The following is a 288358-nucleotide window of genomic DNA, read 5'->3' as shown; positions in this document are numbered from 1 at the left end:
TGACTTCCCCAATGAAGACTTCACATTCTAGGAGTGCAGTGATTGTGGTCCTGACAAGTTCAAGAAAAGACATGGAAGGAAGATGAATTGTCCTAAGTTTATGCCGTAAAATTTCGAATGATAAATTTAACATATTCAGAAAACAAATTATTGGTCACATTTTCCTGCATACTCTGGATGAAGTTGCATATGCCATCATCAAGAAAGCAAAGTAAAAACTTTTGAGTGAGTCCCTGGAAGCTACTGTCCACAGGATAATGCAGCCTCATGAGTAATGACACAACTGGCATTAAGTACATGGCATCAGAGAACTGCAAAGGCAAGCTGATCGATACTGTGTCAATACAAACACATTCCCAGGAGCCCACAATGTGACTAATAACAGCCTTGCTACCTTTATCTCACAGTGGGAGATATGAAATTAGCTGGAAACAGCACACTTGAGAATAAAGAACACAAAAAGATGGTTCCTGGACCTCATCAGAAAGAGATGGGGTGTGGACACAGTGAAGAATCTTTACTTGCACTGATTGGACAATAAACAAATATGTAAATACCTCCTCTCAATCCATTATTTAATCTTCATTGATAAATCACTATATCTTGGATGAGTCCATGAATGTTGTAGTATATTTTTAACCAAATTGTTTGTTAGACAGGGGCCCCACAAAAATGTGTTTGCTTGCTCAGGATCCTGCACACCTTAGGCCCAGGCCTTAATTTGATTTTTTTTAGACCAAAAAATGAAGAGGGTCTCTACTTTCCCTTCACCTAACAAAGTATCATTGGTCCTCTACCTCCTTCCTAGGGTAGCAGCACCAGGGGTAGCACACCGAGAGAAAAGGAGAATGGAAAGATGAAGATAACACACCAGACTCATATATGCACTCCTATGCCCCTGGATCTGCAGATCTAACCTGAGGCAAAGTGACTGAAAAGTTACGGACTTCAACATGGATGGAGTTAAAGGAGATTGCTACCTTGAAGTAGAAAATGCGAGCAATTACTAGAAAACTAAATCATATAATTACACCTCTGTTCTAGCATCTACAACCTCAGTGGAGATTCCTTGAAATTGCAAATTCCTTTCTTTTTTTATTCCACAAACTAAGTACCTAATTATATGAATATCCAACATCAGTTTGGATGACTTATCCAAATTAAATATAGAGTTTGTTTTGGACCTCCAAAGATAATTTGCTTTTAGCTCCCACACACACAAAATGAAATAAACCAGATGTGTAGCTAGAGGGACCCATGAGAGCTAAACCTGTTGGACAGACTAAAACTCTAAAGAACAACTGAAATCTTAGGGCAGTTATGAAATACACAATTAATGTAATCCTTGCTATGATTTATCTTTGTGTTTCTCACTTACACTTGGCATAATTAAGGAAATGCTGAAGACTGTTGTACTTGATGGCTCATAAACATGAATATTTTAAAACATTTGATACCATTATTCCTCATAACTTATTACATCATTTTTTTAATGTGTAGAGTGCTGATGATTTAGAATAAAATGTCAATTACAATAGACCTAAGTATTTCAGGTCTACAAATATTTCTTCCATTCCATTGTGTCTACAAGTGGACTTATAAGAAATAATTCAGAAAAGCCACTAAAGTAAAAATTGTTTTCTTCTGTAGAAAAGTATCAAAATTTTGATTAACTGTGACATGTATACCACCGGACCTAAAATATGATGATTTTATTATTCAAGTCTAAGGTTGAGAAGAAGTAATTCTAACTAAAAGCAGACTATAAATGCTGAATACCTGTATCTATACCTGTCTGTCTTCAATCTCCATTAAATATTTAGCTTTTCTTATTTGTCATAATGTATTATATGCTCTCTACATCGTCTAAGAAATCTGTAAAATCTCTGATGCCTAACTCAGCTCCTCTTTCCTATCAATCAGTGTGTGCTAAGGAAATGAGCTAGTTAATCCCTTGTTTCATTAGACACAATTAACTTGAGCCAAGCCCTGTGCAGGTGTGGCGGATAAGACAGTATTACAGCACTTTCATCCTAAGAGAGAAACATATGACAAGCAAGTATTTATGAAAGGCCCTGTAAGCCTAGTGGCTAGAATACATACTCAGAAATCCCACTGCCAGACTCAAATCTCAGCACTCTACAAGCAACGAGCTTTGTAATAAAAATGCATGTAGGGGATTCCCTGGCAGTCCCATGGTTAGGACTCGACTCAGCTCTTTCACTGCCCAAGGCCCAGGTTCGATCCCTGGTCGGGGGGAAAAGAAACCATACGTGTAATAACAGAAGCTCCTAGAATTGTTGTAGGGATGAAGTGAACTATACTTACAAAAGTGCCTACTACACAGTAAGATTCAAAATATGTTGGCTGTTATTATGAACAAGCATGATACCCACCATGAGGGAAGAAATGCAGATGCAATATAATTCAAATACCAACCCACAGAAAGTATGAAAAAACAAATTCAACTTAAAAATAACATTCTATAGTCAAAATTGAATGTGTCTGCACTACTTTTCTTCATCTACACCACTGCTCATATTTCATTCATCCATTCATTCATTCAGTAAGTACTCACCGAGGCTCTGCCATGTGACCAGCCTATGCTAAACATGGAGTGCAGGGTGAGGACAGGTCCTGCATTCATGGAGCTTGTAGTCTATCTTGGGGAATAACCAGAGGTGACTCATTGCCCAACAGATTCAGCAGGCACTTGACTATAAGTGGTAAATCTGAGGAGAACTCAGAAACTTCATGAATAAATAAAATTATTTTTTTTTCAGGATGTGTGAGTCTCCCTAAATTCACATGTGACTTAGAACTGGTCAGATTGCTTACTTTGAAATTCAGTCTCTCATCTCACTTCTGCCACTCTCTTGACACTTAAGAGCTCAGTATTAAATTTTTATAAGATTTTAAATCTTGAAAGCTAGGTACCATAGAAGTACCATTAAAAATTCATAAACCTTGCAGAAAATGTGTCATAATTAGCTTACTTACCATCTTACAGAGCTAATGTCATTTTAGGGTGACCAAGTTCTGACTTCTTATTCAGTAAAGGATGTTAGTGTATGGAATAAAGACAGAGGCAACATAGTATAGTTGCAAGAGTCCTGTCATTGGATTTTTTAAATTAATTTATTTTTAAATTGATTTTTGGCTGTGTTGAGTCTTCATTGCTGCACGCAGGCTTTCTCTAGTTGTGGTGAGCAAGGCTACTCCTCGTTGCTGTGTGTGGGCTTCTCACTGCGGTGGCTTCTCTTGTTGTGGAGCACGGGCTCTAGGCACACAGGCTCAGTAGTTGTGGCATGCAGGCTCAGTAGTTGTGGCTCGTGGGCTCTAGAGAGCAGGCTCAGTAGTTGTGGCTCACTGGCTTAGTTACTCCACGGCATACGGGATCTTCCCGGACCAGGGATCGAACCTGTGTCTCCTGCATTGGCAGGCGGATTCTTAACCACTGTGCCACCAGGGAAGTTCCTGGTGTTGGATTTTGAAGGACGTGTTCTTCCACTCATTTAAGCAAATATTTTTATTAAATATTTATGTTATTTCAACCTTTTCTGTATCTTTTTGCCTTCCTGAGAACATCACCTTCATTCTCCTTTGGGAAGTGGAGATCAGCTGACTCCATCCCCAGCTACAGTGCGGCCATGAACTCAGGCCAGCCATATGAGCACATCCAACTGAACAACCAGTGATTGGTCCAGGGACACGATGCAAAACACTTCCATCAGACTTAGTGCTGGTGCTTTGGGAGAAGCTATTGGAAAGGAGGTGCTTTCTTTTCCCTTGAATTGCCAATAGGTTATAAGTATGCTTGAAGCTTCCAGCAACCATCGCCAACCCAGAGTGTGCCTGACTACAAAGCCAAGCAAGAGGAAAACAGGGACCAGAGGTAGAGCATAACTGGGAAGAAAAAGAAAGGGAGAAAGTCTAAATGCTGATGACTTCTCTATGAAGGGGTATACACTCAGAGGTACTCTACTTTCCATAGATAAATGCAGTTTCTATCTTAGTCTCTTATTTCACCTGATGGCAAAACAGTGAGTATGAGACAACTCAGTGTATCAGTCAACTCAGGGCCTGTCCTCTCCCCTTCCCTTGAGGTTGATTCAAAGGATGACAGCATCTGAGGGTCCATCAGCTGCTGAATCTCCCTATGGCTGGCAATTTCTAAGAAGTCCATGACTCTCTGTCTGCTCAGATCTCTCACTGTCTTCCTTGTCTCAACCATGTAGTCCCTCCAGATTGTCTAGCGCTCTCTTGACAATGCTGAAATCCTCCAGAAAATCTGTACATTTCTGACCTGACATGCCAAGCAACCTTTCTCACCCTATTATTTACACACCATAGTGTCACAAAGTGCCTCCTGGGGTTTAGATGGACATAATGTCACAGATATCCTTTCTTCTTCAGCCCCTATGCCCCCAAATGTGGAGTTTTCTAACATCTCCCCACCAGAAGACTCACCGAGGGTCAGGACACAGCCGCCATCCTTGGAATTTCATGTGTATGTATGCTTGCTTGTCCCCTGTCTACCTGCCTCTGTCTTCTAAAACCTGGGATAAGAAAATGGACTTTTACATTGTGATCTATTTTTCCAGATCTATTGTTTTACATAAGCTTTTTCTTTAAAAAGAAAAACAAAACCTTGTCTCTGGTGAGAGTTTCTAAAGCCTACTTTGATGTTTGAAAGCCAATACTCTGTCAGTCCCTGAATGCTCCATCTCCAGATGGGCTCCCTCCACTCAGGCCTGAAATCAGGGAAAAGAAAGACATTGCTGATAAAGGAAAACACAGTAGGTTGTCTGAGACTTGCTTTAAATTAATCCCAGCAAAGGGTACCGTCGGGTGGGGGGAGGGAAGGAGTCGGAAAGTACAAATGAAGCAAGATTAGCCACGAAGAACCTAGGGGCAAGACGGGAATAAAGATGCAGACCTACTAGAGAAGGACTTGAGGATACGGGGAGGGGGAAGGGGACGCTGGGACGAAGTGAGAGAGTGGCATGGACATATATACACTACCAAACGTAGAATAGGTAGCTAGTGGGAAGCAGCCGCATAGCACAGGGAGATCAGCTCGGTGCTTTGTGACCACCTAGAGGGGTGGGATAGGGAGGGTGGGAGGGAGGGAGACACAAGAGGGAGGAGATATGGAGATATATGTATATGTATAACTGATTCACTTTGTTATAAAGCAGAAACTAACACACCATTGTAAAGCAATTGTACTCCAATAAAGATGTTAAAAAAAAAAAAAGATTAACCATACGTTGATCATTGTTGAAGCTAAGTGATAGCCCATGAGGGTTCATCATACTATTCTTTCCACCATCTTACTACTATTTTCTCTATGTGTTGATCGTTGGAACACTTTTTGCAAATAGGGGAAAACTTTATTGCAAATTTTTTCTTAAAAGGAATAATTAGTTAATATCAAATACTCCTCCATTAATGCAATGATGTTCAGGGTTTAGGTAATAGAGAACTATTAAAGAAAATCAAACTGAAAGGTAACTTGATCATATTTGTAATTTTGAAAGGTTACTCTGGCTGTTATATTGTAGAGAGCTCCTCTAGTCATAAAAACTAGAGGGGACTCGTGCCTTGGTCTAGATAAATTGAGTCAAGAGGTGGTAGAGCTGGAGGGGAGGATTCAGAAAAATGGTGTGTCTTGCACAGGGAGGATAATGAGAAAGAGGCACCAGTGTTCCTGCCGGGTTTCTGCTTGAGCTGCGGGGAGAATGTCAGTGCCGTTTACCAGTATGGCAAGTTCAGAAGCAGAATCAGGATTGAAGAGTGAGATATTTGGCTCAAGCCTTGACTTTGCTGTGATAATTTTGAGGGATCTTGGGGGAGTCAGCTAATTCTGTGTTTCTTTTTTGTATATGTGAAATTGTGTGACTAATATAAAATAATTCAAAATGTTTTAAACTATAAAGCATTATTAGATATAATTATTGTTTTCCAAAAATTTATAATACATAATATGACCCCAGTAAATAAATAACCAATGATGAAAGGAAGAATGTTAAACAATTTTGGTCTCTAACCCCTGTTCTTGAAAATTCTTCAAGCCAGTTTAAAAGGACCAGTTTTTAGGAGACGAGCTAGTTCTCCTGTCCATCAACAAATTCAAGAGAAATAAGATATGTGCAGATGGTGATCACAGTAACAAACTGAGCATGAACATTTCGAGAGAAAACAATTCAAAATGCAATCAGAAGAAACTCTTTGACTTAGCTTATCACAGAAAGCATATGGATTTATTTTAGTAATGTGTCAAGTTCAAACAGCTAGGAAGAAACAAGATGAGTGGTGAAATTTGAATGAACACAAGGCTATTGATTTCAGTCTAATAAGATAGAAAATAAAAGGCCTTTGCTCAAGATATGCAGTATTTTTGCTGATACCAGCAAAGGAAACACTTACTCGCCCACCTCCTTGCAAAGGAAAAGGTGTAAACTAAGAAAATAATTCCAAGCCAGGAAGCATTTAATGCATAATACAGACAGCTAACTTTCACACCTGCATTTAAAAAAAAAAAATCTGTGCTTCACAGTTAGATCTTAAAACCGTTCCATTTCCTTCTGATAATCCTTTTAGGTATCGGTCCTCAAAGCTTTTCTTAAGATGAGAGTCCTGTGGCCCAAGATGCACAAGTTTTATTATAAGAACTCCTTTGTCTTCCCTTTAGGAAGGTCCTGTTTTTCATAAAGAAACATTGATAATTTATTCCTAGAATTACAAAGCATTTTCCAGCATGGCAATTAAGGGAGACTCATTTTGTTATACTCAGATGTCCTTACATTGATTTAAATTCCCAGCATTCTGTGTAAGTCTGGCCTTTGTCCGACATGGCCTTTATTTCTCTCATCTCAGGGGTTTTTACAGGGGTCTGGAATGCCACTACTGAGAGAGCGTGTCGGCAGCATTTCTTAACAAAACACTGCCAGAAATACAGAAAATAAACATCTTTGAAAGATAGCTGAGTTGAAGTGCTTCCAGATTCAACTCTGAATAGTTAAACTCCCTGAAAGCCTGTTAAATATTATAAAAATCAAGTCATTAACTGTAGTTCAGCTTTCAGACTGCAGCATGACTTAGAACCACTGAGACCTAAAAGGCAAGTTTTGTAGCAGTGTTATTGATCCTCACACAGGACAATCTCCTACCGACTTTGGAGATGGGAAGAGGGAAGAGGCTGAGAACTCAGTACTGAGGGACTCTCGGGGGGATAGAATGTCTAATTTAGGTTGCTGAGGATTGATGACGAGCTCAGCACCCAATTAAAGCTCCTTTGCAAATAGCTCCCAAAGCAGAATCAGCGTCTCTATTTGGAATCAGTGATCACTCTCTGGGGAGTCATCATAAGCCAAAAATGATAACTTGGCCCTTTGGAAAATCTTCACCCTAAATGATGGTAACCCAAAGAGTGATGAAAATCACAAGTTTTATATCAGAGTCCTAGAACAAGGTCATATTTGTCTTATCTGTACAAGCATATCTTGCTCAACTATCAGGCTAGGAATGAATAAAGCCTGGAAAATGCTCAGGCTCTAGGGAGAAAGTAATCAGCCTTTTGCACAGAGCATAAGAGCAGTTCATCCATGAAAACATGTGTCCTAAGCAATAACAGTGCTCCATCAATACAGGCCTCTTGGAAGGTGCTTCCAAGGCCCTCGGTGCCAACAGGGAGAACATTCTATGCCTCTCTACAGGCATGTGAGTGTATATATTTAACCACCACTTGGGAGTTAAGGGAAATCTCATTACTTTCCTACGTTTAAATCATCTTCAGACATCCAGCTCTAGGGTTCCATGCAGCCTAGAGGGAATTAATTCTCCATCTTTTGTTACTCTCTCATTAGTTTACCTGCCTCCAAGTGCTGCAAAAGTCCTCAGTTTCTTTTGCAGAGCAAAGAATCCAGAGAGGGTCACACTGGTTAGAACTGAGATGCCCGGTAGTATCCTGAAAGGCAGCTGATTCTGCTACTCTGGGGCTACCCTGGGCACATGACACTCTACAGACTCTTTGTAAGACCAGGGAACAAGCCTCCCGGGTAAACACAGAACACCTTCCCAGGTGTGCACACTCAGTTCTCTTACCTTTCCCTGCCTGGGGCTTCCCCTGCTCTCTGCTCCCCTCTCTCTTCAGGGATATTTAAAGTCAACTCTAGATAAGCTGAGAATTCCAGGAAATATTGAAAGAGAGATTATCTTCCAGAAGCTCCTGGTTTGGGTTCCTAAAGGATAGGAAATACAATGGCCCTTTTACCTTTCCCACAAAAAGGAAGGAGATCTCTCTTTGTCTCTCTCTCTCTCTCCCTCTCTCTCCCTCTCCCCTTCACATACTCACACATACTTCAGTTAAAAAAAGTTAACATTAGTGTTATTATTCCACTTAACAGATGAAGAAATTAAGTCTCAGACATGTTTACATGTTCATTCCCCTAAGTGACGATGGCATTTAGCTAGTGAAGGAGGTCTCTGGATCCAGGTCTATATGGATCCAAAGCCCATGCTTCTAAACCTTTTGTCAGAAGCAGAAAATAAGTTGGTATTTCAGAGGACGACTGGTAGGAAGGCCATCATTATTTAATAAAAAAAAGAGGGCTTCCCTGGTGGCACAGTGGTTGAGAGTCCGCCTGCCGATGCAGGAGACACGGGTTCGTGCCCCGGTCCAGGAAGATCCCACATGCCGCAGAGTGGCTAGGCCTATGAGCCATGGCCACTGAGCCTGCGGGTCCGGAGCCTGTGCTCCGCAACGGGAGAGGCCACAACAGTGAGAGGCCCGCGTACCGCAAAATAAATAAATAAATAAATAAATAAATAAATAAAAGAAATTAGGTGCTTAGGAAAATAACATTAACAGGCAGATGCTGCTGCCCATGGTACCGTAAACTGGCTATAGAGCTTTTGTTCTTTGTCATTTTTTTTCCCCCAAGTGTTTACCCATTTAATTTATTTGTTCTTCTAAACATTGTGAGGCAGGATGGGAACTTTCAAGATGGGGCACAGAGGACTTAGGCACAGACGGCACATCCCACAGTCATCCTGCTAGGATACTGTGAAGGAAGAGCTCTGGAATCACAGCCCCCGCTGCCCCGACGAACAATTTACAGGACAGGGTGTGTCAGGAGGAGAAACTCAAACAAGATACAGAGCAAGGTGTAAGCCAAAGGAGAAAGGAAGCGGTCAGAATCTAAGTTTATTGATGTGTTTTATTCATGATCTATTCCTGAGTAACAAATTACTCTAACATTTAGTGGCTTAAAACAGCAAACATTGAGGTTTCACAGGTTCCGTGGGTGGGGAATCTGGATGTGGTGGAGCTGGGTGCCTCTTTTTCTGTGTCTCCCATGAGGCGGCAGTCATCTCGAGTCTGAGGCTGAAGGGTTGGCTTCCTGGTTCCCTCACAGCCTCGTTGGCCAGATCCAGTTCCCCAAGGGTTGCTGGGCTGAGGGCCTCAGTTACTCGTCTTGCCTTGTAAGGCGCTCCACCGTGCAGCTCACAACCAGGCATCTGGCTTCTGCCAATTGAACAAGAGAATTAGAGAGAGAGAGAAAGAAAGAGAGAGAGAGAGCAGGTTAGATGCTGCGGTCTTATTGTAACCTGCCTTAATCCATTTGGCTGCTATGATGGAGCACCAGAGACTGAGCAGCTTATGAACAATTAATTTATGGCTCACAGTTCTGGAGGCGGAAGGTGAGATCAGGGTGCCAGCATAGTTGGGTGAGGGTCCTCTCTGGGTTGGAGATTTCTCACTATATCCTCACTTGGCAGAAGGTGCAAGGGTTCTCTCTGGAGCCTCTTTCAGGAAGCACCAGTCCGTCAAGGGGTCTCCACATTCATGACTTACACATATCCCAGAGGCCCCACCTACTCAGACCATCATCTCTGGGGGTTAGGATTGCAACATATGAATTGTTGGCGGGGGGTAGACACATTTAGACCATAGCCTAGCCTAATCTTGGAAATAACATCCCATTATTTTTGCTATATTCTATTCACTAGAAGGAATTCTCTAGACCCGGCCCACATGCAAAGGGGAGGGAATTACACTAAGGTGTGCATACAAGGAGGAGGGGATTATTGGGGGCATCTTAGAGGCTGCCTAACACACGTGTTGATATGATTCATTGCTGGGCTGAGCAGTCAGACTATTTGAATTCAAACCTTAGCCTTATTACTTGCTAGCTGTGTCATCTTCAGTAAGTTACTTAACTACTTTGATCCTCAGTTGCCTCATGTGTAAAATGGAACTGTGAATGGTACCTGCTGATCTTAAGGAGTCAACATGGATTCAATGAATAATACACAATCAAAAACTAGGGTAATACCTGGCATATGGGAGACATTCAGTGAATTTTAGCTAACATTATATTAAAAACTTTTTTGTACACCTGAAAATAACACAGTATTTTAAATCAACTATACTTCGGTAAAAATTATATCGGATATAATGTAGCTAATAATATATATTCAAAAGAGAAGGCTTTTATTTTTAACTCCTGAAAATAATGTAACATAAAGTGGTCACAAAGGAAGCCAAAACCATAACCATTCTTGAAAAAATTGAAAAACTTCACCTATGTTGACACTGAGCATTTTTCTCAATGTAGTAGAATTTCAAACAACCAAAACGTAATCTAAGAAAGTAGAATACTTTTATTGCTGGATCACTCTCATAGTCTACCTTTTATCCTGATTTCATAAATATATTACTACCCAAATGAGAATATTTACTCTCCTCTGGGGAGTGGAGTGGGTTTGTTTGGCTAATGTCACTCTGTCATTTGAATCTTAGATCTGAACCCTTCCTTACCCTTCCTTGCAGACCCCACTGGCTGTACACACAGACCCACTGACACACATACATACATTCAGATTCACACAGAGACATAGACTCAATTCTTGGATATAAATATTACTTACATTCAAAATGAACTGGAATTGCATAGACATGCTTACCAATAAATATGTTCAATTAATGAGATTTTACCTAAACTACTCCTGTATTCCCCAACTTGGTAAATGGCATCCATCATCTCCATCTACACAGACACTGGGACAAAAACTAGGGAGTGACCCTGGTTCTCTCTCTTTCTCACTCCCCCATCTGATCACTCACCCTTCTCTATCCAGCTCTCCTTGGTCACTTCTTTCTACCACAAATGTAGCTGCTTTAATGTAAGCCCTCATCAATGCCCAAAGTGAAGCTGGCTTCCTTTCAGAAATGAAGACTGTCTCTCACTCCAGCTCCTTTTCCCACCTTGCCATCTGGGCTCACCAACACTGTGGGTAAATATTTCTGTAACTGTAACTCACAGAGTTATTTATGAAAATTTCCCATAGCCTTCATCTTTTCTGGTTCAGATCTAGTCCCTAGAGCCAGGCTGAGCCAGGGACAATGCAGCCCTCACCATCTCTTTTTAATCTGTCCCCAACTCCTGAGACCAGCCCAAAACTTCCCTATCAAGGGGAGCTTTCTAATTGCTTTATACAAGGAAATTGCTGGTGGTACAGTGAGGGAAGGGTCAACCATTCACTTATTTACCATTTGCAACTCTGAATTCCAGCTTACATTCAACTGGAACACTTTCTGGCAAAGAAACATCTTACTATGCAAAGGTGCTACCCTGAGGAGGGTAAGATATCAAAATGCTATTGTCCATTTAACATGGGGAATACTGGTTGGAGCAAAGTCCTTACACACTGGGACTTGAGATAGGTTTTATAGGAGTAGGCGATCCATAAACCTAAGTCAGGTAGCCGTGTTCAAAGAAGGCATAGACAGATTGAGCCTAAGAGTGAGAGGTTCTGGGCTGCTGAGAAGAAGCATGAGGACTCAGGGTTCTTGATTCCAACTATTTCTGGAATTGTGAGCAAGATGACAATGTTTTCTCAGTAGCCCACACAGGGGGGTACCTCCAGAGCCAGGCTCTGCATCTGGGTCATGTCCCCCAACTCTTACCCATTCTGATCTCAGATCAGGTCCAGCTTTCCTCTTCCCTTCCCTAACATCTGTCCTGCATCTGCCATGAACAAATTATTTTGCCTTCATGTCAAGCCACCAGATGTGACAGGATCTTCCTGAGAGATGGACCAGAGTAGGTGAAGAAAAATGAATGGCTTTTGCTCTATTATAGAACACCGAGTCAGATGCATTCTTAGAAGTGAGGCAATCTGTTTTTTTTTTTCCAGTTATAAAAACCTTGAACATCATTTATAACAGGAATCTCATATTTTTGTCTTTTCAGCATCCCTTTCTTTTGTCTTCCGTTAGCTACTCCCTTATTTTATTTTGGGCAACCAGCCCTCCCACAATTTCGTTTTATGTAATTCTGGTGAGGCTGCTTCTACCTCTGCCTTCAGTGATAAGTGTGATTTATCACCAGTCCCAGAAGTAGCAACTGAAAGTATCACATCTCCATGGCTCAGGGGTTAGCTAAGGGTGGACATGTGGCCCAAGTCAAACCAAACATACTTAATCCTGGGACTATTGCTGGGGTTTTTAGGGAGTAGCAACTGTCTTTCTTGTAGGGTTGCTAATCAGGCAGGATATAATCCTGAAACTTCTGGAGGCTACCTTGCCTCCACTTAGAGGCAGCCTTAGGATGGGCAAAGACAGAGAGAAGCAGAGTTGTGGTTGGAACAAATATTGTCTCTATGGACGTTACTTAATTACACGGATTCAGCCACGCTGGAACTTTTCAGTTAAATAAACCAGGATATTCCCCTTTGGGCCTAAGGCAATTTATGATGAGTTTCTGTCTCATACAACCAAAGCAACCAAGTCACCTTCTACAACTTCACTGGCGGGAGGCTATTAGCCCTCATGTTAATCACTCCAGGTGGACAGTCTTCATTTAGGCTCTGATTCTCAGTTCTTCCTTGTATTGAGCAAAATCTGCTATCTTTATCCAAGTCCCACTACTAATGTTTCATGTATTTGTTCATTTAGTATCTTGTTCAGTTAGGGAACAGTAAGTATAAGAGTCCTGAGGTGGGTTTGGATTTTGTGTATTGAAGGAACAGCAAAACCCAACGTGTCTGGCCCCTAGTGAGTGAGCGGCATGGTGGTACCTATGATGTCAGATAGAGTGAAGGCTGTAAGAACAATGAGACCTTGGGAGTGATTTTAACACATGAGAATAATGTGATTTGAGTTACAATGTTTCAAAGATCCCAAATTCTATTCATGGAAGCACTAGAGGAAGCCAAATCTCTCTGCCAACTTCAGAAAGTTGAAGTCACAGGTGTTCCCATAATTTTCCTCTTTTCAAGCATTGATATCTCCAGCTTCTTCAGCCATGTTTCATGTAGCAGCGTTCCCAAATGCTACAACAACATGACATTGTCCTCATGACTCATTCTAGTTTATCAACGTGCCTCCTAAAAGACAACTCTCAGACTGACCACAGTAACTCAAGATATTGCCTAAACAGGGAATCACACTGTGAGATCATTATCTTCTCTATCCTATCCCTCTACTCCTACTGGTATAGTTTAAGCCTGCAGTCTACTACTAACTCTTTCATTTAATTTTAATTAATTAATCAATCATTTAACTTGATATATAACATTGTACTTGTTTAAGGCATACAGCATATTAATTTTATATATGTCTATATTGCAAACTATAAATAACTATAAGGTTATATATGTATATATTGTACAATAAGTTGACCATCACCTCACGTAGTTACAATTTTTGTGTGTGTGATGAGAACTTTAAAGATCTACTCTCAACAATTTTCAAATATACAATACAGTATCATTAACTATAGTCACCATGTTGTACATTGCATCCCCAGAACTTATTTATCTTATAACTTTTTTGACCACCCTCACCCAACTGCCCACCCCTGCCCCACCTCCTGCCTCTGGCAACCACCAATCTGGTCTCTTTTTCTATGAGTTCATTTTTTTCAGATATAAGTCAGATCACACATTATTTGTCTTTCTCTGTCTGACTTATCTCACTTAGCCTAATACCCTCAGGATCCATCCATGTTGTCACAAATGGCAGGATCTCCTTCATTTTTATGGCTGAATAATATTCCACACCATATTTTCTTTATCCAGTCACCCATCTATGGACACTTAGGTTGTTTCTATGTATCAGCTATTGTAAATAATGCTGCAATGAACACTGAGGTGCAGATATCTTTTTGAGATAGTGATTTCACTTCCTTTGGATATATACCCAGAAGTAGAATTACTGGATCGTATGGTAGTTCTATTTTTAATTTTGGGGGGAAATTTTATATTGTTTTCCACAGTGGCTGCACCAATTTATATTCCCACCAACCGTGCACAAGGGTTCACTTCTCTCCACATCCTCAAGAATGATTATCTCTTATCTTTTGGATAATAGCTGTTCTAACAGGTGTGAGCTGATATCTCATCCTGATTTTTTTTTTTTTTTTTTTTTGCGGTACGCGGGCCTCTCATTGTTGTGGCCTCTCCCGTTGTGGAGCAGAGGCTCTGGACGCGCAGGCTCGGCGGCCATGGCTCACGGGCCCAGCCGCTCCGCGGCATGTGGGATCTTCCCGGACCGGGGCACGAACCCCCCGTGTCCCCTGCATCAGCAGGCGGACTCTCAACCACTGCGCCACCAGGGAAGCTCCTCATTTGTGGTTTTGATTTGCATTTCCCTGATGATTAGTGATGTTGAGTACCTTTCATGCATCTGCTGGCCATTTGTATGTCTTCTTTGGAAAAATGTCTATTCAGTTCCCCTGCCCATTTTTTAATCAGATCACCCTATTAACTCTTAATTAATTGATCAAATCAATCAATACTAGTTGAGGATATATTATTTTTAATTAAGTCAACTTCTAGTTAAATTGTTATTTTGTGAGAGAAATAAACAGACATCTTTTTTTTTCTGAATGGATTAAAGACCCTGGAAGGTCTTTACAGGACAGGCAAAGAAGAACATAAAGTTTGATCTCATCCAACATTCGTATAAACAAAATAAGGTAAGGAAAACAGGGATTTAGCCTGAACAAATGACCAGATTTTATTTGGAATCATCAACCCAGTAGGGGATTAGTCAATATATGGCCTCCATGGATGAATGCCTTTAAGGAGTATATATCTAAAGACACAACCAGTTTTTTTTTTTTATTGGAGTATAGTTGCTTTACAATATTGTGTTAGTTTATACTATACAACAAAGTGAATCAGCTATATGTATACATATATCCCCTCTTTTTTGGATTTCCTTCTCATTTAACAAGATAAGCCCTAGGAAATATTTGATTTTTTAAAAATTCCTAATTAAAAAATATCAGAATGAGGGTTAAGTGGCATATTACTTATAGTTGGGCAGAAAAACATGGTTAATTTAAGCAGGTCAATAACAGTTAAAGATTTCTTTGGAAAGTTACCAAATTGTTCCTGGATGTTTGTTTCCAATAATAGTGAGATCACTAAAACTCTACTTCATTTATCAATGTTAGTGCTGAACTGTTTCTGTAAAGAGTGTGTTAGTATTTCTAGAATTATCAGCAAGCAGAAATGTGTGTTGATTTCTCTTGTGGGAAGCCTCGCTGCTCAGTGGACCAATATATCACACACAGCCCACCTGGCAGAAGGTGCCCTAAGACAAAGCTCCTTGTGAGAAGGTTTTGCATAAACAGCCTTGTAAACCCTACTTTCACAATGTAGTGTTAAATTCCACATCTGGTTGGTGAAAGTAAAAGGATGATTTTGTAGAAGCAGTACTTAGTTATTCTGACCAAATTTTCAGAATTTGGTCTTCACTTCAAGGGAAATTGTGCTGCCTATTCCAGCAGCTAGAGTCAGGGCTACTGCTAGCTCAAATGCAAGCTAGAAAAGAGACAGACACAAATCCACACTAGGCTTCCTGGCTTAACAAGAGGACCATGGGCTGGCCATCAGCCTCTTTCACCCTTAATTAGTTATCTATTGCCAGAATAGCTGTGTAACAAACCACTCCAAAACTTAGTGGATTAAAATAATAGCCATTTATTATTTCTCGTGAAACTATGAGTTCTCTGGCCAATTCTGCTGATATGGGCCAGTCTTGCCTTATCTCAGCTGGGTTTGCAATTCATCTGCAGTCAGTACTAGATCTGCTGAGGGTTGGCTGATCTACAATAATCTTGGCTGGGTCAGCTTATCTCTGCCCCCTATGGTCTCTCAACCCCCAGTACATCAACATCAACAAGGTTTGATCTCATGGCAGAGGCTGGTGTCCAATAGAGCAGAAGCTGCAAGACCTCTTGAGGTCTATGCTTGAACATGGCACACCATCATTTCTGTCACATTCTATCAGCTAAAGCAAGCTACAAAGCCAGCCTAGTCTCAGGGGAAGGAATAGATTCCAATCTTGATGGGAGAAGTTTCAAAATCACATTGCAAGGGATATGGATATGAGGTGAAGATTTAGGGCCACGCGTGCAATCAGTCTACCACATACTCCATCAATAAGGCTTAAGTACGTCTGGCTATAGTCCACAAAACTTGACTTTGCTAGACAATTGGATAGGTAAAATAATAGCCAAAGTTTTTTGCCTGATTGATTTCTTTTTTAAATTTTTAATTTTTCCAGTTTTATTGAGAAAAGATTAACATACATCACTGTATAAGTTTAAGGTATACAGCATGATGGTTTGATCTGCATATATTGTGAAGTGACTGCCACAATAGGTTTAGTTAACATCCATCACATCGTATAGATACAATAAAAAGCAAAGAAAAAATTCTCCTTGTGATGAGAACTCTTAGGATTTACTCTCTTAACAACTTTCCTGTATAACATACAGAAGTGTTAACTATAATCATCGTGTTGTACATGACACCCCTGGTACTTATTTATCTTACAACTGGAAATTTGTACCTTTTGACCTCCGTTCTCCAATTTCCCCTCCCCTCCTCCCCACCTCTGGTAATCCCATGTCTGATCTCTTTTACTAGGAGATTGGTGGGGATATTTTTTTCTGTTTTTAGGTTTGACATATAAGTGAGATCATATAGTATTTGTCTTCTCTTTCTGACCTATTTCACTTAGCATAATGCCTTCAAGGTCTATCTATGTTGTCACAAATGTCAAGATTTCATTCTCTGTTATGGCGGAATAATATATATATATATATATATACACACACACACACACACACACACACACACACATACATAACAACTTTTTTTTTAATTGAAGTACAGTTGATTTACAATGTTGTGTTAGTTTCTGCTGTATAGCAAAGTGATTCAGTTATATATATGTATACATTCTTTTTATATTCTTTTCCGTTATGGTTTATCACAGGATATTGAATATAGTTCCCTGTGCTATGCAGTAGGACCTCGTTGTTTATTGATTCTATATATAGTAGTTTGCATCTGCTAACCACAAACTCCCAACCCATCCTTCCCCCACCCCTCCTCCCCCTTGGCAACCACAAGTCTGTTCTCTAGGACTGTGAGTGTGTTTGTTTCATATGTAGGTTCATTTGTGTCATATTTTGGATTCCATATGTAAGTGATATCATATGGTATTTGTCTTTCTCTTTCTGACTTACTTCACTTAGTATGATAATCTCTAAGTCCATCTATGTTGCTGCACATGGCATATTTCATTCTTTTTCATGACTGCATATTCCATTGTATATATGTACATATGTACCACATCTTCATCCATTCATCTGTCAATAGACATTTAGGTTGTTTCCTTGTCTTGGCTACTGTGAACAGTGCTGCTACAAACATAAGGGTGCATGTATCTTTTGGAATTATAGTTTTGTCTTGATATATTCCCAGGAGTGGGATTGCTGAATCATATGGCAACACTATTTTTAGTTTTTGGAGGAACTTCCATACTATGGTCTATAGTGGCTGCATCAACTTATGTTCCCCCCAACAGAGGGTTCCCTTCTCTCCACACCCTCTCCAGAATTTGTTATTTGTAGACTTTTTAATGATGGCCATTCTGACTGGTGTGAAGTGTAACCTCATTGTAGTTTTGATTTGCATTTCTCTAATAATTAACAATGTTGAATATCTTTTCATGTGCCTTTTGGCCGTCTGTATGTCTTCTTTGGAGAAATGTCTGTTTAGGACTTCTGCCCATTTTTTGATTTTTTTTTTTTGATATTGAGCTGTATGTGCTGTTTGTATATTTTGGAAATTAAACACTTGTATGTTGCACCATTTGCAAATAGTTTCTTCCAGTATATAGGTTGTCTGTTCATTTTGTTTATGGTTTCCTTTGCTGTACAGGAGCTTGTGAGTTTGATTAGGTCCCCTTTGTTTATTTTTGTTTTTATTTCTATTGCCTTGGGAGACTGAACTAAGAAAACATTGGTATGATTTATGTCAGAGAATGCTTTGCCTATGTTCTATTCTAGGAGTTCTGTTCTGTCACGTGTTATATTTTAAGTCTTTAAGCCATTTTGAGTTTACTTTTGTGTATGGTGTGAGGGTGTGTTTTACTTCATTGATTTACATGCGACTGTCCAACTTTAACAGCACCACTTACTTAAGAGACTGTCTTTTTTTCCACTGTATATTCTTGCCTCCTTTGTCGAAGATAATTGACTGTAAGTGTGTGGGTTTATTTCTGGGCTCTCTATTCTCTTCCACTGATCCATAGGTCTGTTTTCACGCAGCTTCTTTATCCATTCATCCACTGATGGGTACAGGTTGTTGCCATGGCTACTGCAAATAGTACTGCTATGAGTGTGGAGGTACAGATAAAGCTAACACTTTATCCGCTTTAATTGACTCAACAAATATTTTTGGAACAGGTATTATGTGCTCTGGGATGACAATGCTGAGCAAAAATAGACAGGATCCCTGTTTTCACAGAACCTGCCTTCCCGTTCTCCCATTTCCATTTTGGTAGTGTACAAGCAAATATGGTATTTTCACTTCACATTTCAAAAGGTTATGTATAAAATCTGTTGACCTCTTTCAAAACTGTGAGTATAAGAATTGCCAGAAGGTTCATGACTAGAAAAGATCACTTATCAGTTCGAGGCTCTTCAAATTTGAGATAAGGTTGAGTCATGTTAAAAGTCAGTACTTGATACATGGTGAATTTCTTTCCCAGCATCAGGGATTGTGTCAATCTGAGTCCTTAAACCTTTTAAATCTGGCCACTGTTTTAAGTCTGCAGATTTCAAAAATCATGATATCTGACACATCTCTATTATTAAAATCAATTCTAAAGCATTATAAAAGGCATTTGCTCCAGAATTAGAAGCATCTTTAACAGCATCATTGAATTCTAAGGTTTGACGTATCCTTGGAAATCATCTGACCCAAGGTCTTTATTTTACAGATAAAGAAGCCAATATCCAGAGAGGCAGACAATACCCAAGCTCCCTTATCCAGGCAGTTATAGAGCCAGAACCAGAACTTAGATCTCTTCTTTTCCATCTCAGCACTCCACTCATCATAACATGTGCCTCCTTCCCTCAGCTTTGACCGTATGCTTGAATGTTTTCATTACCCAGAGGTCTGTCCTTCATCATGAATGAATCAGAGGAGAGCAAGAGTGGATGTGGGGAAAACAATGTTGCAGTGATTCAGGCAAGTCCAGTGTTCTGAAATGGTGATGTGGTAGAAGAGGTTGAGAAAGCTACATAGATTCCAAGTATGGTTGAAAGGACAGGATTCCTAGTATGGTTGAAAGGACAGGATTCTTAGAGTGAGGAAAAGAAAAGAAGCACGGGTGAAAATGGGGTTTCTGACCTGAACAATGAGGAGGTTAGCCTAGAACTAGGCTAACAGGTGTGGAAATCAAGAGGTTGGTTTGCCCACTGACTTTGTGCAGCCTTCAACATGTCCAGTGGGGCATCTCCTTGAGGCAGTTATGGATGCAGATCTGGGTTTCAGGATGGATAAATGCCATGAGTGCATTTGGCTCACTCTTTCAGCAAATGAGATGTGAACACCTATGGTGCATTGAGCATTGTACTGTGCCCAGAAAATGCAGTGAGAAGCAAGGCATGTTTGTATTTGCTGTCATGGAGCTTCCCCAGTCACAGGACAGTGTAAGCCTGTGAGCATCCTGGTTGCATCATTCCTCGTAGATGTCAAAGGTACAGCCACAGTGTACTGTAATTTGCCTCCAAAGGCCAAGCCATTTCCTGCAAATATCAAAAGAACAGACTTCACAGTGCTCAGTGATTTGCCCCACATCACATTGGCTGGGAAATGGTAGAATGAGAGCCCTAATCTGCCTTTCCGTGGCTCACTTGTTCTCAGACTCTGCTCCTCCCTTCTCATCTCCTGCACAGTCTGGAGAAGAGTTTCTTATTACAAACCAGGTGGCCTTTATTTTTTGTTAAGTTCCTGTTGCAGCTCAAACTTTCATGAGCACTGAAAATGCATTTCGAGGATGTGAACATGGATTCTCTCCCTTGCTCACGCATTAGACTGGCCACAGAGCATTCCCCTGGACACAGCCAGGGCCAGTGGTGCTGAATGAACGAGACCCATGACTTGGGGCTCCTCTTCTTTGACGCTCTTTCCTCTCTTGTTTGAAGTAAACATCTTTGACCATCACACACCAATCATTTCTCAGTCTACAGGATTGATAGTGGAGGCTGTACCAAAGAGGATCTCGTAGTTACAGGATAGTGAGCCAAGAATTTACATGATAAAAGATGATTTAGACAGAATTAGAAATTTATGGCAAACCATGAATTGTCTGACGGTCATTATCAGCTTTATCATCATCATACCTTCTATTTCTTTTTTTTTTTCTTTTTTTTTTGCGGTACGCGGGCCTCTCACTGCTGTGGCCTCTCCCATTGCGAGCACAGGCTCCGGACGCGCAGGCCCAGCGGCCATGGCTCATGGGCCTAGCTGCTCCGTGGCATGTGGGATCTTCCCGGACCGGGGCACGAACCCGTGTCCCCTGCATCGGCAGGCGGACCCTCAACCACTGCGCCACCAGGGAAGCCCCCATACCTTCTATTTCTTGAATGCTGACTATGGGCCAGACACTGTGCTAAGACTAAGGTTTATGTAAAATATTTTATTTAATCCTTACAATTTCCTTATTTGACAGAGGAACTGAAGCTTAAAGAGGTTAAGTAACTTAAACAAGGCACCACAGCTACTGAGTATTGGAATTGGAACACAAATGTGTCAATTCCCACCAAAGCACGCACTTAACCACTAAACTAAATTCCTGTGCATTCAACATTTTCTGCAAATGTGGTTTTGAAGGATGCTGTGCTCTTCTCGGAGCATCACATAAACTGGACACCACAAGGGCTTCCTCTTTTGTTTGTCTGACCATCCATTGGCACAAGCTGGATGGTGAATGCAGATAGCAGTTCACACATTCTCCGTGTTACAAACACTGCATTAAGCAGTGCTAAAGGAACTTGATGCTGGAGAGAACACAGAATTCAAGTTTCCAGAATATTTTATTTAAATTATAAGCTAATTTAATAATAATCAAAATCTTACCTGAGACAACAAGAAGCTGAACTGTAGATTGTTTTTAATAATGCAAAGAAGTCAAGTGATATCTCCTTCATGCACAAGGGACAGGAAGGGAAAAGAAATGCTGGACAAAGTCTGGGGAAAATAATCCACACCATTTGACATAATTAAATGAGAGTTAGATTGGTTTTAGCATACAATAATAAAATGAACCAACCAGAATGACTCAATTGGAGAAACCTATTGTATTTCAGTTTATATAAACTTTGAGTGGGAAAGAAATACCAAGAAAAATGATTTTTTAATGCTAAGAAAAATAGTGAGTGAAAATGTATTTATAATTTTGTTTTGATTTTACGTTCTCAAACTTTCTCTGCCTATTCATGACCTGAAATTTCAATCCCAAAGCATATGCACCATGTATTCTCTTTGGAGCAAGACAGCATGTAAAGAAAACAAATAGGATCTCCAACATTTTGCAAAGTTGAACGCCTCAGGTTTTCAACAAAACATACATAAATAATTTGGGTTTGAGTAGGTTTAGCCTCTTTATACCATGATCAGCCACTAGATGGCAAAACATGACATGAAATGGAGGCTGCTGACGAAGTTGAAAGTCTGACTTGGATTTGAGGTAGAGAAAGTTTGAGTTAGTGAAAACCTATAGTTGTATTATATTCATAAGGAGGTATAATATAGTCATTCTTAAGGTATGTACATTTCTTCTAATTAAAGACATTCACTGATTCATTCAAATTCTTGTCTAGAAGTCCTAAGGCTAAAACCCAGTTGACTGCAAGTATGGTTCTACTTCTTGTCCCTGCCAGTCTCCCTCCCAGGGACTAACTGCTTAACAATAAATATTTCTCAGTGCCAACCACCATTTTGCCTGGGTACTAATTATAATTATTTTCTGTCACAATCTCCATCATGTTGCTTAGCATCTCTTCAGCAGCCTTCACTGCTTCAGCCTTGCATATTTGCTTGGACTGAGCCCAGATACGGTCACTCTTTTTGACCTTTTTGACTCTTTTTACTCTTTGGGGAGCTAATGAACCCATTTCTCAGCAGTGTACCTAGTAGGATGCTCTATTTCCAGGTCCTAGACTGAACCAAAATGAGCCCTAAGATGTGAGAGGAATGTTATTTTTTTTTTTAAAAAAGGGAGGGGTGTCACCTAAATGTTACAGGAAGCCTGATGAAGAGGAAGAGATGAAACTCAGACCAGTTAAGCAGCTTATTCAAAACTTCTTATCAATTATTGCTAAAAATAGAACCAGATACTCCTGAAATTTGACTGGGCACTCCATTTGCTCAATAGGACCTTTCTTTGATTGTTAAATGAAAGAAAGGAGTGGCAATTTGGAGGAAAAAGTGGACTTAATAATCTTTTCCAAGTGCTATCAGTGAAACTAGAATAGAAAAAAGTTTTCTGTTGGCCTCTCAACTGTTTTGGACTTAATAATTTCCATAATATTTGACACTCTGAAATTGAATCATGTTACTAGAATCTCTTGTTGGAGATTGACAAAGTGAAAGTTAGACTGAAATTTCCCAAAGTAAGTGGTCTTTATGAGAAACCTCCTGTATAATCCATACTATGTGTCATTTTATACACAGATGTATTATAAAATAGCCAAGGAAATTTCTTCCTGAAATCATCCCTAACCAGGAAATGTACCTCACTTAAACCAAACACATCTCCTTTGTGCCTGGCATATAACAGATGCTCTATTTGCACAAGGAAGGAAGGGAACAAGGAAGTAAGAAATGGGGAAGAAGAAGGGAGATGAGAGAAAAAATATATTTATTAAAAAGATGTAAACAAATGCTTGTAAAATCATCAAGAAACATACTTTCTTTGTCCAGTCGAGATGAAGAAATGTCAGCTCTCTTAGTATAAAATAATGTTTTAGGCTTGGCCATCATAAAAATTATTCCCTAATCATCTCTTTTCTAGACTAGACAATTCCAGCTCCTAAAGCTTTCCCTCGGGACTTTCCTTGTTTTTGTGCTTATCCATATCAATTTTTGTATCTTTCTTAGAAGTCAAAGTTATTTGAGATTCTATTCCATTGCTCTTCATTATCCTTTTAAATGTTATCCTCTTTTGAGGAGATATTTATATAGTTAAATGAGAAACCAGATAAAATTTGTAAGTTTTTTAGGAGAAAGCATATTTTGAAGCCCATAGAAAAGTAGTTGTTACCTAAACAACTACTTTTTTACCTACAAATCAATTTTGTCAGAAATTTACTTTTTGTAAAGGATAAAATGGATTAATTATTGCATCTAGATTTCTCAGTCCCTCAACACAGCACACACACACACACACACACACACACACACAGTTCCTATGCTATGAAAAATTAGTCATACACAATAACATAATACTTACTTTTCCCATGATGATAATATTTAATGAGATAAACTATTAAAATATTTCTTACCCTGAGTTCATGAACTATACAAAGAATTTTTTAAAACATATACAAACTTAGAAAACTTGTTGGCAAATACTGTTGGGAATTTACAGATAAATTTTCCAGTTTAAGCAGTTTCCTATTTGTATATCAAATTGTTGTCTGTGAACCACCTTCATCAAAATCACATTGCAGAAAGGTTCAGCAGTACTTCTCAAAAATTCTGATTTCTGGCCTCCATTCCAGCCCTACAGACTTAGAAGCTGTAGAGGTGGGATCCAGAAAATTGCCATATTCCTCAGATAATTCTTATGAATGTTTCAGTTACAAGGGATACTTATACCAAGCTTTCATCTTTTCACTTGAAGCAGTCCTTTTTTTTTTTCCTTAGAATTATAAAGATTTTTTAAAGTTGGTATTTAAACAGTGATGGTAAAAATGTGAGTGGCTTGCTTTCTATCTATCAAACACCCTAGGTCTGGTTAGCAACCTGATTATTGTGAAGAGAGAATGTAATTGTGTTGCTAGGGATCTATAAGGTACTTTGATCTCTCAGAAGCTAGCTTTATTTTTGGATGTTGCTACGAGATTAATCCCACAGTCTCTTTTATAATTCATTTACTTGGCCAAGTTTGCACCTCACATTGCAGTGAGTTTGATTTCTTCCTTTCAGTAGCTCTAATGTAAGACACTGTCTTTTGAATAAGGAAATGAGAATATTTATTTTTGGTTGGCCACCATTGGCCAGGGAGCTGAAAAGAAGGGAAAATAATGCTGAGCTATAATTGCTAAGAGTCAGTGGTTTGAGTCTAGGAAAACCAAGATCTTGGGATCCCAAGAAGTGGGACTATAATATTCTTAGTCTTCCAGTTTCCACCATTTAGATCACCTCCAGTTTATTTGCTTTAAAGGGGGTCTACTGCAATTGTGATAGCTTAGAATTTGTCACCAGCAATCATGTGATAGTTTAGAATGTTGCCTATGTTTATACTATAATCTATCAATAAAGTTATTCTCTAAAATAAACTTCTTCACCACTTTTTAATATATTTTCTCATAAAATGAATATATTTTGAAAGTGCTGTGGCTGCGACTTACTAGATGTTTCTCTATGATAGTTTTCCTTTGATTTTTACTGACTTTCATTTTGTGTTCTGTAAAAGGTTATTGATATTTGGATTTTGTATAGGTATATACTTTATCAAAAACTTTCAGATCCATGTGATTCTCACAACCACTCAAAAGATGGCAGGGAATGTACTGTCTATATTTCAATTTAAATAAAATTTAATAAATGTTATAGCCATCACTATGAATTTTATCATTAGTAAAACATTAACAAGAATATTTTGGACGTTGACTTTGGTATAAAGTTAAATTAACATAGAAAATATGTTTTATCTTGTGTTAATGCAGGATGAGAGAGAAATTTATTAATGAAAAATCTCTCCAAATTGCATGAATCAAATTTCTTTTTATTCAGTGTGATATAAGGACAGAGCTTCAGGCTTCCCAGGCTTATCATACTGTCATTAACACAGAATGTTGGGCAAGCTTGATTATGAGTAGGGTATATCTCTCATTGTGCCCTACATTGCCCCATTTTACACCTGTAGCTCCAGCATTCCAAGAGTACTCATAAAGAACAATAGATTAGATGATCACTCATAAAAAATTATGAGTCCCTGGGCCACAATTTAATCAAATGTAACATGAGAGAATTTGACTACATGACTTAATGATAACTTCCAGCCCTATGACTCAATGGAAGAAATCTCTGTGTTAATGTCATCTTATTTAATAACTACACTGCTTGTCTCATAGGAGTATTATACTGTTGTTGAAGAAGATATAGGAAGTTAGGTCAAATAGATACAAGGGTCCCAATTCATTTGGTGGTAGAAATACCATCTGATTGAAGTTGATTGCTTGGAAACTGAAACATATTTTGCCCTATAAACATGTTACAAATTATTATTAAATTTCAAAGTTCATTCAAAACATCTTTAGGGGGACTACTCTGAAAAACATGAGAAGTGGATATAGTCAGCCAGCCTCCAAAGAAGGGCTGTGTAGTGATAGCTGTACATTCAGGCAACTGCAAGCCAATCACAGGTGCGGGTAACAAAGAATGGACAAAGGCAAATCACAGTCTCTGATGCAGGAAGAGGCCTTTGATTTCTTGACAGGATAATGACACAACATGGGTTAATTTCCCTTGGGAATGATAACCAGATGCGTTTCAGAGTGTTGGACCTAAACCCCTTGTGAGATATGATTGATAAGCTTTTTCCAGACACCAAAGAAGCTAATGAAATGGAGTAACTTCCAGTACTCCCCCAACAACACAACCCACATCCTCCTGATCTTACCCAGTCACACCGTCCTCATTTTGGACATCCCTATTTTTCCACCAGGAGATCTCAAAAAACAGAAGATAAAGAAACACCTTCAAAAGTGCTCCCTTCTAGGTTTGACAAAAATACACTACCATGTGTAAAATAGCTAGCTAGTGGGAACGTGCTGTATAGCACAGGGAGCTCACCTCAGTGCTCTGTGACAACCTAGATGGATGGGATGGAGGGTGGGGGTGGGAGGGAGGTCCAAGAGGGAGGAGATATAGTTATACATAGAGCCGATTCACTTCACTGTACAGCAGAAACTAACACAACATTGTAAAGCAATTTTACTCCAATTAAAAAAAAAAGTGGTCCCTTCTATCCAAGCTCTACAGCAGGAAAGGAACTTGATTTTTATCTGAATCTCTTCGTTTGGCCAACAGGACCTGGAAGGTTTGTTAGTGGTAGTGATCCCTGTTGCTTCTTCCAGTGAGTAGAGCTCTTCCCTTTCCTCCCCTCAAGGGTTTCCTCCAATCAGAATAAGGCGCAATGACCCAATGCAAGGTCCACCTTCCTAAGGAACCTCTCCCTTTATTTGTATATGAGGACTATTTATAAACCTGATGTTTTAAATCAAGGAATACTTGAATTATGCCAGTGCCAAAACATAGCAGGAGTATTATTCTTGTGATGGTAGTGGCCATATTGCTTTGCGTGTGTGTGTGTGTGTTTTTTCACTTGACAAATTTCTGCTGTGAATTTTTCTTGTGATTTACTCCACTTCTAGGGAAATTGATATTCAAATATAGAGATTCTGTTTGTGTGTTTTGGATTCCTAGACTGTTTTATTTAATCACACTTATAGCAAACCAATTAATCAAGGTCATAAATTGAGAGATGAGGTTCCAGAGATATCATTCATTATGCCACAGACTGACGTCACTTTTTTAAAAAAATATTTTTATTTACTTATTTATTTGGTTGCACTGGGTCTTAGTGGTGGCAGGCAGGCTCCTTAGTTGTGGCACATGAACTCTTAGTTGCGGCACGCATGTGGGATCTAGTTCCCTGACCAGGGAACAAACCTGGGCCCCCTGCATTGGGAGCGCAGGGTCTTATCCACTGCGCCACCAGGGAAGTCTCCTGATGTCACTTTTTCCTCTTCCCTGTCACTAACTAGCACTATCCTCACCCAGGAACACATTCCATGAATGTTGAATAGCCAGCCTGAAGGGAGCATGGAGCAGATCCAAAGCTTGTCCTTTTAAGCAATTTCAGTACCTAGAACAATCCTGGAAGAAGGAATAATTAACGAGCTTTTTTTCTCAATGAATTCTATGCATGTTTCTCTATAATGATTAAAACAATGCAAAGTGCCTGCTGTTCAAGCCTATAAGATGAATTTAATTAAAGCAAGGAAACAAACAAAAAATAAAATTCTCTTTAAGCTCCCAGGAGACAGAAAACCATGCCAGTTTGATTTGGGAATATTTAACACATTTGAGAATCTAAACACATCTATTATGATACCCCTATTTAAAATAACTGTTTTATTTGGAAACAAATTGCCCCTGGCTCTAATTTGAGTTAGGAATTAAAGTGAATTGATGTCACTGAACTAGGTTTATTAGGTAGGACACTGGCCTTTTATTAAAATGATTGTCTTTTCTAATGTTTCCACGTGAACATCTCACAGGCACCTCCAAATGGAATCTATTCCATTCTTCCTGTGCACTCCTGACACCTCAAAAACTGTTCCTTCCAATGTTCCTTATTTCAGTCATTGACACTGCTATCCTCCCAGGTGCTCAAGCAAGAAACTTTAGTGTCACCTTCAACCTCTCCATCTTAATTAGGAAAGCTTGGTGAGCAGAAGAGCCACGTTTCTTATTTACCACCACAAACAACAAGTCACTGTTGACTAAACGTCTAAGTGAATTTGCGGTTACCCATCTACTTACTCTTAGGCAAGACACAACCCTTCTAAACTCCAGTTTCTTCATCAATAAATTCATAGATGTGGACTATAGAAATAACTCTGAGATTCTCTAATACCGTGCTGCAACTGCATTCATACACGGCTTTCTCAGCAAAAAGTCGATAATCAGTTAGTTGCCAACACTTTTTACATGTAATTTTCCTGTAGGTTGGTTTCCTACTCCACATGCTTTCCAAAGTTTCCTGCATTGGATTCTATTATAGCATTTATCATTCTCAAGTACAACTTTCTGTTTATTATCTATCCTTCCAGTAAATGCTGAGATTCCTGAAAATTAAAATTCACACACAGATTATGGCCTTTATCACTTACCTCTCCTCCCTAGCATAGCACTTTTCACATATAATAGAAAACACAAAACAGATTTGAAAGCATTTGGAGCTCTCCAATCACACTGGCCACCCTAGTCTAAGCTGCCCTCATTCCTCCCCAGGATGACTGAAAAGCCTCTTTAGCTGTCTGCTATCAACACCCTTACCTCCTTGTATCCCAGAGAGCAGCCAGAGTGATCTGCCTAAAACCCTTCCTTAGCTTCCCATTGCATTTGTAAAAGGCTCTAAAGTCCTTCTCGTGGCTTTACAGTTGCCCACTGCCTACCTTTACGATCTCAGCTCCTGCCACTCTTGCCTTTGTTGATCTGCTGCAGACATGCCAACCTCTTTTCAGTTCCTCCTCCCTGCCTCAGGACCTTTGACCATGCTGTCCTATCTGCCTGGAATCCATGGGACTTAGCTCCCAGAAAAAGATACATGATATACCTTGAATATTATTGCAGGAAATTGTCTTCAGAAGTAGCACATTAACCCTTTCTTAAGCTCTTCTCCCCATAGTTCCTTTTCTAAAAAGGATAAGAAGTTAATAACGTATTGCACTTCTGGAGTATGTTTGTCCACAGTTAGCTAAATGGAACTTCAAAATTTTTTCAAGTCTACAGCGAAATTATCATCCACTTCTGATGAAATGCAACCACTTCTGGGGTAAAATATCATAGAGCTTGAACCTTTTATTATACTATACACTGGAATTAGAATTACCCATAAAGAATACCCAAAGGTTGTCACTTAAATAGCCTCTTTTTTTTTCTTTATTGGAGTATAATTGCTTTACAATGATGTGTTAGTTTCTGCTTTATAACAAAGTGAATCAGTTATACATATACATATGTTCCCATATCTCTTCCCTCTTGCGTCTCCCTCCCTCCCACCCTCCCTATCCCACCCTAAATAGCCTCTTCTTTATAGAAATCATAGAATATCCTTCTTGACTTTTATTCAGCTCATAAGATCCTATTATACTTCTATCACCAGACTAGAGAGCAACACACTGTCTCATTACTAAAAGGTAGAGAGTTTACACCTCATAAATCAGCATGACATTCATGGGGAAATTTCTCAGTGATGATTTCAAATATTTCCAAGAAGATAATGTCTTAAGGAGAAAAAGCAGTCGCTCTGACCTGGTGCTTTCTCGATTTGAAGATTTCAGGAACATGTAATCAGTCCTATAGCTTTGTAAGTGTTTTTCTGCTGCCAGTGAAATCACGTTTTGTTTTATTTTTCACTTGCTTAGGAAACCTAGAAATAGCATCTGCAATACTGTCAGTTGGTTTATACTTAAAATCAAGCCCCCTCTCATGAGACCAAGTGCTATCTTTTACCAAAGCAGTCTTGAATTTGAGGGAAGTTATATGGGTTAGAGGCTATTGGAAGCTTCTTTTCTGGTATTTGTCTCGCATGTTCTGTAAGTACTGATGCCAGAGGGAGGCTCTGCAATCACTAAATAACAGAGGCTCTTACGTGGGCATAAACGAAGGCCACGGCCCAAACACCAACTGTCAGAAGCTTCTGAACCTGATGTGAGTCGTTCTAAACTCACTATATAGAAACGGAAACAACAGAGACCTTGACCCTTGAAGTACCTGGGAAAGTGGCAGACTTCCTACTGGTCACTCTGGGCCTCTGTGTGCTCTGCCCTGCAGATGTGTTTATGAAAGGATTAGTTCTCCTGACAACTATCTGGGTTTTGATTTAGGAACTGAATAGGACTCTGCCACAAAGAGCCACTGGATCACAGACAGTGTGTTCTTTTAATTTACTTCCATAAACAGGCAAAAATTGAAGTCAGCTGTCAGCAAAGGCCAAATTAAAGAGCTGAGTGTCAGAGCCACAGTTAAATCAAGATCAGTTTTTGAGGTGGAGGTGGTGGGAGCTTGGATTTTTAAGCTTCCAAAGAAGATATGCTATTAGGTACCAAGCTAAGACTTTCACTCTGTGGTTTAGATGTCCTGTGCATTGTTTACTTTTCAAAAAATTAGATTTAGACTGAAACTAATATCATCCCTAAAAAACTTTCCTTACTTAAATGATGTAGAGGATCTCAAAGTATAATACAATAAATGTGCAAACCATAACCATCCCTAAGATAATTATGGCAAATGTAGCTCAGTCTTCTAGGCTTGTGGGCTGTGAATCTCCTTGATATGGCTCATCACAATCTTCTAATTCTTCCTTTAATGATTAATTATGTCCTGGTATTTTTTGCTGCTCTTGTTATCTCACAGTGACCCTGCTTTTGTGCCAGTATGCTGGGACAGGATATTGTCATTGTGACTGGAGGAGGAAAGTAAGCAAAATCTCAATCCTGGAGCTTTTGATAGTTCAGTAAATAGTACACACACTTATCATGTCTGTTAAGGTAAGTGCAGACATCTCTGGCTATGTGTGATGCCTTAAAATTTGGTTAACATCAGTAAATTGTAATTGGGGCAATATTGCATAGTGGTTAAAGTACATTGGCTGTGGAGTCAGATTTGGGTCTGATTGTCAACTTGGCCATTTAATAACAAACGCGTGCATTTCTTTGAATTTTACTTTTCTCATTCGTAAAATAGGGATAATAATATTTCATAAGATTATTTTGAAAATGAAATATGATAATGTATATCATGTGCCATAAAGCCAGGCATATGGAAGGCATTCAATAAAATAGTTATTCTCATTATTTTATTATTAGCTCAATTCAATAAATAGATTGTCAGGGCCTGCTAGGTGTCCAGCGCTGTGGGATACACAAAAGAAGTGTGAAATAGTGTTCCTGTCCTGAAGAAGTTTATAATCTAGTTGTTTGTTTTAATTATGGAGATAAGCTGTAGTGCCTGGAAAAAGCAATGTTACTTTTGAGGGAAGTGTTACATGAGTGGGAGGAAAAACAAGGGATCAGAGAAAGAAGAGGCCAGTGTGAACTGAGAGTGGAGAAACACTGCATGGAATATGTCAGAATAATGATGAATCTTGAGGAGTGGCCCTTCTACATGTGCAGAAATGACTCTTTGGGTATGCAGAGGGAAGTCCTGATTTGAATTTGGTGACATGGGTTGGAGAGGGTTGTATTGCTCTGCATTCAAAGATGCAAGGACTTTGGAGAAAGAAAGGTTGGGAGATTGCCTCCTGAGAATGAGGAGCTGGCGGGGGTGGGTGATGGACAAACAGCATATCAGGAAATGGATATCCAAAAGTTCCTTCCAAGTTGTTTGAATTAATGCAACATGTGAAATCCATCTCCCCTAAAAGTTGAGTAAAATCTGTGCTACACAAAGCCCATAGGCATCAGTTAACTTATGTATCAATCAGCTGCTGGGTCAGCTGGGGGCTGGCTGGTGTAGGATAGTTCGACTGGGACGGCTTACCTCTGCTGCATGTGGCCTCTCATTCTTCAGCGGATGAGACCAGATGGTTCATGAACATGGTATTGGCAGGGCCGAGAGAGAGAGAGAGGGAGAGACAGAGAGACAGGAGAGAGACAGAGACAGATAGAAATCAGAAGCACTCAATGTCTTTTGAAGCCCGATCTTGAACTGGCACTCTATCATTTTCCAGCTTTCTGTTGGCCAAAGCAAGTCACAAGTATAATGCAGAATCAAGGGGTAGGCAAATTGTCCCCAGTCTTGATGGGAGGAGTTGCAAAGTCACAGTGTTAAGGGGTGAAGATACAGGAAGAGGAATAATTGTGGCCATTATACAAACAAGTTACAGTGTCTTACTTGAGTAATTTTCTCATGGAAATGTAAAAGAACTTTGCTGAATGCTTTGTGGAATAAGAACAGCATGCTCGGAAAGCTGAACCAGCTCAGTAGAATAAGCACCGCTGAGCCAGTACTGACCATGAGAATGTAAGTCATTTGTGAAGTCACCAAAGATTTGGAGTGAGTATTACACTTTCTATGTCATGGAATGGGGCACTGAGCCAATCTTACCGTAGTTCTTAAGGGACACTGTGACAGCATTTCAGAGATAACTTAGAGATGCGTATTATGAATGTCCAAAAAGTTACTATAGGATATGGTGTGCTACTGTTTTATTTGACCATGACAAATTTCTTTCCCTCCCCTCCCCCTCCCTGCCCTTCTCCTCTCTACCCCGCTCCTGTCCACTCTTCCTCTTCTCTGCTCTCCTGTCTTCTCCTGTCTTCCCTTCCCATCTCTTACCCCACTCTTCTTCTCACAGGACTAAGAAATGGAAATAGTATGAGAAAGGGCTTAGAATATAAAAATGAAGCACTTGACCCAAGCTTGTAGGCAGTGGCCTGTCTTTGGAAGATTTGAGACACAAAGTTTATGATTGAATTTGGAAGGGTTCGTCTCCTGACAGCATTGTTTCATAGATCAGAAGGAAGCCCTGTTACTGAAAGTGGAAAGTAAGTTACCCTAATAGTTTCTAAAAGAATCCAGACAGACATGAAACAAAGCTGTACCTGTCTTCTGGTACCCAGGCACCAAGACATTCAACAAATATTTGTTGATCGACTGCTCAGGGGACACGCATGTGGACTTGGATGATTTTCAAAGGGATTCAACCAATAAGAGGCCCAAATCAGGCTTCATTTTGTAGGAAACGTTGCCCATATGTTTTTTACCCTCTGGTCATCAGAAGCATGGATTCAAATGTCAGTAGTGTCTACTTGATTCAGATATATATTTTTTAATGATAGATGAGAGGCTCTTTTAAGTCCAGACTTCATAAAGATAACAAAAGAAAGTAGGTAAGAATGCTTGAACCCTCCCTATGGAATGAACTAAACAGTTAAATGAATAGTTAACATAAACACACATACACACCCATCATACTAAGCAGTTGTAACTACTGTATAATTCCATTACAAATTCCAATCACCCTTTATTATGATATCAGTGGCTTTAAGAACCAGTCCTAGTCCTGTCCGTAGTAATTTATATGACTGCTTTATTTCTGCGTCCTTCATTTGTCCTGGTTGGCATCCATCTTTGTTAATTCTGTGTCTCATACTGGTCCATAAAAAAAGTTTCACTTTCTTATATTAGGATTGTACATAGGCAAGAATACATGAAGGAATCATAGTTGCTTTGTCCAACAAATAGAATCTATATCAACTATTTTTTTCAGCACTCGTTATTTCTGATCCTATATTGCTATTATACAGATATGCGCTAGAAACTCAAGCCCGATTCATTCTGCAGATTACACCTGTTGTGTCTGGCCAACTGCTCTGAATTGGTCTGCTGCAAGATGTCTTTACTCTAACAAGAGAGGGTTTATAGACATTTCTGAATTTAGACTACAGGGGCCCCAAAAAGAATTCTATTGTGGGTGCTGATTCAAAAGTTCCTCTCTCCTCGTTTTCCCCAATATAATATTTATAATTCAGTTTCTTCCTAGTGATTTCTGTTGTGGCACTCTAAAACTTACCCCTGACCTCTCCTCAAGCAGCCCTGGTTGTGGCTTAAAATGTGAATACTTTGTTAGATGACTGGTTTTTAACTATGTCATGTTCATTCTAGGAGGCAGACACACATTCATATACACCATCAATGAAGCAAATAATTAATAATGGCAAACATTTATTGAGAGTCTACTGTGTGCCAGGCACTGTGTTAAGAACTTTATGACACATTAACTAGTTTAATTTATACACCAAACCTAAAGTTTATCCTTTCACTCACTATCTAGAGTCTTTTTTTTTTTTTTTTTTTTTTTTTTGTGGTACGCGGGCCTCTCACTGTTGTGGCCTCTCCCGTTGCAGAGCACAGGCTCCGGACACACAGGCTCAGCGGCCATGGCTCATGGGCCCAGCTGCTCCACGGCATGTGGGATCTTCCCGGACTGGGGCACGAACCTGTGTCCCCTGCATCAGCAGGCAGACTCTCAACCACTGTGCCACCAGGGAAGCCCTTAGAGTCATCTTTTATAAGTGTAAATCTGACCAATCAACCTTCTTAAAGTACTTTTAGAGTAAAATCGTTATTATCATAGTCTACAAAGTCCCTCATCATTTCCCCTTTGCCCATCTCCCCAACTTTATTCTCTCCCTTGCTCACACTAGCTTTCTTTCCCTTCAACTGCCAACCTCATTCCTGACTCACTGCCTTTGCATCTGGATTTCCATCATCCTCTTCCCTAGACTTTCTCACAAGACTGCCTTGTTTGTATCATTTAGCTTTTTAGCTCAAGTGTCATTTCTCTGGAGACGTCATCTTGGACCATCCTAACTAAAGTATCATGCCATCTCCCTCTGTCACTCTTCCTCTATTCCATTGCTCTGTTTGATGTTCTTCATAGAACATGGCATTATCTGAATATATCTGCTGTATTCGTTTGTTTACATACTTCTGTCTGTCCATCCCTGCTCAAATGTTAGCCTCAGTGAATGCAATATTTTTATCTATCCTCTTTATAGCTCTGTCCTCTGTACCTAGAACAGAAAATGTTTTTGAGTAAATGAACATTTAATGATGGCAGTGGATTAGTTTTCTCCCAAATCATGGAGGCATGTTTGTGCTAAGTAATTTATCCACAGTTGCATAGATGATGAGTTTGATCTTGGACAAGTCACTTAGCCCTAATATGAACTCAGGGCTTCTCAAGTCCAAATCCCATGACTTTAACACCTAGGCTACCCTGTATGAAGTTATGTATAAAAACTGAACAGTTCTACCCCACTTTCAGTAATAATTGACTGGGTAAACTGATATGAAAGGAAGATACTTTATTTTCCTGCCTTATTCTGGCCTGAAAAGAAGCGGACCTAAATATTCTGGATTGTCAGAGAACTTGGCTTTTACTAAGGAGACCCTGCCAAGGAAGGCAGGGAGAAGAGGAAAGAAAGTAAACTAAGATATTTTTAGTCCCTGCCATTTGTGAGCCATGTTGTAAATGTTATGATGATTAACACCTACACTATGTGTGACAAACACCATTGTACAGATGAAGAATGGAGATTTGGAGAGTTAAAAAACACACAACTTGGTAATAGAGTATGAATCCCGTTCTATAAAACTCCAAAGTCCATGACTCTCCCATGATGCCACTGGCTTAATGAGTGGTAGCTGTGTAGTTAAGAGTAAAATGTGAAGATTTTTACTGTTAACACCACCTACATTTCTTCTTTGTCACTGACACTTGAATATTCCCAGGATATAATATATTTCTTTATCAAAAACCTGACTTCCCTCTTATTCAGTAATAATAAAAAGTTACGCCAAATTAAATAAAGCCACATTACTTAAATAGGCTCACCAGAAACAAGCCAAAAAGGCTGGACAGTGCTCAGCAGTGGATGCAATTTTGAATCTCCCAGGCAATTAAGGAATTTATTTTTCCCTGAGGTGATATAAAACATAAGCCAGGGCTTCCCTGGTGGCGCAGTGGTTGAGAGTCTGCCTGCCGATGCAGGGATCACGGGTTCGTGCCCCGGTCCGGGAAGATCCCACATGCTGCGGAGCGGCTGGGCCCGTGAGCCACGGCCGCTGAGCCTGCGCGTCCGGAGCCTGTGCTCCGCAACGGGAAAGGCCACAACAGTGAGAGGCCCGCGTACTGCAAATTAAAAAAAAACAAACCATAAGCCATCTTCTCTTTTATAAAATAAATCAAGCCAGATCTGTGCAGCAATCTTACCTAGATCTCAACAACTGGTCCCAAATCAGTCAAGTTCCTTTTTTAAAAATTATTTATTTATTTATTTATTTATTTGCGTTACGCGGGCCTCTCACTGTTGTGGCCTCTCCCACTGCGGAGCACAGGCTCCGGACGCGCAGGCTCAGCGGCCATGGCTCACGGGCCCAGCCGCTCCGCGGCATTTGGGATCCTCCCGGACCGGGGCACGAACCTGTGTCCCCCGCATCGGCGGGCGGACTCTCAACCACTGTGCCACCAGGGAAGCCCTCCTTTTTAAGTGAAGTCTAGGTTTGAAGCTCCTCCTATTTTCCTGGAATGTGAACCAAGGAACTACACACAGATGTCAGATGACCAGCTAGAACCATCAAAACTTGAAATTGACATGGGAAATTCTACTTGAGGAAATAATCCATTTTCCTGGTTTCTCGGGATCCTGAATGAGGGTTTTCCTGAATTTAGAGAACTGAGGGCAATTTGTCCCTAACAACGCTCGGGCTCCCCATGGAACCAGTGCTTTCAGACAGTGGCCAAGTGAAAGTTATTTCAGTGCCCTTCCTCAGAATTGTGATCATTAGAAACAAGACCGTATAAAAGACGCTTGCAGTTGACAGCATCTCTCCCTGTCAGCAACTTCTCATTTCCTGATGAAGCATCCAGTCTCCCATCCTTATGGCAGCAGAGCTCTTACTTCATCCACATTTATCTTTTGGCAAGCTGCTCACCCTGGACTTAAACTCTTTTGAAACTTTTTCACTTCTTCCTGAGATTTCCAAAGGAAAGTGCTTCCCTGCAAGTGCTCTCCTGGCAGTCTTGCTCTCTTACTTGAGAAGACACGTTGGGACACTCTTCCAGACAGCAGGTTGCCCATCACAATGATCAGCAAACAAAGCTCAGATTTGAAGGTGTGGAGAGTGACGAAACACCATGTTGTTGGCTGCGTCCCTGCCAGGACCAGCTGTACCCTCCACACAATCCACATCACAGTGATAGCCAACAGAGAGCTCTCCAGAGCATTCTGCCGAAAGCCAAGCTCCAGGGTCGTCTGGTGCCATGGAGCACCCACCACACTTCTATTAATGCAGGATTGCTGTAAAAGCATGAAGGTACCTTATGTTCTCTGCTCCTTTCAATACAGTACCCTTCTTTCTGAGGTTTCTCAACAAAAAAGGAAATGTTACAGCTAAGTTCTTAAAAGGTCTTGCCTAGTAGAAGAACTCAGAGTTTGGTGTCTGGAGAAGTGATACTGCTTTGCTGGTGCATCTATAAAATCTAGTCTTGATTTTTCTTATATAAAGTATGGCATCATTTTGATCATGACTCAAAAGAAAATCCCATGGTGCTTAACCCCTTCATTAGCATCTTTTTCTGGTATGAACTGAAAACTGTCCTCTGGGAGGCTGGTTCCTGACCTCCAAACCACCTGAAAAGAATCTGGATCCTTTCTTTATGAACAAACAACCCATGTGAATCTATCAACCCCTCCCTCTGGTCTTTCATTCAAATGAGCTCTCCTCTCCTGGGCTTTCTTAAAAGACATTGGGGCTTCCCTGGTGGCGCAGTGGTTGGGAGTCTGCCTGCCGATGCAGGGGACACGGGTTCGTGCCGCGGTCCGGGAAGATCCCACATGCCGCGGAGCGGCTGGGCCCGTGAGCCATGGCCACTGAGCCTGCGCGTCTGGAGCCTGTGCTCTGCAACGGGAGAGGCCACAACAGTGAGAGGCCCGCGTACCGCAAAAAAAAAAAAAAAAAAAAAAAAGACATTGGCCCTTTCTTGGCTCATTCTCTCAAACACTCGTTCTTCTCAGGGGCAAATTAAGACTGCAGGTTGACCCAGCCACTCTGGCCTTTGACACAGCTTGTCAACAGACAAATTATGCTTTCTGTTTTCTTCTGTAGTTTTCTGAATTTAGAATTTAAAGTATGTGGGTAAACTAGATATTCCAGATCCATATATTTGTAAAAAGAATGTCTTCGGTCAACAGTATGTGTGCTGATGTCAAAAGATGCTTGAGATATATTAAGTTAAAAAAATAAAAGGATGTTTCAGAAAAAGGAAGTGGCTTATATACATGTTTATCTAATTTGTGTTCAACATATACATTTTAATTATAAAAATAGTACACATTCATGGAAAAAATTCATAAAAGCACACTTCTTGGATGGCCATGGATAGTAAGGAAAATTTTACTCTTCACTTTACACAATTGTGGTTTCCTTGAATTTGTACCATTAGCAGGTATTTTCAAAAAAAGAATTAGCAGTAATAATCATAATAAACTGGTAGGAGACTTGTCGGATATCACAGTGAGGTTGGATATAGACTAAAGGAATTTTAGCTTTGTTTTCTCCTGGGTCGGTTGTTGTACTTACTCTCAAAGTAGCCACTTGTTGGTAAATGCCGTCTTATATGTCTCCTTGATCTACTGTGCATTTAGATTAACCACAAAATTTCTTCTCCCCTGCAAATTCCAAGGCACAGAATTCATTCTGCACTGAAGGTGCTGCCATACTACCTTTTCACTGACTGGTTTATGCAATGTTCCCTCCCTTTATGCCATAAAAGTGGACTTTGCAAGTCAGTCTGTATCAACACCCCACTATTGATCCATGAACACATTCGGGGCTGAGAAAACAAGGACCTTTTCTTCTTGCCTTTCCTAAAGCATCAGATCATTGAGGGCCTGATGAGACAGACCCTCTGGAGCAAAGGCACCGAAATCTCAGCCGTTAAAGAGAGGCTGCAGCTTGAAGACTGATCCCAGTAGAGTGAGTGCCGTGATGCTGATGGCAGAAAGCAAACGAGAAGGTTATCCAGAGGCTCTGGTGACAGCAGACAGTTTGGGTAGTGATTCAGAGAAGCAGGGTGAGTAATGCCAGGAGGTCAGGATCATGGAAGATTGGCAGAAGATGTTGTGCTGCAGCCATGAGGCAAAAAAATAGACCTCTGAGCCCAGAGGAGGTACCATGTTGGTTGATTATTAAGGAAAAAGATGGGGGTGAGAGATTAGTTATCCAAAGTGGGGAACAAGCTCAGAGGTGCACTAGCGATAGGGCTGACTCACGCTGACTGGCTTCATTGGCCAGACTTAGGCACCTTTTTATCCCTCTGACCGAGGAATGATGGGTCAGTCCACTGCCTGAAATGAGACAGAGTCTGCAGGGTCACGCGAGCCAAACTGTGGGAGAGCTGAAATTCGGAAGGCAGGTTAATCAATACATTTTATCGACCAGAGCGGTGGGGGATGAGGCCCAGCTCAGGGCCGTATAGCACAAGCCACAAGTCGGGCCAGTGTCAGCCTGCTGTTGGCATCAATCTAAAAGTTTAGAAAAAGATAAAAATCTACTAATTTTGCCTTTCTTCTGCACAGTTGGTGGATATTGGAAACTGGAATCCAATGCATGTCCTGAAAGTCTCAAGCTGTGAAGCAAAACAAACAAAAAAATACAACCAACCAAACAAATAAAAACACCAGGATGACATTCTGCACTCTTTGATGGGAAAAGTGATGACTTGTGTGGAGCCCACCATGAGGACCATCCACAGCATTTAACCCTGGTTGCAACTTTCTTTTTATGTCTAGATTAGAAGAACACACCCGTTTTCCTTAAGTCACATTTAATTTGTTTCTTGGAAGTTCTAACATGTTCCAAGAGAGCAACTTCCCCCCATTGCCAAAATCTCCTCTTGGCCTAATCTTTCTTGTCTCATGTTTTGAGGCATTGTCCATTTCACATCTCACAACATAACACACAACATTACTCACTTTGTCAGATGGCCTGGATAAGGTGCAATATTTTCCTATTCCAGGACTGAACTCTTATAGCAGGCTGATTTTTGGAAAGGGTGAAAGAGTGGGGTGTGGGCAGGAGGTAGTAGAACTATTACATTCTTTCCTTTAGCTGCCAATAAAAAGTGCTGAACTATAGACAGTCCAACAGGGCCCTGTTCTAACGCTCGGGGACCACACCAAATGGAGCTCATACTGTTGGTAATATTTATTTCAGGGATACAAATTGCAGGTGGAGAAACAGAAAGCAGCTTTGGGCAAATTTAGCAAGCCATTTCTTGAGGTTTTTGAAAACTGAACACACAGTGAATCAAAATGCCTCCAAATCTAGCCCATATTGGAATTTGAAATAAAACTACATTAATTTTGGGAGAGCACTTAGTACTGAAAGGCAGTCAGCATTCCTGTTCAAAATCTGGCTAAATGCATTTAGGGGTCTCATTCCTAAGGTGTGATTGGTCCAAATACTATCCTGACATTACCTCCCAGGACTTTCTCCTGGTATATTTCCAAAGCTATGAATCTTCAAGAAAAATTCCTGGGATTTTCCTCCCAATCCTATTCTCATGAGTTGTTACTCATGAGATAAACTCATGATGGATCCCTTTCCTACTTAATGAACTTCTTTTTTTTACTTCTATTTATGTATGTACTAATCCATTTTCTTCATTTATTTCAATATTCATGCCATATACATCTATTAACTGCTTTGCATGCATGTGCAATCTTGGTGCTTGGAGCAGTGAAGACCAAGATGAAAAAGGCAAGAGTATTTTGTACAAGATAATCACAATAAATATTTATTGAGTCAATAATTATAGGGAGATGAATGTAGTGATTTCACTAGTAGGGAAAAATGAGAATAATCAGCACTTTTTGAATAGGTAAAGGAATCTTTCAGAGAAAAGATGCTTGAAATTCTTGAAGGATATGTGTTTTGACAGACCTACTGGAAAAGTGTCATGAACTAAATATTTTCATTCTCCCAAAATTCTTATGTTGAAGCCCTAGCATCACCCCAATGTCATGGTATTTGGATGTGGGACATTTGGGAAGTAATTAGGTTTAAATGAGGTCATGAGAGTGGGGCTCCCATCAGGGGATTAGTGTCTTTGTAAGAAGAGGAAGAGAGACCAGAGCTCTCTCTCTTTCATTGCTATGTGAGGACACTGCAAGAAGGTGGCTGGCTGCAAGCCCGGAAGAAGGCTTTCAGCAGGAACTAAATCTGCTGGCGCCTTGATCCTGGACTTCCCAGCCTCCAGAATTGTGAAAAACAAGTTTCTGTTGTCTAAACCACCCCATCTGTGGTACTTTGTTATGGCAGCCCGAGCTGACTGAGACAAAAAGTAAAGGAAATGGCATTGCCAACACAGGGAAGAGTTTGTCATTCCAAGGCACAGTGCTTTGCATGGTGCAGGTGCACCATGCCGCTGAAGCTCTTTACGCTGCTGCAACACAGTGAGTGTGGGGAGGTCAAGGGGCACCCTGCCCCCCAAATTCAATGCACATCATCCCAGGGGGAGCACCACCTTCTGCCTCTCCCAAGCCATATTAATTATGGGTACTTATGGGAGTGTTGTTGTAGCCTTCAGGTATTTTAAGGTGATTAATAAAAAGATACTGCTTTACACCTTAAAAGCAGTTCCTACATATTAGCTTATTTAATTTGTCACTGCAACTCTGTGCGGTAAATGGAATTAGCCCCATTCTTACAAATGAGGAAACTGAAGAGTTAACTATCTTGTCCAAGTTGGCAGCAGAGTTAGTTACTTTCCCCTCCTTCCTCTCCACAGCCTTGGTGAGGAATTCTGCTACATGCTCTACATGGTGCTTTAGAATTCTTTCTTCATGAGGAAGAGTCTGCCTCATGTGAAGGTGAGAACAATTTCTTATGCCCCTTTTTATCACCAGGACCATATTCTCTAGTAGGCTCAGAAGAAGATGCTTAGTGAATAATTGAGAAGGGAAGACTAAGTCCTTTCATTCCAAATCCCGTGTTTTTTCGGCTGATTCCCTGCAGTGTCATCACACCCTAAGTCAAGGCCACTCACTTGACTGCCTCCTGTTCTGTGCACTTGCTCTTTCCTCTGCACCTCATCAAACCACTGTTTTCCATCACCAATTTCTATACTTCTTCATACACTGGCAAGTATTTAGTATAAAATTAAGTTTTCTTTTCATTATTTTAACCCAATGCTAAAACAGTTGCTTATGTAGACTTCAGGTGTGCTGAAGACACCACTAGGAGAGGGTCACTGGGACCCTAGATACCAAAACGAGGTGATTTTTCACAACTTGCTGTGTCCACACCTAGGAGAAATGTAGAGATCAGCTCTCCTGGTTCTGAAATTCCACACATATTCCATATTTCCATAATAGTACCCAAATGACACTTAACATTTTATCAGCTTTCCTCTTCCAATACTCTAGATCATCCCAATACATTTCACTCTACATAATAGGTACATTTCTGAAAATGTGGGTGTAAACCAGATCTCAACTATTTTATGCTCTTGGAGGGAACACTTGATTTTAAACATGATCCAACAGATACAAGATAAAAATTGCTGGTTTTAATTTTTCTTACTTATGAATTACCACTTATGATAATAAACATGTTATTTAAGTATTCAATATATTAAAATAAATATACTACATTAAATATATTAAAATATATTTTAAAAGAGGAAATTCAGTAATTTTTAATCTCACATCTTTTGTATAAAATTTAAAGTTCTGGAGAGGAAATAGGAAAATATTGTACAGTAAAACACCTGTTTTTCCTGGGGTGGGATTCTTAGTAATTTTTCCAAAAAGCTATTTCTTCCTACCCAGATTATAAAGAGAGGATAAAAAAGGCCTACATGTTTAGCAGGCTTAAAATTTAACATATAGATGACCAGAATATGCAGAAAAATAAATTCTTTATTTTCTTTAATTAATTTCATGTTGCCAATGGCAGAAAAGAACCTCAAACTTGCCACTGAAAGACCCGTCTCCCAGTTTAAAACAGTTTATTTTCATTGAACTCTGGTTTAGTTTTACAAATAGCCAGGCAATTTAAATTTCACACTCCTTATAGGAGCTTAACTAATGTTCACAAGGCTGGGGTCAGTTTTAATTATGCATAAAGGATAAAAACAATGCAGAGAATATTTCAGGTCCCACAGTGTGAAAGGGGCCCTTCCTGGCCCTGGGTCTCTCTCACATGCCCGCACTTCCCTCTCCTGAGTCAAATGAAGTCACATCTGTGACCTTCCACTCCCCTGGCTCTGGGCTCTGGATTCAGACTTCCAGAGTTCAGATCCTTCTGACTTAACAGATCTTACTAACAGGGCAACCTTAAGCAAATTATTTCAATCCTCAGCTTCCTCAGTTGTAAAACATTCAACTGCTTCATTGGAATTGGTGGTGAGGATTGAATTAACACCCATAAGGGGCTTTGATGCCACTGCCTCTCAAACCATGTGTGGTGAAGTTTTGGAAGATTTTAAAATTCCCAAACAGCTATGGAAGAGACTGTTTAAAAATGCAATAAAATGTGTCATTAGAAATCATACCCGTGCGCGTGCGCGCGCACACACACACACACACACACACATATATAAAGGCAATATATATATACACAACATTTTTCTCTTTTTTTCTTTATTTATATATAAATAAAGGCAAATAAATACACAATAGAAGCTCAAATTACTACAAAGTTTCTAGCCACTTTAATTTTTGTATGCATCTCATCATCACGAGTAATAGTTTGCGGGCTCTGGTCTGCGGGCCACAGTTTGAGAAACAATGCCTTACACAATGCTGAGCACAAACAAACAATAAATGTGATTTATGATTACATTTATTGAGTCCAGTAGAAATAGCAGCTAGAGCATCAAGTAGTGTCTACATTAACTCAAGCCCCGAGTCATCAGTTAATGAATAATAAACATTCATTAAAGATGTAGTAAACATGAAAACTTTCAAACCACGACCACACATAGAACCTCTACCCATTTATCTTAATTTTAAAAAATGCTTTAGGATTTCATCTTATAAAGGAGAGAACTGGTAAAGGTCTGACTACACATTAAAATCACCTGGGAGAACTTTTAAAAATTAATGCTGCCCAGGTACCTCTCCAAACAAGTTAAATCAGAGTCTCTGGTGCTGGGACATGGACATGGAGGTTTTTTTGTTTTTTTTTTTTTAAAAGCTCCCTGTATAATTCAAATGTGCAGGGCTGGGTTTCTGATAGAACGTATTACTGGACGAGGCAGGACTCTCGTGTCCCTACCTACTAGCCACACACTGTATCACAGTTACATTGAAGGCCTCACTGCAGGGGAACATTTCTTTTTGGACAATCCAGATGAATAAGTTTTGTTAAAATGAAATTTAAGGTAGAAGGGGGTCAATATTAAACTGCTGATTAATGAACCTAACTCATGACCCATACAAAGGCACCTAACTTGGTGTCTCTAAATGCCTACCTGGATGTTTTATGAATTCCCAGGAGGACACATAGATAAGCCCAGTTAGAAGGGTGATATGGTGTACTCTGCATAACCTTTTAGATTCAGCTGTAAATTCAAGGCACAATTTTTTCTTAAATGAAATACCTTATTTCATCCCTACTTCCAGAATTGTAATCAGAACTCTGGCTTTTATGATGTATTATTTTTCTCATTTGGTTTCCCTTGGAAGAGAATGGAAACTTTGAGTCTTGGCCACTCTTCCATCACATTCTGATTTCCCCATTTAGTGGGCTAGAGAGCTTCATGTACTTTCTTTAATATCAATGGAATTAAACTGCCTTCTGTGGAAAATGTACAATTGAGATTTATAAACTTCAAAGGCGTAATAAAAATTAAGCTAAATGTTGAAGTTTTCTTAAAAGTAGAGGTAGTACATTTGAAGTGCTTGCCGACATTGAGTTTTGGGAAAAAGCATTTAACATTCCAATGCTTCCTTTATTTTGTTTGTATTCAAAATATTGGTTCCTAGACCTCCCCTGTAGTATAGAACTCACTCTGAGCTGGTTGGACAGGTTTTAGGGGGATACAATAATGAGTGGGGTGGATTTGATCACATCACAAGCAAAGTTGTTTGCATAATCTACTGCTGCAGAAGATGGTAGCATGAGGGAGAATAAGCTCTCCAAGGAATTCTGCTGCCCATTTCTTGGTTTGCCTCCCTCAGATTTCTCATTCAGTCCTACCTGAAATCTCACTGTCTTTGAGAGTTCTTCAGTTATTTCCCAAATTAGTTTGAATCTCTGTTATGCTATGGGTTTTTTGAAGAAATGAATGGTACTTAGCACAACTGTGTTTGCTTAATGTATTCTCCCTGCTGGATTATAAACACCATGTTTACCTTGCTCTATATTTTGTTCTATCTTGTTCCCAGTTCCCAACACAGTGCCTGGCGTTGTACTGTTCAATAAATTTTGTTGAATGAATGAATATGCCTCATACTACCATCACTCCCCCCCCACCCCGCCACACACACACACACACACACACACACACACACACATATTGTTTTAGCGATTTTAAGTATTTGCCAAAAGAGTAGTGGAGAATATACTCATATTAAAACCTTTGTGATGTCTTTAAGTTCTGCTTTATAAACCCCACAGATTACACAAACTTTATGCCATTGTTACATAATCTGAAACCACTTTTGAAGACAGTTGGGCTGAAACCTTAAACTTGGAATCCGACTTGGGCTTAAATCTTGAGTCTTGCCACTTGCTAGCAATTTACCTAATTTCACAAAGCCTCAGTTTTCACATACATAAAATGGCAAGCAATGGTAAAAACAATAATGAATAGCATACCACAGACCGTGGTTGTAAGGATGGAATAAGATAATATATAATTTAAAAGCTAGCTGAATTTCTGGCGCAGGGTAGGTCCTCAGTTAATGCTTGTTGAATTTGAAAAAAAAAAAAAAAACAATGGCAATTTTCGATGGAACGTTTCCAGGTGGCACAGGCCGTTTGAACAGTGGGGAAGGCTCCGATAGTCTTTCGCCCTGACTGCTCCCTGGGGCTCCTGGGCCGTGGCTCCTGCAGCTCTATCTTTTATTTCACCTGTGGTTTCTGGAGTCACATCAGAGTTTGGGGTAACTTCAATTAATATTCCCTCTATAACAATATCAGGTAATCTGAAACTTCTGGGGTTTTTTTTGCTCTGGTTAGTTTTCTAAAATCAAACTCAAAATTATTCTAGAAAGTACAGCCAAAATAATATATTGGTATACTGACTATTTTTGAAATTAATCCTAAAAGTTTTACCTAATATTATACACAGGAACTCACAAGCTTTGTTTCACTTTGATCTCCTTGATTTATTTTGAAGAGGACTTTGTACCTACTTTTCTCTATGTAAGTCTTGCCATTTGCAAAATCAGTAACATTTTAATTTTTTTAAATCTGTGTATTTTATTTTATTTTTTAGATTTTTATTGGGGTATAGTTGTTTTACAATGTTGTGTTAGTTTCTACTGTACAGCGCCAAAGTCAATCAGCCATATGTATATATATATCCCCTCTTTTTTGGATTTCGTTCCCATTTAGGTCACCACAGAGCACTAAGTAGAGTTCCCTGTGCTATACAGCAGGTTCTCATTAGTTATGTATTTTATACATAGTAGTGCATTTTGAACTGTTAACAACTTTTGAAGTTTGTGACTTTAAGTAAATTACTTAACCTCTTTGTGCCAAATTTCCTTAATTGTTACATGGGAATAATAAGAGTACTTATCATTCAGTGTAGTTTTGAGCATTAAATATGTTCAGTCATGTGAAGCACATTGACAGTGTCTGGCACCTCATAAGAATTCAATAGATATTTGCTACTTTAATACGGCTGTATGGATGGGCTACACACACACACACACACACACACACACACGCACACACGACATCATCTAGGGACATAAACATTAATTACTATTATACTTAGGATGACTTTATCTGAAAATGTTACTGTATTAGTTCATTAAGTTCAGATTGCATATTAAACAGATATTTTCAAACTTCCATGTAGTTGAGGACCAGTGCTTACTGTCTTTAAAAATCTCATTACTGCACAGGAATATTTCACAGTACTTTATAGAATAGAGTTTCTCCAATTGTAGTGCACTAAACAACCACATCAAAATACCTCTGAGGCTTTTAAAGGCTTCCTGGACCCAGAGACCTTCAAGATGGCAGAGGAGTAACACGTGGAGATCACCTTCCTCCCCACAGATACATCAGAAATACATCTACATGTGGAACAGCTCCTACAGAACACCTACTGAACGCTGGCAGAAGACCTAAGACCTCCCAAAAGGTAAGAAACCCCCCATGTACCTGGGTAGGGCAAAAGGAAAAAGAAAAAACAGAGACAAAACAATAGGGACGGGACCTGCACCAGTGGGAGGGAGCCGTGAAGGAGGAAAGGTTTCCACACACTAAGAAGCCCCTTCGCGGGCGGAGACTGCGGGCGGCGGAGGAAGGGGGAGCTTCGGAGCCGCAGAGGAGAGCGCAGCAACAGGGGTGCGGAGGGCAAAGCGGAGAGATTCCCGCACAGAGGATCGGTGCTGACCAGCACTCAGCAGCCCAAGAGGCTTGTCTGCTCACCCGCCGGGATGGGCGGGGCTGGGAGCTGAGGCTCGGACTTCGGAGGTCAGATCCCAGGGAGAGGACGGGGGTTGGCGGCGTGAACACAGCCTGAAGGGGGCTAGTGCACCACAGCTAGCCGGGAGGGAGTCCGGGAAAAAGTCCGGAGCTGCCTAAGAGGAAAGAGACCATTGTTTCAGGGTGCTCGAGGAGAGGGGATTCAGAGCACCGCCTAAACAAACTAGAGGTAGGTGGGAACCACGGCTATCAGGGTGGACAACAGAGACGGGCATAAGACGCTAGGGCTGCTGCTGCCGCCGCCAAGAGGCCTGTGTACGAGCACAGGTCACTATCCACACCCCGCTTCCGGGAGCCTGTGCAGCCCACCACTGCCAGGGTCCCGTGATCCAGTGACAACTTCCCCGGGAGAGCGCACGGCGCCCTCAGGCTGGTGCAACGTCACGCTGGCCTCTGCCGCCGGAGGCTCGCCCCGCATCCGTACCCCTCCCTCCCCCCCGCCTAAGTGAGCCAGAGCTTCCGAATCAGCTGCTACTTTAACCCCGTCCTGTCTGGGCGAAGAACAGACGCCCTCCGGCGATCTACACGCAGAGGCGGGTCCAAATCCAAAGCTGAACCCCAGGAGCTCTGCGAACAAAGAAGAGAAAGGGAAATCTCTCCCAGCAGCCTCAGGAACAGAGGATTAAATCTCCACAATCAACTTGATGTACCTTGCATCTGTGGAATAACTGAATAGACAACGAATCATCCCAAAATTGAAGCAGTGGACTTTGGGAGCAACTGTAGACTTGGGGTTTGCTTTCTGCATCTAATTTTTTTCTGGTTTTATGTTTATCTTAGTTTAGTATTTAGAGTTTATTATCATTGGTAGATTTCTTTATTGATTTGGTTGCTCTCTCCCTTTTTTTATATATAGATGTATATATATATTTGTCCTTTTTCTCTTTTTGTGAGTGTGTATGTGTATGCTTCTTTGTGTAATTTTGTCTGTATAGGTTTGCTTTTACCACTTGTCCTAGGGTTCTGTCTGTCCATTATTTTTTTTTTACTTCTTAATTTTTAAAAATAATTTTTTATTTTAATAACTTTATTTTATTTTTTTCTTTCTTTCTTTCTTTTTTTCTCCCTTTTCTTCTGAGCCATGTGGCTGACAGGATCTTGGTGCTATGGCCAGGTGTCAGGCCTGTGCATCTGTGGTGGGAGAGCCGAGTTGAGGATATTGGTCCACCAGAGACCTGCCAGCTCCATGTAATATCAAATGGCGAAAGCTCTCTCAGAGATCTCCATCTCAGCGCTAAGACCCAGCTCCAATCAACCACCAGCAACCTACAGTGCTGGACAGTGCTGGACACCCTATGCCAAACAACTAGCAAGACACGAACACAAACCCACCCATTAGCAGAGAGGCTGCCTAAAATCAGAATAAGGTCGCAGACACCCCAAAACACACCACCAGACATGGTCCTGCCCACCATAAAGACAAGATCCTGCCTCATCCACCAGAACATAGGCACAAGTCCCCTCCACCAGGAAGCCTACACAACCCACTGAACCAACCCTAGCCACTGGGGGCAGACACCAAAAACAACAGGAACTACGAACCTGCAGCCTGTGAAAAGGAGACCCCAAACACGGTAAGATAAGCAAAATGAGAAGACAGAGAAACACACAACAGATGATGGAGCAAGGTAAAAACCCACCAGACCAAACAAGAGGAAATAGGCAGTCTACCAGAAAAAGAATTCAGAGTAATGATAGTAAAGATGATCCAAAATCTTGGAAATAGACTGGAAAAAATACAAGAAACGTTTAACAAGAACTAAAGAGCAAACAAACAATGATGGACAACACAATAAATGAAATTTAAAATTCTCTAGAAGGAATCAATAGCAGAATAACTGAGGCAGAAGAATGGATAAGTGACCTGGAAGATAAAATAGTGGAAATAACTACCACAGAGCAGAATAAAGAAAAAAGAATGAAAAGAATTGAGGACAGTCTCAGACACCTCTGGGACAACATTAAGTGCACCAACATTTGAAATATAGGGGTCCCAGAAGAAGAAGAGAAAAAGAAAGGGACTGAGAAAATATTTGAATAGATCACAGTTGAACTTCCCTAATATGGGAAAGGAAGTAGTCAATCAACTTTTGGAAGTGCAGAGAGTCCCATACAGTATAAATCCAAGGAGAAACATGCCAAGGCACATACTAATCAAACTATCAAAAATTAAATACAAAGAAAAAATATTAAAAGCAGCAAGGGAAAAGCAACAAATAACATACAAGGGAATCCCTATAAGGTTAACAGCTGATTTCTCAGCAGAAACTCTGCAAGCCAGAATGGTGTGGCAGTACATATTTAAAGTGATGAAAGGGAAAAACCTACAACCAAGATTACCCAGCAAGGATCTCATTCAGATTTGATGGAGAAATTAAAATCTTTACAGACAAGGAAAAGCTAAGAGAATACAGCACTACTAAACCAGCTTTACAACAAATGCTAAAGGAACTTCTCTAGGCAGGAAACACAAGACAAGGAAAAGATCTACAATAACAAACCCAAAACAATTAAGAAAATGGTAATAGGAACATACATATTGGCAATTACCTTATTCAACCTAGTTTTGGAAGTTTTAGCCACAGCAATCAGAGAAGAATAAGAAATAAAAGGAATCCAAGTCAGAAAAGAAGAAGTAAAACTGTCACTGTTTGCAGATGACATGATACTATACATAGAGAATCCTAAAGATGCTACCAGAAAACTACCAGAGCTAATCAATGAATTTGGTAAAGTAGCAGGATACAAAATTAATTCACAGATATCTCTTGCATTCCTATATACTAATGATGAAAAATCTGATAGAGAAATTAAGGAAACACTCCCATTTACCATTGCAACAAAAAGAATAAAATGCCTAGGAATAAACCTACCTAGGGAGACAAAAGACCTGTATGCAGAAAAGTATAAGACACTGATGAAAGAAATTAAAGATGATACAAACAGATGGAGAGATATACCATGTTCTTGGATTGGAAGAATCAATGTTGTGAAAATGACTATACTACCCAAAGCAATGTACAGATTCAGTGCAATCCCTATCAAACTACCAATGGCATTTTTCACAGAACTAGAACAAAAAATTTCACAGTTTGTATGGAAACACAAAAGACCCCGTATAGCCAGAGCAATCTTGAGAAAGAAAAACGGAGCTGGAAGAATCAGGCTCCCTGACTTCAGATTATACTACAAAACTACAGTAATCAAGACAGTATGGTACTGGCACAAAAACAGAAACATAGGTCAAAGGAACAGGATAGAAAGCCCAGAGGTAAACCCACACATATATGGTCACGTTATTTTTGATAAAGGAGGCGAGAATATACAATGGAGAAAAGACAGACTCTTCAATAAGTGTTGTTGGGAAAACTGGACAGCTCCATATAAAAGAATGAAATTAGAACCCTTCCTAGCACCATACACAAAAATAAACTCAAAATGGATTAAATACCTAAATGTAAGGCCAGACACTGAAGAACTCTTAGATGAAAACATAGGCAGATCACTCTATGACATAAATCATAGCAAGATCCTTTTTGACCCACCTCCTTGAGAAATGGAAATAAAAACAAAAATAGACAAATGGGACCTCATGAAACTTAAAAACTTTTGCACAGCGAAGGAAACCATAAGCAAGATGAAAAGACAACCCTCAGAATGGGAGAAAATATTTGCAAATGAAGCAACTGACAAAGGATTAATCTCCAAAATTTACATGCAGCTCAGTATCAAAAAAACAAACAACCCAATCGTCCCCAAAGAAGATATATAGATTGCCAATAAACTCATGAAAGGATTCTCAATATCACTAATCATTAGAGAAATGCAAGTCAAAACTACAATGAGGTATCACCTCACACCAGTCAGAATGGCCATCATCAAAAAATCTACAAACAATAAATGCTGGAGAGGGTGTGGAGAAAAGGGAACACTCTTGCACTGTTGGTGGGAATGTAAATTGATACAGCTACTATGGAGAAAGTATGGAGTTTCCTTAAAAAAATAAAAATAGAACTACCATACGACCCAGCAATCCCACTACTGGGCATATACCCTGAGAAAACCATAATTCAAAAAGAGTCATGTACCACAAAGTTCACTGCAGGTCTACTTACAATAGCTGGGACATGGAAGCAACCTAAGTGTCCAATGACAGATGAATGAATAAAGAAGATGTGGCACATATATACAATGGAATATTACTCAGCCATAAAAAGAAACGAAATTGAGTTATTTGTAGTGAGGTGGATGGACCTAGAGTCTGTCATGCAGAGTGAAGTAAGTCAGAAAGAGAAAAACAAATACTGTATGCTAACACATATATATGGAATCTAAAAATGAAAAAAAATAATCGTTCTGAAGAATCTAGTGACAGGACAGGAAGAAAGACACAGATGTAGAGAATGGAGCTGAGGACATGGGGAGAGGAAAGGGTAAGCTGAGACGAAGTGAGGGAGTGAAGAAGAGAATTCCTTCTTACACTAAAATGTATTATCTGAACTGACGGTGATTTGTTTAGATATTCAGAGGAACAGGAGGCAAGTGGATAAAAAACAAGGCACACATTGAGCTTTCTTCAACTCCTGAAATTTCTCTATATTTGAGTACAAAAAAATAATAGATGGCACATTTCATTTGCATTTTTCACCCCTAATTGAAGAACCAGTTTGTAATGGAAGAATGTGATGCTGAAAATGAGCCAGTGAAATAGCTGGGTTTCATCCGCTGTGGGACTGCTTTCTCAGTGCAAGTAGTATTTGTGGTTTCAAACACAGAGTCTCCGTGGCTGGGTTAAGTGAATAGCAACTCAAATCAAACTTCGTGTAGCTGTTCTGACAAGCAGGAACTGTGTCAACGTTTTCAAAACCACTGAAGGCTGTCAGGTAAGGGGAGGACCACCATGCTTCTCTTCTGCCACAGAGTGTCCCCCTCTTCATTCCGTGCTCACCTGGTGAGTTTCTTCAATTCAGAATGTAGGCATCTTTCATCCTAGGACCAACCTTAATTTGACATTGTATGCAAAATATAATAAGTCACACACACACACACAACTATTAAGCAGCCCCACCCCTTTTCTGAGGTATTGTTTTGAGCTCACTGAAAAGTCCTTTTTTTTTTAAGAAGTAAAACTTTATTCATAGATGACATGATTGCCAATTTAGAAAATCCTACAGAGTCAACAAAAATGTCACTAGAACTAAGTGAGTACAGTAGACCTGCAGATAGGATATCAATTATATTTCTAAATGCTAGTAACAAACGACTGCAATAATTTACATTTTTAAAAGATATCTCCCAAAGTGTTTTATGAAAAGCCCTTTTAAAAAAAGGAAGAAGAAAAAGGCAAAAGGAAGGAAGAGAGAGGAGAAAGAAGTAAGGAAGGAGGAAAGGAAGGAGGGAGGAAAAAAAGGAAAAAAGGGATCTTTAATGGGATGGTAAAGAGAAGTACTAGACTACCCCGTACAATACCTCTCAGTGCCTCTGGTATTAGAGGATATGCTGTTGGTAATAAAGGCAAACTAATTCAGTGACTGAGATAAAACTAAAGCTCAGATTTCCGAGTCTCAGCTCCAGGGCTCTTCTTGCTCCCAGCCATCTCCCACCAGCCATTTAGAAGAAGGAAAGTGTTTATTTATTGCTCTATTATGACCCAAACCAGCATTATTTGGCAGTTACTCTCCAAAAAGTTTAAAGTCAAAACTTCAATTTCATGAAACAACAGGTTTTGTTAAGGCCAAAATACTTTGAGAGTAACTTTTTCTTCACGTGGTATTTCCATGGAAGGTTCTAGCCCAAACCCAAACTACATACCCAGATGAAAATGAAAATAAATCAAAAAGAACCTCAGAAATGGTCTGAGCTTAGTGTGAAGAGTGACTGAATGATGACTTAGGTTAGCTCGTATTTTATCTGAACTAGATCCTTGATTTTTTAAAAACGGATTAGATCAGGGTTTCTTTTTATTTCTTGTTGGTTTAGATCCTTGATCTTTATATGAATAAAATTGTTATTGTACTCGTAAAATGAAATTTACCCTACTCCATTAAATGTTAGGAAAATTCCAGTGATTGATGACGTATTACAATTATCTTCTCAGTCATTCCTGGTCTAATTAGGAATTGAGCTTTCTTTATAATATATAATAAAAGGAAACCTTGAGTCTCTAACTCCTCAAATCACTCTTTCTTGGGGAAAATATGTTAGCACCTTTTGTGAGATATACCTTAATGTTAGAAGTAACTGAGTCAGAAATGCCCTGGGTTCTTACCATTTTATTTGTGTGTGGACTTGGTGGCCTTTTTTTTCTTTTCTAATATGGACAGGATGAAGCACATAAAAGCATTTATTAAAGGACATATTTTTGCCTGAAAACCAGCCCTGTTTCTGCCCCCACAGGATGTTGGTGCTCTCCACAGACCCCGTGTCGATTACCCTCTGTGGGAAGCAGCGGTCAACTCTAATTAACTAATTTACTTTCAACAAGTGTTTAATTAGGGCCTTGGCCCATATGTTGTGCTCTTTTGAAGATTCTGCACAATGTAGGAACTTTATTAAAATACAAAGAATTAATTTGGTTTTCTGATGTGAGAGGCCTTTGACCACATAGAAAATAATCTGAATCAGTTGACAAGTATTAAACTCAATAAATGTATATGGAACAACATAGAGCATTGAGCCAGCCACCATGGGGATAAAATACTGAGCCTTCAGAGACTGGACTGAAGATGAGTACACAGAAACCAAAGGGCTATCTTCAAAAGATGCAAAATGATAATCACTGCTGGTGGATTGAGAATAATAATGAATTTTTTTTGACTTGTCACTGTGTGTCAGATACTTTCTGCACTCTGTCTCGTTTCGTGCTCACAAGAATCCTACAGTCGAAATCATCCTAATTTTGCAGGTGAAGCAACTGAGGCAGATAGGTTAAATAGCTGGCCAAGGTTACAGTTGGCAGGTTGCAAACTTGGGGTTCCAACCAGAAGAGTCTTAGGGAATCACAGAGGTGATACTTTAAAGAAGTGCTTCCCAAACTTTGATGCCCATTAGGACTCCCCCGGGAATCTGGTTAAACTGCAGATTCTAATTCAGTGGGTCACCTGTGAGGTTTGAAATTCTGCGTTTCTAACAAGCTCCAGGTACTTCTCATGCTACTGACCCTTCAATTACACTTTCAATAGCAAGGACTTAAAGAGACAGTGAGGATTTCAACAAACTAAAATGTGATGGAGAACATGCCAGAGGCTCTTGAGAATCAGAGGGCATCAGCAAATTAATCAGTAACTTAGAGCTAATAAAATTGTGGAGGCAGTTAAGCTCAGGTCCCGGGCCAGGCATTGTGATTCAAAATCCTTTACTCTTTCTCCTTGAGCACTAAGACTACATGATTATATTCCACATGGAATAAATGATTGCAACTGGAATTTAACAATTAACTGCCTCTTCTTGGAGTCATGGTCGTATCACGGCTAAAACTGATTCCACACCAGTTGATCGCCATCCCTGAAGACTGAAGCATAGGAGGTAGAGTTTGACTTTAAACACTGCATTTCTAAAAACCATCATAATAGTGGGTGAGAATGGAAGCATCACTGAGATCAGCTGATGTGCTGATTCCTCAGAGGAATCAGATTATGCAGAAGTTAAGTGCCGAGTCAGGCTCTCTATGTTGAATCCCAGCATCACCCACTAGCTATTTGACCTAAGTTGAATTTCTTAACTTCCCTGTGCTTCTGTCTGTTTATCTGTAAAATGAGGATCATAAGAAGATTTTTCCAAGTATTAAATGCGATATTATTGAAAAGTGCTTGAAACAGTTCCTAAAATGAAATAAAGCCTATGTATTTCTATTGGTGAATCTAAATTTGATCTGATTTGCTGAACCTAGAATGAGCTCTGACACACCAGTGGAGAAGTAGCAATGGTAAAAATGAACCAAATTAAGGTAGAAAATAATTGTTAAAGCTTGGCTCTGCCACTACTTTGCTAACTGTGGACATTTCACTAGATTTCCCCAAGCCTTAGTTTTCCTCACCTGTAAAAGAAAGAATGTTGATAAAATGGATAATTTCAAACATTTCTCCCAGATGTAATAAAGTAAGAATCTATAATCCTATTATGAATGAAAAGGGAGGGGAGGGACATGGGGACAAGAATTATTTGCAGAGCTTTGAATAAGGTTCTTCAACCCCACTCCCCAGATTGCTAGCCACCCCCCACCCTGCCAATTTAATAATTTAAGAGACATAACTGACTGCATTTTAACAAGTACCTCATGTGATTCTCATATATGTGGTCCTTATTCTTTGAGAAACACTGTCCCAGCTAATAGAGAAAAAAAATCCAGGCTAGAGTTAGTTTTTGCAAATAATCCTTATATAGGTGATCCAGATGTGAATAAATGAAAGATAACATCCAAGGTAATGACAGCTCCTCTTTACTTAGTGCATACTCTATGCCACTGCAATAGATATTAGATATTTTTATGTATGTGTATAAAATATCTAGTTTTCACAAAATCCCTGTAGATTTTTTTGAGCTAGCCTATTAATTCCCTTTTCATTTAAGCCATGTTGAGTTGGGGTTTTGGTCCCTTGCAGTCAAAAATACCCTCAGTAATTCATATGTTTTATATCAGGCACTGTGGATTTAAAGTGAGTTTCCCCAAAAAGCTCAATGACTCATGGTAGGGGGAAAAGGTGTCAGACTAGCAAAGTTGTGATAAATTTCAAAACAGATTTCTTTAAGATGCTATGGTAACACTGGGGAGGAATAGAAATGTTTTAGGAGACGAGGGCCTGAACTAATTCCTGAAAAATGAGTAAACAAAATGGGTGAGAAGGACATTGCAGGCAGAGGGACTGGCTTGTGCAAAGGCAGAGATATAAGGGAGAACATGGAATATGGGGCTTGCAGGAGGCTGGTCTTATCTGCCAGGCTAAATAGGGTAGATTATCAGCAGGTCCATTTAGGCAACAAAGAATGATTTTGTCTCCTCTGGGCACCATGTGGAAGAAGTATCTGGGATGATATTATCTTGAATCTGACAGACGTGGGTTTAAATCTCAACTTTGCCCTTTATTAGCTGAGTGATCCTGAGCAAGTTACTTAACCTCTCCAAGCCTCCATTTCCTTGTCTGAAAAGTAAGGTTAATGATGTCTAATTTGCAAGTAAAATTAAAAGATAAGGCGTAAAAAGTGCTGTTTTTACTAATAGTTTAGTAAATAGTTTTGTTGTTACTTTGGTTATCATTACTATCTTTGTGCTAAGAATACAAAGAGAAAAAGACATTTCCCCTGCTCTTGAGATGCTTAACATTTTTTTTACATCTTTATTGGAGTATAATTGCTTTACAATGGTGTGTTAGTTTCTGCTTTATAACAAAGTGAATCAGTTATACATATGTTCCCATATCTCTTCTCTCTTGCATCTCCCTCCCTCCCACCCTCCCTATCCCACCCCTCTAGGTGGTCACAAAGCACTGAGCTGAGCTCCCTGTGCCACGCAGCTGCTTCCCACTAGAGATGCTTAACATTTAATTGACAAGAATAATATGCAAGCAAATAGTTCTCTGAGAATGGGAATGTACAGGATACTACGAGAAGCACATTTGATAATAAATTATTAATTGTTGGAAAATAATATAAACAGGTGATCAAGGTTTCATTTAAGATCATGGTTTCCATAGCTGTGTGGATAATTGATTGTAAGTAGAGGCAGCAGATTGGTTAAGAGACTTACAGTGGGAGGTGAGGCAAGAGGGTGAGCTAAGGCTTAGCAGCTGAATAAAGAAAACTAGATAGCTTTGTGAAACATTTAGTAGAATTGACTGGATTTGGATTTCATGCCCCAGCTACAAGTCTAGGACGATGCTCATGTTTCAGATTTAGGAATGTTTAATATTGATGTCATTTTCCAGAATCTGGAACGTAAGAGGTAGAACTAGAATCATCATCATTTTCCCATTCTCATTTTCCTCACCTGATTCACCTGACGCTTGGCCAACCATTAATTATTCCTCCCCCTGCAGTCTGTCAGGCAGATTTCAGCATGCTGCATTATATCCTGCCACTTTTGCCTAAACTTTTCTCTATTCAGGGGTTCTCAAAGTTCAGTCCTTAAACTAGCAACATCAGCATTATATGAGAACTTGTTGGAAATGCAAATCCTAGGGGCCCATTGCATACTGACTGAATCAGAAACTTTGAGACTGGGCCCAAGCGGGCTGTGATTGAACAGCCTACCAGGTGATTACAATGCATGCTAAATTTTGTGGAATCACGTGTCTACAGTAACCATCAGGGCACTCAGTGATTGGTAGCGTTCTGACTTGCGCAAGAGGAAACAACGCCAGCAACATTCTGCCAGTTCCCAGGGAGAAGCAGCATAAATTTCCGTGGACAGCAGTGGGGCCCCGAGGATGGAGCAACCCAACAGCCCTCAACACAAATGCAGGTAAGATCCAACTGGGAGAATTACAGTGAGTTGGGGCAGCTCTGTAACTGATTTGACCCAACCTGGGTTTTCTTCCCAAAGCAGATCGGAACTCTCAGAGCAGCCATGATACACACTACAAACTACCTTAAGATTAGCCCAGTATCAATACCCCCAACTCCACTAGGGGAAAAACTGGGGCCAAGTGGAATATGTAAGAGGTAGTCAAAAGGAAAAGTGTCCCTTAAACATGTCCCTCCTGCACACTGGGACATTCCACTATTTTTATAGACAAGAATACTCAAACTCCAAGAGACAAATATAATAGCCCATCATGCCAGGTCAGTGGGTAGAATTTCAAGGGTCAACAAGCCATGGTCTTAACGGCTCCAGTTACAACTAGGCCACCACACAGATGCTCAATTGTCTACTGGACTCTGTGGCACAGCTCCCTGCTTCTTGGGGAAAAGGAGCAGGAGCTGGGGGTTCCTTGACTTTCTCAGGGAAAAGGAGTTAATCCTATCATGACCTCTAGGTCTCAGCTCCCAACTGCCCTTTAACTCTCTAAGTGGCATCCCTGGGTAGGCTGCATGGTTTGAGAATTGCTATGAAATCCCTTCCTATCCATTTTCAGAATAAAGTCTTATGTACAGAGGTATTTCCTTTCTCATTAAATCATTCATTTCCTCATCCCGTGAGCTCTTTTGTTGAAATATTGTTGAAAATGCTTAAATTGTCCCATCCGTGTTAATACAAAAACTAGAGTTGTAAGAGCTCCTTTCTCTAATGACAAGAGGCTGTGTTGGACTCTCCAGCTAAATACGTGCAGCTGCCCACCATCCGGGCTGCTTAGTTTCTTACAGTTCATCTCCTCCCTGACCCTCTTAGCTAATTACACTCGCAGCCCTGCTCACAGTTAGACATCTATGGACAGGATCTAGACATGTAGGACTACCCAGAGGTCAAATGGGAGACTTTTCATCTGTTTGTTTTTCTCCAGTCTTAACAGGAATTGTTAAGTGCAAGTAGCCAGACAGCTAATTCTGACCCAGTCCTTTGGGACATCACATTTTCCTCTACTCCCCTGTCTTCCATTCAGTACTGTTGCAATCAAGACCTCTGGACTCTCAGAATATGATAAGCTCTAACTGAATGACCTTGGGCAACGGTTTATTTATGCAGTCTTCATTTCCTCATCTGTAAGATGGGGGGAGTTGTGAACATTAAATAAAAGAATGCACGCAAAGGTAGTGTTGAACCTAGTACGTGGTACCGAACAAACGTTAGCACTGAGATGATGATGTGGATAATTTTGGTGCTTCCCCCAGATACCCAATGACTGTTGGGTGTAAGAATATGAAAGTCCCAGGAGCCATTGGGACCACAAGGATGCTCTGGAACCAAAGAAACAGGTGTCACAAAAGTGAGGGAAAGGATCCTCCTCGCTTTTAAAAAAAAGGCTTTGGCGTAGTTTTATATGGATAATTCTTGACTTTGTGGTCATTGGCAGTGCCAGTACTCATACCAAAGGTGCCAATACCAGTGCAAGTGGCACCTTAACCTGATGGAGGAAGATGTAACTTCATGAGTAGGCCAGCGGTTTCAGGGGCGTAGTGGGGGCAACAGTAGGTAGGGGTAAATCACTGGCAGCCATGAGAAGTGTGGACGGTCGACAGAAGTTCAAAGGACTTTATTTGTGAACTCCGTAGGTTCTCTCAGAATAACTAGAGGATCTCTGAGGTGAGCTAAAAGTCCATTAATAGTAAATAAAAAATAGTACCAGAAAAATGTAACATACTGCTGAATCGGAGTGAGGTTTTGTTTTTGTTTTTTTTTTGTTTTTTGTTTTTTTTTTTTGCGGTACGCGGGCCTCTCACCGTTGTGGCCCCTCCCGTTGCGGAGCACAGGCTCCGGACGCACAGGCTCAGCGGCCATGGCTCACCGGCCCAGCCACTCCGCGGCATGTGGGATCTTCCCGGACCGGGACACGAACCTGCGTCCCTTGCACCGGCAGGCGGACTCTCAACCACTGCACCACCAGGGAAGCCCCCCAGGGTGAGTTTTATCCATGACTTTCAAGGTACAAGGATGGCAGCTATAGCGCTTCCTACCTCCCTCACCCAGTTGCACCACAGATGAGAAAGCAGGAGGAAGGACCAGGAGTTCTAGGTAGTCTGGCCAAAGGAGAACTACAGGATCCTAGCTCAGATCCTTCCTGTCCAAAGTGACGTAGCTCACTAAGAACTGGTCACCAACAGCCAAGGGTATGAAGTCTGCCCCTCAGCAGCCTGTCTTCACATCTGACTCTTTCATTTCTCTCCCTACCTCTTACCTCCCCACCTCCATTGCAGAATGCTCCTGTGTGAATTATCAAGCCTTCTAGTGTATGATATTAGAGTCTGCAGTACATTATTTATGTTGCTAATTTCTTAATTTTTCTAAATCAATTCAGTCTAGCTCAGCCCTGCACAACTCATGAGAAATCTAGTTGCACTCATTTTTTATGGGTCCCCTTCTCTTCCCATGGTTGTATAAGAGCCTTGGCACTTTCTGGTAAAGGAAGTCTCCAAGCTTATGGATTCTATTCTGCCATTTCTGATTGACCAGATTCGCTTGAAGCTTGTGGCTTGCTTAAAGGTGTTTTCCTATAGCAAACCTGGACCTTTGATCAGGCCCCCAAAGCCATGGTACTCATACCATAGTTCTTAATACCAGTCCCCCAATACTCACATGGTCACCTTATCTAAATTCCTATCACCTGCAGTGTCCTATGTGCTGCCTCTCTTTTCTCCAAGTGCCAGGTGATTTCACTCACCCCTCAAAGAACGGTTCCATTCTTCTGGTCAACACTCAAGAACACCTGATCTAGAAAAATTTAGCTCTAAGATTTTATAATAATAACATCAACAATAGCTGACATTTAGTGGACTCTTCTTATATTTCCAGAACTATGCTAAAAACTAGAATTATAACAGTGAATATGGCATTAAAGAACTTTTCTAATTAAAAGAACAGAGAAATATGTGAAGAACCATAGTACATGGTGCTAAGTTCTGACATGGTAAAATTCATATAGCAAAATAATAAGAGCATCCATTTACTTTTTTTTAACTTTTTATTTTATATTGGAGTATAGCCAATTAACAATGTGATAGTTTCAGGTGCACAGCAAAGGAACAGCAATATATATACATGTATCTATTCTTCCCCAAACTCCCCTCCCATCCAGACTGCCACATAACACTGAGCAGAGTTCCCTGAGAACATCCATTTATTGAGAATTTATCTCCCATGCATTGTGCCAAACATACACATTTACACAATATACACCCTCTTTCATTTATTCCTTATAATGAACTGTTTTAGGTACATTTTGAGGTATATGAGGGACAGAGGTTAAGTAACTTGTACAAAGTCCTTAGATAATAAATGACAGGGCTGAGATTTGAATCCAGATCTACTGACACAGACTGCTTCATCTTATCCTCCTTCCCACCCCATGGTGGGCACATAATGAGGGATGTTTTAGTCAGCCTTGGGGCCTAGGGAGGTCTTCCTAGTGGAAAGGATGGCAATTATACTTAAGAGGAGACCCAAAGAGTGTCTAAGAGTTGGGCAGGCAAAATGGCAAGCGTGGGTTTATGTATCTAATGTTGGCAGTGGAGAAAGGAGGTAAAAAGTTCCCAATAGAGAGACCAGCCAGTGCAAAAGCCCAGAAACAACAAAGTACATTGCTCATTACTAGTTCTGTCGGCTGGTACTCTGGAGATGTAAAAGATAAGGAAGTTAAAAAGTTAAGGAGTTTGAACATTGCCTTGAGGGTGATGGGAACCAGTGATAGATATTTAAGATGGGATTAACAAAATAAAATTTAGGAAGATTATGTTGTCTACATTATGTGATTGAGACTGTAACTGGGTACATCTGGAACTGGGGAGGTCTTTCTTAATGTTCCCCTCAAGCATGCATGTATCTTGTATTTTAGTGTATAACTATGGTAGTACACCATATATTTGTGTTCTATAGTTTTTACTGAATCAATTTATTCAACAAATATTTGCAGAGTGCTCTCAGGCAAGGACATTACAAGAAATGAGAACTATGGACCAATATCCATCATGAATATAGATGCAAAAATATTTAGCTATATATAAGCAAATCAAATTTAGCAATATGTAAAAGAGTAATACATCATGATCAAAAGAGTTTTATTTCAGGTACTTAAGGTTGGATTTGCATTAAAAATAAATAAATCAGGGCTTCCCTGGTGGCACAGTGGTTGAGAGTCCGCCTGCTGATGCAGGGGACACGGGTCTGTGCCCCGGTCCGGGAGGATCCTACATGCCGCGGAGCGGCTGGGCCCGTGAGCCATGGCCGCTGAGCCTGCGTGTCCGGAGCCTGTGCTCCGCAACGGGAGACGCCACAACAGTGAGAGGGCCACATACCGCAAAAATAAATAAATAAATAAATAAATAAATAAATAAATAAATAAGTGAGAGTGACGTCATCAAGATAGGTCATTCCTGACTTTGCTTCCCCTCAGGAGAAAAACGACTAACATTTATTCAAGAACAAGACACCACTGAGAGAATCCTGGAACACAGGGATGAAGCTGAAACAACCCCCTGCACCACAGAGACCAAGGGAGACTACGTTAGAAGGTAAGAGAAATGGCTTCATGTTGATTGCATTGCCCCTCCCCCAGGACAATGCAGCACCATGTGGGGAGGGTCTCTCCTGAGCCTCTGGCTCCCCCAGTGGGGAAAGAAACCAAGGAGGGGCAACCAGCCTCCCCCAGCTTTGTGGGTCTCTTTGTAGGAACTTCTACTTTGACTTCACACCATGGGGATTACAGGGAAATCCACAGGGCCCAGCCACTGGGAATCGACTGTGACAGAGAAAAGGGGAGAGATTTGCAACAACCAGCACATGGGTCTTGGCAAGTGCACAAGTAGTAATCCCAACCCAACAGATTTGTTCATCTGCAGAACTAAGTGAGGGGCACACTCTGAACAGAAAACTTGGTAGGCATACACATCTGCCTGATTAGGATCCTCAAATGAGGAGTTTTGCCGACCCTAGAGCCCAGTTTGCCCACACCCAGGTGAGGTGCTGAGTCATAGCCCCACCTACTGTGGAGAGTGCCTTCAAGCCTGATCTGACTGGAAGGGCTGGTGACAACTCCTGGAAGGTGTGTGGATGAGTTGCCTTCAAGTAGAGAGGTAGGTGGGCAAAGCATTTTGTCCTTGGAGCAAAGCTGGTACTGGGCATGAAGTCTTCTCATGCTAGGCACAGGCAGGGGATTAATTTATAGCCAAGGCTGAGGGTACCTCCTGGCCCCTCCCAACAAGAGAGCCTGTTTGGGAGATTGAGAATAGTTTCAGGGTAGTGGGGGAACAGATGAAATAGGTGAGGAGGATAAAGAGGTTAAAGCTTCCAGCTGTAAAATGAATATCATGGGGATATAATGTACATATAGGGAATATAGTCAATACTATTGTAACAACTTTGTATGTAACAAATGGTAACTGGTCTTATTGCAATGATTATTTCATATTGTAGTTATCATTTTATAATGTATAAAATACCAAATCACCATGTTGTCTACCTGAAACTAATATAACATTGTATGTTAATTATAATTCAATTTAAAAAAGAGAGTGAGCCAGTAGCCTAGAGTGACACCTCCTCCTCTCTCCGAGGAATAAATACTAAGATAGCTCCATCTGCTGTGGAGTCTTCCAGCCCCATCTGAACTGAAGGGTGGCAATTCCTAGGAGCTATACAACTCAGTGACACTCAAGCAGAGAGAAGGGCAGACAGAGCCAATAGTTTTCAGAGCAAATCCAGTGGCCCTATTCAGCCAAGGACCTTGGTGTGTGGGTCAGCTTGAGTTGAGGCAACAAACAAAGAGCTTTACTAGTTTTAGAGCTGCTTTTCTTACTGTGCCTGGACAGGGAGTTTAATCATAGCCCTGCTCATTACTGAATGTAGCCTTCAGCCTGTCTGATCAGAGAACCTAACCAGAGCACATGGGAAGCTGTATAGCCCAGTGACCAGCTCTTTGTACAGTGGCACTTGAACAGAGAGCATAGCCCAGGGCTTCTCGTTCTACAGAGCAAACCAGTGACCTCACCTGACCAGGTAATTCAATGCACACTCAGGCCTGATTTGGGCCCCCAAATAATAAGCTGTATAGGCTGTGGACCCTGGTGTGCTGGCCTGCCAGAGCAAGGGAGCTAATTCATAGCCCCATCTACTACCGAATATATTACCTAGTCCCAGCCATCTAATAAGCCTGACAAGAGAATTCAGGCAACTGTGGAGACCATCCTACAACCTTACTTGGGTAGGGAACCAACCTAGCAGTCCTATCCAGTTGTTCTCAGCCAGTGGCACACCCCCCAATCTCCATCCTCAGAGCTCAAGCAGTTGCCTTGCCCCAAAATAGACCATAATAACAGACCACACCTGCCCAAAGACATTATCAACAGACACAACCAGAAACTCAAACTGATCTGACTGATGAAGAACTGTATCTGTCAAAACAAACATGTAAATTCTGGAAGAGGAACCCCATTACTCAAATGGGTGGATACCAACATAAGGAATCAAGAATCATGAAAAATCAGGTAAATATGACACCACCAAAGGAAACTAATTAAGATCAAATAAGTGACCCTAAAGAAACAAAGATCTATGAGCTGTCAGACAACGAATTCAGAATAACCTGCTTAAGTAAGCTTAGTGAACTACAAGAAAACACAGACAACTAAATAAAATTAGTGAAACAATCCACGGACAAAATGAAAAGTTTGACAAGGAAATAGCAACCATCAAAACAAACAAACAGAAATCCTAGAGTTGAAAAATACAATAACTGAACTGAAGAATTTAATAGAGTTTCAAAAATAGACTCAGCCATGTAGAAGAAAGAATCAGTGACCTTGAGGATAGAATATTGGAAATTATCCAGTAAGAGGAGCAAAAGAAAAAAAGAAGGAGAAAAAAAAGAAAGCCTACAGGAATTATGGGACACAATGAAAAGAAACTATTTGCATTATGGCAATTCCAGAAGGAGAAGAGAAACACAAAGGGACAGAAAGTATATTTAAAGAAATAATAGCTGAAAACATACCAAACCTGGGGAGAGAAATGGACATTCAGATCCATGAGGCCCAAAGGACCCCAAATAGGTTGAATCTGAATATGGCTACACTGAGACACATAATTAAATTGTCAAAAGTCAAAGATAAAGAATTTTGAAAGCAGCAAGATAGAGAAGTTACATACAAGGGAACCCTCCTAAGACGTTCAGCAAATCTCTCAACAAAAACTTTTCAGGCCAGGAGAGAATAGAATGACATATTTAAAATATTGAAAGAAAATAACTGTTAACCAAGAATTCCATACCTGGTGAAGCTATTCTTCAGAAATGAAGGAGGGATAAAGATTTCCCAAACAAACAAAAGCTGAGGGAGTTCATTACCACTAGACCTCTCTAACAAGAAATGCTAAAGGGAGTTCTCTGAGTGGAAGTAAAAACGCTAGTTAACATGATACTCAGTGGTGAAAGGTTGAAAGCTTTTCCTTTAAGATCAGGAACAAGACAAGTGTACCCACTCTCACCACTCTCTCTCAACATAGTACTGGAAGTCCTAGCTAGAGCAATTAGGCAAGAAAAAGGTGTCTGAATTGGAAAGGAAGAAGTAAAGTTGTCTCTATTTGCAGATGACATTTTAGAAAATCCTAAAAACTCAACCAAAAAACTGTTAGATCTAATCAATGAATTCAGTAAAGCTGCAGGATATAAAATTAACACACAAAAATCAGTAGTGCTTTCATACACTAACAATAAAATTTCTGAAACAAATAAGTTGATCTCATTTATAATAGCATCAAAACAATAAAATAGTTAGGAATAAATTTGAGCAGGTAAAAGATATCTACTCTGAAAACTATAAGATATTGATAAAAGAAATCAAAGAAGACATAAACAAATGGAAAGGTCTCCTATGTTCATGGATTGGAAGAATTAATATTGTTAAAATGTGAATACTACCAAAAGCAACTACCACACTTAAATGTAAGACCTGAAACCATGAAACTTATAGAAGAAAACATAGTAACAAAACTCCTTGACATAGGTTTTGGGAATGATTTTTTGGATATGACACCTAAAGCACAAGCAACAAAATAAAAAATAAACAATTTGGGACTCCATTAAATTAAGAGCTTTTCCACAGCAAAAGAAACCATCAACAAAGTGAAAAAATGGAAAAAAATATTTGCAAACCATATATCTGGTAAGGGGTTACTATATAAAACATATAAAGAACTCATACAACTCAATAGCAAAAACCCCCCAAATAACCCAATTAAAAGATGGGCAAAAGACTTGAATAGACATCTCTAAGGAAGATATACAAAAGGCCAATGGGTACATGAAAAGATACTCAACATCTCTAGTCATTAGGGAAATGCAAATTAAAATCACAATGAGATATCATCTCATGCCTGTTAGAATGGCCATCATCAAAGAGATAAGAAGTAACAAATGCTGGCATGGATGTGGAGAAAAGAGAACTCTTGTGTACTGTTGGTGGAATCGTAAATTGGTACAGCCACTATGGAAAACAGTATGAAATACACTCAAAAAATTAAAGATAGGACTACCATATGATCTAACAATTCCACCTCTGGGAATATATCCAAAGGTAATGAAAACACTAACTTGAAAACATACCCATACCCCCATGTTCATAGCAACATTATTTATAGTAGCCAAGACTGGAAACAACCTAAGTATCCATTGATAGATGAATGAATAAAGAAATTGTGGTATATATACACAATGGAATATTATGAGGCCATAAAAAGATGAGGAAATCCTACCATTTGTGACAGCAAGAATGGACCCTGAAGGCATTATGCTAAGTGAAGTAAGTTAGACAAATACTGTAAGATCTCACTTATATGTGGGAACCCAAAATAAAACAAAACTGAGCTCATAGAAAAAAGAGATCTGACTTGTTACCAGAGGGGGGGGGGGAGGGGGAATTGGATGAAGGTGGTTAACAGGTACAAACTCCCAGTTATAAGATATTTAAATAAATACTAGGGATGTAATGTACAACATGATGACTATAGCTAACACTGCTGTATGGTATCTAGGAAAGTTGTTAAGAGAGTAGATCCTAAGACTCCTCATCACAAGGAGAACTTTTTCCTTCATTCTTTTTTTCTTTCTTTTCTTTTTATCTTATCTATACAAAAAGATGGATGTTAGCTGAACCTATTGTGGTAACCATTTCACAATACATGTAAACCAAACCATCATGCTGTATACCTTAAACTTATATACAGTGATGTATGGCCATTATTTGTCAACTGGAAAAAAACCAAAATACATGTATACAAATGAATGAACTATTAAAAAATCCCTTCAAAAATGAATGAAAGTAACTTACCACCTTTTCAGAAAAAAATGGAGGAAATCATATGATCATCTTAATAAATGCAGTAAAAGTATTTGACAGAATTTCATACCTAATCAGAAAAAATAAATTAGCAAACTTGAAATAAAAAGAAATTTCCTCAACCTTCTAAAGACATCTACAAAAATCCTATTGCTAGCTAATATTGTACTTAAAGGAAAATACTAAATGCTTTTTATGTAAGATTAGAAACAGGGCAATAATGTACACTCTCACCACTTACATTCAGCATTGTAGTGAACATCTTAGTTAGCCCAACAAGGGAAGAAAAAGAAACAGAAGGCATAAATATTAGCAATAAATACAGTTGACCCTTGAGCAAATCGGGGGTTACTTTGCATATAATTTATAAGTCAGCCCTTCGTATCCACGGTTTCTCTGCATCTGCGGATTCAGCCAACCACAGATCGTTTAGTACTGTAGTAATAACCTTTGAAGAACATCCCTGTATAAGTGGACCCATGCAGTTCAATGCACATTGTTTGAGGGTCAACAGTAACTAAAGTGTGCAAGGCCAATTGCAGCTGCTGATTCAAATGTTTCTGATGGCACAGAACACCAAGCTTTCTCTCTAGCTGGATGAATAGGAAATACCAAAAGCAGTTTCCTTTCACTCATCAGGGATAGCAGTAACCTTTTCTACTGTGCCTAGAATTAGGTCACCTCTACAATTCTCATCGATAATTGAGTCCTTCAGGATATCCCATTGATCCTCTACATTTATCACACTACTTTGATAGGATCTATAGAACAGGAAGTAGCAGATATTATCGATGTTTTTGTAGGACAAAAGGAAGGAAGTAAATCCCCCCCAAAATACAGGGATTTTCTACCTTGGTTAAGCTTCTGGGGATCCATGGTCTGGGGTCTGCATGGATTTTCTCTCCAAATTGAAATACAAGTTGCTATACCCAACATCCTATATGTTGAAAACTAGTGATATCATTTGTTAGATCTCTTTGGACTTTAAAGACAATACATGACAGGTTTTAGTTTAGTATTCTGACCAATATATTAAGTGACCCAAAAGGCTGCTATTTTGAGTACAGCCTGAAGCCAGAGCAGGCTCTCCAGCTTGTCCAGGTATAGACCTTGGATGAAACATAGGAAATGATATCCTCCTAATAGGCAGAATCTTACTAATATGTTTCTTTGTACAGTAGCTTAGGACTGTAAAAATGACCATGCAAGCTGTAACTTTGAAAAGCAATGTTAATAATCAATAGGAAAAAGTTCTGTGACCTAAAATTTTGGCCAAACATTAAAAACTCTTACTGTCAATTATAAATGCATGGGTAAATAAAAATAGTAACACTAATATTTATGTAATATACTGTAATTTAAAATATTAGAAACATTGAGAATTAAAGTGTCTTATTTTTTTGTTTAAAAAAAAGTTTATCAAGAGTAGTTTGGGGCTTCTCTGGTGGCGCAGTGGTTGAGAGTCCGCCTGCCAATGCAGGGGACACGGGTTCGTGCCCCGGTCCGGGAAGATCCCACATGCCACGGAGCGGCTGGGCCCGTGAGCCATGGCCGCTGAGCCTGCGCGTCCGGAGCCTGTGCTCCGCAAGGGGAGAGGCCACAGCAGTGAGAGGCCCGCGTACCGCAAAAAAAAAAAAAAAAGAGTAGTTTGAACAGTGATTGCTGCCTCCTTTTTGTATAACTTGTGATATGGAAAGAGCATGTTTCTACACCTTGGTGAATTTCCATACTCCTTTTTATCATTCTAACATTTGATTCTTTGCACTTACACTGTCATGAAATATCTCTGAGAGTTACCTCTGTGATGTGCTTTTTTTGTCAGCATCACTTCCTCTGAAATTATCTTTACCTCTTGTCATAACCACTTTCCTCACTTATGCCCATAAGTTTGCTTCCACTAAGTTCCTCTGTCTTCATATCTAGAGTCTCTCAAATGGCAAAAATGTCAACATTCCAAAGGTCAGTCATTTCTTCCATAACTCCATTTACATTTTACTTGAATTTCACTTCCAGAGTTATCAGTTTTTGTTTCTTTGCTGCACATCCATCTTTGTAGGCCAGTTTCCTTTTACAGTTATCCGTTTTTGTAAGTCACATGGGTTTATCACTGGGAGACAAGGAGGCAACAGATGACACACTTTGCTGTGTGTAAACAGAATAACAGATGAGCAATGACCACTGATAGACTTTGAAAGAAGTTACATGATTTGTTGCTTACAGAGTGATTTGTGGACTGAAGAGCTGGTAGTGAAGTTTGTACTTTATGCAGTCTCTCAGGGTCAGTGGACCATAGGAACTGAAATTTGAACTGTGCTGTTGGGGGATTGTTATTATTTAACTAAACCGAGATAACTGAAATTTGTGCATGTAAGTTATGATATGCATGGTTATATGCAAAGTGAGGACCCCTGATACTTTTGTTGCTTACTTTGCCTTGAAGGACACGTGGTCGAAGGTAGGAGTTTATACTGATCTTTAGGCATGGTTTGGCCATTTGATCAGAAGGAAGAATTTTTGCAGATTAGTGACAAGGAGGTTTGGGAAAGGATCACGTGGGTGGCTCTCTCAGAATGGGCACAGAATGTGAGAATAATTACATCATAAGTGAATGTTCACTAAACGTCCCCTTTGTGGAAGAGGCTTTCAATAATAATATGAACAAGATGATACACCCTGTGTTTATCAAGTCAACCCCATTCCCAGTCCCCCTAATGTTTGATTAGTGGATTCATGAATGTGCCATGATGGCAGGAATGTATTTCTGCCAAGATCAACAGTATAAGTTGCTCTCACCAAGCCAAGTCAGATTACCCCCACTTCTAGGTATGCCATATTCTAAAGACACCAAAATTGAGTCCTTGGAGAACCAGCCAGTTATTTGGTGAAATGCTATTGCAGCCCTGCCATCATTGTCTTAGACTGTTTGAGCTGCTCTAAAAACAATTACCACAGACTACGTAGCTTATAAACAACAGAAATTTATTTCTCGCAGTTCTAGAAGCTGCAGGTCTGAGATTAGGGTACTATCATGTTCAAGTGAGGGATCTCTTCCAGGTCACAGACGTCTTGCCGTGTCCTCACACGAATAGTGGAAGGGGTTAGGGAGCCCTGTGAGATCTCTTTTATAAGACACGTAACCACCTCCCCAAATCCCCACGTCCTGATACCATCACCTTGAGGATCAGGATTTCAACATATGAATTTTGAGGCAACACAACCATTAAGAACACAGCAATTGTGGAAGAGACAGTGATTTGTCTTTATGAAATAGATAGCTTTGAATTTAGATTTGCCTCCCCTACCCATCATGCTTAGGCTAAAAATACATCTAAAATTCTTCTCTATTAGAGTTTCCTACACAAATATCTTGACCAAGAAACTCATTTTTCAGCAAAAAAAAAAAAAAAAGAAAAGAAAAAGATGAGCCTGTGGGCTATCATCATGGAGCTCACTAGTCTTACCATGTACCTCATTACGCACATGAAATAAAAGCTATCAAATATTCAATTACAGCACCAGTTGGCAGTCAACACCTTGCAAGTTTGGGATGCGGCATATACTCTGAGCCAGTGACTGAGATGATGTGCTGTTTCCCCCAGAGTTAGAATACTTGGATCTGGAAACGAGTGAATGTAGGCATGACACCTCCCATTATTATACCTTACTACTCACTTAGAAAAAGTTTTCTCCCAGTCCCGCAAACTCTGCACTTTGCTGGTTGGAGAATTTAGCACCCAGGAGAGAAACACTTCCACAATGGGGCATAGCAACTGCTGCATTGAACTGGGAAATGTGACTGACCATTGCCATTTGGAGATTCTCATGCTGTTTGACGAACAGGAAGGAAAAGGCTACCCCTGTTCTGCCTGGGTAATTGATTCAGGTCCAGGGTCTGAAAACTTTTTCCATAAAGGGACAGATGATAACTTTTCTGGTTTTGTGGGTCATATGTTCTCTGTCACAATTACTCAACTCAGCTGTGTGTGAAAGCAGTCATAGTCAGTACTTAAATGAATGGCCATGGCCATTCCTTACCAAATAGGAACAAGACACAAAACCAAAAGATGAAAGGTTCCCTTTCTTCTCCTGAGTCATCCCCATTAGAAACACAGAAGTATAAGATCAGTTATCCTTTCAAATGCTCCAAGTTCCTGACTTGCCCAGTAAAATGAGAATTCCTACCCTCTGAGAAGTATTGGGAAGAAATGTTCTCCATTTCTTTATCTATCTTACATTCATATCTTTCTCAAGACTAAGGAATAACTGAGCACTGTACATGTATATTTCAGTCTCTTCTAGGCTTTGTCTCTTTGGGGAAGTTTTGTACCCATATATTTCTCCATGTATACTCTTTACTTCTCTGATCTCTCTATAGTGAGTTTAGTGGGGAGGTCAGACCTTGCAAGAGCAGATAGGTGTGAAGGATGGGGAAGTCTGCAGTTTTGCAGCTGCTTTCGCCTGCAGCTGGTGGGTAAACTTAGCTTCTTCCTTAATAACATCAGTCCTTGTGTAAGTCTCACTGTTTTGCTCACTGATTTCCCTCTCCTAAACCTCTGCTATGTTCCAGGATAACCAAGAACAAATTTAAGACTTTTTCTCAAGTGACAATTTTCTATAATACCTAAAGTCTTGCTATTCTGAATCATGAGTGTTTATACGAGTCCTAAATCTCAAGATCATGATCATCCCTTAGATTGAGAATGGGAGAATATAAATTCCCCATGTAATAAGAAGGTCAGGGATTCTAGAAGGCCAGGAAGCCAATAACAATTTTTTAAATTCTTCTAGCTACTGAGCTAGGTATTTTAGGTGTATTACTTCATTTAATCCTTTAACAACCATTTAAAACTTATAACAACCTGAATATTATACCCTCACTTTAGATGAAAAATGGGTAACAAGAGATGTTAATTAATTTAATATTACTTATACAAAATAGTAAGCAACAAAACCAGAATTTAAACATAGATTTCATTGATTCCCAGATTCGTGCTTTTAATCACTGTGCTATGTTAGTGATTAGTGGAGGGGGAACTAAAACAATTAGCTATGACTGTTTGTTGGCCACCTCTCCCAAGACAGGAGATAATTCTGAGTAGCAGAAACTACCCAAGGAAGACAGGTAGTTCATCTGTGGCCATTCTCAACTGAAGTGAGCATTCCATTAGTCAAACATCTTCCCATTTATAGAAATCTGAACTTGGGCATATCCTAATTCATGACTCCTCATTAGAATTACAGTTCCTGGCTTTTCCCAGTACAGTGATCCATACATGATGGACACAATGCATGGATGACTGACAGAATAAAAGAACAAGTAGGATTCTGATATGAAGAAATCCAATGAGGGAGAGCTTTAATGGTCCGACTTGTGAGTGTCAAATTTTATACTATCTCCATCTGCTTAACTAGGCAGTATTCTCAATGTCCCCCTTCTCTACAATTCCCATAATGATAGATTTTTTTTCTGGAAAAAATTATAGAACCATCGTGATTCACTGAAAGTCCACAGTATATACAACTCAGTTGATGTTCTACAATCTTTTTATACATATTTTACTGGCTCTTAAATATCCTTCTCCACAACCACTATACAAAACATCCAGTTTCTGCAAATATTTCCACTCAGAACAAGTAACTCCACCTACTTTTATTGAGAAGGAAGGCATATGACATATTTCCTCATTTATCTTCTCCAAAATATATGTCTCGATATCATGCCATCATAGTACTTTCTTTGTAAATACAGAATATTTACCTTAGAAAATAAAAACACAAGTAAGGAACGCAATAGACAATTACAGTGATTTAAACTGTTTTGTTTTATATAGCTAAAATTTCACATAACTGCTCAGCCATCTGGCTTACACATGGAAGAGAGTAGACTTACTGAATTGGCTGAGAACACAAGGAGAACCATCTGGTCATCTAACAAACATAGCTTGAGTTCCTACCCTCTGCCAGGAACTGTAACTAAGATTGAAGACAATAGTTCAGTCATATGTGGCTCCACACAAGAAAGGCTTTTTCCAGTTTGAATTCTCAGACAATGGTATAGTCTATCTTGAAAACCTGTGAATACTCCATTTGTCAACCAAGTATCTACTGACCACATCAGATATTGTAAAAAGTGGGTGTTTTTTTCCCCACTGCAAAAGAGAGTTAAAAGTAACTCAATGCTTTTTTGAGATGACAATTCTAGGTCTTTTTTTCCAGTATTCATTTTCTACCCCACACTGTTTTTATTTTCTCATTGCTTTAAAAATGGATCTAATCTCAGATTCACCTTTTTGATGATGACTCATAAGTGGTTTCTTCTAGTCCTGATGACCCCTCTAAGCACTAGTCATTCTTAGCCCTGACTACTGGACATTTCCTGTTGGATGTCTTACTGTCTGTCCAAATTATTTAATCAAACTTATCCTTAACTCAAAACTAGGACTCTTTCTGAAATTTACATTTCTAGCAATAGCACCATTTTATTCTTTCAGTAATTTTGGCACAAAATCTGGTAGTCACCATTGATGTACTATGTCTCTCAAGCCTTAGAAATGATTAATCATCAATCATGTTAGTTCAATATTTCTAATGTTCTCTTACCCACTTAAAAAATGTTCTACCCACCCTTCTTAGTTCATGACGCTATTCCTTAGGCTGTCTAAAGAGTAGGATACAGATTAGGAACCAAGATGGTGGAGTAGAAGGACGTGCTCTCACCCCCTCTTGCAAGAAAACCAGAATCACAACTAGCTTCTGGACAATCATTGACAGGAAGACACTGGAACTCACCAAAAAAGATACCTCACATCCAAAGACAAAGGAGAAGCCACAGTAAGACGGTAGGAGGGGCGCAATCACAGTAAAATCAAATCCCATAACTGCTGAGTGTGTGACTCACACACTGGAGAACACTTATACCACAGAAGTCTACCCACTGGAGTGAAGGTTCTGAGCCCCACATCAGGTTCCCAACCTGGGGGTCTGGCAACAGGAGGAGGAATTCCTAGAAAATCAGACTTTGAAGGCTAGTGGGATTTAACTGCAGGACTTCGACAGGACTGGGGGAAACAGAGATTCCACTCTTGGAGGGCACACACAAAGTAGTGTGTGCATCAGGACCCAGGGGAAGGAGCAGTGACCCCACGGGTGACTGAACCAGGCCTACCTGTTAGTGTTGGACCGTCTCCTGAAGAGGTGGGTGGTGGCTGTGGCTCACTGTGGGGACAAGAACACTGGCAGCAGGAGTTCTGTGAAGTATGCCTTGGCGTGAGCCCTCCCACAGTCCACCATTAGCCCCACCAAAGAGCCCAGGTAGGCTCCAGTGTTGGGTTGCCTCAGGCCAAACAACCAACAGGAAAGGAGCCCAGCCCCACCCATCAGCAGTCAAGCAGGTTAAAGTTTTACTGAACTCTGCCCACCAGAGCAACAGCTTTACCCACCACCAGTCCCTCCCATAAGGAAACTTGCACAAGCCTCTTAGATAGCCTCATCCACCAGACGGCAGTCAGCAGAAGCAAGAAGAACTACAGTCCTGCAGCCTGTGGAACAAAAACCACATTCACAGAAAGATAGACAAGATGAAAAGGCAGAGGGCTATGTACCAGATAAAGGAACAAGATAAAACCACAGAAAAACAACTAAATGAAGTGGAGATAGGAACCTTCCAGAAAAAGAATTCAGAATAATGATAGTGAAGATGATCCAGGACCTCGGAAAAAGAATGGAGGCAAAGCTCGAGAAGATGCAAGAAATGTTTAACAAAGACCTAGAAGAATTAAAGAACAAACAAACAGAGATGAACAATAAAATAACTGAAATGAAAAAATACACTAGAAGGAATCAATAGCAGAATAACTGAGGCAGAAGAATGGATAAGTGACCTGGAAGAGAGAATGGTGGAATTCACTACCACAGAACAGAATAAAGAAAAAAGAATGAAATGAAGGCAGCCTAAGCGACCTCTGGGATAACATTAAATGCAACAACATTTGCCTTATAGGGGTCCCAGAAGGAGAAGAGAGAGAGAAAGGACCTGAGAAAATATTTGAAGAGATTATAGTCGAATACTTCCCTAGCATGGGAAAGGAAATAGCCACCCAAGTCCAGGAAGCGCAGAGAGTCCCAAGCAGGGTAAACCCAAGGAGAAAAATGCCGAGACACATAGTAATCAAATTGACAAAAATTAAAGACAAAGAAAAATTATTGAAAGCAACAAGGGAAAAATGACAACATACAAGGGAACTCCCATAAGGTTAACAGCTGATTTCTCAGCAGAAACTCTACAAGCCAGAAGGGAGTGGCATGATATACTTAAAGTGATGAAAGGGAAGAACCTACAACCAAGATGACTCTACCTGGCAAACATCTCATTCAGATTCCATGGAGAAATCAGAAGCTTTACAGACAAGCAAAAGCTAAGAGAATTCAGCACCTCCAAACCAGCTCTACAACAAATGCTAAAGGAATTTCTCTAAGTGGGAAACACAAGAGAAGAAAAGGACCTACAAAAACAAACCCAAAACGATTAAGAAAATGGTCATAGGAACACGCATATCAATAATTACCTTAAACGTGAATGGATTAAATGCTCCAACCAGAACCCACAGGCTTGCTGAATGGATACAAAAACAAGACCCATCTATATGCTGTCTACAAGAGACCCACTTCAGACCCAGGGACACATACAGACTGAAAGTGAGGGGATGGAAAAAGATATTCCATGCAAATGGAAATCAGAAGAAAGCTGGAGTAACAATACTCATATCAGATAAAATAGACTTTAAAATAAAGAATGTTACAAGAGACAAGGAAGGGACACCATGTAATGATCAAGGGATCAATCCAAGAAGAAGATGTAACAATTATAAATATATATGCACCCAACATAGGAGCACCTCAATACATAAGGCAACTGCTAACAGCTATAAAAGAGGAGATAGACAGTAACACAATAATAGTGGGGGACTTTAACACCCCCACTTACACCAATGGAGAGATCATCCAAAATGAAAATGAATAAGGAAACAGAAGCTTTAAATGACACAATAGACCAGATACATTTAATTGATATTTATAGGACATTACATCCAGAAAGAGCAGATTACACTTTCTTCTCAAGTGTGCACGGAACATTCTCCAGGGTAGATCACATCCTGGGTCGCAAATCAAACCTCAGTAAATTTAAGAAAATTGGAATCATATCCAGCATCTTTTCTGACCACAATGCTATGAGATTAGAAATTAATTACAGGGAAAAAGTGTAAAAAACACAAACACGTGGAGGCTAAACAATACATTGCTAAATAACCAAGAGATCACTGAAGAAATCAAAGAGGAAATCAAAAATACCTAGAGACAAATGACAATGAAAACACGATGATCCAAAACCTATGGGATGCAGCAAAAACAGTTCTAAGAGGGAAGTTTATAGCTATAAAAGCCTACCTCAAGAAACAAAAGTCTCAAACAATCTAACCTTACACCTAAAGGAACTAGAGAAAGAAGAACAAACAAAACCCAAAGTTAGCAGAAGGAAATAAATCATAAAGATCAGAGCAGAAATAAATAGAAGCAAAGAAAAAAATAGCAAAGATCAATAAAGCTAAAAGCTGGTTCCTTGAGAAGATAAACAAAATTGATCAATCATTAGCCAGACTCATCAAGAAAAACAGGGAGAGGACTCAAATCAATAAAATTAGAAATGAAAAAGGAGAAGTTACAACAGACACCACAGAAATACAAAGCATCCTAAGGGACTACTACAAGCAACTGTATGCCAATAAAACGGTCAACCTGGAAGAAATGGACAAATTCTTAGAAAGGTATAACCTTCTAACAGTGAACCAGGAAGAAACAGAAAATATGAACAGACCAATCACAAGGAATGAAATTGAAACTGTGATTAAAAATCTTCCAACAAACAAAAGTCCAGGACCAGATGGCTTCACAGGTGAATTCTATCAAACATTTAGAGAAGAGCTAACACCCATCTTTCTCAAACTCTTCCAAAAATTGCAGAGGAAGGAACACTCCCAAACTCATTCTATGAGGCTACCATCACCCTGATGCAAAAACCAGACAAAGATACTACAAAAAAAAGACAATTACAGACCAATATCACTCATGAATATAGATGCAAAAATCCTCAACAAAATACTAGCAAACAGAATCCAACAACACATTAAAAGGATCATACACCATGATCAAGTGGGATTTATCCCAGGGATGCAAGGATTCTTCAATATATGCAAATGAATCAATGTGATACACCATATTAACAAACTGAAGAAGAAAAACCATATGATCATCTCAATAGATGCAAAAAAAGCTTTTGACAAAATGCAACACCCATTTATGATTAAAACTCTCCAGAAAGTGGGCATAGAGGGAACCTACCTCAACCTAATAAAGACCATATACGACAAACCCCACAGCAAACATCATTCTCAATGGTGAAAAACTGAAAGCATTTCCTCTAAGATCAGGAACAAGACAAGGATGTCTTGTCTCACCACTATTATTCAACATAGTTTTGGAAGTTGAATAATTGTTTTGCATTATTATGAACTTTCATCAAATCTTTAACCATGGTTATTTTTAAGTCTTTTGTCATTTACAGACAGCTCTGGGCGTACTCTGATGCTTTTGCAAAAATGTTCCTATAAAAGGGTTTCATCTTCAAGGAATTCATGGAAAAGACTCTGACAAACACAGGTTTCTGGTAGCTGACTATACTGCTGAACTGAATGAATAAGCATTTTCAGAACTCTAATGGAAAACTGATGAGTTAATAAAAGTGCTAACAAAAGATCAAGATGAAAAAAAATTACATGGGACTAAGTGAACTGATGAGGATGATTATAATTTTTGTGACTTTCTGTTTGAATAAAAAAAGAAAAGGAAAAAAAAAGAAATAGGACACACCTATCTACATTTTCCTGAATTACAAATGACTTGAGTAGTTTAGTGGTATACTTATATTTTTCTATTGTATTAACTATTTACTGAATATGTGGTACTACCTGAAATGGAGGGAAAAGAATTTCACTCTCAGTAGCTGTAGAGAAATATGTTTGAAATTAATTTACATTGTGATGGAGACTATAATTAATAGGTAACAAAACTCTAAAATAAAAAGTGTGGGTGTGCTTATGTGGAGAAATGGGAAGGAAGAGAGAGATTTACAGATACTGTATCCTACTCTTTTATTTTCTTCTTATTTTTAAATTTTATTTATTTTTAATACAGCAGGTCCTTATTAGTCATGAATTTTATACACATCACTGTATACATGTCAGTCCCAATCGCCCAATTCATCACACCACCATCTGCACCAGCCCGCTGCTTTTCCCCCTTGGTGTCCATACATTTGTTCTGTACATCTGTGTCTCAAATTGTGCCCTGCAAACCAGTTCATCTGTACCATTTTTCTAGGTTCCACATACATGCGTTAATATATGATATTTGTTTTTCTCTTTCTGACTTACTTCGCTCTGTATGAGTCTCTAGATCCACACATGTCTCTACAAATGACCCAATTTCGTCACTCTTTATGGCTGAGTAATATTCCACCGTATATATGTACCACAACTTCTTGATCCATTCATCTGTCGATGGGCATTTAGGTTGCTTCCATGACCTGGCTATTGTAAATAGTGCTGCAGTGAACATTGGGGTACAAGCATATTTTTGAATTATGGTTTTCTCTGGGTATACGCCTAGTAGTGGGATTGCTGGATCATATGGTAATTCTAGTTTTAGTTTTGTAAGAAACCTCCATACTGTTCTCCATAGTGGCTGTATCAATTTACATTCCCACCAACAGTGCAAGAGGGTTCCCTTTTCTCCACACCCTCTCCAGCATTTGTTGTTTGTAGATTTTCTGATGATGCCCATTCTAACTGGTGTGAGGTGATACCCCATTGTAGTTTTGATTTGCATTTCTCTAATAATTAGTGATGTTGAGCAGCTTTTCATGTGCTTCTTGGCCATCTGTATGTCTTCTTTGGAGAAATGTCTATTTAGGTCTTCTGCCCATTTTTGGATTGGGTTGTTAGTTTCTTTAATACTGAGCTGCATGAGCTGTTTATATATTTTGGAGATTAATCCTTTGTCCGTTGATTCGTTTGCAAATATTTTCTCCCATTTTGTGGGTTGACTTTTCATCTTGTTTGTGGTTTCCTTTGCTGTGCAAAAGCTTTGAAGTTTCATTAGGTCCCATTTGTTTCTTTTTGTTTTTATTTCCATTACTCTAGGAGGTGGATCAAAAGAGATCTTGCTGTGATTTATATCAGGTGTTCCTCCTATGTTTTCCTCTAAGAGTTTTATAGTGTCCGGTCTTATGCTTAGGTCCCTAACCCATTTTGAGTTTATTTTTTTGTATGGTGTTAGGGAGTGTTCTAATTTCATTCTTTTACATGTAGCTGTCCAGTTTTCACAGCACCACTTATTGAAGAGACTGTCTTTTCTCCATTGTATATCCTTGCCTCCTTTGTGATAGATTAGTTGACCATAGGTGTGTGGGTTTATCTCTGGGCTTTCTATCTTGTTCTATTGATCTAGATTTCTGTTTTTGTGCCAGTACTGTATTGTCTTGATTACTGTAGCTTTGTAGTATAGTCCGAAGTCAGGGAGTCTGATTCCTCCCGCTCCATTTTTTTCCCTCAAGACTGCTTTGGCTATTCGGGGTCTTTTGTGTCTCCATACAAATTTTAAGATTTTTTGTTCTAGTTCCATAAAAAATGCCATTGGTAATTTGATAGGGATTGCTCTGAATCTGTAGATTGCTTTGGGTTGTATAGTCATTTTCACAATATTGATTTTTCCAATCCAAGAACATGGTATATCTCTCCCTCTGTTGGTATCATCTTTAATTTCTTTCATCAGTGTCTTATAGTTTTCTGCATACAGGTCTTTTGTCTCCCTAGGTAGGTTTATTCCTAGGTATTTTATTCTTTTTGTTGCAATGGTAAATGAGAGTGTTTCCTTAATTTCTCTTTCAGATTTTTCATCATTAGTGTATAGGAATGCAAGAGACTTCTGTGCATTAATTTTGTATCCTGCAACTTTACCAACTTCATTGATTAACTCTAGTAGTTTTCTGGTGGCATCTTTAGGATTCTCTATGTACAGTATCATGTCATCTGCAAACAGTGACAGTTTTACTTCTTCTTTTCCAATTTGTATTCCTTTTATTTCTTTTTCTTCTCTGATTGTCATGGCTAGGACTTCCAAATCTATGTTGAATAATAGTGGTGAGTGTGGACATCCTTGTCTTGTTCCTGATCTTAGAGGAAATGCTTTCAGTTTTTCACCTTTGAGGATGATGTTTGCTTTGGGTTTGTCGTATATGGCCTTTATTATGTTGAGGTAGTTTCCCTTGCTGCTTGCTTTTATACCTGACAAGTCAAATTATTCCAGTCTCTACAACATTATTCCATCTGTGGGATTCCGTTAAGAACTTTGACTCTGCCAAGAATAGGCCACAGCCTTACTTGAGTGTACAATCCTCACTTCCAAGATTGGTCGTAGAATGACATGTCTAGTAGTAATCCCATTTCCCTACATCGATTGATAGTAGCTCTTCGTCATCCTACACTGTAAGCACCCAGAAGGGCGGGGCCTTGTTTTCAAGTAAGCATCTGGATTATTAGATCCTAGCAAAGAGCATTGCATTTAGTAAATTTGTTCAATAAAGAAACCCTGATTTTTGCTTTTCAAAGACATTGTTAAAAGAACAAAAAGACAAGCCACAGACTTCGGGAAAATAGTGGCAAACGACTTGTTAAGTGAATGTATTCAGAAAATATAAAGAGCTCAAACTCACTAATAAGAAAACAAACAATCCAATTTTTTTAAAATGGGCAAAATATTTGAACAGACACTTCACCAAAGAAGATATAATGATAACAAATAAGCCCAGGAAAATATGCTAACAGTATACTAACTAAACATAATAATAAACTACTACACACCTATTAGAATTTCTGAAGTGAAAAAAACTGACCATATCAAGTGTTGTAAGGATGTGGATTTCATACACTAGTGGAAATGTAAAATACTAAAATCACTTTAGAAAGCAGTTGGTCAGTTTTTATTTTTAAAAATATTTATTTATTTGGCTGCACCAGGTCCTAGTTGTGGCACACAGGATCTTTTAGTTGCGGCATGTGAGGTCTAGTTTCCTGACCAGGGATGGAACCAGGGCCCCCTGCACTGGGAGCACAGTCTTAGCCACCGGACCAGGGAAGTCCCCAGTTGGTCAGTTTTAAAAATCTTAACCATAAACCTACCATAAGATGCAGCCATTCTACTCTTAGGAATCTACTCAAGGGAAAAGAAAGAATACATCTTCACAAAGACTTGCACACAAATGTTCATGGCAACTTTTGTGGTAACAGCCAAAAACTGGAAATGACCCAAATACCCGTCAGCTGGTAAATGGATAAACAAATTGTGGTATATTCATATAATGAAACACTACTCAGCAAAAAAATAATAAAATAAAAATAAAGGACTAATACAACAACATATATTAAGTCTCAAAATAATGATGCTGAGTGAAAGAAGCCAGGCATAAAAGAGCGCATATTGTCTTACTCCAGTTATATAAAATTCTAGAAAATTTAAACTAATCTATGGTGACAAAAAGCAGGTCATTGGTTGCATTGGTGCAAAGAAGTTACAAAAGGACACAGAAAACTTTTGGAGGTGATGGATATGTTCATTATCTTCATTGTAGTGATGATTTCATGGGTGTTTACATATTTCAAATGTTACCAAGTTGTACACCTTAAACATGTATGTCAATTTCACCTTAATAAATCTGTGAAAAAGAAAAAAGAAAAGAAAAAGAAAAATCTCTTGGCTATTCACTGTATTTGAAGATATTGATCATATGGATAAATCTAGTCACAGAGGGAGACTCTCATTTTTTAAATGAAAATCTGGCTGAGGATTATTGCTGCAAATGTAAGATTGACTCTCATTCATCCATTCATTTAATATCTACTTATTTAGGACTTATTATCTTCTAGGCACCAGGAATATACCCATGAACAATGAAGGCAAAGTTTCCACCCTGTCAGAGATTAAAATTTAAGGGTAGAGGGGATGCAATGCTTAACACACAGACAAATAGATCCATGTTATTGCCAGGAAGAGTAAAGCAGAGGAAGGAGACAGACAGGAATGATTGGGGAGGAGGTTGCTATTTTAATTGGATGGTCAGGGAAGATCTGACAGGTGACATTTGAATATAAAACCTTTTTCATAACAACAATACTTTTAATTCACAAATTTTCATAATTTTTTTGAGGTTTTGAACAGGTAAATAATGTTCTGAGGAGTAAGTTATAATTTTTTGACCCTTTATGTGACTCACTTCCTCGATCTTAAGAAAGGATTTTGGAGGTTTGTTGGTTGGGGGGTGAGCTATAGAGAGTTAAACAAAATATATACAAATTAAAGGCCTGTGAGAATTCTAAAAGCCAAACACCAATTAGGGAGCTAGTTTCAAATTAGAATCATCTCCTTAATTACCACTTTGAAGGGAATTACCTTGCTCCCCGTAATAGAACATGTAGCTCCCTTTCATTTTGCAGCTGAGCCTAAGTATTCTGTTTTTGATTTACCTTTTCTTGTCCATACTGATTTTTGTGTTGAAATCAGCACATTCATAGCAATGAATGATAAGATCGTCTCTATCTGATCATACTGGCACATGTGTGTTATTGTCTATCATTCACCCACCCAGCCAGCATGTACTTAGCACCCACTATGCTCTGTGCACTGACTGCAGCATGAGGCTATGGCAATGAATCAGACATAGACCTTGAACTTGAATGACATTGTCTACTAGGGGTAGATACATGTGAATAAATGAGAAATGAAAGTGGCAGAGGTGTTGACTTACAAGATAAAGCAGAAGGAGGAAAGTGGCTTGTCATGCCCACTATTATGGGTGTCCTTGGTGACCTTTCTGTGAGTTGGAGCTTTTCCGCCTCTCCCTGTAATGTCCTGTCTGTAGCTCTTTGGAGCCAACCAATCTCAGTTATAACCTTAAATATCTTTCAGATACTTAAACCTCTTCCAACTATTCACCTATAAAATGGGAGATAGCAATAAGGATTAAAGTATACAATAAATATAAAGTGTCTTACAAATTAAATGTCCAACTGATGTTAGTTACTTTCCCCCATATTTTGATCACCTTAGAAACCAAACCTGATTTTACATTTCAAAGATTCTATAAAATTATTATGAAATATTTCAGATACAAAATAGTTTAAAGAATAAATCAATAAACTTAGCTTCAGAAATAGAACATTGTCAATACAGTTGACATCTCCTATGTATCTGACTCTTTTATCTCCCTCCTAGCAGTAGCCCCTTCCAAAAGAAATAACTTCTATCCAGAATTTGCTGTCTATCAACCCATGCATTTCTTTATATTTTTACCACACATGTATACATATACACTACATATGTATACAATGTGCTTTGTGTGTTTTTAAACTTTATATGAATGACCTCATACTCTAGGTGTTCTGAAAACCAGATTTTCCTGCAAATGCATTTGTAAGATGCATCCTTGTTGATATGTATAGAGCTAGTTCAGTCACTTCTCTATGCTCTTCCATGTAAACATTCCATGATTTATTTTATTTATTTCTGCTCTGGTTGGTAGACTTTTAACAAAAGTTACTTCAAAAATGCTGCCTTAAATGTTCCTATATAAGGTGCCATATGCAAATGTGTGAGTTTCTTGGGGTTATACTTGGAAGTGAAATTGTTGGATCATCAAATATACACAGCTTCCATTTTATGGATGTTACCAAATTGCCCCCAAATGTTATTGTAATGTGAACTCCCACCAGCACTATATGAATCTCAATTTTCCACATTCTCACTAATAACTGGCATAGCCATATATAAAAATGTTCATTGCAACATTATTTACATTAGCCAAGATATGGAAGCAACCTAAGGGCCCATCAATAGATGAATAGATAAAGAAGATATGATACACACACACACACACACACACACACACAATAAGAGTATTATCCCCAAAAGTGAATGAAATCTTATCATTTACAACAACATGAATGGACCCAGAGGGAATTATGCTACATGAAATAAGTCAGACAGAGAAAGACAAATACCATATGATTTCACTTATATGTGGAATCTAAAAAAACAACATACAAAACAAAACAGAAACGGAGTCATAGATACCAAGAACAAACAGGTAGTTGCCAGAGGGAAGGAGGTTGGGTGATGAGAGCAATAGGTAAGGGAGGTTAATAGGTACAAACTTTCAGTTACAAAATAAATGAGTCAGGGGTATGAAATATACAGTGTGAGAAAAAAGTTTTCAAATGAAAGGGTGTGAAATGGTACTTCAGTATGGTTTCAATTGACATTTTCCTTTCTACCAGTAGAGCTGAGCATCTTTTCATGTGCTTAGTGGTCATTTGGGTTTCCTGTTATATGAATAATTTTTGCCCATTTCCTCAGTGTCTTCATAGTAGAATAACTCACATTTTTCTTCTCTCATTTTAAATTTATTAACATTTTGATAGAATACATTCAAACCTTTAGCAATATATTTTTTTAAAACAAAAATAAGATTTTCCTACCACCCTTGTCCCCAACCGCCCAGTTTTCCTCTTTGTAATTAACTTTTCTTCAAATTTGAAATCTGGAAGCAGTGCATAGAGATGATTGTTTCTGTCTGATGATTGTTCTGCCTGTGCAGTGAGGAGGAGTACAGTAAGTAGAGTGAAACTCAGGTCTTGTGGTAATTTTTAAAGGACTAGAGAGACCACAACCAGTCAAGAGGCATTTATTACCCTTGAACAGAGAGACAGGGTGAAGATAAAGGAGAGAGAATGATCATTGATGGTTGAAAGTCGCAGAGAAAATTGAGAATGGAAGGTCCCATCCCAGCAGAGAGTTCAGGCTAGAACTGTCCTTGAATACAGCAGTCCCAGGAGCCATCGGCTTGTGTATGAACCTGTCTGTCCACATACAGGGTAATGAATGTTGTGTTGCACAAAGATGAATGAGAGTGTCAGCACCTGCTAACCAGAGTTTCTTTATGAAGCCTGTTGAGTCATGCAAAATGCTGGCTGTTGCTTAAAGGTTCTCTGACATTATAATGAATAATATGCCTATGGCTTTTCTTTATTAAGTATTTTCTATACTGTATAGGAAATACTTTGCATACTAGCTCATTGGATTTCTCAACCCTCCTAACAGATTGTTGAAGCGTTTCACAGATGAGAAACCTGAGGTTCATACCTGGGAATAGTTTACCCATTGTCACAGCTGATATGTTATAGCTCGTAGATATTACTTGCCTTGTGATGAAGTCTGTAGATTTATTTAAAATTCACAGGAAGGAGAATTTAGTTATGTATTCTCAAGTTCAAATTGTTGAGTCACCCACCTGCAAGTGAGAATGACCAGTTTATTGGGAAATGGCGGGGTTATTTCACATCACACCTCACATGGTATTTCTTTACAATGAATGTATCGTATGTCCAGGGTATATAAATGTCTGAAAGGCGGATGCCAGGTCACCACTGAGAAAGATCTGACTGGAAACCCAAACAGTTGGACATTTCTAAACATACAATGCTTCTTCCCCAGTGCTATCGTCCTCAATCATCTCCCGCTGGATATTGGTAGGGGGAAAAGTCACTCTTCCAGAGCAACCTTCTGGGTTTATCATAGAAATGATAAAAACCTCAGGTTTCAGCAATTCATGAGCAATTTTCATTTCTGCAGGGAATTTCTAAAAGTCTAGCTCTAGAATCCCAGGCTTTCATATGCTAGCCAAAATGAACGCTTCCTGGATTTTCTTTCAGAGTTCCCTAAAACATTCCCCACTCTCCTGAGGTCTCCTTTCTCAGAGTCTGTGAGAAGTAGTCCAGTGTGAACTCGAGGGTCTAACTGCTGGTGCTAGAAGGTAAATTACTACTTAAGTTTCTCAGATGAAGAATTCAATGTCTTTTATAAAGAAAGTGAACATGTGTTTTAAAAGGTGATATGTGCTCCCTGAAACTCTTTGTGCTTTCAGCGGAATGAGTCTAAGCCAGTTTTGGGGGTTTTATTCCTCTTTAAAAATCCTGTGGCCACTAATCCACAGAGCTGTTTACTCCTTTGAAGTTTCCTTTCACCCTGAGCTGACAGGGTTTTAGCCAAGTTTGGCTTCAGGAGACCTTCAGAGAGTATTCTCTGCCCAGGTTGTGTCCTCTGTGCGGTGGTTGAGCCCTTGGCTTAAATTTCATGGGGATAACGAAGTTGCTGAAGCCCAAGGCAGACTGGATAAATGTTTCCAGCTCAGGAATAGGTTTGTGAGAGGAGTGTATGTGTGTGTGTGTGTATGTGTTGGTTTGGTTTTACTGAAATAAACCCATGAGATATGTATTGAAAAGTTTAATTGTGCTTAGTGTTTTCTAAACATTTATACTTAACAGATCCAGAAATAATTTTGTTTCAAAATGGTAAGGACTATACAATAGTTATTCTCTCTGTATTATTCTTTCCCCATGTAATTCTTAGCTAACTTGAGATAATAATGAAATAATCTCAGTAAATTGTCTAAGAAAAAAAGTGTCATGCTAAATTGACCCTGAGCAGCAATGAAAAAGTAGCACATGAAAGTGGTTAAGTGTATTACCCAAAGTTCCATTACTGTATTCAGCCATCTCACCTTAAGATGCACTAATATTTCTCTTAACTAGGGTAATAGATCATTAATTCCCTGGCCTTGAAATCTCTTATTATGAAAAGTGTCACTTAGCAACTTTTAGACATTGAAGTTAATCCAAATGAGAAAAACCAAAAGGTCTGTTGGTCTGTTCACTCTTATTGTAAAAAAAATGATTGATGTCCTGTGCTGGAATATTTTTCATTTGCTTTCTCAGAATTATATTGTCTTGACTGGGTTAGGAAAAAAAGAGTAGGGTGTGAGTTTCCTTGGCTGCCATAGATCAGGGAACAAAATCACAAACATATTTGGAGTTCATCTCATTTGTCTGCCTCACTCTTCTTCATACATGAAAATGACTTTCTTCTCTCCTTCCAAATGTTGGATTCAGTCTTTAAGCAATACATGCTATCTAATATCCAGCTGGTGGATCCAGCAGGCCCAAATATGTCTATTTCTTTTTCTGCAGGTTAGATTCAGTGTCTGCAGATTTTTGCTAAAAGCAGTCGTTTATCTTGATTACTATATGCTAATTGGTGGAACCACTAGAACTGTCCAAAATGAGAGCACCACTTCCACTGCGTGTTAATTTAAAGCTCCATGTGGCTCTCTTGAAATTCATATTTTTTGAAGAAGAGGCTCTACATTTTTGTTTTGTATGGGGCACCACATGTTATGTAGCTGATCCTGCTTACATGTCTATCTTCTTACTGGAGTTGAGCTATTGGAGGGAAGGGATTGTAATATTTTCTGGTCCAGATCAACACATGTTACATGGATTGATTATTTCATGGAAGGCAGAAAGCTTTGATTACTCATAATACAACCTGATAATACATTATTACTTTGTTTCAAGCTTTGAACAGACACTTCTTTTTTTCAAGTTAAAGTCTGTATCTAAATGATTCAATCAGTGTATTTTAAGTATCTCAGTTATGTCCCTGGAATGCTTTGGGTACTAAGGCATGAAAAATTAAGGATCAAAGACACAATTTTTCCCAAGAACAAGTTTAGAATTGTGTGATAATAAAGCTTTCTATCTGAGAGTAGAAAATGTCATATTATTAAATTTTAAAAATCTCATTGAGATAGTTACTAAATTAACAAATTCTTACTGGATTAATGGAATCACCTAATAAACAGTGGTCATTAGCTACCATTATTCTCATCTCTGTGCTCTACATATAAAACATGCTTGTCTTTGTTAATTTTTTCCTTTCAATTAGACCTCAAAATCTATTTATTTAGGGCATTTTCATGCACTACTGGTGAATGAATAGAAATTATCATAAACTTGACATAAGGTAATATGGAAAAATAATCAAAAATCTTAAAATATGCAAACTATTGACCCAAAATTTCAATTCTAGGATTTTCTCCTGAAGCACATTACATCTATAACAGTAAAACATTGGAATAAATGTCTAATAAATAGTTTATTTAAAAACAATGTATTATATATTTATATTAATTTAATGATATAGGGAAATTACAGAATAATTATAAATAAATATAAATTACAAAATAATTATAAAACCATACTTAAATTGTTATGATTCCAATTTTATTTTTTAATGTATAAATTCATTAAGAAATAGAAATAAACACACTAAAATACTAAAAGTGATGCTCTTTTGGAAGACGGGATTATAGATAATTTTTGTTTTCTTTTTTAATTACTATATTTTAAAATGATTTTTTAAAGCAAAGGAAACCATAAACAAGACGAAAAGACAACCCTCAGAATGGGAGAAAATATTTGCAAATGAAGCAACTGACAAAGGATTAATCTCCAAAGTTTACAAGCAGCTCATGCAGCTCAATATCAATTGGGCGATTGGGATTGACATGTATACACTGATGTGTATAAAATTGATGACTAATAAGAACCTGCTGTATAAAAAAATAAATTAAAAAAAAAGAAAACAAACAGCCCAATCCAAAAATGGGCAGAAGACCTAAATAGATATTTCTCCAAAGAAGATATACAGATTGCCAACAAACACATGAAAGAATGCTCAACATCATTAATCATTAGAGAAATGCAAATCAAAACTACAATGAGATATCATCTCACACTGGTCAGAATGGCTGTCATCAAAAAATCTACAAACAATAAATGCTGGAGAGGGTGTGGAGAAAAGGGAACCCTCTTGCACTGTTGGTGGGAATGTAAATTGATACAGCCACTATGGAGAACAGTATGGAGGTTCCTTAAAAAACTAAAAATAGAACTACCATACAACCCAGAAATCCCACTACTGGACATACACCCTGAGAAAACCATAATTCAAAAAGAGTCATGTACCACAATGTTCATTGCAGCTCTATTTACAATAGCCAGGACATGGAAGCAACCTAAGTGTCCAATGACAGATGAATGAATAAAGAAGATGTGGCACATATATACAATGAAATATTACTCAGCCATAAAAAGAAATGAAATTGAGTTATTTGTAGTGAGGTGGATGGACCTAGAGTCTGTCATGCAGAGTGCAGTAAGTCAGAAAAAGAAAAATACCGTACGCTAACACATATATATGGAATCTAAATAAAAAAAAAAAGTCATGAAGAACCTAGGGGCCAGATGGGAATAAAGACACAGACCTACCAGAGAATGGACTTGACGACATGGGGAGGGGGAAGGGTAAGGTGGGACAAACTGAGAGAGTGGCATGGATATATATGCACTACCAAATGTAAAACTGATAGCTAGTGGGAAGCAGCCGCATAGCACAGGGAGATCAGCTTGGTGCTTTGTGACCACCTAGAGGGGTGGGATAGGGAGAGTGGGAGGGAGGGAGACGCAAGAGGGAAGAGATATGGGAACATATGTATATGTATAACTGATTCACTTTGTTATAAAGCAGAAACTAACACACCATTGTAAAGCAATTATACTCCAGGAAAGATGTTAAAAAAAGTTTTTAAATATTAGTTTTCAATATTTAATGATGCCTCCATCTTTGTTAAAGGTATTAACCTAAAATTATGTGCCTGTATATCAAAGATTGTATTTAGACTACAAAAACCCTTAAGCCGTATTTGAATTTTCTAAGAAGAAATGTAAACCCCAGTGAATCCTTAAATGCAATGGTATTGAACATGGGAAGTGCTCCCTTATCACATTCTTCAAAAAACATTGCCTGGGAATCAGCACTGTGGGCAAACACCAACTATCCAACTTTGCAAATCATACTGAACCACCTTAATATTGCAGGAAAACAACAAATCTTCCCCGGACTTGGGGAAGAACTTTATAGTGACAAATCCCAAAGTAAATATGTAAGACTGGGACTATTGAATTGACAAGAACTGGTCTCTTTGGAAATGGTGGCAGAAGCTTTCTTTGTTTTAACAGAGTAATTTATTCACAACTCACTTTTAACACTTTGTAGTCAAAGTGCCCAAGTATATCTTTGGAGGTCTGTTTTCATTACTAAAGTTCACGCTTGAGGGCATGGACCATGTATTTTCCATGTGTCCTCCCTCCCAATGCATAGTGCAGGCACTGGCGTATAATAAGACATCATAAGTGTTTTGAGAATGAATGAGGAATGTACAAAGACAGGACTTATTTATCTCAATCTGAGTTATATTGCTTGACCTTTAGTGTTAAATATGCTTTATAAATGCTTTTTATGTTTAATTTAAATTAAACAGAACCAAGTTTTGGTGTCAAAACTTTGAATAAAATTATGGAAACAGGGCTTAAATTTAGTTGTGATAGCCTGGAGGAAACACCTCTACAGATTTGTAAGCCATTTTGGCTGCCAATTTCAGATTCATTACTGAACAAATATTAGTTGATAGCCTGGTATAAAAAGAACCATGGACTTGGATAAATTCACTCACTCAGCCTGTTTCCTGTTGTGTCAAATGGGAATACCACTACTTGCTTGTTGTACCTCATGATCTTTGTAGGGGCCCAATTTAAAAAATAATAAAGCTCTGCAGAAACATTATTATATGCAAATTCCTATGTTAAGTGATCTGGGAAAGCAATGTTTTAAACCCAAGAGCCCTGTCTTCAGGGAACTTATAATCTAATTATAAGTTTGAATTGCTCAGTCTAATAATGGGAGTAACCAATGTTTTTTTGGATCACAGAGCAGAAGCACCTCCATAAGTCAATCCATCAAGGTCTCCTATTTCTGTTGTAAACTTTATGAACCTGCGCTTTCAGCTGCTCAGACTTTGAGACAGTTTGGAACCTTAATTTTGGTAACTTTGCCCATTTGAAACATTGACAAGAGGCAAAGATTCTTATTGTTCTTTTTGAGTTTTTTCTGCTTTGAATAACATATAATTTCCAACAAAAATCATGGACCATAACTTTCCCTGAATTGTTTTTCTCAAGTTGAGACAGATTATGGGAAAACAGAGGGGCTGGCAGAGTGAGAAAGAGAGACAGAGACAGAGAGAAAGACAGAAAGAAAGAGAGACAGAGAATATGAGGGGCAGGAAGGGAGGGTGGGAATCTGGGACAGAAAGTACAATCAGGACCCTCTGGGAAGGTTCCGTTAGCATCTCATCTTCCCCTTGTCTCCTAGGCTTGTGAAAATGTTTGCCACTTAACATATTTCCTGGGTGAGGACACTTGGTAAAGATTTTAATACCTTTGTACAAAAGTTTTTTTTTAAGTTATAATAAATTTTCCCCAAATCATTATCATCATCATCACCACCACCAAACCAAAAGGAAGGGAGAGATTATATTTAAGAAATAAGTCCATACAGTAGTATAGAATTGGCACCACTAAGAAATTCTGCCACTTTAGGTAAACTCGGGCATGTCCAAGATATAAATTGAGTCTGCCTTGAACTTGAACAGTTTGAGTTTTACCTGGAAGAACACAGAAGGAATTGCTCAGGTAATAATAGCCCAGAGTTTTATGCAGAGCAGATGTGGGATATGAGGTGGCGGGGAGAAAACCGCTCCTATCCTTCTTTTATCTGGGCCCTAATTTCCTGTAACTCCATTGTCTAAGGAGTCCAGACCAGATTCTGGACTCACTATAAACTTTACTCAACCTTCAACTACACTCATGTATATGTAGTTTTATATTAAATCATCCAAGGCCCTCACAGAATGATAGGGTGACTTTGTGGTAGCTTTTCCCCCAAATTATTCTGGAATGTGTTTGGATTGGCATTTGAGCACCAGTTTTATTTGTCTCGGAGTGTAAATCAAAGAAATAATCATTTCTGGATAGAGTCAGATCCAAATATCTTTAGTACAGATGAAGTATATGTACAGCCAGTAAAATGTTATATATTTTTATTAATTTTTATAAAATACTGTTTGTGCATCAAAATAATGTTTTAAAAACATGTCAGCACTAAACTCAATCAGTACTGTGGAATTAAAAAAAATCATATAATCTGAGAAAATATATTTAATAATTGGTGCCAATTTTTAGACGGTGGTCTTTTGAATTTTCTAAATTTCCTAATTAGGGTGTAGCAAATTTAATGACAAAGAACTGCACACAAGCACCTAATTATAGTGGAGCACCACTGATATTGAGGAGCTAAAGAAAGGGTAACTAACATACCATCCATTTTGCCTGTTGCTATTCCGCAGAACACATCAGAGTTCAAAACCATAAGATGAAACACATTCAGCCAGCCTATTTTCAAAAGCTCAACCGTCTGTGTTTTTGAAATGCACTAATTTAAATTTAAAGACACATATTTAATGTTTCCCCTTTGTAGGTTTTCAGCAGCAAACACACATGGCGTCACCATCTGTTTTCTGCCTGATTCATTACCAATTCATCCCCTGCTCTGTATGATCAGATCAAGAGGGTGGACATAAATTTGGCCACCTGGGCACTGGTGTCATTAATGTGCAGTCCAGCCACACACTCATAAAGTGGTTTTGCTTGGAGCTGTAACTTCGTGGTGCTTACTTTTTCCATTTGATCAATGTTGAGTTTTGCTCAGTAAGCTCTTAATAATGTAATTTCAGAACAAGCTAGAGAACCAAGAACTTTCAGGAGTATTTTGCCTACATATCTAGGAGAAAAGTAAGTGTGTTTTCAGGGACAAACACAGATTGACAGAGCTAGCAGGAGTAGAGTCTGAGAGAAGAGAGGAGAAAGATAGCGAGAGATACACAAAGACACACAAACAGGGATAGAGAAACACAGGGCCCTGTCCCTTTTATTTTAATGAATATATGTATGGAAGAGTTCAGACTATTTCGATATAATTCTAGGTATGACTTCTGATTGAAAATGAGTGAGTCCATGTTTTCTCTTTGTTGTAAAAGAAACCCGTAGCTATTCATCCCAAATCATTAAGTTCATCACAAAATAAAGCTGTCATATTTAAAACAGATGTTTTACTTCCCTAATTAAAACTTTAACTGACTAAATGTCACTTTGCAAACTACAGTGAATGGAGAATTAATCAGATAAATTATGAAGTCAATTAAGACAGACAACTTGCCCTGATTCCTTTTTTCTACCTTCTTTAAACATTGAGCAAAATCACAGAAACACAGTTATCTTAGAAATATGATAGATAGTAATTTATAGTATAGCAATCACATCTTTAAAAGAAATTTAATATAATTGAAAAATCTTACAAGTTACATAAGAATTCTCACTCATGAATCTCATAAAAACTTTCTTGCGATTCTGAGATGAGTCAGATGTTAATAATCAAAAATTTTTAAAAAGGACCATTAACAGAATCCTTTACTGAATAACTACTATACATGTAATTTTGAGGAATAAAAGGATGAAATACATAGCATGAACTCTCTTCTCAAGAGATTTACAATCAGTTGATGTGACTGTTCACTTGAAAAAAGTTAAGGTATTTTATTTAAAAGTTCTATTAAATCTCAAGTTTTTACTGTAGAAATTCAGTGGAGGAGGGTACCAACGATAAGTCAGGAAAGTAAGGTTACATGGAGGAGGTGATGGGAATCTTGTGCAGGATGGTGATTAGTCTTCTAAAGCTACCATTACAAAATACCATAGACTAGGTGGTTTAAGTAACAGAAATTTAATTCTCACAGTTCAGAGACTGAAAAGTCTAAGATCAGGTGTTGGAAGGTTTGGTTTTTCTTGAGGCCTCTCCCCTTGGTTTGCAGGTGGCTGTCTTCTCAGTGTGTCCTCACATGGCCTTTCCTCTGTGCATGAGTTATCTTGGAGTCTCTCCTCTTTTTATAAGAACACCAGTCCTATTGGATTTTGGTCCCAACCTTATGACCTCTTACAACTTTATTGCCTCCTTAATGACTTTATCTCCAAATACAGTCACATTGGGGGTTAGGGCTTCAACATGTGGCTTTTGAGGGTGCATAATTCAGTGCCTAATAGGTGGGATTTTGATGGGGATGTTTTGTGGGGTGGGTGGTCAGTGATGTGATATGTGATATGATATGGCAGTCAAAGATCAGCCTCATTAACAAAGAATAATTGTAAGCTGTCATTAATAGCATTCTTTTTTTCCTTTAGCTTTATTGAAGTATAATTGTAAATAAAATTGTAAGATATTTAAGTGTACATGATGATTTGATATATGTATATATTATGAAAAAATTCCCCCCATACATCACCTCACATATTTACCATTTGTGTGTGTGTGAGAACATTTAAGTTCTACTCTCAGCAAATTTCGGCTATACAATACAGTGTTATCAACTATAGTCACCATGAAATACAGATAGTCCTCCACTTACCATGGTTCGACTTATGATTTTTCAGCTTTACAATGGTGTGAAAGTGATATGCATTCAGCAGAAATGATGTTTTGAATTTTGATCTTTTCTCTGGCTAGTGATATTCGGTATAATTCTCTCTCATGATGCTAGGCTCTGGCAGCTAGCCACTGCTTTCTGTAAACCATGCAATCATGAAGGTAAATAACTATTCTGTACCCATACAACCATTCTGATTTTTACTTTCAGTTTAGTATTCAGTAAATTACATGAGCTATTTAATACTTTATTATAAAATAGGATTTGTGTTCAATAATTTTGCCCAACTGTAGGCTACCACAAGTGTTCTGAGCACATTTAAGTTAGACTAGCCTAAACTATAATGTTTGGTAGGTTAGATGTATTAAATATATTTTTGACAATGGTATTTTCAACTTATGATGGGTTTATTGGGACCTAACGATGTAAGTCAAGGAAGATGCTCAGATATTATGCATCTTGTGACTGAAAGTTTGTACATTTTTACCAACCATTTCCTTTTCCTCCCACCCCTGGCAACCACTTTTCTACTCTCAGTTTCTAGGATTTTATTTTATTTTTTTGATTCCACATATAAATGATGCCATGCACTATTTGTCTTCCTCTGTCTGGCTTATTTTCCTTAGCATAATGCTCTCCAGGTTCATCCATGCTGCTGCACATTACAGAATTTTCTTCCTTTTTAAGGCTGAATAATATTTCATTATATACATTCATACATATATATTTCACGTTTTCTTGAACCATTCATCTGTTGATGGCCACTTAGGTTGTTTTCATACCTTGGCTATTATGAATAATGCTACAATCAACATGGGAGTTCAACTATCTCTTCAAGATAATGATTTCATTTCCTTGGAATTTATAGCCAAAAGTGTGATTCCTGGATTATATGGTAGTTCTATTTTAATTTCTTGAGAAATCTCCATACTGTTTTCCATAGTATGGAGATTTGTATGGATTTGTATGGAGATAGTGGCTGTACAAGTTCACATTATCACCAACACTGTACAAGCATTCTCTTGCCAGCTTGATATCTTGTCTTTTTGATAATAGCCACACTAACAGGTGTGAGGTGATATCTCATTGTTGGCTTTTTAGTTTAGTTGAGTTTTGGTAACAAGAGCCATTTTAATGGAGATTGTGAAGAGATTGGTCTTTGGAATAAGTTAATATTAGTTAAGAATGAGTGTAAAGTATTGTCTTTTTAATTCACTCTTGGGATTACCATCTTCATTATTCAACATTTATTTAATTTTTATTTTTTTCCAGTTTTACTGCATTATAATTGACATATAGCATTGAATTAGTTTCAGATATGTAACATAATGGTTAGATATATGTCTACATTGTGAAAGGATTACCACAATAAGTTTAGTTAATATCCATCACCTCACAGTTACAATTTTTTTTGTGATGAGAACTTCTAAGATATACTCTCTTAGCAACTTGTAAATATATAATACAGTATTGTTAACTATAGTAATTATACTATAGACTATAACCCCAGAACTTCTTTATTTTATAACTGGAAGTTTATACCTTTTGACCCCTTCATCCGTTTCCCCCACTGTCACCCACTGTCTCTGGAAACCTCCAGTCTGTTATCTGTTTCTATGAGTTCAGTTTTTATCACATTCCACATTTAAGTGAGATTATACAGTGTTTGTCTTTATCACATTCCACATTTAAGTGAGATCATACAGTGTTTGTCTTTCTTTGTCTGACTTACCTCACTTAGCATAATGCTCTCAAGTTCCATCAATATAGTCACAAATGGCAGAATTCCTTCTTTTTGTTTCTTGTTTTTTTTTTAAAAAAAAACATTTTATTGAGGCATGATTGACATGCAATAAACTGTATACAACTTGGTGAGTTTGGAGATAAGAGTACACCCATGAAATTAATATCAACACAATCTGTGCTATGAACTATCAATCACCTCCAGAACTTTCCCCCATCCTGTTCTTTATTATTATTAGTAGTAGTAGTGGTAAAAACACTTAACCTAAGATCAACCATTTCAGCATATTTTCAAGTTTAAAACACAGTTCTGTTAACTATAGTCATCATGCTGTTGAGTAGATCTCTAGGGCTTAGTTGTCTTGTGTAACTGACTCTCTGTACCCGGTGACCAACCCCTCCTGTTTCTCTCTCCCCTCAGCCCCTAGCAACCACCATCCTACTCTTTGCGTTTATGGGTTTGATGTTTGGGTCGCTCATACAAATCTTATCAGGTGGTAACTGTCCTTCTGTGTCAGACTTATTTCACTTAGCATAATGTCTTCAATGTCCATGTTGTCACAAGTGACAGGTTTTCTTTTTTTTTGTAAGGGTGAATAATATTTCACTATATGTATGGAACACATTTTTTTCCTGTCCATTCATCCATCAAGACACTTAGATTGTTTCCATGTCTTGGCTACTGTGAATACTACTGCAATGAACATAGGGGTGCAGCTATCTCTTCAAGATCCTGATTTCATTTTCTTTGAATAAGTACTCAGAAGTGGGATTGCTGAATCATATGGTAGCTCTATTTTTAATTTTTTTGAAGAACCTCCATACTGTTTCCCATAGTGGCTGCACCAACTTACATTCCCACATACAGTGATCAAGCATTCCCTTTTCTCTACATCCTTGCCAACACTTGTTATCTCTTGTCTTTTTGAAAATAGCTATTCTGACGGATGTGAGGTGATGCCTCAATGTGGTTTTCTTTTTTTTTTTAATTAATTTTTATTGGAGTATAGTTGCTTTACAATGTTGTGTTAGTTTCTATTGTACAGCAAAATGAATTAGCTATACATATACATATATCCCCTCTTTTTTTGGATTTCCTTCCTATTTAGGTCACCACAGTACATTAAGTAGAGTTCCCTGTGCTATACAGTATGTTCTTATTAGTTGTCTATTCTACACACAGTATCAATAGTGTATATATGTCAATCCTCATCTCCCAATTCCTCCCACCACCACCCCTTCCCCCTTGGTATACCTCCATACATTTGTCCTCTACATCTGTATCTCTATTTATGCTTTGCAAATAAGATCATCTATACCATTTTTCTAGATTCCACATATATGCATTAATGTATGATATTTGTTTTTCTCTTTCTGACTTACTTCACTCTGTATGATACTCTCTAGATCCATCCACATTTCTACAAATGAACCAATTTCATTCCTTTCATGGCTGAGTAATATTCCATTGTATATATGTACCACATCTTCTTTATCCATTCCTCTGTTGATGGACATTTATAACTGAAAATTACTCCAGTGTGTGTGTGTGCACATACATATCACATTTTCTTTATCCATTCATTCCTAGATGAACACTTAGGTAGTTTCCATGTCATGGCTATTTTAAATAATGCTGCAGTGAACATGGAGGTAGAGATATCTCTAAGAGTAGTAACTTTGTTTCCTTTACATGGATATCCAGATGTGGGATTGATGGATCACATGGTAGTTCTATTTTTAATTTTTTGAGGAAACTTCATACAGTTTTCCAGAGTGGCTGAACCAATGAACAACAGTGAACAGGGGTTCTCTTTTCTCTATGTCTTCACCAGTATTTGTTATCTCTTGTTGTTTATTTTTTTATGATAGCTGTTTTAACAGATGTGAGGTGATATTGCATTGTGCTTTGGATTTGCATTTTCCTAATGATTAGTGATGTTGAGCATTTTTTCATGTACCTGTTGGCAATCTGTATGTCTTCTTTGGAAAAATGTTTATTTGGGTCTTTTATTCATTTTTTAATTTGGTCATTTATTTTTTTTACTATTGATTTGTATATGTTCCTTATATATTTTGGATATTAACCCCTTATTGGATATGTGTTTTGCAAATATTTTCTCCTGTTCCATAAGTTGCCTTTTCATTTGGTTGATGGTTTCCTTTACTGAGCAGAAGCTTTTTGGTTTGATGTAGTCCCACTTGTTTATTTTTGCCTCTTTGCCTTTGGCCAAATCCAAAAAAAATTCCTGCCAAGACTAATGTCAAAGAATTTACCCCATATGTTCTCTTGTAGGAGATTTACAGTTTCAGATCTTAATTCAAGTCTTCAATTTATTTTAAGTTTATTTTGATGTATGGTGTAATTTAGGGATCCAGCTTCATTCTTTTTCATGTGGCAATCCTGGTTCCCAACACATTTATTGAAAAGACAGCACTTTCTGCATTGTGTATTCTTGACTTCTTTGTCATAAATTAGTTGACCATATATACCTTGGTTTATTTCTGGGTTCTCTATTCTGTTACATAAAGCTATACTGTTTTGATTACTGTAGCTTTGTAGTATAGTCTGAAGTTGGGGAGAGTAATACCTCCAGCTCTGTTCTTCTTTTGCAAGATTGCTTTGGCTATTTGGGGTCTTTTGTGTTTCAATACAAATTTTAGAATTTTAGAATTCCTAGTCCTGTGAAAAATTCCATTGATATTCCTAGTTCTGTGAAAACTGCCATTTAATAGGGATTGCATTGAATCTGTAGATTGCCTTGAGTAATATCATCATTTTAACAATATTAACCCTTCCAATCCATGAACAAAGTATATCTTTCCATCTGTTTTTTGTCCTCTTCAATTTCCTTCACCACTGTCTTACAGTTTTCCTTTTACCTTTTAGAATAGATTTATTCCTAAATATTTTATTCTTTTTGGTGCAATGGTAAATGAAATTGTTTTCTTAGTTTCTCTTTCTGATGGTTCGTTGTTAGTGTATAGAAATGCAACAGATTTCTGTATATTAATTTTCTATGTAGCATTTTTACCAAATTCATTGATGAGCTCTAGTAGTTTTTTGGTGGTGTCTTTAGGATTTTCTATGCATAGTATCATGTCATCTGCAAACAGTGACAGTTTTAATTCTTCCTTTCCAATTTGGACACCTTTTATTTCTTTTTCTTGCCTAATTGCTCTAACTAGGACTTCCAACCCTATGTTGAATAAAAGTGGTGAAAATGGGCATCCATCTGTTCCTGATCCTAAAGCTTGCAGCTTTTTACTGTTTAACATAAGGTTAGCTGTGGGCTTGTCATATATGGCCATTTTTATGTTGAGAAAGATTCCACTGTACCCACTTTGTTGAGAATTTTTATCATAAATCAATGTTGAATTTTGTTCAAAGCTTTTTCTGCATCTGTTGAGATGACCATATGATTTTTATTCTTCATTTGTTAATGTGGTATATCACATTCATTGATTTGCAGGTATTGAACCATCTTTGCATTCTTGAGATAAGTCCCAGTTGATCATGGTGTATGATCTTTTTAATGTATTGTTGAATTTGGTTTGCTAATATTTTGTTGATGATTTTTGCATCTTCATTTTTGTTGGCCTGTAATTTTCTTTTTTGTGATATCTTTGGGTTTGATATCAAGGTGATGCTGGCCTTGTAGAATGGGTTTGGAAGTGTTCCTTCCTCTGCAGGTTTTTGGAATAGTTTGAGAAGGATAGGTGTCAACCCTCCTCTAAATGCTTAGTAGAATTCATCATCTGGTCATGGACTTTTGTTTGCTGGGAGTTTTTAATTACTAATTCAATTTCATTACTAGTAATTTGTCTGTTCATGTTTTCTATTTCTTCCTGGTTTCATCTTGGGAGATTGTACATTTCTAGGAGTTTGTCCATTTCTTCTAGCTTGTCCATTTTAGTGGAGTATAATTGCTTGTAGTAATCTCTTATGATTCTTTGTATTTCTGTGATATCAGTTGTAACTTCTCCAGTTTCATTTCTGATTTTATTGATTTGGGCCCTCTCTCTATCTTGATGAGTCTGGCTAAAGGCTTATCAATTTTGTTTATCCTTTCAAAGAATCAGCTTTTAGTTTTATTGATTTTTTCTGTTTTTATTTTTTCAGTCTCCATTTCATTCATTTTTGCTCTGATCTTTATTATTTCTTTTCTTCTACTAACTTTGGGGTGTTTTCCTTCTTTTCTAGTTCCTTTACGTGTAAGGTTATGTTGTTTATTTGAGATTTTTTTCATTTCCTGAAGTAGGCTTGTATCACTGTAAACTTTCCTCTTAGAACTGCTTTTGCTTCATCACGTAGATTTTGGATCATTGTGTTTTCATTTTCATTTGTCTCTAAGTATTTTTTTATTTCTTCAGTGATCCATTGATTGTTTAGTAGCATATTGTTTAGTCTCCATGTGTTTGTGGTTTTTTGCAGTTTTTTTCTTTAAGTGATTCCTAGTCTCACAGTGTTGTGGTCAGAAAAGGTGCTTAATATGATTTCAGTTTTCTTAAATTTACTGAGACTTGTTTTGTGGCCTAATGTGTGATCTATCCTGGAAAATGTTCCATGTGCACTTGAATGTGTATTCTGCTGTATATATATATCTCCATTGGTCTGATGTGTCATTTAAGCCCATTTTCTTATTGATTTTTTGTCTGGATAATCTGTTCATTGATGTCAAAGTCCCCTATTATTATTGTGTTACTGCCAATTTCTCACTTTATATCTGTTAATATTTGATTTATGTATTTAGGTGCTCCTATGTTGACTGCATATATTTAAAATCCATGTATCTTCTTAGATTGATCTCTTGGTCATTATGTAGTATCCTTCTTTGTCTCTTGTTACAGTCTTTGTTATAAAGTCTATTTTGTCTGATATAATTATTGCTACCCCAACTTTCTTTTGATTTCCATTTGCATGGAATACATTTGCCCATCCTGCCGTTTCTCTCTGTATGTGTCTTTAGATCTGAAGTTAGTCTCTTGTAGGCAGAATATATGTGCAACTTCTTTTTGTAACTATGTCTTTTTGTAACTATGTCAGCCACACTATGTCTTTTGATTGGAGCATTTAGTCCATTTACAGTTAAAGTAATTACAGATAGGTATGTACTTATTGCCATTTTGTTCATTGTTTTAGGGTTGTTTTTGTAGTTCTTCTTTGTTCCTCTCTTCTTCTTTTGTTCTCTTTCCTTGAGATTTGATGACTATTGTTAGTGTTACATTTGGATTCCTTTCTCATTTTTATGTGTGTATCTATCATAGATTTTTGGTTTGTGGCTACCATGAGTTTTATATATAGCTATCTATCTGTTTATATATGTGATTATTTTAAGTTGCTGATCTCTTAATTTCAAGTGCATTTTAATAACCCTGCATTTTTACTACCTTTCTCCCATGATTACTGTTTTGTTTTTTTTTTTTTTTTTTTTTTTTTTCTGTACGCGGGCCTCTCACTGCTGTGGCCTCTCCCGTTGCGGAGCACAGGCTCCGGACACACAGGCTCCGCGGCCATGGCTCGCGGGCCCAGCCGCTCCGCGGCATGTGGGATCCTCCGGGACCGGGGCACGAACCCGTGTCCCCTGCATCGGCAGGCGGACCCTCAACCACTGCACCACCAGGGAAGCCCGATTACTGTTTTTAACATCATATTTTACATCTCTTTGTTTTGTGTATCCCTTAAATACTTATTACAGTTATAGGTGATTTTACTACCTCTGTATTTTAACCTTCCTACTAGCACTGTACATGGTTGATTTACTACCTTTGCTGTATATTTGCCTTTACCAATAAGATTTTTCCTCTTATAAAATTTTCCTGTTTCTCATCATCACCTTTTTCTTTTACTCTTAGACAAGTCCCTTTAGCATTTCTTATAAAGCTGTTTTGGTGGTGCTGAACTGTTTTAGCTTTTGCTTGCCTATAAAACTTTTGATCTCATCAATTCTGAATGAAAGTCTTGCTGGGTAGAATATTCTTGGTTGTAGGTTTTTCCCTTTCATCACTTTAAATGTATTGTGCCACTCTCTTCTGGCCTGCAGGGTTTGTGCTAAAGTGTCAGTGCATTGCCATATGGGACTTCCCTTGTACCAAACTTGTTGCTTTTCCCTTGCTGTTTTTAGTATCTTATCTTTAACTTTTGCCATTTTAATTTACAATGTGTCTTGGTGTGGTCCTCTTTGGGTAGATCCTTTTTGGGACTCTCTGTGCTTCCTGGACTTGGATGTCTGTTTCCTTTCCCAGGTTAGGGTAGTTTTCAGCTATTATGTCTTCAAATATGTGCTGTGCCCCTTACTCTCTCTTCACCTCTGGGATCCTTATAATGCAAATGTTAGTATGCTTGATGTTGTCTCAGAGGTCTCTTAAACTATCCTTATTTCTTTTTATTCTTGTTTCTTTTTTCAGTTCAGCTTCAATGATTTCCATTACTCTGTCTTCCAGCTTTCTGATCCATACTTCTGTGTCTTCTAATCTACTGGTGATTCCTTCTAGTGTATTTTTAATTTCAGTTTTTGTATTCTTCAGCTCTATTTGGCTCTTCATTATATCTTCTAACTATTAAACTTCTCACTGTGTTCATCCATTCTTCTTCCAAGTTCTCTGATCATCTTTATGATCATTACCTTGAATTCTTTATCAGGTAGTTTGCCTATCTCTGTTTCACTTAGTTCTTCTTTTGGGGTTTTATCTTGTTCCTTTGTTTGGAACATGTTCCTCTGTCATCTCATTTTGCCTAATTTGCTGGTTTTCTTCCTATGTATCTGGTAGGTCAGTTATGTTTTCTGACCTTAGAGAAGTGGCCCTTTGTAGGATATGTCCTATATGTCCCAGCAGCACATTCTACTCTGGTCACCAGAGATATACACTCTAGGGGTAGCCCCCATGTGGGCTGTGTGTGTGCTTCTGTTGTGATGGACTGACTACTGTGGGTGGTCTGGTAGACATGGCTGGCCCCGGTCCAGTTGGTTGCCAGGCCCTGCCTTGTGTGGAGGCTGCCGGTTGCTGGTTGGCAGGGCTAGGTCATGAGGCAGCTGGCTGCAGAACCACAGGGGCTCCTAGGGCTAATGCTGGCTCTCTGCTAGGAAGAGCTGGCTCCTGAGGTGGCTATTTGCAGGGCCTGGATTCCCAGATCTAGTGTCAGCCTGCTGGTTGGTGGGGTTAGTTCCAGACATGGCTGGTTGTGGGTTGTGAGGTGTCCCAAAGCTGATGTTGGCCCACTGGTGAGTATTTCAAAGTGTTATGGTGGCTGGCTAAGAAGACCAATGTGTTTCAGAGCTGGTGTTTGTTGGTGGATGGCTCTAAGTCCCAGCGCCTCTGGCTGTAGGGTCCTAGGGGTCCCAAAGCTGGTGTCAGCCCATCAGTGTGTGGGGCTGGATCCTGGGTCTGCAGGTTCAGAGGCCCAAGGTGTCCCAGAGCTGGTGTTGGCCTGCTGGTAGGCAGGGCTGGGGTCCAAGAGGTCCCAGGCCTGATGCCAGCCTGCTAGTATGTTGGCTATGTACTGACAAGGCAGGCTACAGAGCTGCAGGGGATCATGGGGCTGATGTCCACCCACTGGTAAGGAAAGCTGGTAGGTGGGACAGATCCCAGGGTGGCTGGCTGAGGGACCCAAGGTGTCTCACTGCTACTGTTGGCCTGCTGGTTGGTGTGGCTGGTCCCAGGGCTAGTGCTAGCCCTTTGGTGGGTGTGGCTGAGCCCAGGAGGTCCCAGGGCTAAAGCTACCTCACTGGTATATGGAACCAGGTCCCAAGTTCTCTGGCTGAAGGGCCCTGGGTGTCCTGGAGTTGGTGTGTCAGCCTGTTGGTGAGTGGGGCTGGGGCCCAGGGGTTCCTGAGGCTGGTATTTGCACACTGGTGGGTGAGACTGATTCTGAGGCTAGAGCTGGATCACTGGGGGTCAGAGCTGGGTCCCAGTGTCTCTGGCTGCAGGACTCTGGGTATCCTGGGGCTAGTGCCTGTGCACCAGTATGTGGGGTCAGGTCCTGGGCCCTTTGGTGTAAAGGACTGTGTCCTAGGGTGACTGTGGGCTCAGGAGGTCTTAAGACAGCCTGCTGGCTGGTGGGTAGGGCTGTGTCCTTGCCCAGACAGCTGCTTGGCCTGAGGTGTCCCAGTACTGGTGCCAATAGGCTGGTAGACGGAGCTGGGTCCAGGTGCTGATAATTAAAGGGAGGTTTCCAAAATGATGCTTGGCAGCACCAGTGTCCAAGTGATAGAATGAGCTCCCCATAATGGTTGCCACCAGTGTCTGTGTCCCCAGCATCAGCTCCAGTTTCTCCTTCCTCTCCAGGAGACTCTCTAAGAGCAGCAGGTGGGTCTGACCCATGCTCCTTTCAAATTACTGCTTCTACCCTGGGTCTTGGAGTGTGTGAAATTTTGTGTGTGCTCTTTAAGAGTGGTGGCTCTATTTCCCACAGCCCTCTGGGTCTCCCAAAAGTAAGCTCCACTGGCTTTCAAAGCCAAACATTCTTCAGGCTTATCTTCACAGTGTAGGACCACCAAGTTTGGGAGCTCGATGTGGGGCTCAGACCCATTGCTCCTTGAGGAGAACGTCTGCAATTTTAATTATCCTCCCATTTGTGGGTCACTCACCCTGGGGTATGGTTCTTGTTTGGTTCAACTTGTTTATATCTTTAGTTATAGAAGATTTTTTTCTGCTAGATTCTTGTCTTTCTCATCAATAGTTGCTCTATAAATAGCTGTAATTTTGGTGTGCCCATGATAGGAGGTGAACTCAGGGTCTTCCCACTCTGCCATCTTGGCCTGGGCCTCTCTTTATAGTTATTTTTAATACTTTTGTCTTTTAATCTTTATACTAGAGTTATAAGTGATTTACCCAGCCACATTATATGATAGTATTTTGAATTTAACTATATATTTATCTTTACCAGTGAGTTTTTTACTTTCATATATTTTCCTGTTACTAAATAGCATCCTTTTGTCTCAGCTTGAAGAATTCCCTTTAACATTTCTTGTAAAGCCAGATTAATTGTGATGAACTCCTTCAGCTTTTGTTTGTCTGGAAAATTCTTTATTTCTCCTTCAATTCTGAAGGATAACTTTGCCAGGTAGAGTATTCTTGGTTGACAGGTTGTTTTTTTTTTTCTTTCAGCACGTTGAATATATCATTCCACTCTCTCTGGCCTACAAAGTTTCTGCCGAAACATCTCATAGTCTTATAGGGGTTCCCTTGTACATAACAAGTTGCTTTTCTCTTGCTGCTTTTAAGATTCTCTTCTTGTCTATAATTTTGACAATTATAATGTTTCTTAGTCTGTGTCTCTTTAAATTTACCATATTTGGTTCTCTCTGGGCTTCCTAGATCTGGATATCTGTTTCTTTCCCCAGGTTATGGAAGTTTTCAGTCATTAATTTTTTTAATAAGTTTTCTGCTCTTTCTCTCACTTCTCCTTCTGACACTCCTATATTGTATACATTGGTCCACTTGATAGTGTCCCATAAGTCCCTTAAGTTGTCTTTACTCTTTTTCTTTATTTTTTTTTGGCTCCTCTGATTGGATGACTGCCCCGTCTTTGAGTTCACTGATGCTTTATTCTTTTTTTTTTTTTTTTTTTTTTTTTTTTTTTTTTTTTTTGATTTTATTTATTTATTATTTTTTTTTTTTTGCTTTATAACAAATTTAATCAGTTATACATATACATATGTTTCCATATCCCCTCCCTTTTGCGTCTCCCTCCCACCCTCCCTATCCCACCCCTCCAGGCGGTCACAAAGTACCAAGCTGATCTCCCTGTGCTATGCGGCTGCTTCCCACTAGCTATTTACCTCACGTTTGGTAGTGTATATATGTCCATGCCGCTCTTTCACTTTGTCACAGCTTACCCTTCCCCCTCCCCATATCCTCAAGTCCATTCTCTAGTAGGTCTGTGTCTTTATTCCTGTCTTACCCCTATGTTCTTCATGACATTTTTTTTTCTTAAATTCCATATATATGTGTTAGCATACAGTATTTGTCTTTCTCTTTCTGACTTACTTCACTCTGTATGACAGACTCTAGGTCTATCCACCTCATTACAAATAGCTCAATTTCATTTCTTTTTATGGCTGAGTAATATTCCATTGTATATATGTGCCACATCTTCTTTATCCATTCATCCGATGATGGACACTTAGGTTGTTTCCATCTCCGGGCTATTGTAAATAGGGCTGCTATGAACATTTTGGTACATGTCTCTTTTTGAATTATGGTTTTCTCAGGGTATATGCCCAGTAGTGGGATTGCTGGGTCATATGGTAGTTCTATTTGTAGTTTTTTAAGGAACCTCCATACCGTTCTCCATAGCGGCTGTACCAATTCACATTCCCACCAGCAGTGCAAGAGTGTTCCCTTTTTTCCACACCCTCTCCAGCATTTATTGTTTCTAGATTTTTTGATGATGGCCATTCTGACTGGTGTGAGATGATATCTCATTGTAGTTTTGATTTGCATTTCTCTAATGAGTAAAGATGTTGAGCATTCTTTCATGTGTTTGTTGGCAGTCTGTATATCTTCTGTGGAGAAATGTCTATTTAGGTCTTCTGCCCATTTTTGGATTGGGTTGTTTGTTTTTTTGTTATTGAGCTGCATGAGCTGCTTATAAATTTTGGAGATTAATCCTTTGTCAGTTGCTTCATTGGCAAATATTTTCTCCCATTCTGAGGGTTGTCTTTTGGTCTTGTTTATGGTTTCCTTTGCTGTGCAAAAGCTTTTAAGTTTCATTAGGTCCCATGTGTTTATTTTTGTCTTTATTTCCATTTCTCTAGGAGGTGGGTCAAAAAGGATCTTGCTGTGATTTATGTCATAGAGTGTTCTGCCTATGTTTTCCTCTAAGAGTTTGATAGTGTCTGGCCTTACATTTAGGTCTTTAATCCATTTTGAGCTTATTTTTGTGTATGGTGTTAGGGAATGATCTAATCTCATAGTTTTACATGTCCCTATCCAGTTTTCCCAGCACCACTTATTGAAGAGGCTGTCCTTTCTCCACTGTACATTACTGCCTTCTTTATCAAAGATAAGGTGACCATATGTCCGTGGGTTTAACTCTGGGCTTTCTATCCTGTTCCATTGATCTATCTTTCTGTTTTTGTGCCAGTACCATACTGTCTTGATTACTGTAGCTTTGTAGTATAGTCTGAAGTCAGGGAGCCTGATTCCTCCAGCTCCATTTTTCGTTCTCAAGATTGCTTTGGCTATTCGGGGTCTTTTGTGTTTCCATACAAATTGTGAAATTTTTTGTTCTAGTTCTGTGAAAAATGCCAGTGGTAGTTTGATAGGGATTGCATTGAACCTGTAGATTGCTTTGGGTAGTAGAGTCATTTTCACAATGTTGATTCTTCCAATCCAAGAACATGGTACATCTCTCCATCTATTTGTATCATCTTTAATTTCTTTCATCAGTGTCTTATAATTTTCTGCATACAGGTCTTTTGTCTCCTTAGGTAGGTTTATTCCTAGATATTTTATTCTTTTTGTTGCAATGGTAAATGGGAGTGTTTCCTTGATTTCTCTTTCAGATTTTTCATCATCAGTATATAGGAATGCCAGAGATTTCTGTGCATTAATTTTGTATCCTGCAACTTTACCAAATTCATTGATTAACTCTAGTAGTTTTCTGGTAGCATCTTTAGGATTCTCTATGTATAGTATCATGTCATCTGCAAACAGTGACAGCTTTACTTCTTCTTTTCCAATTTGGATTCCTTTTATTTCCTTTTCTTCTCTGATTGCTGTGGCTAAAACTTCCAAAACTAGGTTGAATAAGAGTGGTGAAAGTGGGCAACCTTGTCTAGTTCCTGATCTTAGTGGAAATGGTTTCAGTTTTTCACCATTGAGGACGATGCTGGCTGTGGGTTTGTCATATATGGCCTTTATTACGTTGAGGAAAGTTCCCTCTATGCCTACTTTCTGCAGGGTTTTTATCATAAATGGGTGTTGAATTTTGTCGAAAGCTTTCTCTGCATCTATTGAGATGATCATATGGTTTTTCTCCTTCAGTTTGTTAATATGGTGTATCACGTTGATTGATTTGCGTATATTGAAGAATCCTTGCATTCCTGGAATAAACCCCACTTGATCATGGTGTATGATCCTTTTAATGTGCTGTTGGATTCTGTTTGCTAGGATTTTGTTGAGGATTTTTGCATCTATGTTCATCAGTGATATTGGCCTGTAGTTTTCTTTCTTTGTGACATCCTTGCCTGGTTTTGGTATCAAGGTGATGGTGGCCTCGTAGAATGAGTTTGGGAGTGTTCCTCCCTCTGCTATATTTTGGAAGAGTTTCAGAAGGACAGGTGTTAGCTCTTCTCTAAATGCTTGATAGAATTCGCCTGTGAAGCCATCTGGTCCTGGGCTTTTGTTTGTTGGAAGATTTTTTATCACAGTTTCAATTTCAGTGCTTGTGATTGGTCTGTTCATATTTTCTATTTCTTCCTGATTCAGTCTCGGCAGGTTGTGCATTTCTAAGAATTTGTCCATTTCTTCCAGGTTGTCCATTTTATTGGCATAGAGTTGCTTATAGTAATCTCTCATGATCTTTTTTATTTCTGTAGTGTCAGTTGTTACTTCTCCTTTTTCATTTCTAATTCTATTGATTTGAGTCTTCTCCCTTTTTTTCTTGATGAGTCTGGCTAATGGTTTATCAATTTTGTTTATCTTCTCAAAGAACCAGCTTTTAGTTTTATTGATCTTTGCTATCGTTTCCTTCATTTCTTTTTCATTTATTTCTGATCTGATTTTTATGATTTCTTTCCTTCTGCTAACTTTGGGATGTTTTTGTTCTTCTTTCTCTAATTGCTTTAGGTGCAAGGTTAGGTTGTTTATTCGAGATGTTTCCTGTTTCTTAAGGTGGGATTGTATTGCTATAAACTTCCCTCTTAGCACTGCTTTTGCTGCATCCCATAGGTTTTGGGTCGTCGTGTCTCCATTGTCATTTGTTTCTAGGTATTTTTTAATTTCCTCTTTGATTTCTTCAGTGATCACTTCGTTATTAAGTAGTGTATTGTTTAGCCTCCATGTGTTTGTATTTTTTACAGCTCTTTTCCTGTAATTGATATCTAGTCTCATAGCATTGTGGTCGGAAAAGATACTTGATACAATTTCAATTTTCTTAAATTTACCAAGGCTTGATTTGTGACCCAAGATATGATCTATCCTGGAGAATGTTCCATGAGCACTTGAGAAAAATGTGTATTCTGTTGTTTTTGGATGGAATGTCCTATAAATATCAATTAAGTCCATCTTGTTTAATGTATCATTTAAAGCTTGTGTTTCCTTATTTATTTTCATTTTGGATGATCTGTCCATTGGTGAAAGTGGGGTGTTAAAGTCCCCTACTATGAGTGTGTTACTGTCGATTTCTCCTTTTATGGCTGTTAGTATTTGCCTTATGTATCGAGGTGCTCCTATGTTGGGTGCATAAATATTTACAATTGTTATATCTTCTTCTTGGATCGATCCCTTGATCATTATGTAGTGTCCTTCTTTGTCTCTTCTAGTAGTCCTTATTTTAAAGTCTATTTTGTCTGATATGAGAATTGCTACTCCAGCTTTCTTTTGGTTTCCATTTGCATGGAATATCTTTTTCCATCCCCTTACTTTCAGTCTGTATGTGTCTCTAGGTCTGAAGTGGGTCTCTTGTAGACAGCATATAGATGGGTCTTGTTTTTGTATCCATTCAGCCACTCTGTGTCTTTTGGTGGGAGCATTTAGTCCATTTACATTTAAGGTAATTATCGATATGTATGTTCCTATTCCCATTTTCTTAATTGTTTTGGGTTCATTATTGTAGGTCTTTTCCTTCTGTTGTGTTTCTTGCCTAGAGAAGTTCCTTTAGCATTTGTTGTAAAGCTGGTTTGGTGGTGCTGAACTCTCTCAGCTTTTGCTTGTCTGTAAACGTTTTAATTTCTCCATCAAATCTGAATGAGATCCTTGCTGGGTAGAGTAATCTTGGTTGCAGGTTTTTCTCCTTCATCACTTTAAGTATGTCCTGCCACTCCCTTCTGGCTTGTAGAGTTTCTGCTGAGAGATCAGCTGTTATCCTGATGGGGATTCCCTTGTGTGTTATTTGTTGTTTTTGCCTTGCTGCTTTTAATATGATTTCTTTGTGTTTAATTTTTGACAGTTTGATTAATATGTGTCTTGGCGTATTTCTCCTTGGATTTATTCTGTATGGGACTCTCTGTGCCTCCTGGACTTGATTAACTATTTCCTTTCCCATATTAGGGAAGTTTTCAACTATAATCTCTTCAAATATTTTCTCAGTCCCTTTCTTTTTCTCTTCTTCTTCTGGAACCCCTATAATTCGAATGTTGGTGCGTTTAATGTTGTCCCAGAGGTCTCTGAGACTGTCCTCTGTTCTTTTCATTCTTTTTTCTTTATTTTGCTCTGCAGCAGTTATTTCCACTATTTTATCTTCCACCTCACTTATCCGTTCTTCTGCCTCAGTTATTCTGCTATTGATCCCATCTAGAGTATTTTTTATTTCATGTATTGTGTTTTTAATCGATGCTTGATTCATCTTTAGTTCTTCTAGGTCCTTGTTAACTGTTTCTTGCATTTTGTCTATTCTATTTCCAAGATTTTGTATCTGGGAAATAGAATCTTGGATCATCTTTACCATCATTATTCTGAATTCTTTTTCAGGTAGAGTGCCTATTACCTCTTCATTTGTTAGGTCTGGTGGGTTTTTATCTTGCTCCTTCTCCTGCTGTGTGTTTTTCTGTCTTCTCATTTTGCTTATGTTACTGTGTTTGGGGTCTCCTTTTTGCAGGCTGCAGGTTCGTAGTTCCTGTTGTTTTTGGTGTCTGTCCCCAGTGGCTAAGGTTGGTTTAGTGGGTTGTGTAGGCTTCCTGGTGGAGGGGACTAGTGCCTGTGTTCTGGTGGATGAGGCTGGATCTTGTCTTTCTGGTGGGCAGGTCCACGTCTGGTGGTGTGTTTTGGGGTGTCTGTGGACTTTTTATGATTTTAGGCCACCTCTCTGCTAATGGGTGGCGTTGTGTTCCTGTCTTGCTAGTTGTTTGGCTTAGGGTGTCCAGCACTGTAGCCTGCTGGTCGTTGAGTGAAGCTGGGTGCTGGTGTTGAGATGGAGATCTCTGGAAGATTTTCGCCGTTTGATATTATGTGGAGCTGGGAGGTCTCTTGTGGACCAGTGTCCTGAAGTTGGCTCTCCCACCTCAGAGGCACAGCACTGACTCCGGGCTCCTCAATTTGGGATGATGTGTTGTCTATTCATGTATTCCACAGATGCAGGGTACATCAAGTTGATTGTGGAGCTTTAATCCGCTGCTTCTGAGGCTGCTGGGAGAGGTTTCCCTTTCTCTTCTTTGTTCTCACAGCTCCTAGGTCTCAGCTTTGGATTTGGCCCCGCCTCTGCGTGTAGGTCGCCGGAGGGCGTCTGTTCTTCGCTCAGATAGGACAGGGTTAAAGGAGCAGCCTCTTCGGGGACTCTGGCTCACTCAGGCCAGGAGGGAGGGAGGGGCACGGAGTGCGGGGCGAGCCTGCAGCGGCAGAGGTCGGCGTGACGTTGCACCAGCCCGAGGCGCGCCGTGCGTTCTCCCAGGGAAGCCGCCCCTGGATCCCGGGACTCCGGCAGTGGCGGGCTGCACAGGCTCCCGGAAGGGCGGTGTGGGCAGTGACCTGCGCTCGCACACAGGCTTCTTGGCGGCGGCAGCAGCAGCCCCAGCGTCCCACGCCTGTCACTGGGCTCCGCGCTTTCAGTCGCGACTCGCGCCCGTCCGTGGAGCCCCTTTAAGCAGCGCTCTTAATCCCCTCTCCTCGCGCACCAGGAAACCAAGAGGGAAGAAAAAGTCTCTTGCCTCTTCGGCAGCTCTAGAGTTTTCCCGGACTCCCTCCCGGCTAGCTGTGGCACATTAGCCCCCTTCAGGCTGAGTTCTCGCCACCAGCCCCAGTCCTCTCCCTGCGCTCTGACCGAAGCCCGAGCCTCAGCTTCCAGCACTGCGTGCCCCGGCGGGCGAGCAGACAAGCCTCTCGGGCTGGTGAGTGCCGCTCGGCACCGATCCTCTGTGCGGGAATCTCTCCGCTTTGCCCTACCCAGGTATGTGGGGAGTTTCTTGCCTTTTGGGAGGTCTGGGGTCTTCTGCCAGCGTTCAGTAGGTGTTCTGTAGGAGTTGTTCCACGTGTAGCTGTATTTCTGGTGTATCCGTGGGGAGGAAGGTGATCTCCTGATGCTTTATTCTTGTTTTATCTAGTTTGCTATTGAAACCCTCTATTGAATTTTTAGACTCAGTTATTGTATTTTTCAGCTCTGTGACTTGTTTGGTATGTTTTTATATTTTCTCTTTGTTGAAATTCTCATTTTGTTTGTACATTGCTCTCATCTCCTCAGTGAGCATATTTATATCATTATTTTGAACTATCAGATAAATCCCTTATCTCCATTTCATTAAGATCTGTTTCTCTGTGTTGTTCTCCTCACATTAGATAAATCAGCCACTTCTCCCAGTCTTGACAATGTGGTCTGTGTAGGAGATGAACCTCATAAATCAGCCCAGCCCAAGCTTCTGGTTGTCTGTCAAACCTTTGGGGCTTCCAAGCTGCTTTCTTTGTTCTTAGTGGCTCCCAGTAGGTGAGAGTGTGCCAAGACCCATCAGTGTCCCAAAGGAGAGGATTATATTTGGCATCTAGATGCAGGTTATTGGAAGCTGGACCCTCAGGCAACAACTGGGAAAGTATGTAGGTAAGCCCCTTCCAGGGAGAAACTGGGAGATAGTCATTTTTGCCTGTTCACTCTGTATGGGCCTGGGGTTTTAGCCATGATGGGGAGGGAAAGGGGTTGTACTCCTATATGCATTAAGAATTGCTTCTTTGTTTGCTGCATTTGTTTGGGACTCATGAATGCCATCCTCATTGGCTTATCAGAGCCAGGAGAGCCAGAGGCCTGTCCCTCAGGCAGCAGCCATGAAAGCTGGGGTGTCAGATGTGTATATTAGATCCTTTCATGGAGATACTTGTGACTTGGAGTGGCCTACAGGGAGAAAGTGGAAGAAGTGTCCATCACCTTCCCTGGTCTCCAGGAACAATAGTTGACAGCCCCTAAATGCATGTTAAATTAAAAGCCTGACCCTCAGGCAGCAGCTTTTAAAGTACACAGATAGGGCTTCCCTGGTGGCGCAGTGGTTGAGAGTCTGCCTGCCGCTGCAGGGGACATGGGTTCGTGCCCCGGTCCGGGAAGATCCCACATGCCGCGAAGCGGCTGGGCCCGTGAGCCATGGCCGCTGAGCCTGCGCGTCCGGAGCCTGTGCTCCACAATGGGAGAGGCCACAGCAGTGAGAGGCCCGCGTACCACAAAAGTAATAATAATAATAAAAATAATAATAAAAAATAAAATAAAATAAAGTATACAGATATATTCCTTTCCGGGAAAGACCAGGAGATGGGCATTTTTGCCTTTTCCCTTTGCCCTGAGCCCTTGAAGGGTGGGTAGCCATTTAAGAACTCTGTTTTTGTGGGATTCATGAGTGGATGTTCCAGTGGCTGTCAGAGCCAGGCAATCTTGGGATCCATCCCTCAGATGGCAGCACAACAGCTGGGGGGCAGACATGTTTAGAAGCTCCTTCCAGGGAGATACTAGTGATTTGTAGCTGGCTACAGGAAGACAGTGAGGGAGGTGTCCAGTGATTTCTGTGGTCTTCATGAATGATCACAGGTAGCCACTAGATGTGTGCTCAGTTAGAAGCTTAACCCTCAGATAGCAGCTTTCAGAGTATACAGATGGACCTCTTTCAGGTAAAAACTGGGAGATGAGCTAGTTGTCTGCTCCCTCTGCATTGAGCCCTGGGGAGATAGCCATAGTGAGTGTTTGTACCAGTTAACAACTGCTTCTTTGTTTGCTATAGTCTTGTGGCTCTCATGGACACAAGCTTCATTGACTTTCAGAGCTAGGTGTTTTGGGGCCCTGTCCCTCAGGTGGGAGGCTTAAAAGCTGGGGTGCTATTATAGGGTCAAAACCCTTCCATCCTCAGGAAGAAGCTGGGAGTTTGGAGTTCCCTCTCACTTATATGGTGCTGGCTCGGAATAAGGTTTATGGTAAAAGCGTGTCTCAGCCTTTCCTATGCATTTCACTGTGGGTGTTTTCTCATTTGCCTAATGTGGAGGAGTCACTCCAAAAGTTTCTGGATCTCTTTCAGAGGTAATTACTCTGTAGCTGTACATTCAGTGTGTCTGTGGGAGGAGGAGAGTTGAGCAACCTCCCATTTCACTATCTTGGTCAACCCCCACTAATAACATTTTATTTATAGTTTGCCTACACTTGTTGCATAGGGCAAGTATGTGGAGAAAAGCAATGGAGATTATGTGTTGCCTTGAATATCTAACAATATTGTATGAACCTTTGTGAAAGTTTGACAACAAACTATTGTACCACCATCATCAGAATGTCAACTTCTTTCATCAAAATGAGACATTTCATTAAAAGTAGATGTCATTGTTCTAATTCTAAACTTATACAAGCTGATTATTCTGATCAAATATCCTTTTGACTTTTCTGCTTTTCTAAATCTATTGATTAGCTTTCAACTAATAAGTAAGGTAGTTTCTTGATCCAAAGAAAAAGTGAAATACTGAAAAGTGAAACAGTAAACTGAAACACTGCATTACAGAGTAATGCCAGACCATGCTAAGGTAACTGATGACTTCAGAATCTCAGCGGATTAATACAATAAAAGTTTATTTCTTGTTTTTGTAAAATCAGATTTAGGTTAGCCAACTACCCAAGGCAACTGTTTTCTGTGCAGTGACTCAGAGATCCAGGCTTATTTCATCTTGTGGTTCTACCATTATGATCACAGCCAAAGAAGAAAAGAAACCATGCAGAGCATATACCTACTCTTAAGTGCCCCAGCCCTGAAGTGACACACATAATTTCCAGCCAAATTTTATTGATTAAAATCAATTACAAGACCCTACCTAACTCTAAGAGGATTGAGAGATGGAATGTTCCTTGATGGCCAGAAAGACATAAGTAAGCACTATATGTCTCTGCCACATTTAGTTTTTCCAGATAGTAATATGTAGAAGAGAGTAAACTTGGGAGAATCATGTGTGATGGGAAAAAATATTAGAAACATTATTTAATTTTAAAAATGTAATGCAAGTTCTTAAAACTTTAGCTCTCCTATTTTTACACAATGAACACTGAAAAAAGTACTTCAACACTTATCTTGTTTTCCAGTTAAATACCATGATTGTGTATGTGTGTGCAATACCTAACTCTGTTCAAACATGTATGGTCTTACATCAGAGAGCTGTTACAAAACAACCTCAATAATTACAAGTTTTAAAATTCCTCATTGTTGAAAATTACAAGCCCAAGGACCTATAATTCACAGAAGTCTTGTTTTATTATTCACTTGATATATTTTATTAAATTTTAAAGAAATTAGAAAATTCTTTGTAGGGCCATTGAGATAATTATTTCATCAAAAATGTAGATGAAATTCATAGGTAATATGGTAACCTAAAATTAAGTATCATTATCACATTTATGTGAAGAATAATTTCCATGGTTTTTAAGCATTGACTTAAGTTCTTCCAATATTGATACCATTTTCAAGGAGAATGTAAACTATTGGTAAGTTTCACGTTTGGAGTGTAAAATGAGGGGGAAAAAATTGAGAAGACCAAACTCCTTGATTGTTACAAAGTTTTCCTAATTGTCCTTCACTTCTCCTGATATTTTTTCTAAAGTGAGGGGGAAAGGAACTATGTAAGCCTTGAATCCCAGCTCTTGTGCTCTCTCTTAGTAGCTGACTGCTCCTGGTTTTCCTCCCTGGACACATTTTCACAGTCTCTTTACTGTTACCTCCTCCTTTGGTTGATATCAAAGGTTGAGTGCTTCTATGTTTGTTTTCCTCTCTTTGTCCATTCTCTGTCTGCATCAGCCCATAAAGTTCCTTGGTGCCAAGTGCCATCTATACACTGATATAGCTCACAATTATATCTCTAGTCCTGACCCTTTTACTTAAACTCCATATTTATATCCAGCTGCCTACTTGGTATCTCCACTTAGATGTCTAGCAGACATCTCAAACTTAGCATGTGAAAAATGGATTTATTTATTCTCCAGTTTTCCCTGCCTTCTCTATATATCCTGTTGCATAGGGCAAGAGACCTAAGGGACATATTCTGTTTCTTTTTTTCCTTTAGGACTACCCCCTACATCCATCTCATTGACAAGTCTTGTGGACTCCTCTGCCAAACTATGTCCTGAATCCAACCACTTCTCTCCTCCTCTACTGCCACCCAACAGCCCAAGTCATATTAATTCTCATTGATTACTGCAATAACCTAACTTTTCTCTCTGCTTCCACTCTGAAAACCCACTTCTACACAGCAGCCCAAGTGAATAAGGCAAAGGAACCAAATCACATCAGTCCCCTCCTTAGGTCCTCCAGTGATTTTCCAAGCGCTTAGACTAAAAGCTTTCACCAAAGCCTTCATGGCCCTTCATGACCTTGCCTTTCAATACTCCTAACCTCATGTATGTCTCATGTTCCTCCTGACTGTACTCTAGGAACTTTTCCCTTTTATCTGTACTTTGATCATGCTGATGCTGTTTGCACCTCAGGATTTTGCACTGGTTGTTTCTAGTGTCTGGGCTACTTCTTTCTCAGATCATCATACACTCAGCATCCAGGCTTTGTGCCAAAGTTCAGCCCCTGAGAGTTGTCTTCCTTGACATTTCTGCCATTATCATGTAATCTTTTCCATTGTCCTTAGCAGAGGAGTGCAAGATGACACAAAACATTGGTCTAAAAATCATCTAGCAACTAAAATGAACAAGCCAGAAAACAGGGGCACTACAATTATTGACTATAAAGTTTTACTCTTAAAAGACATTCAGTGAATACTCAGTATTCATAGGCTAATACAGGAAATGAAGACCAAACTCTAATGGAAAGAAAAGGCACTAAGGTAATGGGAGATACAGTTAAGGAATTCTAGATCCCAGAAGTATAAAGAAGCCAATAAGTGTAATCAAATAATCATTTTAAAAAGAGTCTTTTGAGTTGTGTTTAAAATGAGTCCACTGCAATAATTCATGTAGATTAGGGTAATAAGAACAAAGAAGAGTACACCACTGACACCGATTACAGAAAAAGGATGGAAAGGTCTTGATGTTGAAGAGATAGAGGATAAAGAGAAAGTATATGATTCTCTGAATAGAATGCAGGGGCTCAGGTATGCTAGAAGACAAGGGATCTACTTACTACAGTGAAGAAGTTAAGAGAGAACTTACACAGAAAAAAATTTTTTGCTTTTTGAGTTTTTACTATTTCACTTTAGGTTTGGGCCAGAAATATAGTAATAGTCTATGGCCAACAAGGGATAAAGCTAGAATTGGAGTGAGACATCAAGAGTGGAAATATAAATTTGGTACTTATCCCCATACACAGGGTCGTGTTAACAGGACATATGCATTCAATACATTTATTGGATGCCTCCAGAGGCAGAGTGTGGAGAGCTGAGGCAGAGTTAGAGGCAGCCTCTCAAAGAGTTTGCAAGGACAGTCCACGAGCCAACAAGTTACCTTCTATATCAAGGGTCAACAAACCCAGCCAGTGGGCTAATTCCAGTCTACCACCTATTTTTGTATAGCTGGTGAGATAACAATTTTACATTTTTTTTAATGATTGAAAAAAAATCAAAAGAAGAGTAATATATCATGACATGTGAAAAACTGAAATTCACATTTAGGTGTCTGTACATAAAATTTTATTGCAATTTAGTTACAGCCAGTTGTTTACATACTGTCTTATGGCTGCTTTTGTGCTGCAATAGCACAAGGCTGAGTAGTTGTGACTGAGACATGTGGCTTGTAAAGCCTAAAATATTTACTCTCTGGCCCTTTACAGAAAAAGTCTGATAACCTCTCTTTTCCAAAACAGACCTAGTGAAGAAGGCTTGTGGCTGAGTTTTATAACTAAACTAGGAGGGAGAAAGGGAGCCAGTAGAAGAGAATTAAATTCAAGTTGGATGTGCACCCAGACAGCATGCTGCCATGGAAGCTGAGGTTATAAAGCCCAAGGAGGAGTGAGTTTAGGCCATTAGAGAACTTCAGAACATCACCAAAGGACCACTGCTGAGCTTCTTAAAGGGGGATATGCGTTTCTCCAAGTATTAAGTGACTATGTGCCAAGGAGTATGTGAAGCCACAGGACCAAATAAGCATGAAACATCTTCTTGGAACATGATTTCACTCCAGGTTATTGGGGGGATGCTGAAGGCTGGGGGAGTAGTTTTATATTTAAAAACAGCCATTTTACTGAGTAGAATGCACAATTTGCATTCCATTTTTGTATTAAAATTTTTTGTTGCATTAATAATTTTTATATTAAAATTAGGGTGCTAAAGACACTTCAAATTTGAAATAAGCCTGCTTCAGGTTAAAATCCTGGAGTTTTAAATTCACTTTTCTCTGTCTTTAAGGGCACTTTAGTGGGAAGGTTTGAAAAACACTTCATGGAATACACAAAGAGTATTTCTGAGAGAAGACATTGTCACCATCTAGGGCTTTAAATTGACCTGGGAATCAAAAAGGTTATAACTCCTAAAGATTATAACTCCCCTGTCAACTCCAACCTGTTGGTAGTGTTTCCTGGGAACACCTTTATTGGGAGGGATTTTGAGACTTGTGTTTAGTTCAGCAGCGATTAGCAATGTGTTCTAATGCTGGGGGAGGTAGTGCATGGCAGTTTGCTTTAATGATTCATCATAGATTAATATGAGAATCTATCTAAATCTTTGCCATATTTTTCAGACTGTTTAACCTCTTAATCAGATTTAATATGTTTACCATCTACTTTCAAAGCCATAGTTGCCCTTACATCTCTGCCTTCATGATTCAAGGGGTATCAACAAATATGGAGAGCATGTCCAAGTTAACCATAAAGGAATCCTTGAAAATTTTACAATAATGATCATCCCAATCCATTCAGTCTTTTCATAATCCCCACAAAATACATAAACAAGAAGTTAAAAGGGCACTGTATTCCACATGAAAATTTTTAATATTTTATTCTACAAGGGTAGGATGATATTTAAATGAGAATAGAATATATTAATAGAAAAATAAATGGTAGAAACATAAATGAAAAGTTGAAGTGAGTGAAGCTGGGGCAAGAATATTTAGGATAATAATTGAACAGTTCAGAAGAGAGACAAAGAGAACCAAACAGGTTTAAGACAGAGAAGGTGAAGAGGTAAGGAGAAATTCAAGAGATGCTTCTGAGGTAGACTCACTAGAATCTAGTAACAGATTAGATGTATGGAACAATGGTAGTAAATGATGAATACAGAGACTTGGCTTAATCAACTAGGTAGGTAAAAATATTAATTACTAAATGGGGAAGGCAGGAAGAGGAATTGTTTGGGGGACAAACCAGTGATTATGCTGTAGCATCACAGAGAACTACATTACCGAGGGCCCCTGGTTTCCAAGCAAGTTTGGGCAATGGCAGATGCTGGTGGAAGACTGGAATTTGGCAGTAGGAAGAAGCCAGAGTATTTCTTCCTTTCTCACTTTGCCTTCGGCAGCATTTCTCCTGGCAACTGGAACCTTTTCCGAGATTCCACCTCCTGCTATACAAGTTTCTGTCTTTGGTCAGCTTCCTCAGTGGCTCTACCTCTAGCCTCAGCTATGATTCTAGCTCTAGCTGGGTGGCCTTGCCTTCTGGATTCTGGAAACTCCACCTCTTCCTGTTACCCCTCTTGGTAGTGGCTTTCTGCTGTTGCTAATCTCCTGGTTGTCTTGCCATCCCAATTTTAGCTTCTCATGTCATTCATCACCTGTATAACCAATTCCCAATTAAGTTAAATTTCCTGTTTGAAATACCTAGACTGGTTTTTCCCTTGACTGGACCCTGACTGATACAGTAATAAATACAGTTTTAGACACACTGAGCCTAAGTATGGGGCCCCCTGATCAAGATATTTAGTAGAGGCTTGGAAATAGTTAACAAAGACCTGGAGACAGAGATACAGGCTTATAAGTCAAAAACTACAGTTGGTAGTTGAAGCCATAAGGTTAGATTTCCCAGGTGGAGTGAGGAGATGGAAAGATTAAACCCAAAGTGTTAAGCAGTGGGCTTACCCCTGAAATATCAATATTTTTCATTTAAGTCAAGAAAGAACTTGAAGACTGAAAAGGAGTAGCCAGAGAAGTAGAAACCCAGGTTAGGAATGTCACAGAAGCCGAACGAGAAACACAATTCCTCAAGGAAAGGGTCCAGTGGAGTCAAACTTGGTGGAAATAGCAGATAGAACACATTAAAGGATTGAGGCAAATATTTTCCTTTCTGTTTAGCAAAGGAAATGTATTGCTACATTTGTCAGAACAATTAAATGAGTTAAGATAAATGAGAATAGGAGGAGGCTGAAGACATCAATGAATGTAAGCTACTTTTTCAGGATACTGGATGATAAAGACCTTGAAAGAAAGAATACCTTAAGTTGGAAGGAGAGGAAGGGCTGAAGCCATCAAAGGAGTGGATACTGAAGATCTCACAAAAGAGGGGGTGGGATCAAGAGTAGAAATGGAATGGTTATCCCTTTGGAAAGAAGAGGGAAGATAATATGGTTGGTCAACATGTACAAGGTTACTAATTCTGCTTTTTCTAACATGGTGTTATCAAGTGTATCCACCATGCACAAATCTCTCTAAAATGAACAGAAGTATCATTCTCTCCTACTCACAGCTCCCCTCTAAAGCAAAAAAATGTCGTTGTTGAAAGAATCACACATCACCTTTATGTTTAAATTACACACTTGAGGCTGAGTGTTAACTCTTCTCCAAATGTCTCTAGCAAGACATGAAAATTTCATGTTTACAGTGTCTGATATTAGCATCTTGAAAAAGAACAAAGACATATTCATAAAATTGGCTTTTTCTAAGTGCTAATCTGTGAAACTTTTTTTTCTCTTGTGACGAGGACATTTATGATTTACTCTTCTAACAACTTTCAATTATGCCATACATATTAACTACAGTCACCATGCTGTACATTACATCCCCAAGACTTATTTTATAACTAGAAGTTTGCTCTTTTGACCCCCTTCACCCACTTCACCCACCCCCACTTAAGGTTTTTTATTGAAGTATAGTTGATGCACAATATTATACAAATTACAGGTGTACAATATAGTGATTCACAACTTTTAAAGGTTATACTCCATTTATAGTTATTATAAAATATTGGCAATATTGCCTGTGTTGTACAATATATCCTGGTAGCTTATTTTATACATAACAGTTTTTACCTCTTAATCTCCCACCCCTATTATGCCCCTTCTCTCTTCCCTCTCCCCACTGTAACCACTAGTTTGTTCTCTATATCTGTAAGTCCGCTTCTTTTTTGTTATGTTCACTAGTTTGTTGTATTTTTTAGATTCCACATGTAAGTTATATCATACAGTATTCATATTTCTTTGTCTGACTTAGTTCACTTAGTATAATACCCTCCAAGTCCATCCATGTTGCTACAAATAGCAAATTTTTCATTCTTTTTTATGGCTAAGTAATATTCCATTGTAGATATATATGTACCACATCTTCTTTATTCACTCATCTGTTGATGGACACTTAAGTTGCTTCCATATCTTGGTAATTATAAATAATGCTGCTGTGAACATTGGGGTGCATGTATCTTTTTGAATTAGTGGGTTTTTTTTTCAGGTATATATCCAGGAGTGGAATTGCTGGGTGATATGGTAGCTCTATTTTTAGTTTTTTGAGAAACGTCTATACTGGCTGTACCAATTTACATTCCCAAAAACAGTGCATGAGGGTTCCCTTTTCTCCACATCCTTGCCAACATTTCTTTGTATTCTTTTTGATGATAGCCATTCTGACAGGTGTGAGGTGATATCTCATTGTGCTTTTGATTTGCATTTCCTTGATGATTAGTGACCTTGAGCATCATCTTTTTATGTGCCTGTTGTCCATCTGCATTTCCTCTTTGGAAAAACGTCTATTCAAGTCTTCTGCCCATTTTTAAAATGGGGTTGTTTGTTTTCATGATGTTGAGTTGTATGAGTTATTTATATATGTTGGATATTAACCCTTTATCAGTCATACAATTTGCAAATGTTTTCTCCTGTTCAGTAGGTCGTCTTTTCATTTTGTCAATGGTTTCCTTTGCTATGCAAAAGCTTTTAAGTTTAATTAGGTCCCATTTGTTTATTTTTGCTTTTATTTCCTTTGCTTTAGGAGACAGATCCAAAAAAACATTGCTGTAATTTATGTCAAAGAGCGTTATGCCTATGTTTTCCTCTAAGAGTTTTATGGTTTCTGGTCTTAAGTTTAGGTCCTTAATCCAATTTAAAAATTTTTTGATTATGGTGTTAGAGAATGTTCTAATTTCATTCTTTTACATATAGCTGTCCAGTTTTCCCAGCACCACTTATTGAAGAGGCTGTCTTTTCTCCATTGTATATTCTTGCCTCCTTTGTTGTAGATTAACCATAAGTGTGTGGCTTTGTTTCTGAGCTCTCTATTCTATTCCGTTGATTTTTGTGTCTGTTTTTGTGCCAGTATTGATTACTGTAGCTTTGTAGTATAGTCTGAAGTCAGAGAGTGTGATTCCTCCAGCTCTGTTCTTCTTTCTCAAGATTGTTCTGCCTATTTGGGTTCTTTTGTGTTTCCATACAAATTTTAAAATTTGTTCTAGCTCTGTGAAAAATGCCATGGTATTTTGATAGGGATTGGAAATGAAGAAGTAAAACAGTTATTGTTTGCAGATGACATGATACTATACATAAAAAATCCTAAAGATGCCACCAAAAAACTACTAGAGCTCATCAATGAATTCAGTAAAGTTTCAGGGTACAAAATTTATATACAGAAATCTATTGCATTTCTGTACAGTAACAACAAACTATCAGAAAGAGAAATTAAGGGAAAAATCCCATTTACCATCACACCAAAAAGAATAAAATACAAAGGAATAAACCTATCTAAGGAGGCATAAGGCCCATACTCAGAAAATTATAAGACACTGATGAAAGAAATTGAAGATAACACAGATGGAAAGATATACTATTTTCTTAGATTAGGAGAATTAATATTATTAAAGTGACAGTACTACCTACAATTGTAGATTGTAGGCAATCTACAATTCAATGTAATCCCTATCAAAATACCACTCAAGCTTCTTAATTGAGAAAGTTGTAGTCCCATATTTTACAGATGCTAAGCTACCTGAAAATACTAAGAAAACCAGTTTCATATGTTCTACTTACATACATTGTATGAAGTATAGGAATGGTATAGCCATTTGAGGAAAACCATGAGATCTTCTTTGTGTAATTACCATGAAACTGTAAATTACTCTACTCTATAGTATCTCTCTCTCTCTCTCTGTTGGTTTGTATTTGCTTATAAGTAGAGGCTTAGAAATCAGGTAGTTTTAATCAATTCCCATAAGAGTAAAAGTTTGAGCAAGTAATATCCAGACATAAAAAAATAGATTGAAGGGAAGTGACGATTTCATAAATATATTCTATTTTGTTGGTAGGGAGAATTATTTTTGAAATAAATAGCCAAGGACAGAGGCAACAAGAGTAACAGGTAACAACTTGGGTATTGCTTAGTTTATACCATGCTGTGCTGACCGTACTTTATGCATTTTACCTAACTGAATCCTTAAGACACAACCCTACACATATTTTACTTAGTCTTTAAGACATAGCCCTACAATGTAGGTAATATTGTTGCCTCCGTTTTACAGATTAGGAAACTGAGATCTGGGGAGATGAAATAATTTACCCCAGGCTACCCTCAGAGTCTAGACTAGACCTCAGGTAGTGTGGCTCTAAAATCCCCACTCTTAATCACTCTGCTGCAGTGCAATTTATAGCTAATCTAGTTAGTGTCCTAGATGTAGTTACAAACATAGGTTTTAAAAATTTGTCTGCTTTTTTTTAAGGACCAATATTTGGGGGTACAGTTGTTAAATATTGCTTTTTTCCCCTAAATATATCTCTAAAGAAAAGAATATCCCCACAAAAATAATTTTGAATTTTTTTAATGCACTAAAAGAACATCCCAGAAACAGAACAGGTATTGACTTATTAACGATGAAGCACTATATAAAGAAGCCCCCTCCCCACTTAGTAAATAGGAATATAGTGTAAATAGATGTGAAAGGAGGTGAACACTTTAGGATTAAATGCAAACCCTAAAGTTGTATACAACATTCATATATGGCTTATTATCTCATAGCAATAGTATTTTCATAATGACGTATTTGACATTCATATTTATTGGTAAGATGTTTTTGACTCAAAAGTTAAACAAAAACACAGAAGAGGTAGTTTAGCAAATGCAAGGTGAGAAAAAGGCTTTACTTTGCTTTGTTTTTTTCCTCAAAAATCTACAGCCATTCCTTTTTTTTTCTAATTTTCTTCTGGATCATCCAGGAAGATAGTGATGCTTTTCGAAGAAGCCAATTCAAAATCCTCTAAGAACTGATTCCCCCAAGTGGACAGTGATGTTTTTTGAAACAAACATCTGAAAGTCACCTGGGAAGTCTCCACAGTGTTCCTCTCTGTCTTGGATAAGAAATAAATTCTGTTTCAAAGGAGACCTGTTAAGATCTGACCAGCAGTTGTAGGAATTTATTATGTTTCTCCTCCAATTCTATGCATGGTCTCATAAGATGGTAATTTCTACACTGACCTAAGAATATTGGTAGATGCTCTGTCATTGCAAGTCAGGAACTGCTTTAAATGAAAACTATACATATTGAAGTTTGCACTTAAAAGTTTGAAAAATTCTCTAGTTGACCTGTGAAACTGCATGATGAGTACTACAAGTGACTGCATGTAATTCCTCATGTTTTCAGTTGTGTTTCATAAAGTCATCACATCTTAGACTCAAGGCGAGTTTTGGCTTCTGACTGCCAGAGGCCTCATGCTTTAGCTGTGGTGAGGAGTAGGGAAGGTCTATTGATATTCAAATTCTCTGACAGGGGTCATTTGACCCTATGTACAAACTAGCTCATCCTATCCTTACAATGAGAAATAAGCCCACAAAGAAAAGAAAAGTTAAGTTTCAAGGGGCAGAAAAACATTCATCAATTCGCAAAACTAGAACAGTCATTTACCAGACAATGGTTAGGAACCACTAGAAACAAAGTGACATAATATTAATCAGGTATGACTTGTTGCACAGAAGAAAGCATAAGTACAGTAAAGAGGTTTATATGTAGCCCCAGCAGAGTATGTACACATCCAAGCTGCTGTGAAACTGAAGGGGAATTCCTGCAGCGAACCCCAGCTAAAAGCAGTCTCTGTGCACAAGAGTAGGAAGGTAACAGATGCTGAGAACCATGTGTGGTAACACTAAGCAGATATCCACATACCTTGATCCTTGAAAATGCAATATGAGAAATAAAGGTCACAAGTGAAATAGCACTTTGCCTGCCAAGCGCTGTCTTTCCATAAATATGCACAAGTCAGTTCTCCAGTGGGGGGGTCTGCAGCCTCACACCCCCTGCCCCTCTGTGGGACCAGGGGTGGCTCTCTCTGGGGAGCTGAGTCACACGCTGTACACTTACTTATTCCTGCTGCCACTGCTGCAGGTCGCAAGCTCCCGCCTTCACAGTCTCCAGATGCAAATCAAAGCATAAATAACACAGAGACCACGCTCGTGGCTCCTCCTCTCACAATGTTACTGGGAACAGGTACTTGTCCGAGCAGTGCAAATGCAACCCACCAGTGTCCGGGAGTGGAGAGTAGCTCTGTGCACTTTTGCAAAAACAACCCCCAACCAAAAAAACAAAACAAAACAAAAAAACACCACCCTGTGTCTTTTATTTTACTGGTTAGCTCTGTCTGTAGCTAGGAAGACGCTGTGTTGCTCCTGGGCTCTTTCTATCAGCTTCTTCTTCTTCTTGTTCTTTCTCTCCTTTGCCTTTGGCGCTCTCTTCCCTACAACAGGGAGAAGAGAAAGAAATGAAGACATGTCAGAAAAGGCTCTTTCTCTAGGAAAGAAAACACAAAACATTAAGAGTTTTATACAAAGCCCATCTGGAAAACATCACCTATGGAAAAAGCAGCCTCAAAGAGAAAATTGTTCACATTAATTTTGACGGAATAATAATAATTTACTAAATTGGATATGCTGTCTCAAACAGAGACTGATCTTCCTGTTACAGGGAACTGGCATATTTAAAAACCTCCCAGCGGTCTGATCAGTCTTGCAAATATCATTCTGCCACAAAAATTCCATTTATCCCCTCCTCCTTTTAACAATGCTACCCTTTACTAGACATCTTTACATCTTTCTACTGCTCCATATGTCAGTGGGTCAAAAGAAAATAAGCATCTATCTACAGTAAATATACCAGAAGTTTCAAACGCCCCTCTCCCTACCCCCACGGGAGAAGAAAACGTCTAGCTTTTAACATTATTCCCTCAGTGTTCTCCAAAGGCCAATAAATGAAATGACATATGTAGAATACTTTACTTTCTACAAAAAATCATGAGGACATCATTTTTATGCGGCTTATGGCTTCTTATACAAATCTTCTAGGCAAGTTGGTCTTATTGAGAGCAAGAAAAATGCTTGCTTATTTCTGAAGAGCTGATAGGTGTGTGTTTTACTACCAGAAAATCACACCCTGTTATCCTATTTCCCTCTTTGCCTTAGCCACTAGGAAGCACAGACCACAGCTAAATAGTTGAGGTTTTCCTCCATCAGGAGTTTTGGGATGCAGTTTTCCCTTTGCCTCTGCTGTATTTTACTTTTTCCATCTTGTGGTATGGTTTCCAGTCTTTATAAAGTCTCAGCATTTCTTTGCAAGTATGTCTACGTAGGACTGTGAGAAAAAAGAATAAGGAATATAGGCATTTGCTTTAGGTCCTTTGGGTTCTAAGCACATAGGAATCGTGGGATTTTTAGAACAGAAAAGAGCTTGAAAGTTCATCTGCATTAAAGTTTGGTGCTATACACCTTCAAGACAGGAAGGTTCTTCCTCACAGACTAGAAAGAATCCTCCCGTCAGCTCTTCTTCCTCCTCTACCTGTCCCTACTTCCAATTTTATCATGTAGTTCCACAAAACTTAAGCTTTCTCTTCCTGTGAGGTATAGCTATTAGACACCGCAGTCATCAGTACCACAAATAGAACATTCCGTTCTAATCCATGCTCTCCATCCTTCCCACACATAAGAAACTCAATATTCCCAAGGTCCTTTCATTACAGGGATATAGCTGGTCAGCTTTTCAATCCAGGCAATGGAGAAGTGGCTGATATAAGACATGGAAAAGAAATAGACCACAGGTTAGGAAGATAGATATGAGCCACAGGAAACCAGAGTCACAGGAGATTAAAGGAGGCCATGAGATTTTTAAGTAAGGGAGATGGTTCTCATTTCTGCTCTTTCTGATCGGAAAGGGTCTGTCTTGTTTGAGGATGGAAAAGTCTTACTCGTAAGACCCTAGATTCAATAAGTAAAACTTTGCTGAGTTCAACTTTTTATCACAAGAACAAAGATAAAAAAGAATAACTTATTTTTAATAGGACACTACAGTAAAATAATAAGAATATAAGCATGCCTCATATTAAATTATGAAGGTCCTTGAAGTTAACTTCTGGTTCTCATTAAATTCTGGCATTATGTTATAATGGCATTTTGCCAACTTAAAACGTAGTTAATCCTACCCAATGAAACTTTAGTCCAAGGCATCATTAGTCAAAGAAACTGTAAAGTTACAACTATTTAGTAACACTGTTTCTAATGATGAGACACACCTAATAAGGACAGAGAGATGAAATACTTAACATAAAATAGCATATATAAAAAGAAGTTTCACTTATAAAGTTTTACGAGGAAGGTTTTCTTAGTTCTATATTTTCTCTCAAAAAACAACCAAAAAATCCTTAGTTAAAAAAAAATCATTGCTGACTACCATGTAAAAATTCAGTTTGTGTTTCATTTATTTAAAGGCTGGAGTTTCTTTTAGAAACAAAATAAAATTAAATGAAAAAATAATGCAAACATTCCTAGATTTTAAAATGTGTTTTGTTAAGATAAAAATATACTCAATATAATTTAAAGAAAACCTTTCCCAATCACCATTTCAATTCTTTGTATAAATTATGTAGTTGAATGTTAGATGTATACTCCTTCGCTAACGGCAAATCTATGCTAAGTGACTGCAAACTCTCATTTTCAAAGAAGGTTAATTTCATGTCATTTACCTAATATCAGTATATTATTCTGATGTAATTGCCAATATCAAGTAGTTTTTGTGTTTGCTGGCTGATAGAACATTGTGTAAAAGAAGTTCCTCAATATTTGCATAAAGCAGTTCATATTGGGACAAAAAACTCAGAAATGCTTCTGAAAACTTACTTTATAGATTATATGATTTTCCCATTGGCGATAAGTTTTATGGTACTTGTTCTAACTAGAGATGTTTTGGGAGACCTTATTACAACCCTAAAATTTTTCCTCAGATGTCTCTTTTAAATGACATCTCTGTGCTATTTGTTCACTGCTTGGTTTTGTTTTTGGTCAGCCCCACTTCTCACGTAGGATATATTTGCAAATACCAAAGGCTTAAGACGATTAGCCAAGACTTGACCATGGATAGTTCTAAATTACCTGAAAATATTTTGTGGTCCATAGTAGGTTGTTTGGACTTTAAGCCAACTCAAAGTAGTAAAATATTAAAACATAACCCTAACAGAGTATGAAAAGGGTCTTGCACACATTTTCTTCTGAACTCTACTAAGATTTTCAAATATAAGGAATTGGTAAGATTAAGGCTAACAGAAATATATATCCCTATCCTTATCTATATATTTGAAAATAAGTTATATTGGACCTACTAGTGCGCTAATTTGTTTCCACTTAACTTCTTTACATCTGTGACTACGAAATTAGACTCAGAGAATGACTTGTGTACTTTCAGATTGTTCCACATTATCAAGTACATTCACCCTGAGCATTTAAGGGCAAATATGCCAGTCACCCAAAGAGTAATTCAACCCATGGACTTAACTTTCTTACTTCTCAGTTCACAAGAGAAGATTTGGCAAATATACTGCCCAGGATGAGCAGAAAAGGTTTGAGTTTTATGAGGAGATTGTCAGCCTTCAGCTATGTCCAACTCCAATGAAAAATTCTTCATATCATTGTCCTGAGTACTTGAAGAATGCAGTGGCCTTAAATTACTATTGGGAGAATCTCTTCAAGATCAGGCAGAATCTGATCTACAGAGCAAATCTTTACAGCACTGTTATATGAATGCAAGAAGATGACTGGCCCAGATATAACAGTTTTTAAGGAAAACAATGTGGTTTAATAGAGAAAGGTCCTCTCTGAGAGGAAGGAAACCTGGTAGGTAGGCAGTCTCATAACTGAGATGTCTGGTAATACATTGTGGTTGTGACTGTCAGTTTCTACATTTATAGGATGAAGATGCTACAATTATCTTTCACTAGAAAGTCATGAGGCATCGTGTGAAAAAGTTGTGTTCCTAGCATGAAAAGATATGTAAACTATCACTAGCGAGACAAGATTATTATCAAAATGAACAAAGTTAGAAAGATGCTATCAAAGCCACACTCTAACCAACATAATGACATTGACTTGCACACATGTGGAAATGGTCCAACAGGATAACCTATCAACTATTCTACAGGAAAAGGTGAACAGTCCCTTATGGAAATACATCCAGCTGTAGATTGCTGCTCTTAGAATCAGGAATAGGACAGATTATTTTGAACCAAGATATCAGGCAGACTTACAAATTACATGAAGCTGTGAAAATACTGACTCCACTGCCAATCAGACATGAATCTCATCCTTTCATAAGCTCCCCAATTCAAGGAAGGTCTTCAAATGATTTTTCCTCTCACTAGATTTAGGTAAGAGTCTTTTTATCATCAGAGCAATGGTTCTTGTACGTACATCAGTAAGGTACAGAGGCTGTCTAGGGTTTGCATTATGATTACTAAGTGCTTTGAGAAAGACTTCCTAATGGTAAATACAATGAAAGAAAATTGAAGAATAACTTCAGTAGCTGTGACTGTGGAAAAAGATAAAAGCTTCTCTCTATATATACATACCCAAACACATACACATACACACACACAAAACTGAGCAAAGTAAGCTACATCATGCAAATGTAATTAACTATAGTTACCATTGTTATAGCCACAACTATGATGACAAGGCTAATCACCTGAAACGAATACCAATTTTTACTAAATTTTAATGGTAAGTCTGTGATGCTGACTTGAAACCTAGGCTTCACTGTATTTATGAAATTCACCATGGAGACTTGAGAATCACCTCCAGTCATCCTTCAAAGCAGCTAAAACTGAGGACAAGAAGTCTGTAACTACTAACTCGATGAATCTTGTCATACTTCAGAGGATGTGCTGGAGGCGAAACATAAGGTTGCTTCCACATCTAAAGCCACAAGGACTGAGATGTAGACAATAAATAGTAATTGGGTTATTTCTTTTTCTCTTATGAGCAACTTTAGTTTGCCCAAGAATGAGTAGCAATAGAGATTTATTTATTTAAGAGTGATTGATAATTCTCTGGAAGAATGCCAGCCGATTCTTAAAATACTTTAAAAGCTCAAAAAATAGACAAAAGACCTAAATACAATTCATAAAGGAAATAAAATAGCTAATAAATATATTTAAAGAATCAAATCTCATAATTAAAACCTCCAACTAAGTTGAGTTGCCACTGCAAAGATTCTTAAAAGTAAAAATATGTAAAAAGCTAGTGAGAAAATGGTAAGACAGCATCAGGATGCATTATGAGAATATAAAATTGATACAGCCTTTTTGAAGAGCCATCTGGCAATGTATACAAAAACATTAAAAATATTCCTAACTTTTGACTCAGATTTAGGAATCTATCCTAGGAAAATAACCTAAAGTTGAACAGAGATTTCTGCATAGAGATGTTTACTATAACTCTGGAAAAATTGTAAATTACCTAAATGTCTGACTACAATTTTTTATGGCCTCTTCTTTTTATGATTACAGAAATAATAAAGTTTCTTTTCAGCTATGAATTGAAGTATTTTGTATTTTAAGGCCATGACAGTTAAATTTATTCCTAAGATTACTACTACTACTTGTCCCTAAAACTTGTCATAAATGGGTATAAGAAAAAGCCTGTAATTCAAAAGCATTCCTACTGTGGTGGTAAGCAGGTTCTTCAGTGGAGAGATCAATCACAATTGCATCTAACACAGGAAAGTTTAAGAACTACTAACCTAAATATTTTAGACATTAAGAATGGATGTTAGCTCACAAAGCTTCTTGTACCTAGAAAGGTGTCCAAGTAGGCAAATATGATGAGCATGACTGGGATCTACCCCTCTATATTCTACATAGTCCAAGATAAAAATCTTTCCACTGTTCATAATGGTTCAGAACAACATACTGATGGTTACTTATTTACATCAGCTGGAGAGTCAGAGACAGTGAGCTAGAATGAGTAAAACAAATGAAACTATTTGGCTCCTTTACAGAACAGAGTTCCTTAATTGACATTTTAAGTAACATCTATCTGGTTTTTCAAAAATACACTCTACTAAAAACATTTCACAGAGAGAGATCGTTGTCTTTTTAAAGGACTGGTAAATTGTTCAATAGTTGTTTGATGACTGTGATCAAATTTTCTTTGAGAAAAAAATAATCTAGAGACAAACCAATAAATGTCATAGTGTTGAAAAATAACAAGCCACCTACTAAGGAAACTTTACTGGACATCTTAAATTTCAAGTCATAACTTGAAAGTTCCAAGTGGTCACTTAGTCATTTCATCTTTATATAAAAAAAAAAGAGCATGTGCTTTCAAAATCTATACACAATCTGGAGATAGCTTACCAGTTAGCTTGTTCATCTTACAAGGCTATTGATGGAGACTGACAACCATCCAAAATAAAAAATAACTGACAAAATGGGCTTCTCTAAACATACAAACATGAAATCATTCAGAATTCAGAATACTTACTACCCATGCAGATTTATACTAATTTGTAAGCTGTAATTCAATAAGCTGATTCTGACTGTGTTACTGTTCTTTTATCTGTAAAATTTTACCATATTTTTTGTTGCAAAAAGAAGAGTACAAAATGGCTTCCTTTCCATTTCGAGGCCTCTACTCAAAGACATTTTAGTAGGCATGAGGTCTGTTGCCTATTTTGCTGAAAGGAAGTCCCATTTGGTTTAAAAAATCTTGTTTCATTGTTCAAATCGATGAAAATGGAAGAGAAAAGCTAATCTTGAGGATGACCTGAACCTTTATGAATTAAGTGTATCACCACTAAGATTTCTTGCACATGGTGTTTCAAAATTTCCTCATTGTATATAGCTCTGGAGAAAATTGTTGTTCTTCGGGTCTAAGATACAACTTCTATTACCAAGCCCTTACCAACCCATTTGAAGCAGTAAAGACTACAGAAAAGTAACCTAAATAATATCTTGGTTTGTTCCATACAACATTGATCACTCCAGTTGGTTTGTTTAAGTTCTTAGAAATCTGGTACCTCAAACAGGAAAGAAAAAAATAAGTTTAGACAAGATTCCATGGAGTTTAAGATAGGTGAGAATAAACAAAAAGAGGTGGTTTCAAAAATGTCTCAAGTTCTTTTCATAACTACTTTAGATTCACTGTCAAGGATAAAGAGTTTCAGAGTAGTGAAAACTAAAATCATCCTGTCCAAAATTTCATTTGTGTGAAAAAAATAAATATATAACTCTACCACAAGGGGGCAGTAATTCACTTTTACTGTAAGAGTATCTCTAGTTAAAAATATATATACAGGGGAGCTTTTAGGCTCTAACTTCTTAAATACTTTCTTTTAACCCCAACTGAAGTCGTCTTTTTTTCTTTTTAGCCAATGGTAAGCTCTGTGGTGGACTACAGAATAGGTAGCAAGATCCAAATGCTGCACGAGGAAAAATGGAATTACATTTCTATTAAAAAGATGTTTGAAGGTAAAGGAGGCTAAGAGAAAAGAAAATAAAGATGAAATCTGCTATTCAAACGGTGATTTAGGGGAAAAAAGCATTATTCACAAACCCAGGTTCCCATTTTCTTATGGGGAAAGTTAACATAAACTACCTGCAAAGAACAGGTCCTTTTCTCTTAGGTCTCTTATCTATAAGAATAGAGTTGTAAATCAAAAAATGGTCATCATTATCTTCTGGTGCAGGGAGTGCACAAAGATTTAATATCAAGTACAAAAGCTGATTGTTAGGTGGTAACTCCTGAGCAAGGCTTCTGATCACATTGGCTTCCCAGCCTCAGGCAGTGGACCATGTTGGGGAGGGTGGAGAGACAGCAAGTATACCTGACATTACTACCCTCTGCTCTAGTCCAACTCTGCTAAGTGCTTTAGAAATGAAGCAAGCCAGGCACAGAGAAACCCAAGTGACCTATCCAAGTTCCTACAGCTAATTAGCAGCAGAGCTGGACTTGGAACCAGGTCTCAATATTTCTCTCTTATATAATTTTACAGCTTTAAAAGTCCCTGGATAAGAACACAGCAATAGAGTTATTTTTCAAGAAAGACAGAAAAGTATTAGAAGACAGCTAATATTACTCTGACAGAGTTCTATGAGAAAAATCCATGGCCTCATCATAACTGAAAACCCATTATGAACTGTTAATATGGCATACATGACAACTTACCTGTAACTTAGAGACTTTCTATAAATATACACTGCATTGAATTCATTGCTTATCCTTTTCCTTACTTTTTATCAAGATGCAATCTATAAAATTTCTTGGTGGGGTAAGTGGATTGGTGGACATTCCTGCTATGGACCATGCACTGTAAGTGCTTCATACACATTCTCATGTAATTGAACGTCATCAAAAAATTTAAGCATTCAAACCGTTCTGCTAGAATGTCATGCAGCTATGCACCCTGAATTTATTCAAAATAAATAAAATTTGCAGAAAACAATCAGGCTCATTTGCCACTCTTAAATTAAGTCAGAAAAAAAATCAGGTTTTGCAGAGAAAATGATACTGATTTCATTTGATTAGGAGTGATGGGATAACCAGAGAGGAATTCCAAGTTCCTCCAAAGCTGACTTCATACTATAACGGAAGGTACCTTTTAAGATAATTCCATTTGAAAAAGATGATTTAATCCCTTCATCTTGGGCTTCAATCAATAACCATTAACTAAATGAAAAAAAAAAAGTCCAAGAAATGAAATTTAGGACTATCATCATACGGCAAGCATTTATTTAATTTGGATTCAACACAATTTGGAACTTGAAGACATACTTACAAGCAATAAGAACGTAAGTAATGGTTTCTACATGGTAGCTACGTCAGAGCGTGGGTTATCAGTCCAGCCTATGGCTCACCTAAGTGGCAGGCCTTACATGAGGACAGTCAACACAGGGTGATGTGAGGGGATGCATGTTCCAGCCTCCATAACTGCATCCCCTCCTCTGTGCTCCTGTAGCACTTTGAACCTCCCTCACTAAAAAATGTACCACCTTTTATTGCAATTTTATGTGTGCTTATATTTCATGGCTACTAGTTGGTGAATAATCACAAATAGCTACAATGTAATGCCAATATGTGCCACAGAGTACTGGTTAGAGTCTTCCTAAAAATTAAGTTACAGATATTCACTCAAATTTATCTCAATTACTATAGTGAGTTAGAGCAAAGATGTCTGGGCTAGATCCGAACACTGAATGTGGTCAGGAATCAAAACCATAGGGTCTTTGTCATCCATCATCAAGCGAACTCTCTTGCTCTTCCTGGGCTCCACCTGGCTTCCGCCCTCAACTCCAGCTTACACGTGGTTTATGAAGGCAGCCCTGGCCCTGAATAAACCCATGACCTTTCAGCTTACCTCCCTCTTATAACGGCGTCAGTCTCTTTTGCCTTAATTTCATATTCCCAAGAGAAGAACTCAACATGCCTTGCTCCCCCTCAGTTAAATTACAGAGTCATGGATGCCTGGCCAGTCCATGGATAGGTCACTCCCAGGTCTAGCCTGGAGGGGTGGGTGAGTCACATGACACTGGACTAGGCAGGCATCTAGGATACATGGTTAAGAACATGGGTTTGGGGGTCAGACAGTCATAGATTCAAAGCAGAGCTCTGCCTCTCAGAAGCTAGTGACCTTGGATCAGTTACTTTTTCTAAGGCTTACTTTTCTTATTTCTGAACTAATAATATCAATGGTACCCACCTCAGCATTGCTGTAAAGGATAAAGAAAAAAAAATGTGTGTCAAGTTTCAGATACTATACCTGGCACGTACCTGCTAAATCAATTCTAGCACCAGATGAGGTGGCTCATGTGTATTATTTCTAATCCTTATGACAGCCCGCAAGGTAAGCATTATTTTCACTTTGCCGATGAGGAAATAGGTTTAGAGAAGTTAAGTAAACAGCTCAGGATCACATAGCTCGGCAGTGATTCAAACCAACATCTGGCAGATTCTAAAACCTGTACTCTTTCCACTATACTCTTTGGATCCCTTGTGCCCAGCAAAACTTCTTTGATCTCATAATCATTTAAATGGCTGCTGAACAAACAAATTAATCAGTAAATACTAGGCTGGAGGCATCAAGATCCCCACCCAGTCCCCCAGCACATCAGGGTGCTCTTGGGCCATATTAGCTCCCCAGTGGGACTGGCCTACAACCTCTATTTCTCATATTAATTATTCCTTGGGTTAAAGGCGTTCAAAGCCTCAGTTTCCTGGGGTCAAGCAACACATTTAGCGCAACTCAGTATCAACAGTGCGCCCGTGGTAAAACTCAAGGGAAGATGACACAGGATGTTTCTTTTTCAGCTGAGAGTTGGAAGAAGTTTAGACCTGTGGTTCCAAAAGCTAGTTTATGGGCCAGAGATAGTACAATCCTCCAGGGAGTTTTTTTTCTTTTTTTAAATATAGGTTTCCTAGCCATACACTGACTCCTGAATGAAACCTTCAGGAGGGAAAATCCTGAATTTTTTTGCTAAGCTTCAGACATGATTCAGTGCAAAGTTAAGATACATGCAAGTCGACAGCATAAAGCTGTGCTGAAAAGGGTGTGGGCAGGAGAGAGAAAGGACTTTGGAACAGGATAAAGAAAGGAGTGCTAGGCATCCCTTCAAAATGAATGGCTTCCTCCTTCCCAACTGAGCTGACAGGTAGCTTCCGAACTGTGAAATGAAGCAAGCCTCTTTGTGTCTTGACTCCCTTCCCTAGGTTCTCTTTGTGGTGATGCCCCGAGAAAGCAGCAGAAATCAAGCTGCCTGTGTTGAGAGGAATGTACACATGAAGAAAGGGTCCCTTATCTTTTTGTTCAAGCTAGGTCACTCATGTTGTAGGTCACTCATGTTACAGCAGATTCATTTCTCCTGTGGTTATATTCCACAAACTTGCTTTACTCTAGATTCTCTAAAGAATCTCTCAATTCACTCAACAGGTTCTGTTTTGAAAGACAGTCTACTTGGTTTGCAGAAATTCTAAAGAGTTGGACAGAAAAAAAGAAAACAAGATTATAGTTGAAAAAAATTAAAATTATTATCAAACTTGGAGCTTCTGCCTTACTAGGATACAGATCTCGCACTTCAAAAATTGGAAAAACAAAAGAAGGACCCCTTAGACCAGGTGATGCAAATACCAGAGGTATTAAAATATTATTGGTTGTATCACAGAAAGAAGGAAGCATATTACAAGTCTTTTTCCTTCTTTCAGAAAGATGCTGTGAGTTTCCTTCATGTTATTAAATCATCATCATCATCATGCTGCTGTTAGCTGTGTGCCAGGCACTAAGTGTTTTACATATGTCAACTCATTTCATACTAAAAATATTCCTATGAAATAGATACTCTCTTTGGTACCACTTTGCTGAAGAAGAACCAGAAGATCAGAGAGGTAAGGTGACCTAAGATGCCACAGCCAGTAAGTGGTAGAGTTAGGATTTGAATGCAGTCTCGTCCCAAAGCTTACACTCTTATCCATTATGCTATACTTTCTCTCATCACCTTTGTGGTATAATAAATGTGATCTCCTTAGAGGGAGGAGAGGAAGAAGGAGTCAGTGTTACACTCTTCCCTTTAATCATAAACTCCCACAAACCCTGTGGATAGGTCATTCAGTCAAAGGGTTGAACCACTAAATTCATAAAATGGAGGCTGGGACCATCATTGGTTTGTTACAAGACCAAGATGATCAAGGGCATATTTTCTTTGTTATTCTTGCAGAACAAGGAAAATAAACAAATATTTGCCAAAATAAATAGTCTCCATCTATAAGTAAAGACCAGATAAATGTTTTGGTCACTGTAGAATCTCTGTCAACCACCCAAGTAGTAGCAATGGATTTCAATTAGAGGAAAAATATTTTACAAGGTGCTCTAAATAACATGTTCAACACACCTAATGATTATTAGAGACATCACCACTCTAAGGTTTCAAAAAGTCTGCAACCTTTGCTGGGTTTTCTTGAATCCTAATATCTTTGTGACTACCAGATATTAAAAGAGCAGAATATAGCTAATAATTATTTTTTCCACAAACATCCTACTGTTTAATAAAATGAGTTTACTTCCCCCTAACTGGAAATTGTATTTCACTCTCCAGAAAAAGTACATAGACTGTTAAACATATAATATAAACTGAAATCAAAAGAAAGTGCTAAACATCCATACACACACACACACACCCATATACATAATAAGTATCTGTAGTATTTCTCAAGCATTGCTCATGGTCATGTTTATATCACTATGTTCTAATCAGTTTTATTTGACTTAAGTGTTAAAGAAAAATGAGAAATGAAAAGTTTACATATAACATGAAAAATTTTTTAATGTAATGGAAATTATTTAAAATAAATCATCACTGAATCAGATATCCAAGAGGAGTCTTGCATTCCAAACTACTATAATTTCAGTAAAGACATCACCTGGAATTTGATAAGAAAAAACTACATAAAAGAATATCAGTGAGCTAGTACTATGTTATAGAATACATACTCTCACAGTCTGAGCAGGGCAGGTTCCAGGACCTGAGCTGAAACTTGACCTAAAAGCATCAACATGAAAATTGTTATTTTAAAAAGGACTTTGAGGAAAGACTACAGAGAATGCTTTGCCAAGAAACAAAAGAGATGTCAATGCTCACAGGATATGTGAAAATTTATCTTCTAAAATAGAACTTTTTCTACTTTTCACTATGTTGCTAATCAAAGATACATAAAATTATAGCTACAAAGCTACAATACAACCATAATAATTTCTTTATCTATTAGGGAAGTTAAAGACCGAGTTATTGAGAACAGATATGAAAAGCTTTTCTGCTTTAGCATTTTTCAAAAATTAGGTAACCATTTTTCTGAAAACAGCTTAATTAGAACTCAGTTGGAAAACAAGGAATGAATTAAGAAACTTCTGGAAATCTCTTCCAATCAGTTTGATTCTAATACAAAACAAAAAAATATGTATGGGTGATAAATATAAGATTAATACTTATACTTTGATACTTTTTTGAAGGAATAAATATTTTTAAACTGCCTTAAATTAATATGTTTCCAAGTCTTCTTATAGAAAAATTTAAAATTCCACCAAATAATGCCATCTAAATATATTGTTAAAAGCTAAATTGATTCTAACCTAAATCAAGTCTTTTTTTGAAAGAGAACTGCAGATATATTTTAATGACTATTTAAACTTAAATTCTGGGTCACTAAAAGTTTCAGTAGCAATGAGGTAGGCTATTCAAAATTACTGGAGACAATTTCTCTGAGGGGTGTGTGTGTGTATTCATAAATGGATGTGTATCCAAAATACATCCGCCTCCATAGACTATCTGGGCACATTAGTTGAGAGAACAGCTTACTTTCATGTAAATATATGTGTGTTTATCTTACAGCATAAAATTATATTCTTTAGGATTATGACCAACAAATTACAAGTTTCTTTTAAGATAAGACTAAAAAAATCTGGGAAATTAAAAATTATAAACTCAGAGTAGCAAAATTGCTACAGTAAAAGTTTATGGTTTGGAGTCACCACTAATCAATGCTATTTTTCCGGCTCTGACAGAACATTTTGCACTGAACAGCAGAGTTTCTTTAAGCATCCAGTTTTTATGCCATAAAATACAGGGAAATGATTCCATTAACTAAGAGCAGAGCATGACCTAAGATCTCTCCTCCAGTTCCTGTATTTATAAATAAAATATGGAAACAACCGAAAATCTGGACAAGAGGAAGTTGTGTGGTGAGAGGAAAGAAGGGAGAGAGGAAGGAAAGAAAAGGAGGGAGACATAAATGATTAATTATTATGGCTACCACTCAACTCAAATACAAATTGGTCTAGGGGACCATTTTAGAAATATTTCCTCATTTATAAATCAATCACTGATGTCACCCAAATGACAAGGAAACATTTTCATCATGATAGGGTATGATTTTTGAAGGCTTACTATACTACTACTTGTTAGAGCTTATAAGCTAGTATAAAGATTGCTTTGTCATAGGTCCTATCCTAAGGATTTCCATTACAAAAACACCAATGAGACTGAATCATAAAGAGGTTCTAAACACATGATCCTTTGGGGAAGTTGGCATGGGAGATGTTACAAAAACAAAATGGCAACATTTGGGTCATATGCCATTTTGTTCTAAGTATTAAAGAAATACTTAAAACGTAAAAAGGCAGTATGATGACTATAGTTACTAATACTGTAGTACATACTGGAAATTTGCTAAGAGTAGATTTTGGGTGCTCTCATCCAACACACAAAAAGCAGCTATGTGAGAAGACATGTTAATTAGCTAAACTGCAGTAATCATCATGTAGATGTATATCAAATCATCATGTTGTACACATGAAATATATACAATTATTATTTAAAAACTAAAAGAAAAGAAAATGGCCATATGATTTGGTCAATAGGATGTCATCAGTGACCTTTAAGGCAGGAGTTCAGTGATGCTGAATGCAGAGACCAGGCGGGCCGGAGTAAGTCAGAGTTGAGGGAGGGAAGACGAGAGAGTGAAGGCTCCACTACACAGCACTGTTCTGAGAGAGACAGGAGGGGCGAGCAAGGGGTTCTTCAGGATGGGGAAATCTGAGGTTATTGAAGGCTGAGGAAGAGAAGCAAACAGAGGGTGGAAATGGTTTCTTCTATGGCTACAATGTGTCTGGCCACATTCACATTATCAAAGAGATAAAAAAGCAAAGATAAGGGATTCTCTCCAGGCAAAACTGTATTAGCGACTTATCTGGTAATATTAGATTTGAGCAATCGAAACTAATTCCTGTGTAAATCGCTCTGTCTATGGAGTGCATGGAAATCCAGAGGCCACGGACATGTTTAATAACCCTCCTTGATTCCTAATTCCTTACTCATACTGTCATTCCTAGGTCTCTTTACAAGAGAAAGCCAAAAAATTAATGGTCTTTCCAGCGGGAAAGAATTGAATAAATGTATTCTCTGTGCCAAACTGTGATAATAAAAAGTAAATAAATAAAGTTAAAGGGAAAAAAAAGTAATATTTGAGCATAAATCCTTTTCCAAATTCATTCCACATAACTCCACAAATTGCGCATTATGTAAGTTGAGTACACTGATGAAATACTGTGGCTTTTCCATTGAATAATAAATATTTCCTAATGCCAGCAAAATTTTATTTTATAGGTAGAAATTAGATCAGTTCCCATTAAGGGTTATCTTAATGCATAATGTTGTGCGGGTAAAGAGTTTTTTCCCTAAGTGCTACTCCATGGGAATTTTATATACTATCAACTACGATTGGTATGTACCTATATATGTATACATTCAAAATTAAGTGCAACAAATTAAAATATGAAGTAGATGAAAAAAATGAAGTATTTACATATATGTCTGGTTTAAGTGTAAAGTAATACAACTCTTCTGAAAGGAGCTTTTCCCCTATGTTTTCTTCTAGGAATTTTACGATTGCAAGTCCTACATTTCAGTCTTTAATCCATTTTCAGTTAATTTTTGGTGATGTAAGATAAGGGTTCAAATTCATTCTTTTGCATGTGGATATTTAGTTTTCCTAAAGCCATTTATTGAAGAGACTATCCTTTCCCCATTGAGTATTCTTGGCTTCCTTGTCAAATATTAGTTGACCAGATACGTGTGGGTTTATTTCTGGACTTTTCTATTCTGTTCTGTTGATCTGTGTGTCTGCTCTTATGCCAATACCATACTGTTCAGATTGCTATAGCTTTGTAATATAGTTTGAAATCAGGAAGTGTGATGCCTCCAGCTTTGTTCTTTCTCAAGAATTGCTCTGGTTATTCGGGATCTTCTGTGGTTCCATATGAAAATTAGGATTGTTTTTCTATTTCTGTGAAAGATACTATTGGAATTTTTATAAAGATTACTCTGAATCCATAGATGGCTTTGGGTAGTATGAACATTTTAACAATATTAACTCTTCCAATCTCTGAACATGGGCTATCTTTCCATTTATTTGTGTCTTCTTCAATTTCTTTCATTAATATCTTGTATAGAACATTCACTTCCACAGTTAAATTTATTTCTAAATGTTTTTTACTGCTTTTAATGCTATTATAAATGGGATTATTTTATTTCTTTTTTTCCAGTAGGTCATTGTTAGTGTACAGAAATGCAACTGATTTTTTGTGTGTTGATTTTGTATCCTAAAACTTTACTAAATTTGTTTATAAGGTATAACAATTTTTCGGTGGAGTTTTAATTTTTTTCTGGGCACAAGATCATACCATCAGCAAACAGCCTATTTTACTTCTTCCCTTCCAATTTGGATGCCTTTTATTTCTTTTCCTTGCCTAATTGCTCTGGCTAGGAATTCCAGTAATATGTTGAACGGTAAGACTAGGCACCCTCTCAACTGCATGGTCTTTGGTGAATGCTGCAGGGGGAAGGATGTCTTCAGAGGCCACAGGGGCTTTTGGGGTTCTCAGTGGTAACTCCCAGTTCAGACGTTAGGCACCAAGGCAAGCAGCAGTAGTGGCTGGAGCCAGTGGTGTGCACACACTCAGGCTTAGGAAGCCAGCTGCAGGTAGCTGGGTAGTGGCAGGGGCCAGTTGCAAACACACACACACACACACACACACACACACACACACACTGGTGGGAGGCAGGGCAAGCAGTAAGGGCTAAGGCCAACTGCAGTGCACTGGAAGCTGTGAGGGTGCTGGCTGTCAGTGTGTACTACTGTGGGTTCTGGTCTCTGGTGCACAGCAGTGGAGCCTGGCATCAGGAGTCAGGCTGGTAGCATGTGGTATATAGCTGGAGCAGCTAGCTGCAGATGAGCCCAGTAGTGCAGTCCAGTGACAGAAGACAGGGCCAGATCCAGGACCACATGCAGCTGTGGAGGCCTTGGGTATCATCATGATCTTCCATTCTGTAAGACCTGGTCACAGGTGCACACATGGCAGTGGAGGTCAGATAAGCAGTGCACAGCTACACAGCTGGAGGGGTTAGCCCAGAGAGCACACACAGCAGCAAGGTCAGCTGGGGGGGCTCTGGGCTGGCATCTGGTACTCATGCAGCCACAGAGGATCCTGGGCTTTTGCTGGGGTGGGAGGGACAGGGGAGTGGGGAGGGACTCAGGAGGCTGGTGTCAGCAAACATGAATACCGGGGGGCAAAAACCCAGTGACATCTGTGGTGGCTGTGCTGGCCTTTGGTTTCTTCAGTAGTGAAAGCTGCTGTTTTCATCTGCAGGACACGTCACTGGGAGCAGTGGCTTCTTTCACTGTGTATCTGACACTGGAGCCCATGCTCTTCTTCCTTGTCCCCACCCATCTTTATAGGTCATGTCTCAGGTTTGCTGGTCTCTGGTGGTGGTGACTGAAGTGGGTCCTTCATGTAATACTCCAAAAGGCTGGGGAAGCTGGTCATTCATCCCACTCTTCCTCTCCCTGTGAGGCAAACTCTTTCCAGCTGGGGAGTTTTCCTTGGTGCCAAGAATGCAGCCTTGGGGGATAGGATGATGGAGGTGAAAGGAAATGTTCTTCCTTCTCTTTTTGTGTGGTTATTCTCAGGTTTTTTTGTTCCACTAGGTTGCTGAAGTTTCTCAAGTGGATTCCAGAGCTCTCCCAGAGCTGTTTTTGTTTGTGGATAGCTGTCTAATTATTGATTTTTGTGGAGGGATGGGGGCTGGGGATCTCCTACTCTGCTATCTTGGTGAAGTGAGAGATAATTCTCTACTTTATAAACTGAATGGTAAGGTACAGGGATGATTTTATCATTGTTCTTTAAACAGTAAATATAAATTACATGTACTTTTTAGTAAGTATAATATTTCTTTAAAAAATACAAAATCACTGTAAAATATCTGCTCCCAAAATAGAAAAACAACTCCCAGAAATAACCATAGTTAACCAAAGGTATGTGTGTGTATGTGTATATATATATCTATATAGATATATCTATATCTATATAGATATATCTATATAGATATATATATACACATACACACACATCCTGTAAACAAAAGTGTTACTGTATCATAAATGCTAATCAACTACTTGGTTTCTTAAGATATTCTGCAACGTTTTTTCAAGAAATGAATACACTGGCATTATACTTTATAATTGTTGTATATTGAAGTATATTTCTCTCCTTTCAAAACAGTAATCCTCATTATCTGAATCTAATTCATTCCTGAAAACATGCTGGATGGCAAATTTTTGGATAATGGAGGCTTGTCTTCCACTTCAAAAATGGAAAAAGTAATTTATTTCCAGTTTATGAAAATATCCTAACTAATTTACCAGAATATCACTAAAATCCTTGAAAACATCTACGTAATAATCCAACCAAGGCTTTCTGAATTAAAAAAGAAATTTAAATAACCTAATTACCTGTATAATAAAATTCAGTAATCTCTGATAGATGTGTTTGTGTTAACCAAGCAATGATACTGTAAAGTACTGGAAGCCTTCTATATTGGGAAGTAAAGTAAGCAGTGAAAAACACTATAGTGTGTGACCCCAAGATAGCTGCCATCATTTTCTTCCTTACTTGTATGCGTATGCCACACTTCATCCACAGGAGGAGTCTGTTCCTCCACTCCCTTTGAATCTGGACTGGCCTTAGCAGCTTGCAAGACAGAGGTAATATTCTGGAACTTCTTTCATTAGAAGCATTGCATCTCCATTCTGGGTCCACCATCCTGTGAGGAAACCTAAGCTGATCATGTGGAGAGGCTATGTGAATAGAGAGACAACAGCCAGCACCAACTGTTCCAACATGCCAGCCCAGGAGCCAAATATGGGAGTAAAGAAGCCTACATATGGGTCCACCTTCAGCAGTCACTTGACACAACAGAATGAGTGCCCCCAAGTGAGGCCCTCCCAGCCACAACCTGTCCACTCTTGGATCGATGCAAAATGATAATGAAATTCTTGATTTTAAGCTACTAAATTTTGGAATGTTTGTCACTAATTAATAGAGAAACGCAAATCAAAATTATAATGAGGTATCACCTCACACCAGTCAGAATGGCCATCATCAGAAAATCCACAAACAGAGGGTGGAGTCAAGATGGTGTAATAGGAGGACGTGGAATTCATGTCTTCTCACAAGTAGGGCACCTACCAGGCACCAGTGGGGGACCATGGACGCCTAAGGGGATGGGAGGAACCACCAGTGACCAGATTGCAGGATCTTGGTTCCCAGGCCAGAGTTCAGGCCCAAGCTCCTGTGGTGGGAGCTCTGAGTCCAAACCGCTGGAATAACAGAGAACCTCAGACCCCAGGGAATATCAATCAGAGTGAGGCCTCCCAGAGGTCCTCATCTCAGCACCAAGACCCAGCTCTATCAAACTGCTTCCAAACTGCTGGACATCTCAGGCCAAAGAACCAGGAAGACAGAAATACAGCACCACCCGTCAAAAAAAATAAATAAATAAAATGACAAAATAATTTGTTACAGACAAAGGAGGAAAGTAAAAGCCTACAAGACCAAATAAATGAAGATGAAATAGGCACCGACCTGAAAAATAATTCAGAGTAATGTTAGTAAAGATGATCAAAAATCTCAGAAACAGAATGGAGAAAATACAGGAAACATTTAACAAGGATCTAGAAGAACTAAAGAGCAAACAAACAGTGATGAACAACACAATTACTGAAGTTAAGAATACTCTAGAAGGAATCAATAACAGAATAACTGAGACAGAAGAATGGATAAGTGAGCTGGAAGTTTAAAAGGTGGAAATAACTGCCAGGGAGAAGAATAAAGAAAACAGAATGAAAAGATGGAGGACAGTTTCAGAGACCTCTGGGACAACATTAAACACAACATTTGAATTATAGGGGTCCCAGAAGAAGAAGAGAAAAAGAAAGGGTCTGAGAAAATATTTGAAGAGATTATAGTCAAAAACTTCCCTAACACGGGAAAGGAAATAGTCAATCAAGTCCAGGAAGGTGAGAGTGTACCATACAGGATACACCCAAAGAGAAACACGCCAAGACACATATGAATGAAACTATCAAAAATTAAATACAAAGAAAAATATTGAAAGCAGCAAGGGAAAAGCAACAAGTAACATACAAGGGAATCCCCATAAGGTTATCGGGGATTTTTCAGCAGAAACTCTGCAAGCCAGAAAGGAGTGTCAGGACATATTTAAAGTGATGAAAGGGAAAAACCTACAACCAAGATTATTCTACCCAGCAAGGATCTCATTCAGATTCAATGGAGAAATTAAAAACTTTACAGATAAGCAAAAGCTAAGAGAATTCAGAACCACCAAACGAGCTTTACAACAAATGCTAAAGGAACTTCTCTAAGGAGGAAACACAAGAGAAGGAAAAGACCTACAATAACAAACCCAAAATAATTAAGAAAATGGTAATAGGAAAATACATATAGATAATTACCTTAAATGTAAATGGATTAAATGCTCCCACCAAAAGACACAGACTGGTTGAATGGATACAAAAACAAGACCCATACATATGCTGTCTACAAGAGACCCACTTCAGACCTAGGGACACATACAGACAAAGTGAGGGGATAGAAAAAGATATTCCATGCAAATGGAAATCAAAAGAAAGCTGGAGTAGCAATTCTCATATCAGACAAAATAGACTATAAATTAAAGACTATTACAAGAGACAAAGAAGGACACTACATAATGATCAAGGGATCAACCCAAGAAGAAGATATAACAATTGTAAATATTTATGCACCCAACAGAGGAGCACCTCAATACATAAGGCAAATGCTAACAGCTGTAAAAGGGGAAATCGACAGTAACACAATAATAATAGGGGACTTTAACACCCCATTTACACCAATGGACAAATCATCCAAAATGAAAATAAAGGAAACACAGGCTTTAAATGACACAGTAGACCAGATTGCCTTAATTGATATTTATAGGACATTCCATCCAAAAACAACAGAATACACTTTCTTCTCAAGTGCTCAGAGAACATTCTCCAGGATAGATCATATCTTGAGTCACAAATCAAGCCTTGGTAAATTTAAGAAAATTAAAATCGTATCAAGTATCTTTTCCAACCACAACACTATGAGACTAAATATCAATTACAGGAAAAAACTGTAAAAACTACAAACACGTGGAGGCTAAACAATATGCTACCAAGTAACCAAGAGATCACTGAAGAAATCAAAGAGGAAATCAAAAAATACCTAGAAACAAATGACAATGAAAACACGATGACCCAAAACCTGTGGAATGCAGCAAAAGCAGTTTTAAGAGGGAAGTTTACAGTAATATGATCCTACCTCAGGAAACAAGAAATATCTCAAATAAACAACTTAAACTTACACCTAAAGCAATCATAGAGAGAAGAACAACAACAACAAAAAGCCGAAAGTTAGCAGAAGGAAAGAAATCATAAAGATCAGATCAGAAATAAATGAAAAAGAAATGAAAGAAACAGTAGCAAAGATCAATAAAAGTAAAAGCAGGTTCTTTGAGAAGATAAACGAAATTGATAAACCATTAGCCAGACTCATCAAGAAAAAAAGAAGACTCAAATCAACAGAATTAGAAATGAAAAAGGAGAAGTAACACCTGACACTGCAGAAATACAAATGATCATGAGAGATTACTACAAACAATTATATGCCAATAAAATGGACAACCTGGAAGAAATGGACAAATTCTTAGAAAAGCACAATCTTCTGAGACTGAACCAGAAAGAAATAGAAAACATAAACAGACCAATCAGAAGCACTGAAATTGAAACTGTGATTAAAAATCTTCCAACAAACAAAAGCCCAGGACCGAATGGCTTCACAGGCGAATTGTATGCAACATTTAGAGAAGAGCTAACACCTATCCTTAAACTCTTCCAAAATATAGCGGAGGGAGGAATACTCCCAAACTCATTCTGTGAGGCCACCATCACCCTGATACCAAAATCAGACAAAGATGTCAGAAAGAAAACTTCAGGCCAATATCACTGATGAACATTGATGCAAAAATCCTCAACAAAATACTAGCAAACAGAATCCAACAGCACATTAAAAGGATCATACACCGTGATCAAGTGGGGTTTATTCCAGGAATGCAAGGATTCTTCAATATATACAAATCAATCAATGTGATACACCATATTAACAAATCAAGGAATAAAAACCATATGATCATCTCAATAGATGAAGAAAAAGCTTTTGACTAAATTCAACACCCATTTATGATAAAAACTCTCCAGAAAGTAGGCATAGGGGGAACCACCTACCTCAACATAATAAAGGCTGTATATGACAAACCCACAGCCAACATCGTTCTCAATGGTGAAAAACTGAAGCCATTTCCACTAAGATCAGGAACAAGACAATGTTGCCCACTCTCACCACTATTATTCGACATAGTTCTGGAAGTTTTAGCCACAGCAATCAGAGAAGAATAAGAAATAAAAGGAATCCAAGTCAGAAAAGAAGAAGTAAAACTGTCACTGTTTGCAGATGACATGATACTATACATAGAGAATCCTAAAGATGCTACCAGAAAACTAACAGAGCTAATCAATGAATTTGGTAGAGTAGCAGGATACAAAATTAATGCACAGAAATCTCTTGCATTCCTATACACTAATGATGAGAAATCTGAAAGCGAAATTAAGGAAACACTCCCATTTACCACTGCAAGAAAAAGAATAAAATACCTAGCAATAAACCTACCTAAGGAGACAAAAGACCTATATGCAGAAAACTATAAAACACTGATGAAAGAAATTAAAGATGATACAGACAGATGGAGAGATACACCATGTTCTTGGATTGGAAGAATCAACATTGTGAAAATGACTGTACTACCCAAAGCAATCTACAGTTTCAAATCTCTATCAAACTACCAATGGCATTTTTCGCAGAACTAGAACAAAAAAATTTCACAATTTGTATGGAAACACAAAAGACCCCGAATAGCCAAAACAATCTTGAGAAAGAAAAATGGAGCTGGAAGAATCAGGCTCCCAGACTATACTCTAGACTAAACTACAAAGCTACAGTAACCTGACAGTATGGTACTGGCACAAAAACCCAGAAATATAGATCAATGGAACAGGATAGAAAGCCCAGAGATAAACCCATGCACCTATGGTCAACTAATCTATTACAAAGGAGGCAAGAGTATACAATGGAGAAAAGACCGCCTCTTCAATAAGTGGTGCTGGGAAAACTGGACAGCTACATGTAAAAGAATGAAATTAGAACACTGCCTTACACCATACACAAAAATAAACTCAAAATGGATTAAAGACCTAAATGTAAGGCCAAACACTATAAAACTCTTAGAGGAAAACGTAGGCAGGACTCTCTATGACATCAATCACAGCAAGATCCTTTTTGACCCACCTCCTAGAGAAATGGAAATAAAACCAAAAATAAACAAATGGGACCTAATGACACTTAAAAGCTTTTGCACAGCAAAGGAAACCATAAACAAGACAAAAAGACAACCCTCAGAATGGGAGAAAATATTTGCAAACAAAGCAACTGACAAAGGATTAATCTCCAAAATATACAAGCAGCTCATGCAGCTCAATATCAGAAAAACAAACAACCCTATCCAAAAATGGGCAGAAGACCTAAATAGACATTTTTCCAAAGAAGATATACAGATTGCCAACAAACACATGAAAGAATGCTCAACACCAGTAATCATTAGAGAAATGCAAATCAAAACTACAATGAGGTATCACCTTACATCAGTCAGAATGGACATCATCAAAAAATCTACAAACAATAAATGCTGGAGAGTGCGTGAAGAAAAGGTAACCCTCTTGCACTGTTGGTGGGAATGTAAATTGATACAGCCACTATGGAGAACAGTATGGAGTTTCCTTAAAAAACTAAAAATAGAACTACCATATGACCCAGGAATCCCACTACTGGGCATATACCCTGAGAAAACCATAATTCAAAAAGAGTCATGTACCACAATGTTCACTGCAGCTCTACTTACAATAGCCGGGACATGGAATCAACCTAAGTATCCACTGACAGATGAATGGATAAAGAAGATGTGGCAAATATATACAATGCAGTATTACTCAGCCATGAAAATAAACGAATCTGAGTTATTTGTAGTGAGGTGGATGGACTTAGAGTCTGTCATACAGAGTGAAGTAAGTCAGAAAGAGGAAAACAAATACCATATGCGAACATACATATATGGAATCTAAAAAAAAAAAGAAGGTTCTGATGAACCTAGGGGCAGGACAGGAATAAAGACACGCACGTAGAGAATGACCTTGAGGGCATGGGGAGGGGCATGGGTAAGCTGGGACGAAGTAAGAGGGTAGCACTGACATATATACACTACCAAATGTAATATAGTTAGTGGGAAGCAGCCGCATAGCACAGGGAGATCAGCTTGGTGCTTTGCGTCCACCTAGAGGGATGGGATAAGGAGGGTGGGAGGGAGATGCAAGAGGGAGGGGATATGGGGGTGTACGTATGCATATAGCTGATTCACTTTGTTATACGGCAGAAACTAACACAACACTGTAAAGCAATTATACTCCAATAAAGATGTTAAAAAATAATCCACAAACAAATGCTGGAGAGGGTGTGGAGAAAAGGGAACCCTCCTACACTGTTGATGGGCATGTAAACTGGTACAGCCACTATGGAGAACAGTATGGAGGTTCCTTAAAAAACTGAAAATAGAGCTACCATATGATCCAGCAATCCCACTCGGGCATATAGCTGGAGAAAAACATGGTTCAAAAGGATACATGCACCCCAATGTTCACTGCAGCACTGTTTACAATAGCCAAGACACAGAAGCAACCTAAATGTCCAGACAGATAAATGGATAAAGATGTGGTACATATATGCAGTGGAATATGACTCAGCCATAAAAAGAATGAAGTAATGCCAGTTGCAGCAACATGGATGGATCTGGAGATTATCATACTAAGTGAAGTAAGTCAGACAGAGAAAGACAAATATCATATGATATGGCTTATATGCAGAATCTAAAACAATAAAAGATACAAATGATTTTATTTACAAAACAAAAATAGACCCACAGACTTAGAGAACAAACTCTGGTTACCAAGGGGGAGAGGGTAGGGGGAGGGATAGATTGGGAGTTCAGGATTGACATGTACACACTGCTATAATTTAAAATAAAATGGCTTTCCATAAAAAATAAAGAAATAAAAATAACCAAAAATACTTTTTTGGAATGTTTGTCATGCAGCAGTAGATAACCAGAACATACACTACCCAACTGGGAAGACCACTGAGGTAAGACTGAAATGCACTGAACATCCTCCTTGCTTGGAGTCACACCATTGAAATGTTTTTGCCGGCAAGTGCATGTGAACCCATTATGGTAGAGTTTGATTCATAAATTTGGAGTAAAATTTTTTGCAAGTTATTATAGCAAATATTCCCATAGTGACAATTCTGGTAGCATGGTGTATCAGTAAGATAACTTAGCTGGGTTACAAGATTTTGGAGTTACAGTCTTCATCTTTCAAAACTTAGATGCTATTTCCACTATTTTTTTTTTAAACACCAAAACTGGAAGTCTGAGGACAGCTTGATTTTGATTTTTGTCCTTTGGATATAAAGTACTTTCTTTAGAATTTTCTCTTTTATCCTTTTTTTTCAAACGTTTTTGCCAGACTATGACTATATGTAGATCTCTCTTTCACAGACTGAGTTCTTTGGCTCTCCAAAACCAGGCCATTTTTCAACTCAAGTTTTTTACTGTTAATATCTGTCATCTTTTTCCCATCATCATTTTCAGCAATTTGTCCTTATCCACTAAAATTCTGTTAGTTCCCAAGTTATTCTATTTTCCAAATGATCAATTCTGTGCCTGACACTCCCCAATGAAAATGTTAATGTGACTACTCTATGCTCAAATTGCCTTCAATTCTTTATCTCACCTGATCTCTCTTTTAATCTGATCATGCTTTCCCTTTATCTCATTCTATTTACTATTGCTTTCTAAGCTATTTTATGAATATTATGTTTTCCATGTACCTAATTGAGGACAAACTTTTCCCTAAATTTTTCTTCTGTCTTATAATGCAGCAATATCAGGAATCTGAACTTCATCAAGTTTTAGAATGACTTCCCTCTTATTCTACAGTAATTATTCTATAAACTCATTTTTTCCTCAAAAAAAAAAAAAGTAAAGTCTACTCAGATTTAAGAGATGAATGGCGCGGGGGGACTGCCTTTGGACAGTCTCTACCCATCTGGGTATTGATTAAATTCCATATTCATCCCAACTCATGACTAGCACTTGATTTACCCATCTCCCAACCGAATCCAATGTTTAGCACTTTTTCTCTGCTGTGACTGTGCTGAAGTAAAATGGAACCTTCTCTAATGACTGTCTAGATTTCTGACACACTGAAGGGAAATACATTAAGTTGTGATCTTTAACAATCACTCCCATCAGGTTTCTTCCCATCATTCCCCTGACTTATAGCACTTAAGGGACCCACACTTTCCAGGACACAGTGTGCATTCTTATGTATTTATTTTCTGGGAATTGAGTATTTCTAAGAAGAGCAGTACCAACAGGCTTTAGAGAGAAAGATGTAGGAAAGAGGAATCTGGCACAGGCAGTTTATCCCTGTCACTAGGAGCCCTGAAGCCAGACAGTCCAGATTCAGATTCTGGCTCCGTTATTCAACTTGGTCAAACCACACAGCTAACCTCTGTGCCTCTGTTTCCTCACCTGAAAATCAGGAAAACTAAGAGAATCTAACTTACACAATTATTGCAGTAATTAAATGAGCTAATATATTTAACACAGTATCTGGACTATTACAAGTACTCACTATTAGTTATAATTATCATTCTGTTGTTATAAAGCAGAGGCCACACAACAAAAGGACATCTGTCCGGTTTTCTAATTGATATGGAACTTCCATTTCTGACCCAGGGGCAATTCGGCTGTGAGGGGAGAAAGCATTTCTAGCTTTCAGGGAGACACAGTCATCAGCAGCATAATGTAAATGACCCTCCACTTACGTTTTTAAACAGACTCCTTTTGGGTTGTTTTTTTTTTTTTTTTGCGGTATGTGGGCCTCTAACTGTTGTGGCCTCTCCCGTTGCGGAGCACAGACTCCGGACGCGCAGGCTCAGCGGCCATGGCTCACGGGCCCAGCTGCTCCGCGGCATGTGGGATCTTCCTGGACTGGGGCATGAACCCGCGTCCCCTGCATCGGCAGGCGGACTCTCGACCACTGCGCCACCAGGGAAGCCCCTGCTTTTGGTTTTTAGTTATTGGAACTTCCTTCTGGATTCTTATGACAGGTTGCCTGTTGGTTTTGTTTTACAGTGTCATCCATTTCATCCTTATAAGGATTTTAGGGAGAAGTCAGGAGGGGTGTAGCAAAGGCAAATCCATCTAGGTACCATTCTAAACCACAGGCCATTGATCATTAATCCTAAATATGTTCAAATACTAAAACTCAAGTTTACATGACTGAGAACAACTCTCAAGTCCAATTCTCTTTTGCTTACACCAATGGCAAATGAGAAATTCTAAAAATCTAACCAGAATTATGAACTCTGGGCCAAAAAATATGGCGGTGCTGGAGAGAAATTTGAAGGCTCACCTACTCCATACATGTGTCTTAAAAGGTGTCTATATCACTTTATCCTGGAAACAGTATTTTAGAGACCAAAAGGAATACTTAAGTATTCTTAACAACCATAAGTACCAAGGAGCTCTTGATTATATGAATTCCAAGTCCTCTTCTGTGGTTATATAAGTACAGTTCTTCAAATAGAAAAATGGTTGGCCATCAGGTTCTATGTAATCTTTATGTTATTTAAACCTTATTAGATCATCCTTTACTACCCTTTTAAAAATTTTTTTTATTGGAGTAGTGTTGCTTTACAACGTTGTGTTAGTTTCTACTGTACAGCAAAGTGAATCAGCTATACATATACATATATTCCCTCTTCTTTGGATTTCCTTCCCATTTAGGTCACCACAGAGTATTGAGTAGAGTTTCCTGTGCTATATAGTAGGTTCTCCTTAGTTATCTATTTTATACATAGTATCAGTAGCGTGGATGGACCTAGAGACTGTCATACAGAGTGAAGTAAGAAAGAAAAACAAATATTGTATATTAATGCATATATGTGGAATCTAGAAAAATGGTATAGACGATTTTACTTGCAAAGCAGAAATAGAGACACAGACGTAGAGAACAAATGTATGGATACCAAGGGGGAGTGGTGGGACGAATTGGGAGATTGGGACTGACATATATACACTATTGATACTACCCTTTTTTTAAAGTATATAGTTAACAGATGCACTGAGAAAGTTTGCATAAATAATTAGCTTTATGTAAACACTGCCTATTCATCTTTTGAAATGTCACATTTATTTTAAACAAGAAACTGAAAATTTAGTCTTGCCAAATTATGTAAAGATTTCTCCGACACTGCTTCTAGCCTAACCTTTTTTTTTTTTTTTTAGTTTTTATCATATACCTTTTATTCTATGGGTTTTTTTTTTAACATCTTTATTGGAGTATAATTGCTTTACAATGTTGTGTTAGTTTCTGCCGTATAACAAAGTGAGTCAGCTATACATATACATATATCCCCATATCTCTTCCCTCTTGCGTCTTCCTCCCACACCCCTAGTTGGTCACAAAGCACTGAGCTGATCTCCCTGTGCTATGTGGCTGCTTCCCACTAGCTATCTATTTTACATTTGGTAGTGTATATATGTCAGTGTCACTCTCTCCTTTTGATTCTCTTTACTAGAAGTACTTACATTATATAAAAGTAACCTAACTGGGAGAAATGACATTCCAAATTTTTAGGTATGGAACATTATAAGTGGTGAGTTCCTAAAGTGGATACTTTCCAACAATCATCTTAGTTCAGGAAAGCAATATTACATAGGAGGTTAAGAACATGCTCTTTAGAGATGAAGAGCCTTGGTATAAACCTTAGCTCTGCCACATTAATTTATCCAAAGCCTCATAGCTAGTATCTCCTCTAAGCCTCAGTTTCTCATTTTTAAAATGTGAGAAATAGTTGTTTCTACCATATAAAGTTGGTGTGTTATGATTAAACAAGGAAATAAAGTTTTAGCCCAATTCATGGCATGTAGTAAGCATTGAATGTATGTTAGTAGTGGTGGTGGTGATGATAATAATGATAACAAAAAAGACTAAATGAGACAGAGAGGTGGAAGAGATCTCCTTAGCCTCCCTTAAACCAACCACATGAAACAATCTAACTCACAGCCAAACCACAGGGGAGGTTGGACCACACTCCCTGACACTGCTGTAAGCCTGTCATGGCTGTGCCATCCCAGCTCACTCACGCCACAGACTGTTTGTTTTTTGACTTGTATTAGAAGTTGCTCTTCCCATCTCCGGATGGATGGTAACTCCTGGTTTGGATGGGATTTACTTTACATCCTCTGATTTAAACAGCTTTGCAAAAAGTAATTTTTCGTTGTTTTGAGAGGATAAGTAACACTACAGAAGTACTTGTGTTCAACAAAGTAAGGATCATGCAACAAAAGGAAAACACCCAAAGGAAAACAAATGTGTAGAGGAGATAAATTCACTTCAGGATGGATGTTGACCAAAAAGAAATTACATCCACAGTTCTCGCAGTTGGGGACCAATGGCAAATTACATGCCCCCTGTTTAGCAGCTGAAAGGCAGCCAGATCCTGTGGCTTGGCTCCCTCACAAGCTGTAAATATACGAACTTGCAGAACTGCACCCAAGTAAGCAAATAACATGCAAACTGCTTTCGGCTAAGAAGAGAGAGAAAAGACAGAAACTTTTCAATAACCCCAAGCTTGAAGAGATTATACAGATAAATGGGTTCAGCTTTGCCAAGGTAGAAACATTCAATTAAGTTTTCAAAATCTCTAAAGGATGCTTTAAAACTCTCTTCTCTTTCTCTCTTGCTCCCATCTTACAACTAGCTAAGTTGTAGGAAATTTAGATAAATATAATATTTCAATAGCTGCTTTTCTTCTATTTCTTCCACCCACCCAAATAGGTTTCCCACTATGAAGGAAAATGGAAAGCAATCCTGTCTATACTATTAACGCTGATTTTTAATGAAGCTATAAGGCAACATATCTGCAGGTGAGGAAAAATGTTGCCAGTGGGGATTACACGGCCTCTCTTCAGCTATAGTATTCATAAAAACAAAACAAAAAAAAACTATATATCTATTTTCCTACCTATTTTAAGCCATCTGGCTGATTCTGATGTGCTCTCCTTGGATTGGATCCTCTCTCTAGATGAGCACCACTAAGACTGCTTTATCTGTGTTCTTTAAATGGACTGATATTATCAACATCATTATTAGTTAACATCAATATGTGCCCAGGTACTATGCCAGGCACTGATCCACTTAGTATTCATTACGACTTTTGAGGTAGGCATTATCATTTTACAAATGAGGAAACTAAGGGTTGATGAAGTTAAGCAGCTGCAAAGGTCACCAAGCTACTAAGTAAAGGAGTCAGGACCTAAACTAAAGCTTTTACCCTTCAACAATATGTTGTATCGCCCGGTTATGTAAGAGCTTTAAGAGTTCGAAATAAAGTAGGAGTGGAGTACAGGAAACCAGAGTTGAAAGAATAATGAAGATAAAAGAAAAAGATGTAAACTTGACAGGCTCTATTAGCCTGATCTCTGTCACTCTAATTGCTGTACTGTCCCCAGTTCTGAAGCAGCGTGGATCCTTCAACTGCTCAATTACTGTTGATGAACATGGTAAGTCCACTCAGAGACCTGACCTAATAAATGTCCTGCATGATGCCATGTTGCCACCAGGATTTCTCATGACGGCAGATGCAGTCTGAACCACAAAGTTGAATAACAAACAGAGAAAATTATACCGTCTTGGTCTTGCAAAGATTTTGAAGAATGTTGCTTCATCTCTAAATAAGTCATCTAACTCATGATGGGTCCTCCATAAAGCCTTATTAAAAATACAACTCTGATCTCACACTTGGAGAAACTGGACTGTTGTCAGGGAGCACATACACCATCCCCTAGATCAACAGCAGAGCCAGGCATTGAGGTTGACCTATTACCAGACTGGTCTTGACCACTGTGTGTCATTTTTCATCCCATTGTCTATGATATGGTTCAAATCCTAACTTAACTAATTGACATGCTGAACTACCAAGTAGGATTTTGTAATCCAATTTGTTCCTCATCATTTAGGCAGCTGTTTTAACCAAAATGTGCTAACTTGTTTCAGGACATGCATAAAATCCAGCATTCCTCTACCCAGGCTGGAAACATAATGGCACTTTGCCAGTGAAAAAAAAAAAGCTTAGATGGCTCCCATAAAAACCTGTGACACGAAATTAAGCTAATTACAAAATGCAAGCTTAAGGTTTAAACTACTTAATTCTTACTAATCTTGCACTAAAAATTGAAGCCAACAATGGACAAGAGTTACTTTGTGTAAACTAACTCTCTTCAAATTAATGCTATTTCCTTTATAGTAAAAAGAAATGTTAATATAAAGTGGGTCTTTATTCTTCACATATCCTCCAAATCATAGTTTTGCAATACTTATGGCTCCAAGATAGCCAAAGTCCAGTAATGCCCTTGGTAATTTGAGATCTGCAGTACACTTTTGACACAAGCCTCCTTTATTTTCCCTTTAAATGCTGTCGAAATACATGAATGTTATCACTCCACATAACTTATGTTTGGATGCTTGGCGCTCCCAAAACTAATTGAATCATTTTTGGTGTCAAATTACAGAAACAAATATTGTACCAAAAATAGAACAGTAAAAAAATAAATAAAATTTGCAGAAGTCCAGTTATACAAAACTGGGAACTAACAACTAATATGAAAAAAGATGTTGGCTAAAAAATTTTTTTAATTAATTAATTTATTTTTGGCTGCATTGGGTCTTCATTGCTGCACATGAGCTTTCTCTAGTTGTGGTGAGTGAGGGTTACTCTTCGTTGTGGTGTGCAGGCTTCTCATTGCACTGGCTTCTCTTGTTGCAGAGCACGGGCTCTAGGTGCGTGGGCTTCAGTAGCTATGGCACATGGGCTCAGTAGTTGTGGCTTGCAGGCTCTAGAGCACAGGCTCAGTAGCTGGGGCATATGGGCTTAGTTGCTCCACGGCATGTAGGATCTTCTCGGACCAGGGCTCAAACCTGTGTCCCCTGCATTGGGAGGCGGATTCTTAACCACTGCACCACCAGGGAAGCCCCGATGTTGGCTAAAATTTAAAGTGAGGTAGGGGCTTCCCTGGTGGCGCAGTGGTTGAGAGTCCGCCTGCCGATGCAGGGGACACGGGTTCGTGCCCTGGTCTGGGAAGATCCCACATGCCGTGAAGCGGCTAGGCCCGTGAGCCATGGCCTCTGAGCCTGCGCGTCTGGAGCCTGTGCTCCGCAACGGGAGAGGGCACAACAGTGAGAGGCCCGCGTACCGCAAAAAAAAAAAAAAAAAAAAAAAAAAATTTAAAGTGAGGTGACACTAATAGAACAAGTGCAACATGTGTTTAAAAAAAGACTATCACTGGGCTTCCCTGGTGGCGCAGTGGTTGAGAGTCCGCCTACCGATGCAGGGGACACGGGTTCGTGCCCCGATCCCGGAAGATCCCACATGCCGCGGAGCGGCTGGGCCCGCAAGCCAGGCCGCGGAGCCTGTGTGTCCGGAGCCTGTGCTCCGCAACGGGAGAGGCCACAGCAGTGAGAGGCCCGCGTACAGCAAAAAAAAAAAAAAAAAAAAAAAAAAAAAAGACTATCACTAAATAATAGTTAACCTAGAAATTTCAGCAACATTTCATAAACATGTATATTTCTTTGTTTCAAGGTAATACCTGGATGAAACAAAAAGATTCCAGTTTCACATACTAAACAGGTATTCTTCTACAGTTAGTTTTGAGGGGAAAAAATAAAGACCAGTCAAGAGACCACTAAAGTAGTCATGGTGGGCAATGTGAAGAAAGAGTAGGACTGAGTAAAGAGGGGGAGTGAGAAGTTGTTCAGGTGGTAGAATCAAGTGGAATAAGTGACCAAATGGATATGGAAAATAAGGATAATAGAGGAGTAGGATGATTTCCAGGCCAAAATGAGTAAGGAGGTGATGCCAGCTCTAAAATAGGGCATAGTGGGTGGAAGAGCCTGTTTGAAAGGAGAATTAGAAGTCACGTTAGATTTTTAAAATTTGAAGTACATTTGAGATAACCAGGTAGAAATGTCAAGTCAGGGGCTGGGGTAATGAAGGCACTGAGAGGGAAAATAAAATAAAGAAAAGGTCATAACAGACAAATAAATCCTTGTGGAGAAGGGCTAAGATTCAGGAATACTGGGGAAGCCTGGAAAGAAAGAGGTTTGTCTCTTTCATGGGAAAATACAAGTTAAGTAGGTACAGTATTTGAAGATACACAGATGGGAAGAAAGGTGAAGTATAGTTTGTCTGCCATGACGTATGGACACCAAGGGGGGAAGCGGCAGCAGGGTGTGTGTGTGTGTGTGTGTGTGAGTGTGATGAACTGGGAGATTGGGATTGACATATATACACTAATATGTATAAAATAGATAATAAGAATCTGCTGTATAAAAAAATGAAATAAAATTCAAAAATTCAAAAAAAATTGTCTGCCATAAGGAGAAGACATCATCTCTGAGAAGAGTCAAGATTAGGAATACCGGGCCTCCCTGGTGGCGCAGTGGTTGAGAGTCCGCCTGCCGATGCAGGGGATACGGGTTCGTGCCCCGGTCTGGGAGGATCCCACATGCCGCGGAGCGGCTGGGCCCGTGAGCCATGGCCGCTGGGCCTGCGTGTCCGGAGCCTGTGCTCCGCGGCGGGAGAGGCCACAACAGTGAGAGGCCCGCATACCGCAAAAAAAAAAAAAAAAAAAAAAAAAAAGATTAGGAATACCTTCTGTGCCAAATGAGAAAGAGCTTAGAAAGAAGTAATGGGATCTTCAAGCTGGGCTGAGGAATTTGCTAAGATTGTGAGGTGTTCTGTCCACATGGTCTGTGATTTCCTCAACCTTAAACTGACTCAGGTTTGGGGGATTCTGAAGCACTAGAAGAAGAGGCTAAGTTCCAACCTCTCCTGCTGAGCCTGTGTGTGTCGTTCAATCACAGAAAGACTAATGCCCATGATGCAACCTCCACTTATACATACATATGCCTCTCTGATCTGATGCTGAGTTTAAATGAACATTGTCACTATCAACATGAAAAAAATAAGAGGGCATAAATTTTCCAGTATTACAAACGAAGCCACACACGTTAGGCCTGCTATAAAAGTAAACTTAAGCTCACATAAAATAGTCCACTTTTGAAAAGAAACTGGCTAAGAGATTGCATATTTATTCATATGAAATATACATGTATTTAAATTATCCATTCTCTTTCATTTACTTCAATGCTCATAAAAAATGCTGGTCTCGGGCTTCCATGGTGGTGCAGTGGTTGAGAGTCCGCCTGCCGATGCAGGGAACACGGGTTCATGCCCCGGTCCGGGAGGATCCCACATGCTGCAGAGCGGCTGGGCCCGTGAGCCATGGACGCTGAGCCTGCACGTCCAGAGCCTGTGCTCCGCAACGGGAGAGGCCACAACAGTGAGAGGCCGGTGTACCAAAAAAAAAAAAAAAAAAAAGAGAAAAAAAATGCTGGTCTCAAATTTATTACCTATATAAAAAATACATATTTATGTTAAAAAAATATTTTAAGTTCCACCACATTAACAACTCTAAAAAATGTTGAAACCCATGAATAGATTTCTGGGGGAGCACATTTGCCAAGTTTTACCTCGAAGGAATATTTTAAAATTCATTTTCGTAAAACAATTTTTCAAAAAGAAGCTAACATGTCCTTAATTCTATTTGTTTTAGCTGGCACCACTCAAGACTTAGAAAGCTTAGAAGACAAGAACAGAAGCTAAAACTATCATTGTACAACACAAAAGGTTATAAATTCAGCATTTTTGTGCAACTTTGTACTCATTTCAATCCATCTAAAAGTTAAAAACCTTGTACTTGGACCTGACAATCTATTCATAAGTATCCAGCTGTGATAATTTCAAAACTCTTTTCCATAGTGGAAGTCTTGGACCCCTCATCTTAAAAAATAAAATTACCACATAATTTTTTATATTTCTTTTTTTCTAAGCACATGCTCTTTGCCTATCATGGGCAAAGGTTATGAAGACAATTCACAAAGATTATGAAGACAATTCACAAAAGAGGAACTGCAACTGGTAAACAAAGGAATGGAAGAGGGACCCCCCTCATTAATAAATGAATATAATTGAAAACAGATGAAATATTTTTAAAAATATAATAAAATTGTTTTAAAATGTAAAACGTAGTTCTGGCAAGGCGTGGCAAGGCTAATACTCATATTTTGCCGGTAGCGCAATAATACAGCCCTTTGGAAAGGCAGTTGGCAGTATGAATGTTGGCAAAAACTTGATGTTCTTTTATACAGAAATTCTACTACTCAATCTATTCTAAGAAAATAATTCAAAATATTGGAACATTTATAATAATAATCACAAAAATATTTTCTTGTAAAATAACTTCAAGGTTTTTTCCTGATTATAATACTAAGACAATGTTATCTGTACAAAATTTAAAACTTGCAAAAAGTATAAAGGAAGAACATTTTTACACATCTACATTCATTCAGCTATTTACTGACTACCTACTTATATGCAAGGAACTACTAAACACTGGGGACTGAGTAGTGGGTGTGACAATCCTTTCCATCATAAACATAAACCATGTTGGCTTATGGTTGATTGGCTGATACTTATGACTAGGGGTGATATTGATTTTTCTATCCTGATATTTTTTTTGTTCAGGAGCCTTGCTAACAAAAGAAAACAAATCTCAAATGCAGGAAAATCTTAAGTGCTCAACTTTATAATTTAGGTATGGTAAAAAAGAAAAAATCATAGGATTATTACATGCAAAGCATCTTCTTATTCCTATGATTATATATATCATATATCTACATATGATTATACTTATATGTAATATATGTAGATGATTATATATATAATTTAACATATATTTTACACAATAGTCAGAATTTAATATGTACAAAAATGTCCAGATACACAAAAATTATGTACTACTATAAATCTATAAGCTAGTAAATTTAAAACTTATTTCAGAAAATATATATTAATGGTACAAAAGATATCCATTATCAGATAAAGCTCAAAATGGATGTAATCTACATATTCATCTTTGAGTTTTGCAATCTCATGGCTTTCCGCTGGGTCCTGGATTTGTGAGAAATCCTTATCCCCGTGGGAAGATGGTCAAGGTTTGGGGAAACCATGACCAGGTCTGAATTAGAGACAATTGCCCAAGCAACTGGGGACAGTAACACAAGCAGGTGGGAAGAATCAGAAGACACAAAGGCATGGGACTGATGCATCACGGCCACAAAATAGTACTCTACTCAATGGCAGAATGGTGCCCTTAGTACCTCATGAATAAATGACCTAGGTTTATGTGTCTAAGAGAAGGAGCTAGGAGTCTGGAACAGTATTACTACTTTCCAGAAGCTGAAGCTCTTTAGCATCCTAGCAAGCCATCCAAGGTCAGCTGGAGGAGTTGACAGACTCACAGTAATAAACAACCGTAAGAACCCAGGAAAAACTAGTTATGTACAGACACTATGTGTTCTCCCTTAAGCCTCACAAGCCTGAAAGGTAGATTTCATCATCTGTCCCCAATTTACAGAAAAGCACAAGAGTATCAGAGACTCTTGAAGGGCAAGTAGCTAATGAGTGGCCATCCTGGGGAGACAATCTCAGGACTGTCCAACTGCAAAGCCTTTTCTCTCTTTACTCCTTTGTTCTTCTGCCTCTCATCATTTGAGGGTTGCAAAAAATAGAAAGAGATGGAGCAGGTGGCCCACGATGGAGTCCAGATTGTGGTGATGTCAAGGCTGAACAGGTTGGCATCAACTAGAGATGCCAGGTCATCAAGGAACTTAAGACAATTCACAGGTGAGACTCCAGAATATTTACCCCTGGATGTGTAAACCTGCAATTCTACATTATGACTTTTCTGGAATGTTTTCTCTCCAAGCCGTTTAGTAACTGGGTTACAGGAAGAGTAAGAAGAGTTCCTCCTCCATATTTTCAGCAGACCACTTAAGAACATATACATCTTGGTCGTATATACACACATACAAAGGGAATATGAATGAATGAGGTATATAAATGCTGATAGTATGTTTGCTTAAAATCCTGAACCTGGATTCTTGAAATTGCAATCTAGTAGTGCTTTATCAGGCAACAGTCTCATAACATAAAAATTTAGTGTCCTTTAGAGTTTAAATTTCAAGTTAGAAGAGATAAAGCATTTAATAGACTCAGTAGTTTTATTGCTACAGATAGAAATTTTAGTTTTGCTACATTTCTTGGCATGTTTATTAAATCAAATGTTTTGCTTCTGTTTACAGTAAAGTCTTTATGAAATCAGAGCTTGAACATATTAAGAAATTAACCCATAAATGTTCAAATAATTTCATTCTCATGACAGTTTACAACTACCCACCATTTTCCTAGGCAAATGCTCCCAGAACCCTCCTTAAAATACATTATCTTAAAACTTTCATTTATGAATTCCTGCAGAATTACTTAACATATTGAAGTAAAAGGTTTTCTTTTCAAAATACACAGTCTCTCTGCCCACAACACTATCAGCACAAAAGGTCATTTATTAAAGCTGTAATATCCCACCCACTTAGTGAAAATAAATAAATACAATAAAACAGACCATAACTCCCGAGCCCATCAACCAAATGGATTAAAAATTGGGTAGCTCACCTGATTGTGGCTCTAGAAATGTGAAAAGTATTTGGAAGCTAAACACAAAGCATAGGTTCAGGAAAAAGGAGTCCCTCCCAAGAGGCACATAATCTCTGAGGAGACAGGTGACAGATGTGCCTATGGACCAAAATAAAATAAAGATCTGGCCAACCAAGCTGAGAAGGAATTTAAACACAACAAAAGCTCATGTTAGCACATGTTGGTGCCAAATGTATCCTGAAATCTTTGAGAGGAAAGTATTTTGATGAACTGAGGCTATAAGTCATGAAATGAAAAACTTCCAAGCACCTACCCCTGCCTGCCGGCCACAAATGCTCCCCACATTTTGCCATATAACACAGGCTAACATTGTACTGTGGCAAGAGATTTGAGATTCTGCTGTTATTGTGTTTTTAATAGATGGTAGGAATCAAAACAAAGCCTTGAGTCAGCACAAAATACATACTGCACATCTCTCCAAGAGTGAAGCCAGGTCTCAGAAAAGACCGATGTGTCTCCAGAAGATGAGGAAAGGGATTACGGAGAAAAGAAACATGTTCATGAGCAAAAATAAGATTACAGCTCTTGTTATTAACTCTGGCCAAGCCTAAACAAACTTTTTTTTCTTCCAGTTATCATTGAGTCATATGGCCACCGGCAGGAACTGTTATCACTTCATTTTCTGCAGAACGTTTCAGAAACTTGAAACCTCCCACACTTTCCCCATGTGAATACTTTGGATTTTTAAACAACCATGAAGTGTTTGCTTCCAAAATTGAATACATTTGACGGCCTGGTAGTACAGCTGATCCCTCGCAAACTGTTTAGCAGGGAGAATGAGGTGATGGAGAAAGGTACCGAGAAAGTTACTAGACCAAATTGCACAATTGTTAAAAAGTTATTATGAGACGGTTATATAGAACAGCAATTTAAATTAATTAAATTATTAGCATTAAAGCTGTCTCTATTGTGCCTTTGCCTCTGTTTTGCTGTTCAATCACACAAAATGGAGAACATTTGCAAGAGCACAGACTGAAACGCTGAAAGTAAAGAAGTAACATTTCAAACATCTGTTGTACTCTTCCTTGTGTTACTGACCCCCATGAAGCACCGGCTGATCCACACAGAAACGTGAGACAAAAGATGCAAGTAAGTTAAATGCCAAGTATTTTGCCTGCGTCCTATTAACATAATAAGAAAAAAAAAACTATGCACAATCTCAAAGTCCAGTGTGTGCTACAAACTTGGTGATAAAAAAAAAATCCTTGATTTTTCTGCAGCTGTTTTACAAATAAAATGCCTATTTTAGGTAAGTGTTTTTCTCTAAATAGCATCTCTCCTAAAACAAACAGACAAAACCCAAAAAACTACAAGTGCTTAATATCATCTTTGAACCAGAGATAACTTTAAGGAAATCTCTGATACCAACAGATCCAAACTGACATCCCAGAAATCCAACATAGCAGAACACAGCTTCCTCAGCATTGTTGCTTGTAGCCCCCTAGACCCTTTTGATTTTGCTATTGTAATATCATCTTCAATTTCTCCCAAACAATTTGAAAGGAGTCCTGCCTTTTGCCACTTATCTGGCTAAAGAAAATGCTTTGTCATGAGGGGACTTCCTTTCATGCTGGTCTACTCTTTCCTGAGCTCAGGGCTAGTTCTTAAATTTTCACGGAGGTGGTCATTTCTGCTGAGAAGATCAAGTGTTGCATTTTGCCTAAAAGGAACTTGAAATGTAAAACACCAGGTTTCACAGCTCCAGCCAAGTTAAGTATGTGTGTTTTATAACAGACGCTAGCCAGAAATGCAAATGATTTCCATCAAGTTTTAATCCTGTTATCAATCCCTTGAGACACACCCCCTTACCCCTGATCTCTCCCCTGGCTATGGTTCTACATTTTTATTGCATGTTTTATAAAAGAAAAACACTAGTAAAGATACCCTATATTCTGGTTTAGAAGTCCCAAGAGATGACACTGAGGTGTAGACTTAGACAGTTTTCTAATTAAAAAGTCAGATGGTCTGTTTCTCTTAGAAATGCTTCAGTTCCCAGTATGTGCCTGTAGGTGTTTTGCTCATGGCCTCTTGGCCCAAAGCCATTTAAGATCTGCCTCAACAAGCCCCTTCATGAAGTTGGGCCTCGCAAGTGATGGAGAGCCAGGATATCCAAGAAGAAAGGATTTGTACACCTTAAATATGTACTGCTTCTACCACAATTTTAAAAATAAAAATAAATTTTAAAAGAACTTGGAAATCTGAAGAACATAAGCACAATTTTGAAAGAAAAGTTATTATATAGAAAAAGCAATTTGAAAAATTTTAACAAATAGATGAAAAAGAATCAAATATACTGAACTGTTTTAGCCATGGATGAAAACACCAATCACAACTCCCTTCTGATAAAGTTTTTTTTTAATAAAATGTGTAATATACTTCCTTTATGAACCTCAAGCAATTGGCATCAACATTTTTCTATGGTGCCTGTTCCTGCTTTCAGCATTTGGTTCTTGCTTTAATTTCAGCTGTAGCAGCTTTTAAACTTTTCAAATCTTGAATCAACACAGCTCATGGTTTGTAGAATACCTATTATAATGAGAAGCCATGCATCTTACCAGAAAAATGCATATTTTATTAATTTCTTTCAAGTCTATTGATCAGGAAACCCTTTACCAAGAAGACAGCAATTGTATCCAGACTCCAGAATAACTATTTGCAACCCATCTGGAGCTGTGGTATAGACCACAGTCAGAGTCCAAAAAAGAGGCTGAGAACAGAGATGTTACAATTCACTCTCTTACATTCTTCATTCTAGAGATTATCTTCTATGGGAGCTTTACACTAAATCAAACTTCATGAAAGTCTAGGACTTGGGTGTACAAAAGCCTCAACACATTCTTCATCTAGATTATGATGATGATAATAAGAGCTACAAGAGTCAAATAAGTGAGTGCAAAAAAAATCACTATAACAAGGAGTACATTGAAGTCATTTATGTAGAGGTAATTTCTGCACACTGTACGTAAATTAATATAGACCATTTTTTATTTTATGTTTTGGGGCTATATCTGTAAAATCCATTAAGATAACCTTTGTAGATGGTTCATGGATTACTTAAAATATTAAATGAAATGAAATTTACACCACCATAAGATACTACTCTGATGAATACTCATTTCCATCAGAATGGGCATCAGTCAGACCATGAGTAAACTTAACCAGTGAGGAGTCGGCATTTTGCTGATACCACTCTGTTTTTACAAAGAAAGCAGCTTGGTTTCACAGTTGGCAGAACCCAGTAATGCTGTAACTCTGAAGTGGTCCTTGACTGACCACTCTATAAACAATGTAGTAAAACTAAGAAGTGAACTCTTTATAGTTAGTGTTTAATAAATCGAGTAGGTTATGCCCACTGAAAACTAACCCAGGAAAAAAAAACATGGAAAAGGAAATATATTTGAATTAGTTATGCAAAGGCATAAAAACACATGATTTTGAAGAAATGTATTGTAATATATATAACTTTCTTTCAGGGCTATAGAACTGCCTTCAATTATCTGCCACCAATTATCTGTCTTCAATTAAACTGCCACCATCTGTAAGCATTTTGGGTGGGGATGTTCTGTGCCAGACTTTGCAGATCAAACTTCTATAGGAGGACTTCCCTCGTGGTGCAGTGGCTAAGAATCCACCTGCCAATGCAGGGGACATGGGTTCAAGCCCTGGGCCGGGAAGATCCCACATGCTGCAGAGCAACTAAGCCCATGCGCCACAACTACTGAGCCTGTGCTCTAGAGCCCGCGTGCCACCACTACTGAAGCCCACACACCTAGAGCCCGTGCTCCACAACAGGAGAGGCCACTGCAATGAGAAGACTACGCACAACGAAGAGTAGCCCCTGCTCACCGCAACTAGAGAAAGCCTGCGCGCAGCAATGAAGACCTGATGCAGCCATAAATAAATAAATAGATAGATAGATAGATAAATAAATAATTCTATAGTAACTTTAGGGAATCAACTCAAACCAGAAAACTGAGATAAGTAAAAAATAATCTCCAAGTGTCCAAAAAGCAGCCCCAGTCTCCTCAAGAACCCTTGAGGGTGGTTGGGTTGTCCATGGTTACTGAATAAAAGCAGTCTGTCTCTTCCAATTCCACAACCAACACACATTAGATTTAGAAGCCCCGGGGACGGCAGAAGGTTGCTGGCGTCCTATGTTAAGATGGGAAAATATACTGGCCAAACAGCTAAATGTCCTATTTCAGACTATGTGAACATTCTGAAAACCCTATTGCAGCACCATTACCTAAAGCCCACACCTCTTGAAATTCTGGCATTATAATGATCTCTGAAGAGATACAACAATGGTATTACCTAATTTAATCACATAAGAGTTCAACAAGTTTAATTTCCTCTGCATCATAAGTATCAGAAATTAAGATTTAAATTTAGGAGTCTTTTGACTCCAAAATTCTTTTTTTTTTTTTTTTTTTTTTTTTTTGGCTGCATTGGGTCTTCGTTGCTGCGCACGGGCTTTCTCTAGTTGTGGTGAGCGGGGGTTACTCTTCGTTGTGGTGTGTGGGCTTCTCACTGTGGTGGCTTCTCGTTGCAGAGCAAGGCTCTAGAGCACAGGCTCAGTAGTTGTGGTGCATGAGCTTAGTTGTTCCACAGCATGCGGGATCTTCCCGGACCAGGGCTCAAACCCGTGTCCCTGCATTGGCAGGTGGAATCTTAACCATTGCACCACCAGAGAAGCCCCTGACTCCAAAATTCTTTGATCCTTTACAGCACTGGCTTTGTAGCCTAAAATATCACTAGGAAGTACAATTTAAAAGCTCAATTGTTTCCTTGGTTGACAAAATGAAATATCATCTTGTATTTAAAATACTAAAAAATTTTTGTCCTCCTTAGAAAAATCCACATAATGGGACACCAAAGCTTTTTTTTTGGTCAACAGGAAAATTATTTCTCTAAGTTCATGGGTGAAGTAGTTTTGACTAATAGCTAATTCTGATTTTATCGTTACTAAAAGGAACAGATGCTAAAACATTTTTTAAAAAGTCTGAATGAGTGGACAGCTAGTTCTGAAACAAAGGTACAAAATGAACTTCAGTTGTGTTTGTTTTTGTATTTGAGCTATGTTTGTTTCTTACTGGACTTCTATCTCCAGTAGCAGACAAATGCACTAGTTTTCTTGGTATGGAAAATGCCAGCATTAAAGCCAAATAAAGTTGAGTTTAAGATAATTACACGAGATTTCATCAAAGCAACTTGGCACTCATCAAAATTCAATCCCAGTTAGCTGATGAGATGTCATCAGGCTGCTTAAGAAGCAGGGAAATAAACAAAAGGAGAGACAATGAAAACAATGTGACAGCTGTCAAACAAAATGCCAAGCACAACATTGAACGCTTCCCTAAATGCAGTGCTGAAACCACTAATTCTCATCCCCACCACGCAGACACACGTACGCGTGTGTACAAGAATAAATGACCACATATTTTGAATTTTCAATCATCTTTCATTGTGCTTTCATTGCATAATACTGATTGTGGAATCATTTGTTACCAAGTACTAAAGTTGCATAAAAGATGAACATCTTAAGGGCTGTACAGTTAAAAAAAAGTTTTAAAATATGGGTGCTTAAGAGGTCACCTCCCTTGTTTGAACTCCTTTAAGCAAGTTCTTAATAAATGTAAGCTATTATAAAAGGAATGGTTCAAATTATGCTACTACCAATGTTACAGTTTTGCAACTAGATATGCTCACATGTCATCCACCTGGTGGAAAATTTCACATAGTGGTTCTTGGGCTATACAGGTCTTATGTTTCTGATAAAGTAGAAGTAAACTGGTAACGGCAACACAGTGCATTGCTTCAAACAGGGCTACAGAAGTTAGCAAAATAACTCAATTCAAATCATATCTGATGACTGTATTAGGTCAATCTGTGCACTTAGAGCTGACAATTATACCAAATAGAGGAAGGTCTGAAATGCTACAGACACTTGACATTTGAAGCAGAAATTACTTTAAATTATTCAAGTTAGCAATACCACTCTCAACATGAAAATACAAGAATACTACAAGAAATCTTTGCACACATGTAAGACATGCATATGGTTTCCTTCTACAGGTTTTGACATAAGATGAAAAGAAGAGAGGAAGAAAGGAATGGGAGTCTACACAATATCTATCTTCCAGGGATTAGCACTAGTTACTTTTTACCCTTTCATTTCATCAGAGGTTTATTTCCTCTAGAATTTTCAAGCAACAGATAGTTTGGAAAGTAGATTTTTCTATATGTAGATATTTTTGAAAATAGATGCTTCATATCAACCAAACTCTGTTGTACATTTTCTATGTATAAGTCCAAGATAATAATCAAAGACTTATTACTAATTCAAGTCTCTAGTTTTTGGTTATTATCTTGGACTAGACATTCTAATAACTAAATTAAGACTATCAATGACAAAATGACCCTAGGACTGTTTCACCAAAAAGTGAGCAGAAAAGATGTAAGACCTGCCAGAATTTTCTCCTAGGAGCAAGGGAAGATAATACCTACTGAACAAAAATGTTAAAGAGGCAGCTCAAGACGAAACAAAGTTGTGTTTGGAGCATATCATGTGCTTGTCCATCTTATACCATATTTAACTGCACATAATTTGTATACCAAAATGAATAACTGTAAACAAGTTAAAGGGAGGATTTGGGGTTTTTTATTGGTTCATCATAGAATCTTGCAGAGTCAACCATAAAAAGTAGATACATTGTTGAATCAGTCTGAGCTAAGTTTCATACCACTATTTGGAGGAAAACAATGCAAAAAAAAGGGCCAATCACTACACATGAAAACCCTAGCTGCGGTACCTCTGAAGGATTCCCAGAAATTACTACAGGTTGAACAATAAAGAGGCTGTATGGGAGAAAGCTCTAGGTTTGATGTCTAAGCAAGAAACAAGCTTTGCCTTTATCTTCTATCATTACCATGGGGAATTCACTCAGCCTCTCTGCACCTTAGCTTCTGACATGTAAAGGAAGGGATGTAAATGAATGCAACTTAAAGTTTTGTTTTAGAGAAAGACATGCTTCTTTTTCCCCAAAGGAAAACTCATACGGAAACCCCAAAACGGGGACTTCCCTAGTGGTCCAGTGGCTAAGACTCCATACTCCCAATGCAGGGGCTTGGGTTCGACCCCTGGTCAGGGAACTAGATCCCACATGCATGCCACAACTAAGAGCTAACATGATGCAACTAAGACCTGGCACAGCCTAAATAAATAAATAAATATTAAAAAGAAAAAGAAACCCCAAAACGTAAAAAAGAAGAAAAGAAAGCTACTCTCATTCACCCAGGGTGAGGGGCCAGATCCTTACCTGCTGGGCCTCCTCCCCACAAGCCATGAAACAAGCCACACACCATGGAATCCTGAATGGAATTAGTTTGACCACTCTTGGATCTACATCTAGAGATTTCTTCCCTTTTATGGATCCTACCCTCTCCTCAAGATTAAATGACTGATACATATGGGTTTAAGAAATTGAATTCCCATAGCAAAAATGTCTTTAGGTACAGTGAAGCAACACACATTACTGTATCTGTTATACATCTGTAACCACATTCCTAACTTTAGGCTTATTACTCTCTTATGACGTAGGTAGCTAGTTCACTTGCTATAAGCTATGTGCCATATGCTAGACCCATGCTTCTTGAATAACTACATACCTGAACTTGAGGTTTGCAAATGAATCATCATAAATGAGGAGAAACTGTCTCCTCCCTGTGGCAATTCTTCAGTCAGTCTCAAATTTTTCTGGCACTGGTTAATCCATGAGGCTCAATTTAGTAACTATTAATTTTGAAGTATTTGCTGAGTTCACTTCTCTTTATTTCTACTCCTTTTGCCCTAATTTCCCCCCTTTTGCTTCCTGACACATACATTATATCAAGTAGATTCTCCATGTTTACATATATGGCAGCATATATACATCCCATTTTTTCACGTTTTTGCTCATTTGATCTTCTCCCTTTACCCTCTACTCATTTTCACTTAGTCAAATCCTCCCATGATTCCAGGTCTATACTCTGAATGCATCACCTCTTCAGCCACTATTAACCTTTTCTAGTCATACTGCAACCTTCATCCCATTCAATATTTGAGGCTTGCTCTCTCCTAGCCCCTATGCTAATCAGGACACTCAATGGCTGTCCAAGCCATTTCTAGAACTCACTGTTTCAATTTTACCACCTAGATTACACTGTAAATGAGTTGAAATGAGTTTAACTTTGAATACGTTGACACATCTGTTAGCTGGAATGCAAATTAACCTACACTCCCTCTGCCTACCAAAGGCTATTACAATCTTCTAGGTAAAGAGAATAAAAAGGCTTCAAGCCAAGTAGAGACAATAGAAATCAAAATGAATGAACAGTGGAGAAACAGGACTGGGTGAGCAGTTATTTTAAAAAGATAAAATAATAACAACCCACATTTTCTGATCCTTGATTCTGTGCAAGGCAAAGTATGAATGATGTTTCTTAATCCTCTTAGCAATCCTATGAAGCAGGCATCTGTTATTATCTTGCAAATATAGATACTGAAGCTTAGAGAGATTAAATAAACTTCTCAAGTTTGCATACTTTTTAGGTGGTTGAGCAAAGATCTGAGACCTAATTTGTCTGAATGCAAGGAAGAGATTCAAAGGTGGGGTTGAGGTCCTGGGTAACTGGGAGGCTAGTGATGCCTTTAGAAAGGATAGCCATCCCCAGAAAAATAAGATCTTGAAAGGATAGTAAGGTATGTTTCAGCTACGCTTGGTTTGACATGCTGGCAAGATCTCTAAGGAAGATGCCCATCAACAGCCAGAACTGTGGGACTGGGGCCCAAATGGAAGATGAGTCACATCTGAACGAGAGCATGAAGAGGTAAGAGTTAGCCATGGGAAGAATGGAAAATATAGCAGAATTCACAATGGAATTACAACAAAATGTAGCAGAATAATAAAAATTCACCTATTTGCATACATGCTCATTTACTCCTCACAATAATCCTGTGACATATTATTATCCCTATTTCATAAATGACTAAGCTTTGGGAAATTAAGTAACCTGACCAATGCCATTCAACCGATATGTGACCAAGACCAATATGTACCAAATTTATAACTCTTTCCACTATTTTTTCATACTGTTTTTTCCAATATACACTCATTCACTGTCACTAAAGGGATAAAACAGAAGCTTGATGACTATTTGTCAAAGATAGCCAAGTGTGTCTTGGGGGCTTGGAGGGTTAAAGGATTAGGGGGAACAAATACATGAGATATTGTTTCCCACCACACACCACAGACACCACAAATTGATAACTATACCTGCACCCAAAATTTAACTCAGACTCCTTCTCAACCCAGTGTTCCAGGCAGCTGCTAGTAAACGACACACTAGATAAAAACATCTTAGGTTATACAACCGACATTGGGTCTTGTAGGATCATTTTCATCCTTGACCTGAATAATATTTAATTTGTGTACTTTAAATTGTCAGAGTATTCCAAGCTGGCTGGTAAAGGAAACCCATTAAAAGGTTAACATCATAAGCTAGAAAATAGGGGATAATACATCCAAGGGTCTTGGTAATGGCAAATGGAAGCAGCAGTTAGAAAGCAAATATAGTTCAGTTAGGGTGAATGCAAAATGTGTCTAGATTTTTAAAAATAAACTGAACTAATACAAACTGGGGAATGGCTTGGCTTAGAAAGTTGGCGGAAAAAGATTTAAGTGTCACAGTGGACTGCAAGTCAAGGCAAAATCCTGCGCTCTTTAGAAAAGCAAGCATTACAGAAAAATGCATAAACATCAGAACCCAGAAGTATTCTCTGGTAATTCTCCCAAACTCAGGCTCTGCTTAATGCTCTGCTCCAAATCGGGGACATGCAAGTTACCTTCCTCCATACATCTTACCGACACACCCCTCAGTCACTTCCACCTTCAATCAGTGTTCCACTAAAATACTTCCATGCCCCACTGTGTTCAAGGTAAAATTCAAAATCCTGTCCTTTCCGTAGAGGTGCTTCACGCACTCAGTTTTCAACTTACATTTTTGCTGTGAGCTGCTATGACTGCCATTCTCAAAGTCTGAGTTCCAGCCAGGCTCTTGGGCTTATCCTCCCTTGGACACAAGAGGTACTCTTTGGCATCTACATCTTTTCCCCAAAAGGTTCTGTCTCAAATCATCTCCCTTTTTTAACATGTTTTCCACTCACCTCTCCTAATATGTTTTGCTCTTCAGGAAGCATCCCCTAGCCACAACAGCTGAAACAGGATACTTCTCATATCATTTCATGGCCTAAAATGATACTTACATTTACAAATTCAATTTTGTTTCTTTTGTTATTTTGTAATGTGCATTTTCTTCATCCCTAACTAGACTATAAACTTTTGTTTCTATCACTCCCCGCTGCCAATTTGCCCATTTCTTTAAAACCTGATTTAAATAATTGATTTGCTGAACCTGTAGATGTGGCCATGGAAAACTCATAGACTGCATTCGAAGCTCAGCTTCATCGCTTAATACCTGAATTATATTGGGGAAGTAGATTCGAAACAGGAATTAGAAGGCAGCTTGTAAAATATTTTAATAAAGTCAATTCAACTCAGTAAGCAATACTGAAATTGCAGTATTCATATAAATGTGTGTGCCATGTATATATGTGTGTATATGTATATATATGTAGGTATACATCCATAAATGCATACATGTATGTGTGCATGTGTATCTATTCATGTTCGTGTACATGTATGTGTATATATGTGCTGTGTGTGAAATCACATGGTGATTTTCTCTTCAAAAGCTGTTATTAAATTGATACTGTATTTTATAAGTAATCATTCATTTTAAATTAAGGTAGAATCATATCCATGTTTTCCCTTTGCCTGGTAGGAAACCCAAGGCCAAATTTTTGGCCCAATTATTTCAACCAACACATACTCATATGGTCTATTTTCCTTGTCAATCCTGAGCTCCTATTCTAAGTTTTTCCTAGTTCTGATCTTTTAAAATTTGTTTTGCTTTGTTTTGTTTTAGCATGTTATCAAATACTTTTTACATTAACTTATCATTAAATCATTTGAGTAATGGGCAGTCTATAAGGGTATAATACCAATTATTAAATGTCTCTTGACTATGCAAGTTCAAGTATTTTACTCCTCGTTTCCAAAGTCCTCAAATACAAGAAAATAATGCTGACACACAGAATATTAGGCCCAAGTATTATATAAAGAGTCAATTGTAAAGCAAAATCTACTGCCCTTACATTTTTAGTTTAAATTGTAATAAAGTTTGCTACCTGAACCTTTTGCCCCTCTGTGCTGCACAAAGTAATTTTGTCATCTTAACCACTTCTGTATGATGACAACATGAATCGCTCTGGGATTTGAGTAGAACTCTGTCACTATTTCCATGAAAATGTTTTCTTTCTGCCTCCTAATTCTGGAGGATATCCACAAGTCCAACTCTAGGTCAATCCAGTAGCTGGAGAAGTATTTACAGGAAATCTCAATGAGCAAACAGCCTGCGCTCTTTTTATCAACACCATTTATAGATCCCAGAGAGGTGGGAGGTGTCTGATGAGGAAAATAAGTTGTTCCAAGAAATCATTAGGGGTTTATACTTGAGACTGTCTTATCTCATAAGGAAAAAAAAAAGTCCCCTGTAAGAGGAGGAAAAAAAAAAATCTACCACTGACACCATGTGTGTCCTATTAAAGTTGTTTTTATTTTAGAGTGTTGTAAAAATTGTTTTATATATTTTATATTAAGATCAGAGTAGCTTACTGCTGGGTAGAATTCATAAAAGAAAGGCTCCTTTGGAATTTTCCTGACCTTGCCTGGTTACACATAGACTGTCAGGCCTTCAGTGGCATATGTAGTTGAGAAATCCTTTTTACAAGTACCCATAAAAGAGACTAGTACATGTTGCTCCAGACTACAATTAAGTGGGGCTAAGTAGAGATTCCAGATGGGAAGCTGTAGAGACTGGCACAGAGGTGTGGGTTCGCTCACTCACTCCCTGGTCCCTCCGACAAGCAAGACTGGCACCAGGACAGGATCAAAATGCAACTGGGAGAAGAGGTTCTCTTATATGCCCTCCATCAGCCTCCATGTGATGGGTGCTTGGCACACCCTTGGATTTCTATGTCTAAGTCCAAGATTGCACCTCATCTTGCCCTCTCTAGACTTTCCATGAACTCCCATGCACAGCACATCAGGGCCCACTTTTCTGCTCCTCCATTTCCTCAGACCCTTACCCTCTGAAATGTGAGAATCAGAAAATCTGAAAGAAATCATTGCTAAAAACAAACAAACAAACACAAAAACAAAAAATACCACCACGGGCCTCCCTGGTGGCGCAGTGGTTGAGAGTCCGCCTGCCGATGCAGGGGATACGGGTTCGTGCCCCGGTCTGGGAGGATCCCATATGCCGCGGAGCGGCTGGGCCCGTGAGCCATGGCCGCTGAGCCTGCGCATCCGGAGCCTGTGCTCCGCAACGGGAGAGGCCACAACAGTGAGAGGCCCGCGTACGAAAAAAAAAAAAAAAAAAAAAAATACCACCACCACCAGGTGCCCATAGTTATCCCCTACCCACTTTCCCAGAAATAAGTAAAAAAATTTAAAAAGTAGTTGGGGGCGGGGCCGCAAGGGAGGGGATACATCCCAAGACACTTCCTAAAGGCTCATTGTTAAGACAGATGAGGCAGGAATTTCAGATACTTTAGCTACTGAGAGAAATGTTTGGGAGCAGGTGGATCTTTGTTAAACCTCAGTTTTATATGATAATCATACATTTACATTTAAGATGTGGCTGCTTATGAATGACTGTCCCAGTTTATAATCACTATAAAATAAACATTACCATTCGCTGCCGTGTGTCCAGAGTACCTGGGAAATAGTACAATTTGCTTAATTCATAGTGACTAACACAAATCACTGATTTGAAAGGAAACTAAATATTTAGCATAGCAAAGAGGGAACAAAAATTCCCCTTTTTTAGATGCTCTCTTATTCATATAAAAATTTCAATATCTACATTCCTGACAACTCTGAAAGTTTCAAAAGAAAAGAGGTTTTTCTCTTATCCTCTCTCTTCCAAACTACTCTTGAGGTTGGCATGTATAAAACAGACCACATAAATTGCAACTCAAATGTAAACAAAATGTAGAGAAATAAAGAACATATGTCTAAAGCATATTTTCTTGACCCTATCCTACTGAAAATGTGCTTATTTCCTGCTCTTGGTTTAATCCATCACAATCTACAACCATCTTTAGTTATAGTATCTAATACCTAATCCACATGTTGCTGTCAGTTTATATACAGAAAACAAAAATTGGAAAGGTCTTATTACTATTGCCTTTTGAAAAGTAGATGCTTGCAGAGATTCTGGTTCTAAGTTGCTAAATAGTATTTTCTTTTGTATCCGACCAAGTTAAAAGCCACTTAAAAAAAAAAAAAGTAGATGCTGGTCAAGTCATGTCACGTAAGAGGAGTGAGTTGTTTTCAAATTGAAATCGTAGGTAGGGGCAGTTTTTATATTTAAATTGTAGCACAATCCTGAGAAAATACTACGAAAATACAACGAGGGGGCTTCCCTGGTGGCGCAGTGGTTGGGAGTCCGCCTGCCGATGCAGGGGACACGGGTTCGTTCCCCGGTCCGGGAGGATCCCACATGCCACGGAGCGGCTGGGCCCGTGAGCCATGGCCGCTGAGCCTGCACGTCCGGAGCCTGTGCTCCGCAACGGGAGAGGCCACAGCAGTGAGAGGCCCGCGTACCGCAAAAAAAAAAAAAAAAAAATACAACAAGGGCTTAAAGAATTGCACCATATTATTACTAGCACCTGCAGTATTGTGAGCTGAGGCAGCCACGAGCAAAAGAGACAGAAAGCTATCTGACCATCTGTCAAAGCATCACCTAAAGTACTTTAGCAGTCTGATTGCTTAGATGGGTCAGAAAGAGAAAGGGCATTCCAGACACGGAGCTACTAAATGTGAGGGAGGGGCTCAGAGCCCCAAGGCTCCTGGGCAGCCAGAGAGCAAGAGGGCAGAGAGGAGTGCTGGGTGTGGCTCCACCAAGACAGCCTCAGGGGCAGGGCCACTATGAAAGACTGTGGATGGAAAGAATAATCTTGAAATCACATTTTTTTCCCACAAAAAATTGAGGACCAAAGATACTAAAATTACAGAAGAAGATGGCCTTAGTAGGAATGGCTGAAGCAAAGCAAAGCCAGTGGGCTCAACACTTCGGCATTTATGAAATGACCTTTGGGGTATGTTTCACGAGCTATTTCAAGTGGGAGGACATTGGGAGGGTGTGGTGATTGCAGAGTGTCATGTTTTTAAAAAATATTTGTAAAACAAAGTAAAATGATGCATTGGGGTGCAGGGAGAGACCGTTTAAAGTCAGCTACTTCGATGTTGGACAACCATAGCTTTTATCTTTGAATTTTATGATAAGGAACAAGGAAAAGGTACAGGAAAACTTGAGTTTCCTGGGCAAGATATTGGTCCTACTCTTGGCTTTACCATTAATAACTTGCTACATCTCCATGGACCAGGAGGAGCCTCCTGGATCTCAGCTCCTTCCTCTTCCCTAGTATGTAATGGAAGATCAATGATGTTCATAAAACATAGCCATTGAGTCAAGAGCTAAAAAATCTTTCCCTTAGGTCTTCAAAAGATCTCCTTCATTCAGATCTCTGATCAAACGTCACTCCCTCAATTTCCCTGAACACCCTATATAATACACTCCCAATCCAATCTTTCACTAGCTCCTTACCCTGCTTTATTTTTCTTCACATAGCTCCCATCTCCACATGAAATTATGCACTCATCCACTTTTGTATTGCCATGATCCCACTAGAAAAAACACTGTAAGAACTTTGAGCAATATCATGCCTAGACCAATGATTGGTACACAGCATTGCTCAATAAACACCTGATGAATAAATTAAAATTAGTTATCATGGGACTTTACATATGGGACAGAATATTTCAGGTTGAGGTGGTGTTGGCCAATCCTGTGAAAGACTACTGTCACCTCCAAATGACATTCCCACCAACCCCCGCTCCCTGTACGTGAACGTTTTCCAACTTTGTACCTCAGCAACCATGATTTTGTTCTTCCATTTGTCATTTAAATTTCATCATAGCATGTTTATATTTTTCTATTAATATATTGTCTAATGTACAACATAGTCCAGACTTGAAAGTTCTTCCATTTAAAACTGCAAGTTAGGGAATTCCCTGGTAGTCCAGCGGTAGGGACTCTGCACTTTCACTGCTGAAAGGGTGCAGGTTCAATCCCTGGTCTCGGAACTAAGATCCTGCAAGCCGCGTGGTGTGGCCGAAAAAAAAATTTTTTTTAAGTAATAATAGGGCTTCCCTGGTGGCGCAGTGGTTGGGAGTCCACCTGCCGATGCAGGGGACGCAGGTTCGTGCCCCAGTCCGGGAAGATCCCACATGCCGTGGAGCGGCTGGGCCTGTGAGCCATGGCCGCTGAGCCTGCGCGTCTGGAGCCTGTGCTCCACAACGGGAGATGCCACAACAGTGAGAGGCCCGCGTACCACCAAAAAAAAAAAAAAAAAAAAAAGTAATAATAAAGCTGCAGGTTATATATTAATAGAATAACTTGGTCCCAACAGGATGAATTCTATTAGTGTGCTCAGGGTGGGAGGGAGGGAGTGAAGACAGTTACATCTGCTGTGAGTACAGTCTTCATTTTTAGTAGTCTGTTCTTTTTTTCCCTTGTTTCCTACACTCATTGTTCAATTGTTTTTCCTCTAACTCATTGTCAGTCTTTCCCTCTTTCCCATTGTCTTTTACCATCCCCTCCTCTTTCTTTCTCCATCCTCCTGCTATCTTGGCAGCTAAAGCATAGGTCACATGCAGACTTTACAAGAGTCTTGCTCAGTCTTTGAGGGTTCACTATCTGTGAAAAGGAAGGAGGAGGAAGGAAGAGGATGAAAGCTGCCAGATGTAAAAGGCTTGGCAAATGCACAGTACAGCTACTGGAAAAGTGGTCAGTTCTTGGTCGTAAAACAATGCTCTTGGGCTTACAGTTCTCTTCCTCACCCTTCACATAACAACCACAAAACCTACCCATATCTTTTGGCAATTAGTCATAGAGTCATTGGATTTTAGGACTGGACTGGATCTTAGAGATTGCCTACCTCAATACCCTCAATTTAAAATGAGGAAATAGAGGCCAAGAGAGGTTAAGTGACTTGCCAAGGGTTATAGAATTAATGAGTTGACATGGTGCAGAGACCCAGATCTCCTGATCACCAGACCGGAATCCTGAAGAGTGAGAGTCAGAAAAGCCCAAGGTACTCCACAGATTATGTCATCAGAAATGAAAGAAAAGATAACTAATCAAGAAAAGTTTGGAAATGAACAGTAACTTCAAGTCATACATCAATCCATGACTTAAGACATTTCCAAATATTCTTTCACTGTTTAAAAGCAAATAAGCATACAATAATTAAGGAAAAATAGGCAAAAGCATTACGCTGTTGTTTTAAAATCTTACAGCCATTTATTGTCTCATTTCTAATAGTTTTCAGTGTAATATCTTATATACTTAGGACTACTCCATTTCGCTGACCTCTAACTTATGGCTTCCAGTAATGAAAAGCAGCTGATTTTAATGTGCCCATGCTCCAGTGTGAAGGAGGCTAAGGCTGCGTTTGTGTGCAATCAGGTTAAGATTGGCTCCAACAGGAGAAAAATCCATACATATGTTGAAAAGATCTGAAAAATGCCTGTATTCCCAACCTGATTACGACTTACATTTTTGCATGGTTTGTCAAAGCAGATCACCGAAATCAAGTCAAGATGTAAAATGGGATAAAGTGGTTTTCTTCTCTATTCTTCCATTAATCCCCGTGACCTATTGAAGAAAGGAACTTTTTCCTCTCTCACCTGAGGCAAGGTGGGATACTCCACTGGAAGTTATGCCAATTTTTGTCAATTGGTGCTCAATTTCCAAAATTAACTTTCTAGTTTTCATTTCCTACATTTGTAAATAGAAGTTATTTTATTGCAGAGTCATTTTCCATTTCTATCAACAATCCTATGTTAGTTCCCTTTTTTAAAACATAAAACAAATTCCAACATAACTTTTTAAACCTACTAACTTTAAAGTTTACTTAAAAATTGAATTTATTAAACTGAATATGTAGATACAGGGATTAGAGCAATAGCTGGTCTCTCCTAATGTCTATCCTAATAAATAATACTTGGTAAAACCTAAATGTAAATTAAATAAGAGTTCATTGATGGTTCACTTGTCAAAAAGAGAATATTAACAGATGATACATAAACATTTGTTTTGACATAATTTTAATTGCTGACAGTGTCAGGTTATTATCTATTAAGACAATGCACTGTTGCTTGAAGCATAAAAAATAAAAATGCAATAAACATTACAGGTTAAAAATTTAGCTGTTACCTACAAAATTCTCAAACAAGACTGGGGCTAAGTCAAAATAGTTTCAGAGGGGAGGGGAACGTGCTGGCTCTTGTTACACATAAGCATGTTTGTTATAGGAGCATTTTCAGGTTAATTTTTGCTATTAATGTAAACCACAATTGGGGGACCACGTTGCTGGAAGAGGAATGGGGGGGTAGTTATATAAACAATATACAACAAAGAAAGTCTTTATTTCCAATACCTGAATACATCAGGTTTGTTTTTAGGTACAAGGTTGCAGGTTAAATGCTCTCAGCTATCCAAGAAGTGGCTTATTAGTTTTGTAAGAAAATATTTTCTTATATTTTGACTGAAAAATACCCAGTTTAACTGAACAAAACCATCCTTGTTAGTGAAAAGCAGACCCAAAAAAACTTTGTTTCAAAGACTCAGCAAAGAAAAGCAAAACTAATTCAAGAGGAAAAGCTGCCTTCCTAATAGTAGCTTCTGAATCTGGATCTAATAGTTCTCAAAGGCCGACTGGAGTCTTCAAGTCTTAAGTTTTGTCTTCTTCCATGGATCATAGACATTCTCTATGAGGCAGCATAATATGGATATAAATCCATTCTAAGCAGATATATGTTCCCTCTCTGGGCTATAGCCACGAAGCTGAAAAGCTATGCCCCAAGAGCAAGATCGAAAGCAAACAAAAGTTCTGACTGTTTCATGGGGTAATTTTCTAAACACAACTTTCTTTTTTGCTTTCCTACTTTGTGCACTAGAAAAATCCTAACTTCATCTTTGGCAATGCGGCATCCGCTAGTGATAAAATAAATAGTAACAAGAGATTATGCTTTCAGAAGCACAGCATCAGCGCTAAGAACTGCATTTCAACATACTGACTCGGCTCCAGCCAGCACCTGAGCTATGTACACTTCTCCTAATTTGTAAGTGGGCCTAATCCTGTTATTACAGAATAATTACTACAAATCAGCACAATTACTACAAAGACACAAATAAACATACACATACCAGTAGCTGTTTTCCACAAATTATTATCAAAACAAAGAGAACTAGCTAATTGTGGTAACATTAAGACAATGTTTATTCCTCTCAGTGTTTGGGCAAGTTTATTTTAAGTTGTCATCTTCAACTAGTAATGATACAGATGATTTTACAGATTCCATAAACCTTTCTAATCTAAACTGTTCTCAACTGAAAGTTGGCTACTTCTCTTAGAGCAAAGGCCTGATTTCATAAGAACTGGCTTTTATGGTACATTAGCAAAAAATAAAGAAAAGTAAAAAACCAGCACACACACACACACACACACACACACTTTTAGAAATCTCATTTTAAAAGCTCATTTGTAATGTAGTCTTCTAAATTATTTTCAGGTACCATGAAATTAAATATTCATTCTTAAATATTTACATTCTTCACAATTTAAGCATTCGTCTCTAAGGAAGTATAATGTGGAATATTCTCACCAATGTTATTATCAGGTTTCCCTTATGGATAAATACTTTTTTGGGAGCGAGAGTGATTAGACAGGAGGAGTATTCAGAAAGCACACAGCCCACAATAGGGATTATCTGAACTCACCTCCTGGACAGTGCCTCACGGCCATCTTACATCTCCTGGATTCAGCGATCGTTGGACATGGTATCGTGTCTTTTGCTGGCTTTTTAACAATTTGCCGTGTTCTGGTTTCCAGACCCCACTTAAATCCACATGTGCGATTATTTCTGCTACAAGTTCCCCATTCACTCCAATGGCCAACCTCACATCCTTCTAATAGAGAGAAAACAAACACAGATGACAACTTGGTATACATTTCTCCACCATCACCAAATTTACATAGCAGTGTTTCTCTAACTCCCCCACCTTCAGATACCAAAAATGAAGTTGTACAGCCCACAAGACCTGTATACACCTTTCAGGAACTTTAACTCTTTGAATTATGGAGTTATAGATAAAAGTAAATAACTGCCACATAAGTACTTTAAAAATTACTACTATTTGTCTTACTTCATTTTTTGAAGGGATGCTACTGGTGCATTCTAAAGACATTGAAATATATAACCTTTAAAACTTTCAACAGATAAAACCTACAGTAAAAGATACTCTTTTCATACCATGACAGGACACAAAATTTTACAGGTTAATTCTGCATGCCCCACCCTGAAATTCACAAGTGTGTTAGTTTTATTTTGGAAGTAAGTATGTGATGATAGGGAGTGTTTTGCATTTTCTGATTGTCTCAATTCTTTTAAAAGGTGTCTTACACCATAGTATATATTTCTTACTCCCTAAATTGATACTGCACATTACCATAGTTTGAAAAGTAAACAAATATGGTCAGATATTTGAAAATGTATGTTTTGCCTAGATATGTAAGCTTTCAGCATCCCCTTTTGTAAGTTCATATAGTGGAAGAGTATGTTACTCTCCAATATCCTGTGATGAGAGGAATGGGGAGGAGATAAAAGCATAAAAATATGCAAAGTTAAACCTCCTCATCAAATTCACCATTAAAAACCCCATCACACTAGCAGATGAGGACTCAGGCCTAGAGTCCACACACCATTAGTATTTCCACATTCCAGATCTCAGCAGGCATCATAGGAACTCTTAGATTTTTCAAAGCTATTTAAGATTTTTATTTAGGGGAATGCATAGGAATCTATGGTTAATTTGTTAATAGTTAAGGGTTTCATAAGCATTTCCACTGAACATTTGTAATAGGTGTGGGTCTTGCCTCTCAAAAGCGAATTCAACGTTTTGAATATGCTCTTCTAGTGACCTTCTTATTTTTCAGTAAGGTGTTGCCTGTATGCATGTATTGACTCACACATATATAGGAATATATGCACACATTTCGTCAAAAACCTCTCATTTAAATGTGTTCTCTGCAAGCTCCCAAATACATAATTACAGACTACTTCAAAATTTCTACAGGGAAAATGTTCTCAATTTAAGTCTCCATTTTAAAGAGATGGAAAGCCTCATTTAGAATACATTGCTCTGTTGTACACCATATCAGATGTATAACATGTCAAATAAAATTCAGGCATGGCAGAGGTGGGAGTGGTGAAGATGCCATCACACCTAAGATTAGATTGAGGCATTTATCAAAACATAAGTACTGACAGATCTTTACCTTTTAATCAGTGGTATAAAATTACCGAAGTTTTTTTAAACACTCAAAAAATATAAAATTTATAAAATGTGTATTCCTAATTATTACTCACAAACAGCATATATATGTATATTAAATTGTGCGTTCTACATATCTAAATTTAGTAAAAGTAAAATTGTTTTAATGCACTTTGCAACATTCAGTCAATCATCAACAAAGTACATTTGGCACAAAAAATCTCTTCCCAATTGAATTTTTTTATACAAATGGCTAAGCAAGAAGCTCCATAATTAATACACATAACAATAGTGATAGACTAGCTAGCCACATGGGACTGCTTGAAAATCTTGTTTTTCTTCTAAACAAAATGTTTTTCTCTAACGGTTACTAATAAATTTATTAAGATAATTAAGAAATGGATGTATTACATAGATAATAAAAACATTATTCTCAGCATTTAAGTGGTTTAACTTAGATGTAAAACTAACAAATTTTGAAGCAAAATGTAATACATGATACTGCCCAACAACATAAAGTCAGCAAAGAACTTAAATAATTTTCAGTTCTAATAAATAACAAGAGAACCGATTACTTTCTAGGATGAATACATCCAGCATGCATTTTTTCCCCCCAAGAAACGGGTGTTAAAATAAAAGTTGAAGTTTGAAAGTTACATGGAAAACTACTCACCCACACATTCCATGGTTTCATCTAATGGTGCAAAACCATCTGGACATTCCTCAAAGCAGCGGCCTCTATGCAAATAAAAGCCTACTTTGCACTTGGTACAAAAGTCTTTGCTAAAGCAAGAATCACAGTTTTCTATTCTGCATCCTAAAAACAATTTTAAAGAGAAAGAGAAAATTTCAGTCAAAAATTTACTGGTTTTGCAAATAAAACTTTCACAGACTCACCGGTTAGCTCAATTGGAATTCTAGTGGTCAGAGAAATATGTGTTCAACTCATTTGTTTCCTCATGCCATCTCCCTCTAAATCACTCCTACCTCTTCCAACAGCTCACCACATCAATAGGCTAAGACAAAATTCCAGCCCGGGGCCCTAGGCAGCATGAGACCCTTCAGAAATTTTTGCAACTCCAAATGGGATTAAAACGAAGGATTAAAAAGAAAAACACTCCCCCTACAAATTACATTGCTGGTGGGATTGAAATCTGTCCTGCTCTTCCAAAGACCTACTATGAAAAACACAATGGGAATACTCTAATCAGTATCTTCTGTTCCAAGACAGTAAGTTAAAATTCTGTTTAATGCATTTACTTTCATCAGAGGGTGTCTTAACTAGGAGACGTACTTTAAGTCATTTTTTGGAAAACCCATAATACGTTTCCATTTAGTCTTCACAACAATCCATCAGCATGAGCAGTGGTACCCCTATTTTACAAATAAGGAACCTGAGACTAAGTCACAAAGCTGGTAATGGCTGAGCTGGTTCTGAAAGCCCCCAAACGGACTGCCTTCTAAATCTGTTCTCTTTTCTCTATAACACACTAACTGAATTTCGTTGGAAACAGTTGGTGAAAGAGAAATGCTTTCAGTTCTGCTGGGTGTGGTTTTGAATCCCAGCTCTGCCCTTACCAGCTGTGTGACTCTGAATGGCTACATGCCTCTCTGAGCCTCTATTTCCTTCTGTATAAAACAGGGATGTCACTGACTTTACAAGGTTATTGTGAGGATCTACAATAATATATGTAAATCGACTAGCTCATAATCGGTAGTCTGCAGATACAAGCACCAGTGAATTAGAAACAGAAACGTATTTTTCCACTAAACCATTCACATTACAAGGTGTAAAAAGAAGCAATAATTTACAGGCTTGTATTCTAGGTCAGAGTCCCCTGTATTCGAGGAACAGCTGGGCCAGAGGTAATTGGTTTGTAGGGGTGAAAATAAATAAACTCTAAACTACTCTTCAAGGAGAAGAAAGGAAAGGTCAGAGAATTGGCTAATTGAAAGGAGAGGTTTTCAACGGATTACAGTACATTATTACTTGTAACAGATTTAATTGATGGCAATTAACAGCACATAAAGCTCTATGAAAACTCCCTGGCAACACTTTTATTCTTTTAACAAGCCTCTGAGTGCCAGTACTATATTTGGTGATTTAACGATTCAGAAAAACTTTAAAAACTAGTTTCCACAACCGAAGATATAATTGAATAAAAAATATAACCAAAACATGAAATCATTGAATATAAAAATTTTGAAAATTGAGAAGATAAAGCCTGAATACAAACACTAAAAAAGTTTGTTAAAATAGATTACATTATAAATAATGACAGTTTCTAGACTTATAAAAAGAAAACAGCAATCTTCACATTTCAATTTTGAGTCTAAACATGTCTGCATGTATTAAGTGACCACCACGAAGCAGCTAATTCAACTTCTAAAATGTTACCCAAATTTACAATTGGAAAACCAACTCTGTGTGGTTGAAAGTCCATAGTCAAATTACACTATTGCTCTTTCAGGGGAGGATGGTGGACACAGAAGAATGGTTTATCACCCTATAAAATGTTCATTTGCAGCCTTAAATGCTGTAACCTATATTTTTATAAAATGGTGGTCTATTGCTGGTCAGTAGCTTCTTAATAATGGTCAAAATACACGACCATCATGTCCACAAATTGTTGGTTTTCTTGCTACATTTTTCTAAAAAGCAAGCAGCCCTTCCTGTTAGCAGAATTATTTTCCAAGAAATAATGATAAACATTCCAAAGGATAAAACAGAGCTAAAGGGTGAAGAGAACAAGCTTTTATATATGTATTTTTAAAAAGGACTATACATTTCATAAGTCAATTGTTATGTATAAGATCTGATTGTTTTTTGTTTTTTGTTTTTTTAACATGGCCTGCACCTATGAGCTTTTAGGCCAAAAAGTTATAGCAATAAGCATTTGGAAATAATTTTACAAGGTCCTTTCCTGATCTTTATTGTTACTTGTAGCTCCCTTTCCTCATTTCATTCCCTGCTCCTAATACCAGTTCACAGAATGTGGAATTTCTGAAATACCTATCATTCTCTCTAAAGTCCCTTAGGACTTCTTCAGGCATAAATCTGGCTAGAAGAAAGCTTAATTATTTGTCCTCAAATTTCAGTACAATAAAAATCTGATGAATTCAAATTATAAAATACTACAACCATGAAAAAGCACAAGGTGAATTATAAGCAATGACTGAGAATAAGCTCTGAGCCCCATCATTAAATGAAAAATGGCAAGTTGCAGGATATACAGAGTATGATGCAATAAAACCACATATACACGTGTATGTGTATATATATGAAGTAGCTTGAGAAGTTAATTTGGGAAGGGGAAATAGCAGAATTTTGAAATGTTAAAAATTATATTTCTGAGTCATATGAATCTTTTTAATTGTAATGTATCTGTGTATTAAAAGAAAAGAGAAAAAGATATTTCAATATACATTTGTGACCTACTTAAATATACAGAAAATGCCACTGTATTTACATTCTAAAAGAAATTCTTTTGATTTTTAAACAGGCAAGAATGAATAAAGGAATGTTATCCCATCCCAATTTTTTTTCAGGTTTGGGGGCATGAGGTTATACCCCTTCTACGATAATGCTGAACCTGCCTTAGCCTTCAAAATAATCATTTGACCATCTCTTGCCAGTGTCCTTTGCTTTCATATGTTCAATGGTGCTTTCCAAATCATTAGGAAAAAAGTTAAACATTTTTTTTATTCACTGAAGCATTTAAATAGAAGCTTTGATTGGTGCAAAGCTGTAACAAGGTCAGAAGCTCCACTGATCTTCCTGGTCTCGGTCACTCTTCGCCACAACGTAAAACCAAAGCAGGCCGCCCACATACTTAGCAGCCTGAACTGACACAATGCGTTCATTCACAAACATCTTTGAGCCGAAAGCTTTTTTTTTTGCAGCACGCGGGCCTCTCACTGTTGTGGCCCCTCCCGTTGTGGAGCACAGGCTCCGGACGCGCAGGCCCAGTGGCCATGGCTCACGGGCCCAGCCGCTCCACGGCATGTGGAATCCTTCCAGACCGGGGCACGAACCCGTGTCCCCTGCACCGGCAGGCGGACTCCCAACCACTGCGCCACCAGGAAAGCCCCGAAAGCTTTTTAAAGCTAACAGCGGCATAAAACCAACTACACTGCCAGTCTGCTTCTTTTCAGGGATTCACATCAATTCTACTAACTCATTTTTTCATACAAAAGTAAAACAGGGCTTCCCTGGTGGCGCAGTGGTTGAGAGTCCGCCTGCTGATGCAGGGGACATGGGTTCATGCCCCGGTCCGGGAAGATCCCACATGCCGCGGAGCGGCTGGGCCCGTGAGCCATGGCCACTGAGCCTGCGCGTCCAGAGCCTGTGCTCCACAACGGGAGAGGCCACAACAGTTAGAGAGGCCCGTGTACTGCAAAAAAAAAAAAAAAAAAGTAAAACATTCTCATTACGAATAAAAATTCAAAACAGTACAGAAGGTTTAAAGGAAATGATAGAAAGTCTTCCTTACCTGATGACACATCGGGTCTACTCTCCAGAAATAGCCACTGAATTAACACTTCAGGAAAATCTTTATGTCCATTTTATAAATAAATGAGTTTTAAAACACCAATGGGATCATTCAACAGACTGAAAAACTTTGCAAAACTTTATACTGACTAAGAAAACGGGTATATCAAACTTTACTAAACATGGATCTTGTCTCTAAAAACCTGGGCTTTAAGTCCTTGTTCAGAAATACAAGACCCTGTTTTATCCAATTTACATGCTTCTAAATTATAGTGCCTCCTCAAAACTGTAATCCACCAAGTGAGGGCTGCCAGTATCGGTTTAAGTAAAATTACTGTCCAAGTAAAACTGTGTCCAAATGCAATCTGATGGGGCTGTCATTTGGCAAGGGAGGCTTGCTCTGGCCAAAAACAGAAAAATAGCTTGGGTACCCTTTCCGTCCTTCCACAGTAGCCATACCACCTCCATTATAACATTTCTCAAATTATACTCTAGTTCAGTTCAATAGCTCATTCCAAACATTCTCCAAAAATTGAGTATGTGCCAGGTTTTGTGCCGTTTGATGAGAACATAAAATTGTAACACCCATTCCCTGTCCTGGAGGTGGAAAAGCCAAAGAGAGGGGGCCATGTGGCACTTCCAGGGCATCGCAACATAGTATAGGAGATATCAGAAGCACGTGCTGGGTACATTAGAGGCAGAGAAGATCCATTTCTGTTCTGCCATTACAAACCTTTTTTTTTCTTTTTCAAGCTCTGAATTCCTTGTTTCTAACACAGTGTCGGACACATGGTCGAGTTTTAGTGCTCGCCAAGTGAATGTCATTTAAAAACTCAATTCCTTTATATTTAAAAGCTCATTTGAATGCTTAATATGAGATTGCTTCATATGCACTCTAAATATCTTTAATATAAAAAAGAAAATCTATGGTTGCTGGTAAAGGACTGCAAATCTTATTGGAGGAACAAATAGTCCAACACCTGAAAACAGTTATAATGGAGAACGCAAATATTGACGTGTGGCAAGTGATGTGTGCTATGGAATTTGGAACCTCTGCTGAGCGGGTTTGAGAGAGACAGAGGGGAGAGCAGGGTCCTGGGAGGGCGACTCCTCCACCGTAACACGACGGTGACGGTTCCCATGGTGCATGACACCCGATGAAGAGGGGCCGGAATGAACTGGAGGGTAAATGGATGACGGGGCTACTCGGCTTTAGATGGCTGTGGGTGGAGAATTTCACCTCTTGTTTTATTTAGTTTCAAAAAAGGAGGTAAAATTATAAATTATTTGTGGCTTTAAGTATTTAAGTAACAATTAAAATGAACAAAAATGAAGTTAAGTTCAAATTAGGGCTTGGTCTAACTAGCAGTAAGAGGTCCCCATAGATTACACATGAGAATAATGTGACCAAAATGGTATCTGGTTTGTTCCCTCATTTTGACAAGATAACAGCCCCTCGGGGCCAGGCGCCATGATAATAGCTAGAGGGACAGATGAAAAAGCAAAGTTCCTGCACTTCAGGATATTCTGTCTACTAATAGGAAAGGTACCCAGGCATTGCGGCAACAAGGTAATAATGTAACTACGCTAAAGTCTATACAGTGAACTGGGGAGAGGGTATTTCCAGGAAATTAAGCTACCTGAAAGCAGGAATAGAGTGGAGGTAAGGAAAACCAGTGAAAGCCTCATGCTCTAAGAGCTAAGAGTCATGGGAAAAGGAGTTACAGTGAATGAACAGAACCAACAAACTGGGTGGAGGAGAAGATGGGCCGAGAGAAGAGAAAGATCCACAGTTATCCCCCTCCCCTGCTTCTTCCTTTGGTGCCGCAGCTCTCAGCAGGGCCTTGACACACCGAGAGTTTTATTTATCTCCCCAGCAAAATCTAGATGACAAAAAGCACCTCTTATTTGAATATCTGAGAGTGGCTAATAATAGAAACAAAAAAATGAAAACCTTAAATGAAAAACAGAGGAAAATCAACCTCTGTTCAACCCAACTGTGAACACATAATTCTATAGGTTACAATCAATTATTAGAGAAAGGAAAGAATCAGTGAGGTAGAGAGGACCTCAGACACACACTGAGGAATCTGTTATTTCTTGGGCACCAGGGCTGTGGGCTGCAGGCTCCTCAGCACACCATGAATATCTGACCGCTTCTTGTTCTCTAATTGCCCTTTAGTGTCAGCCTCCTGACACCTCCTTCAAACCGTGGCATACACACCCACGGTGGGTGGCTGGGGGGAGATTTAGTCTTCAGTTAGCAGTTGCAAGGATCAAAGAGCATCAAGTCAACCCCTGGAAAACCCTAGAGGTTTCTCGGCTCAGTGTATACTAAAATTTGAACAGAAATTAAAGGGACAGGTTGTTCCAAAAGACATTTGAAATTAGACTTTTAGCAGTTTTTTCACATGGAAAGTACTAGACTGTGCAACGTCATATGAGGTTTCTTAAAATTGTTTAAATACTTTTAGGCTTCTCTAACAACTTCAAATACTGCTGTTTAACATTCCTTCTCAAAACTTGCAATGGTTTATAAGTATCCCTAAATAAAGTTTTTAAGCTTTATGTTACACAAATCGTGCCTTTCTAATGTGTACTATTGCAGTAATCCCATTAGAGTAGGGGCTGATGGAAACTTATGACCTAAAATCTAAAATTACAATTTTTCTAGTAGGGTCTAGTTACATGCAGCTCATCAGAAGCTTCATTATATTTCAAGCTAAGGAAAATAAAGGACAGATTCAGAGGTTTCAGGACTCAGTGTTTCATACTTACAACCGAGGTATTTGAATGATGATGCAGTAAACCAGCATTAATTTCACTAAATTAAGAGAAGAGCCAGGGTAGAAGTCTGTGTAAAACCCACCAGAGTGGATATAAATAAAGATTGCCTTTATTAGTTAGGAGAGTTAGCATAGAGTGAAATGCAACTATGTCAAGTGCAGAACAGGACATTTCAAACAAGAACCAAGGCAGGTAATAAGAACTATGCTGAGAATATAGTGGCCTTTCAAATAGTACAGTGGTTAGCAGGTCTGAGGTTACAGTCTTGGCTCCCTTACTGTTGTGTGACCATCAGCAAGTCAGTAGAGCTATCTTTGCCTCAGTATCCTCACCTTTATAAAGGAGGTAACATCAGGCCCTATCTCAGAGTTGAGAGAAGTCAGAGGTTTAATAGAGGCCAAGATCTCAGCATAATATCTGAGAAAAGAATGTGAACTATTATGAGTATAAAAATTTGCCAACTAGGGGCTTCCCTGGTGGCACAGTGGTTGAGGGTCCGCCTGCCGATGCAGGGGACACGGGTTCGTGCCCCGGTCCGGGAAGATCCCACATGCCGTGGAGTAGCTGGGCCCGTGAGCCATGGCCGCTGAGCCTGCGCGTCCGGAGCCTGTGCTCCGCCACGGGAGAGGCCACAACAGTGAGAGGCCCGCGTACCGAGAAAAAAAAAAAAAAAAAAAATTTGCCAACTAGGATAGTCCAAGATGGAGGATGGAAGGAAGCTCAAATAAGGTACCAAGACACTGTATGTATATGGGTATATGTATGTATAATTATTTTAATTATATATCCTATACATTCATATAATAAATTTTAATTATATACATATTGTGTATATGTGTATATATATATATATATATATATATATATATATATACACACATACATATATAATGTACTACTTAAATGAAAGGCATTATCCAAAGACCACTGTCTACAGTAAACATAGTAGCTTTACACTTGTTTAGGTCATATGGCTAAACAAACTGAATACAATCATTTGTTGAGTACCTACATGGAAAGTCATCTACTTCAAACATTCAGAGCCAGGATTTAGGAAAACTGAGATCTAAATGTAAGTTTGAATTTGGTGGGGGTGGGGGGCGAGGGGAAATTACATGCTCTTTGTGCCCTACTTCCTTCCCCATCAGACAGGAGGAGAAAATATCTGACTTACCTATATCATATCTTTGTTCAGAGTATCAAATTAAAGATGAGAACAAAAAGAAAAGGTTAAAAGGTACCACATAAAATGTCTATTACTTTCTAGAGCCAAATAAGCCTAACCTTCAACAAATACTGCGTCAAACATGTAGCACCCCCTTCCAAGCACTATAAAGATGTTCAATTTATGAAGTGCACTAAACATGGTCTGTCATGACCGTTAGGGCAGTGACCACAAGGATGGGAAAAATCGTGGCCTGGGAGTAATTTTCATTCTCAAATTGCAATTAGGTAGGATGAATGGACTCAATCCAGAAATATATACATTGCTTTTCAGATAATTATAGAATTCTGTTTTATATGCCAAAAGTGCCCTTTATTTCAACTTCACAGGATATATATGCTATCAAAAATTGTTTCCTCCTGATTTATTTTAACTTAAAGTGTTACAACACTTCTTTAAAAGAAAACCCTCAGATTTGTAAAATATGTTGCTGGGAGCTTCACTGTGACATCTGACTATTTTAAAAATTATATCTTGTCCATCCACATAAAGAAATCTGAAGAAACATTGAGGCTTGTGTAAAATCATGTGGTCAAATAATAAGGAACTATAAAAATGTTGGCTTCATTTCTCATATGTTCAAGTGATGGATATTTGAAATCATTCTCAAAACAACTGAAATTAAAACTTGGACAAGTTTGCTGGGAATACAAAGCTAGGTGTTTAAAGGGCTTTTTCCCCCCCATCTAAAGGGGAAGAGAGAGAAGGACAACTACCTCAGAATAAAATAGGAAAGAAATGTGATAGTAATGAAAAAAGTTTAAAAAATTATAAACCAAATTAATATCTCTTATCAGATTTTAAATTCCTACCAGTAGCAGATCTCTCATCTTGGTTACTCCTTGTGCTTTTCCTTTTTTGGTAAGTTGTCACCCTTTCATATTAAGGTGGAACCAAGGCAGGTTAATAAATTTCAGACCTAAGAAAGACTTAGTTGAATTTTTCCAAATGTTGGAAAATGCATATCTCTCCACCCAACTAACAGAAAAGCATATGTAAGCTAATATATGTCTTGCCCTCCACTCAACCTCCATCCAAGGAAAACAAGGAGACTCTCTGAATCCCTTCACCCTCCAAATAGGCAAGAGCAGGAATAGGCAAACTTTTCCTGTAAAAGGCCAGATAGAAAGTATTTTAGGCTTTGTGGGCTACACCGTCTCTGTCTAAACCACTCACCTCTGTTGTAGAACAAAAGCACCCACAGGCAGTATGTAGGTGATTAAGCATGACTGTTTTCCAATAAAAATTTATTCACGAACCCTGAAACTTAAAGTTAGTATCATTTTTGTGCATCATAAAATACTATTCTTTTTGAATTTTTCCAACCAATGAAAAATTTGAAAGCTATTCTCACCTCAAGGGTCCTACCAAAAAGGTGACAGGACTGATTTTGCCACTGGTCATAGTATGTTGCCTATGATGCCTAGAGAATGATGGAAATCCATGGGGCACATTGAAGGAAAAAGGAAAAAAGAAAAGAATTTCATTTTTAAAACACCAAATGGTAGCATTAAACTTAGAGAGACATAGTGATGTCTTATACACACCATCTGGCTGTGTGTGTAAGACAAATATCAAATGAATTTGAGGACTCTGAAATTTAGTTATTTCAACATAGGGATAATATTACTTCAATGTTTTTCACAGTATATTGATAAAAACGGTGACTCCTTATCAGTTAGTAATAGGTCAAAATTCTACCCTATTTTAATAAGCTTTTAATTTCTTGATTATGTGTGGCACTGACTTGTCAGTGAAGGGGTTGACTGAAGAGAAAAAAATAATTTTCAAAATAATGTTTTGGCTAAAACCTGCATCATGTTTATATCTAGTCCTATGGTCTGATATCTTTACCCAGCTCTGTTTGTGAAGGTAGCTTTGAAGATAAAAGTAGATACAGCCTTCACTGTGCCATGTAGTGGCAGGCAACACTTAGGCTTGTAAGTGGACTTCTCAGGACTTCTGTTATCTACTCTGTAAATAGGGATAATACTATCTCCTTCATAGGATTGTCAGGAACAAATGAGAGAATGTACAGGAAAGCACTTTAAAAATTAAAGTGCAAAATAGATGCCTTACTTAGACAAAGGGAAACAGAGCACAAGGTAGCATCTACCTTTAACAGAGAATGATGCTGTCAAACTTGGGTCTATCCTGAAATTAATGGCTCATTCAAGAGAGCTACCAAACACACAAGAAAATTAAATGTAAGCTTGAAAAAGAATTCCTCTATTAAATATCCAAACAGACTTTTAACTTTCCAAATATTAGTATCATCATTTAAAAATTTTAAATATTTTATAAGTAGTATTGAAAATCACATAGCCATGTTTACCACAGGGAGGAAAATATACAGCTTAGCTCTTAGGATGTCTATTTGATAAAATTTGTCATCCAGATCAAATAGCAAGAAAGAGTACCCTTTGAGTTTTCTCTAGCAGTTACCCAATACAATTAAAAAAGGGTTATCTTGCAACAAGTAGTCATGGCACTGTTACCCTAGACCAGTATATTAAACATCTGCAGTGTGAAGGTGAATAACTGTAACTGAAGTTGTTAACAGTATCTCCAATCTGGCCTACATCTTAAATCCTTGATAGTTTAACCATACTGGTGCTTCAAATCATAATGCTCAAACTAAGATTGCTCAACTGCAGCTACATGAAGACCTCTGTGATCTTTCAAAAACACAAGTTAGTCATGTCATTTTCTTGCTTTAAAATTTTTCAATGGCTCCCTTTCACTTCCAGAATCAGTTCAAACCCTCGATTTTCAAACACAAGATCCTTCTTGACAGACATACCCATCTACTATCCTCATTTCATCACCATGTGTACCTTTCACCCTAGCCATGAAGTTTCCTTAAAACTCCCCATAATCTCCCAGCACCCAGACACCCATGACAATAATTCTTCTCATAGTTGTTAATAACTATGTTCATTATAATCACCCTATTAAATGGAGAGCCCATGAAAAAGACAGAGTGTGTCTTATTCTATTCAGTAGTCACAGGGTATGGGTACTTGACACAACAGATGACAATAGATGTATCTACTGAATGACTAACAAATTTAATATTAAATCTCTTTCAGGTTAGAATAAACACTGAAACAGAGTCCACCTCGTTTGTTTAAAACAAAAATACTTAAATTATAAAGAGCTCCATTTCCAAATTAGGCACCAATTTATTATAAACTACACTGAAGCTCTTATGTCTCATTTTTTGTCTTTCTATAAGACATAAAAATATGCATATTCCTGTAAATCAAGTAGAGATAAGGGTTGGAAGGAGAGATTGAACACAGCAGAAACTAGACTTTAAAATTCATACAAAGTCACAAAGAGGCCAATATTAAAGAAGTGAATAGCCAATAGCAGATAATACTGTGTTACCCAGTATTTTTTTTAGAGATACTCTTGAGAATTATTAGAACTAGAAGGTTATTATTCCATATCTGTTATGTATTTGTCTAAGCTTGCAAACCTAGTTACTGCAAAAGCTCAAATCACAGCTCAGAGTCCCTTCCAATTCAGTGCTCTTTTATTTTTATTTTTTATAAATTTATTTATTTATTTTGGCTGTGTTGGGTCTTCATTGCTGTGCACAAGCTTTCTCTAGTTGCGGTGAGTGGGGGTTACTCTTCGTTGCGGTGCGCGGGCTTCTCATTCGGTGGCTTCTCTTGTTCTGGAGCATGGGCTCTAGGTGTGCAGGCTTCAGTACTTGTGGCTCGCAGGCTCTAGAGCACAGGCTCAGTAGTTGTGGCGCATGGGCTTAGTTACTCAGCGGCATGTGGGATCTTCCCGGGCCAGGGATCTAACCCATGTCCCCTGCATTGGCAGGCAGATTCTTAACCACTGTGTCACCAGTGAAGTCCTCAGTGTTCTCTTAAAGTGATTTTCCACAAATTGATTTCTCTCTTTAGAAAATCAAATGTCTTGCAATCCTTAATGGGATTTAAACACTTAAACTGACCCTTCCTTCATAAGCCTCAATATGCACATTTGTTGGAGTTGGGGGTAGAGGGGGAGAAGAAACAGAATCAATAAGGTTTCTTCCAGATCTATGTGTACAGTTTTTAATTAGTTTAAGAGAGCTTCTACATGCCTGACAGAGGCCTTGTAGGGTTGTGAACACACACAGGTTGGTCAGTGAAAGTGTCTACTAATTGAACAAAACATCTCCTTTAAGAACTATTTGAAATATGCTGTTATTGCTTTCCTCAGCACAATGCAATAAGTTATTGCTTACCTTTATCTGAACTTTGTTTACAGACTGAAAAGATAGGAAATAGTTCACAGTATACCCAATTTAAATTAATAGAAAAGAACCCACAGCTAATGTCACGTTCAATGTTGAAAAGCTGAAAGCATTTTCTCTAAATATCAGGAACAAGACAAGGATGTCCACTCTCTCCACTTTTATTCAACATAGTTTTGGAAGTCCTAGCCACAGCAATCACAGAAGAAAAAGAAATAAAACAAATCCAAATTGGAAAATAAGAAGTAAAACTGTCACTATTTGTAGATGACTTCATACTATACATAGAAAATCCTACAGATGCTACTACAGAAAACAACTAGAGCTCATCCATGAATTCGGTAAAGTTGCAGGATACAAAATTAATACACAAAAATGTGTCACATTTCTATACACTAACAACAAAAGATCAGAAAGAGGAATTAAGGAAACAATCCCATTTACCATCACATCAAAAAGAATAAAATATCTAGGAATAAACTTACCTAAGGAGACAAAAGACCTGTACTCTGAAAGCTATAAGATGCTGATGAAAGAAGTCGAAGATGATACAAACAGATGGAAAGATATACCATGTTCTTGGATTGGAAGGATCAGTATTGTCAAAATTACTGTACTACCAAGGTAATCTACAGATTCAATGCAATCCCTATCAAATTACCAATGGCATTTTTCACAGAACTAGAATAAAAAGTTTTTTAATTTGTATGCAAACATAAAAGACCCCAAATAGCCAAAAGAATCTTGAGAAAGAAAAACGGTGCTGGAGGAATCAGGATCCCTGCCTTCAGGCTATACTACAAAGCTACAGTATTTGAAATATGGTACTGGGGGAGGGATGGAGTGGGAGTTTGGGGTTAGCAGATGCAAACGAGTATATATAGAATGGATGAACAACAAGGTCCTACTGTACAGCACAGGGAACTATATTCAATATCCTGTGATAAACCATAATGGAAAAGGATATAAAAAAGAATGTATATATGTATAACTAAATCACTTTGCTATACAACAAAAATTAACATAACATTGTAAATCAACTATACTTCAAAAAAATAGTATGGTACTGGCACAAAAACAGAAATATAGATCAATGGAACAGGATAGAAAGCCCAGAAGTAAACCCACACACCTAAGGTCAATTAATCTATGACAAAGGAGGCAAGAACATACAGTGAAGAAAAGACAGCCTCTTCAGTAAGTGGTGCTGGGAAAACTGGATGGCTACATGTAAAAGAATGAAATTAGAACATTCCCTAACACCACACACAAAAATAAACTCAAAATGGATTAAAGACCTCAATGTAAGGCCAGATACTATAAAACTCTTAGAGGAAAACATAAGCAGAACATTCTTTGACATAAATCACAGCAATATCTTTTGAATCCATCTCCTAGAGTAATGGAAATAAAAATAAACAAATGAGACCTAATTAAACTTAAAAGCTTTTGCACAGCAAAGGAAACCATAAACAAAATGAAAAGACAACCTACCGAATGGGAGAAAATATTTGCAAATGATGCAACCGACAAGGGATTAATCTCTAAAATATAAAAAACTCATACCACTCAATATCAAAAAAAGCAAACAACCCAATCAAAAAATGAGCAGAAGACCTAAACAGACATTTCTCCAAAAAAAGACATACAGATGGCCAAAAAGCACCTGAAAAGATGCTCAACGTTACTAATTATTAGAGAAATGCAAATCAAAACTACAATGAGGTGTCACCTCACACTGATCAGAATGGCCATCATTGAACAGTCTACAAACAATAAATGCTGGAGAGGGTGTGGAGAAAAAGAAACCCTCCTACACTGTTGGTTGGAATTTAAATTGGTACAACTGCTATGAAGAACAGTATGGAGGTTCATTTAAAAACTAAAAATAGAGCTACCATATAATCCCACAATCCCACTCCTGGGCATATATCTGGAGAAAACCATAATTTAAAAAGATACATGCACCCCAGTGTTCACATAAGTGCTATTTACAATAACCGAGACATGGAAACAACCTAAATGTCCATAGAAAGATGAAAGGATAAAAAAGATGTGGTATAAGGATTTCCCTGGTGGCACAGTCGTTAAGACTCCACACTCACAATGCAGGGGGTCCTGGTTCGCTCCCTGGTCAGGTAACTAGATCCCACATGCATGCTACAACTAAGAGGTCACCTGCCACAACTAAAGAGTCCACCTACCGCAACTAAGACCCTCATGCAACCAAATAAATAAATAAATAAATATTTTTAAAAGTATGAATGGTAGGAGATATTTTAAAAAATATGGTGTACTTATACAATGGAATATAAATCAGCCATAAAAAAAGAATGAAATAATGCCATTTGCAGCAACATGGATGGACCTAGAGATTACCAAACTAAGTGAAGTAACCAGAGAAAGACAAGTATATGATATCGCTTATATGTGGAATCTAAAAACTGATACCAATGAAATTATAAACAAAACAGAAATAGACCCACAAACATAGAAAACAAACCTGTGGTTACCAAAGGGAAAAGGGGGGGAGGGATAAATTAGGAATTTGGGATTACCATATACACACTACAATATATAAAACAGATAACCAACAAGGACCTACTGTATAGGGTTAGGGTTAGCACAGGGAACTATACTCAATATTTTGGAATAACCTATAAGGGAAAAGAATCTGAAAAAAATAGATATATATGTACATATAGCTAAATCACTTTGCTGTACACCTGAAACTAAACACTGTAAATCAACTATACTTCAAAAAAGACTTATGTATCATTCACACACAAAACAATTGAATAGAAAAGAATCACCCAATTATCCTCATTATCATCAATGCTGGTTCATTAAAAAAATTGAAAAGGGCTGTCACTTGGTCAATAGTAACCTACCAGGTTGCTCCATTATACCACCACCTACCTAGATAATCATGTTTAGCATTTCATCAAGAAATTTGTTTCTTTATCTTTAAATGATTTTAAATGCTAAAAGTAGTTAATATAAATGTCTTCATAAAATGCAAAAATAGTTTCAACTTTTAGCTTACCTGTTGCACAAATTTATAAAGTGATCCCTCTTTCAAACAAATTGAAAAGCATTCCAGGAAGCATACAGCCCAGGAACAATGAACATGGATTGTCAGCAGACACATGTTCCAGTATCAACTCCACCACCAGATTTTGAACAAGTGATTTAACTTCTCTAGGACTCAGTTTACTTGCTTCTCACAGTCATGTATCTACTTCATAAGTGGTTGAAAAGACTTAACCAGAAGGAAAGTGCTAAATAAGTCTTCATTATTACTAGTAAGCACATGGTGCCTTTCACAGAAGAGCAGCTAACGTTACTGAGCCCTCCCTCTTACTCTCAGAGACCCCAGCCACCTGGGATATGTCAATCATCCAATTCATATATATTTAGCCCCTATTAGAACACCAAGTTCTTGACTAGCTGACCTCAACCAATTAAACTGTGGAGATGGTGAGACCAAGCTTTTAGATACAACCCCCTAAAACTAAAATCAGTTGGCAAATGTTTTATCCCAGTCATAGGTGCATCAAAATATAGCCAGCTCTCTTGCAGAGATGGCTTTTATTGAGAAGAAAGCATAAGAATCGAAAGACTCAGCAGACAATCACATCTCAATTGTCTTCTGATAAGGGGACAAGAGGGCCACAGTTTGTGGTCCCTCTAAGGAACTATTTTTTAACCTTATCAAGTTCTGGTCAGGTTATTAACCGGCTAGGAGCAGCTCTTTCAATGTCAAGCCACTTTAGGACAATAAGCTTTCTCCAGCAAGCAGTAACCTGTTAACCTTCTGTAGAATGGACCCCAAGGCAAGGTCCCTCTTCAGGGAAGATAGCAGCTCAAGAAAGTACTCTTTCAAAGAATGCCAATTGAAAGTGAAGACCTTACCCCCCCACCAAAAAAAAAAAAAGACAGATTCTAAAACTTATCTAATAATGTGATTTTTGTTATTTTCTTTTCTCCAAGAGAAGCAGAAATGTATGGTTAAAGAAACACAGGAATTAGACTCAGCTCTGCTTCATACTGTGTGTCCTTGGGTAGGCTTCTGAACCATTCTGAGCTATCTTTTCAATGGTAAAATGTAAATATTTATCTGCAACATAAGATTGTTAAGAGAATATTGGAATAGCCATTCCCACCCAGAGTTTGAGAAGAGGGGCTAGGCTGGAATAACAAAAAGTGATTTCTGAAGGCATTCAGAATCCCAGAATGTTAGAGCAATGGTTTCATAGGCTCCCTTAGTTTTTACAGGTAAGGACACAGGGGCTCAGAAAATGAAGCTCACTCATTGTCAAAGAGTAAGTTAGAATACCTGATTGATCTCCATTCTTGAGCCAGCTGTAGACAAAGCCAACGGAAGGCCCCTCTCTGCCTGAGTAGGCACCATGATCCCATTTTTCTGTCAGTTAACACTCCCCTGCTCTTCCCTTCAAAGTCTGGTCCAAAATAAAGGCTTACAATGCTTCTACTCATGTAGAAGCCACATTTCAATCAGAATCTTTTGTCAAAACCTTTATCCACAAAATCAAAACATAAGGGAATTAGATTCTAAGATATCAAGACACAGTTATAAATTAGAGTACCATATGTGCCAGAATACTTGGCATCTTAGAGAATTAGGAAGAGGGAATTATGAGAAAGTGAAGGAGGCAGAAAAGGGGTTAGCAGAGAGCTGACAGCATTAGAAGCCTGACCTGACAGCCAGTGTAGTCTACCATGGTCAACTTACTAGAGTCCATATCAGATATATGATTAGTGATTTTGATATTGATCATTAATGAGGGACGTGGGGGAAAATACACATTTCTTCACAATATCCTAATATGCTTAGAGGATATTAAAATGTGTCTTTTACTAACAGCAAAGCCTTCTACTCCCGAATTAGCGACAGATAGAGACAACATAATTATTACACTGTAGCAGTGATTCCCCAGGTGCAGCCTCTGAGCCAGCCATGGCAGCATTACCTCAAAACTTGCTAAAAAGGCAAGTTCTAGGGCACCACTTCCGACCTACCAAATCAGAAACTCTAGGGGAGGACCCAGCAATCAGTGTTTTTACAGATGATTCTGATGCCTTCAGTTTAAGAACCACCTCACTTTACTCCCTTGCTGCCACTAGAGAACATTCTGAAACAAGTAAAGTGTCTCCCCAGCTTATGGATCCTCCATCCTCATCTTCCAGCATTCCACTCTCAAACCTTATGTGCCAACTCTCAGCTGACTGTCTGCTGTGAATGTCCTTTTCTCTCTTGCTCTTACTCACCCTACTCCTCCCTTTGGGATCGTTTCAGATAATAATATACTCTTTAGAAAATCTTAAGACTCACCCATCTCCAAGTGCACATTAGCTGACATCCATGGGTTCCCTGAGTACCCAGTGCATCGCTGTCACAATTCTTACCACATTGTATTCCCTTGCATTTTTTTCTAAAAACACACATTTGCCCCTGCATAGTGTACGAAAGGTATGCATTAAGTGTTTGCTACACTTATACACTTTATTAAGCAGTCTAAACTATCTCCCAAATTATAGTGTGCCCTCTCTTTCCTCACCAGATAAATACATACTATTAGCACCGGGAAAACGACCTAAGTGCCCCCTTCATATTACGCTTCCTTGACTGTAGTGCAACCTCTACTCCAAAATAAAGAACATGATAGGCTCCTTCAATGATCCCTAATCCATTTGCTAGTTTGCTAAAGATCAAACCTAAAGTAAAATAGCTCTAACACAATACATGATTTAGAACATTTCTGGTTTCTTTTAAGTGTAATCAGAATAGTCCCTAAATTTGAATATTATTTTTAGTTGGAAAAGTAACAATCATTTATCATCTCCAGGTTTCCCATCAAGGTCTCATCACTGGCACTTTCACACATCATGCTCATCCATTTCCTCTGGACCCCCTAACTCTTCACTACTGACCTAGCTACCCAGGCTAGATGGTGAAGGAAGGAGAGAATATAATTAAGTTACACAATTTCCATACCCTTTCATGACTGTTCTCACTTAAACGCTAACCTCTCCCTTCTCTTATCTCTCTTATAATTATATGACACACCAACCCCATTTGCCTGTGTGCTTCAGCAGCAGTTTAGATAATGGTGCTATATATTACTGTTGTCTAATTCTGTATCAGTTTCACATGCAACCCAACTGTGTATTCAGTCAATTTGTAAGAATCTTCTAAATAAAGACATTCTTTAGTTTTATTTTACTTCTCCTGTAATCCCACAAATACTGAGGTTACATCAACATATTTGTTAGAGGTCTGCATCTTCACAGATCTTTAAACAATTATAAAGACTTTATGTACTCAGAGTAATTATATATGTCCTCTTACTTGTAGTTCACAATTATCCAGATTTGATTTAAAACATCTTAAACATATTTCTGTTAATTCTAAATACCTTGATCTTTTTTCAAATGCATCATCACACTGCATGATTCAAGAATGGCAGGGGTTTCCAAAAGGACTCAAACTTGACATGCAGTAATTCTTTAAAAACACCTAAACACTGATCTTGGGGTTCACAAATTAAGGGATGGTTATACTTAACTTTGAATTTTCTTATACATTCAAAATTCCTAGTTTTTAAACCTATGTCTTTTCATTTCAAAAACAAACTATAGTATTCTCCTGGCCCGAAAGATATTTCTCACAAAGTGCCAAAACAAGAGCAGAATCATAAAATATAGCAGAGTGAAAACAAAAGTAGCAAGTTCACTGGATACAGAACTGCAAAATTTCATTTCCATAATTTTTTGCTTGCAAATGATTTTTAAAAATATACTGCCTCTGGCAAGACAATTATATATATTATTTTCTTATACATAAAACATTTTACTAGTCCATTTTCTTTCACTTCAGTGTATTTTTGATCCCCTTCCTCGTACATGAATAAAACAAAACCTTGACTAACATGAGGTAGATACTTTATAGATTGCTGATTAAACAACTGTTTAATGTCCAAGGCTAATTTCCTCACTTAGGTTTTGGATCCTATGTTCTTCTGTCTCTTTAATGATTTTGTTGCCTTAATCATCCCTCTCTTTCTCCACCTCAACTGGCTATTTCCCATTCAAGTCTCCCTCCATCTTACACACACACACACACACACACACGCACACACACACGACTTCCTAATTTGTGAACCTTCTAGCTATCATCAGATACTCTTTTTCAACAAGCTTAGCAGGGAAGGGAAAGAGAAGGAGGGTCTACAATCACCTGGCTGCTTCCCTAAGACTCAATGTACTCCCTGACACTGTAGCAATCAGCATAGCACTCCAACATTAACAATGAAACAACTCCCATCAAGGTCAACAACACTTGTTTAAACAGTACAACGTTGACATTGACCCCTTGATACTTCAACTCTTCCTACTTGCTTCTGGGACATCATTCCCTAATTTTCTATTTTCCTGGTGATTGTGTCATGGCCTCTGCCACAGGCTTTTCTTTCCTTGCTGTAAAATGTTCCCATTCTTCAGGCTTCAATCCTCAGAACTCTTTCTCTCTCAGTTGATATTCTTTTCTTCTTCTCAATAATTCAGTTCAGATCTCCCTTGACAGCTCCAGACCCTTACATCTAACTGCTTATTGGGTACCCTCCTCCCCAGGATGTCTCATACTTCCTCAAGCTCAATATGCCCCAAACCAACCATTCTCCACCATCATGATCTTTCTCTCCAGCAAATATGCTCTTCTTCCTATATTTTGTACCTTGATAAATTCTACTCTCCAGCTCTCAAGTCAAAATCGTAAGAGTAATCTTAATTTCTCCCTTCACTTTTGGCTAACATCCTCCAATTGGTTATGAAGTCCTATTGATTCTTCCTCAATATCTCTCTCCACTCCTCCATTTCCACTATAACTATCTTAGGTCATTTATTCATTCAAATATTTACTGAGCACCCAGTATGTGTCAGACACTATTCTGCATAACAAGAGCCTGAGCAATACAGACTAAAATTCCCTTCCCTCTTGGAACTTATGTTCTAGTGGGAGAGGTGAATAAAACAGATAAGTAAAATATGCAGTGTGTTAGTCAACCATAAGTGCTAAGGAAAGAAGGGAGGGAAGGAATGAGTGAAGGAGGGAGCAAAGAAGAGAGGGAGGGATAAAGAAGAGAAGGAAAAAAGGAAATATTGGAATAGAGAAGGTTAAAATTTATATAGATTGGCCAGGGAGGGTCTAGTGAGGATACAGCTGTTCTCTTTTTTTTTTTTTTTTTTTTACCCAGAAGATTGATCTTGCTGCCTTCATTGCAGACTCCACTCTGGCCCATCTTCCATGCAGCTAAAAGAAAAATATTTCCAAAAACCGTAACCTTTATCATTCCCTTACTTGTGATGCTTCGTTGACTACTTGTGGCTTTCAGGATGTTTCTACTACCTAAATTTAGCACATAAGGTCTGCAATGACCTAGTCCCCACCAACCTAACTGGTTTTTTAGTTTTCTGATTTTACAGTGGAACTGCACTCAACCACCTGCATCTTACTTCACAATGAATGATTTTTTTGTGCATATCCATACTTTTCCATGTGTTTTTCTTTTCCTTTTTTCTACCTATAATACCTAATCCTAATAATTCTGCAAACACCCACAGTTTTTTTTTAAGTGGCAGCTCCTTCATTGCTGAAATCCACCCAACCATTAGATAGTGCATTTTACTTAGGTGGTAACTTCATCCATAAAATAGAAACACCATAATCTACTTTCCACACTTATTTGAAAAATAAAATGAGAAAAAGTCATCTAATAGAGTAGCTGGCACAGAATGGAAGCTAAATAGTTAGCAGCATTTACCACATAATACACTTTACTTAACTATCTGTCTTTCCACTAGACCAGGCTTTCTCAACCTCAAAACTACGGACATTTTGGGCCAGATAATTCTTTGCTGCAGGAGGCTGTCCTCTGCACTGTAGAACGTTGAGTGGTACCCATGGCCTTTGTCTACCAGAAATCAGTAGCACACCTCTACTTGTATTAACCAAAATGTCTCCAAACACTACTAAAGTGTTCCCGAATGGGCAAAATCACCCCTGGTAGAATGTCACTGCACTATGCCATAAGCAACTCAAGGACAGAAACTAGTTATTACTCATTATTGTATCTCCAGGTATCTAGTACCAAAGTCAGCACATAGTAGGTGTTCAATAAATGCACATCAGTAAAAACCACAATCCTGCCATCTAGCACCATAGATTAATTTTACCTATTTTTGAAAAGTATGTAAATGTATATATTATTTTATAGCCTCTTTCACCCAATGTTATATTGTGAGATTTATTTATGATGCTTCATATTGCAGTAGTTCATCTCTACTTCTATATATACTTTTTAAAATACTCTATTGTTTGGACATTTGAGTTGTTTCCAATTTGTAGCTAGTATGACTAGTGCCATCATGAATAACCTTCTATATGGTTTTGGTTACAAGTCAGGATAGCAGTTTTGTTGAAGAAGGAGAAAGGGGAGTGATTGGGAAGGATATATTGAGGGTTCTTGGGGTACTGTTAACATTTCTTCTTGAGTGGTGGTAACATATGTGTGTCCACTTTATGATAATTCATTGAACACTCCATTTATGATCTGTGAACATATTCTGTGTTATCCTTCACTTGAAGGTTTTTATTTATGTTACTAAGAAAATAGTTGTGCAATTAGAGGAAAAAAGAAGGCCAAGGATTCTGGTAAATATTCTGCAATGCCAATATTCATGAAAAAAATAAATGTTTACCTTAATTTGTATCAAAGAAAAGCATATTAAAACAAAAAAATTTTTATCCTTTTTGTCCATTTTGTCCATATCCTTTTTATCCATTTTATCCTTTTTATCCATTAATACCCAGTGTTGGTGAGATGCAAGGGAAAATGTCTGCTATTAGTAAAGACATGAACGAGTACGACTTTCTCAGAAGGCCATTTGGCAATATATATCAAAAGTCTTTAAAATATATTTTATGTTTGTATCTCAATTATATCTCAGTAAAGCTGGAAAAATACGCTATGTTTAAAAGCTTATCTTATGAAAATAAATCAGAAAAAACATGTAAAACTATACATGTGTGTATAAGCAAAAGAATCTGTACACAAGGAAATTCTTCATATAACTGCTTATAGTGGTGAAAACTAAAAGCAAATTTTCCACAAATAATTAGCCAGATTATTATGGTATATCCATTCAGTAGAAAACATGCAGTCATAATTAATGACATGAAAAAATGCTCATAATTCATTAAATTACAACAAGTTACAAAACAGAATGATGACTCATTTGTAAGGAAAGAAAGACATAAATATGCACGGAAACAAAATGTCAAGAATAGAAGCCAGAATATTACTCAGCCATAAAAAAGAACAAAATAATGCCATTTGCATGGATGGACCTAGAGATGGTCATACTGAGTGAAGTAAGCCCGACTGAGAAAGACAAATATCATATGATATCACTTATATGTGGAATGTAAAAAAAAAAAGATACAAATGAAATTATATACAAAACAGAAATAGACCCACAGACATAGAAAACAAACTTATGGTTACCAAAGGGAAAAGGGTGGGAAGGAATAAATTATGAGTTTGGGATGAACATATACATGCTAATACATAAAGTAGATAACCAATAAGGACCTACTGTATAGCGCAGGGAACTATACTCAATATTTTGTAATAACCTATAAGGGAAAAGAATCTGAAAAAATAGATACATATGTATAATTGAATCACTTTACTGTACACCTGAAAGTAACACAACACTGTAAATCAACTATACCCCAATAAAAATTTTAAAATTATCTAGAGAAGATTATAATTCCTAGCTAAATTTAAATGTTAATCTGAGCAATAAATATTATTGTATATATATACAAGTGTGATTATAAAAAAAAAAATAGAAGCCGAAATGTTGACTTTTCTTATCTCTGAGTAGTATTTATTTTTGTTTTTGCTTTTTATTTTTTTAAAGTTCTATGTACTTTCCAAGCTTTCTGCAAGGAATATGTATAACAATTTTTAAAATTAAGCTTTTTCATGTAAATGAGTTTATCAATGAATGAGAAAGAAAATATGAGAGAAATCTCACCTAACAGTATCAGAGACAATGGCAACTCAGTGTTGTAGTATGTTTTTTTCCACACTATGCCGCAAATGATTATTGAATTGGTTTTTAATAAGCATGTTTGAATTTTATAAGATCCACACTGTGTGGACCAAGAAGCCAACCTCAGCCAACATTTTATAGAGCAAGTCTTCCTTTGGAAGAAAGGTTTTTCTTTACAATGAAATCTTTCTTTAGTGATTAGGAAATAGATGAGCAAGTTTCACTTAGAGGATTTTTTAAAGCTACTGTTGCTTGAAGTCTAATCTTCTCTACTGTCTAGCATTAACCTTCTAAAACAAAAAGTCAATATGATTTCAAATTCTAAGTTTGTGATAGCTTTTCCAATTTAAATCTGTGTCATCTTCTGTATGGAATACAAAGAACAATGCAATATATTTCAAGCATCTATGAAAAAGAGCCAATATTACTAAGAATGAACCATAATCATCTGAAGTCATATACTGAGAATTAAGAAATAATTTTCCACTTTCACTGTGCTTCAAGGAGCCTTGTTAATAAGCACTTCCCGCTTGTACCAGATAAGTAATGATTTCTAGGTCAGTGAACTGCAACATCGATTGCATTCACTTACGATAAGTATAACCATAGCAAACCCATTTTCACATGTAGATTCTCTTTCCAAGGCTGATTTACAGTCATTGCTCTCCTCTCCATTTCTGAGAAAAGGGATCAACTTAACCAAAATATTTGTGTTAAGCCCTGCCTCGGGGTATCTCTCTAAGGAAGACCCTGTTGATAAGACTATGAGGTATTGCTGAATGACCACCCATTCCAGTTTGCCCAGGACAGCCCTTCTTTACACCCAATGTCCCTGCATAGCTACTAACAGCAGCCACTTTCAATCCCCAATGTCCCAGGTAGAGTAATAAATTATATGGTCACCCTATTGTCCATACACATTGTGTAGAGTGCTAGGCATAGAACTTGGAATAAATGCCTGGAGCTATCTACACTCTTATCTTCCTTGTGCACTGATAGTCTGGAATAAAAAACACACAGAATATTCATGGGCTCAAATCCACCCCCCCATAGGTGGTCTAAAGCAATCTGAAGAGGAATCCATTTCAAGATGGACACATCCTCCTATGAAGGTTCAAAAACTATGAGGATACACATTACGAGCTAGCCCAAATCATACACCTTAAGGATAAGGTACATATTTGAAAACAATGGCCAATCTATTGAGACTCTGGGGGAGCCCTACCCCTCTAGTTATTAATCCAAACAATTCCATAAAATGGAAGTTCATACAAATCTCCTCTAAATCCATATGTCTCTATCTTCCTAATGGCAAAACTATTCACCTAGTCACCTTAGCTAGAAACCTTAGTATCAAATTTGATTCTCTCTTTATTCTGTGAAATTAGTTACTTACTAAGTCTCATTGATTCTATTTTAAAAGTCTCTGGAATTCATTACCCAAAACCTTTCATCAGAACACAGTTACTCATCTGCAATTGTTACAATAGCCTTCTCCAATTCATTTCCTGCACTTCTGCAAGAATTATCTTAAATAAAGCAATTGCTTTAATTCACTGTCTGCTCAGAACCCTCAGATAATATCCGGACTTCTTAACATTGCACTCAAGACTTTTATCATTTGCACTCAAGCCTCCCTTTTCACCTTCAATTCCAACCACACCTCACACTAAGCAGCTACTACTCAATGGTTCTCCAGGGATGGTACTGTTCCCCTAGGAGGCATCTGGAAATTTTTAGGGACATTTTTTATTGTCACAGTGATTTGGGGGAATGAAGAAGATTTAATGAGAAGGGACTAAGAATGTTAAATGTCCAGCAATGCAGGCCAAATTGCCTTGCCAAGATGCCAATAGCATCCCCAAAGGAGACTTCTTGTTTCCCAAACACATTATTGTTACAAACGTGTCTCTTCTTCTTCCCAGATTCTATATAACCTTCCTCTAGTAGTTCTGCCTTCTTCCAAAATAACATTGTCCTTGGATGATAAAATTCAAACTCTCTTCTTACCTAAAGACCTCAGCTGATTTAATAGTCATGCACACAGTGTGTTCATTGGAGATAATTAAATCACTCCCATAACATACCAGTTGCCTACTGATCTAGTACTTAGTGTATTGAATTATGATTAAACATCTTACCCATCTGTCATTTCATTCCATGTTCCCCTTTTTTCTCCTTCTATCCCCTAAAATTTGAGCTCCTTAAAAAGGGGGATATTCCTTTGGTATCTTACTCATTTTTGTAAACTCCAATTTTTACCATTTACCCAGAAGTTAAGAATAATTCTATAATGAGAAGTGACTTTTTGGACTAAAAGGTAAAAAATTGTACTTGCATTCCTATGTATAGAATGCCATTCCCTAATAACCTTTTTGTGGTTGCTAAACTTAGAATACTTTGAAGTAAACTAAATATTTTAGTTATACCTTTTATCAGCAGTGGTGTTTTAAATTCATGTATTAAATTACAGATTAGACTAATTCAAGTATTACAAACTCAAGTATAAGAGAAAAAGAAGCTACAGACACTGTGGTAAGCTCAAGAGAATGTTCCCAATATAAAGGTATTTAAATCCCTTTATTTTTTGATAAGTGCTGAGTGAGTATGCCTTACAAAGATCTGCCTACCATGCTTGTGTTTGAGATACATGCTATGAAAAAATACTTAGGTAATCTTAAAAAGTGTGTGTATACCATATACTTCTATACAAGAGATAAAATAAAAGTGTACTTATACCACCTCACTTATTTTTTTTAAGTTTAAGCTTAAACTATTTCTGTAGCATATTAAAATTGTACTCTTTCTTAATCAAAATTTTCAACTTAACTCCCCCTAAGTTGCATAAACAATAAAATAGGGTGGACAAAAGTTGACTGCTCACTTGCACATCTGTTCATATCTGGGGCTCGGTGTCCATAGTACCCGGATGGGCAGGAATGCAGGCACTCTCCATACTGGCGCATGCCTTCTCTTCGGAGAAAGAAGAATAACTTCTGTTGACATCGGCTGCACCCATTGTCCTTTGAACAAGACAAGCATCCCTTGCAAATGGGATTTGATACATAACTAGCTGTAAAAGAAAAAAGACAAAATACATTTAAATATGAATATGATCAGACTTCTGGTCAATGCAACATGCTGAAAAGACAAGTGTCTCTTGTCCTTTTACTTTAATCACATAGAAATGCTAAACAAAATAACCTCTGCCACCCTCCAAAAAAAAATGGTTAATACACAACCAAACTTAGAAACAAAGAGGAAACCCAGAGACAGAGTTGAGGCTGGAAGCTCAAACTGAATGGCTCATGGAGATGCTAGAGCAGACAGAGGCAAACCTCAGTGCAGGGTCCTGAGTCCAGACCAAGAAATATGCATGTAGAATCACGTTGCTATAAACTTGAAACTAACACACTATCATAACTCAACTATACTTCAATATAAAAAAGAAAAGAAATATGCATGTAAAGAGCTGATGCTTGTCTCTATGGAGACTGGAGTCATAAAGGCTTGTGTGTCCATAGAAAAAGCACTAGAAGCCCCCACTCCAGCTGACCAGAGAAGAGGTTTCCAACCCTGGATTGTGGCATAGAGAACGTGAGCACAGGAGAGAAAAATATAACACATAAGAGAAAGCTACCCCAAATCTATGAGACATCCAAGTGTGGTATCCAAGTTTAAATCATCAATGTAGTATGGGGTCCCTAAGTCAAGAGGTTAACATAAAACACTTGCCCAGATCCAGCAAAATCCACGAAGAAAAAAGCATGAAACAACCCTACAGAAATTTTCTACAATCCTGAGACCTGGGACTTTCATGAAACCACCTTAACATCAAAATGAACAAATCACATGTGCAAGCAAACCTCAATGAGGAAGAGTCAGTCTGAGTAAGAGATTTCATACCTAAAGAATCAGAAATAACAGAACCATCTGAAAATGACTTTAAAATGAGTATCTTTAGAGTATTTGAAGAGATGAAATGACTAGAAATCACATGGGAAGAAGCAATATCATAAAATGGGCAAATTAGATAAATTAAAATTCTAAAACAAAAAAATTCTAAGGACAAATTAAATGGTAGACTGGGAGAGGGACTTAACTAGAAAACAGGCTTAAAGAACTGTGGCACAAAACAAGATATAAATATTAAAAAGATAAGCATGTAAGAAAAAACAGTATCTGAAATATATGAACATTATGAAGTTCACTACGGCTAGTGACAAAAATGGTAATTTAAAAGAAAACAAATTCTGTTTCTAGCCCTGGTATAAAATTCAGAAATGATACAATCTGAAATCCTAGTATAATTTCTAAAGTATGAAAAGTTCATGTAAGGTCATAAGCTTAAGGCCACACTGACTTCATTTTATTGAGTTAACCCACAAAAGAAATAAGACAAGGAATAGAAAATTCATCAGTTTTTGAAACTTTCTGCTTTGAGACTACATCCTATTTGCCCTACATATCATCTTTATTGCATGTAAAATTAATACCAAGCCGACAGTATTCAGACTAGCAGCTATACAACAAAGTACACTGTATACCACACCAGTCCTTATTTATAATGATTTAACATCCAATATATTTACAACTACTTGAGGCAGATCTATATAGGTTTCAGTTCCACAACATGCTCTCCCCACTTCTCCTGGGCTCCCTGACTTGTTCTTGCAGCCTCTCTTCCAGAGAGATCTCCAAACAAGGGCTTAGTCTAACCTTTCAGAGAAGGGGCCAAAGAAGAACCAAGACACACAGAACCAGAAATCATGGCCAAGATGACCCTTTGAATTGGGCATTAAGATCTACTTCTTCTCATTTATTCCAGGACTTTGTTCTATCAACTGTTCAAAACTGCTTTTATTTACATAGTGAATCTATGTTAGAGACTTTCTCTTGCTTGCAAACCTATCTATGCTTCCCAACTAATTTCTTATTTACCACCTTATTTTCTTAAACCTGCAATTGTGGAGCAAAAAAGAATCAATTCAGATGAAAAATCACCTCCTCAGAATTCCTAATAAAATTTTGGCAAACTTTCCAGATACCCCTTTATATATGTACACATATACAATATTTACAATATGTAATTGGTATTTTTCATAACTGTGATCAGACTTTACATGAAGTATGATAACTTGCTCAATTTCAATCAAGTTGTGAACATCTTCTCATATCAATGAATCAGACCAATATCACTCATATTTCTTGGAAGTGTCAGTTTTATCTGCAGCCTCAAGCTACCATCCCCACCATGTAATTATCCCCAACACTACTTTTATGAAGACCACAACTGGTTTTCAGATCCTCAATTCAAGACCTCATTCTCAGTCTCTTGTCCTCCCAACTCCTGTAGCTGGGTCATTACTGAAAGTATTCTTCCTCTTCTAGATTAATGATAATGTCTCCTTCTAAAGATTTAATTCCAACCCTCACTCTTGTAATTTCCACTAATCTTCTCATAAGTCAGGCCCTTATTACTTCTCACTTAGACAGTTATAGTACCCCAACTCCCCACGCACCTTTCTCTACGTTCGATTGTTGGCTCAGCTTTTCTGCTTTTATTTTCATCATAGGATCTCTGTTATCCCTTACTCTCATGAAATAATTATGACTTATAAAGCATTTTCACATAGCCAACTGGAAATAAGGTTAGACTATTTACAATTTCCCCAGCTGCCTACTGAAGAGGTTTTATTCTGACATTTTGTTATTCGTGTCCTGAGCAGGTTGTAAGGAGTGAGTATGTAAGTTTCAAAAACTGGGATACAGACCAACTTCTGTGTAAGGAAGAGGTAAAAACTGAGAGTGGGGTGGGTAGGGTGCAGAACACGGGATGAAAGGAACAGAACTAGGAAGACTCAGCAGCTGTATGATGGATGAAATGGCTTTGGCAGAGGAAGTGGTGACTGGGGAGAACCCAACACATTTTAATTTTCAGGGCTGCCTATGAACATAACCCACCTTAAGAACAAAGACCCTGTGGCATGATATTTGGGGAAGCAATTTATGACTCTCTTGTGAAAGAAAAAGTCCTTATGTAGGAGCAACCAGGAGACTAAAGCAAGGGCAGGAGCTGCTGGCTGGAGCTGCATCAAAGGCAGCCCCACACTGCAGGGTCCTCTGCAGCACGTCTAAGAATAGTTCACTGGCTGCCTTCTGCTCTGCAACTTAACTACAAATATGAAAAGGTACTATCAAGGTTATCCAAATCCCAAACTTAGCTTCATAAGTAAAAGGAGAATTTGGAAGATCTACATACATAGCAAAATGGTTTAAGGAGAAGATTCTCTGTACCACAGTCATCACAAAGTAAAACTGAAGCTATACTTACTTTCAGTTCAAAAGTTAAACCAAGAGCTCTTTATCACTATAAATCACACTCTGTAGTAAGAAGTATGGAGAAAAGAGAATTACAGAGCTAAGAGAATCATCATAAATTAAAGGCTTTTTGTTTTGTTTTATGTATCAGAAGCCAACTTTCATCCTGACCACAAAGGTTTCAGAGTCAACAAATTGTACTCTACATTTTTTAAAAGGTATTCTTAAAATCAATAAAGCATTGCTTTATTTACCTGAACCTTAACTGACAATGAAAATGAAATAGGGAATACTTAACTGAGTCCATATCTTAGATATCTTTATAACCCTACACTGGAGGAATTCTCTTAAAACAAAAGTGATGTGAGCCACACCCAACCTAAGCCCTCTCTCTTCCCTTCCCCCAATCTTCTTCAACCATGCTCCTCAATACTGAAGGACAAGAACATATGTAATTTTGGCAATTTGAAGCTTTGTGCCCCAAACCTCAAATGGACTTTTTGGTTTAATTAACCGTAGTCCACTGTCAACTATCCTAGTCACCTCTATGTTGTAAATCAATAGCTTAATTCAACAAGAACTTCTTCATCCGTTATATGGTGACTACACCAATCTCTGTATCTAAAGCCAGGCAAAAATAGACCTTTAAGCATGACTAGAGTAATTTATTTTGTCAGGATCTTAATAAGTCAAATGGCTCTGCCTATTTCTATGAGATTTAATTCAAGTGTGCAGGTGAATAAACAAATCTTAATTCCCAGCTTTGATGACCATGTTTATTTGCTCTCCCCGTAAGCTTCAACTTTTCCAACCCTAAAGCCTGCTGAGATCCAGAGCCTCATCACTCCAACCAAAACACTTTTCTAAATCTAGATCCACCCAAAATTCTAAAGATGAAATATATCTCATAAAACATTAAAAATCTTCAAAAAGGTGCTAGACAGTGGTGTAAACACAAATCCACACATATCTCCCCGACAGGGAAAGGAATATATAGATATAGAAAACAAAATCATGAGGTATAAACCAGGTAACAATTACTTATATCACTAAGTATATAAGGAGAAAAAAACAGCATAAGTAAAACTCTTTACTCTTGATTCTAATTAGCTGATTTGTATTCCTCTTAAATTGCAAAGTAAGTTTGGTTTTTCATGAATCCTGATATTTTAAGTTTGATCCTTTGTTAAATCAAACCCAGTTATTCACATTTTATCCCATAGAACAATTTATGTAGGTGTTGAAGGCCCATCTGTTTCTAATATACTCCTAATACTTTTTAAAAGTGTTCCCCTGTTTCTGGAGTAGGCCCTGCCAAACAAGAAGAAATCTAAATTCCTGCTAGGTGAAGGCATCCATTCCTGACAAAGAGTACAGATTTCTAATCCTGAAAATAATGGGACTGAACAATGGGCTGTTGGCATCTTAGCCTCACTCCATATTTGCAGGTTAAATAATGTTACAAGTTCAACAGCTTTTTTAAAAATGAAAAACTACTATTAACTTCATTGATCAATCTTATTATAAAATTGCTAATATATTTATCTCTGCCCAATCCCAAATTCAAGATATATATTTAGAAACCAAAACCCTATCCCTGGCACCAATGACAGGGAACTTGCATGTCAGATTCTATACAAATCAAGTCGGGCATAGATTCTTCCACTACAGCTTGGCAACACTGGGGGAAAAAAAAATGTGTAATCATGTATACTCCCAAGCTCAAACTCAACTAAGCAATCAAGGTCGTGAATTAAGGAGCCACACAAGATTTGACCAAAATGAGAAATGCCTATCTTAGGATACTTTCCTTAGTTTTACATTAAATTGTAAGTATTTATAGAAAATAAAATAATCTGATCTTTGATGCAGAGACAACAAATGTTAACACTCTGGATGTTCACCATTATAATCATTATGCCTTAGAAAATAGATGTTAAAATTAACAATGTTAATAAAGCTTTGACAGAGATAAATGTCTAAATGTCCATTAAAGTTTTAGAGGAGGTAAAATAACATGAATTTAGTCTAGAAAAACTTTTGAGAATAAAGGTCAAATGTGCCAAAAATCCCAAAATTTTATAACCTGTAGAATTAAACCATATTTTCTCAGAATCTCTTTATCTTTTATCATGAGTCCTTCAATAGATACCAATATTTTTAGGAAAAAGGCTTACAAAACTTTTAACTTCTCAAAGTACTAGCTTTGAGAAACCCATATTAATTGGCTGCCTGAAAATGTTACTAGTTGATAATTAATACCATTGTTTATCCACCTAAAACATGTTAATTAGGAATGAAAGAATGGATATATCCTTATCTTCAGAAGTATTCCTTAGGAAAATAGTATTTTTAAAGATTTATAAGCCTCCCAAAATATTGAAATCATCTCTAGAGATGAACATTCTTAATGACATCAGGATTAAAGGAATTTAATCAGATGATTGTGCTGCTCCTACCAAACTGTGTTTCTCACTGTATAAAAACTCAAAGCTACTAGATTTTAAAATATGGAGGGAGAAAGTTAAGTAGGATTACAGGTTTATTTTAACACATGAAGTGCTAACATCTTCAGAAAAAATGAGGGAAAGGACCACAATTGTACGTTCCTGATGACTTGCCAGTGCCAGCACTACATGAGTCATAATCCTTATAGATTGGCACCTCAGAAGTACAGTTACAACCACGATTAACCATGGCTGTAGTGTGGTTAACTGGACGGGGTATTTCATTTTTCTTTTACACATCACAGGAAGCAGAAAGTCTGGATGAGGCATGTGTCATGCATGCTTCAAGTATAAATTAACTAAGATGTCTCAGGGAAGCCCAGAATACTCAATAAGGGCAGGTCAAGGGAAGATGATGAGCTAAGATACGGTTGCAAAATAAATGTGGATGGAATCTTACATAAGTATGTTTGAGGGCACAACGAACCTATCCAGAACATGATAAAACCCGTTCCCCTTCTAATTTAACACATCATCATTAATATTCAAGAGAGTCTGTCAGAACTGGAGGAAATTGAAAGAATGTACCAAAGCAGTCACTGCAATCATCAGAGGAAAAATTACTTTGGTTCCACACATTTTACCTTGAGACAAAACAGTATCCCTTTAACATATTTCACCCAAAACATAAGCAGCTGAAGCAGATGCAGGTCTCACATCTGGTGATAGGAGCCAGAGATTTCCCAAAAGAGCTTCTGAATGCACATCCTATATTCAACGCAAGGTACTTAAGTGTTTTTTTTTTTTTTTAATCAGGATCCATCAGGTCCTGATCCTCAGGGTTCAGCACCACAGAGAGAAGCTCAAGGAAAGTTGAAATGAGCACTTTGATGTGCCAGTTCTATGTACTGATCAACTAAACATGAAGTAGAACACAAGAATCTGAATGAATTAAATGGGACCCAGAAACGGTTTTCCAAAACGTCATTAACACCCAACGTCAAGTAAAAAGACACAAGAAAAGATAAAGTAGCTATGTATAAACTCTAATAAAAAATTAAAATCATGAGTCCTCAAGTTAGCATATACAATTCCCCAAATGGTGAAGTATTTCTCATAATTAACACTCACTGTCGAAGCCAAGCCCTGTAAGAATTATTCCTCTTCCCTCCACACCCCCGGTACAAACTCTGACACAAAAATCTTAATGCATATTCCTATGCTAGATGTTAACTCTGACAGGTAAAAGGGAAATATATACAATTAAGGGTCAGAACACCTGCATCCCAAAACTAAACTATTAACATGAGCAAAATACCAGAATCATAAGCTCTTCAGCTTCTACAACTGCTAACACCAGTTAACATTAATTAGTTGATGAAGTCAGAGAAAAATATAAGATGGTTTGAGATTGCTCATTTTCCCAAAGATATATGATGTTTTGAAACAAGGGAAGACTCATATTTTATGTTGTATAAAATAAGCCACCTGCTTGAATCCGTGACAGAGAAAAACATTTACTCCATAAAACTGTTCTAATGCCAGAGGAAAAGTAAGCGTAAAGTTATAATGTATGGGATCCTCTAAGCTGTGGCTAGAAACTGCTGTGTAGTATAGATTACTCATGCCAAGGGTTGGCTTGGACTTTCACAACATACTTAAAAGACCCTGGGGAAATGTTGACAGAATGTTGGTGCTAATGGTAACTCCAACATGAGCAGATCTAAATAGATAAATTTATGAAGATTGTGAAACCACCACTTTCACATGGTCCCATGTTTACACAAGGAGGTAATCCAATTATTTAAATAGAAAAAAGCAAACTGCTCATAAACAGAGCCAGATTTTTATTCCATAAAGTACTTAAATACTTCTTATACTAACACTACTTCAAAATAGTTTTGCATACTTCCTAAGTACCGTAACTTAAGTGCCCATAGCGTCTGACCTACCCAACTGCCTATAGGAAAAACTCCCCTTCCTGTCTATTCAAAGATTAATAGAATATAAACTAACTCCTGCTTATTTCACGATTTTAATTTTAAAACAATAAATGGAAAGCCAACTGGATGGCTTATTTGGTGTCATAAACACAGCCCTCAAGAACCACCCGTGCCATAACTAACCAGATTAAAGACTCCATGTGTTTTAACAATTATTCCGGAATACACTATAATGCAAAAAAAGGTGAAAGCTTTATTATACTCAGTGTAGGTCGCTGTGCGTAAAATACTACTTATGCTAATAAAAATCAGAATGATTCACTACTAAATCTTCAGACCTACACAAGATTTAGTTCTCAGTAATTTTTTTTTTTTTTTTTTTCTTCTTTTTGCGGTATGCGGGCCTCTCACTGTTGTGGCCTCTCCCGTTGCGGAGCACAGGCTCCGGATGCGCAGGCCCAGCGGCCACGGCTCACGGGCCCAGCCGCTCCGCGGCATATGGGATCCCCCCAGACCGGGGCACGAACCCGTATCCCCTGCATCGGCAGGCGGACTCTCAACCACTGCGCCACCAGGGAGGCCCCTCAGTAATTTTTAAATCAATTGTCTGTATTTGATATTTATCAACAGTTCATTTTAACATGCTTTGTCAGTTTGCTAACTTCGCAGCAATCAATACCTTAGACACAGTTTGAAATCTAGCTGCTTAACCATTCTTGCTCTAAGAAGTTATGTCTATTCAGAACAAGAAGAAATGAAAAAGAGAAAAGTCAAAATGGGGGTGGGGAAAGAAAAGAAAATGAACTTGGGGAAACATTCTAAGTAATGTTTATTACTCATAATTTCTGTTTATCAAAAGTGAATAAACAGATCAGAGAGTTTAAGAAACCTTTCCAAAGTCATACAGTTTGCTAGTGACAAATTTAAATCCAGTTCTGACTTCTGATTTCAACAGCCATGCTTTTAATTTCCTCATTAAGAGATATATGTACAGCACCTAGGGAAAAAATGGATTGTACCATGATTAAAACTGTGAGAACTTTCTTTCAAATTAGACTGTACCCTTGTAATTTGCTCACTGCCCCTGTGCTCTGTTTTTAGCTACAGCAAAATAATCAAAATTCCTTTTGGTGATTAGCCACTAAGAGTACTATACTAACTCTTTCCTAACATAACTAGGGCTATATTAAGTCTCATAAACCAACAAAATTAGGATGTCATCCACAAAAACACTTCAGAGTCAAACTGTTGATACCACAAAAAGGATAATGGGGGAAACTGAGTTACAGGTTTCTTCTGGCAGAGGTTAAAGAGAAATCTTCAAAATTATAAACGGAAAATCTTTAACTGTTAGGGCACACAGCAAAAAGCCAGGACTCTTTACTCCAATTGACAAGTTCAAAGAAAAAACATCACCCCCAAACCATGCAATTTCCTGCAAATGGGCCACTCTCCTCACTGTCTTTGAAGACAAATCATGTCCTGGACAAGGGGCCTTTGAAGTAACACAGCAAGAATACCTATGTAATTAGAAAGGCTCGGTACGCCATCCAAATGAGCAAAACTAGACTTTAAAGATGCGCTAAAGTGAAGAGGCTGGACTGACAGACAGACACAAAGAGTTTGAGAGCAGTTTGCCCCTGCTCACTAACCACAATTCTCCTTCACTCCCTCCAAGCCTCAGAAGCCAAAAGCAAACTCCATATGCACTACTGGAAAACTGTAAATAGTGTTTGGTCACTCTCAAAAAAGTGGCAAAACTGTGTGTATGCATGTTTACAGACATAGATGTGTATATAGATACCTACACTTATGCACGTGTATATAAATGTATGCATATACTATTTTTCTGAACCATTTGAGTACAAGTTGTAGACATTACACTCTTTTACCTCTAAATTTCAGTGTACAGTATGTATTTCCAAAAACAAGGACATTGTCTTATAACATCAGCCATACTGATATGATCCAATACTATTTTCTAACCCCCAGTCCATATTCAATTATCCCAATAATGTCCCTTATATCTACTATTTTCCTAGACTAGACTCCCATCCAAGACTATGCATTGCATTAAGTTGAACTATTTCTTCAGTCTCCTTTAATCTGGAACAGTTCCTCTTTCATGAGCTTGACATTTTGGAAGATCAGTTATTTACAGAATATCTATTTGGCTGACTGATCTCACATTTTGGGGATTATGTATGAATTGATGTTATGTCCTTTCCTCGTGCAGGTCAAGAGGCACTTGATGAATTTGGATGCATTACTGGTGATATTAACTTTGATCCCTTGATTAAGGTGGTGTCGGTCAGGTTTCTATACTATAAAGTCACTATTTTTCCCTCTATAAGAAGTTTTTTTTTTTTTTTTTGAGGAGATATAGTGAAACTATATCATATCCTGTTCTTCAAACTTCCACACACTGGTTTTGGCATCCACTGGTGATCCTTGCCTAAATCAACTATTCTTCTGATGGTTATCAAAGGTGATTTTATAACTCCATCATTCTTCTCCATTTATTAGGGGGTGTTCTAGTGTTAGGAAGGGCTTTCCCTTCTCCTTCATTTAGTTCTCTGCTTGTTTGTTTATATCAGTAGGGAATCACAGATTTTATTCAGTGTATTATCATCTGTTACTGTAATCTGTGCTCAACTTATCCTAGATTTGTTCACTGACAGCCCTTTAAGGTGCTGTGGATTTTAAGTTGCATTTTATGTGCATGCTACCAAGTGCTTAGGGGTAGAGAGGGAGGAGATCAAATTTATCCTGGAAGAGCTAAGAAATAGGTGGTAAGATGAGTTGCCAGTTGGAGCAGGAGTTTGCCAGTTGGAGAGGGATATCCCAAAGAGAGGACTAGTACGGGCACAGGTGTCTGCACAGGACTGGGGGATGCTGAACTCTTTGTCCTTGTATGTCTGATAAATCTTGGCCTATCTTATTGACAATCTGTCTTTCAGACAATAGCAAAAAGAGCCACTCAATACTTAACTTGGATACAAGAAAGAATTTGCTGAGAATATGGAAACTATGATGTTACCATGGTGTTTATAAGAGTAGAATATACAGAAACTGTGACCCTAGAAGTAAAATCCAAGACTTCAACAATGGATTTTTTTTTAAGTTTGGAAGGATACAGGTTTGGCTTTGCAGCCAACATTTCTAAGTTAGAAGAGGAATTAAGAGGATATTTTCAAAATAAGAATCTACTTACATAATCCCAATGGGAAAAGAAATGAATGATATTCTATTAGAATTCAATAAGGTTTCATAGGAAGTCCTCTGATGAATTCAAACATTTTAAGCAACATGTACAAAAGGATACATTCAGGAGAAAAATAGGTTAGTCACAAAGAAATGTGAAGAAGGCTAAATTTTCCTAAGGTTTATGGGGAACTTTTTTTTTTAGAGCAAAATTAACAAGATGAAATTGTTCAGTCCAATTATTAAGATATAATGTAATACTAGATGAAAGAGGTAGAAAAACTTATTTTCTGCTTTCATTTTGTATTTATTAAAAATAAAGACCTTCAAAGTGAAAAGGGAAAAAATCACAGCTTAAGGAAAAAATATTGACTATAAGATAAGCAAGAAGACCCTAATGAATATATCTTTATTTTTTTAAATATTGAGAAATTGATTCCTGAAAAAAAAAATGGAGGGCTTTAAAGAAGGGAAATGAATCGATGTCTGATTTTCAATAAGTTGGGAAAACTGAATTTTAAAAACTCCAAATTTTAGAAGAGGCTTTAGAACACAAGAGTTGTAAGCATTTATAGTTTAAAATAATTATTATAAACACCTATCATGGTGTTTATGTCAATAAGAACAAGTCCTGTCAAAATTAACCTCATTATTTTAAAAAAAATCACAATTTCCCTTGCTTTCTCTCCCTATCTATATATCAACATCTATATCTATGTCTCTGTCTATATACACACAGATCTACAGATAGAAAGATATAGAAATAGCACACTCATATTTGGAAAACTACTTATAAGTAAGTTACAGACACCACAATACTTCACATGAAATTCTTCTGCATGCACCTTCTGAGAATAAGGACATTTTCTTACATAATCACAATACCATTGTCAGATGTCAGAAAATTTATCATGGGTAAAATAATATTTTATGGTGTTTATGTTCATACTTCATCAGCCATCCCAAAAATGTCTTTCCATCTATCCAGACACCAATCAAGGACTGTGCATTGCATTTGGTTTGTTTCTTTAGTCCTTTTAATTCAGAACACCTCTCCAGTTATTTTTTGTCTTTCTTGACATTGAGATTTTTAGAGTCCAGGCCAGCTGTCTTGTAGAATATCCTACAATCTGCATTTGAATGACTGTGGCCACATAATTAGATGGATCATTCTGCTATCATTAATACGATAATTTAATTCAGGCAGGAATCATCACCATCCTAACACCATTAGGTGAAAGCTTATTGGGAAAAAATATCACCCAAGAGATTACTTACTAATTCCAAAGGGGGAAGTTCCCTTTATGATGAAGAGATTTGGCAGAATCCACATTAACCAAGGGATCAAACTGAGTATCACCAAAAATGGGACAAGCTGCCTCATGTGCTTCCTGATGTGATGAAATGAGAAGCACACATCTGTCAAGAATTCTTGTCAATAGATACTTCTTCTAATTACTTTGTAATCACTAAGTCTCCAATTTCATCTTCAGGGATCCTGAACTTGATATTGCAGAAACCTGTTTCTTCCTCTTTATTCTTTTCATTTTTACTCACAGTATTCTGAGAGCAACGTATTTCAAAAAGGATTGTAGCAAAAGAGGAAACTAAGGAGACAGTAGACAGAGATTATGTGGCATTTGGTGTCTTCTCACCATAAGAGCCAATCATTAGGCTCATACACACAGGCACACACCTATGCACAGACGTGTGCATGCAAGCCCATACACCCCAAGGGAATAGAGGAGGGGGGACATTAGCTACTCTCTGGGAAAATCATTCCATCACTGTGGTATAGAAGCATTTCTAGGGCCACCACACATGGCTATACTCTACACAGCTCTGGGGGACACTGTTCACATAAAGCAGTTCTGCCTCAAAAAAATATAAAGCAAAGGCTCCTACCTGATGACCATGAGCCCCTATGCAGTCTGTAGAAGTACTTTGTTTTACTCACAACATATCTGTTCCTCTAAATTTTTTAATGGAAATTCAGATTTCTTGCTTTTTTCTTGAATAATCATATGGTATGGCCCACATTCCTGCTTGATAACTATCAACTGAGCTGTATGGCAGTTGCCTGCATCAAACAGACATGCCCTGTCCACTTCAGCTCATCACTCTCCATGGTCTAACACATGACCAACTTCACACACAAAGCAGCCACCTGGCCTCCGGGGATCACCTTCCACAAAGGAGACAAGACGCTCAAGTTCATGCTATTGTGAACAACATTTTCCTAACATTCAATTCACTTACTAACTGGGAGGTGTACATCATCTCACAAACCAGTGCAACTTTCTCTTTGTGAATTTATAATCATGAAATAGCAGCTTTTTCACTGTAACCTAAGTAGAGAGCAGTTGGCATAAAGAGAAATAAAGTTACTATTTAAGTAATATCAGTGAAAACCAAAATTAGATTCAAGAATTAAGCTATTATAAACATATTTAAATGTACCCAAATTTCACACATATGTAATAAAAAATCACTTTGTAAAATGGTTTGCCTATTTTAAAATCTATGTTAATAAAGTGAAAGAATCTCCTGAAAGGCTGTGTGACAAAGTCAGACCAGTAAAGAAAATACTTACTAAACAAAGGAACAAACTGGAAAAAATTATAGCAACACACATAAAAAGGGTAGATGTTTTTGTATATATTGAATACTTGCAGGTCAACATGGAGAATGGTCCTTTTAGAAGGGGAAGTAGGGAATATAAACAAACTATTAAAAATTGATCAAAGAAATGGAAAAATGTACATGAAAATATGTTCAAACTTACTAGTGACAAAAAATACAAATTAAAACAAGCAGTCAACTTCATGATATATTAAAGTTTAGGAGATTGATGATTAAAAACTATCAGTAAGCATTTAGAAAATGACAACCTCATATACTACTGGCGGTAATGTAAATAAGTACAAATCTTCTATAGTTTAGCAATATTATACTTTTCCTTTGACCCAGCAATGTCACTCTCAGAAATCCTATGGAAAGAAATGGACAAATACATAAAGACACACAATTCACATCACAGCATTTGTTTTAATGGTGAAAAGATAGTAAAGAGCCAAAATGTCCATCAATAGAACACTGAATAATTTATCAGATCTAAAATATTGACTTTAAAGATCATTTATTATACACAGCAATGTTAGTTAACATGCAAAGAAGGCTCTTTCCATATAGAAAAATGTAAGAAGGCAGATTATAAAAATAATGTAAGACTCTATTTAAAAACACATGTGGGGCCTCCCTGGTGGCGCAGTGGTTGAGAGTCCGCCTGCCGATGCAGGGGATACGGGTTCGTGCCCCGGTCTGGGAGGATCCCATATGCCGTGGAGCGGCTGGGCCCGTGAGCCATGGCCGCTGGGCCTGCGCATCCGGAGCCTGTGCTCCGCAACGGGAGAGGCCACAACAGTGAGAGGCCCGCATACAGCAAAAAGAAAAAAAAAAAAAAAAAAAAAACAAAACACATGTGTATAATATTACACATATTGTATTACACACATTATATTATTATCATACATGACATGATATTCTGCAGTATGAACTGACTTTTTTCTTTTAAGTTCATTCTTAGTCCTTAGGTTTTTCTTTATTCAAATATACAAGTGGCGTTCACTGGCTCAGGGAAGAGTTTCTCAAAGAAAGAAGTGCAAGTGCTCAAATTTTAAGTTTCCAAATGCTATTTTAAAACTCTTAGAAGAGACAAAACCTTCCCATTCCTTTAATTTCATTGCGTTATGAGACAGTGAGTTCTGAGTTTCAAAAACAGGAGACAAATTTCACAGAGGAAAAATGTTTCTGTCTTAAATAAGCATGAAAGACTGTCAGAGCCAATTACCTGCTTAGATAGGACAAAGACCTCATGAATTGGAGGTGTAGGAGGGAGGGAGACGAGAACACTCAGTTTAGGTTGAGTGGGTCTCTACAAAGAGTCATATGCCCTAACCTTGGGGGAAATGGTTGCACGAAAGCATATTCATATCCTGTCCAGATAAATTAGGGAATCAGAAGAGAAGATATATGTGAAACCTAAGAAAGTAGGAGTGCCCAGGTGTGTGCCTCCAACCTGGACACTTAGAGCCTCGGGATGGAGACATGGGAGTGAGGCATTTGGGGCAGAAAGGGCCTGAGAAGGCCTCTCAAGCCCAAAGCAGTCTAGGAAAACATCCAAAATAACCTCACAATCCAAGAAGAGCTCAGACACGTTGGAGAGAGACCACAGGCCAGGGACAGCCTCACAGTCAGGACAGAAGATGCGGACTTCGTGGACATGAATTCATGCCCTGACAGAAGGTATGCAGAGCTAGACATGGAAGAGTCAAACCAACGCTAACCGCACACAGAAGTGGAGAGTGGCATCAGGATGACAGAGGCCCTCCACTGCTTCCTCTCCCCAGACAAACTTGATGCAAACCTTGCTGAGAAGTGGGTGGATGGAGAAAGAGGGAAGGCCAGAGCTCATCTGGTGATGAAAATGGAAAAACACTTAATTGATGAGTATATGAATTTACCAGGATTAATTTTCCACTACTAAGAAGAACAAGGCCTCGAGATAGACACTAAACTCAAGCTTAGAAAATAAAGTGACTTTGCTGTACCCCCGGGGTGTGTATCTTAGGAAATTTCTACCTTCTACATATACACAGAAAAATATCTTACAAATATAGACGCAAAGCATTAACAATGGTTAATGAAAAGAGATAGAATGAGTCCATCTTTTTCTGTATACTGTTCAGCATTTCATAAAGTTTTGCAACAAACCCATATCACTTTAATAGAAAACAAAGCTATTTTGGAAATAAAAGGTAAATGACAATTATTCTGCCTTAAAATGTTTTAAAGAATTTAAAACAATTATTAGGTTTTTAAAATAATTTTGGTAGCAAAGTACAATGGACAATTTCTCTCCATTTCTTAGTTTCTACTTTTAGTTATCCTGACTTTCACATACGGAATTGAGAAAAAAGACATTCGTAACTTAACACAGTGATTCACCTGAAAGAACAAAGTAGGCCATGTGCCTTTGCGCCACGGGCACTGCATGCGCATGTGCACCCCTGGGGAGGCCATAATTGGGCAGGGAAGAGTTACTGTCTCTTTAAAAAACATAAAACTCCTAATTTGCTTAAAATACACACAGAAACCCAAAGGCCTTAATAACCTTAATTACAATTTCCTCCAAGTAGAACATTCATAATCCTTAAATCCCTTTACTGAGTTTTATTGCCAGTAATTAGCCAAAGTAGACAGAACTGGAAGAGTGTGTGTGCATGTGTTTGTGTGTGTTTAAATTTAATAGACTCAAGAAACATTTGTGTCATTTAGTCCCCACTTTTCAATACCGAATGGAAATATTCAAGAAGGAAAGGGAAGAGAGATGGGAAGAATTCAGGATAGGTGGAAAAGAAGGAATTTCTAGATTAGTTCAACATCCAAATAAATGTAGTATTTGGATCCTCTTCATATAAGTTATTTATTTTAATTATTCCCTAAACTTTCCAAAAACATTTAGTGGGAAAGCTGAAACCATGATTGGTGTTCCAAACTACAGGGCTACATTAGCAAGTAGCCCTTTCAAGTCTTGCTATGTAAAATGTGGTCCTCAGCCCCGCGGTAGCAGCACCCACTCGAAGAACGATCACAAGCCTCCCCCGCACGTACCGAATCCAAATCCGTATTAAAAACAAGTTCCCCCATGATTCCTACACATTGATCTAAGGTGTTCAGATCGAAGTTTTGAATACAGCATCCCCCTCCAAAATAAAAGTAATAAGGAAAGTTAATCTCTGTACCTGAAAACACTAAAACTACCTTTGTGCCTCCCTATACAGATTATAATCAATTCAAAGGGGAATTTTATGTATCTTTCTATCAGAAAAACCAAAAGTCGTAATTAAAGTAGAATCTTTTCATTTTTTTTCTTTCACTCAAACTACAAACTGAAAATGAGTTAATTTGCAAAAGAAATTCCAAGGATGTAAGATTTATTTTCCAAGGTTATTAGTTGACCCTATTCAACCTACAGGATGGGAAACTACTAGGTCACAAAGTACCATCCTAGTCAAGTAAAGGCTACATATAAGAGATCTTCCAAAAAGTTGAAAAACGAGCTTTAAGAGTATACTATATAAAGAAGAATTAACAAAGATTAAGAAATAGAAAAGTTAAGGTTTTCAAGTTTTCATTCATTGAAATTTACAACCCTCATATTGGAATTTACCCTAAATTTACAACCCACACAAATCTGGCACAGATCAGTGTCTAATGCGTCTTGCCACACTGGATCAGACTCATGTTCCTTCCTGTCCAGGATTCTGATGATGGCACCAAGGGACATGCTGTGGGAAGAATGGCTGTTCTTTGATGTCAGCCTCAAAGGTTAGGAGTGTACCCAAAACATCCTAGCTCCCTGTAATAACCTATTATGGAGCTGTCATCCACAAACTTAGTTAAATCATTTCTGAGGTTATTTATATTTTCCACCCCTACTTCCTCTTAGAGTAATCAGTTCCATAAGTTTCTAACTAGTTGGGTAAGGTGATATTTTCTAACCCCATTGCTCACCAAATCTTAGAATAAGGCAGTGTTCTTACTATCAATATTATTCATACCATCCATGATGTAAAAGGAAAATGGCCATATCTCCTCACAGCACTTGTGTCCATAGATCCCTATTGTTTCTTTTCTTCCCATGGGCAGGCATCTTCTGTCATGACCATTTTAGACTCCTCATATATTCTCTGATTTCACTATAGATCTTTTGGGGGGATTATCAGTCTATTACAAGGAGTGGGTATACTATTAATTTGTTCAAAGATAAGAGAATGCCCTCCACTTGATTTCAAAATTCATTTCCTGAGGATTTATGACTTCAGTCAAAATTCTTAGGGATCCTGTAACCCCTCCTCAAAACCAGAAGCAAACAAACTAGGTTAACTTCCCATACTTATAATTTGCCTTCTTTCTTTTTTTGTTTGTTGGGTTTTGCTGGTGGTGTTGGGGGGCTTCTCTTTTATACTTGTCCACTGCTGTGAACATAAATTCATCTGCCTGTTTCTATTTCTCAGGTAAGCTCAAGAGCTTACCCTAAAATTTCTCCTCTTGTGTGGCTTGGCGTTCTACCATTTTCTACCAGTATTGGCAGCCAAAAGTAGAACCTATATACCCTTTGAAAACAGTAAATTAAGACTATATTGATCCTCAATCTTTAAAATTCCCAACTTGTTACATACTTTAAAATCGAGCTCAGTTCTAAACTGAGGTCTCTTTTGTCCTATAGGAATCGTTCCTAAAAAAAAATCTGCTTTTACCACTTTACTGTCCAGCTCTAGTTTTCTTTGACAATCACAAAGAAAAATGAGATACCAGCAATGGGCACCCATGGTAACTTTTGAAGGTGAGGGTGCAGAGAAAGGAAAGATACCCTTCTGCACATGCTCCTGACTTCCACTACCCACCTGGGTACTGGAGAAGAAGTAGAGAGGAAATTAAGAGGGTTGGATGTAGTGAGTGCTTCAGGAGGACCCAGCCTGAGGCTGAAATGTGAGAGTGAGGGGATGGCTATAGAAAGTCTTCAGAAAGTACCCAGGACCACCCAAAACAGTCAATTGTGAAGAAGAATAAAGACATTTCTCACATGTAGTGTCCCTATATATCTCGTGTACCTTTTCTCAGTAAGTTACTGAAGGATATGCTCTACCAGAACAAGGGAATAAATTAAAAAAAGAAGAAAGAAAGTAAAAGATGGAATCTAGGAAAAAGCATATTAAACACAAATTAGAGGCAGAAGGAATCCCCAAGATGATGGTTAAGGAAAATCCCAAGATGATATCTGTGAAGCAGGCTATAAGCAATCAGTCTAGATTGCACCACATCAGAGACTCCGAAGTTTCTTCAAAAGGAAAAAATTAATAAAATAGTTAATATGTTCTAACATACTAGGAAGAGATTTACACAAGCTGAAGAGAATTTAGAGTTGAATTAGGGGTGCATATATGAAGGAAAAAACAACTCCAGAGAAAACAACAAGTTATACAGGAAACAAAATGTGATAAATATATACATACTATGTGACTCAGCTGTGTTTGCATGGTTATAAGAATATAAACACTAGTTACTCACCCTTCCAAAATTATACTATAACCATATGAGAGGATAGCGAGGAGAAGCATGCTTGTGTGTAGTGAGGAAGGGAAGTAGTGAGAGTAAGCTAAATCCTTATCTCCCATAGTGGAATTCAACAGATAATGCCTCAAGCTAAAAAGTACAGCAAGAGCAATAAAAGCATGTTGTGAACAGTTATGACCATAAATACCCAAAGATTCTAAAAGAGGTGAAAGTAGTCGTGGCACAGTTAGCAGGAGGGCATTGGGACAAGGACAGTAGTTTTTCATAACAATCTTGGTAGAACTATTTGACTCTAAACCATATGTGTGTTTAACTTTGATAAAAACAAAGGATGTGGTGTTTCCTTGTAATATTAGTAGTGAATAATTTAACTATACTTAGGAAAATTTCAAATTTATGCAATTAAATTAGAAGAAATTACAAACTAAAGATTTAATTACATAGCACTTACAAAGTCAAACAGAAATAAACATACAGCTGAACGTTAATATTCTGTGGGCTGTCAGCAGTTATATCACAATATTCAAACTCCCAGATTTGTTCTAACTGTTCGCAAGTAAAAAAAAAAAAAGACTTTAGAATCTCAAGACTCATTGTACAGTATCTTCCTTCATTCAGCAACTGAACAATTTATTTGATGTAGAGAAGAACAAAACATTATTTGCCATAATGTTTTTATTTAATTATGGATAAAATTATATCCTTAGTTCACATTTATATTTCCCTACTAAAAGAGGACTTCACTTAAATCTTGGCAGAAAGCAAGAGTCTCAAAACAGACACACAGTTCACCTCTATGATGAACCCTTTTAGGGGGGTCTCTTATTTTACTCAGAGGGAAATGAGGGAATGAATCCAAGTTATTGTGATGTGTTCTTATGTAAAATATTTGATTTACAAGGAAAGAATGCCTATACTAATGACACATGGCGTTTGTAATAAATCCTTCTCACACCGTGGTATATTAACGAATATTTCCCAAACCTCCCTTAGGTCAACACAAGAGACCTCAAGCAGACAACCAGATTAACTAGGACCACATCAAGTAAAACCAGGCCACACAGGACTACTTTCCTACATAAGAGACAAAACAATACATGTATGATTTCAATAGTTTCTCAAGCTGTTCCAGTGTTGGCTAAAACTTACATCTTTCCAGACTTAGCAAAAATACAGACATTATCCAGGCCTAAGGAGTTTCATATTCAGTAAGAATTAAGTCTCTTTGTTCCTCTTTGCCAAGATGTCTTAAAGTCTTAAATAGAAATGGAAACGGGGTAGAGACGTGATAGAAAATCCAGATAAAGCATTAAAAATAAATGCATGTATTACCAAATGTGAAGATTTTTTTCCATAAAACATGAAGAATCTAAAAGTGTCAGTACTCTGAATTTCATGATCCATGATCTTTTAGTGAATTTGGTTTTCAAATTAACAGTTCATACTTTAAGAAAACAAACTTTATGCCAGCCCAAGAATTGCACATATGTTACTGCATATATGTTTGAAATAGTTTTGAAAACTGACATATGGTGGTATAGTTAAGTGTATACAATATAGATTTTAAATATAAGTACAAAAGAGGTGTATATAAAAGCAAACTGGATAGAAGATTTATTATTTTATTTCTGGTCTATGGACCTCATAGCCTCTAATATTTTCAAGCTTAACAAAATGAATTCAACTCAAAATGTTACACTGAACTATCCAACACTGACCCTTGTTATTTAAAAAATATATATAACCCATACAACCCTTTCCCTTTTATATCTTTATTGCAGTTCTGCAAAGCTGATCCACACTCCATGTTAGCCTTTCCCTTTTGTGGGCTTCCCTCAGCCTGTTGGTCTGAGCCACATAATAGTCATACATTTATATGCTGCTTTTAAATGTTCCTTTGAAAGTTTTTTGTTTTTTACTTTTCATTCAAATTAAGCTGGGTGAGAAGACCACAATCACCTCCTTTCTTTTTTGTTTTTCTCTTATTGTTATTCTTTGTGATTAGAACAATAATCATTCTTAGGGAGAGCTAAAGCACCTGCTGATTGAGTGCATGTTAAAAATATGACAGCCACATTTTTCATGCAAACATAGTAATCCCCTTTTGGTATAGGATGTTTTTCTCAAAGTGTTCTTCAAAAGAATAGACTTTGTGCTTTTTGTTTAATACTAGTAGCAGAGAGATGAACAGGTAACTCACCATGTGTCAGACATTACTAGTTAGTTGCCTACCCTTGTTCAGGATCCCATTTCTCTTTAGGGAGGCATTACGCTGGGCAAAAAACTGACTTCCCAGACGTTGTGGTAGTAAGGAGGCATTTGTTACATGTAGGCAGGGACAAGGGTATATGCCAGTCAAGTCTCTCTTGTTTTTAAATAAGAAGCCAACAGCTTTTCCAGAAGCCCTATCCAGGAGACTTGTACTTATATCTCAGAGACCAAAACCTTACATCCATCCTAGACTCCCATCCCCTCACCACAGTCAGTTACCAACTCCTACTAACCTTCACTCTCCAATACATCCTTCACTCCAATCTCTTTTCTGCATTTCTACTACCATGGCTATTCCACCAGCCTATGCACTTTCATGCTTCCAACTCTCACCTCCATCTAATCCTTTCTCCACTAAACTTTCAGAGGGACTGAAAAATTAAACTCCTATCGCTCCCCTGTTTAAGAATCCACAAGCCCAGTCTCACCTCTGAGCTAGGCCTCAACCCTACACAAGACACCAGCCCCAAACTCTTGCATTTCTGTTTCCACTCTTCACCATCCATCCCCAGAATACCTTCAACCCCCATCTGCCCTTATTTTTCTAGTTATTTTATATTCATTATTCAAGTCTCATATCAGGCTCTATTTTATTCATTCAACAAATATTTATGATTATTCCCTATGTCACACACACTAGGGACACAATGATAAGTAAAATAAGTTACAATTTCCCAACTTAAAAAGGAACATGCAACCCCTCCAAGAAGCTGTCTCTGATCCTTGAACCACTTTTAAGGGCTTAAGGGCCACTACAGTATGGCCCCTCAGACATGCTGGACTGTCTTCTATTACTACATTTGTCACATTATGATGAAATTAACCAGCTGTCTATATGTCTTCCCCAGTAGATAGTAAACTCTTCAAAGGCAGGTATCACCTCCTTACATTTTGTTGTGCCCAGAGGCAGGTATCACCTCCTGTACATTTTGATGTGCCCAGAGTCCAGCTCAGCACTTTGCATCTAGTATAGATGTTTGCTGTTATGCAAGAACACATGGCTTAAATGCAGTGCCTTTCAATTAACAAGTTTTAGTGCACAGAACTTTTACTTAGCTTGTTAGAAAATAAAGCTCCTGGTCCCCAGAAACATACCATACCATCTAATTTAACAAGATATGTATGCATGATATGTCAAATTTAGTGCAACATTAAATAATAAGGGGAAAAATCTCTAAGGTTTGGTCTCAATTGTTTTGAACAATCTTATGACAATGTTTTAGAGATCATGAATTTGAAAAGCAAATCAATTATATCTCTTTGCCAAATAAACAATTCACCCATTTACTAAGACAGTTTGACTCACTGGGATATTTAAATAAGCTTTCCCCCCCAAAGTGGCTACCCTCTTCTGCTACCCTGAACCCCTGCTTTCCAGTTGGGTATCAATTCCCTAGGTGTACTGAGCAGATTCCATAAATGAAAACAAGAAGAAATTTATTATAGTAGTTCTTGAATTTTTAAGGCCTGTTACTTCTTATTTTAAAACATCAATTTAAATTTAATATAAAGCCAAAGCCTTTCCTCCACTCCACATACAAAGGCAGGAAAAGTCTAATTCCCTAACAGCTTGGGGTACAGAGGAGTTGGATGCATTAACTCCCCAGTGTGCTACAGAGGAAAAGGGCATGTCTCCCACTCAAAGGATGAGGTTTTATCCCTCTCCTTAGTTGGCCTTAATGGTCTCATGGCCAAAGGGCTCAGGAAGGAAGAGTGATGACATCACCTTCCTCAACAGGAACCTTTTCGGGGAGGGGCTAATACCCATAGCAACTTCCCTAAGCTTTGGTAGTCCCTTTACAAATCTCACCGCACCTTCCAGCTAACACTGTGTTCACAATGTATTCTCCCGATACAAGCTTTAGCTGGCCACCTCCCCACTATGTTATAAAGGTCTTGTCAAGACTGTAATCCCTAATCTCATCCACCCTGTAATCAGATATGCAGGCTCCATTTTACTGCCTTCTAGAGGCAGTTTCCGCCTCGCAGTCTCCTTTCTCTTCTTCAGATAGAGTGACAGCCACAGTCTACTGCCTAAGTGTCTTCCAACAATGAAAGGAAAGGTAGCAACCTTCTGACAGTAGCAACACAATTTAGGAACAATTTTTTCTTAAAGTCCCCACCCTTGCCTTTGTGGAGTAGAACACGTCCCCTTCATCCTCAAGCTCCCAAACTTTAAGGGTTTATATGTGTGAGGGCACAAGCTTATAGAAAGCATCAGAAATTGATATAAAATAATAGCTGCATCTAGAGAAGGATAATTAAAGGGAACACAGGAGACATGCTTTTTACTTTGTTTTCTTTTCTCAATTTCTTTTTTTCCTTGACAATGAAGATGTATCTGTGTATAACAAGTGTAACTAAAATGAGAATGAAAGGAGAGAAAGAGGAAGAGAGGAAATGAAGGAGATAGATTGATTGCTTCCTTATAATGAAATGATTCAATGATCAAATTTTCAAGTTAAACTCCCTTTGTATTCACATTACTATTTATTAATTTACTCCAGAAATAGTGAGAACAACTCTTCTTCATGGTTACTGCAAAGGAATAAAATTATATCACTTTAATCAAATGCAACAAATTCAGAATTAAGAAAAACATCATAAGACTTAAGCATCCCTGAGGAGCACGCCACATTACCCTCAGAGCCCATTCAAAAACGAAGCTTAGAAAACACCAGCTTCTGGTTAAAGTCAATCAACTCAGAAACAACAGAGTCTTTGTCAAGGAAACCCGAGTTCAAGTGCATGAGGATCAGATAAAACACAACACATGGCATCTGAACTAAAATGATATGCTTTGATTTTAGATTAGACGTTAAGAAACCAGCAGAATGCAAACACTTAAGAGAAAGGATGTACAAATAAAATTACGATTGGCTTCCTCTTAGGTGGTGACAGTTGAACAGGAAAGTGGTAATAGTAAAAGTGCTACAGAGCAGCATGTAAACATCTTTATTTGTAAATCCACAATATAGAGAGTTCTACTTAATAGGACATTGTGTTATGGTCACAGATAATAGATATTAGATAACCAAGTGTTTAGAAAGTACATTGTTTAGGAGACTACTGATAATAAAAGAACAACTGTTAATTCAGAAAAGACCACAAGCAGGGCCATGTGCTTTAAGGCCTGTATCCTGTACAGGGAGGAGGACGTGGTGGATGGAAGGAGTTATGCAGAGCTGTGTCTCAATTACGGCTATAAAACCAGTTCCCCAAATTCTTTTAGAACCTCTCGTTAGAAGCTACTCAGATTACCTAAGATAATAAAAAGCCAGGAAGCATAAGGGCTCTTTTGACCACACATTAAACATGAATTAAATTACTGAAATTTCATGGTATAGAGTCCCAATATGGTGTGTTTCTGTGTTTAAAAGCAGGAGAATTTAACAATTTTATACACTGAGGATGCTTCCTAAGGAAGAAAAACAAGTTAACGCATACATAACTCCAAAATTCTCTCCATCAAAGACAACTTGGAGAAGACTTAGATTAAGTTGCTTCAATGAAATAAAAATTATATTAATCTGAAAATACACTTGTACAAGGTTATTCTTTGAAGCCTTGTTTGTCCCTGCAAAATATTGGAAGCAACCTAAATGTCCACACACAGGAGAGTAAGTGGATAAATTATGGTACATCCACAAAACAGGACACAATGCAACTGTAAAAAAGAATGAGGGAGAACTCTAACTCTAAACTGATATGGAGTGATTTCCAGAATGTACTGTTAAGTAAAAAAAAAAATCAAAGTGCAAAAGTATAACCGAATGTCTAATGTGTGTTTTCTTTGATATCAGGGAAAAGGAGATAAATAAGAAAATTTTAAAATGTCTGTTCACTTGTGCAACAAGAAACGTAAGTTGAATAAACCAGAAACTAGTGAGATAGGTTACCTTTGGTAGGCAGGTGAAATGGAGTTAAAAAGATAGGGGACTGTAAATAGGTTAGAAGGGGTAGGGTGTGGGAAGTACACACACTTCTTTTATACTGTTCTGACCTTCATAATCTTGTTAATATTTGACATACTCAATAAATGAAAACACTAAGGATGGAGAAGAGGGGAAATGTCCCACCAAAAAAAAAAAAATCTAACTGAATTTTAGATGAACAGAACCACACTGAAGTGGGAGGGAAACTAAGTAACTTTTGAACACAATATTTTGACTACATATCCTTAAGCTAAAGACAAAGAGAACTATAAACAAATTCTGATTCTGAGTAGGTTTGTTTTTCACAGTGGTATGGGTTAGCATTTCTAAAAGTCTTCTATGTAATATACTCTCAAATTGAACAAATGAGTAAATATATTGTGGATGAGAGTTAAGTTTTTCATTGTTAGAAAAGAGTTAGAAACATGGAAAGAGAACACACTAGAATGAACCCTGAGATGCTGGATTGGAACTGGAGGCCACTACATCATGAAATCACTTTTAATATGTTCATAGAGATAGATTATATATGCACAGATATGTATGTTTGTGTATACACACAGGCACAAACACACATGCATATGTTTTCTAGCTTTGTTTGCTGAGAAGGTCTAGAATTAATGCCATTCCCAATAGCAATGAACATACCTAGCATCCAGATTCTGTTTTCTAAACACTATTCTCAGACAAAAGGAGCATGGCCTCTTGGTGAAATGGCTGATTCAAAGGCAGGGTCAGGGAAAGTACAAAATCAGCCTGAGATGTTTTGTACCAGAAAGTAGAGAAGTCTTCAGGGAATGTTGGGAACATGCCCAAAACAGAAGTGTAGAGGAGGAGCTCCAGTGGCCCGATCTAGGACAATTTGAGCAACAGAATAAACATTGACAGATTATAATCCATAGAAGATAATAACAAACCATGAATCTATATTGCTATGAATGAATGAATGAACGAATGAACAAGGGAGAAGTTCTTCTTTGCAGAATTCCAACTAATGAATATAAAATAAATGAGGGGGATTTCCCTAGTGGTCCAGTGGTTAAGACTCCGTGCTCCCAATGCACGGGGCCTGTGTTTGATCCCTGGTCAGGGAGCTAGAGCCCTCAAGCCGAAACTATTATGAAAAGAGCTTGCGTGCCACAACTAAAGATCCAGCGCAACCAAATAAATAAATAAATATTTTGATTAATTAAATAAATAAAATGGAGATCCCCTCACTTGGAATCACCATAGTAATAATCATTTCAGGCACTAGTTAAAGCTATTGAGTAAATGTATGATGAGTGAAAGATTTTATATAGCATCAAAGCAGTTCCCACAAGATACTTATTTCAGAGAGAAATATAGTAACTTTACAGACAAGATACCTTAGTGATCAAAATTAGTATCACCAGAAATGGAACAAATCAATATCATGTGCTTCCTGATATGATGCGCTGGGAAAAAAAACACATCGTTTCTGTTATATCCCTGGCAAGAATGCAGCTCTTCAATCTAGTCATGAGGCAACATCAGACAAACTCAAACTGAGGAATATCATACAGAATAACTGGCCAGTACTCTTCAAAAATGTCAAAAAGGCAAAGCCTTTGTCTTCGTGAAAGACAAAGGCTGAAGAATTAGTCCAGATTAAAAGGCGAATAAAGAAACATAAAGCAATGTATGATCCTGGATTGGATCTGAAACAGACTTTTCTTCTTTTACTACATAACACATTAGTGGGACAATTGGGAAATTTTGAATAAGTCCTATAAGCTAGGTAAACAAAATAACACTGACATATACTGTTATTTTTAAAAATGTATTATGGTTATAAATCAGGTTTTCATTTTTAGGAAATACACACTGATGTCTTTATAAAGAGCATCATGTCTCCTTATAATTTCAGAAAAAATAGATAATATGATAAAGGAATTGTGAAGTGTGTTAAATACTAACACTTAAGGAATCTGGGTAAAGGGTATATAAGATTTCTTTGTACAATTTTTTTAACTTTTCTATAAGTCTGAAATTATTTCAAAATAAGTTAAACAATATAAGATTTCAAGTTTAGGCAGAAGAAGCAATAACCAATCCATTTCAAAATAATTAAAATAATAACTACCTATAAAAGAACAATAGCAATTAATACAAATAAGTTTTATGAAAATACCTCTGGTTTTTCCAAGGAACTGGATCTCTATTTCACTTTTATATTTCTTGGAGTTTTTGAGTAAATCATGAAAACTACCTCTGATATTTATTAGATAATAAGGCTTATTACTTAAAAAGACTAGCATATCCAAATACTGCATTTTCCTCTTAGATTTTTCAGTAGAGGAAGTTATCCAACTGATTAATTAACAAATAGTTACTGAATGAAAGACACTGTCTAGATGCTTAAACAAATAACATCTACAGCTGCTTCATCCATTTCAGTGCCAACAACAAACCACTATACAAGCTTTACCCCATGGGCTTTGCCAAATGAATTACCAATCTGGTAATCTGGTCAATCTGGTAGGACTACCACATGCAGGCAGAACATTCAATACAGTCATGATAATAAAACAATTCTTGAATAATAATTTCAAGGAACTTACTAGAAATGCATCCTTCAATGCATTTTTATCCAGGAAAATACAAGAGTAGAGAGCTTACATTAAAAAAAAAAATCCATGAGTTAATTTGTATCAATTCATTCCTAATCACCACTGTCCATTAGATTTTTTTAAATTGAGGTATAATTGACTTAAAACATTGTGTAAGTATAAGGTGTATAATGCATTGATCTGATACATTTATATACTGCAATATGATTACCACCATTTTAGCTAACACCCCCATCACATCACATAAACCACTATCCACTAGAATGGACAGATCAGGATAGATGTAGTTTGGGGGAGTGGTTTCCCAGTAGCTCTTTTCAGAGCCTAATAGAAACAATAAAAAGTGATCATATTTCTTTTAGGATTTCATCTTTCTCAAAAATAGAACCCTCCTTGATATTTCAGTTTACTCCCTAATATATTCTCATCTGGTTTTATATTCAACAGTCTGCAAACTCCTTTCTGGATATTTGCATACTCTAAGAGTCAATGCAACCCTCATACCCTTCAAAAATTCTTCAGTGGTTCCCAACATCTACTGATAGTCTTTGGCCTCTCACCTCTTATTTCCAGCCTAGTGGGTCTACTGAGGAAGTAACTGTATATACCAAAAGCTCAATGACCTGCCGAACATGTAGCCATTCTATATACTGTACCATCCAACAAATTTAAGTTTCAAGTTCCTAGCTTGACACTCTAGAGACCCCTCCAGTTTGTCCAGGACTGAGGCGTTTCCTGGGATTCTAGACTTTCAGGGCTGAGCACCAGTGTTTCAGGCAAACTGAGACATTTGGTCATGCTAGTTCTGGAACCCAACAACTGACCTCTTGACCTCCCAAATGCACCTTTGCTTCTGATATTCACTTTCTCTGGCTCATCCTACCCCCATCATCTCTACATATCTAAGTGAAAATTATTCAAAAACTTGTCCAAATGTCACCTTCTCAGTCAAATGTTTGCTTTTCTCCAATCCTGGAGGTAATTTCTCTTCACTGTAAATTCCAAAGCAAATCAATTGTTTTCTCCCTTGTGGCACTTGTACTATGCTGGGGAGGAAGAGGTGGGTCACTTACTCCTCACTTCTGATGTTTCCTTCTCCACGGGGTGGGGGGGGAGGTTGGATATCTATATATATAAGCTGTGCACGTTCTCCTCCTTTTCACTAATTCTTCCCCAAGAAAGAGGGAGGAAGTTCTCTGTATGGAGATTTGGGACAAGGAACTATGCGTTGCAGACCAGCACCGTTCTCCATCTTTTCCTGTTTGGGAATTTCTTGCATTGCCGAAGTGTTATAGAAGCAGGCCTCCATGCTATACCTGGCTGGATGGGCTTGTCTGAATCCAAGGTATGGGATTAGGAAGTTCATTTTTGCTGTACATCAAAGCAATGTTCTCGAGCATCAGCTTTACCAGTAACAAAAATGATATTTAATTTGTCATCTGAAAACCCTGATCTCGTTATCATTCACAACTTGGGCAGATAAAAGGAATGCTGTTTATCAACTACAGCCCCTTCTAAACTGTAGGTTCCTATAACTGGGCCTGTAACATCTCCATAGCATACTGTACAGTGCCTTGCATGTAGTAGGCATTCCTAACCAAGTGAGCAGATACTGATCTCGCACTATTGATTTTTTTTTCAGTATGGCAAAGTGAAGTCAGTTTATGCTAAGTGAAATAAGTCAGAGAAAGACAAATACTGTATATCACTTATTTGTGGAATCTAAAAAATACAACAAACTAGTGAATATAACAAAAAAGAAGCAAACTCACAGATATAGAGAACAAACTAGCATTTACCAGTGAGGAGAGGGAAGGGGGCAGGGGCACTATAGGGCTAAGTGATTAAGAGGTACAAACTATTAAGATAAGCTATAAGGATATATTGTACAACACAGGGAATATAGCCAATATTTAAAATAACTAAATGGAATATGACCTTTAAAAATTATGAATCACTATATTATATACCTGTAACTTATACAGTATTGTACAGCAACATTAGTTCAGTTAAAAAAAAAATTCCTAGGCCTGGTACTTACTAGCAAGGTGGTCTCGGGTAAATCTCTTAACATCAGAGTCCCATTTCTTCCCCAATTAAGGAGTTGCTGCAGAGACTTATAACCCACAAGGCCTAAAATATTTACTCTTTGGCCCTTTACAGATAAAGTTTGCCAACCCCTCTTCTAAGGATTGTTGTAAGGATTACAGATCAGATGCTATTTATTGCTAGTGCCTAGCATATTTTTGGCTGTTATCAATTTAAATACCATGGTAATATTTAAAGTAATTTTTTAAAAAGAAAATTCCTGTGAACATAAAAAATTAACAGCTCAAGTACCCTATACTCAAATATTCCATGCCTAAAAGAGGGGGAAACAGACCAAAAGAATCATCATTTTAAATTTGCTACAAATTTAGAGGCTCAGGAAGCATTACTAACCACAAAACTCTCATACTGCAAAACATCTACAAGACATTTAATCAGTGTTCCCAAGAACAATGATGACTCAAGAGAAATAAAAGATACGCTAAACATTTTTTCCACTAAAAGGGAATCTTGAAATAGAACTTGAGCAACAAGAATAAGTATATTTACATATTTAATATTCTTTAATGGATGAGAAGCAGAGGGTACTGATGAGAGTTATTCCAGCTTGAAATAAGTTGTGAAAACTATTAAGTCTGACCAAGACACTGCAATAATTCTTCTGCCAATTAACTTTGACTGCTTTAACTTTGTGTTAACTGCCAGGGATCCAAAATAAATACAGTCCAATGAAGAATTCAAAGTCCAATGAAGAACACAAACATGCATTTAACAAGGTTATCTAAATTCTTCTAGCTGGAGTTCAAACACTTAGCAGAAATGACCCTTCTACCCTTCTCTCAGCTCCAGATCAGTTTTGTTTGGTACCAGGGATGAAGGGAAGAATTTTGCAAGGGAGGGTCCTAGGACAGATAAAAAGACAAGACAGCTAAGCTTGTGATGCTGGCAAGCCCCTTGGACTGGATTTTACTTCCAGAAGTTAGAAGAGTGAGAAACCCTAGCCAGGGGCTTCCCTGGTGGCGCAGTGGTTAAGAATCCGCCCGACAATGCAGGGGACCTGGGTTCAAGCCCTGGTCTGGGAAGATACCACATGCCGCAGAGCAACTGAGCCCATGCACCACAACTATTGAGCCTGCGCTCTAGAGCCCATGAGCCACGACTACTGAAGCCCGTGTGCCACAAGTACTGAAGCCTGGGTGTCTAGATCCCGTGCTCCACAACAAGAGAAACCATCGCAATGAGAAGCCCGCACACCACAACAAAGAGTAGCCCCCATTCGCTGCAACTAGAGAAAGCCCGTGTGCAGCAACGAAGACCCAAAGCAGCCAAAAATAAATAAATAAATTTATTTTAAAAAAAAGAAAGAAATCCTAGCCAGATCAGATGAGCTGGCTGAGAAGACTGCAGAGAACCACACAGTATTCATTTATACAACCAAAGTTCAGCTTAGGGTTTGGGAGGGCACTGGTGTCTCTGCATCTGCATGGAAGCTAGCATGGCTCCTGGACCCTACAGGTTGGCAAATGGAGATGTTTCAGAAGCGAGAGTCTTTGGTCCTGACGGGCGCCTGCACTGTCCTGAGCAGTGGCCATGGAGAGGCTCCTCCAAATAACTTCATGAACCACAGACATTGATTAGTCCTGTCTAAGCAAAGGAGGAAAACCATGATGGAGGATGCTATATGGTGACTGCCAGGGATGCCCAGAAATAACTGGACAAATTGACTGGGAGTGTAACCCACAATCCTTTAGTCGTTCCTCTGCTGGCTTGAATATGCCCCACTCATTTAGTTTTATTTTCATGTGTAACTTAATACATCGTGGTAAGTGCTATGATAGAGATCTGTACAAGTTCCTATGGGAATCCGGATGAGGGGCTATGAATTCAACCAGTTGAGGCAAATCAAAAAGAACTCTGAGGAAGATCAGTTATGTTTTTAAGAATGTAACAAGGAGAGCCATTCCTTGCTATGAAGGTTCTCTTTTCACATTTCTGTCAATGTTTTCTTCCTTCTAAAGATACAGTATAACAATGGGATACTTTTCATCAAGTGTATCTTCCACTGAAATCCTTTCATGGGGTACCTGAAGAATTGGCAAGCACTTTGCCACTGATGATTATACACCTGTGTTAGTATCTTTTGAGGATCGAGATAACTCTTTATGCTACCAGAGAGAGAATTAGTGTTTCCCATTTATTGAGTTCTTTCAGACACGACCAATTCCACTGTTAAATTATTCTTGTATCTCACAGGACATGCACCTAAGTTACATTTCCAAACTGGAACAGGCATAACTTGAACCAGTCTCTTTAGAAGTCATGGTGTTATAGGCTTGAACCTACCACCAGATTAATCTTTCTTCAAATAATGGCTATAAAGAGGGTACTTAAAATATCCCAAAGATCTTGCATCACTAATGGATCACTGTTACATGGTGCAGAAAACTTGACTCAGGAAGCGGTAAGCGTAAACAGGTGGAGTCCATTATAAGCTTTCTTTTCTTGTGGTGTAACTAAACGGCCTTATTATGCTACCAACTTGAAAAAATAAATTGTAAAGTTTATTACTGATTATTAAAAACACCACGCACTTTGAAAAATAGAGAGTAGACTGTCAATCCATTTTAAAAGAGACCAAATCTTTTATGTTTGCAAATGCCCTTTCAGAACAAGAGGAATACAGGTATTAAGTGTCACCTGGGTGAGAATAAGAACTGACATAAAAACCAGAGAATAAAAGACCATAATTTTATATATCAAAAATTCAAGATCAACCATGAGTGAAAATGTAAAAATATTTACTGACACTGGGATTACTAAAGATGAAACCTTTGGTTAGCAGACTTTGTTTCCACACTTTTCCACTCTCTCTGTTAATGGAAGAGGGGAAAAAAGTAACCTTGAATCAAGAGACCCATCAAGCTGCAAAAGTTCTTTGCTGTCTTTTGTAGACAGTAACTAGCTTCTCCACTTTCTGGCACTAATAGAAGAGAAGAAAGGTGATCGAATAAAATAGAATTGGTGCCCCACATGTCTCTCATAACCCAGTTGGCCCAGAAGCTACGATGGTGGCTTAGGTTGGCAGAGGCCAGAGGGCAGGAGGGGACGGAGGAGAGGTTGTCACCCCATGCACCCACACACAGCTTGCATGGGAGGTAGCCCCAGCCCAGTAACGATGACTAGACCACAGGCAGAGAGTACAAATATAAGTTCTGGCCGCACTGCCACCTTTTCAACAACTTCAGTAAAACACTTTGCACACTCTTGTCCTAACTCTAAAATTAAGATTCTTTTTTTTAAAGGAAAACAAAAACAGGAAAGAAAAGGAGAGAGGAAGTTACAGGAAAAAAAAATCCAACATCTACTGGTTTTACCACATGTAGGCCTAACTATAATCATAAATATTTAATAATTACATAGTTCACATGTGGTCTATCCCTCTGAGTGCCTACTCATTCATCTTCATTCCTGATAAATTATGAACTCCTTGAGGACAATCTTAAATTTTTATCACTAACACCTTAATACAGTTTCTATTACATGAGGGTTGATCAGTAGTGCCCATTTCTATCCTGTGTCCTGGCCACATTTCCTAGAGATACAGGGCACATTTCCTCTTGGCTGCCTATGCTTTCAAAGTGAAGGTATTGAAATAAAAAAAAAAAAACCAAACAAACAAACAAAAAAACCTCCCCCTATCAATTTTCATGTTTCTTTTCAGAAACATAGTAAATATCTTTTATTGTGTACTGTGGCACAAATTCTTGGTCACCCCATTCTTTCTTTCCTCAGATCCAATAAGTCACCAGTTGAAAGGATACTTCTAAACCTTTCTAGCATCTCTTCTTGTCACCCAATGCTAGGACCCTCGTCCAGTTCTAATTAACTAGTGCTAAGATTACAGCAAGAATGTCTAGGTAGCCTCCCCGATGCCAGCTTCCTTCGCCTCCAAAACACTAGTCTTCCCCAAGCCCCACTCCCATCCCCCTCAGAAGACAGTCATGCCTGGAAGGCAGGTGCCATGTCTTACCAACTCAGTGTCCCTTCACATGTTTGCAATAAAAACTTTCAAGTACTTCACGGACTGAGGTACCACATGAACATCAATTTATGTTCAAAATTAGACTTCTTTGGACTCTCTGATTATTTCCTTTAAGTATAGTCTTACGAACCTTTGTAATTGCAAGGGAACAGAAAGCTTACTTCTTATTAAGACGCAGCTCTCGCTAGAGTACCTGTATTACCATTCACCTGTATACTGTGCTTCTCAGACGCTTGTTAATCTTTAAACAACAACAACAACAAGATGAAGAAAAGGAGGCTGGATGCGCTTGGTGCTGGTGCTGGTGTGCGGAAAGAAAGCCATGCGGAGCAGGAGAACGCAGCACTAACTTGAACATTCTTCATGCAATTCCATCATAATTGGAGAGCTAAAAATGACAACCCACTGGCAACACGCTTCGCTGAGTCACAGTATTCTTTGTGTGCATTTTTCTAAGAGCAATCAAAATGGTAATTGCAGAACTAACTTTAGAACATGAAATCACTGTATCTGCACCAACATGGAATGCAATGTGAAAAGTAATCTCTCATTAAACCAGAAACTGTGGTTTACAGTGTTTAAAAATTGTCTTGAGTCACTTATTCTCAGGGGATAGATCACAGTGCTCCTTAAGGACAGAAAATTTAGAGAAAGCATTAGCTCCTGCCACAAGATACTTAAGAAATCCCATGAGGTTCTGGGTTTTCCCCCCACTTATTCTAATTACACCAGGAATAAAACGTTCTTTACGCATGTCTTAAGTACCACCCTTAAAAATGTCCTTTTCCCAAACTAGGTTCCCAATTCAAATAAACAAACTATAAAAAGCCATTTTTGAGACAATCTGAGAAATTTGGTTGTGGTAGGTACTAAATGATGCTGAAGAATTATTGTTAATTTTGCTAACTCTGGAAATGGTATTGTGGTTATAAAATAACCTCATTTTATAGATAAATGATGAAGTATGTTAAGGTAAAATACATGATATCTGAGATTTGATTTAAAATACTTTATCAGGTACAAAATAAAAAGGACAGATGAAGCATATATAGAATATATATATATATATTCTTAATAAATGTTGAATCTGAGTGATGAATATAGGGGGGTATCCCCTATCTGTGGTTTGACAGAAAAAGTTCATAATAAAAAATTTTTAAGTTTATTTTTCTGCTTTATGTAGGACTCAGAATAATGATTGCAGTGACCCAGCGGGGAGGGTGCTGGGCACAGTAGCATCAAAGCAGAGGAAGATTTGCTGTGACCAGGCTATGGCCAAAGCCACATGAAGGTTAGTGTGGGAAATGTTCTAAACAGAAAGCCTAGAAAAGATGAGCACGTGCACACAGAACACTTAATCTTGCGATAACCTCACATGACCAAGCAGACTCCTACACAGAAGCTAAGTGTTATTTTCTTCATGTTTTGAATGAAATTAGCAACTTTTCCCCCAACCATAACATGCATGTGTTTTACGTTAAATAATTGAAACCTATTGAAAACTCCCTCCAGGTAAACACACCTTCCAAGTTTTGACCATTGCTCAGTAGGAAGACAAAAAAAAAGGGGGGGGGCAGGGACAAGATTAGATCCTTTTCCAAGAAAATAATATGATGGACACAAAAGACCAAATGATTACCTGAGTATCTGGCAATAGCAAGAGAACTTTAGAAATCTAACTATCTTTTCTGAATTATATTGTTATCTTCAAATTACTGCCTCTTGTAGCTGCTTCTTAGGACAAGTAAGGCACTAGATAAATCAAAGTCAGAGATTTCATGATACTTCCTGGTGAGTTCCAAATCTGTCTTCTTAGTGTGTTTCATCTCACTTCTGAGTATAAATGAGTATCACAGACACAGTGAGTAGTTTCCATGTCAACAGCACAAGCTTACAGTGAGCACTGGTTTCTCTTGTGCTGCTTAAACATCTGTGATTCCTGGATGCAGAGTCCGAGCTTTTCCTCGGAGAGTCTGTTTCAGTTTATCTGGAGGGGGGCCCAGGCTCCCACATCATTAAATGTTCCCCAGATTATTCTCACCATTATCAGGTTTAGGAACCACAGACTATGTCTATCCATGGACTGCCTGATATAGAAAACTTTTTCTTGATTTTGTTAAATATATTACAAAGATAGAGATACAAGGGCATCCTGTGAATCTGTGCATACTGTCCTCCAAGTATTAAAAAGCAACTTTTTAAAAAGTTTGCATTAAAATCAAAGATATTTTATTTAACAACAACAAAAAAACCCCAGAATATTTGGTACAATTAGCATTCCCTTCATATCAAGTAAACCACCACTGGGACTTTGCTGTCTCCACAGATCTTGGTAAAGCAAACAAAACAAAAAAATCCCAGCTCACATTACTAAAATGTGCTAAAATCGATAGCAAAAGATTTGCTCTGTCCCCTCTGTAAAAGTCTGACCACTTTCAAGACTCAGCTCCTCTGACACCCTCCTCTGTCAAGAGGAGGCATAGAAGCCTATGGCACATTGTATATACCTGTGTCCATAGCACTTTAACATTGAGCTGTAGTTATTTAAGTCATAAATCTGAGCATCCTCAAAACAAAAGCCATGTGTTATTCATCTTCATACTTCCAGCACCTTGGAAGTACTGGATCAATGCTTTGCTCAGTGTCTACTAGGTATCACATAAATAATCATCCATGTTCTAGAATGGCTTAAGTAATTAAGTCAGTTGCTCAGTCCCTTGGTGTATATGACAACCAAACAAATACAAGGCTAGATTGCTAAATTTTCCCTGACATTTCCATTCATTCTCTCTTTCACTATGCTCCATATCTTAAGAGTTTCTAGACCTTAAGGGTACTTATCCTCATGTGTTAAAATCATAGCATTTTAATAATCTGGCAAATAAATTAGAAACAAATTCTAATATATCTTTTTCTTGCAGCAATTCCCTCATTGCTTAATAGTAATATTAATTGACAGCATTTGGGAATACTCTATTTGCCACATTGTTTAATATGCTTTACATGCATTAACTCATTTAATATTTATAAAAACGTTATGAATACGTTATTATTCTAATTATACAGAGAGTGAAAGTAAAGCACTGAAGAGGCTATCTTGCCCAAGGTCATTCAGCCATGAAGTGACAAAGCCAGGATTCAAACCCAGGCAGCCTGGTTTTAGTGCTTCAAGTGTGTTTCCCTGTGTATTTAAAAACAAAGTGTTTGAAAGATTGTTTATCATAAGCTTCCTTTCTGAAGGAAAAAAAATAGTTGGTAGTGAAGAGGTCTGAGCTCATCCATGCAGTCTCCACACTGGCCAGCCCAGCTCCTCTCACCTCCCATCAACCTTAAGAGAGTCCCAGTGACTACCAAGCTGCCAAGCACATTTACCCTTTCTCACTGTTGGCCAAATAACAAATAGTGTAAACAAGGGATTAATCAAGAAAATAATACTGAGCACCTGTTGCTAGAAGGCTCTGAGGAATTGGAGAAAAGAAGACATAATTGAAGTCCTTGGAAACCATCCAATCAAAAAGGCTGCATGAATAGGCATTAGGTCACCTACCCTACTAACAGGCAGTAAGTGTTATAAACATACATATTGAAATTTCCTGCTTTAATCCACTAACTTCTCAACTGGGATGATCACTCAATCCATCTGAACTGGGTCTGATGGGCTGGACTTCAAACAGAAGGGAGGTAAGGGGAAATAAAGGCATTTTAGACAGAAAAAAGAAAAAAACCCGTGTGAGAAAATGCATGGGAACAATCAGTCCTGCAGTTCAGCTGAAGCACAGAGTAAATGCCTAATGGTCTCAGAAGACAGCTGAAAAGGTAGGTTGGGTCCAGACCAAACAGAACATGGAATATCACACTAAGCAAGAAAATTAGCCTCCAGACACTGACAAGTTTCTAAAAATCTGAGCAGGAAAATGACATGATCAAAGAGTAGTAAGAGAAATACTAATCCAGCCTGATGAGTAAAACTTAGAGGGAGAGGGGTGACTAACAGAGAGAAAAATCAGTTAAGAGACTTTTGCAATAATCATGACTAAAATATTGATTTGGGACAGAGCACCAGCGAGCCAGAACTTGGACTTGATTCATTATGGACCCAAACTAACAAGTCGTGATCATGAATGAGTGCAGAGGTCTGAAGGAGAGAGAATATTTGAAGATGGACACAAAATTTTCAACCTGGGGAAGAGAATTGAGGTATCACTCAAAACAACAGCAAAGTCGGTGATGAGCAAGGTGAGTGAAGTTGTGGGTTTCATTGGTTTAGTTTTGGCTGGGGGAGGAGGTACAGAGAATTCACTTTTAGGACAAGTTGGCCATGAAAATGGAGCTCTCCGGCATGCAAATGAAAGCACAGGGCTGGTCTACAGAGAGATTTTAAAGTTATCAAGCAGTTTAGGAGGAGAGCCCCAAAGCACGAACTAAAATCAGGTTTTGTTTCCTTGCAATATTTTAGATAAACCCTGAATGTGTGGCAGGCAAGAAAAATCCTATGGGGATTGCAAATGATTTTTCCCTAAGAAGTTGAACAATGAAAGAAATGGCAAAAGCAGAAAGGGTACATTCTAAGGACTGTAGAATCAAAGGATATTTTTATTTTACATGTAATATGGAAGATACCTAAAAACTTTTGACAGTAAGAGGAGACAGTGTCAAGGAATGTGAGATAAAAGATACAAATGGAACAGATCCTATATGAGAAAAGCTCAGAAAAGGGAATACAGGAGCAAAAGTACAAGTAGAAGTGACAGGCCCCACTTCAGTTGAAATAGGAGAAAATAAATGTAAAAGGATAGGTGAAGTTTTTAAAAGAAGTTTTTAAGAGGAGTAGGGTATGCAGGGCATGTAACAGGGGGGTACAATATGATGAGAATGAGAGAAAAGATTAGTGAATTCTCAGAGGATAGCTTTGATGTTTCTCAACAAATTAAGTGGCACGGTTGTTATTTGAGTGACAAGGGACTTCATGGAATAAAGATCAAGACTGTAGAAAAACATTTGGAAAAGTCACTGTCAAAGAGAATGCAATAAAGAGTCCTAGAGAAATGATGAAAAGGGTTTCCATAGAGTAGTAAGTCCCACTTGTGGGCAAAATGCATACCAAATCCCCCTTAGCAGCATGAGATTCACATCACAAAAGGTCAAAGGGGAAAAGCTTAGGATAATAAAGACAGCAGTCTGGAGATGATTGTTAGGGACAGAATGTTTGTGTCCCCCAGAATTCATATGTTGAAACTCTAATCCCAATGGGATAGTATTTGAAGGTGGAGCTATGGGGAGGTTATTAGTTCATAAGGATGAAGCCCTCAAGAATAGGATTTGTGCCTTTATAAGTGTCAGAGACTTAGCTAACCCTCTCTCCTTCATGTGAGGATACAGAAAGAAAATGGTTGTCTGCAACGTGGAAGAAGATCCTCACCAAACCCGACCATGCTGACACCCTGACCTCAGACTTCCAGCCTCCAGAACTATGAGAAATAAATTATTGTTGTTTATAAGCCACCCTATCTATGATATTCCATTATAGCAATCCAAATGGACTAAGACAGTGACCATAATAAGTTCGGTCAGAATTCTGAGTTTACCAATATGTTGATAGTCGCCCACAAAAAATGAAATTTAGGGACCTGTGGCTACCAAAGAACAAGTTTAATTAATTGATGGTAAGGAAATGTTAAACCATACAAATTGTATGCAAGATACAAACTTGAGAACTAGGAATTAGAAGGGTTTTGAGATGCAGTCACTTCAACAGGTAATTGAGGAGAAAATGAGATCAAGGACACACTCTCATGGGCCACCATACTGGTACTGAATTTAAAGGAACCATCTATGACCCAAGTTTGAAGAAGCTAATAGAAGATAGTGAAGGAAGATCCTGAATGTCTACAGATTGGTGATAATGAGGGGAAAGCAGTAGAAATGGACATAGCAGACTACAAAGAAGGAGACTGCTAAATAACTGTGGTCAGAAACAATGGCGAAGATGAAGCACAGAGAAATGAGAAGCAGACCTTCCTTTTCCAGGGAAATCAGGAAAAGGGGGGTGGGTCTTCCACAAGAGGAAGACTCTAGAGAAGAGGCAGTATGGCTCACAACACAGATTTCCTTACAGCTCAGTACTGGTGCTCATTAAATGTTGAGTTCTTGAAGGAGTCATTGTAAAGAAAGAGAAGCAACTTTGTCCTTAACATAGCTTTCTCCTGACACCTAGGGAACCAAAGTGACAAAGTGGGGAGCATGGGAAAGTGAAGGATCTGAGTTCTTAAAGGTGATGACTAGACTAGCGGTGGGTGCAGGATAAGCTTTGCGTCTAGGGCAACAGTGATGGTTAACAGGTGAAGGAAGCATGAAACTGGCGGCCTGGGAGGCAGCGCGAAACTGGGAAGTCGGGGCGGGGGATCCAACGCTTTGTTTGGAGTCAGGCCCAGCTCTCGATCCTGGTTCCATCACATGTGAGCTTTAAGAGCTTCTCGTCTCGCCTCTTTGCTCCCTTAAACTCTTAGTCTGCGAGTTTCCAAAATCCGTTCCAACTGCATGTGGCTGATGCAAGGAGTAAATGAAACGACGAATGCTTGTGAAGCACGCGGCCGAAGCGTACTGCGGGCACAGCAACAGAAATGAACGGTAGCTATCGCCACCAGAGGGAGAATGCGTTGAACAGTCTCAGACAGAAGCTGCGAAAAGTGAAAACGGCCTCCAACCGACTGTGGATGAAGGACGGAGGAAGATAAGAGCGAATGCGTGACCGCAAGTGCCTCGATAAGTGGGGCTTTTAAACCTCAAGGGAGAGGGCCCTCCATCTGTAGTGGGGAGTTTGCTTTGACGAAAATGCTTGCTCTGTAACGTTACCTGTAATGTTAATGCTTCATCACTTGAGAATTCCGCACTGTAAAATCCTTCTTGTCTAAGCTTTAGAGAGAGATCTGGGCAGTGGGTTGAGAGACTGCAGTGGAGGTCTCTTCTCACTCCAGCAAGGTAAGGATTATGTTTCTTCTGCTCTGTTTTTCTAACGGTGCCAAATAAGTAATATTTTATTCCTATTAAGGAATGAAAGAAAGGATTTCTAAAGTTGTGTCTACAACACATTATACTACTCTTTTTGCTAAATAGGAGAATAGTTATTTTTATTTGGTTATACATTTTATCACGATACTTTTGGGGGGCGAACAAAAAAGGTACCATCTTGGAAAAAAAACAAAAGATAGTCTTAGCACCTCTCACCCTGAAGCATGCCAACACTCCCTCATTCCACGTTTAATTTGAAAGAAAGTTAAAGAGATAGCCATGACATCTTGGCTGAACTTTATAACTGTGATAACCAGTCAAGAAGCAAAGGCATCTGAAAGCTCTGCAGCCCAGCCAGGGCCGTCCCAACAGGGACAAGGAAAGGGAGGGAGTCCCTGAGAGGCAAGGATGCTTCAGAGAAAAGTGAAATGAAAGAGCCACTTGTACAATACATTGTTTTGATAACCAGGAATTTTCAGAGACGTTACGTGGATAGAACTGCATTTGAATTGTTATCAATAGCAACTTCAGAGGGGAAAAAATGTTTAGATGTCCACGAAAATTTTTAATACAAAAGCAATGTTTTTACTATCTGACAAATAATCGTTTCTAGCACAATGCCTGACACCCAGCAGGAGCTCAAAAGACCTTTGCTTAATGAATCCATGTCCCGTGAAAAGCTATGTCCCAATGATTATGCCACAATTCTAAAGTGGGTTTACCAACTGTCACAAAATGTCACTGATTCTGCGGTCCAGGAAGAAAACTATGAATATTTAGGAAGTGGTCAAGAAAGGAAAAACTCTGATTTTAGAGGTCAAGAAGTAACACTAGTATCTATATTTCTAATTCCTCAAAAAGCTATTAAAAGGTTAATTTTGAACACAAAAGTTCCTGTTGACTACAAAGCCCATGTATTAGACACCTGGATTCAAAATCCAAATACTCTCAAGAACATTAATTCCTTTCTCCCTTTATTATATAATACGATACATTCGAGATTATGAAGAAGTATGTTTCATTTACTATTCACAAAAATACCAAAACTCGTAAGTATTAAAACTTTTTTTTGGTGGAGAGGGAGCACTGGGTAGGGGGAAGAAATGTCTGTTCCACATGCAGCTGCAGCATAAGCTTAGGTGAATCATATTTACCTCTTCTAGACATTAGAAGATAGCCATCTTGTCTGTGTATGTTACACAGATATATACATCTTAAACAGTAAAAGACTTTTTCTTACATCTACTTAAGTGAGTTGCGGGGCAAAACATGTGAACAATTTGCTAACTGCTTACTCCACTCAGATTGCCATAGAGTCGGCACTCCAGGATATATAGATATGGTTGGACTTAAACTGTGTAATATAAAACACAGCTATGTTTTTAATCTGTCCTTCCTACCTTGCCATCTTTGGTCACTAAAGTGGAGAATCTCTGTATCTCAGGTTCACATAAGTAAATATTCAATAACACATGAAACACCTCTTATCTTGGAGAGGCAAAAAGCCAAAGCAGGTAGAGTTAAACGCTAAATAACCCCTTTTTCCAGACAGTGCAAACGATGGCTGCAGCTGCTTGAAGAAGGCTCCCCTGCACCCATGTAACAGGGTATGGAAATCATTTGTTAATGAGAAGCCATAATTTAGGCCTAGGGCCTTATGAAAAGAAAACGTTTATACATTTGCAGAGCAGCATAATAAGATTTCACAAATGCAAAGATAAAATGTGCTATCATTTATCTTGGACTAAACTATCTGGGGTTTGATTGCCTTGAGAAATGTCCAAATCAAGAACAATTATAGATTTTTCTCACACCACATATACCATGAAACACTGAACAAGTACTTCTTTTAGACTATTCAAAAGATTAGAAAGGAAGAAAATTGTCTATTCAGTGGTAGCCAAACCAGTAAGATGGGAATACAGTACGACGTAAAGAAGAAAGATAAAGAGAACCAAGACTAGCAGTAAAAAGGATCACTGATCGTTTTTTTTTTCACCCTTATTTTAGGGAAGGAACAATCTTATATCCAGCCATGTAAACTTTTCTCTTGGATTAAAATTGGCACCTAGAGACAAAAGCATCGTTTGCAAAATACATCTCTTTAACTGCATGGCCTTGCCAGTGGTCTGAAACACTGTGTGCTTCCAGCCCATAATTCAAGTCTGGCCTGGTATGTTGATGCAATTCTGCCAAATTATACATGAAATGGACAAAAATTTTAATATTCATCCTATCAGTTCCCTCTCCCGATACAATTGTGAAGGGAAATCCCACATAATAGGCTTTCTAGAAATAAACCATTTGGGTGTGCAGACAAAACACTAAGTTTTTACCAAGTCAGCAGACATAATTGAAAAAATAATCCTAATCATTTAAGGACAACGGTTGATTCCAAGTGTCTGGAGAGAAAAAAGAAAAGTCAAGAAAGGTAAAAAGAGAAGAGAAAAAAAGGAAATGGCAAAGATGGAGACTGGAAACTACATGAGTCAGAATCAGAAAGTAGGACCTAGAGACCGAGCATTTAGCAGGACTCCACAACCAGAAAGCCATTTCCTTGCCAGCCGTCACCCAGGAGAAGCAGGGCTAGTAACTGGTAACAGTTTTAATCACCTTCCTGCTCTTCAGTATCACTTAATGTAACCTATGGGTATTATCTAGGATATGAAATATTACTAATGAATATGAAATTTAATCATCTACCAGAAAACACCATTTGAAGTTTTTGCATATTATAAATATTTAAATTGTAGTCTTTAATACTGCATATGTCAGAGGCCATGCCAAGAATACTAAGGGGAACTTTGGGGAATTTGTGACCTCATGTTTTGTCAGCAGAAGTGCTATATTCTAGTACCAACGAAAAATTTGGACACTTCACCACACGTGCTCTTCAAAACACCTCAAGAAAATTCTTGAAAGGTTGCTGCCTCTCACTCAGTGAATAACTTGGTAAAATTTTAAAAAGTGCATGCAACTGAGGAAGCCTGTGGTCCACTGTGCTTATAATATTCACCCAAAGTAATGGGACAAGGTAAGGGATTGACACCCTAAAGATTTCTTTATTGTGAAAAGAAAATATCTATATACAAGGGAACTACTTCTATGTATTTGCTAAGTATTTCTGCATAAAATTAAAGACAGCCAGAACTTTTTTGTCCTTACTATGTGCTAGGTACTATGTTAAGCACTTTTTAGGTATCTCTATATAGTCCTCACAATTACCCTAAGGAGGCAGGTACTCTTAACATCCATTTAACAGATAGGAAAACTGAGGCCCAGAGAGGTGGAGCAACTTGAAGAAGACACACAGAGTGTGTCTTCTTAGACCCTAGGGTGCTATCCATTAAGTAGCCTGCCTCTCTTTATATGCCACATGTCAAATTATGAGAAAGAAAATTTTAAGAAAGCAAATTCCTGAGGAACTTTAAGAAAGCAAATTCCAGGGCCACTAGGAAAGGGAGTAGGGCTAACCCATCAACATCTATTCACATTTACATCCCACATGAGGCTGCATGATAACTCAACAGTTAAAATTAGAAATAACAGTCACAAAGAAACAGTGAAATTACAGAAAATCTACTAGAGTCAGGAAAATAGAAGTATATCAATTTTTCTAAGTTCAACACTTAAAATAATCATTTTCATTTACTTGGAATCTTGGTTTTCCAAAGTGACTTATTCTCCATAGATAAGTATAGCTTAAGCTTTACTGTAGCTTTAAAACCCTAATGTTTAGAAAGAACAGATAAAGCTCCTCCCATTCCTTTTTTTTTTTTTTACCCCAAGCTGGGAATTACAGTTTTGTTTTTTTTTGTTTTTTTTTTTTTTGCGGTACCGCGGGCCTCTCACTGTTGTGGCCTCTCCCATTGAGGAGCACAGGCTCCGGACGCGCAGGCTCAGCGGCCATGGCTCACGGGCCCAGCCGCTCCACAGCATGTGGGATCTTCCCGGACTGGGGCACGAACCCGTGTCCCCTGCATCGGCAGGCGGACTCTCAACCACTGCGCCACCAGGGAAGCCTGGAATTACAGTTTTTTAAAATGTCTGTCATGTACATAATTCCATAAACTCAGGAAAAAAAAAAAACACTAGATCACTCACTGCTCTACTTTTTCCACTACAGTTAGTCAACATTGGGAAATCTTCAGTACCCTCCAAACCACTTGTGTTTCCCGGATATATTTGTTTTATATCTACTGCATTTTCAAATAATTTCCACAGCCCAGAAAAAGTCCTTCCAATGAAAACAAATTGTCTTTTACTTATATGTATTTAAGTGCTAGAATGTTTGCTTTCATAAGATTTTGGACTTGAGGTATAGATCAGTTAATCAGAATAATGCTTAAATTTAAGAAGAGTTTATACAAGAGTAAAATCCACCCTTTTGGATAATTGGTCACTTCTTTCATAGCACCGAACTAAACAGCTCCAGTTTCCCTACTAAAAATTAGTAACAAAAGTATGTATATATAGACTGATGAAGCAAACATGGCAAAATGGTAACTTTTTATTTTAGTCCGTGGGTATGTAGATGTGTATTTTACTATTCTTATGTTTCTGATTATTTTCAGTTTATCAAAATTAAAAGTGAAAAATATATTTTTAAAGTAACAGAAGTTACAAGGTGGCATTAATAAAATCCCATTCGGGATGAACAAAGCAAAGAAATAAATTGCAAGCATGAATAAATGAAACAGCGTCCAGGGACAACTGCTGTCACTACCTGGTAAGTGTTGAACAGGACCTGAAACCTGGCTAGGCTGCATAATTGGTTCCCATCTCATCACCCTCTGAACAGGGAGAGAGGAGAAGCAGCAGCATAATACACTCTATGAGATCAGGGAGAAAAGTAAGTTATCTACAACCCCAAGCATAGAAGAATCACCTGGAAAAAAATCTCATGCTCAGCTGCCTTTTCCTGGGTTCTCTTTTACTGACTTGAACCTTCAGATTTCTTCCTAGGAGATTAATTACAGTGATGGCTACAGCAACATACCACAAATGAATCAAAAAGTGAAGAACCCTCTTACACCATAAAATCAAAACCACATGCAAGGATGTGTGCAAGAGCTGAAGAACACCGCGGGGCTTTCAGCAATAAGCAAGCTTCCCCAGCCCCACTGCACCACAAGGCCTCCAAGAACACATTCGGTGAAGAAAAAGAAAACTCACTGAAATGTTAAGGGAGAGAATCAAAACTGGTAGTTGATTTTTTTTAAGCTCATCTAAATACTAAAATAGAAGCCTATTACTATAAAATAAATCTAGACATGCGTCACTGGCAGTCACCAAGTTGACAGTGAGCATTGCAGAAGGAGTTTGGGGGCTGGGGGCAAAATAAAGACTTCAAATTTCACCCAGTTAAGATGTGGGTTGAGGGGCTCCATCGGTAGAAAAAAAGGGCTGCAAAGAAATTTAAGTTTTCTTTTGAACTGGCTTCTTTTGCTGGACAGAAAGTATGAGTACTAAGAGATGTCAAATGATTTAAAAGAAATTTTTAAAATATTGATACTACCTATTGCCTGAAAACCTCGTCAATACAGATAGCAATGCAAGAATGTTTTAAGAATAGTACAGAAGAGTCCTGGTCTTATCAGGGCTGTGATTTTGAAAGGACAAGTGGAACAGCTGAACTAAGTAGATTTGAATATTATCCCAGTAAATGAAGACAGACAGGGAGTTAAGTCTCTAGAGACAAAAGGTGGAGTAACATTCACGTACTCAGATTCAGTCTTTGAACATGATGCCCAGAAAGATTCAAGGACTCCAGTCACAGTGAGAGCTGATGCCCAGCCAGAAGGAACTCCAACCTAGGACTCCTGACTCATAAGCCAGTGGTTTTCTAGTAAACTATCACCAAAGAATTCAAATCACATGCACATAAGTAAGCTCTGGAAATCCATTGTTAGCACAGTGCTTAGAGATAACAGTACTGCATTGAATACTTAAAATTTACTGAGGGTAGATCTTACATTAAGTGTTCTTACTACAAAATTAATAATAATAATAATAATAAAGAGATGGGAGGAAACTTTGAGAGGTGACATATATCTCTATGGCCATGATGGTGGTGATGGTTTCACAGGAGTATACTTATCTCCAAACTCATCTAATTGTATATGGTAAATATGCACAACTTTTTACATGTCAATTATATCTCAACAAAATATGTTTTTTTTTTTTTAATCACATACACAACCAGGGTTAAAGAAAAAACTTCAGTTGACTGACTTAAGTATTTTCCTTGGCATTTCCATCTTAGTTCTTTGGTAACCTTTATCAAACTAAGCAATGTATATGTTAAAATATTGGTTTTTATGTATAACTTTTAAAAAGTAAAAGTTATATGTTAAAATAAAAAGGAAAATTTTAGCTTTTTCAGCTGAAGTATTTCTAATGTGATTCATTTTCATACTGAAAAAAAAAAACCCTATGTATAAAAACTGGATCAAGCAGGAACGGGATAATATAGAAAGCCAGGAAATTTGGGGTTCTATATTAACATTTCTCTGAACTCCTTACTTTTTTATTTTTCTGGGGTTTTTTTGGGGTATAGTTGTTTTATAATGTTGTATTCATTTCTACTCTACAGTGGAGTTCCCTGTGCTACACAGTAATTTCTCATTATTTATCTATCTTATACATTTTAGTGTATATATGGTAATCCTAACTTCCAATTCATCCCACACTCCCTTTCCCCGCTTGGTGTCTATATGTTTGTTCTCTACATGTGTGTCTCTATTTCTGCCTTGCAAACCGGTTCATCTGTACCATTTTTCTAGATTCCACAAATATGCATCAATATACAATATTTGTTTTTCTCTTTCTTACTTACCTCATTCTGTTTGACAGTCTCTAGGTCCATCCACAACTCTACAAATGACCAAATTTTGTCCCTCTTTATGGCTGAGTAATATTCCATTGTATATAGGTACCACAACTTCATTATCCATCCAATGTCTGTCCATGGGAATTTAGGTTTCTTCCATGACCTGGCTATTGTAAATAGTGCTGCAATGAACACTGGGGTGCATGTGTCTTTTTGAATTATGATTTTCTCTGGGTATATGCCCAGTAGTGGGATTGCTGGATCATATGGTAGTTCTATTTTTAGTTTTTTAAGGGACCTCCATACTGTTCTCCATAGTGGCTGTATCAATTTACATTCCCACCAACAGTGCAAGAGTGTTGCTTTTCTTCACACTCTCTCCAGCATTTATTGTTTGTAGATTTTCTGATGATGCCCATTCTAACCGGTGTGAGGTGATACCTCATTGTAGTTTTGATTTGCATTTCTCCAATAATTAGTGATGTTGATCATCCTTTCATGTGCCTCTGGGCCAACTGTATGTCTTCTTTGGAGAAATGTCTATTTAGGTCTTCCACCCATTTTTTATTTAACATCTTTATTGGAGTATAATTGCTTTACAATGGTGTGTTAGTTTCTGCTGTATAACAAAGTGAATCAGCTATATGTATACATATATCCCCATATCCCCTCCCTCTTGCATCTCCCTCCCTCCCTATCCCACCCTGCCAGGTGGTCACAAACCACCGAGCTTATCTACCTGTACTATGTGACTGCTTCCCACTAGCTATCTATTTTACATTTGGTAGTGTATATATGGCCATGCCACTCTCTCACTTTGTCCCAGCTTACCCTTCCCCTTCCCCGTGTCAAGTCCATTCTCTACGTCTGCATCTTTATTCCTGTCCTGCCCCTAGGTTCTTCAGAACCCTGTTTTTTTCTTTTTTAGATTCCATATATATGTGTTAGCATATGGTATTTGTTTTTCTCTTTCTGACTTACTTCACTCTGTATGACAGATTCTAGATCCATCCACCTCACTATAAATAACTCAATTTCATTTCTTTTTATGGCTGAATAATATTCCATTGTATACATGTGCCACATCTTTATCCATTCTTCTGTCAAGGGACACTTAGGTTGCTTCCATATCCTGGCTATTGTAAATATTGCTGCAGTGAACATTGTGGTACATGACTCTCTTTGAATTATGGTTTTCTCAGGGTATATGTCCAGTAGTGGGATTGCTGAGTCATATGGTAGCTCTGTTTTTAATTTTTTAAGGAACCTCCATACTGTTCTCCATAGTGGCTGTATCAATTTACATTCCCACCAACAGTGCAAGAGGGTACCCTTTTCTCCACACCCTCTCCAGCATTTATTGTTTGTAGATTTTTTGATGATGGCCACTCTGACTGGTGTGAGGTGATACCTCATTGTAGTTTTGATTTGCATTTCTCTAATGATTAGTGATGTTGAGAATCCTTTCATGTGTTTGTTGGCAATCTGTATATCTTCTTTGGAGAAATGTCTATTTAGGTCTTCTGCCCATTTTTGGATTGAGTTGTTTGCTTTTTTTGATATTGAGCTGCATGAGCTGCTTGTATATTTTGGAGATTAATCCTTTGTCAGTTGCTTCATTTGCAAATATTTTCTCCCATTCTGAGGGTTGTCTTTTCGTCTTGTTTATGGTTTCCTTTGCTGTGCAAAAGCTTTTAAGTGTCATTAGGTCCCATTTGTTTATTTTTGGTTTTATTTCCATTTCTCTAGGAAGTGGGTCAAAAAGGATCTTGCTGTGATTTATGTCATAGAGTGTTCTCCCTATGCTTTCCTCTAAGAGTTTTATAGTGTCTGGCCTTACATTGAGGTCTTTAATCCATTTTGAGTTCATTTTTGTATACGGTATTAGGGAGCATTCTAATTTCATTCTTCTACATGTAGCTTTCCAGTTTTCCCAGCACCACTTATTGAAGAGGCTGTCTTTTCTCCATTGTATATTCTTGCTTCCTTTGTCAAAGGTAAGGTGACCATATGTGTGTGGGTTTACCTCTGGGCCCCCTATCCTCCTCGACTGACCTATATTTCTGTTTTTGTGCCAGTACCATACTATCTTGATTACTGTAGCTTTGTACTGTAGTCTGAAGTCAGGGTGTCTGATTCCTCCAGCTCCATTTCCCACCCCGCTCAGGATTGTTTTGGCTATTCGGGGACTTTTGTGTCTCCATACAAATTTTAAGATTATTTTGTTCTAGTTTTGTGAAAAATGCCATTGGTAATGATACGGATTGCACTGAATCTGTAGATCACTTTGGGTAGTATAGTCATTTTCATAATATTGATTCTTCCAGTCCAAGAACATGGTATATCTCTCCATCTGTTTGTGTCTTCTTTGATTTCTTTCATCAGTCTTATAGTTTCCTGAGTACAGGTCTTTTACCTCCTTATGTAGGTTTATTCCTAGGTGTTTTATTGAACTACTTTTTCAAAGGTGACCTTTGCACTTTAGCTAACAATGCTTGGTATCTCTAAGCATGCACATTTTCTGTTCTTCACCAAAAGCAGCCAGTTTAAGAGAAAAAGCTGCTTCCTTTGAGAAATTCAAACTTACCCATGATTTTGAACAAACTTCCAACAGGGATGTATTCTCTAATATTCATTAGAATTAATTTTATAAAGACACCATTTCAGGGAATTTTTCAAAACCATGAATGGAGAATTTGTTAGAGACCTAGGATGGAAGGAAATATGAGCAAAAAAGATACACAGAGTAAGCAAGGGGGAAACATAATCAGCAGCAGGGAACAGTCTCTGCACACTTGCTTGGTGCCAGGCTCTGTTCCAAGAGCTTGACATGGACCCTCTGTTTAATTCTTACAACAAAATCATTAGCGAATAACACATATATATGGAATCTAAAAAAAAAAAAAAAAAGGTTCTAAAGAACCAAGGGGCAGGACAGGAATAAGAATGCAGACGTAGAGAATGGACTTGAGGACACGGGGAGGGGGAAGTGTAAGCTGGGATGAAGTCAGAGAGTAGCACTGACATATATACACTACCAAATGTAAAATAGATAGCTTGTGGCAAGCAGCTGCATAGCACAGGGAGATCACCTGGGTGCTTTGTGACCAACTAGGGGGGTGGGATAGGCAGGGTGGGAGGGTGATGCAAGAGGGAGGGGATATGGGGATATATGTATACATATAGCTGATTCACTTTGTTACACAGCAGAAACTAACACAACATTGTAAAGCAATGATACTCCAATAAAGATGTTAAAAAAATATCATTAACTAGGTAACTACTATTACCTTCTCTTTACAAACAGCAAAACTGAGGCAGAGAGATGTGAAGAAATAACCTGATCAACGTTACAAAGTAATTAAGAAATGGAAGAATTTGGGGTGCAAATATTTGGACCAAATGAAGAATAGAAAAATGAATTTTATTGTTTGAAGGACCCTTGGGACTATTTAGTCTAAATCTTGTTTCTAAATAGGCAGGATGTCTGGTCAAAAGGTGAATTTAAGTTCTCTCTCCCACTTTCTCACACACACACACCCTCTCACACACTCTCATACACACACACTCACACACACACTCTCCACACACACTGTATCACACATTCTCACACACACACTCACACAGTCTCATACACACACTCATGCACTCTCTCACACACACACTCACACACACTCTTCCCCACACATTGTCCCACACACACTCTCATACACACTCTCCCTCACACAGTCACACATACACTGTCTCACACACACACTCTCCCACTCTCTCTCACACACCTACTCATACACACACAGTCTCTCTCACACACACACAGAATTCGTGGCAGAGTCAGTGAATAGTTACTTGTCAGGGCTAATTCAGGTTGGGCAAAGAGCCCCTCACAGCCATTCCAGCCAGAGTGTGAACCTTACCAGAGACTTTAGAATAAAAGTAGGAATAAAGGTCTCAGATTTTATACATTCTAGTCTTAACTAGGGTACAGAGCCTGTATACCTGAATCTTCTAATAGATCATAAAACCTGACCCACCTGCTGCCAACAATTCATCCTGTTCTCAGGGACCTGCAGGGTGGGCTTATTGGTGGAAACGTGTCCACAGCAAGTTGTAGAAAACTCCTTCCCCCCCTCCCACCACCTGCCTGGAAACTTCAGTATCGGCCATCATCACCCTACTCTTACTCATCCTTCTCCATACCCACAATCTCAAGACTTCCCAGCAAATCAAAACAGGTTCTCTTCTTAAAAGGGCTAAAAATCCTTAATCTTGACCAAAAACCCTTCCATCATCAACGGTACAATGCTACACAATGCCCTCTCCTTAGAGCCTATAGACATTTCTAGAAGGAATGCCACCAGGTCCTATCCCCAAACTAACGTTTCTATCATTAGGCAAGCAAAATAATCTACTGAACTTTGAACATCAAGGAATTTCATTGTATCAGTAATAAAAGCAGACATTCCTTCTGTGTTGCATTAAATTCTTAAAAGTTCAAACATATATTGGGCATAATCAGTAAGAAATAAAGATAAGAAATTTTCAATATTTTCCAGTTATAGGCCTGTAACTATAAAAATGATTGGATATAGCCTAATATGTAAGCTGTTGGTATTAAATTCTATACATTTCATGTGAAATCACTGTGCTGTACCTTTGATATGTTTCCAAAACATCTGTGACTAAGAAATATAAGGACCACTTTATAAATAGTGTGAATCTTATGTTTAAGAGTTAAGTCTCAGGCTTCCCTGGTGGCGCAGTGGTTGAGAGTCCGTCTGACGATGCAGAGGACACGGGTTCGTGTCCCAGTCCGGGAAGATCCCACATGCCGCGGAGCAGCTGGGCCCGTGAGCCATGGCCCCTGAGCCTGCGCATCCGGAGCCTGTGCTCCGCAACGAGAGAGGCCACAGCAGTGAGAGGTCCACGTACCGCAAAAAAAAAAAAAATAAATAAAAAAAATAAAAGAGTTAAGTCTCCATTTTCATGAAATATTTTCCTAGAGCATCATCCACTCCTTCCCCTCTGAACCCAGGAGACGTTTCTCATCTGTATCCTCCTTTTAGCATTCTGTCTTGAATTTCCTGTATACTGCTATTGATATTCTGCATTTATTTGTTAAAAATATTTTTTCTTTGATACCCACAGTCTAAACACTGTACTGGGCACTAGAGATACAATGCGAACAAAGTCACCATGCTTTTGGAGCTTATGTTGCAAAAGCTCTGGTGTGGATAAGAGCCTGCATCAGTTAAGGCAAGAAATGCTAGCCTGTTTTTGTTTTTCTGGGGTTTTTTTCCAGCTTCATTGAGGTATAATTGACAAATCTGTAATATATTTAAAGTATACAATATGGTGATTTGATATGTGTATACATTGTGAAAGGATTCCCCCCATCGAGTTAATTAACACATTCATCCCTCACATTTACTTTTTTTTTTTTTTTTTTGGTGAGAACATTTAAGCTCTAGCAACTCTCAATGAGAGAGTGCAGTGTCATCAACTATAGTCACATTACATGTTAGACCCTTAGACCTTATTCATCTTATAACTGAAAGTTTGAACCCTTTTACCAATTTCTCCCTATTTCCCCCACCCTCAGCCACTGGCAACCACTTTTCTACTCTGTTTCCATGAGTTTGACGTGTTTTTCTGTTTGTTTGTTTGTATTTAAGAGTCCACATATAAGTGATCCCATGCAGTATTTGTCTCTGGCTGGCTGACTTATTTCTAGCATAATACTCTCCAGATTCATCCACGTTGTTGCAAATGGCAGAGTTTCAGTGGCTGTAACACAAAAGGAGTTTTGTTTCTTGCTGACACAGGGTCAGGTGCAGATGTGCAGTAGGGAGATTTCCACGGAGTCATTCAGGGACCTAAGCTCCATTCACCTGGTGGTCCTGATGTCCCCTGGGGGCTCCAAGAAGGGGTTTAGATCCTCTGCCCCAAGTTGGCCAACTCAAGAAGAAAGAGAGACCCTCCACAGGAGGTTTGTGGGGACAGGTCTAGAAGCAGTAAGAACATCCCTTCTATACATTTTCCATGAAAAACTCAGGCCCAGGGCCACACCCAACTCCAAGGGAGGCTGGGAAACATAGTCCAGCTACTGATGCCCAGGAGGCAAAAGAAATGGGTTTTGATGAATATGCAGTGTTTGCTACCAAAGGAACAAGAAAATTCTACAGTGTTTAAGAAATAAATAGTTGATATAATAGAGTAGGGCTGGGGCTAGGGTGAGGTGAGCAAGGCTCCGGCAGTGGAAATGCAGGGAGTCACTCTCTCTCAGGCTTGGGCAAGTACACGCCTTAGATTTGTGCCATAAGTGCCCCTCTTGCCTCACCATATCCTGGCTCTGATAGTTTAACTGCAGAAAATGGAGAGCTAGAGAAATGCATTGCTTTAGATACAGTTATCTGGAAAGGAGCTCGTCACAAAGAGGATGGGAAAAGAGCTTTCTAGCCAGAGTAAGCAGCAGATGCACAGGTCCTGAGACAGGAAAGTTTAGAGTGTTTGAGAAACAGGAAGAGGCCAGTAGGACTGAGATAACAAAAGGAGGGTTGGAGAAATAAAAAGTGCCCAGGTCACACATAGCCTTTCAGTCTGAGTAAGGAGTTTGGGTTTTATTTCAGGTATAATGGAAATCCACTAAAGCATTTATGTGGCAGAATCAAATGCTCCAGCTTTTGTTTTATAAGCAATTGCTCTGACTGTCCTTTGGAGAATGGGTTGCAGGGAGATCAGTTGGAAGGATACCAGTGTGGTTTGGAAGGGAGATGGTGATAACCTGGTCTACAAAATGGCAATAGATGCAGAAGAAGAAGGATTCAAAATATACTGGAGAGAAGTATAGAAATCATAGGTATTGATGAGGAAAAAAAGGAATAAAGATTTATGGAACTAAGTGGATATTAATGTTATATGAAGCCAGAGGGGAATGAAAGAGAATGTTTTTTCTATTTAAATAGTGAGCTTCTTGAGGGTAAGGGAGATACTTCTTTCTATTCTCAACAGGAATAATCCAACAAGATGTTTTTTAAAATGTAGTATCAAAGGCTCAAGGCAATATGCACACCATCTCCCACCTACAGACTAGGAATCAGTACCATATTCTGGAGAACAACTGGCAATAAGATCAAAAGCCTCACCTCTGCATCTTGGTGGCTAAGAGCATGGCTGAGTCAAAATGCCTAGACTGAAATTCCAGCTTTACCACTTACTAGTTCTTGGTAGTTCTGTGACTTTGGGCAAATTACTTACCCTCCTGTGCCTCAGATTATTCATTTATAAAATGGGAAGAAAAATACAGCCTACCTCACAAGGTCATTTGAGAATTAAATAATATGTAGCACAAAGAACTATGATTGGCACATAGTAAGTGCTCAATAAATGTAATGATTAAAGTATATTAATTATTATATCTAGTTCTGTGAATGATTCCTAAGGAAAAGAGATGTGGGAAAAGATGTACAATACAAGGAGGTTCATAGCAGCATTATTAATAATACTGAAAACTTAAGGGCTTCCCTGGTGGTGCAGTGGCTGAGAGTCCACCTGCCGATGCAGGGGACACAGGTTCGTGCCCCGGTCCGGGAAGATCCCACGTGCCGCGGAGCGGCTGGGCCCGTGAGACATGGCCACTGAGCCTGTGCGTCCGGAGCCTGTGCTCCGCAACGGGAGAGGCCACAACACTGACAGGCCCGCGTACCGCAAAAAAAAAAATTAAATAAAAAAAAAAATAATAATACTGAAAACTTAATATTGAGATGTTTATCTGCCCAATGATAAGGAAATGGATTTTAAAATGTCATGGTAAACAATGACTTATGAAGCAGACATATCATTAAAATAGGTACGAATATGTGCTTTATGATGTATTAAGTTTTAAAACCTTATATTTATGTACAAGGGGTGGAAATATCTAGAAGGATAAAAACCAAAATGCTAACAGTGGTTACTGCTGAGTGGGAAGATTATTGGTAGTTTTGTTTTCTTCATTGTTTTGTTCTCTATTTTCCAAATTTTCAACAATAAATAAATGTTGGAATTATATCCATAAAAAATTCTGCAGTTAGTGGTTTTTAAACCAATGACTTATATGAACACAGTGCAAAGTCTTTACCACTTACTTCCAAGACAAAACACCTAAATATCTCGGCAAGATGAAGGTTTATTACCAAAGTATATTTCAAAACTAGATGAAAAAAATGGGACATGAACTACTGGCCCTAATTAGTGGATATAGCTCATTTGTTTTCTTACTTAAAAATGTACAGGTTGAAGGAGGGAAAAATCATTCTCAAGAATCATTAGTAGAAGCAGCTAGGTGCCTTGCCAGTTCTCTTTCCCTGACTTGCAAGATAACCAGTTTCTTTAGGTCACAATACTTTCTGCTCTTTTAAAAACACTGCAGGGGTTCCCTGGTGGTGCAGTGGTTGAGAGTCCACCTGCCGATGCAGGGGACACGGGTTCGTGCCCCGGTCTGGGAAGATCCCACATGCCGCGGAGCGGCTGGGCCCGTGAGCCATGGCCGCTGAGCCTGCGCGTCCGGAGCCTGTTCTCCGCAGCGGGAGAGGGCACAGCAGTGAGAGGCCCGCGTACCGCAAAAAAAAAAAAAAAAAAAAAAAAAAAAAAAAAAAATCTACTGCCAAGGCACTTTACTTCTAAGAAGAGCACACACCTACCAGGTTGTATTTCTCTAGCAACAGGTTTGTTTTCATGAGCCATGCACTAAATGTGTTTATATTCGAAACTTCTAGCATGCTCTTATCTACTTCTCCCAACAGACATTTGTGTGAATTAAACTTTCAACTTCATTAAATAATAAAATTATTAAATGTAGATGTTATAGATATCTTTCAACAGGTGAAACAAATATCAACGGTAACTTAATTAGTAGCAATGAGCTAGGGTTTTAAATGGATAAAGATTTCTGTAATTAGCAAGAACTACCTGCAGAATAAGTAGGAGGAATTTTTTTTTTTTTTTTACAACTTTTACTGCCACTTTTGCACTGAAGACATAACCTCTAGACCCTTTCTTCATATGCCTTCAAGTTAAAGACCACACAGCTAAAACCGAGCCATTGACGGGTGCGGGGTACACATTCTAAGCGGCAGGCTGCCATTCAGGTCAAGCTTTGAGGAAACTTTAATCCTTCTCAGGTGACGCTACTTTTATTCTACAACATCCAGTTGATCTCCTCAAATATTTTCCTTCCTCCCCTCCCTAAGCCTTCCAGAGTGTTTAAGTAGCACAAAGTACTGTTTTTCTACCCAATGAGTGTCAGATTACACTAGGCTGAAGCTACTGTATGTTCACTCAGTAGCTTCTCTGAAAGCTGTTAACAGAAAACATTATCAGAAGATGTCTAATAGAATTCAGGTTTTCAGAAGGTTTGCATTTCATTCCTGTTAGCATAAGCCAAAAAAAGAGTTTTTTAATGTCATTCTACCACTAATGTTTCAGTAAGCAGAAACTGCTGGAAGACTTCACCTCCTCCATCTGACAGGCCATGGCTTGACACAAATCAAAGTTGACCCACTGGCCAGCCAAACATGCATCAACTCATTACTCTGAAAATTACTCTGCAATTAAAGAGGAAGAATTAAGTGTATTGCCTGCTCTCTAAGAACTGTTTCATAGTTAACAAAATATCTATGGTTGAAAAGGAACAGTTCTTTTTTTATTGAAGAATTTCAGCTAATAATTGTGGAAGGAATAAAAATAGAAAAAAACTATTTTATAACCCCTAAAGAAACTGATGATTCAAAGATATCAATGGAAGAAGCCATTACATGAAAGGTTAATGGGAACCTCAAAATGGAGGAATCAGGCTGTTACCACATGAACCCACTGGCTAACCTTAGCATCCCTAAGAAAATGGGATGTTGTGTGCTTCCTGATGTGTTGTAACATGAAATGCACAGCAACACCTGTGAAGCGTTCTAGCCAAAAGAGTTGAACCTGAATGTAATCAAACCTTCAAGGAGAGCTTCCAGTTTACGAAAACATGGAGGATAGAGGAAGTCAAATGACCCCCACAAGGGAGCAAAAGGAAAAATCCAGAATGTCAGATATTCTGTAGAAAACTGACCTGATCTTTTCAATAAGTCAGTGGCATGGAAAACTGGGTGGGAAGGAAGTACTGCTCTAGAATCAAAGGAACTTGAGGGACATACCAACCAAGTACAATGAGTGGGTGTTACATCAATGCTGATTCATTCGTATCAGCTGTATAAAGATACTGTTGAGGCAAGTGATGAAGTTTAATGACATACTGATTATGAGGTGTTACCAAGAAGTAAGCAATTTTGTTAGGTATGTTAATGGCATCTGGTTTGGTAAGAAAATGTCTGTATTTGTAAGAAATGCATTCAGAAATAGATAAGGTAAAATGATGTAACATCTGAGATTTGCTTTATAACACATAACAATAAAAACTTAAGAAGAATATAAAGAATAGATGAAACTAGTGTGATGAAATCTCAATATTTGTTCAATCTGGGTGATAGGCAGTCATTATGCTACCCTCTCTGCTTTTGTGTATGTTTGAAATTTATCACATTTAAAATGTGAGAACATTTAAAAGTATGCCCTTACCAGCCCTTTATTTATAGCACACAAGTATGAACAGATCCAGCTCCCTGGCAATGCAAACATTAGATACTACTCAGTACCAGAGGGAACTAATTTAAGATACCTCTAACACCAGAAGCAACTGTACACTAGACCATGTTGATATTTGAGTAATTACTTCACAAACATTACTTCATAAAGGATGCTAACAGCTCTTGGAGTTCTGTAAACTTCAGAAGGAAGCCAGTTAAACAGAATTTTTACCTTTAGCTGAAGAAGTCAATTTGATTCATGGATTTATTTAAAAATGTAATCAACACACTCAGGTGATTCTTTGGATTCGTGCAATTTCATGGAACTTCAGGGGCAGGAAGGAATTTGAGAGTCCGATTCCAAAACCTATATGCTTATAAACCATGTCTAAAGCATCCCCCCACAGGGCCACTGTGTGCACAAGTCCAAGGGGTGTCATTAATATCATGCTTTATGTGCAGTACACAATCTGAGCGGCTATGTACAGTGCTCTACTAGTTATTATACTTCTATTGCCATTACTTTTTCTTTTAATACGATTATTTTTATGGTATCATTAATAATAATAATACTTATTACACAGAGTTGTGAAAATGAGGATTTAAAGAACCTACAGGTCTGCCACAGGTTAGGACTTACGGGTTGAATTGTGCCCCCCAAAATATACACTGAAGTCTAATTCTCAGTACCTGTGAATGTGAGTTTATTTTGAAATAGTGTCTGTAGCTGAAATTAAGTTAACATGGGGTCACTGGTGTGGGCCTTAATCCAATATAAGCAGTATTCTTATAAGAAGAGATGAGAGACCATCACAGAGGGATGACAGCCGTGTGAAGATGAAGACAGAGATTGGAGTTAGGCTGCCACAAAGTAAGGAACATCTGGGGTCCCCAGAAGCTGGAAGCGGCAAGAAAGGATCCTCCCCTATAGTCTCAGAGGGAGTATAGACATGCTGACACCTTAATTTTGGACTTCTAGACTCCAGAACTGTGAGAAAATTAATTTCTATTCTTTTAAGCTATCCAGTTTGTGGTACTTTGTTACAACAGTCCTAGGAAATCAATACAGTATTATGTGTGCTGCAAATGCACTTCTGAAAGTAATGATATCTAGAACAAACCACTGGTGTGGGCTGAGGACCTTCATCTGCCTCATTCTTTAATCTAGGTAAATATTTCTCTTAATGTAGCCAACTTCTTTTTGCAACTATATCACATTGTCACCTCAAAAATCAGTGGTAACGCCTTGTCTCCAACATCCTATTCGTCCATAGTTGGTTCCTTGATCTTAAGATCTAAATTCTGCATTTTTTTCCAGCTAGTGGGAAGCAGCTGCATAACACAGGGAGATCAGCTCGGTGCTTTGTGACCACCTAGAGGGATGGGATTGGGAGGGTGGAAGGGAGACGCAAGAGGGGAGGATATGGGGATATATGTATATGTATAGCTGATTCACTTTGTTATACAGCAGAAACTAACACACCATTGTAAAGCCATTATACTCCAATAAAGATGTTTAAAAAAAAGATTTCATTCACAAATTCATCCTGCCATTCCCAGCCATTGGGATCCTTTTGTAACGTCAACCGACCTTTTAAATGTCCTCTTCTACTTCATATTATGCAAAAATGTGGATGGCATGCCCATCTGTTTTCAACCTAATCATTAAGAAAATATTGTTCCAAACTAGGCTGAAGAGAGGGTCCTTTACTATGCCAGAGGCTTCCTGCAAAGTGCACATCAATCCATTACTCACCACTCTGTCAAATGTAATTCAAGTAAGTAACAGAAGATGATATATGTTCATTTCTCTACCTGTTCCAAAAGAATTTTTAACCCTATTATGCTTTCATAGGTGCAAAGTATTATCATTAATGAATTTTTTTCCAATGCTTCTTTATCTTCCAGTCTAGTAACCCCATTAAAGAGAGCAAAGTATTTGTATGGCATAACCCATGCTGGTTATAGTTGCATTGAAATCTGACCTTCTTATAATGAAACATTCTTGAAATTGACATCATGGTCATGTAAGACTTGAGAAATACATCTCTTCTTTTTTAGGAATTCAGATTAGACTTCAATATGTATAATACTGTTTATTACTGAAGTTTAGAATGATGACAGAGGCATGTGATGCAGAATCTAAAGAAGTGATTTTGTTTAGTGTTCTCTATTTAGGAAGGACATTATTTGGGTCTTATAATTTGAGTTGAATAATTGTCAACAAGAATTTCTATTTAAATATTAGATGCCAGATACATTGCAGATGTGCTCATCATGGCTCTTTTGGTGTGAGTGGCCCTTCAAGGTTTCTCTACACTCAATACAGCCACTGGCTTTACAACACTCTTAAGAGATACCCTATGCTGCTGGAAAAGGGCAATTTCCAATGACTCAGGGCATCAAGAAAGGGTCTTTTACATGAGTGGATAGTTTCTTAAATATAAGCCATAATCTTCCTCCCTATGAGCCTCCTTCATTTTGCCTTAATCCCAAGGGAAGAACGAATTACACCCTTTTTCCATGTGACAGGCCTCAAGTCTTGGAAAGGAGTGATCCTGCTCTTTCTTCCTCTCTCTAGGTCCAGACTCTCCTATTTCTTCAAAAGTGTCTCCCAGAATTCAACAAAAAAATGACTACTTGAAGCTTGCCAAAGCCTTTAGAACGGTTATTATTCATTTTGAGTTGCTTTCAAGTCAAAATCATGTTGAGATCACCCACAGCAGCTGCAAAGAACTAATTATTTTTACTTCTACATGAGAGAACAATTAAAGTGCACAAAATTCATAACTTTGGACAATCAATTTTCAAGAGACAATTGTCAAGCTCTGGATCAATTTTCAGGATAGTATTATTCAAAGGGAGAGGGACAAAGAAATCTTTCATAATTGACAGATTCAGTCAAGAATCACATCAGCCAGTACATGACTTATTGATCACCAGGAGTGGTGTGAACGGCTGTCCGAGCTCCACAGCAAACTAACCTCAACCCACTAATCACACTTCTGGGAACCACTGCTGTCCACTACCAAACAACATTTGGTTTTTCAAATTAATCTCCTATGCCTAACAAAGTTTCTCTATAATACTAAGTTGTTGGAAGGATAGTAACCACAAGGTATATTTCACCAGTAGAAGGAACGCTTTGGATAGGACAGCCCTGATTTCTCTCTAAGCATTAGACAGATACCCAGATCCTTGTGTCAACAAAAAAGTTTAATGTTTGCTCTTTCTATTCACTCCACCTACATCTATTCTCTGCCATGTCTTCATATTGACTTAGAGCTCAGAACTAATACCCAGGAGTCCCTGAAAATATACTATAAACCTGACCCTTAAACACAAGTACATACACACACTTCCAAAGAAATGATCCTCTAAAACATCATCAAGAAGAAAGTGTCAAAAATTAGAATTTTAACAAAATATTCTTCCACCTACAAGAACTACCCAGAGGACAAGTCAAAGACTAGGACTGCTTTAATTTATATTTAAGGATGGTAACCTGGGAGCCCCAGGTACAATTCTTCCCATGCCACTGGGATCATTCAGTGCAGAGTCCTCAAAGACCAGTTATAGCAGTGGAACACCTGAGAATAATGAATACCACAGTCACTCTAAAGGGCTATGGGGGGGGTGGCAGAGGGGAAGGGTGTGATGAGCACAGGACACGTCACTTGATCATGGGAATATTAACCCAACTATGACTCAACTTGAAACCTGGTCTACTATCAATACATAGATACATAGGAAGGTTAATGAAGATATGAAGATATAGCACAAATCTCTTCAACATTAAAAGCCAGCCTTTTGTTTGTTTGTTTGTTTTGGAAACGCTGCTCAGCTCACGGGATCTTAGTTTCCCCACCCCAACCAGGGATTGAACCCGGGCCCACACAGTGAAAGCGCCAAGTCCTAACCACGGGACCACCAGGGAATTCCCAAAAGCCAAGAAAGAGACACTAGAACACAGTATGTAAGGTGATCAACAATGAAGGGCCAGAGAATTTTTAAATCCTATGTCAGACATTATTACATGAAGGGAAAAGAGAACCTAAAAAAAATTAAACGAGATTTTCAAGATAAGATCAGACAATTTTTATCATTCTCAAAGTGTTGCAATGTGAGAGATCCATTGAATGAAATGGGTCTCTACATAAAGATTAAAGAATTTGGCAAACAATTGGAAAGTATTAACTTGGAGTCATTTGGTCAACTCCAAATTTTACCAATTGCTTAAATTTTTAGGCATGCACTTTATGGAAAACATTCTTTAAAAAAAAAAGAAAAAAATTAAATTAAATTTAAAAAAAGAAAAACTAATGTTTTCCAAAGTGGCTATAGAAGCTGGAATCCACCTCCCGGTTAACACAATCTCTAGCTTTAATATCTGCCTCACAGATATTAAAACTGTAAGTTTGGTTAAGTCTGCCTTTTGGCGAGAAGGTCTTGTCAAAAGGAGACTAGGGATGAAAACCAGAAATTCTCAGTAAAACTGAAAGCTCTCTTTACTTGTTCTTTTTCCCTCTCTCTCCATGAGGAGGTCAAGTTGTTCACAGCCTCAATCTTACTGGAAAGAGAACAGGTTTCCCACCTGAACCTACAGGGCAGGTCAGAGCAAGGCAAGCACAAAACGTACAAAATTTCAGAGAACAAAGCACGAGGAAAAGAATGCAAAGTGCGCCCTCTATCGCTCTGTGTGTTTTAACTGCTAAGTGGCTGGTTGGATTGCTGAATCCAGTGATAGGTGACAGAGGAAGACCATCACGGTAGAAAAATTCTAAGTGTGCTGGCCCAGCAGCAAGGATCTTTTAGAAGCCTACGTGGCCAGAATTGAGTGCTAAGCCTGGTTCTGACCGGTCTGTGAACTGGCAGTGTGATACATACAAATCCTATTAATGCCAGCACTGCACATCATCAGCGGAAAATTGCAACACTGATTTCTAGAACTTTATATTACTGTTTCATTAATGAGATAAAAATTAGACTATATGAAAAGTTTTAACAGAACCCCTTATTCTGTGTTTATTTTATACTTTTATAAGCTTTTTAGGGAAATAGAATTTAACAACTATTGCCTTTGAGAAAGGTATTATTAGCCAAGTAATTATTTACTGAAATAAGTCTTGAGATAGTGTTTCCAGTGTGTCCTCATATTGTGAATTATACACATGGCAAATGGCTGGAAACCCACACGGAAAATAGACACTTGTTTCCTAAAAGTTTCTGTCAATTTGAAGCAGCCAATTGGCATCATGCTCTTTAACAAGGTCTACCTGCTATTTCTTTAACCAATGCTTCTTAACCTGTTGAAGGAAAGACGAACCATGGCCACTTTAAGACTTCAGTGAAAGCTCTAGATCCTCTCTTTACACGCTAAAAAGAAACAGAAAACATTTTGCATCTAATTTCAGGAGACTCACAAAAACCCTGGCCCCATCTCTGGACCCCAAGTTAAGAAGCCTTGCTCAAAAGAAATGTGCAGAACCAGCTGTTTTATAAGTGCTCTTAATATCCTTCAGCAGGTGATGAAAATCAAATGGTTTTAAGTAAATTGTAAAGGTTTTCCCCAAATGACAAGATAAGGTGGAGAGCTACCTACCATTAGTTTCTCTACATTTTAAGAGTAAAAATAATATTTACTAGCTTTTCTCTAACATTGATTGGCTATGCTGATCATATGATGGTGTTATGATACATAAGTGTATGTACAAAATTCATATATACACATCTACAAACAAACATATTGATACACAAATGCACAAGCACACACCCACAGACACACAGATATTTGTTCTGGCTATGGGAGTACCAGAAATAAAAGAAGTTCCTATAATTCATATGCAAGAACAGTGATAAAAAATTTAGCAACACAAGTATGCAAGTTTTTACCAGATCACACTTATGGTCCTACACCTCAGTTACTCCACCCACTTAGCCTTCGGTTCCTTAATACCAGTTACTTTGGTGGTGTAATTATGAGTTGTAGGAAGTTCTGAGGCTCAGTAAAACTCTGGGTCCAAAGAACTTTTGAATGGGCTCAAAGGTGATTTCTTCTTTTAAAACGAACACTGATGTTCAAAGTGTACTGTGCCCAGGAAAAGCCAATGAATTCGGGAGGGTTGGATTCTAGTTCTAGCTTTCTTCCACTTAAAAATTAGTTTTTTAAATTATACATTTCAGTAAGCAGCTCACCTTCTTTATTAGTTAAACCAGTCTCACCTCCTTCAAAGGGTAGCAAAATGTCAGTGCTCTCCTGGAAGGCACTGTACAAAAAACTATGTAGTCTACTCACACATACAGAAGAACTTGTTCTAAAATACACACATACACATACACACACACACACTTGTGTCTCTCACAGGTATGTCTACACTGCTATATTTATTATTCTAAAGTCATAAATATAAGTTTGAATGTTTGCCTGCACTAATTTATTTATGTTATTAATATGACTGCCTTTTAAGAAGATAAGTGCTACTTTCTTTTTTCTCTAAATAATTATTCATACAGACAAAGTGTTTGGTGATGAAAATCCTTTATTCACCCTTTGTTTAGAAGTATTTTTTAGATATGGGTGACTCCCACAGAGTTTCCCCTCTCCCCTGTCCAAACTCACCCACCATTTGGGATACTCTATCATTCAAATAATAAACAGGTATATGAATACACACACAAGCACTAGTGTACTCTGAAATTCTGAAGATTATCAGAGACTTCAGAATAAGGCTAGGCTGGATGCTTTTATACATCAGTGTTGCTCATCTTTAAACTCTAAAAAGGAATAGTAAATAATCAAATTATACCTAGTATCCTAATTATTCATTCAAACTTCAACTATGCTCAAAGAACTTCGAATTGAAAAAAAAAACATTTCTCATTAAGTCATTAGCATTATTTTAAGGGCAAACAACAAAATCTCATCATCACTGACTTTTTGTTCAGCCACAGATTGTGGAGGAAGTGCTCTAGGTAGCCTGGTTTGGGGAGTATTGAGATGAATATGCCAAAGTTCTTCCCTAGAGGAGCTTAAAATATAGTAAAGATGACACATGTGGCAAAGTAGCCAAAATAAAGGGGGAAGTGAGAGTCCTTTAGGAGTAGCATGAAAAGCTAAGAAAGCTTTTAGGGAAAATTCCAGGAAGGCTTCACAGAAACGGTGACCTTTTATTTAGCTGGGCACCACCACATGCTCGACAACACAAAAACATGAAAACATAATGGTATGCTTGGAAATGAACTCATATGGTGTAGCTTAAGCATACAGTGCTTTCGTGGTGGTGGAAGGTTGGAAACAGGCTGTGGTCAGATGGTAGAGTACCCTTGAATGTAAAGTGAAAGAAGCTGATATTTATTCTGCAGTCAATATGGAGACCTGGGAGGTTTGAGGTTTATTAGCAAAGAAGTAACATGATCAGATCTGTGGATCACATTGAGAAAAATTCAATTTTTTGTAGCATTGTAAAGGATGGAGTGAGGAAGAAGTGGATGATGGGAAATGAGTCAGTGAGGACCTTAGCTAGGATATACCTCTGGGAATGGAGAGTATGGGGTAGATGTAAACAAGATTTCTGATACCCACTAAGACTGAACAAACCAACAAAAGAGACAATAGGAAAGTCAAAGACTACAGCTAGGCTTCCAGCCTTGATGTGCAGAAACCCCTGAACAGAAAAAAAGAAACACAGGAACAGGAACACATTTGGGAGAGGAAGAGTAATTCCATGCATAGAAGAGGAATTGAGTTGTCAAGACTGAATGCGCATGGAATGGAATACCTATCCATATATGAGGGTGCATGAAATGTTTATCCATATGGCAGTAGTTGGGAAATCAGAGAGTAACATAATCTGGAGTTCAAAAAAAAGGGGGATAGAACTGAAGGACTTTACATGGAAAAGGCAGTTGAGGATAAAGGGATGGATAAAATTCCCCAAGGGAAAGAATAAAGGTAAAGAAATAGGAGCCTACACCTACTCTGAATGAGGGGACCAAAGAAGAAAAATGTGCAGAATATGGGAGGTGAAACTAGAGTGCAGGGTCACTAACCAAAGGAAGAGATTTTCTTTGGAAAGGAGTGATAATCTCAGTGACGAGAGGTCTGTCACATTGGCAGGGTTGGCACTGAGGTGAGTAGTGAGTATGGATGACCATTAAGAAAACCCTTTCGATGAAACAGTGGAGGTAGAAGCCAGATTGTGACAGACTGACAAGTGAGTGAATGAAAGCGGATTCTTAGGCAAGACAAGAGAAAGGTTGAAGTCAAGAAAAAGGTTGGAAAGTAAGGTGAGAAAGAAGGAAATGAGGAATTTTAGGATGGGGGGATAGCGGCATGCTTGAAAACAGGGTGACTGGATACAGAAAGGTCCTAGAGGAGAGAAGGATACATGGGGGGGTGGGTCTTGGAAAGAATAAAAACACTGTATCCTTACCCATTCCCTCTCCTAGTCCTCAGCCCCCTCACCTACCCCTGTCCTGCTCTGTTGTCCTGAGAAAAAGATGAAAAATGGGAAAGACAAGTAAAAATCCTTTTTAGTTACAAAAGCCCAATTCTCCATAGTTACACCATGCCCCACCCCACATACCTACACATACACGTACGTATATGCATGTAAGTAGATATGCCTTCCCTATCATATATAATTATATACTACTTATGTACTGTATTAATTAGTACCTTCCATATTTATTCCAGCTAAAATTGTGAAAATGTATAAATATGACATGCAACACTGTATCTAATGGTCAATCCTTGATTGCGGCAGATAATGGGGGAAAAAATAGTGACCATCACGACATTTTGAAAAAAGAAAAATTTAAACTTTATTTTTATCCCAGAGCTTACCACCTCCTTTCAGCAGGGTGGTTCTCAAGTACTCTGTCAAATGATTTATCTGTCATCTATTTCCTGAACTTGGGAGGGGTAAGAGTGCTTATTTCCAGAAAAAAAAAAAAAATTGGTTCAAAAGGCAGTCAGTTGGAGGAAAAGAAGTAAAAAGCCTGGATAATCTATAAACTGCCCAGTTAGTCTCTGAATAAATCAAGACGTAGTTTTGCATTAAGAAATTAGAAGCGTCGGGGCTTCCCTGGTGGCGCAGTGGTTAAGAATCCTCCTGCCAATGCAGGGGACACGGGTTCGATCCCTGTCCGGGAAGATCCCACATGCCACGGAGCAACTAAGCCCATGTGCCACAACTACTGAAACCCGTGCGCCTAGAGCCCGTGCTCCGCAACAAAAGAAACCACAGCAATGAGAAGCCGCGCACCACAACCAAGAGTAGCCCCCGCTCGCAGCAACTAGAAAAAGCCGGCGCACAGCAACGGAAGACCCAACGCAGCCAATAAATAAATAAATAAATAAATTCTATTTAAAAAAAAAATTAGAAGTGTCGTCTCCAACTTGTGATTTCTGTAAACATTGGATTCGACCCATCCTAGATTTATAAACAGATAACGAAAGCCAGAATAAGAGGAAATGTCACCTATTCTGAATCACTTCCAAATTTCAAGAGAGGAATAAGACGTTGGCTGGGGAAATGGCAACTTTCTAACCTCTGTGCACTGGTAAGGTACTGGCCAGGAAAACTCAGAATTATGCTGGAAGAAAAGCCCATTAACAAAAGAACAAAAGAAAAGAAAGAACATATTTATGCTGCAAAGTTAAAACATCACATGAGCTTTTCTGAAACACTCTAAACTTAAAAAAGCAGGCCTACAAATGTACTCCGAAGCTTTTAAGCGTAGGTTAATACGTTCCATGTGCCATTTTGTATTTTGAAAGAATACTGTGAGAAATAAGCTATCATTAAAAGTACTTGTAAAACTTGTAAATATTTCCACATCTACTCATTTGATTTTTTAAAACACTAATTAATTCAGCCCTATAAGGTTTAAGAGGAAATGTAGTGTTTTGTTTTGTTTTGTTGAAACAACCGAAGTTGCCAGTAACATACCACACTATTTGTGATAAACACTTCAGCTTCATGGAAGAAGCCAAATCTAATCATAGGAAAATGAGCGGTTATGGAGAGAGAAGCTGAGGCTTCAGGAGGGAAAAGGCTATGGCGGGAAACACTTGTCATACCACACCCCCTACCATCAGACCACCAGAAACACAATTACATGTCTGGGAGCCTTGCTGCTTTTAAAGAATTTCATCAAGAAGTTTTCATAAATCCCTGGTAAATCTGTGACTGGGCATATCAATAGAATGAAGGAGATATAAAATGAAATCACTACATACTAAGCTCGAGAAATCCCAGAAGACCATAATAAAGTTATGATTTGTCTATCTACCTTTCAGTAATTCGGCCTGAAATGTGGCTTACAACCATTCCAAAAAATAAGACAAATCGAATAACCCAGTTTACCATACAAATAAATCATAAGAGGTCCCAAGACAGATACAGGCCACAGGGGTTAACAGTAGCTAATAATGACTGTTTTTGAAGGGGACTGGAGGGTGAGGGGCCAATGAGTTCTGATTGTTACCACATAGACACAACATGAGTTGTCAATCAGCTTTTCAAAACGTTGGCATGTGTCTCCCCTCTACAAGATATTCATTCTCACTGTTGTGTTTGTGCCTTATTTTCAAATGTATTGCTGCCAGGCCCCAGTAGTGATTATCAAATGCACTTTTATTGTATGATTTTGTTTTCTAAATAAGCAGACAAAAAGACTAGTAGATGGCTAGTGTTGTTTATGATAGTCTCTCCCATACACAGTTTTATCTGACATTCTAGTCTCTAATCCTCTGGCCATATTTTGAAATAAAGCATAAAGTTAAATGATATATTTGCTCTCTATTCCAGACTGGATGCAATTGATTTTAACTGACTAAATTATCTGATCTCTGCCAAGAATTTTATTTCATTAAGAAAATGATATTATAGAGCATCTGAGATCATAGAGCAGACTAAACATAATGCCAAAGGAGTTCTGAGAATGCTCCAGAGTGAAGGTTTGATTATTTGCAGATGGAATATGAAAAAAAGAAAAAGAATCAGATCCCGGGCATTAGCCTAACCAATGCTGGTATCACTGCTGCCGACATCACGGCACAAAGCCAAGAAAATAACTGATCTTCTAAGCCACAACACCTTTTTTTAATGTACTAATCACTTTTCTTCCTAGAAAGTAATACTTAACTGCCACTATCCAAAACAAAGGGAAAGGGGAAATGTTGGTACCACAATAGGCTCTAGCATGTCAACTGTCACTGCTGACATGATTTGGCTAGTAGTCAAGAATTCACCAAGGAACTAATTTAAATCAATCTCCTTTGGGAAAGCCAATTGTTTGGTATGCGCAACAATTGGTGTAGGATCAATCAGTGGACATGAGATCAATTAAAACCAGCTTAAGCCTGTGAAGAGGGACAATTCACACAACCTGAGTTAGATCTCTATTCATCTCAATACTCTCACAATGCAATCCTTAAGCTTCCTTGCAAAGCAGAAAAGCTACTATCACCCTACACTGTCTAGCCAGCACTTTAAGTAGTTCCACTTTTAATTAAAAACACAGTACGCCCTTTGTTGGTACAGATAGTGTGGTCACTTTTAAGGGTTGCAGTTATTTTAGCCAGAAGCTTGAGATTTGGGAAGGGACATCTGTTAAGGAAAACACACACATTTTGATAGAATTTTTTCTTTACAACCTTACCAGTTTACATGTACTTGAAAGCATTTGAATTTTATTAAATGGAAAGGTTTGTCTGGCAAAAGTTACTACTGCACACTTTAGAACTGGGTTTCTAAACGTCAGCACTTGGGGATGTGGTGGTCACTGCCGTGAGATTTTGCTAAAGCAGCTTTGAAACAAATAGGTTTTGCGTCAGATACCTAAGGAGGTATAGGCGGAACTTTGGAGATGGCGCTGCAAAGGAAAGCATGCAGTATCGCCTCTGGCCGCAGGAGTGCTGTAATGTCGTGTTCCACCAAAGAGCATCTCTGCATTAATTTCTACTAAAGCAACATGCTTGATTCTCCCCAATTCAACCACAATGGGGCAGGCAATGTGGATCAGAAAGACATCGCTGAATTAGCAAGTCATCTAATAAACAAGAATTTGGCAAAGGATTTTAGATATTTTGTATTTTGAACATTTTAAAGCACTTTAGTCTTTTCAACCAAATAGGCTGCAGTGTCTACTTGGGGGCAGGGTGTGTGGGGTGTAGGGAAGCCTCTCCAAACACTTTGACCACTTAGACCACAGTGTAATCAAACATTGCCAGCTGTACCGAGTGATACCTGGAAAGAAAATACCGGAGTGGAGAAAGGAGGCAGAGGGGAGGTGAAGCAGATGGAAAGGGACTTTGGCAAGACTGATATCGTATCAAACTTTCATGGCCTCTGCGAAGAAATTCCTCCCTAGTACATTTATTCAGAAAAACTTCTGAAAATGAGCATTTTCCAAATGTCAGAAATGAAAGACAGGGAGAGTAAGAGAAATGAGGGCGAGAGAAAGGGGTATCCTTCTCATAAACCACAGCTCCATGGTGTCAATTGGAGAGCAGAGGCGGCAGAAATCGCACACCACCAAGGTATCCTGAGCTCTGCCCTCTGGCCGGCCAACCTTCAGCCCTGCGGGTAGGTGAGAACAGCTTAACGACGTCCCAAAAAGCTTTGAAAAATTAGGGCGCAGAAAGCTCTCTCCAAAATCTGGATGCAGGACTGGAGATTCCATGAAACGAGTTGTAAATAAACCGCATCACAAGTCGAGCGAGACGTTCATATCCCAGAAAAATCAAAATCTGTTAACCTCAAGACAAATTCTAACTGCGCAAAAGTCCAAACTGCACGACCAAGACGGATAAACTCTAAGGGGCTGCTGTGCACCTTCCGTGAGGCGGTATTGCAAGGTGGGGCTGTGCGTGCTGGGAGCGGGGGTGTTGCGGTTTGCGTTTAAATCCTTCAGCGGACTTAACAGTGTTTAGCAGCCCTTCCCCCTAAAACGCAGTTGGATTAGCTGCAGCCGCAGCAGGACTCGGGGACAGAAACACGGGCGCACTAAATCATCAGGAAATCTAGCTTTCTGAAACCTTTCTAAAGGCTTCCACTCGCCCCCCCCACCCCGCGCAGTGCACACAGGTGGTGGAGAGAAAGGAGGAGGTCAAAAAGCCGCAAGTGAGTTTCACTGAGCGCCGGCACCTCTCTCAGGAGTAGCTGCTTTTGAGGGGAGTGAAGAGAGAGGGCAAAGTCGGGCCTGTCTCCAAAACATCACCCTGCAAGCAAGCGTTCCCCCAAAAAACCTGCGCACGAGTTGCCGCTCAAAGCGCCAAGTTCAGTACGTCGTCCCACCTAGTCTTAGCGTCCAGAAAAAGAAATCAATGTTGCTCTTTTCCTAGAAATGCAGGTCCTCCACATCGACTTGGTACCCCTCCCCAGCTCTCTATCCCATACGCGCGCGCCGACACACACACACACACACCCCAACACACACACGCACGCAGAGGAGTAGGCCGTGTCCAAAGCTATCTGGGGTCAGGACTTGGGGCGCACGTGGGTGGTGAATGTAGAGAAAGATGAGCTTCAGGGAAGATGGTTGAGAGGACTAAAAAGAGAAAAAGACAAAAAGAACAAGAAAAAAAGGATGTCAGGCTTAAAAAAAGAGAGGGAGACCGAAAGAGAGAAGAGTTCAGAAGTAGAAGCTCGGCAGTCAACGTGGGTACGGACCGCACCGCTCAGCCCTGAACTCCCGCAGGACGCCCGGCTCGCCGCGCGTCTCGCTCCGGCTCGCCGCGCCTTCTGAGCACGGAGAAGACAGAGCGTTCGGCAGAGCTCCGGAGACCGGAAAGCGGGGAGCGGTGGCGCTCAATGGCGGGGGGTGGAGGGCACGGTCCTGCCCACCTGAGCCCCTGAGCGAGCGCCGCCACCCGCGCCCCCGACCCCGACCCCACGCGCCTCTGGCAGGGTAGAACCCACCTCTCTTACTGCGTCTCCATCGATTGCCTTGGCAGTGGCTGTAATCCATACAGTTCAGGATGATGAGGGCAAAGGAGAAGAGACGAAACTGCATCTGGGCGGTTGGGCGGGGGAGAGACGCCTCTCAAAGTCGGGGAACTGGAGGGCTCATCCGAGGAGCCGGCGCCGTCTGCGCTGTTGAGGAAGACGCCGAGGGGGAGTCGCCACTAGCCCAGGGGCCTGCACCGGTCAGTTCGGCGCAACCAGCATCTTTCCGCCTTGAACCTGAGAGACGAGGAGGAGAAGCCGGGTGGAGAGAGGCCCAGGGAGGCAGCTGCCTCTTCACGCGTCCCAATTTAAGTAGGGGAGGGAGGCGGGGAAGCGAACCCACTGCCTGGCAGGAGCTGCGGAGCAGCTTAACCCCAAGCGCACAGCTGCCTACAACTTGGAGAGGAAGGTGATTACAATCAGTGAATTAGCAACCTCTGCAGACCTATAGGCTCCGACCCGGGGAAAAGGACTTTGCGCGGGCGCTCCGGAAAAGAAAAGAGCTCCACAGTTCCCGAGGGTGCAGGGTTAAAGGCGCGCTCTTCGGTCCTTTGGTCCCACAGTGGGGTACCCAAGCGCCGTGGTCGCGGTGGCCAGGCGCGGGTCGCCTACCGTGAGCACTTACGTCTCAGGCTGTGCGGCGTGCCTAGGCGCGGAGCTCCATCCAGGGCTCGGAAAGCGAGACGCCTCGCTAGCACGTGGGCTGGGGAAAAGTTTGCCGAGACCCTCCGGGAGCGCGTAGCAGCTCTGGAATCCCGGCGGCTGCCTTGGGTTCGAAGTGCCCGGAGGGTCCTCTGGACTGCCCGCGCCTAGCAGGAGCGCGGCGGGGCGGGGGGGTCCGCAGCCTCTGGGATGCTGCGTCCCCGCCGGTGAGTGCGATCCTACGGCAAGGGTTACGCCCGCTCTCACTCTCTGGGTCCCTGTCCAATTGTGCGGTTTCCAGAGCTCTCTCCACAGCCACTTCACAGCTAAGGTTTCTCCGTTTCCAAGCTGTGGGAGATAGAACGCTCCCGGGAGGCCGAAGGGATGGCGAGCTCACTTTCCGATGGAGATGCAGTCGGGCCGAGGCTCGGGATGCTTCTATAAGTAGGTGGTGCTGTGGTCCAAGGCAACTAAGTCAGGGCTGCCTCGGAGTTCCTGGGTCCTAAAGCCAGAACCTCTCCGGTTTCCCTGAGGTCCTAAAGAGCGCTTACAGCCTCCAGCGAGCCTACCCCCAGGCGAATCCCCTCCCGGCCTTCCTGGAGTGGGTGGCTAAACTGAAGAGTAGCTGAGGTGGAGGCGCCCCCTGACTGTGCTGGCCCGACAGCCCAGCTGTCTTCACCCCCAAGGCGTCTTCTCCGCTGCTCCGGGGTCGACTCCAGCCTCAGCGCCGACCTTCCAGCAGGAAGATCTGACTGACTGATGGCTTCTCGTAAACCTTCCTTTCCGAGCTCCCGGCCGGGACGGCTGCTTCTAAAGTGGCGTTTAAACTTGAGCCGAAAGATGCCACACCTCTGCCACTCTTAAGTTTTACGTCTTGGCTTTGCTTTACAGGAAGATGTTAGCAAGGCTGAAACTAAAACGCGTCTTCGGTTTAGGGAGTAAAAAGAGTATTCCAATACTTTGCTTATCCTTAGAGGTTGTACTTCTTGACTTGTGTCTCCTCCAGAAAAACTTACAAAAACCTTTGATCCCTTTCTTGGAGTACGCTAAAAATTGGGGCCTTGGTTCTTCAAAGAAAAGTTCACTTTCTACTGAAGTATTTCTCATTCATAATCCTCCTCCCTCCCCCATCCTCAAAGTCTCCTGAATTGAACTTTTAGGTGCCTTGAGTTTGGGGAATACTCTGTTTAACAAAGTGTTACACTAAATACACTTACACTATCTGATTTCATTCTGGTGAAATCTTCTGTCCTGAATTCATTACTGTAGGAATGAATGTATTTACCCCTAGGCAAAAGATAAGAATTTATACTGCTAACCATGGCAGTAGGAATGTTTGCAAATATGACCTCAGGTACCATATTATTATGCTAGCATTTTGTATCATTTAAATTTCTTTCTCTATGCCTTCAGTTTCAGAAGATGTTCAGAAGGTTGGGGACTTGAGACAATCATATAGAAACAACAAGAATATTAAAATAGTCATGTTTATTAATTGTTCCATTAATGCCTATCCATAATTATTTTTATGGAATCACTATTATATAGCAATATTTATGTGCTAAGAATTTTAGTGTTATTCACTTTATGTATGTCTGAGAACACCCAAGTCAATCTGAATTGAAGTCCCTGGTCCCATTTCCCAGATAAGAAAATTCAGCCCCTGAGATTGGCCCATAGAGCACAAGTAGAGTTGACAAAGCACATAACAGCAACAGTGGATCTGTTTCTCAGCTTTCAGAGTCTGATTTTTGTCACAGAATTTGGAAGTGATTGGAAACATTTCAGTTTAGGGAGTGGACCAGCATTTGACATGATATTCCAGTGAATATCCCCCAATCATCAGAAATACCATTTCTCCCATACACTCACACATGCGCACACCAAATGTATTGCACTTCTAAAGGAGTTAAATCCATGAAAGAACAAAGTCCTCTATAAATAAGCCATCTACCTTTCTGTACAGCCTTGGGACTCATTCAAGGTTAGTGGTCATCAGTATCTTTTAAAATATATAAAGACAAAAATAAGCACAAGACCAAGTAGATCTAGCTCTACCATTAACCAGCTGGGTCATTTGGGGCAAGTCTCTGGATCTGTTTCCTTGCTGATATTTTTAGGAAATTAGAACAAGAGCTCTTTCACCCCTACCATGTTCTGGTTTACAATCAATTTTCTATTTCTATCAAGAAGTTTGCTACGGAGTCTAACAGTGTCAGGACAAACTCATCGTTGATGAGTTTTCAATATAGAAAGATGAGAGTTAGCAACTGTCATCCTTAAATTTACAGACCACTTTCAATCTCTGTCTTCAAAGGTTACTTTCCAAAATTTTAATCATTTGGGTTGCACTGATGGCATTTTTTAAACCAGAGATACTTTTCAGTTTAGTGAACTCCTAGATCCATTTCACAAAAAAAGAATTTTAACAACACCACTTCTGCTGAAGATAGGTTAATGCTCTTAACAAGACAAGAATGGGCGCTAGAAGTAAAGAAGATTCCTAATTCCTTTCTCCTTGTGCTCTCTCCTGGTCTGTCTCTGCTTCTTAAAGGACACCATGGAACTTCAAAAAGATCTGTCACACTTAGTTCTTGGGGTACTTAGAATCTCACACTTAATCTCTTTGGGCTAGTTTGTTGATAAAGCAGATTTTTTTTCTCCTTTTTTTTTTTTTTTTTGCCATTCACTGAATATTTCTCCTGATTTCAAGAACCCAGGAATGTTCTTGCTACTAAAAAACACATCCCTGGGGGATCCTAAACTATCATTAACTTTAACCCCATATTTCTGTGCCCTTTCATTTCTAAACTGTGAAAGTGTTGTTGTTGAGGCTCAGAGTTCACAGTTTCTCCATCTTGGAGACTCAATGGGCTTTTTCTTCAAACTGAGTTTAGACGGTGGTTTCATTAAACTAGCCTTATAAATAGGCATGTGTCTGGTGTCTGTTTACAAAGAACCGTACTGACGAGGTTGACTTCATGCCACGCACTGGTGATAGAGAAGGTTAACTGAGTGCCCGTGCGGGGGGTGGGGGGTGGGGGGGGGGGTTGGGGGGAAGATGATGTTATAGATGAGAAGCAAATTGTCTACTTTACTTTTTTGACTTGTAATTCATTCATACAGCTAAAATTTAACCGTTAATAAAGGGCATACAGGGAAAAGCCTCTCTACCAGCCAGCCAGATCTCCTCCTCAGAAACAGCCAGTTATTCATGTACAACCTTCCAGGTTTTTAGTACACTTCCAGAGATATGTTGTGCTTATCAAGAAAATGTGTGTGTATACACATATATATTCTTCACCCTTTTAGGCAACTAGTAGAATACTCTATTCACTAATCTGCACCTTGATTTTTTTCATGCATCTTAGAGTTCATTCGGTATCAGTTCATAGCAAATGTTCTTGTTGTTTTTATACAGTCACCTATCATTTCATTGTATAGCTGTATTTAGCCAGGTCCCTACTGATAGACATTCAGATTATCTTCATTCCTCTTCTGTTATAAGCAATGTTTCAATTAACCTTTTCATGGGTCATTTTAAATTTGTATTATAAATTCCTAAAAGTAGAAAAGTTGGATCAACAGTTAGACATACCTGTGTGTGTGTGTGTATGTGTATCCTTAAAATTGCCTTCCACAGAGATTCTATCCAATTACAATGTAGGAAAGTGCCCATCTCCCTATATACTGGCCAACATGTTTTGATCTTTGATACTCCTAGGCAAAAAGTGGTATCTCAATGGTTTTAATTTTTATTTCTTTTCTTTTAAATGAAATTATGCATCTTTAATATACCCAAGCAATTTATGTTTCCTTTTTCATGAATTCTCCAAAGATATCATTTACCTCTTTCTCTGCTCTTGCTCACTTAATTTTGTTTTGTAGAACAT

General features: G+C 38.5%; 1 protein-coding gene across 3 annotated transcripts; it reads right to left on the bottom strand.

Annotated features, from left to right (window-relative positions):
* Nucleotides 1-126462: 126462 nt before the first annotated feature.
* Nucleotides 126463-283890, bottom strand: RSPO2 (R-spondin 2; the record flags this gene model as incomplete). 3 transcript variants are annotated; one of them, XM_082601536.1, is made up of 5 exons in its annotated part: nt 126463-126622; nt 183025-183213; nt 185252-185395; nt 211367-211551; nt 283772-283890. In XM_082601536.1, 5 exons carry the CDS (start codon nt 283888-283890, stop codon nt 126510-126512), a joined length of 750 nt encoding a protein of 249 aa, XP_082457662.1. In that variant the 3' UTR covers nt 126463-126509. The 3 variants fall into 3 exon arrangements, with proteins under 3 accessions (XP_082457662.1, XP_082457663.1, XP_082457664.1); XM_082601537.1 differs by having other exon boundaries at nt 211367-211555; nt 283797-283890; XM_082601538.1 differs by lacking the exon at nt 211367-211551 and having other exon boundaries at nt 183025-183210; nt 283797-283890.
* Nucleotides 283891-288358: the final 4468 nt, after the last annotated feature.

The sequence above is a fragment of the Mesoplodon mirus genome, assembly GCF_964341445.2.
Source record: "Mesoplodon mirus genome assembly, chromosome: 16".
Classification (NCBI taxonomy): Eukaryota; Metazoa; Chordata; class Mammalia; order Artiodactyla; family Ziphiidae; genus Mesoplodon; species Mesoplodon mirus.
This window is presented reverse-complemented; position numbering and strand designations above follow the sequence as displayed.